At 45.5% G+C, this 268,930-nt stretch overlaps 99 protein-coding genes across 99 annotated transcripts in view; 46 read left to right on the top strand and 53 right to left on the bottom strand.

Annotated features, from left to right (window-relative positions):
• NUU61_007635 (putative transcription initiation factor TFIID subunit 13) overlaps positions 1 to 612 on the bottom strand; it is a gene marked incomplete at both ends in the record, with an annotated part of 936 nt that extends 324 nt beyond the window's left edge. The window contains 2 exons of the mRNA XM_056658160.1: positions 1 to 155; positions 228 to 612. The exon at positions 1 to 155 is cut by the window's left edge and continues 324 nt beyond it. Of these exons, the coding sequence (XP_056508453.1) occupies positions 1 to 155; positions 228 to 612 (540 nt within the window). The remainder of the gene's footprint in view (positions 156 to 227) is intronic.
• Positions 571 to 1,171, top strand: NUU61_007634 (uncharacterized protein; the record flags this gene model as incomplete). The annotated part of the gene is made up of 3 exons (XM_056658159.1): positions 571 to 719; positions 777 to 939; positions 1,148 to 1,171. 3 exons carry the CDS (start codon positions 571 to 573, stop codon positions 1,169 to 1,171), a joined length of 336 nt encoding a protein of 111 aa, XP_056508452.1.
• A 266-nt stretch (positions 1,172 to 1,437) lies between these two features.
• Positions 1,438 to 3,839, bottom strand: NUU61_007633 (pentatricopeptide repeat protein; the record flags this gene model as incomplete). The annotated part of the gene is made up of 2 exons (XM_056658158.1): positions 1,438 to 3,740; positions 3,806 to 3,839. 2 exons carry the CDS (start codon positions 3,837 to 3,839, stop codon positions 1,438 to 1,440), a joined length of 2,337 nt encoding a protein of 778 aa, XP_056508451.1.
• A 342-nt stretch (positions 3,840 to 4,181) lies between these two features.
• On the top strand, positions 4,182 to 4,766 carry NUU61_007632 (CCDC12/cwf18 family protein; the record flags this gene model as incomplete). Its single annotated transcript, XM_056658157.1, has 1 exon — positions 4,182 to 4,766. The coding sequence occupies one exon, from the start codon at positions 4,182 to 4,184 to the stop codon at positions 4,764 to 4,766; it is 585 nt and encodes a 194-aa protein (XP_056508450.1).
• Positions 4,767 to 5,084: 318 nt separating this feature from the next.
• NUU61_007631 (zinc finger CCHC-type containing 10) lies at positions 5,085 to 6,100 on the bottom strand (the record flags this gene model as incomplete). The annotated part of the gene is given in 3 exon segments (XM_056658156.1): positions 5,085 to 5,754; positions 5,825 to 6,001; positions 6,012 to 6,100. The coding sequence occupies 3 exon segments, from the start codon at positions 6,098 to 6,100 to the stop codon at positions 5,085 to 5,087; spliced, it is 936 nt and encodes a 311-aa protein (XP_056508449.1).
• Positions 6,101 to 6,863: 763 nt separating this feature from the next.
• On the top strand, positions 6,864 to 9,464 carry NUU61_007630 (putative R3H domain protein; the record flags this gene model as incomplete). Its single annotated transcript, XM_056658155.1, has 4 exons — positions 6,864 to 6,914; positions 6,966 to 7,771; positions 7,868 to 8,008; positions 8,060 to 9,464. The coding sequence occupies 4 exons, from the start codon at positions 6,864 to 6,866 to the stop codon at positions 9,462 to 9,464; spliced, it is 2,403 nt and encodes an 800-aa protein (XP_056508448.1).
• Positions 9,465 to 10,142: 678 nt separating this feature from the next.
• Positions 10,143 to 11,007, bottom strand: NUU61_007629 (mitochondrial 54S ribosomal protein bL17m; the record flags this gene model as incomplete). Its single annotated transcript, XM_056658154.1, has 2 exons — positions 10,143 to 10,604; positions 10,792 to 11,007. The coding sequence occupies 2 exons, from the start codon at positions 11,005 to 11,007 to the stop codon at positions 10,143 to 10,145; spliced, it is 678 nt and encodes a 225-aa protein (XP_056508447.1).
• Positions 11,008 to 11,332: 325 nt separating this feature from the next.
• On the top strand, positions 11,333 to 11,766 carry NUU61_007628 (MICOS complex subunit Mic12 family protein; the record flags this gene model as incomplete). Its single annotated transcript, XM_056658153.1, has 2 exons — positions 11,333 to 11,353; positions 11,428 to 11,766. The coding sequence occupies 2 exons, from the start codon at positions 11,333 to 11,335 to the stop codon at positions 11,764 to 11,766; spliced, it is 360 nt and encodes a 119-aa protein (XP_056508446.1).
• Positions 11,767 to 12,352: 586 nt separating this feature from the next.
• Positions 12,353 to 13,468, bottom strand: NUU61_007627 (DUF5315 domain-containing protein; the record flags this gene model as incomplete). The annotated part of the gene is made up of 1 exon (XM_056658152.1): positions 12,353 to 13,468. One exon carries the CDS (start codon positions 13,466 to 13,468, stop codon positions 12,353 to 12,355), a length of 1,116 nt encoding a protein of 371 aa, XP_056508445.1.
• Positions 13,469 to 13,618: 150 nt separating this feature from the next.
• Positions 13,619 to 14,162, top strand: rps23 (40S ribosomal protein uS12; the record flags this gene model as incomplete). The annotated part of the gene is made up of 2 exons (XM_056658151.1): positions 13,619 to 13,877; positions 13,984 to 14,162. 2 exons carry the CDS (start codon positions 13,619 to 13,621, stop codon positions 14,160 to 14,162), a joined length of 438 nt encoding a protein of 145 aa, XP_056508444.1.
• Positions 14,163 to 14,730: 568 nt separating this feature from the next.
• On the bottom strand, positions 14,731 to 16,249 carry NUU61_007625 (translation initiation factor eIF2B subunit beta; the record flags this gene model as incomplete). The annotated part of the gene is made up of 4 exons (XM_056658150.1): positions 14,731 to 14,803; positions 14,874 to 15,717; positions 15,783 to 16,078; positions 16,152 to 16,249. 4 exons carry the CDS (start codon positions 16,247 to 16,249, stop codon positions 14,731 to 14,733), a joined length of 1,311 nt encoding a protein of 436 aa, XP_056508443.1.
• A 563-nt stretch (positions 16,250 to 16,812) lies between these two features.
• Positions 16,813 to 18,397, top strand: nemA (Nem1-Spo7 phosphatase catalytic subunit NEM1; the record flags this gene model as incomplete). The annotated part of the gene is made up of 2 exons (XM_056658149.1): positions 16,813 to 18,202; positions 18,255 to 18,397. The coding sequence occupies 2 exons, from the start codon at positions 16,813 to 16,815 to the stop codon at positions 18,395 to 18,397; spliced, it is 1,533 nt and encodes a 510-aa protein (XP_056508442.1).
• Positions 18,398 to 18,939: 542 nt separating this feature from the next.
• Positions 18,940 to 19,980, bottom strand: NUU61_007623 (uncharacterized protein; the record flags this gene model as incomplete). The annotated part of the gene is made up of 1 exon (XM_056658148.1): positions 18,940 to 19,980. The coding sequence occupies one exon, from the start codon at positions 19,978 to 19,980 to the stop codon at positions 18,940 to 18,942; it is 1,041 nt and encodes a 346-aa protein (XP_056508441.1).
• Positions 19,981 to 21,116: 1,136 nt separating this feature from the next.
• Positions 21,117 to 21,904, top strand: NUU61_007622 (CAZyme family GT8; the record flags this gene model as incomplete). Its single annotated transcript, XM_056658147.1, has 2 exons — positions 21,117 to 21,392; positions 21,452 to 21,904. 2 exons carry the CDS (start codon positions 21,117 to 21,119, stop codon positions 21,902 to 21,904), a joined length of 729 nt encoding a protein of 242 aa, XP_056508440.1.
• A 4,163-nt stretch (positions 21,905 to 26,067) lies between these two features.
• On the top strand, positions 26,068 to 28,914 carry NUU61_007621 (IQ calmodulin-binding motif domain protein; the record flags this gene model as incomplete). The annotated part of the gene is made up of 1 exon (XM_056658146.1): positions 26,068 to 28,914. One exon carries the CDS (start codon positions 26,068 to 26,070, stop codon positions 28,912 to 28,914), a length of 2,847 nt encoding a protein of 948 aa, XP_056508439.1.
• A 563-nt stretch (positions 28,915 to 29,477) lies between these two features.
• Positions 29,478 to 30,044, bottom strand: NUU61_007620 (uncharacterized protein; the record flags this gene model as incomplete). The annotated part of the gene is made up of 3 exons (XM_056658145.1): positions 29,478 to 29,547; positions 29,590 to 29,670; positions 29,737 to 30,044. The coding sequence occupies 3 exons, from the start codon at positions 30,042 to 30,044 to the stop codon at positions 29,478 to 29,480; spliced, it is 459 nt and encodes a 152-aa protein (XP_056508438.1).
• A 479-nt stretch (positions 30,045 to 30,523) lies between these two features.
• On the top strand, positions 30,524 to 33,563 carry NUU61_007619 (DUF2293 domain-containing protein; the record flags this gene model as incomplete). Its single annotated transcript, XM_056658144.1, has 5 exons — positions 30,524 to 30,658; positions 30,712 to 30,831; positions 30,890 to 31,177; positions 31,245 to 33,361; positions 33,443 to 33,563. The coding sequence occupies 5 exons, from the start codon at positions 30,524 to 30,526 to the stop codon at positions 33,561 to 33,563; spliced, it is 2,781 nt and encodes a 926-aa protein (XP_056508437.1).
• Positions 33,564 to 33,850: 287 nt separating this feature from the next.
• Positions 33,851 to 34,146, bottom strand: NUU61_007618 (copper metallochaperone ATX1; the record flags this gene model as incomplete). Its single annotated transcript, XM_056658143.1, has 2 exons — positions 33,851 to 34,002; positions 34,059 to 34,146. The coding sequence occupies 2 exons, from the start codon at positions 34,144 to 34,146 to the stop codon at positions 33,851 to 33,853; spliced, it is 240 nt and encodes a 79-aa protein (XP_056508436.1).
• Positions 34,147 to 34,349: 203 nt separating this feature from the next.
• On the bottom strand, positions 34,350 to 37,420 carry NUU61_007617 (uncharacterized protein; the record flags this gene model as incomplete). Its single annotated transcript, XM_056658142.1, has 4 exons — positions 34,350 to 35,298; positions 35,349 to 36,018; positions 36,075 to 37,262; positions 37,318 to 37,420. The coding sequence occupies 4 exons, from the start codon at positions 37,418 to 37,420 to the stop codon at positions 34,350 to 34,352; spliced, it is 2,910 nt and encodes a 969-aa protein (XP_056508435.1).
• A 289-nt stretch (positions 37,421 to 37,709) lies between these two features.
• On the top strand, positions 37,710 to 38,544 carry NUU61_007616 (kinetochore Spc25 family protein; the record flags this gene model as incomplete). The annotated part of the gene is made up of 2 exons (XM_056658141.1): positions 37,710 to 37,938; positions 38,000 to 38,544. The coding sequence occupies 2 exons, from the start codon at positions 37,710 to 37,712 to the stop codon at positions 38,542 to 38,544; spliced, it is 774 nt and encodes a 257-aa protein (XP_056508434.1).
• A 151-nt stretch (positions 38,545 to 38,695) lies between these two features.
• On the bottom strand, positions 38,696 to 40,806 carry NUU61_007615 (SKI complex subunit WD repeat protein SKI8; the record flags this gene model as incomplete). The annotated part of the gene is made up of 6 exons (XM_056658140.1): positions 38,696 to 38,879; positions 38,941 to 39,127; positions 39,178 to 39,271; positions 39,324 to 39,490; positions 39,544 to 39,804; positions 40,530 to 40,806. The coding sequence occupies 6 exons, from the start codon at positions 40,804 to 40,806 to the stop codon at positions 38,696 to 38,698; spliced, it is 1,170 nt and encodes a 389-aa protein (XP_056508433.1).
• An 86-nt stretch (positions 40,807 to 40,892) lies between these two features.
• On the top strand, positions 40,893 to 42,310 carry aspD (septin aspD; the record flags this gene model as incomplete). The annotated part of the gene is made up of 6 exons (XM_056658139.1): positions 40,893 to 41,124; positions 41,178 to 41,306; positions 41,356 to 41,437; positions 41,496 to 41,633; positions 41,700 to 41,913; positions 41,972 to 42,310. The coding sequence occupies 6 exons, from the start codon at positions 40,893 to 40,895 to the stop codon at positions 42,308 to 42,310; spliced, it is 1,134 nt and encodes a 377-aa protein (XP_056508432.1).
• A 454-nt stretch (positions 42,311 to 42,764) lies between these two features.
• Positions 42,765 to 44,609, bottom strand: NUU61_007613 (putative Golgi matrix protein; the record flags this gene model as incomplete). The annotated part of the gene is made up of 5 exons (XM_056658138.1): positions 42,765 to 43,009; positions 43,066 to 43,172; positions 43,226 to 43,941; positions 43,996 to 44,406; positions 44,460 to 44,609. The coding sequence occupies 5 exons, from the start codon at positions 44,607 to 44,609 to the stop codon at positions 42,765 to 42,767; spliced, it is 1,629 nt and encodes a 542-aa protein (XP_056508431.1).
• Positions 44,610 to 45,096: 487 nt separating this feature from the next.
• On the bottom strand, positions 45,097 to 45,950 carry NUU61_007612 (uncharacterized protein; the record flags this gene model as incomplete). The annotated part of the gene is made up of 4 exons (XM_056658137.1): positions 45,097 to 45,497; positions 45,557 to 45,683; positions 45,764 to 45,831; positions 45,878 to 45,950. 4 exons carry the CDS (start codon positions 45,948 to 45,950, stop codon positions 45,097 to 45,099), a joined length of 669 nt encoding a protein of 222 aa, XP_056508430.1.
• Positions 45,951 to 47,976: 2,026 nt separating this feature from the next.
• NUU61_007611 (uncharacterized protein) lies at positions 47,977 to 48,276 on the top strand (the record flags this gene model as incomplete). The annotated part of the gene is made up of 1 exon (XM_056658136.1): positions 47,977 to 48,276. One exon carries the CDS (start codon positions 47,977 to 47,979, stop codon positions 48,274 to 48,276), a length of 300 nt encoding a protein of 99 aa, XP_056508429.1.
• Positions 48,277 to 49,844: 1,568 nt separating this feature from the next.
• Positions 49,845 to 51,018, bottom strand: NUU61_007610 (Amino acid transporter transmembrane; the record flags this gene model as incomplete). The annotated part of the gene is made up of 3 exons (XM_056658135.1): positions 49,845 to 50,572; positions 50,768 to 50,781; positions 50,834 to 51,018. 3 exons carry the CDS (start codon positions 51,016 to 51,018, stop codon positions 49,845 to 49,847), a joined length of 927 nt encoding a protein of 308 aa, XP_056508428.1.
• A 170-nt stretch (positions 51,019 to 51,188) lies between these two features.
• On the bottom strand, positions 51,189 to 53,445 carry NUU61_007609 (glycerol-3-phosphate dehydrogenase GUT2; the record flags this gene model as incomplete). The annotated part of the gene is made up of 4 exons (XM_056658134.1): positions 51,189 to 51,256; positions 51,314 to 52,642; positions 52,698 to 52,957; positions 53,015 to 53,445. 4 exons carry the CDS (start codon positions 53,443 to 53,445, stop codon positions 51,189 to 51,191), a joined length of 2,088 nt encoding a protein of 695 aa, XP_056508427.1.
• A 1,518-nt stretch (positions 53,446 to 54,963) lies between these two features.
• Positions 54,964 to 56,686, top strand: NUU61_007608 (uncharacterized protein; the record flags this gene model as incomplete). The annotated part of the gene is made up of 4 exons (XM_056658133.1): positions 54,964 to 55,329; positions 55,389 to 55,552; positions 55,609 to 56,324; positions 56,376 to 56,686. The coding sequence occupies 4 exons, from the start codon at positions 54,964 to 54,966 to the stop codon at positions 56,684 to 56,686; spliced, it is 1,557 nt and encodes a 518-aa protein (XP_056508426.1).
• A 529-nt stretch (positions 56,687 to 57,215) lies between these two features.
• On the bottom strand, positions 57,216 to 57,590 carry NUU61_007607 (uncharacterized protein; the record flags this gene model as incomplete). Its single annotated transcript, XM_056658132.1, has 1 exon — positions 57,216 to 57,590. The coding sequence occupies one exon, from the start codon at positions 57,588 to 57,590 to the stop codon at positions 57,216 to 57,218; it is 375 nt and encodes a 124-aa protein (XP_056508425.1).
• A 1,025-nt stretch (positions 57,591 to 58,615) lies between these two features.
• Positions 58,616 to 59,260, bottom strand: NUU61_007606 (DASH complex subunit DAD2; the record flags this gene model as incomplete). The annotated part of the gene is made up of 4 exons (XM_056658131.1): positions 58,616 to 58,679; positions 58,728 to 58,854; positions 58,917 to 58,976; positions 59,035 to 59,260. The coding sequence occupies 4 exons, from the start codon at positions 59,258 to 59,260 to the stop codon at positions 58,616 to 58,618; spliced, it is 477 nt and encodes a 158-aa protein (XP_056508424.1).
• Positions 59,261 to 59,541: 281 nt separating this feature from the next.
• On the top strand, positions 59,542 to 61,728 carry NUU61_007605 (shugoshin family protein; the record flags this gene model as incomplete). The annotated part of the gene is made up of 4 exons (XM_056658130.1): positions 59,542 to 59,590; positions 59,642 to 59,960; positions 60,014 to 60,076; positions 60,132 to 61,728. The coding sequence occupies 4 exons, from the start codon at positions 59,542 to 59,544 to the stop codon at positions 61,726 to 61,728; spliced, it is 2,028 nt and encodes a 675-aa protein (XP_056508423.1).
• Positions 61,729 to 62,450: 722 nt separating this feature from the next.
• On the bottom strand, positions 62,451 to 62,708 carry NUU61_007604 (PPP1R11/YPI1 family protein; the record flags this gene model as incomplete). The annotated part of the gene is made up of 1 exon (XM_056658129.1): positions 62,451 to 62,708. The coding sequence occupies one exon, from the start codon at positions 62,706 to 62,708 to the stop codon at positions 62,451 to 62,453; it is 258 nt and encodes an 85-aa protein (XP_056508422.1).
• Positions 62,709 to 63,261: 553 nt separating this feature from the next.
• On the bottom strand, positions 63,262 to 67,173 carry NUU61_007603 (exportin CRM1; the record flags this gene model as incomplete). The annotated part of the gene is made up of 10 exons (XM_056658128.1): positions 63,262 to 63,502; positions 63,560 to 63,731; positions 63,806 to 64,184; positions 64,248 to 64,477; positions 64,535 to 65,005; positions 65,059 to 66,633; positions 66,711 to 66,782; positions 66,857 to 66,929; positions 66,991 to 67,020; positions 67,108 to 67,173. 10 exons carry the CDS (start codon positions 67,171 to 67,173, stop codon positions 63,262 to 63,264), a joined length of 3,309 nt encoding a protein of 1,102 aa, XP_056508421.1.
• Positions 67,174 to 68,917: 1,744 nt separating this feature from the next.
• NUU61_007602 (uncharacterized protein) lies at positions 68,918 to 71,165 on the top strand (the record flags this gene model as incomplete). Its single annotated transcript, XM_056658127.1, has 2 exons — positions 68,918 to 69,845; positions 69,943 to 71,165. Coding segments are annotated over 2 exons (2,151 nt in total), but the record flags the coding sequence as incomplete, so codon positions are not given.
• Positions 71,166 to 71,536: 371 nt separating this feature from the next.
• On the bottom strand, positions 71,537 to 72,719 carry NUU61_007601 (porphobilinogen synthase HEM2; the record flags this gene model as incomplete). The annotated part of the gene is made up of 4 exons (XM_056658126.1): positions 71,537 to 71,764; positions 71,827 to 72,281; positions 72,359 to 72,437; positions 72,498 to 72,719. The coding sequence occupies 4 exons, from the start codon at positions 72,717 to 72,719 to the stop codon at positions 71,537 to 71,539; spliced, it is 984 nt and encodes a 327-aa protein (XP_056508419.1).
• A 51,456-nt stretch (positions 72,720 to 124,175) lies between these two features.
• Positions 124,176 to 124,942, bottom strand: NUU61_007600 (GPALPP motifs-containing protein 1; the record flags this gene model as incomplete). Its single annotated transcript, XM_056658125.1, has 2 exons — positions 124,176 to 124,370; positions 124,427 to 124,942. The coding sequence occupies 2 exons, from the start codon at positions 124,940 to 124,942 to the stop codon at positions 124,176 to 124,178; spliced, it is 711 nt and encodes a 236-aa protein (XP_056508418.1).
• Positions 124,943 to 125,413: 471 nt separating this feature from the next.
• NUU61_007599 (uncharacterized protein) lies at positions 125,414 to 127,267 on the top strand (the record flags this gene model as incomplete). Its single annotated transcript, XM_056658124.1, has 1 exon — positions 125,414 to 127,267. The coding sequence occupies one exon, from the start codon at positions 125,414 to 125,416 to the stop codon at positions 127,265 to 127,267; it is 1,854 nt and encodes a 617-aa protein (XP_056508417.1).
• Positions 127,268 to 127,440: 173 nt separating this feature from the next.
• On the bottom strand, positions 127,441 to 130,519 carry NUU61_007598 (uncharacterized protein; the record flags this gene model as incomplete). Its single annotated transcript, XM_056658123.1, has 4 exons — positions 127,441 to 127,790; positions 127,854 to 127,972; positions 128,035 to 129,155; positions 129,218 to 130,519. The coding sequence occupies 4 exons, from the start codon at positions 130,517 to 130,519 to the stop codon at positions 127,441 to 127,443; spliced, it is 2,892 nt and encodes a 963-aa protein (XP_056508416.1).
• A 944-nt stretch (positions 130,520 to 131,463) lies between these two features.
• NUU61_007597 (Dynamin) lies at positions 131,464 to 136,903 on the top strand (the record flags this gene model as incomplete). Its single annotated transcript, XM_056658122.1, has 7 exons — positions 131,464 to 131,668; positions 131,730 to 131,917; positions 131,988 to 133,832; positions 133,894 to 133,976; positions 134,203 to 134,461; positions 134,533 to 136,518; positions 136,589 to 136,903. 7 exons carry the CDS (start codon positions 131,464 to 131,466, stop codon positions 136,901 to 136,903), a joined length of 4,881 nt encoding a protein of 1,626 aa, XP_056508415.1.
• Positions 136,904 to 137,101: 198 nt separating this feature from the next.
• Positions 137,102 to 138,564, bottom strand: NUU61_007596 (uncharacterized protein; the record flags this gene model as incomplete). Its single annotated transcript, XM_056658121.1, has 4 exons — positions 137,102 to 138,108; positions 138,177 to 138,193; positions 138,258 to 138,283; positions 138,334 to 138,564. 4 exons carry the CDS (start codon positions 138,562 to 138,564, stop codon positions 137,102 to 137,104), a joined length of 1,281 nt encoding a protein of 426 aa, XP_056508414.1.
• A 183-nt stretch (positions 138,565 to 138,747) lies between these two features.
• NUU61_007595 (uncharacterized protein) lies at positions 138,748 to 141,230 on the bottom strand (the record flags this gene model as incomplete). The annotated part of the gene is made up of 2 exons (XM_056658120.1): positions 138,748 to 140,475; positions 140,547 to 141,230. 2 exons carry the CDS (start codon positions 141,228 to 141,230, stop codon positions 138,748 to 138,750), a joined length of 2,412 nt encoding a protein of 803 aa, XP_056508413.1.
• Positions 141,231 to 141,572: 342 nt separating this feature from the next.
• Positions 141,573 to 143,798, bottom strand: NUU61_007594 (ELMO/CED-12 family protein; the record flags this gene model as incomplete). Its single annotated transcript, XM_056658119.1, has 3 exons — positions 141,573 to 141,950; positions 142,084 to 143,451; positions 143,532 to 143,798. The coding sequence occupies 3 exons, from the start codon at positions 143,796 to 143,798 to the stop codon at positions 141,573 to 141,575; spliced, it is 2,013 nt and encodes a 670-aa protein (XP_056508412.1).
• A 434-nt stretch (positions 143,799 to 144,232) lies between these two features.
• Positions 144,233 to 145,887, bottom strand: NUU61_007593 (protein phosphatase regulator REG1; the record flags this gene model as incomplete). Its single annotated transcript, XM_056658118.1, has 2 exons — positions 144,233 to 145,196; positions 145,283 to 145,887. The coding sequence occupies 2 exons, from the start codon at positions 145,885 to 145,887 to the stop codon at positions 144,233 to 144,235; spliced, it is 1,569 nt and encodes a 522-aa protein (XP_056508411.1).
• A 1,207-nt stretch (positions 145,888 to 147,094) lies between these two features.
• On the top strand, positions 147,095 to 147,933 carry tma22 (putative RNA binding protein Tma22; the record flags this gene model as incomplete). The annotated part of the gene is made up of 3 exons (XM_056658117.1): positions 147,095 to 147,187; positions 147,361 to 147,448; positions 147,515 to 147,933. The coding sequence occupies 3 exons, from the start codon at positions 147,095 to 147,097 to the stop codon at positions 147,931 to 147,933; spliced, it is 600 nt and encodes a 199-aa protein (XP_056508410.1).
• A 181-nt stretch (positions 147,934 to 148,114) lies between these two features.
• NUU61_007591 (uncharacterized protein) lies at positions 148,115 to 149,481 on the bottom strand (the record flags this gene model as incomplete). Its single annotated transcript, XM_056658116.1, has 2 exons — positions 148,115 to 148,820; positions 148,880 to 149,481. The coding sequence occupies 2 exons, from the start codon at positions 149,479 to 149,481 to the stop codon at positions 148,115 to 148,117; spliced, it is 1,308 nt and encodes a 435-aa protein (XP_056508409.1).
• Positions 149,482 to 149,871: 390 nt separating this feature from the next.
• Positions 149,872 to 150,359, bottom strand: NUU61_007590 (CGR1 family protein; the record flags this gene model as incomplete). The annotated part of the gene is made up of 3 exons (XM_056658115.1): positions 149,872 to 150,069; positions 150,107 to 150,252; positions 150,317 to 150,359. The coding sequence occupies 3 exons, from the start codon at positions 150,357 to 150,359 to the stop codon at positions 149,872 to 149,874; spliced, it is 387 nt and encodes a 128-aa protein (XP_056508408.1).
• Positions 150,360 to 150,751: 392 nt separating this feature from the next.
• Positions 150,752 to 151,783, top strand: amcA (putative mitochondrial ornithine carrier protein AmcA/Ort1; the record flags this gene model as incomplete). The annotated part of the gene is made up of 1 exon (XM_056658114.1): positions 150,752 to 151,783. One exon carries the CDS (start codon positions 150,752 to 150,754, stop codon positions 151,781 to 151,783), a length of 1,032 nt encoding a protein of 343 aa, XP_056508407.1.
• A 500-nt stretch (positions 151,784 to 152,283) lies between these two features.
• Positions 152,284 to 153,076, bottom strand: NUU61_007588 (uncharacterized protein; the record flags this gene model as incomplete). Its single annotated transcript, XM_056658113.1, has 2 exons — positions 152,284 to 152,978; positions 153,025 to 153,076. The coding sequence occupies 2 exons, from the start codon at positions 153,074 to 153,076 to the stop codon at positions 152,284 to 152,286; spliced, it is 747 nt and encodes a 248-aa protein (XP_056508406.1).
• A 592-nt stretch (positions 153,077 to 153,668) lies between these two features.
• Positions 153,669 to 154,553, top strand: NUU61_007587 (uncharacterized protein; the record flags this gene model as incomplete). Its single annotated transcript, XM_056658112.1, has 1 exon — positions 153,669 to 154,553. One exon carries the CDS (start codon positions 153,669 to 153,671, stop codon positions 154,551 to 154,553), a length of 885 nt encoding a protein of 294 aa, XP_056508405.1.
• A 393-nt stretch (positions 154,554 to 154,946) lies between these two features.
• Positions 154,947 to 155,593, top strand: NUU61_007586 (cytidine deaminase; the record flags this gene model as incomplete). The annotated part of the gene is made up of 5 exons (XM_056658111.1): positions 154,947 to 155,031; positions 155,085 to 155,218; positions 155,272 to 155,357; positions 155,411 to 155,492; positions 155,552 to 155,593. 5 exons carry the CDS (start codon positions 154,947 to 154,949, stop codon positions 155,591 to 155,593), a joined length of 429 nt encoding a protein of 142 aa, XP_056508404.1.
• Positions 155,594 to 155,860: 267 nt separating this feature from the next.
• On the bottom strand, positions 155,861 to 160,396 carry NUU61_007585 (vacuolar protein sorting/targeting protein 10; the record flags this gene model as incomplete). Its single annotated transcript, XM_056658110.1, has 2 exons — positions 155,861 to 156,488; positions 156,552 to 160,396. 2 exons carry the CDS (start codon positions 160,394 to 160,396, stop codon positions 155,861 to 155,863), a joined length of 4,473 nt encoding a protein of 1,490 aa, XP_056508403.1.
• Positions 160,397 to 161,053: 657 nt separating this feature from the next.
• NUU61_007584 (uncharacterized protein) lies at positions 161,054 to 162,884 on the bottom strand (the record flags this gene model as incomplete). Its single annotated transcript, XM_056658109.1, has 2 exons — positions 161,054 to 162,457; positions 162,831 to 162,884. 2 exons carry the CDS (start codon positions 162,882 to 162,884, stop codon positions 161,054 to 161,056), a joined length of 1,458 nt encoding a protein of 485 aa, XP_056508402.1.
• An 856-nt stretch (positions 162,885 to 163,740) lies between these two features.
• Positions 163,741 to 166,432, bottom strand: NUU61_007583 (exocyst subunit SEC10; the record flags this gene model as incomplete). The annotated part of the gene is made up of 2 exons (XM_056658108.1): positions 163,741 to 164,208; positions 164,273 to 166,432. The coding sequence occupies 2 exons, from the start codon at positions 166,430 to 166,432 to the stop codon at positions 163,741 to 163,743; spliced, it is 2,628 nt and encodes an 875-aa protein (XP_056508401.1).
• A 332-nt stretch (positions 166,433 to 166,764) lies between these two features.
• NUU61_007582 (ditrans,polycis-polyprenyl diphosphate synthase) lies at positions 166,765 to 167,881 on the top strand (the record flags this gene model as incomplete). The annotated part of the gene is made up of 2 exons (XM_056658107.1): positions 166,765 to 167,263; positions 167,328 to 167,881. 2 exons carry the CDS (start codon positions 166,765 to 166,767, stop codon positions 167,879 to 167,881), a joined length of 1,053 nt encoding a protein of 350 aa, XP_056508400.1.
• Positions 167,882 to 168,366: 485 nt separating this feature from the next.
• NUU61_007581 (uncharacterized protein) lies at positions 168,367 to 169,153 on the bottom strand (the record flags this gene model as incomplete). The annotated part of the gene is made up of 2 exons (XM_056658106.1): positions 168,367 to 168,994; positions 169,068 to 169,153. 2 exons carry the CDS (start codon positions 169,151 to 169,153, stop codon positions 168,367 to 168,369), a joined length of 714 nt encoding a protein of 237 aa, XP_056508399.1.
• A 282-nt stretch (positions 169,154 to 169,435) lies between these two features.
• NUU61_007580 (repressor protein) lies at positions 169,436 to 171,907 on the bottom strand (the record flags this gene model as incomplete). The annotated part of the gene is made up of 2 exons (XM_056658105.1): positions 169,436 to 169,714; positions 169,772 to 171,907. The coding sequence occupies 2 exons, from the start codon at positions 171,905 to 171,907 to the stop codon at positions 169,436 to 169,438; spliced, it is 2,415 nt and encodes an 804-aa protein (XP_056508398.1).
• Positions 171,908 to 172,956: 1,049 nt separating this feature from the next.
• On the top strand, positions 172,957 to 175,610 carry NUU61_007579 (putative C6 transcription factor; the record flags this gene model as incomplete). Its single annotated transcript, XM_056658104.1, has 2 exons — positions 172,957 to 173,031; positions 173,115 to 175,610. The coding sequence occupies 2 exons, from the start codon at positions 172,957 to 172,959 to the stop codon at positions 175,608 to 175,610; spliced, it is 2,571 nt and encodes an 856-aa protein (XP_056508397.1).
• Positions 175,611 to 176,376: 766 nt separating this feature from the next.
• Positions 176,377 to 177,875, bottom strand: NUU61_007578 (uncharacterized protein; the record flags this gene model as incomplete). Its single annotated transcript, XM_056658103.1, has 2 exons — positions 176,377 to 176,718; positions 176,787 to 177,875. 2 exons carry the CDS (start codon positions 177,873 to 177,875, stop codon positions 176,377 to 176,379), a joined length of 1,431 nt encoding a protein of 476 aa, XP_056508396.1.
• Positions 177,876 to 178,644: 769 nt separating this feature from the next.
• NUU61_007577 (uncharacterized protein) lies at positions 178,645 to 179,983 on the bottom strand (the record flags this gene model as incomplete). The annotated part of the gene is made up of 8 exons (XM_056658102.1): positions 178,645 to 178,960; positions 179,055 to 179,165; positions 179,241 to 179,268; positions 179,321 to 179,404; positions 179,463 to 179,469; positions 179,651 to 179,693; positions 179,747 to 179,896; positions 179,958 to 179,983. 8 exons carry the CDS (start codon positions 179,981 to 179,983, stop codon positions 178,645 to 178,647), a joined length of 765 nt encoding a protein of 254 aa, XP_056508395.1.
• Positions 179,984 to 180,219: 236 nt separating this feature from the next.
• NUU61_007576 (uncharacterized protein) lies at positions 180,220 to 180,680 on the top strand (the record flags this gene model as incomplete). The annotated part of the gene is made up of 3 exons (XM_056658101.1): positions 180,220 to 180,270; positions 180,387 to 180,458; positions 180,528 to 180,680. The coding sequence occupies 3 exons, from the start codon at positions 180,220 to 180,222 to the stop codon at positions 180,678 to 180,680; spliced, it is 276 nt and encodes a 91-aa protein (XP_056508394.1).
• A 277-nt stretch (positions 180,681 to 180,957) lies between these two features.
• NUU61_007575 (uncharacterized protein) lies at positions 180,958 to 182,812 on the bottom strand (the record flags this gene model as incomplete). The annotated part of the gene is made up of 4 exons (XM_056658100.1): positions 180,958 to 181,481; positions 182,030 to 182,487; positions 182,551 to 182,654; positions 182,711 to 182,812. The coding sequence occupies 4 exons, from the start codon at positions 182,810 to 182,812 to the stop codon at positions 180,958 to 180,960; spliced, it is 1,188 nt and encodes a 395-aa protein (XP_056508393.1).
• A 573-nt stretch (positions 182,813 to 183,385) lies between these two features.
• NUU61_007574 (uncharacterized protein) lies at positions 183,386 to 183,754 on the top strand (the record flags this gene model as incomplete). The annotated part of the gene is made up of 1 exon (XM_056658099.1): positions 183,386 to 183,754. The coding sequence occupies one exon, from the start codon at positions 183,386 to 183,388 to the stop codon at positions 183,752 to 183,754; it is 369 nt and encodes a 122-aa protein (XP_056508392.1).
• Positions 183,755 to 183,998: 244 nt separating this feature from the next.
• On the bottom strand, positions 183,999 to 185,257 carry NUU61_007573 (uncharacterized protein; the record flags this gene model as incomplete). Its single annotated transcript, XM_056658098.1, has 3 exons — positions 183,999 to 184,037; positions 184,089 to 184,723; positions 184,783 to 185,257. The coding sequence occupies 3 exons, from the start codon at positions 185,255 to 185,257 to the stop codon at positions 183,999 to 184,001; spliced, it is 1,149 nt and encodes a 382-aa protein (XP_056508391.1).
• A 1,937-nt stretch (positions 185,258 to 187,194) lies between these two features.
• Positions 187,195 to 189,753, top strand: NUU61_007572 (uncharacterized protein; the record flags this gene model as incomplete). Its single annotated transcript, XM_056658097.1, has 4 exons — positions 187,195 to 187,788; positions 187,841 to 189,451; positions 189,507 to 189,602; positions 189,658 to 189,753. 4 exons carry the CDS (start codon positions 187,195 to 187,197, stop codon positions 189,751 to 189,753), a joined length of 2,397 nt encoding a protein of 798 aa, XP_056508390.1.
• Positions 189,754 to 190,119: 366 nt separating this feature from the next.
• On the bottom strand, positions 190,120 to 190,332 carry NUU61_007571 (uncharacterized protein; the record flags this gene model as incomplete). Its single annotated transcript, XM_056658096.1, has 1 exon — positions 190,120 to 190,332. One exon carries the CDS (start codon positions 190,330 to 190,332, stop codon positions 190,120 to 190,122), a length of 213 nt encoding a protein of 70 aa, XP_056508389.1.
• A 374-nt stretch (positions 190,333 to 190,706) lies between these two features.
• On the top strand, positions 190,707 to 191,300 carry NUU61_007570 (MAPEG family protein; the record flags this gene model as incomplete). Its single annotated transcript, XM_056658095.1, has 3 exons — positions 190,707 to 190,711; positions 190,764 to 191,056; positions 191,101 to 191,300. 3 exons carry the CDS (start codon positions 190,707 to 190,709, stop codon positions 191,298 to 191,300), a joined length of 498 nt encoding a protein of 165 aa, XP_056508388.1.
• A 517-nt stretch (positions 191,301 to 191,817) lies between these two features.
• Positions 191,818 to 192,471, top strand: NUU61_007569 (uncharacterized protein; the record flags this gene model as incomplete). Its single annotated transcript, XM_056658094.1, has 1 exon — positions 191,818 to 192,471. The coding sequence occupies one exon, from the start codon at positions 191,818 to 191,820 to the stop codon at positions 192,469 to 192,471; it is 654 nt and encodes a 217-aa protein (XP_056508387.1).
• Positions 192,472 to 192,860: 389 nt separating this feature from the next.
• On the bottom strand, positions 192,861 to 194,691 carry NUU61_007568 (cytochrome P450; the record flags this gene model as incomplete). The annotated part of the gene is made up of 4 exons (XM_056658093.1): positions 192,861 to 193,475; positions 193,542 to 193,926; positions 193,986 to 194,431; positions 194,488 to 194,691. 4 exons carry the CDS (start codon positions 194,689 to 194,691, stop codon positions 192,861 to 192,863), a joined length of 1,650 nt encoding a protein of 549 aa, XP_056508386.1.
• A 604-nt stretch (positions 194,692 to 195,295) lies between these two features.
• Positions 195,296 to 196,352, top strand: NUU61_007567 (uncharacterized protein; the record flags this gene model as incomplete). The annotated part of the gene is made up of 2 exons (XM_056658092.1): positions 195,296 to 196,011; positions 196,076 to 196,352. The coding sequence occupies 2 exons, from the start codon at positions 195,296 to 195,298 to the stop codon at positions 196,350 to 196,352; spliced, it is 993 nt and encodes a 330-aa protein (XP_056508385.1).
• A 376-nt stretch (positions 196,353 to 196,728) lies between these two features.
• On the bottom strand, positions 196,729 to 197,799 carry NUU61_007566 (lipase/thioesterase family protein; the record flags this gene model as incomplete). The annotated part of the gene is made up of 1 exon (XM_056658091.1): positions 196,729 to 197,799. One exon carries the CDS (start codon positions 197,797 to 197,799, stop codon positions 196,729 to 196,731), a length of 1,071 nt encoding a protein of 356 aa, XP_056508384.1.
• A 594-nt stretch (positions 197,800 to 198,393) lies between these two features.
• NUU61_007565 (flavin-containing monooxygenase) lies at positions 198,394 to 199,896 on the top strand (the record flags this gene model as incomplete). The annotated part of the gene is made up of 1 exon (XM_056658090.1): positions 198,394 to 199,896. One exon carries the CDS (start codon positions 198,394 to 198,396, stop codon positions 199,894 to 199,896), a length of 1,503 nt encoding a protein of 500 aa, XP_056508383.1.
• Positions 199,897 to 200,107: 211 nt separating this feature from the next.
• NUU61_007564 (uncharacterized protein) lies at positions 200,108 to 200,655 on the top strand (the record flags this gene model as incomplete). Its single annotated transcript, XM_056658089.1, has 3 exons — positions 200,108 to 200,116; positions 200,195 to 200,491; positions 200,560 to 200,655. The coding sequence occupies 3 exons, from the start codon at positions 200,108 to 200,110 to the stop codon at positions 200,653 to 200,655; spliced, it is 402 nt and encodes a 133-aa protein (XP_056508382.1).
• Positions 200,656 to 200,809: 154 nt separating this feature from the next.
• NUU61_007563 (uncharacterized protein) lies at positions 200,810 to 202,941 on the bottom strand (the record flags this gene model as incomplete). Its single annotated transcript, XM_056658088.1, has 6 exons — positions 200,810 to 201,486; positions 201,540 to 201,700; positions 201,757 to 202,125; positions 202,176 to 202,398; positions 202,445 to 202,576; positions 202,647 to 202,941. 6 exons carry the CDS (start codon positions 202,939 to 202,941, stop codon positions 200,810 to 200,812), a joined length of 1,857 nt encoding a protein of 618 aa, XP_056508381.1.
• Positions 202,942 to 203,670: 729 nt separating this feature from the next.
• On the bottom strand, positions 203,671 to 203,994 carry NUU61_007562 (uncharacterized protein; the record flags this gene model as incomplete). Its single annotated transcript, XM_056658087.1, has 1 exon — positions 203,671 to 203,994. The coding sequence occupies one exon, from the start codon at positions 203,992 to 203,994 to the stop codon at positions 203,671 to 203,673; it is 324 nt and encodes a 107-aa protein (XP_056508380.1).
• A 141-nt stretch (positions 203,995 to 204,135) lies between these two features.
• Positions 204,136 to 204,486, top strand: NUU61_007561 (Carboxylyase-like protein; the record flags this gene model as incomplete). The annotated part of the gene is made up of 1 exon (XM_056658086.1): positions 204,136 to 204,486. One exon carries the CDS (start codon positions 204,136 to 204,138, stop codon positions 204,484 to 204,486), a length of 351 nt encoding a protein of 116 aa, XP_056508379.1.
• A 1,325-nt stretch (positions 204,487 to 205,811) lies between these two features.
• Positions 205,812 to 207,280, top strand: NUU61_007560 (fungal specific transcription factor domain-containing protein; the record flags this gene model as incomplete). The annotated part of the gene is made up of 7 exons (XM_056658085.1): positions 205,812 to 205,971; positions 206,021 to 206,189; positions 206,247 to 206,513; positions 206,582 to 206,913; positions 206,959 to 207,037; positions 207,095 to 207,171; positions 207,240 to 207,280. The coding sequence occupies 7 exons, from the start codon at positions 205,812 to 205,814 to the stop codon at positions 207,278 to 207,280; spliced, it is 1,125 nt and encodes a 374-aa protein (XP_056508378.1).
• Positions 207,281 to 207,512: 232 nt separating this feature from the next.
• NUU61_007559 (uncharacterized protein) lies at positions 207,513 to 207,836 on the bottom strand (the record flags this gene model as incomplete). Its single annotated transcript, XM_056658084.1, has 1 exon — positions 207,513 to 207,836. The coding sequence occupies one exon, from the start codon at positions 207,834 to 207,836 to the stop codon at positions 207,513 to 207,515; it is 324 nt and encodes a 107-aa protein (XP_056508377.1).
• A 995-nt stretch (positions 207,837 to 208,831) lies between these two features.
• Positions 208,832 to 209,323, top strand: NUU61_007558 (UbiX family flavin prenyltransferase; the record flags this gene model as incomplete). Its single annotated transcript, XM_056658083.1, has 1 exon — positions 208,832 to 209,323. One exon carries the CDS (start codon positions 208,832 to 208,834, stop codon positions 209,321 to 209,323), a length of 492 nt encoding a protein of 163 aa, XP_056508376.1.
• A 727-nt stretch (positions 209,324 to 210,050) lies between these two features.
• NUU61_007557 (putative extracellular lipase) lies at positions 210,051 to 211,745 on the top strand (the record flags this gene model as incomplete). Its single annotated transcript, XM_056658082.1, has 1 exon — positions 210,051 to 211,745. One exon carries the CDS (start codon positions 210,051 to 210,053, stop codon positions 211,743 to 211,745), a length of 1,695 nt encoding a protein of 564 aa, XP_056508375.1.
• A 610-nt stretch (positions 211,746 to 212,355) lies between these two features.
• On the top strand, positions 212,356 to 214,442 carry NUU61_007556 (putative glucan 1,4-alpha-glucosidase; the record flags this gene model as incomplete). The annotated part of the gene is made up of 4 exons (XM_056658081.1): positions 212,356 to 212,578; positions 212,628 to 212,911; positions 212,965 to 213,747; positions 213,807 to 214,442. The coding sequence occupies 4 exons, from the start codon at positions 212,356 to 212,358 to the stop codon at positions 214,440 to 214,442; spliced, it is 1,926 nt and encodes a 641-aa protein (XP_056508374.1).
• Positions 214,443 to 214,612: 170 nt separating this feature from the next.
• Positions 214,613 to 216,579, bottom strand: NUU61_007555 (uncharacterized protein; the record flags this gene model as incomplete). The annotated part of the gene is made up of 9 exons (XM_056658080.1): positions 214,613 to 214,680; positions 214,732 to 214,837; positions 214,888 to 215,535; positions 215,601 to 215,730; positions 215,783 to 215,903; positions 215,954 to 216,051; positions 216,110 to 216,192; positions 216,254 to 216,390; positions 216,441 to 216,579. The coding sequence occupies 9 exons, from the start codon at positions 216,577 to 216,579 to the stop codon at positions 214,613 to 214,615; spliced, it is 1,530 nt and encodes a 509-aa protein (XP_056508373.1).
• A 7,725-nt stretch (positions 216,580 to 224,304) lies between these two features.
• Positions 224,305 to 226,332, top strand: NUU61_007554 (sulfatase family protein; the record flags this gene model as incomplete). Its single annotated transcript, XM_056658079.1, has 4 exons — positions 224,305 to 224,614; positions 224,727 to 225,202; positions 225,258 to 225,932; positions 225,985 to 226,332. The coding sequence occupies 4 exons, from the start codon at positions 224,305 to 224,307 to the stop codon at positions 226,330 to 226,332; spliced, it is 1,809 nt and encodes a 602-aa protein (XP_056508372.1).
• A 397-nt stretch (positions 226,333 to 226,729) lies between these two features.
• On the top strand, positions 226,730 to 228,481 carry NUU61_007553 (uncharacterized protein; the record flags this gene model as incomplete). The annotated part of the gene is made up of 8 exons (XM_056658078.1): positions 226,730 to 226,854; positions 226,910 to 227,133; positions 227,193 to 227,363; positions 227,418 to 227,644; positions 227,701 to 227,813; positions 227,874 to 228,026; positions 228,076 to 228,141; positions 228,271 to 228,481. 8 exons carry the CDS (start codon positions 226,730 to 226,732, stop codon positions 228,479 to 228,481), a joined length of 1,290 nt encoding a protein of 429 aa, XP_056508371.1.
• Positions 228,482 to 228,964: 483 nt separating this feature from the next.
• Positions 228,965 to 229,306, top strand: NUU61_007552 (uncharacterized protein; the record flags this gene model as incomplete). Its single annotated transcript, XM_056658077.1, has 3 exons — positions 228,965 to 229,024; positions 229,093 to 229,163; positions 229,213 to 229,306. 3 exons carry the CDS (start codon positions 228,965 to 228,967, stop codon positions 229,304 to 229,306), a joined length of 225 nt encoding a protein of 74 aa, XP_056508370.1.
• Positions 229,307 to 229,682: 376 nt separating this feature from the next.
• On the bottom strand, positions 229,683 to 231,464 carry NUU61_007551 (glycoside hydrolase family 72 protein; the record flags this gene model as incomplete). The annotated part of the gene is made up of 5 exons (XM_056658076.1): positions 229,683 to 230,380; positions 230,434 to 231,174; positions 231,223 to 231,248; positions 231,298 to 231,335; positions 231,390 to 231,464. 5 exons carry the CDS (start codon positions 231,462 to 231,464, stop codon positions 229,683 to 229,685), a joined length of 1,578 nt encoding a protein of 525 aa, XP_056508369.1.
• Positions 231,465 to 232,858: 1,394 nt separating this feature from the next.
• On the bottom strand, positions 232,859 to 233,275 carry NUU61_007550 (DUF2406 domain-containing protein; the record flags this gene model as incomplete). Its single annotated transcript, XM_056658075.1, has 3 exons — positions 232,859 to 232,962; positions 233,018 to 233,101; positions 233,158 to 233,275. 3 exons carry the CDS (start codon positions 233,273 to 233,275, stop codon positions 232,859 to 232,861), a joined length of 306 nt encoding a protein of 101 aa, XP_056508368.1.
• A 4,417-nt stretch (positions 233,276 to 237,692) lies between these two features.
• On the bottom strand, positions 237,693 to 239,358 carry NUU61_007549 (acyl-CoA dehydrogenase family protein; the record flags this gene model as incomplete). Its single annotated transcript, XM_056658074.1, has 3 exons — positions 237,693 to 237,707; positions 238,016 to 238,986; positions 239,046 to 239,358. 3 exons carry the CDS (start codon positions 239,356 to 239,358, stop codon positions 237,693 to 237,695), a joined length of 1,299 nt encoding a protein of 432 aa, XP_056508367.1.
• A 286-nt stretch (positions 239,359 to 239,644) lies between these two features.
• On the top strand, positions 239,645 to 240,913 carry NUU61_007548 (CaiB/BaiF CoA transferase family protein; the record flags this gene model as incomplete). The annotated part of the gene is made up of 1 exon (XM_056658073.1): positions 239,645 to 240,913. The coding sequence occupies one exon, from the start codon at positions 239,645 to 239,647 to the stop codon at positions 240,911 to 240,913; it is 1,269 nt and encodes a 422-aa protein (XP_056508366.1).
• A 150-nt stretch (positions 240,914 to 241,063) lies between these two features.
• On the bottom strand, positions 241,064 to 243,403 carry NUU61_007547 (Zn(II)2Cys6 transcription factor; the record flags this gene model as incomplete). Its single annotated transcript, XM_056658072.1, has 7 exons — positions 241,064 to 241,565; positions 241,619 to 241,777; positions 241,828 to 242,008; positions 242,060 to 242,249; positions 242,308 to 242,374; positions 242,433 to 243,185; positions 243,246 to 243,403. 7 exons carry the CDS (start codon positions 243,401 to 243,403, stop codon positions 241,064 to 241,066), a joined length of 2,010 nt encoding a protein of 669 aa, XP_056508365.1.
• A 917-nt stretch (positions 243,404 to 244,320) lies between these two features.
• On the top strand, positions 244,321 to 245,837 carry NUU61_007546 (NADH:flavin oxidoreductase/NADH oxidase family protein; the record flags this gene model as incomplete). Its single annotated transcript, XM_056658071.1, has 2 exons — positions 244,321 to 244,695; positions 244,776 to 245,837. The coding sequence occupies 2 exons, from the start codon at positions 244,321 to 244,323 to the stop codon at positions 245,835 to 245,837; spliced, it is 1,437 nt and encodes a 478-aa protein (XP_056508364.1).
• Positions 245,838 to 246,208: 371 nt separating this feature from the next.
• NUU61_007545 (uncharacterized protein) lies at positions 246,209 to 247,246 on the top strand (the record flags this gene model as incomplete). The annotated part of the gene is made up of 1 exon (XM_056658070.1): positions 246,209 to 247,246. One exon carries the CDS (start codon positions 246,209 to 246,211, stop codon positions 247,244 to 247,246), a length of 1,038 nt encoding a protein of 345 aa, XP_056508363.1.
• Positions 247,247 to 247,793: 547 nt separating this feature from the next.
• Positions 247,794 to 248,867, top strand: NUU61_007544 (sialidase family protein; the record flags this gene model as incomplete). Its single annotated transcript, XM_056658069.1, has 1 exon — positions 247,794 to 248,867. The coding sequence occupies one exon, from the start codon at positions 247,794 to 247,796 to the stop codon at positions 248,865 to 248,867; it is 1,074 nt and encodes a 357-aa protein (XP_056508362.1).
• A 1,327-nt stretch (positions 248,868 to 250,194) lies between these two features.
• NUU61_007543 (uncharacterized protein) lies at positions 250,195 to 251,540 on the top strand (the record flags this gene model as incomplete). Its single annotated transcript, XM_056658068.1, has 3 exons — positions 250,195 to 250,453; positions 250,548 to 250,797; positions 250,859 to 251,540. The coding sequence occupies 3 exons, from the start codon at positions 250,195 to 250,197 to the stop codon at positions 251,538 to 251,540; spliced, it is 1,191 nt and encodes a 396-aa protein (XP_056508361.1).
• Positions 251,541 to 252,198: 658 nt separating this feature from the next.
• Positions 252,199 to 253,657, top strand: NUU61_007542 (NAD(P)/FAD-dependent oxidoreductase; the record flags this gene model as incomplete). The annotated part of the gene is made up of 6 exons (XM_056658067.1): positions 252,199 to 252,255; positions 252,304 to 252,348; positions 252,407 to 252,454; positions 252,510 to 253,400; positions 253,451 to 253,524; positions 253,576 to 253,657. 6 exons carry the CDS (start codon positions 252,199 to 252,201, stop codon positions 253,655 to 253,657), a joined length of 1,197 nt encoding a protein of 398 aa, XP_056508360.1.
• Positions 253,658 to 253,749: 92 nt separating this feature from the next.
• NUU61_007541 (sugar porter family MFS transporter) lies at positions 253,750 to 255,642 on the bottom strand (the record flags this gene model as incomplete). Its single annotated transcript, XM_056658066.1, has 6 exons — positions 253,750 to 254,018; positions 254,076 to 254,292; positions 254,358 to 254,454; positions 254,514 to 255,322; positions 255,376 to 255,502; positions 255,569 to 255,642. 6 exons carry the CDS (start codon positions 255,640 to 255,642, stop codon positions 253,750 to 253,752), a joined length of 1,593 nt encoding a protein of 530 aa, XP_056508359.1.
• A 1,472-nt stretch (positions 255,643 to 257,114) lies between these two features.
• NUU61_007540 (enolase C-terminal domain-like protein) lies at positions 257,115 to 258,670 on the top strand (the record flags this gene model as incomplete). Its single annotated transcript, XM_056658065.1, has 4 exons — positions 257,115 to 257,297; positions 257,359 to 257,964; positions 258,021 to 258,278; positions 258,338 to 258,670. The coding sequence occupies 4 exons, from the start codon at positions 257,115 to 257,117 to the stop codon at positions 258,668 to 258,670; spliced, it is 1,380 nt and encodes a 459-aa protein (XP_056508358.1).
• A 59-nt stretch (positions 258,671 to 258,729) lies between these two features.
• On the bottom strand, positions 258,730 to 260,763 carry NUU61_007539 (C6 finger domain protein; the record flags this gene model as incomplete). Its single annotated transcript, XM_056658064.1, has 5 exons — positions 258,730 to 258,922; positions 258,976 to 259,623; positions 259,676 to 260,512; positions 260,569 to 260,658; positions 260,711 to 260,763. The coding sequence occupies 5 exons, from the start codon at positions 260,761 to 260,763 to the stop codon at positions 258,730 to 258,732; spliced, it is 1,821 nt and encodes a 606-aa protein (XP_056508357.1).
• Positions 260,764 to 268,085: 7,322 nt separating this feature from the next.
• Positions 268,086 to 268,656, bottom strand: NUU61_007538 (C2HC-type zinc finger protein; the record flags this gene model as incomplete). The annotated part of the gene is given in 2 exon segments (XM_056658063.1): positions 268,086 to 268,104; positions 268,115 to 268,656. 2 exon segments carry the CDS (start codon positions 268,654 to 268,656, stop codon positions 268,086 to 268,088), a joined length of 561 nt encoding a protein of 186 aa, XP_056508356.1.
• Positions 268,657 to 268,703: 47 nt separating this feature from the next.
• On the bottom strand, positions 268,704 to 268,930 carry NUU61_007537 (uncharacterized protein; the record flags this gene model as incomplete). Its single annotated transcript, XM_056658062.1, has 1 exon — positions 268,704 to 268,930. A coding segment is annotated over one exon (227 nt), but the record flags the coding sequence as incomplete, so codon positions are not given.

Genomic DNA, 268,930 nt, shown 5'->3' with positions numbered 1-268,930 from the left:
TCGGGCATGATGCGCGACCTGTGCCGCGCCATGGCAAAGTTCCAAGATGAAGTCGGTGACGATCTCGTCGAGGACGCGCACGGTTTCGGGGAGGGGCTCTGAGGGGAAAGAGGGATGAGGACTGGGGTCACCATAGGCGAGGAGGAGGAGGCGGACTTGTTGGGGGATAGAATGTCAGCTTCTTCTTGTATATCAGTAGGAAAGCTTAGATCCTCCTTTTTACGTACGCTCAGAAGAAAAGTTCATCTGGCCCTTGTGCCTAGCGGCACGGGCTCGTGGCTCCGCCATCTTGGACTTGGGTTGGGCTTTTTTGACTTGAGAAGTCGAGTCGGATGGAGATGGCGCGGACGCAGTCTGTAGAGTTGTTTGCGGAGTTGTTTGCGGAGTGGTTTTCGGAGTGGTCTGCGGAATGTACGCGGGTTCGTAGCCCACGCGGACCAGCTCTGTTTCTTTGGGACTAAAGGGCCACAGAGGAGCGAGACCGGGGGGAAGATGTCCCGTGGGTTGACGTGACGAAGAAGCTGGGTTGGCAGAGCAGAACGAAGACGAGAACGATCGAGTTGACTGGCGATGGGCCAGCTGGCCCGTGCGTTTGGTGCGTTTGGCGGACATCGTGGGCAGAACCCTCCCCTCGACAGTGGCAACCGCGGAGCTTCGCTGTCTTCTGTTGCCCCGTTGTTTCTTGGATTCTTGCGACGGGCAAGGTCGGGTTCAAGATGGTAAGTGCGAAATTGACTGGCGCAGTGATGCGAGGAGATACCTTGGCTTCTCAGCAGTGTACTCGACAAGTGGACGCGACAGATCAACGTCACTGACAAGACATACCTAGTCGGCCCTGTTCAACTTCCAATCGCTGCTGCTGGTGTTCCTTCTCATAATATGCACCAGCGCCTATGCACACTCAATTATGCCCGGAATCATGGATCGCAATCAACATGGGTATGCACTCCTTCCTTGATCCGGTCACAGTGAGGAACAAAGTGCGGCGGGGATGACTGGACTGACTGGCCCAGGTTCTTCGGGATCTTCTGGAAATGCGCTCGGGTGGGAGAACGACTAAGCCCATATGTGAGCATATGCTGTGTCCTGATGGCGGTAAGGCTTCTCGACAGTCCTAGTGAGAAAGATGAGACTCACTGTTTGCCAGGGTTCGATCTTCTTCGGTGGTTAAGCGCTTAGGCTTGACTCTCTCCGGTACTCTGAGTGATTGAAGGAGAAAAGAAAGATGGGGGCCGATACTCTGAGATCTAAGGGATCGTGGGGGTGCGGACAACCACGCCCTTCGTCCTCATGCGCGATGAGTTATTCAAGGGAACAGTTCATGATTGTATGTATAGTACACGAGAGCCAACTTCACAGACATCAAGGATCAAAAGAAATGCAAAACTCGGTTTTAGATTATACATGCGCGCTCTATCAAAACAGGGGTATCGTATCTCACAGCTTGGGTTTGATGTTCTTCTCCATTCGTTGCAAACCAAGGTCCACCAGCTGATCACGGTTCTTTTGATCGTTGCGGACAACGGACTCGGGTGCAGACTGTGGTAGAGAAGTAGCTTGCTGCCGCGCGGTCTCGGGGTGTTTCTGGTCCATCTCATCAATGGCCACCCAGAGACGCTCCGGATCGCGGAGGTAGCGCAGGCTCTTCATTGTGTACGGGTCGATGGCGAAGCCGTGCTGTTCCATGGCCTTGATTGCGGAGGCGGTCTCGGGGATGTTCTGCGCGTTGGCGTACCCGTTGACGATGATGTTCCAAGTCACGTCGTTGTACTCCATGTTGTACTTGGCCATCATCTGCTTGATTTTCTCGGCAGCAAGAGGATGCTTGTGGAAAGTAAACGCACTTAGAAGGATGGTCCAAGTGCGGACGGTGGGCTTAGCATGCACCACAGACGACCCAGACGGGATATTTGCTGAGCTGGACAACATGTCTTCGACCAAGCGCACGCTAGACCGCATCCCACGAGGATTGCTGCGGAAGGCGATGAGAAATTCATTATAGGTATGGTCGGTTTCGGCGAGAGGGGCTATGGACGGGTGTCCTTGCAACACGAGCTCACGAAATTTGATGTAGATGCGCTGCACGTTCGAGAAGTTTTTCTGGCAGCGGAAGTAGGTCGCGATCATAATATACAATGCAACAGGTGATGGAGGCGTGTTGTTTTTGCTCACAGGAGGGGTATAGTTGGAGGGGACAATGAGAAGCTCTTTGAGGGGGGTGAGGTCGTGGAATCGGTTGTACATGTCGAGCATCGAGTAGAAAACGCCTCGAGCATCGGCATCGGTATCCATGTGCTTGGCAGTGAAAACGTAATGGGCGTGGAAGATCTTGCTGGCGATGTATGGGTTTTCTCGTAGCTCCGCCTGTGAGTCAACCTCTTGGACCAAAGAGTCGACTCGCCCCCGGTCTCCGCGCGACACTGCATCGGTGAGAAGGGTCAGGTAGGTGTAGGAGTCAAGGACGTGGCCATGGCGTTTCATAAACTGAAGCATATCCGCCCCCAGTTGGGGGTCCCCGGTTTTGAAAGAGTTGGAGAGCACGACGTTCATCATGTCCCTATCCGGCCGAACACCCATCGTGAGCAGTCGAGGCAAGATCCGAAAATTGCGTCCACCGGCAGTATCCTGTACGGTATCCAGGGTCAAGAGCTTGCAACAATGTCGCAGCACTCCTTCGGACTGCATAGTGAACCCGGGTTCCTTGAGCCTGGGAATATACTCGAGGGCCTTCAATGCTCGTTCCACATCTCGAAGTTCCGTAAACCGGTACATGAAACAGAGTGCCGTTTCTGCTGACAATTCCGTAGACCTTTCCATCGCTATTCGGAGGGCCAGGGAGATGCCTTCATGGCTTGACCTGCGAATATAGAGTCGCACACCCTTTTGGGGAAGGGACAATATGGGCCAGTCTTTCGGATGCAAGCAGGATTCAATGGCCGATTGATAGGTGTGGGTGCCACTCTGCCAATTCTGAAGCCGGTCTTCGTAGTGGAACCTATCCAGGTAGAGAAGACATTCCGCAACCATGGAGAAGTCCGGCTTTTCTTGGCCAGAAGTTGTCACAAGTAAAAACTCGAGGGTCAGCTCCGGTTCGTTTTGCAATAGCCAAATAGCCAGACGCTGCCAGATCGATGCTCTCATGGGCCGGGCCATCTTCTCCCATGATTCTCGAAATCTCCCTTGACAGTCGGCACGTATTTCTTCCAGCAAAGCAAGCCCTTTATCCTTCAATGCCGGCAGCGCTGCCTTATTCTGCACTTCGCGTTGATACGCTTTTGCCTTGTAAATCGACGCGTAGGCGGCTTTCCATTGGCGGAGTCCCAGTTCACGCGAGTATATTGAATTCAACCGAATCACGGTCGCCAAGTATACCGATCTGCGGTTGAAATACCGGTTTTGAGATCGAATCTCCCCGTTGATCCGACGGCTCGCGTAGTGGGCAAGATTGGGCGCAAGACCTTGAGATAGGATGATTTTCCTCACTTTCGTCTTGGACAGCAGCGGCGTGTTCGGTTTTCGAGGGCGACCAGAGCGCGACCGTAACGGAGTGTATGAGATGGATTTTTCGCCATTGCCCTGACTGGCTTGAGACCGATTTGATTGTTGGCGGGTGTCTGCGTTCTGTGGCCTCCTGCGTGATGTTTGTTGGGTTGCGACTGGACTTTCAAACGAACTGCGGTTGAATCCCTGTCGAGAGGGAGATGTAGGACCATGATCTACCATCCCAGGCTCTCTAATCACTGGTGCATCATAAGTCGACACATGTCGCACTGCGTATCCAGACCTCGGTGTCGAGCCCCCATACCGATTTGGATTTCGGCATTGCGACGACAGCGCATTGAGGCGAAGCCGGAGGAGCTGGTGTGGGCACAGAAACATTCAGGATTCTGTAATTGCACACATTGAACGAGAAAAGAGAGAAAAGAATGCCAGGGATTCTCAGCACTGGAAGGATGCAAACGCAAGTATGGTCGATCGCATGAAATTCACCCGATTTTGCTGTGGCTGGTGGGTGTGGCGCAACCCCATCTGCTTTTCTCGATTCAACATCATCGCTCTCTTTCTCCAATCTTTTTCTACTACTTGGAGCGGAGGAGCTTGGGGCTTCATCAAAACCACTTTCCTTCTGCTGTGAAGGCTTCGGCTTTATATTTCTTCTTATCTCGGCCACCCTCCAAGCCATGTCGTCAAACCACGCCTCTCTCGATGCGGCATCCACCGACCGCAAAGCCCGCCTGGCCAAGCTGGCTGCGCTGAAGCGCAAACAACCCGAACCAGAGCCATTAACCGAGGCCCGCGCAGATAATGAGGAGTTAGGCGACGCCGCCCCCGACGTGACAACCTCCTACCTTTCCGGCCGGAATTATGATGCCGAGACTCGCGGACCAAAACTGGGCTTTGAGCAAGGCCCGCAAGAAGGCCAAGTGACGGTGGAAACTCAGGCGGCAGATATCGCACAGAAAATTGCGGAACAGGCCAAGAAGGACGAAGAGGCCGATCAACCGATTGATTTATTCAAGCTACAACCAAAAAAACCAAACTGGGACTTGCGGCGCGATCTGGACGAAAAGCTCAAGACTCTCAATGTGCGGACCGAGAATGCAATTGCCCGGCTGGTGCGACAGCGGATAGAGAATGCGCAGCGAGCGGCGAAGGAACGAGGGTCAAAATCCAATGGACAGGGAGAGGAAGTGGGAATCGAGGGTGAGATGCTGGTGGAGGGCATCCATATGCGCGAACGCGAAGAAAACGAGGAAACGATTTGAAATGATACCCCTAATTGCAGGATCATGGGGGGACTACCTGTTTGTTTCTCGCCGTTTGTAATTTCTATTTCTGTCCCCATTCGATTTTTGTCATTTCTTGTCTCTTGCGAGGTGAGGCATCTCATGAGGTTAGAAACACTGCGCAAACACCACAGGCGGCGTTCGGAAAGACGTGCACATTGGGATTGTACGAAAATGATATTAATACACTTGGTTCCAACACGATCACTGCAACATGAACTAGACGATCAATGCCGCCCGATAACCAAATTAGCGCCCGAAGCGCTGAAATCCCTGGAAACATCCTTCGACATTTGCTTATCGCAGATTCATGGCCTGAGTCAAGGCAAGCCGCTTGCTGAAGGGGCTCAGGCTTCGTTCTCTAGGTGGTTCGGGCCATGTCCGGGGCCCCTGTCTCGACCGCTGGGGTTGAGCCGGTGGACTTGCTCGATCGCGATAAGACCGCCGTTCGGAGCGGTCATGCGCCGCATTTGGGGTCAAGGAATGTCTTCCCTTCGCTACTCGGCTCTGGTCCACACTGTGACTATGTCGGTCTTGCTGAGACCCATGCCGTTCAGAACCCCGATGTCGACCGCGTTCCTCAGGACTCGTTTCTCGTCGTCGTCGCCGGGTATTTCGATCCTCGGCCCACTCTCTCGACCCTGAGCGTTGCCTTGCCCCCGAGTATGATGAGGCAGAATAGCCCTCCGAATAATCGCTGTATCTTCTCTTCCGGGATTTCGCCGGTGGTGATACTGAGTCCCGATGACCATCGCCATGAGAGTTCCCTCTATCATGGCGGGCGGGAGATGCCGAATAAGATCGACTTGTGGATATTGTCGAGACTGAGTTCATCGAATCCGATGACATAGACCTGGCTGGCTTTGGAGACTGACCATTTCGACCTGTCGTATCTTCTCCATCCAGATCTCTCTTCCGCCCGCGCTCCTCGTCCCGTTTGGCAAGTATTTCATCCGCCACGCCCTTCCTATTTTCGGGTCAGTCTCAGTGCCGTAGATCGAAGAGACAAAAATTGAAGAATTCACACAAAGACATACGATCGCAGGAGCTCATTGGGGACTTCAGTGGAGAGCTTAGGCATTAACTTAGGGTTTTGCAACTGCTGAGTCCGCGAAGGTCGTGACTGATATGGGCGCTCTTGCGCTGTTGCCTTGCACTCATAACTGTAGTGTCGTGGTTTGAAGTCAGCAGAGGACCAAAAACAAGCCAAGCATCTAGTGTCACTTATCTCGTTTGAGGCATTTTTGACACAGAGTGCTGGCAGTAGCTTTGCTGGGGCCTCGTAGCCCGGGGGCGTTTCTATATCGGTTCATCGGATCATATATTGCGGACAATCGATAGGAAATATGACGATGGAGAATGTTGTATCTTGCGAGATTTGGGTACAAAGCGGTTTCGGCAATCAGCAGGAAAAAAGAAAAAAGAACGTCTTGTCCCCGCGGCTGCCCTGCTTTGCCGTTGAAACCAAAAGGGAATTGTTAGGCGCGCGGCAAAGGCGGTCTGTCGCGGCAAAATGTGCCCACGAATCTTCAGGTCGTCAAGAATCACCACAATTCCACCTTCCCTCTCGACACTCTGGTTGCTGCCAGCGCTTCCTCCGGACGCTTTGGTCTCTATTTTGAACTACTAGCAAGGACTAGTAGTGCAGCCCTCTACCTTTCTCCTCGCCTCGTCTGTCGTGGCCCTCTCCTCCATCTCAATACGAGGTCTTTATCTCCTTGACCATGAGCCAGCTTTGACATCGTGTAAGATTGCCTACAAAACTAATCTCCTTCCTGTCGCAAACCCCGTGTTCTTTGTGGACTCCAATTAAAAACTGGACATCTTTTGCCTGTCTCCATTCTAACGTCAGCCGCCCCCAGCTTTCCCTATGGCGAATGCCCTTTTCCAAAGATATGTCTTTCTTTTTGGGCTTGTGTGAAGCGGGATTCTTCAGCGACCTATCTTCGATTCAATCATTGGACTCGGCAAGTCTTAAGTTGGAAACGTGTTGAGTGCAGCTACGTTTGGGCTGAACTTGCGCTTTGTAAACTCTTGACGCATTTCCGACCACCATACCGCGGGGTATAGTTTGCTATGGCATCACAAAACAGCGTAACAGGGGACAGTCGCCTCTCCTTTGCAAAAGTATGATCTGATCCAAGATCTTGAACGATGTGCATTGCTAATTGCGGTTAGATTGCTGCTATGGCCGCACCTCCGAACCCCCAATCTTCCTCGGTATCTGACGATAACGAAAGCCCCCGGCTGGCAAAACCATCACCTTGCTCAGAAGTCCATGACTCTGGTGCTGCTTTGACAGATTTGAATCATTTGAACACTAAGCCAGAGAGTAATTCTGTTGCCCCGACAGTCGATGATTTAGGGAAGGCTGTGCAGGACATTGACATTGCGTTGAAGAAGGACAGCGAATGCTCCGGTTCATCACTTGATAAACAAGAAAATGGCTTGCTCAAGCGGGAGAATTCGTTTGAAGACGATCGTACCCACCTCTCCAGCTCGTCCACGAAGATGACCAATTTCGATTCCAAAAGCCTCGCGTCGGTGACCACTTTTGCAATGGATGAAAAGGACTCAGTGCGGCCTGATGATAGTGCCAGCGTTCAAGCCATTGATGAGGAAGAATCACTCTCAGGGCCTGCCTCTGGCGCGCCAAATTCAGTCACTGGGTCTGAGGCTGGGGGTCGTGCAGTGCGCGACCAATTCCGAGATGGGAGCATCTTACGACCGCGTGGGATTCTTCCCGTTCCTGGCCCTATTTTTAACGGCGGCGCTCAACGGAGCAATGGGACAATTCCTCCAGATTCCGTTTCGAACAACTTCGTTCTCCCTTCCAACACCGGCAATTTGCCAGATGGTCAGAACCTCCACGGCTTTCCTCTTGAGCCGGATGAAAAGCTTTTGGAGGCAATGAACTCTCCCAAAGATCGACTTCTGATTCTTCAGCTGGAGGAAAAGATCCGTTATTTCATCAAGGACTCCGAGTAAGTATCCTCGGTTTTTTTTTTTTTTTTTTTTTTTTTTTTTTTTTTCTTTTTTTTCTTGTACATGACATGAGAGCTAATTCTTTTGTCTCATAGTGAGCAATCATTGGAGTTACCACCTTCAAATGCTTTTGGGAGACTCCTCGCGCATAAATTGGGGGATTATTACCATCTGACCCATTTCGTGGACAACAATGTGACATCAGTTCGACTCCATCGAACACCGTTCTGTCGACTGTAAGCCCACTGCCAGTTCCCTCGGCGATGAGCCCAAGCTAACTCAATTAGGCCCACGCCGTTGTCTGCGGTGCATGCTTCTAACAATAGTACACCGCCGCCAACTGTTCCAGCCATGAAAATCATGCGCCGAACCGACGGGGAGCGCCCGTCCACCGAAGGCAGTATAGCAGCCAGCTCATCTGTTCCCTCAAAGGCCCCATCAGAAGCTGGAGACAGCGGCCAGGATGGTGACCGCTCTGGTTCAGCGAATGCTACGCCCGCCAAAGATCGATTGACCTTGACTAGGGAGGAACGTGAGGCGAAATACCATGAGGTGCGCGAACGCATCTTCCGTGATTTCCCAGAGAGCGCCAAGTCAGACACTGCCAGCGATTCGAATAATATATCTCGCTCCAGCTCCACCAATGGGCGCAAGAAAGCCCATCGGCAGCGAACCCCTCATGATGACAGCTTCGAGGTCCGTTCGCAGTTCAATGCCTACTACCCAGGAATGCAATTTTCCAACGGCCCAGCTTCATACAATGTTCCCTCGAATGACAGCTCATACTCCAATCAAGTTCCTTACTTGGTTGGGCCTGGCGTGTCCCCGCCTGGCGGTGGCTATGTCCCTTCGAGTCACAACGGGGCGATATACCCGGGCCAGATGAACATAAACACCATGTCCCAATATCCGATGACTATGTCACCGCAGATGGCATCCAGTGGCTCTTGGCAAGGAGGGAGTATGACGCCGCAATCGCCATATTCCGGATATGCGTCAATGAATCACTCGGGGATGATGGGCCAGCAACCATCGTCCAAGTCTTCGCCAGCGATGAACAATTACGCCATCCCTCACACCGGGCAGTATCAACAGGCTCCGGCATGGAACTCTCCGCCATACCCGGGGAATTATCAACAACCCCCAAACCAGCGTAATCCGCCTTCTGCCTCCTGGTCTAATTACCCATCACAGTCGATGATGTCAAACATGGGAGCGTATCCTTATGCCCAGTACCCCGGGCAACATCTCAATCCTGGTCTCCAGAATTCTGGGTTTGCCCGGTCTCACTTCAACCCTCAGACACGATCATTCGTTCCTGGCGGAGCTCCTACCCGTCATCCGAGCAAAGGGGCTCCGCATCCAATGCAGCCTTACCCTGCCATGCCCCCCAGCATCGCGGCCCAGTGGAATGGATATCCAGAGGCCGCTCCCAACCGGGGATTGGACCCGTCCCCGGCCGTACACATGGGCCGAACGTCGACCACAGGTCCTCGAGACTCGATTGCCAAATGGGGCACGCCATCTCATTTACCTCCTAAGCCTCCGCCATCCGAAGTCCCCTCGGAATTTGACATCAAGCACCGAACTGGTCCCGCACCGGGTCCTGCGTATGCCGGTAATGGTATCCCCAATACCAAAAATGGGCCCCTTGTGGTCTCTGGAGGAACCAGCTTTCCCAAGCCAAACTGAGATCTAGCCGAATTGTCTTTGGGGTGTGTCACATCATTGCTTATCATGTACATTGAGTCTGGGTTTGGTTTAGCCCCGAGTTGTTGGTAGTGCGAGGCCAGACAGTGGGCCTTGTGGGCATTTCTGTGTACAGTCAGGACAAGTGCATGGTGACCTGCACGCTCGACAGCGTAACTTGTCTCTTAGCTATGGATTCATATTCTTCCACCTGGTCTTTGTAGCTATCTTGGAGAACTACTTAAACCAATAAAAATGCATTCACTTCTCAAGGTTCATCTTAGCAAACAAGCATTCTCGTCGACTACATTTCGACTCTTAGCTAATACTACAAAACATACTCCCAGCCTGACTTCGGTGAGTTCTTATATCCCCAGGGCAAAATAGAGTGATCAAGAGGTATCGGAATCTTTTATACAGAAGCTATGTCACGCAAGTACAAAGACAGAATGCCATGGTCAGCAGAGGCAAGGAACTCCAGGAAATAGAAACACAAGCACAGAAAAAAAAGAGCCTCAAATAGTTGGGCGATATGGTCGAACAATTACCCCCGAAACGGTGGAAGACGGGTAGAATATCCGACCCACAAGATCCCGAGTCGTATAGAGATCAAAAGCCATGGGCTTTTTACACTCCGGAAAGACCAAGGAATGTGGATTCCTGCAACCCCGAGTCCCGAGTTTATGGCTTCTGGGGTCGGGCGTGCACTTCATCCGCCTCAGCGACCTTGTTCTTCTCGGCCGCTTTGCTCTCCTTTGCAGATTTCTTCGCTTTTTCAATCTCCAATTTCGAGATCGCACTCTCAAGTTCTTCCACTCCGTCTTTGCGGAAGCGCGTTACCTTGCGCACATTCATCGCAGCCAACCCCCATATGTCCTGCTCGCCCCGCGAGCGCTGGCGGGCGACCGCGCGCGCAGTCATGGCAAACCGCATATCCCTTGGCCCGTCAACAAGCTCCAAGATAGCGCTCGGGGCCTGGTCGTTCGGCTTGCGGACAGGGGCTTTCTTGTCGCCTTTCGCGACGGAGTAGTATTCGAATTTTTCCTTGGGTTCGCACCGGAGCACACGCGTGTAGCCGCCCGGTCGGTCGGCATAGCGTTCACGGATAGGACCAAAGAGTTTAGGGATGATTTCGTGGGGTTTCTGGAGCGGAGAATTGGTAGGTTAGATGCTGGGTTGGATTGTTTGGGTACAAGGTAGATTATGACTGGAATGGGTATGGCGGGAGAAGTCGGAAGATCCGTGAGGATGGTGGAAAGAAAAACATTGGATATTTCCCATCTTCGCCCTGTCATGAAGTGGTGGATGACTTTTTTAAGGGATCACATACATAGAAGATCTCTAAGGCCCGTCTTCGACTCTGTTCCGTGTTCTTTTTGCCCAGCGTAATCAATTTTTCGGCAAGCCGCTGGGCTTCCTTGGCCTTGGGCCATGTCGTTGTGATAGTCTCATGCTCGAAGAGCGAGGTCACTAGATTCCGCAGCAGGGCCTGTCGGTGGGCAGAGTTGCGACTCAAGTGCCGGTATCTGCTTCCGCCGCCGGCCATGGTGAAAGTAGGAAAGAAGGCGGAGGAAACCGAGGCAAAAGACTAAGAAAGACGGCGAATTGGTTAGGAGCAAAGCAAAGAGAAGCTCGCGGAAGTCGGAGAGCAGAGCGTGGAGGTTGAAGGCGCAAAAGATTCGAGCGGAGAGGGTCCACCGCCTCGAGAAAATCAACCCGCGCCTCTACAAAACAACCGCCTTGCTGCTGCTTGATATTTGTTCTTGACTCTTTGGATAGCACGGAATCGTGCTTGGGGTTGTTTTAATTCCCACAGGCTTTTTTGACCCTTGCCATTTAATCCTAAAACGTCGGAGCGTCCGGCAATCGCAATGGGCTTCTTCGCCGGCTTTGTATGTGATCCTCTTCCTTTGGGTGCTAGGTCGGAGTCCCGATGCTGATTACTTTTTTTTCACCTGCTGAATAGTCCAGTGGCTTTGCTCTTACCACTTCCCTACTCTACGTCACCGTCCAAGTCCACCGCGCCACGCGTTTAGAACAACGTCGAGTCATCCGCGAACAAGTCGATCAACTCAACTGGCTGTCCTCTTCCGCAGGTGCATATGATCGCCGCTTTGCTCCCAAAGATCTGCCCAAGCAGCGCGAGGAAGTGCAAAAACCCACCATGAAAGAGATTTTGAAGCATCGGTGGAACCAGGAGGTTGAGATACTAGCCCGGAAAGCGCACGAGACACGATGGGAGGATGCAAGAGACACAGCAGTCGATGGATGGAATGCTGCCATGAAGCTGGTCAAGAAAGAATAAACGGGTACGAGCCCTTTGGAGTTGTTTCTTTCTCGTCGAGGCTGGCTTCTGATGAGGTATATGTGTGTCTAGTGTCTATTGTTTTCGTCTATGCGCGCTAGAGTTTTGATACCCTTGTACTCTTGGTTAAACGAATTTATAATACAGGAATATGTGACAATGGGACTATTGCGCCCAAAAACCACACTCTTTGTTTGTCGAGTTTCTTAGTGTTTATCTAGCAATTAGCTTGGGTTTCCTTACAAGCAACTATTCTTTTCTAGGCAGCGCCCCTTCTATAAAACAAATAACACTGATCCGGATCTTTAACAAGACTTTTAGAAAAATACTAAGAAAAATGGCAAGAAAGATGGAAGAAGAACAGAGGAAGAAAACAAATAAAAACCAGTAAAGAAGGAAAGAAAAAACATCAAAAATCATGAACGTGGAATAGTGATAAGTGTAATTGAAGTTCTCATGGGGTTGCCTATGATAATATACAGGTATTAGTAGAGCTGTCCCATAAAACTGCGGGATGATTATTGGGTGTCATAGAAGCGTCCAGCGTTCTTCATAACCGTATTATGCAAGTCTCGAGCACAGTGCCTTATCCTGTATTGGTCGATGGAGCTGTGGTAGTGACGCTGTCTGAGTCACTCCAGATATCCTTGCTTTCCCGCTCCACAGTGCGCATAGCCTGGGCGACTTCCTCCAGCTTGGCAACAACGTCCAAGACACCATGATTGACGCGGTCAAAATAACGGTCATTCGCCTCGCGGCGCTTGCGCGCAAAGATGATATCTTTCTCGGTCTCTTCATCCAGCACGCGATATGAAACACCGTCCCTGTTGGCGCTTTGCTCAGTCGTAGCATCTGCAGTATTGGTATCCACGGAGCCTTGCCGCTTCGCAGCGGTGGCAGCGGCGCCCTCTTTATCTTGAGGGTTGTGACTCGAGTCAACGATCTCGTCCGCCTCACTGCGCGCCCATGCCTGGGCAAGTTTTAGTTGTTTCATGCGCAGATCCTCTAGGGCCTCCGAATGCTTCTCGCCAAAGACATGCTCGCTCGTTACCGCGCTCAATTCCACCTCCGAGAGGGCACTCTGCATCTCCTCCCAGATGGCATCGGATCCATCTACATCATTCTTGGAGGGATGCCGTGAGACGAATGGGGATAGAAGACTGCGATTGTCGGCGCTAGCAGCTTCGTTGCCGGGCGAGATATTCCGGTGAAGCGGCGGAGGCTGGCTGCCCGAGGGAGTTGCAAGAGACGATGCAGCGGGCGGTGCGGATAAAGAAATGTTGGATGCATTGTGAGATGGGGGACCTTGGAACAGAGCGGGTGGTGGGAGCCGCTGTGAGCTCGTTGGTTTTCGAGTGTCCATATTGACGAAGGAGTCGATAGCTCTGTAGAGCGTAGATAGAGTGCCAGGCGTGAGCGATAAGAATTCGGCCTTATCGGTGATTACCTCAGCGGGTGGGGGTTTGGCTAGTCCCGTGACTCGCTTAGGGCACCACACAAAGTCACCTGAGACGCGGTCCAAGAGTGCGGCCGTTCGAGGGAAATCCGGCACACTTCGACTTTCCGACACCCCACGACCACCAGCCCTTTTGGCGACAACACCTTTTTCCCAGTCGGTACGTATTCGATCGCTCGTCTTTCCGTGCTTTATTGTGGCCCGAAATTTTCTTTCTGTGTGTGCGCTACGAGATTGCCGGGTCATCCTTCCCATCTGCACTCAACAGAAAAAATCAGACCACATCGAACATCATCTACATCTAACCATATTCGAACCAGCCATTGTTTCAAACAACCGACTAATTACTTTTTTTTTCTTCATATCAGTTGACCGTCGAATACATCATCCGCCAACATGGGTAAAGGAAAGCCCCGTGGTCTGAACGCCGCGCGCAAGCTCCAGAACAACCGCAAGGAGCAGCGCTGGGCCGATCTGCACTTCAAGAAGCGTCTCCTCGGTACCGCCTACAAGTCGTCTCCCTTCGGTGGTGCTTCCCACGCCAAGGGCATCGTTCTCGAGAAGGTTGGTGTTGAGGCCAAGCAGCCCAACTCCGCCATTCGGAAGTGTGTCAAGGTCCAGTTGATCAAGAACGGCAAGAAGGTCGCCGCTTTCGGTTGGTAGTCCCGCATCCCGATGATGGTGATTGATGGTGGCTTGACAGACGGGACATGGCCACGCCCAATTGAGATTCTAGTCGCTAACCAGCATTCTCACAACAGTCCCCAACGACGGTTGTCTGAACTTCATCGACGAGAACGACGAGGTCCTGCTGGCCGGTTTCGGTCGTAAGGGTAAGGCCAAGGGTGATATTCCTGGTGTCCGTTTCAAGGTCGTCAAGGTCTCCGGTGTTGGTCTGCTCGCTCTGTGGAAGGAGAAGAAGGAGAAGCCCCGCTCTTAAACGCAACCAAACGAAAAATGCATTGAACGGGGAGCAGAGTGTGATTGGTGCCAGACAGAAAGCCCGTCTCGTCAGCGCCTTGATCTGGGAATGTTCTATGGGGAAATACCAACCGGGCGGGCTTTCGTCGGGAACGTGATGAATACGCTTGTGCGAATTACCACGATTTGATACAATTCCAATAAAAAGATGGGCGCTATGATGTTTCTTTCCGGGTTTCTCATTTGGGCCCTGAAGTATTACATTCTTGATCTGCGTAGGATACCTGGAGTTGATCTCATGGGAATATCACCATTGATATTGGGGGTAGATGTGAACTCTTACATAGAGACTACCAAGCCGATTTGAGGATGATATATTGAAGCAAAGCTTCACGCATCCGGTGCTTTTTGATCTATGTCTATCTCCGACATTCCATGTAGAAAACCATGTCCTCCCATAACCAAGACTCCCACATATCGATCGTCGCTCGTCATTCCTCGGGTATCGTTCCTATGCTTCTCACCCTCGAAAGCTTTTTCTGTGTTATTCCGGGTCCGCAGCAGCTAATGCCCGACAATCCTGGTGTTTAAAAGCTGATATCTTCCTTTCGGTAGTGATCCGACACAATACGGTAGAGATAAGACGGGGCATGACCACCTCTGTGATGAAGAAAGAAAAGAATTGGTTAGCGACAATACCAGAAACATGGGCAGAGAAAGGTTGGCATACAAGTTGGTAATGTAAAGGTCGACCAGCTCCGCAGGAACATAGTCATACAAAGGATTCTGGACATCGATCTGGTCCACAAGGTCGCCATCCTCATAGGGAAGGACTTTGCCCGCGTCACCGTATTCAATGAGTGAATCAAAGTCAAAAGGATAGACAGGACTGAGCTTGTAGACGCCACTGACCACCACCATGGGTGTTTGGTGGACCTTGGCGGCGCGAGCAATGACCCGAGTACCGGCCGCGGCGACCAGGCCTCCATTGGCGAGCACGGAATGAGTGCCCAGGATGACCTTGTTGACGCGAGACATGAGAGCAAAGACGGCAGAGTCCGGGATGAGAATGACAGTGATGCCGAGGTCAATCAACGGCTTTTGGAAAGACTCGGTGCTTAGTATTTCGTCATCTTTCGAGGCATTGCCGCTGACAGTGATGTGGGTGGTTTCATGGTTGTTCGGGTACGATTCGGCATGGATGACAGTGAACTTGCGCTTGGCCGCAGCTTTGAGCAGGAATTTTTGAACTGTTGTCGAGGAGGTGTGGGTGAGGATGATCTCGTTGGAATGGATGTGATCCAGTGCATAAGCGGCAATCTGGTCATCTACCTGACCCAGCTCATCAATAATTTCCCCGATTCCCTCCAACACCTCGGCGCGCACATCCTTGGCGGGGCCATGCCCAGGGAGCCGGCCGCTTGGGGATAGAGATCCTGGTGTACTTGGGAGTGAGGCCTCTGGCTCTGGGTGTGAGAGGAGGCTGAACATGGATGTCAAAGGGCTTCTCGCAGCCCGTTCCGAGCCCTCGGGTCGGACCGATAGCGCATCACGATCCAGAGGCAGCGACGGATCTATATATACCGAGTTAAACTTTTTTTGCTCGCACACCTCAGCAACGGATAACCGGAAAACTGACCATCAAATGCCCGAGGTGTATGGGGCTGGCTCTCGGAGCCGGCTTCGCTGAGTGCATATTCTGCTTCACGGTCGTCCTCTGCCTCGTCACGAATGAGGCCCAGCACTCGTCGTACAATATTCCCCACCACCATCTCCCGTGGCTGCGCCGCCACTAGGCGCCGCCCCACGCTCTGCACCCGCTCAATGAGCTTTGCAGAGTCGGATGTGCGGCATGCCGAGATGACCCGCAAAAGCAAATAGGCAGTTGCTGTGGCGCATGATCGCGAGTGACGGATCTGACGTCGCTTGAGCAAGCTGGAGACAAGTAGGTTAGTGGGATAGCCCACAAAAGGACAGGGAGGTACCTCGGAAGCCGGAGAAAGCGCACGAAATCAGATTCTCGATAGAAGTATCAATGGCATTGGTCTTGAGAGACTTAAGAAACGACGCCAGGCCCGGCGTCAGGGCCGAAGACGTGGACGGCATCTGGAAGTGGGATGGGTCGTGGCACGTCTGTATCTTGCGTTAGTATGCTCAAGTTGAATCTAAATGCAAATTGGAGCCACAATACCCCTTTCTGGCAGAGAAACCGGTGATATAAGAGAAAGAAGAAGAAGAAAAATAGCGAGGCCGATGTCCCGGTGAATCCACTCATAGAAGTGGGAGCCAAAGCCGATTGATTTTCTGCCGTTCGTCTGTCCGCTTCCCCACACTTTGATCCTCGCGCGCGCGGCCTTTCTCCTTTTCGCCTTGTTTCTCTCTCATGTTCCGATAAAGACCCGCGGCATCGGTATCATCCTGTTTTGAAGTCGCCTTCAAACCTCCAGGAATCGGACTGGAGTCGCGGTTAGCTCCGAGGCACGGGTAACTGGCGCATCGAGGTCGGTAGTATTCGGCTTACGCCTCCTTGCGATCCCCCTTTCTTTTCAGACTTTATAGACCCACGATTGCCCCGATGGACCATTTTATGTGGCTTTGACGATTTGCTCACGACTCTGTTCATCATTAGATACCTGCGCCGCCCCGTCTCCAGTGGGCCTCGTGGGAAGATGAACTCGCTGAACATTCTGTCCTCGCGAGTCATTGGCCAGTCTCCCGGTTCTACGCGTCCACGATCACAGTCGCAAGACGAAAACCGGCCTGCGACATCGCCGGGGGACCTGGGGAAGCTACGGTCATACAGCGAGGATAACTTCCGGTCAAGCGGCCCCCAAACGAGCTACGACGGTACGGTGTCGGTTGCAGATGAAGATCCAGAGGAGGATACATCACATGCGTTCAACGAAAAAACGCCGCTACTGCTGCATGAAGTCCAGAAAGATGGCGCACTTGCAACCAGAAGTACCTGGTGTCTGATTACCCGGCGAATCTTCGACGCGATTACGGAAACCGTCCAATTTATTTTGTCTACGCTCGCCGCCCCTGGAGTATACCTGGCCCGCTGCTTTCGAGAAGAAAGTGGACGGTACTCGCTTCTGGCTCCGATCAAAAAGTTGTGGCCATCTACAGACTCAACAGTCCGGTCGGATAAAGGGAACCCGCGGGTCGATGGCCGGCATCGCAGTGGCTCCACCCGCAAACTAAGACACCAAGCATCCCACGACTCGATTGTATCCACGTCAGAATCCGAAACAGATCGTCAGAGCATCAAGAGCTTTACGAGTGGGAAGAGCCGGCCAGCCAAAACAAAGAGCCATGATCCACATCCGATCCCAGACGAGCACACCCCGCGTCGGTCCATACGGATCAAGCTCCATAATGAAGAATCTCTCAAACGCCAACGGCAGCGACGCACTCAGAGTGCAGACCTCGGTCCCCCGATGCCCGAGGGGGTATCCCGAGTCCAAGGGGCCGTTAATTTGGATAGCCTGAAATCTCCCACTTCTCCTTCCGTCCACCGCATCACCAAATACCCGCACTCTCCAACTCCACCGCGCCCGCTCCTTCCGCCCCGAATTCCTTCGTACACCGCGGCTCCACGAAATGCCCAGCTCCCACAGAAGACCTTGGTGCTGGACCTGGACGAGACTCTGATCCACTCGCTCGCCAAGGGCGGCCGCATGTCCAGTGGTCATATGGTCGAGGTTAAATTGTCCATGCCCATGACCACGGCTTTGACACCTGGCGGGCCACAGACCACGCTGGGACCTCAGCATCCCATTCTGTATTATGTTCATAAGCGACCGCATTGTGACGACTTTCTGCGCAAGATCTGCAAATGGTACAAGCTCGTTGTTTTCACTGCGAGCGTCCAGGAGTACGCCGACCCCGTGATCGACTGGCTCGAGCAGGAGCGCAAGTACTTCCAGGCCCGTTATTATCGACAGCATTGCACGCTCCGCAACGGCGCGTACATTAAAGACCTGAGCGCCGTGGAGCCGGATCTGAGCAAGGTGATGATTTTGGATAATAGCCCGATGAGTTATATCTTTCACGAGGGTGTGTATCTCTCGTGCATGATTGATTGATATCATCGCTGATTCTCTGCCAGACAACGCTATCCCCATTGAAGGCTGGATCAATGACCCTACCGACAACGGTCTCCTCCACCTGGTCCCTATGCTCGAAGCTCTGCAATATGTGACCGATGTTCGAGCTCTGCTAGGGCTTCGCCGGGGTGAAATCGAGACGTAGCTGTTCTTTTTGCATCCGCAACTATGGTTGCGCCTTGTAGCTGTAAAGGAATTTGTGTTTTAGAAGCGAAATCCCATTTTTACCAAGGAACTCAGTCTGAAAAAAGTAGATGTGGACATGAAGTAATTATTATTCCCGATATCCTTATAAGAAGAGTCCCGCAATATGGTATATTGATTCGGCCACTATCAAGGCAAGGGGAATTCGAAGTGCAAGAGTGATTGTGAATGCTTACTTGTTGATGAACTCCCACTTACAAGGTTGAAGATTGGGGAATTCTGAACTGATTCTGTACTCCATGACTTGAACTTCGATTCCACTCTTACCAACCTCGCCGATCAACTTCTCAACTCTCTTGGCTTCCCAACTGATCTTGTATCCGCTCTGACTGGCGTAACAATGGATAATTGGGAGACGATCGTGATCCAGCAGACTCCCTTGCTCCAGTCGAAGTCCACCTCGTCGCATGGGACGTCGAGCAACGTAGAGTTGCCGAATATCAAATGCCTCTGTCCGTCTGGCGTCTGAATATTTTTGATTGATCATCTAAGGGCAGAGCGTCGAGACTCTCTGGGGCATTTGAGTGACTCATTTCCAACCCTGAGACCGGAAGACGATGAATGCATGTTGGATAACTCAAATTGAAAATATTCATGGATTTTATGAAAGGGCTCGTTGTCTTCGGTGATTTTGCAAGCTAGGGAAGAATTCCCCTGTGCCAAAAGATCTGTTTTGCTGGCGAAGCTCCAAGGTGATCCGCCCTCTTCCACGCCAATGCCGATATCATTCATCTGAATGGGGACGTTGCCTCCATCAAATGGCTGAGCGGATATATCTCCAATGATTCGATTTCGATCATAGCCTCCCAGATGTAAAGACCCGGGAATGCCCAACGAGGCGGATCCGATGTGCATGCCGTAGGAGTATGATGGTATACCCTTGGAACCTTGACGCTCGTAGAGATAGCTGGTGACAAAGGTCATGTTGATCTTAATCTGGGCACCAAAGGTCTGGTTGATATCAGGAGCCCCGAGCGAAAGCGTTCCAACCTCCAGAGGGTACGCTTGTCCACCCGGATAGGTCCGCCAGCCCGCGGAAATGGAGACCAAGTCAACATCAGGAATCGAAGTACCACCAATAGTAATCCAGTCTCTGGCTCGTTTGGCGTTGGCACGAACGGGAATGGCATCGGCAGCTCCCCATGAAAGGTCTCCACATGGACCGTTTCCAGGAAATGGAAGCATCGAAACGGTTTTGTTGTCAAAGGACACAGACGCGTCGCCATCAAAACGCCCAGCTTTGTCTGCGTAGCAAACAGAGGATAAGGTCTTGTTATCGCAGATCTGGGTCAACAGAATCTTACTATCCCAACTCCCACCGGGATATAGCGCGATTCGACTATTGTTCTCCGAAGGAATCACAAAATCCGAGCTGTTGCTTCCGATATCCACAATCACAGCCTGCCAAGGACCATCCGGCCCAAACTTCTTGTCGGACCAGGTCACCGCTTGAGGGCTGGAACAGAGACCATAGTTGAGGCCCAGGGTCCATAGAGCGAGAACACAATATCGAAGTGGTTTCATTCCTGAGAAAACCAAGAACCATTAGTTCTATGTTATGTTTACAATTAACTCGAACAGCATAAGAACAATTGAGCTGGTTCAAATACAAACGACGATAAGAGCGACCTACCGGCGCAGATGAGGGTCTGGATGATTAGGGCAAATCAAGGCTGCGCAGCCAGGCTTCAGGAAGACAAGAACAATATGGGTATTTGAGTGGCTTTTGGAAGAATGCCTGAATGAGAAAGATATCTTTATCAGGGAGGCTCCGAATATTTACAGGTCCAACCTCGATAGCCGCCGAGGACTCGGAAAATGGGGCCTATGGCTCCAAGGAGGGTCTCCACGTGGGCATCTAAGCGCAGCTCAGTGTATCAAATGCTGGAAATAGCCAGATGAAGTCTATCATGAGGATATGAGACTTTGTGGGAACTAAAGAACTAATTATGGACAAGACCTACAGTCACGTATTGCATGACTGTAGGTATTCCCTCAGGGGCTTAGAAGCAGAAATTAGACCTAAAAACATCTTTAAAATGAGAAATGCCACATAAAAAGTATTAAAGTTAGAAATACCAAAGGATTGGACAATTGGAAGGGCTAGAATGGAGGTCAAGATTGCGAGTGGTGTGGCGGTAAATATACGGGGGTATATTAGTATAGGGACAATCCCTGACAAGAAGAAGAAGAATAGAGGTATTTCACTAACCAGCGCTTAAGCTAATGAGGTGGATGTGATTCAAGAAACTCCACTATGCACTTGGTAGTCCAATCACCAAGTGCTAACGGGCGTTGATGCGATAGATCACACTTGGGCGCTTAACTGCTTATTTATAGCCATCCCCGCTGTGACTCTGCTTATAGCATTGATATTTCCCTATTCCCTCATCTTTCCTTCGATTTATCTCTGGAGACATGGGAGAAACTTGGAGACCATGTTGAGCATGCTCTCAATATCCCCAAAGATCTATCGCGCCACTGTCGTGGTTGCATCCATTCTTTTTGGCGTTGCGACTTTATTCCAACTTACAAGTTCATCAGCTCCTACTTCTCGCTTCACTTCTTATTTCACGCTATTTCCTGGGGAGCAAATCGACTGGTCTCGGTTTGCTTATACTCAATATGTCACCGATAGATCTTATCTGTGCAACTCCCTCATGCTTTTCGAGGCCTTGCACCGTCTTGGAAGCAAGCCCGATCGTTTAATGATGTATCCATCGGAGTTCCTTCGCTCTGAGAGTGATGATTCACCCGAGAGTCGTCTGCTTCGTTTTGCCCGGGACAGATATGGGGTCAAGCTCATGCCAGTCGAAGTGCAGATGAAGGGTGGCAGTGGTGCCCCGTGGTCTGAGAGCTATACAAAGCTCCTTGCATTTAACCAAACACAATATGATCGGGTTCTGAATTTGGATTCGGATGCGACTATTCTGCAGGTTTGTCTACGACTAATGCATTCTTTTGGCTATACACTAAAACACCCTTTTTTCTTTAGAGCATGGACGAGCTATTTCTACTCCCTCGCAGCACAGTCGCCATGCCCCGAGCCTACTGGATCAATCCTGGCCAGACCCTGAGCTCTCAGCTTCTTCTAATCGAGCCGTCTGATGTCGAGTTTATTCGCGTAATGGATGCATTCTCCACCGCTGGACCGGGCGAATACGACATGGACATTGTCAACCACCTGTACGGAGGCGATGCGCTGGTGATACCGCACCGTCCCTACAATCTTTTAACGGGGGAGTTTCGTTCCAAGAACCACGATGCATACCTTGGAAATTCGAAGGAAGACTGGGATTCGGAGAGGATGTTTAAAGAGGCCAAGTATCTGCATTTTTCGGACTGGCCTCTTCCCAAGGTATGTCCCAACATCGAGTTTGCACCTCCATCCCATTCATACTCACTGTGCTCGATAGCCATGGATTACCGCCCTCCCCCAGGTGGTTGAAGAGGCGAAGCCTAGTTGCGAATTTAATCCAAAAACACATCAGCAGGATGATTGCCGTACTAGGGATATCTGGCTGGGGATCTATAAGGACTTTTTGATAAGAAGAAAGGTGAGTTCTGTACCTCTTTCGTGCCTGCATCTATCAAATCTGGTGTTTTAATTATAAGTAGGGTATATGCCATACTGCGCAACAGATAGGATCTCTACAGAGCAAGATGGATCCTAGGTCAACACGACTTAACAATGACAACATCTATATTGGGTGATACCAATGTCTTGAAAATTCAATCTCCAGAAATCTGGTAGAATCCTGTAGAACACAATTAACTGACTCGGTGATGGATGCAGTCTCGGGAGACTTGCCGGGACTAGGAAATATACCAGTCAGTCAGAGCAAGAGATGGGGCTCAATAAGAAAAAAAAAAAAAAAAAAAAAAAAAAAAAAAAGGGTAGCTAAATCAATGAAAATGCGGAGATATTTAGATCTTCCTAGGGACAATTGTAAGTCTACATCCAACGATTTCGAGCAGCAATCAAGATAACCCATCCCTTTGCACCTCCCAGAACCCATCTTATTCTGGTGATATGTCCTGCGATTCTTCTTCAGTGTTGAGGTACCTCTCGATCAGTGGCAGTATAGCACGCAGCCACACCATCATCACAACAACGCAATACCAAATGCATACCCATGAGTTCTGTGAAAACGAGGTGCCTCCGAGGTAGGAAACATGAATTGCTGAGATACCGTCTCAACCGCACTGGCCAATCCTTTAGAACATGACCTGGATCATGGTGAAAGGAAGAGAACTTACTATCCAACCGAAATCATGAGAGACGTAGTAAGAGCACGCAATTGTTTGTCGCCGCCACAGCTCGAATTCAGCCAGATACTTATCAAAGGCCCGATTGCACCGTATGCGCCGCAAAGATAGTAGACGGCCATCATGAACCTGTCGTTGTTGGGCCAGACGAAAAACACGCTGTAGGCGAATAACTGGACCAGACCGAGACCGAGAAGCACGAGAGGAGCGAGCCATCAGTATCTAAATTGGTGACCGAAGTAGTCGCATTGCTCGTAGGCAAAGCCATGATTGATGTGTAAAAAGAGAAAGACTGCAAAACGTAGCGTTTTATCTCAACGAATCTCTAAGAGTCAGATTTATAGGGACCAAGCACCAGGGTTTCTGAGGACCTCAAGGGACATAAGCTGTAGGGATTGTCGCGGTATAGCTCCTAAGTAAAACATTCACCCACTTGCCAGGAAAGAACAACAGACGTAGTTCCAATTAGACCCAATAAAAAACTGATATACTTACATTAAAAGAAAGCGCTGGGCTGCAATTCGTTGAAGACTGTGCTCTCTTCGTGGGTAGATCATGGCGGCCGACAGGCTCCCAGGGTCCTCGCAGCCCTACCGCCGATCCCGTCATAAACCCAGCGCCTCAATCTTTCAACTCCCTTGGATCAGCACAGCGTCGGCCGCCAGTGCTAACCTCGTGGTTGTGGCCTTCATCAGAAACAATCACAACATGGAACGTGCCCCCAGGGTTTGTCTCGCCTGCAAATTTCGCAAAAAAGGCTGCGATAAAGCCCTACCTCGCTGTGGATCATGCGCCCGACGAGATCTACATTGTTCATATGACGCCCCTGGTTTCTCAATTGAGAATGAATATACCGGAGAGGCTATTGACACCTGTCACCAAAGCGGACTCTCAAGCTGGCTTTTTGACCCGCGACTGGTATTGCCTGTGACAAATCTCGACAGCATGCTGCATCTTTAACTATGCCGGGTGCTCAAACTTACTACTCTATCTCTGGAGGAGGTGGCAGAGCGATATTTCCGAGGCCCCCACCGGTGGCTGCCGGTGATGTGTCCGGTACTTTTTCGCAAGACCGTTACAAGATACAAGTGCAACCCCCCACCGGGAGACTTTTCGATGCTGTTACTCTCCTTATGCTTGATTGCATGGCATCCGTCAACTACCGAACCATCACAAGCGGCACCAGTATCTCGCTCAGCCCTATACGTCACTGTTCGAATGCTCTTTGCCCATGTGCAATCTGCTATCTGTGTCTCAACACGTCTGGTCCAGGCCAGTCTTCTTATTACCGCGTACGAGTACGCCTGTGCCCGGCCTCAAGCTGCAAACATTTCAATAGGGGTGTGTGCGAGAATGGCCTCGACGATTGGTCTCAGCGAGAACCAGAAACAGGCGCTAGAGGCACTTCCCAGTAGCCATGAAAAGAGACTCAGGGCCAGAGAGCATGTAAGCGTATGGTGGGGAATAGTAGTCTTGGAACGGTCAGTTTCATTGTTAAAATCCCAACTAGAAAGTCATGTGGCTAATATCGAGGAAAACAGGCTTATACTGTGTGAGATTCCACACTCCAAGCAGCAAGTTCTTCTTATGTATCCAAGTCAAGACACTCGGCACCCATCCAATCTCCAACCGGACCCTCACGAGGACTTCCATCTCTCCCAGGAGGGTCCCACACTAACAACAATCCAATCCCGGGGCGTGGGTGGATTTGGGCGTCAGGTCCAAGTGACTTATCTACTTAATGGCGTGCTTCATGCTATTCTGAATTTCCCCCAGGAGAAGTAGATCAACCCTCAAATTACCAGAACTTAGACCAAAAACTCCAACATTTATTAGCTATTCTCGTGCATGACTGTAGCCACGAGTGGGGATACTATTGCGGTGCAATTGGGACTGCTGTTAGGTGAGGAAATACCCAGCCCTAATCGAACCAAATAAGACATCCATAGATATGGTGTCAAAGCCAAGTCGCTCGACTTTAACTCAATACATAGATCACTTTTCCTGCTGCATCGACATATTCGGTCATTTCAAATACACACAGCCCATACACCATGGCTGCAGCAAAGCTCCCAGGCTGCGTTAGACTTCGTGACCAAAATCATCGGTTGACGTGGCCCAAGACCATTTGGAGCGTGTCACACTCCACAATGCTGATATGCTGCCTCTGTCATGTGCCTATAACCTCCAGGGTGCTGTAGAGCATATCCATCAGGTGCAATGCAATGAGGCTGTTGGCCATGGGAGAATTTCTACAGGGGATATTGAGTCACTAGAAGCATTAAATAGGATTTGCTGCGAGAGATGGAGAAGTACTGGCACAGGGGTAGGATCATTTCTAGGCCAGGTCTTAACTTGAAAGAAGCTCGTCTGTCACATACAGCATACAACGGATTCCAAGGCCATAGGCTCACCTGGACGAGTAAGTGACCATCGCTGAGAACGGTCACAGGCATATCGCCGAGGAATGTCACCAACGGAAGCAGCCAAGCCAGATAGTTCGGAACTGTTGGGTGGGAGTAGATTGGGTCTAGCACCCAAAGGTCGTAATAGATCGTGTCCACAGGCCCATAAGTATACATCAGCAGCTCTATCACATTTCCTATGTATGGAGCGCGCCAACGCTCTATACCAGTTCGCGCAAAACTGGCATATCTTGTATCTTTTTACTATCTTTTAATCATAATTTTCTCATGATGATTTTCATGATGTTTTTTTGTGACCTCAGGATATTATTCATCGGATCATCGACTTTAAGTCTCCTTGGAGGTCTTGTATGTGAGCGAAACGCTTCATGGTCTCGGCTTACTAAGCGCTGACGTCCTTCTGCTTGCGGCGATGTGATTCCATGGCGATTTTGTCATCCGCATGTCGCCATGCGGCTGCTTTCGATGTTGTTATATTCGGCCCATTCTCTTGTTATCCCAAAATCCACTAACTCCCCTTCGATCTTATTCTGAAACGAAGCACGGATCTCTTTGCAACCCCCCGGTTTGATGAGCATGTCCCTCCGTGTTCGATTCTACCTTCTTTCTCTTTACTCCTTTCTCTTTCTCTCAAGAAGCTCGAATCAACCTTCGGAAGGGAGTAGGCTCCTGTGACAAGCCTAGCTCGAAGCTCAACCCCCCCCCCTGAATACCTTCCAACACTCCCTTCGGCCTCTTATCAGTCGCTTTCTGCCCCGCCGGGTATCTCCCCCTGGAGTGTCGGCACAACACAAATTATTCCCACCCATATAACACCCAAACAATGATCCGTCGCAATTCCGACATCGAGATTTAACTGCCTGATACTGGGCCAAACCCTCTTTCTCCTGATGCCTTGAACGAGCCCGACGTTGAGATGTTATCTGAGGAGCCAGCACCGCCGTTGACTCTGCCACCACACATCGCCGCCCGGTTCTACCGCAAAAGTAGCAAAGCGCGACGCTCATCTGCCGCCTCATCACGAAGAAGCTCGATTTCGTCCCTAAACTCGCATCGTTCGAACGCCTCATCGAATGGCGCGCCCAGCGCGGATCATATTGCTCAACATCTTCGACGCACATCCATTCTCGAGAGCCGAAAGGCAAGACTAGCCGACCGCGCATTACATGCGGAGAGGGTAAGAGTTCGGGCTGCTCTGGCGAAAGCAGCCACTCGGAATCTGCAAATCGAGGAGAGAGCACTGGCTGCCCAGCAGGCTCGGGAGCGTCTGCTGGCCGAAATCACCGCCAAGTGCGAGGATCAGGTCAAGCGAGCTAAAAAAAAGGCCGAGGATCAACGAGAGAAACAGGCTGCAGAGCACGCTCGCTTGCGTTTGGAAATGGTGGAGAAATTCGCCGAGGCAGAGAAACGGCGAACGCTGTACCAACAAACTCATCGGCGCCAACGCACGAGCAGTTTGCCGGCTGCAGAGGAAAATAAGATGGCCCGAACGGTTACCAAATCGCTCACCCAGGATGCAGCCGCCCGAAAGATTCAAAGGGTGTGGAAAACCCACCATGCTAAGAGGGTCATGCAGCAGTTCCAAGGGCTAGGTCTCTCGGTTGACCGCATTCGAGAAATGGACTTTGAACAGGTGGGAGCTCTTCTCTCCAACCGGGGAGTACTCGATACCATGACCCAAGTCCTTCGGCTCTGCGGACTGCAGGATATGGAAGGCGGCGCGATGGGCGAGCGGGGCGCGGTGCGCACGTTCCTCAGCAGCTATCTCATCGTCACGCATCCGACCGAGGTCTTGAGTAGCAATGGTGAGCAGGAGCAAGATCTCATCGCCAAGGCACAAGAGTTGTTGGTGGCCTTTAACCAGGTCACTGCTCTGCTGTCGTCTGGTTGTTGCTCGCCAGTCGTAATCACTGCGGACCTCCAGGTGTTGTGTGAATCGCATAATGTCTTTTTCTCGGCTTTCCATGCGTGGAAGTCGCATGACTCTAGTGTTTTGATCGAAATTATGCTGGCGCAGTTTGTGGAACTAGAGATGATCTGGCAGACGGTCAAAGATGATCAAGCTGGCGGTGTTGCAGAGGACTACCGACAAGGTATCCGGCAAAACCAGATTCTCCTTTTGGCCCGCTTGAAACGACTTGCGGGCTCTGATCGGGCAATGCAGATGGTCAGGGATTCACTGAAGAAGGCCAAGCGAGAGAAAAAGCGCGCCGCCTCCAAACAGGCCATCCCACGGTCTGCCGAAGTTGCGCCGTCTTCTACAGATGTCCTGACAGAGGGTGTCACATCACCTATCAGTGAGACATTCAACAACGTTGATTCTGCAGTCCTGAAGGAACTGGACAAGCAGCGAGCGTCTCCGCATGAGCGGTTTACCAAAATCCTCACTGCTCTCCCCGAAAATCGAGTCTTGGTACACGAGCTTCTCATCAACAAAGAATTCAAGGTTGAGGAGGTGCCATATACCGAGCCACGAAGGCAGGTCATGAAGCACATGTGCGAAATGATGAGGAGAGATGTTGATGCTGGGTTCGGCACTGACTGGACCGTCGCCATGGCTACCGTCATCCAAGACCGTCTTTTGCGCTCTCTGCGGCCTGGAAATTCCCTTCATGTGTTGATCAGCGAGGTTTTGGATCCAAAACTGATCGAGGGCCAATGCAAAGCTGGCACGTTCTCCTACGAGAATTTCTTCGAATTTATGAACAACATTCTACCCCGTCTTTGTGCCCCAGTCCGCGATTCTGCGGCCAAGGCATTCGCCGAAGACACTTCAGGGGATGCCATCGATCGACTGGCACGGTTAATGGGTATTATTGATCTACTCTCGCTGGATCACACGAATTTCATGATTCAAGTTGCCGCACCCCAGCTAATTCAAGAAGCCCCGGGCTACGAGCAGCGTACGTTTGATCGGGAGGTTGTCGACGGGTCTATCAGCCTGGGCAAAACCCGGCGATTCTGGCGGACCAACCGAAAAGTCATCGTCGACGAAATGAAGAAACGGGATCCGGAGCGTATCCACGGAGAACCTCGCCCGCCGCCTGCTCGAGTCTATGCCCAAGGGCTCACGGATCTGGCATTGAGCAACGCCGCTGTCTCGGAGGAATTAACACCAGAAACTTTGGCTCTGGACCATCAGCGACTGGAGCGACTGCACGCAAAGGCGTTTCAAATTGTAGCGACGGCTTCTATTCTGCTGACTGCGAAGAACCTGCTCAAACGGGATGCGCGATCGCAATGGAAGCCTGATGCAGACAGAATCTTATCGCTGGACTTTAATGAGATCAGTGCGGAACGGGTGCAGTCGATCCTTGAATCGACCCATCCCATGCCAGCCGCTGCGAGTGCCCAGCTTGCCGCTACCATCCGGAGAGTTCTTGCGCCTGTTGCTACGGCATGTAGGGCAGCGGCACCGTCAATCGCAGTAGAGGTTACTCCAGATCACACTTCCTCGGAAAATCCCTCATCATCCCTTGATTCCCATGGGTTCTCTGCACCCAGCTTTTCCGATCCGGTTGCACGACTCATGCTTTCGCGTCTCCGGAGTCACATTCTCTCTCGTCTCAGCGCATCGAGCGCCTCGGAGCGGGTGCGGGCAACCACCACTGCCAGTCAGAGTCTGGCAGGGGCTGGAATGCCCGAGTTTGTCAGTGAGGTGGGACAGTTAGTCGATGAGCTAGAGAAAGTCCGGGAGGTGGACTGGCTCTGCCATAGTGCAGTATACGAACGCCTATATGAAGAAGGCGTTTCTACCCAATGAAGGCGTTCTTGAGATGGGCATAACATCATGTCATTGGTTTTGCATTTTCTTTTGGATTTGATTGAGCTTTTTGTTTATGGATGGTTTAGGCAGACTGGCAGGACAGGGCGAGGCGATGTATATTTATGTTATATACTCTGATTTCTGGCAAGGCGTCGAATGCAACCGCACAGGGATAATACTCGAACTGCCGTTCTTTCATGCCCTATATTGCGTCTGGTCTGATTGCACCGCCCATCCTCATTCCAGTCCCCACCCCCCATCGTTCACATAGGTGTTGTGTTCGTGAGGTTTCGATCTCGAAATGAGAGAGGATCGGCAGGAATGGGGACATGTCGCAGGCCCCATGCATTTGCAATCTCTAGGCCTGTCTCGCTAGTCTAATCGACATGGAGAAAGAATCGGTGTCCCTTGATTGAGCATGAATCATCGGAACCAACACAGTCTTGATGCAAGTGCAATGCGTGAGGCCATTCGGCCATGCACTTCACTATACCCTGTGTGGACGAACGCTGAGCCGTTGCGCCCCATTTGGGATTCATGCCCAAGAGAAGCGCTGACGCCTAACGGATGCAGGACTCGGTGCTGCGAATCGGATTGGTCTCGGAGGTCAAGATCGAGGTCGACGAGTCCCTATTCTGTTACCTTAGACAGATCCCTAGACTCTCATTCAACCGTGTGAGTGTCGAGTTAAAATGCTCGTAGGCGCCTTTCCGTAGCTGGTGCTCTTCCTTGCCAAGTCCCAGACTCCGTAAACTACGAACAAGTCAGACAGATCTCCTCCACCATCGTGTTTTCTTTCTGACGAAAGACATAACTCACATGCGGGATTCTTTCGCAATCTGTGGTCGTTCCCAGAACCGAGCTAGCATCAGATTCCGCACAATCTTGTGTTCCATGCCTGTCGTTTCGGCGGCTCGTTCGAGAAAGCGTAGAGTATTCGAAATTTTGGAGGGATTCAGCTCCTCTTGGGGAGAAGAGCGAAATGAGGCCCGTAAGGAATTCACCAGTACATGGCGGGCCGGGGTCGAATACCTGATCGCCTTCAATCCCTGTCGGTAGAGATGACGATATGCGTGGATCACCGCCAGCCGGTCCGCCTGCTGGATAGCCTGAGCTGAGGCACCCATGTTCGATGTGCTGGGCGATGCGGTGGATTTGATAGTTTGCCCGAACGACTGACTGGTTGAAGCATCCAAGACGCGGAGGCGGAGAATTTGAGGGCCTCAGGCAGAATTAGCCCCATCCAACTTTGGGCCGCAACGATCTTATCAACCGCTCCTCGCCCCTCCTCGTTCCTCCTCTCTTGCTCTCTCTTTCTCTCTCACTCGAACCCTGCCTCTTGAACTGGTTGTTCTGCCCAGGCCGACCACATCGGTCAGCTGGGACCTGTACAGGACATAAGGAAGGCGTGGCCTTGCTATTCCCAGATTCCATTTTGCGTCGATTTCTCCGCATTCCCACCGTGGTTTGATTGACTGACCATATTCTCGATGACTGGGGCTATTTAAGCAGATCTCATACATCTACCCGGCTCCATTTACGAAAACACCAGAAAATGCGTGCCAACTTCATTATCGGCGAGGTTCTGTGAGCCAATCTGAGAAACATGGCCCGAGTGGTGAGGAGAGCTGCGTCGGCTTCGGCCAGGCGCGCCCCCAGTCGGGCAGTTCACAGGAGAGCTCGAAGGCACAAAGTGATCATGGAGTCTGTCACTCAGGAAAAGAAGAAGCTTCGGAGTATTGTACGTGTCATTCAATCACGATGTGTCTCGATGATGCCTGACAGCCAGAGCAGATCTCTTTCGAGGCACAAGCACCAAGTGGTTATACATTCATTCCGGCCGGTAATCCACATATCACCACGGCTTGTAAAGAACGATGTCGAAAGGAAGGCCTCGATATTTTTGCCGTCTCGGTAAGATGATGTCCTTCCGGTCCTCTCTGCCTACCGGGCGCTGCTCATCTTTCTCCAGACCACCCCACATATGCATATACACAATCTTTCTCAGCATGTACACCGGATAGGTTACCATTTCCCCAGCACCGTGGTCGCTGTCGCCTGCTCGGAGTTGGGTCTGTATCTTACTAACACGGGGAAGGCGGTTCCCATTCATGGGATTGGGACGACGGAAAACCTCGCACGGGCTAACTCAGAGTCTCAAATCACAATCAACACCGAGGCGAGGGACGCTATTAGGGACCTCTTCCCTAACATTCCCGACAAGGATCTGAACCAAATCATCAAGACAGCGTTTCAAAAGGTGCGTCCATCAAACCCCTGTGCGGGAGATCTTTTGGGCCCAGGAATCCTGATCTCTGCGGTACTAGGGTCAACGGAAAGTTGGGACCGCTTCTGAGTTGCCTCTGGCTCGCAGAGCTCAGCTCGCTGTAGTGGCACACATCCGTCATCTCTATACCGACTACGATCGTCTTCTCAAGACGACGTCATTCCATGAGGCTAGGACCGCAGTCGAACAAACCACCCTAGCCAAGGTAATTGAATGGCGAGGAGACGATGAGAATGGCCAAACGGTTCTCGAGGACGTCTTCCGCGAGGTGATTGTCATATCCGATGATGAGGACAGTGAAACAGAAGAAGACATGGCCCCGGCAATATGTAATCGGGAACTCAGCGTGGAGGTCCTTTCAAGAAATGCCCGCGGAGATGAGATACAGACTCAGCCGGTGACCAACCTGAAATCCTTCATCCAGGATCCTTCACGAGAATTATCCGAGGAGGCACCGCCTGGGTTTCGGTTCGTGCCAAGGATGCCAGCCAAAAACACCATCGATCGCCGAGGATTTAGCAGATACCAAGCGTGGAACCGCGCTCTCCATCGGTATAGAGCTGGAGCACACGGCGCAGAGCAGTCCAGGTTTGGTAGTACCCTGGCGGAAGACTGCAGTCCGCGGCACGCCACACGACATGTCGCTGTTCCCAAATCAACGGATTCTACTAGGCGTCCACATGCCGAGGTTTCTCCACGAGTCATTCCGGGCCCAGCCAATATTGACAACCAGGTACATCGAGTGCTCCCAGTTCCAGTCATGGATCGACGGCCCAGCGAGAGGCCTGTAGGTGTCCCGGAGATCCATATTGCTTCGACCGGGCAGCGGAAACTTCCAAATCATGGGTTCAATGCAAGGCCCGGACTAACCACTATGGATCCACGTGAGGTACATTCCGCAGAGGGGGGTCGTACGAAGAACGGAAATGTCGTTTACTCGCAGGGTCTTCCTTCCACAGAAAAAGGCTTCGATCCTCGGACTGAAAGACCCCCAGTTTCATCAGATGTCATTGCGAACGCACCTGTGTTCGTGAGCGGACCCAAGGAGCAGTACCGCAGTAATGAAGGCTCATGTGGGCACCGACCAGAACCTGTCATTCCCCATGCCTCCAGATCAGGACTGAACCCCCAGGAATATGTGTTACCATCAATTGAAAATCCCTGGCCCTCAGATAACCGGCACGTGGATGGCCGCTTGGAACATTTGACCAAGAGAATGACACTCCGTTCGGTCACTCCAGGCTGTTCCCAAAGAAATGCCATCGAGCTAGACAGCCCCAGCGACCAGACTTCCAAAAGAAGACGCTTGGCATATCATGGCGTAGCTCGTCGCGATACTGGTCCAGATCCCCGGAGTGCGAGGCCTATTGGGCTTTCTGTTTCCGAAGGATTGGAACCACGAGGGCAATATCGCCGTGTCCAGTTCGTGCCAGAGCATCGCCCGCAGGATGAGGTTGCTTTCCATCAAGACTATCCCCCGCCAGGGGAACAGCCTCCTCTCGTAGGATACCGAGAGAGGAACCCTGAGTTTTGTGCCCTTCCTCCCCTCATCAATCTAGATACCAGGCCAACACTGGAGCGGAAGCGCACCTGCGATATACTTGAACATGTTCCTCATCCTCACCCCGGGCTTCCTGGAGCCAGCTTCATGGGCTTGGAAGGTGACCGCGCCTTCAGGGCTGCACCGGATGTCTCCAATCCAGGAGGCCGACATGTTTATCATGGTAATCGTAGTCCCCGTTTGAACGGTGCCTGGCTCGGGAGAGAAGAACCACGAGCCTCTACGTGGCGCAACCACATTGATGGTGGCCGCCTGGCAGATGACCTTCCTCCAAGCAGAAAACTCTATGCCGATGGCTTCGTTCGTGCTGTTGGCGCCCGCGAGTCCCGTCCAATCGAGTACGCTCGACCTTCAAGGCCCGAAGGCCTCCGTGCTGGGGAAAGTCGCGGTCAACCCCGGACTAGGGCCCCTGATGAACTTCCTTTGGTCCAGCCTTTGTCGGCCCAGCAGGGCCTACTTCCTTTGGGTATGCGAGGCACTCGCGCCCCTCTGGATCATATCCCCAGTCACCTCGAGGCAGTTCCCGGGAATCCCCAGCCTGTATCCACGGCCCCAGTCCATCGTGATAGACGTATGGGCGGGCTCGAACCTCCGTGGTAAGCCCTCGACATGAGATCAATGAATCCACCAGCTCATTGCATTTGTGCACTCGAGAGATTCAACTGACATGACCACAGGCACTTTCACGATCCTCACCCCCGGCCCGTGGAGCCAAACCGTCCAGTCTACGTGAAACGAGTTGAGCCCCATCCGCCCTACTCTGTTGCCGACGGAAGGCCTGTCATTGTTGTCGATTGAAGCGATTCTTTCTTCTTTCCTTTTCTTTTCATTTGATTCCAAGGCGTTCGGATAGTTATTTTAGGGCTTTCATTTGTACCTGCCCTCATGGACCATGATACCCAGCTGCATATTCTTAGAACGTCTGCATTTATGGGGTTTTCGATCTCAAATTCAATCCAAGCCATGGTGGAACTCGGAAAATCTCTTGCAATGTGATTTAGAAAAAGTTCAGTGGTATATTTCAGCCTATCGTGTGCTCCAAGTGTTCATTTCAAATCAACGCGGATCTGCCCGTAAGGTCCCTCTCAGACGCCCATCGCTTGCCCATTCGCCTCTCCAGTGTTGACCGTTTTCCCGGTCTTCTTGATTGTCGTGAGGACAGTATCGTAGGATACACTGGGCTCGGTCGTGACAGTCGCGGTCTGGGATTCCAGGTTGACATCGAACGACTTGACACCTACGGAAGCCATCATTAGTAACCCGCTGCCATCGCGGGAGGGATGGATCACATACCTTCCAGGCGTTTCAGGACGCGCTCCACGGCACCGGAGCAACCGCCACAGCTCATAGACACGTTGAACTTGTACTGGTGGTCGGACATGGCGGGATATGAGGGGGGAAATCGCGGGGCAGAGAGGCGGAGAGGGAAAACACCGAGACACCAGCCGGGAAAAACGTGATTGACGGGGGACCTTAAATACATGCGGATTTTTCGTGCGCTTTTGAGCCATTTATGCTATTGATTGCCTTAGCTATGAATTCTGGAATTCGGGGTATCTTCTATGGTATCTTTATCTTCTAGTGCTAGAAACCCGCCGCTCGTTTCTTCTTCTTGGCCTTGGTCTTCTTCGCAGCTTCGCGCCCCCCAAATAGCCCTCGCTCTGTCTGGGTCATCGGGACATCCAGAGTGGGCTGACTACTGGGAAGCTGTAATGCACTATCTGGCTGGCTGCCCCAAGCCCGGACCGTTGGCACCGAGATGGTCGGAACCGACGGGGTATCTGGCACAACGGTTTGCGACCGCTTCTTGTGCAGTCGGCGTTTGGGCGTGGCCCTTGACGTCCGCTGCGCCTCCTCATCCAACATCTGTGTGGTGCGCTGCCATTGGTAAGCGGCAGGGTCGGCACCCAGTTGCCAGTGCGAGAGCAAGTTCGTCACATTCCGTGGAGTCGACCGTGGAGCCTTGAAGCTGGCAAATGAGGCGAGGCTGCTATACAGGGGAGTTGAGCCATCTGTCGCTCGGTCATCGGACGTCTCGGGTCGATGTTCTGCTAAAAAGGTTGCCTGGCTTGCGGAAATTTGCGATGACGGCTGGTCAGCCGTTGTTTTCTGGCCCACAACCGGCTCTTCGAGGGGCCGGTCCTCGTTCGCCTGCACAACGGCACGAGGTGATTCGTCCCCAGATATGGTGGAAATTCGTATGAGACGCGATAAAATGAGATCCGTAGCAATCCCCCGGACAGCCTTGGCTTTCATAGTCCGCGAGCGCGCGGGCATATCGTGTGAGAGACTTGCTACCCATTCGTTGACCAGTCTGTCGTAGACTTCTAGAAGATCCAGCTCCGAGTCTTTTTCTGGCGAGATAGCCGGCATGCCATGGAACAGACTAGAAAATTGGAATGGCAGAATCGTGACTCGGTATTGGGCCTGCGCATCTGAGCGTCGAGACAAGACGGCCGAGGCAAGACTCTTGAGATCGTGCGCATCTTGATCAATATCATCCAGCAAAGGACGACCACCGCTCAGCTCAAACCTAGGGCTACTTAGCATCATGAGCCAATGGGATTGTTACGGGAAACTTACACTGTTTGACTTGTGTGTCGATCATCCCATGGCTGAGCTAGATGAGTCTCCAAATGTTCGAGTAACTGGCCGACAGGTCTGCCGAGGGTTTCCAGATTACCATCGGCGTTCGCTGTCGGATTCCCCACTGCCATATCATAGACCGACATGAAATTCAAGGTCCACTGAAGATCTGTAAGGGGCGCATCAGGGGCAGTCCGGCGAGACACAACACTAGTTGAGGGAGCTGCAGATTCATCCCAGTCATCAACGATGAAATCATCCTCATCAAGCTCCTCATTTTTTCTGGCACCAGGATGGCGCTTTTTTAGCCGCAGGACGTTGCGCTCGATATGTATATCATTCTCATCATCATCACGACTTCCCTGGGGACCCGTGAAAACCGATTCGTGAATGGCGCGACGCGAATCGGCCCAGAAAAGCTTGATGAGGGTCAGATCAGGATTATAATTCAACCTGCCCACCGGCGCAGAAGAATGGGCAACTTCTCGAAACACAAATGTTGAGAAGTGCACCGGGAAGTCTGTCTGGCTCGAGGCATCTGCTGCTGGTACATCGAGCAGAAATGGGTCGGGGACGGGTGCAGACTCCGTCGGTTCATCGGTCTGGAAAGGGCAGAGAAAGGCTTGAACGAGTTCAGTGAGCCGGGAGTATACAATGAGATACAAATCTAGGGAAACAGGGGTTAGCACTCGGCTCCACCAGTCTGACTGCGGAAGCACATACTGTCCTTCAACAGTAAATCCCCGAGGAATAGTGTTGTATCCTCTGGGTCGCGGAAATGACGCCAGGCGAGACGAGGACGGAGAGGTGGCTTGGGATCCTCCTCTAGTGACGCCGCTGCGACATCGAACCAAAGTAACCGAGACGTTGTCAAGACAAAGAAGTGTGACGCATGGTGGGAGCTTCTGCGTACGTCCAAAACCCACTCAGATGGCCTAGCCATCCGCAGCTCAACCGTGTTTGATCGAACTGGGTCGTCTGCCATTTGGAAAAGCATCACAGATCGACGGTCAGAGACAATCAACGTCCAGACATCGCCGATCCACTCAATGGACCCCCAACCATCATGCCGAGGATGTCTGGAACTCGGCTTGTATTCAGCTTCTGGCAGCGAACCATTTTTAACACACGCAGCAGCCCAATTAGCCCCTTTTCGCCGTTGTCGGCCAGAGATTTCCCAGACACTCCAGTTACCGTTGGTATCCACGATGGCGAATTGTCTCTGATACCAGGGATTGAAGGTCACGTCGGCGTGCGGAAAACCGCCTGTGTGCGAAGCAGAAATCTCCACCACGGGATTTGAATCCAGTCGAGAGTTTCGCAAGTGTATTGAAGAGGCCACTGCATCATCGCCTTGGATATGCAGCGGCACAGGCTCCCGCTGGTATAGAGGTCGGAAAACAGTAGTTGACTCAGCAAGCCGCGCAGCCATCCAGGTTGCTTTTTCCTCGACCGGCCGCGCAAAGCAAACTTGACGAACAGGAGCACCGCGCTTTGACCACTCCGTTGTTTCCGAGTCACCGATCGATGCAATCCGCACCGCGGACCCCTCGCGCGGCAATTCGGTGATATCATCCACTAGCATGCGAAACGAAACCGCATTGCCACACTCTCCAGTCACGGCAACTGCAATTGGGATGGACCGGGAGCTCGATTCATCATTTCCATAGTCCACCGCATGACCGAGATCAAGGAGCGACGAAACTTGAGGGTCGTAGTATTCGGTTGTTGTCGCAACAACTTTGGAAAAGGTCTCGTCGCGAATGGAAGACCAGCACACGGCAAGATCAGGGTGCGCATTCAGGATCAATCTCTGGTGAGGCGCCCGAGCTGCATTGGAAGCTGAGGGGGGTTGATTCACTGGAAGCGGTACCGTTGTCTTCGTAACTCCAGTGTATGCGATCGCAGCAGCTTGAAACGTCCGAGTCAGTTTATGTACCTGAAGATATAAGATAAGAGCACCTACATCGGGCCAGAGTACGAGCAAAAGTCCAAGACTTGGCTTCAGGGAGATAGACAGCTCTTCCCACGTGCCCATAGTGTAGAGCACCATCCGGGTGTTCATCCATTAGATCTCTCTTTGCGCTTCGCGATATGCGTCGGCCACACCATGTCGAGAGCTGGCGACTCTGATATTGATAAAGAGAAGACCAGAGAAGTCAGTAGATCAGGCGTGAAGAGAGGCCGCAAAAATCTTTTTTTTTTCTGGACGTTATCGATAAGCCAAGCTTTCGGTTGCGCCGCAACCCAAACAACGCCGGTTTCCCCCCGCGTGCATCTTTCCAACCCGCAATTTCCTTCTTGAACCTCCCAAACTCGAAAAAGAAAAGGAAAAGAAAAGAAATCCACGTCTCTGTCATGGCGTCCTTTGACCCGTCACTCTCAACGAGTGGCATGCGCCCTCCTCTCGCCTCGGCGGATGCTCCGTCCATGGCAGACTCGCTGCCCAGCATCAACTTTGGATTCGAGGACTTACGCAACCGTATGGCTCAATTCACTGCCAAGTTCGACGCGTTTATCGAGCGAGGCCGAAAACAGGTTTTGGAGGAAAGGAATCAATTTCATATCAATCTCGCCGAACATCAAGGTAATCGCGACGGACCCCCATGGGCGACCCCCTTCTTCTTACTCACGTCTGGCCTAAACAGAGGATGAACGGATGCGACAACGAGATATTGAAATCATCGCGCTGAAATCTCAAACCCATGAACAAATGCTGCAAAAAGAGGCGGCCGAGGCAGCCGAAATGCATGCCGCCATTTCTTCCATCACCATGGAACGCGACACCCGTCTTTCCAAGCGTGATCGCCTCAAGCAGCAGATCGCGGAGACGCAGAAAGCCATCAATCAGAAACGCGAGGCGCAAAAGACCCACGCGCAGCATCTAGATGCCCAGTCTCGTCTCAACTGGCCCGAACTTGAGTTCTGGCAGGACTATCTTTGTTTACGCATTGAAGGAGCCGGCCGGGAAGACCGCTTGAAGTTTGTGTACAGCCATCTCTTGGAGAAGGATTGGGAGGCGGAAGCTTGGTTTGAATTAGGCACCGCTAGCCGCGATTACGAGGTTTTTCACACGCGGCCCAAGGTCGACCGCGAGGCGTTGGAGCGCGAAGTGGATCTCGTCAACGACGACCGAGACTTTGGTGCATTCCTCAAGCGCATGCGCAAATTGTTCCTAGAGGCAATGAGTTGAAGGTCAGAGATGGGGGAGTCGATTCGAGTGTTTTGATATGAATTTCATGAGTTCAATGCACGAGGATTCTTAGGTCATGTCCAGTGGCGTCGTAAACAGCATGTAGGCATTTACTCAGCACCATTTGCCAGGCTCTCTCTGTCTCTCTTCTTCAGCCCCCAGTGGCTTCTCGATAAAATGCAACGCTGCGATTTGCGCCTGCAGTCGCGAATCCTTCAGTCCGGCCGATCTTTGGGAGCCATTTTACGCTCCATACTGCCTTCTCCGTCTCGGAGTGTGTAGCGACGCAGGTCTTGGTATCGATCGACCACACCTTGACTTTGCCATCAAACGAACTGTGTACGGTGTTAGTCCCACGGGCCCAACTAGCCACGCTGGTAACGATTATGGACTCACCCGCTGAGAAGGTATTCACCCGTGTGGCTCCAGGAAAGAGACAGGATCCATGCCGAGTGCCCCGAGAGGTTGGCGATCTGTTCCCCGGACGCGGTGTCATACAGCACAATTACCTTCGAGTCACCAGCTGCAGCCAGAATCCTGCCACCCGGCGAGAAGGCCAGGGTTCGAACCGGCTTCACCAATCCTGTAACTAGTGAGACCTTGTGATTCCTCCAACGAAGACACCCCACGCACCTGATAGAGAGAATGGCATACGGCCCGTTTCGGCACTAAAGATGTAGACAGCACCATTTTCGTGCCCACTGGCGATAAAGCGACCATCGGCAGACTACATGGCAAGTCAGTAAATCCATTTGCGGACCTCAAGGGGTCTAGCGTACCAAGTCGATGCAAGTGCCAAAGCTGCCCTTAGTCTCGTGATCCCGTATGAGAGCGCCATTTGCACCTAAGTCCCACACCTTGATATGCCCATTTTGAGTGACCCCAGCAAGATATCGTCCATCGAGAGACAAGGACACAGCCCAGGCGTCCGCACCCGCGAGATTGGCTGTAGCATCGGTTAGCAGGCGTGTGGATAGACAACCAGAGGACAGGACTCACCCGAAGTCGCATTGTCTGCGAACCAGTATCCGTCCTCGCAAGACCAGGCCTTTAAATCCCCTGCAAAGCCGGCGCTCACCGCGCGTGAGCCGTTGGCTCCTGTGACGAGGTGGTGGCAGCCGACTTTGTGGGCATTGTCGATGGACTGCACCAGGCGAAAGTCCGTGTCCGTAGTCGAATGAACTTTGATTGATGAGGCGCCCGATGCAGACAAGATCTGAGTGTCTGTCACGGCCAGCGAGAAGATATCGACCGGGTGCGCTGGGAGTCAACCGTTAGCTCATGTCCGTATCCAAGAGCATCGTTTCCCCCCACCATTGTCCGCCGAGCCCCACGAGAGATATTGTTTCGACTGGAATGGTTAGCTGCGAGAGTTGCTTGAGCTCACGAGAATCTCACCATCTTCCGTCGCCCCTAATTCCGATCTGGACGCGTTTCCAATGGGTTGGCAAAGAACAATGACGTTGGGGCGACGAAAAGCTTCCGTTCCGCCTTCACATCCGCCAATACTCCCAATGCCTCGCTTGGTATACGGTGATTTTCGTGGACTCAAACTACAGAATTCAAAAATCAAGATTCAAGAGAAACCTTGAAGAAAATAATAAACTTGGATTTGAGTCCATTGGACTTGAAACATAGACAATCGTCAAACCGGGATTCTTTGTCCCACAGAACCAGACGCCAGGTGCCATGCAGCAAACTTGTATACACATCCCATTCTCCCTTCTCTAGAAGTACACGGTGATCCCAGCTATTGAGGAAGACTTCGCGGCCGCGGTTATTCGACCCGGTTCATGCCGTTTGTGCCGATTTCCACGATTCCTTGATTTCTGTCAAACCGTCAGCTTCTGTCCCACCAGGATCCGATATACATCTCTTTCTATTTGATCCATATGCCCAAATATATGTATGCACGGTACATCCGTGGATAGGGAGAGACGTATAGCTGTTTACATATACCCAGGTATGTAGTCGAATCCACGTACCTTTCACACAGTGGGGGCACAACACATGGGAGCGTTTAATCTGCCCGCATGCGGGGCACTTGCTAAGACCGTGCACGTCCTTCAATGCCTTGCCAGCGAGTTGCCGATGACGCCTTTTCATGTGGGAGGTTTTTTTCTTAGGAGCTGCGCGGAGAACCGAGTCCCAAAGATCGGAGAGGAGGGACGGGACGGGGAGGGAGATGGCCCAAAGAGAGGACCCGATAGATCGCGGAATGGAATCGAGGAAGACCCCGGAAACCGACAGTCGCAAAGCCATGGTGTGGAAGAACAAGAGAGAGGTGGATATGTCGAGGAAAGAACAGCCGCAACTGCCCAACTTTTCCCAAATCCACGCTAGGCCAAATGAGGAATAGCCCGTCCCCCCTGAGTTCGCGACTTGTCGGGAACAAACACGCCGTTAAGGGGTTCACCTCTCTATCTCCCTCACCCCGTACCCTCGAAACCATGGCTACCACCACTTCCGCTCAACACCCGACTGTGTTCCCTCACAGTCATGTCGGTTTCGACAGCATCACCTCCCAGATTGAGCGGAAGCTGTTGAAGCGCGGTTTCCAGTTCAATGTGATGTGTGTTGGTATGTAATCCCCTCCCATCTGCACTTTTTTTTTCACTGACCATTGCTTCCAGGACAAACCGGTCTGGGCAAGTCGACTCTCGTCAACACCATCTTCGCATCCCACCTGATCGACTCCAAGGGTCGTCTGACCCCCAACGAGCCTGTTCGCTCCACGACCGAGATCCAAACCGTGTCGCATAGTATGTGTTGCTCTGAGCAGGATGGGACAATCGCTGACCGGGTGACTAGTCATTGAGGAGAATGGGGTGCGTCTCCGTCTGAACATCGTCGATACGCCTGGTTACGGGGACCAGGTCAACAATGACCGATGGTATGCGCTAGCTCTTGCCTCTTCGAATATTCTCGAGCTCGAGCTAATTATAGACTAGCTGGGACCCGATCGTCAAGTACATCAAGGATCAGCACTCGGCATACCTTCGCAAGGAGCTTACGGCGCAGCGTGAGCGCTACATCCAAGATACCCGTATCCACTGCTGCTTGTTCTTTATCCAGCCGTCGGGCCATGCGTGAGCTTTCCTCTTCACCCCCACTGCCATCTTGACAGGTCCTGACCGTTGGTTCTCTTTATACAGCCTGAAGCCAATCGATATCGTGGTTCTGAAGAAGTTGTCCGATGTGGTCAACGTGGTTCCCGTCATCGCCAAGTCCGACTCCCTCACCCTCGAAGAGCGCCAGGCATTCAAGGAACGGATCAAGGAGGAATTCGCTTTCCACAACCTGAAGATGTACCCTTACGATAATGACGAGCTCGATGACGAGGAGCGTGCCATCAATGTCCAGATCAAGGTATTTGATTGCTTGTTCTAGCTCCCTAGCTGGTCTCTGGCACTAACATGGAGCGCAGGACATCATTCCCTTCTCCGTGGTCGGTAGTGAGAAGACCATCGTGGTCAATGGCAAGCAGGTCCGCGGTCGTCAGAACCGTTGGGGTGTGATTAACGTCGAGGATGAGAACCACTGCGAATTCGTCTACCTGCGCAACTTCTTGACCCGCACCCACCTCCAGGACCTGGTCGAAACCACGAGCCAGATCCACTACGAGACCTTCCGTGCCAAGCAGCTTCTGGCCTTGAAGGAGAGTAGCGCCGCTGGTGGTCACTCGGGTGGGAGCCGGCCCATCAGCCCGTCGGCGGAGCGGGAACTCAGCCGCAACTCGCAGCGCGCAGCCATGAACGGCTACTGATTTCCCTGTTCTGTCTCCTCTCTTTCTCCCCTCCCCACGGGCGGTGGTGGTCCATGGTGTGAAGTGGGCACTTTGGCTGTAGTGCAGTCGATGGGCAAGACTGTCCCTTTTTTCTCCGAAAATCTCCTGTTCCCTTTTGTGACCCCAGCAGGCCCTTGCAGATATCCCTTTTTCTTTACTTTTTTCCCTAGTGTTTCCGTGTTATTTTCACCAAGTCTGTATCCTCCTATCCTTTTCTTCGGAGAATGATTGAGCTTTCCTTATTGACTGGGATCTGCGTTGCCGGGAAATAAAAAGGAGCCACTGGCATCCGCGCTCATGCCACGTGTTATTTTCCATGTACTTAGTTTCCTTAATTATCCCTCATGAGAAGCATTTGATTGTTGGATTGCTCGTGTCTATTTGATTTTGGTGTATACAACTATACAAATCCCCCGAGGTTTCGGGGAGGCTGTTAGCTCCGCGAAGGCCCCGGATGGCTGTCCCGTCTCATGGTGTTCAGATGATCGGTTTCGGATTCCTGCTCGAGGAAATTCGACCATAGCTCCGCCAGCGTCTCCTTGCCGGAGGCCCCGTTGTCCATGAATTCCGTGGCGAGATTTGGAGTGCTGGGTGTGCGCAGAGGAGTACCAGGCACGCGAAGCTTCCCGGTCCCAGTCGAGGTCCCGGGCCGGGCAAGACCTGCCTGTTCACGTTGTTCTGTGTCTATGAGTTAGAGAAATAAAAGCAGCGGCGCCAATTGCGCGGGAACTCACCATCTGTCCAACCCAGCAGTGCTGCGATGAGCTGGAGAACCTGAAATTTCTTCGGGTCGGATCGATCCAGGGCAACGAAGTGGAGCAGATGGTTGGTGACAATATGACTAGATGAAGAGTCAACGAAAGCTGAGGCAGGCTCCAGCAACGGAGAACTCACCGGTCGACATTGTCCTCGGGCTTCCCCTTCTTGAGGAAACGTAAAGCTTTAGTGAGATGGTCATTCAACGTGACGGCTTCATGCCGCAGTTTGCCGATGAGCAGATTTTTCTCCTTCACCTCTTTCTCAAATGGCCGGACTCTCTCCAGCTCCTCTTGAGAGGTTTGGAGGCTTTTGTCAGCATCGGTGGCTTGCCTCTGCGCCTCCCGCAGGGAACGTCTCAGCTCCTCCAGCTGAGCATCGGAGCTCTCCACCAGCTCCCGAAGTTCTTGCTTCCGTGCTGATTGAATCTCCTGTAGGGCTCGTTGCAAGCCATCCACAGTGGAGTGTTGGCTGTCGCGTTCGCCGGCGGCTCTTTCGTAGACCTCTCTCAAGTTGCTGAGCTGGTCCTCTAGATCAACGACTTTCTCACCCAGATTCTCCCTAATGGATCGCTCTTCCATCGCAAGAACTTCCCAATTATGCATTGCCTCCTTGGCTTGTTCAAACTCGGATTGAAGGTACGACTCCTGCTCAAGGAGCTCTTCTTTCTCCTGGATCCAATTCTGCTGGGACAAGCTTGTTCGATCCCGGAGAGAGGAAAGCTCCTTTGATTTCTGGGCCGATTCCCCCGAGAGGACTGCCAGCTGGGAGGACTTGGTGTCGAGCTGCGCCTTCAAGTTGCTATTCTCGTCCTCGAGATCTTCGATTTGCGATCGAGCCTGGGCCAATTCCTCCTGTAAACCCTATATTAGCCTGGTTTCTCCTACGCCTGCAAGGATTCGACTTACGGCGTCTTCTTTGAGTCGCTCCCCGAGCTGCGATTTTATCGTGTTGATTCGTTCCAAGAGGTTTTGGTACTGTGTCTCCGCATGTTCCTTCTTGCTCTCTGCGTCATCCAGCCTCTGCTGCAGGGCTTCCATGTCTGCTCGGTGTTTGGACTGTATCCCCTCCAGTGACTTCCGCATGTCGGTCACTTCGGCCCGTAAGGAATCTCGATCTCGGACAAGCGCGTCAAACCGGTCTTTCGGCTCAGGGTCGGCTGCTGCGGGGTCTTGCTGGTCATTGGGACTTTGCGTGTCGCCAGTCACAGCAAGCTCGTGGTTCTCATTCGGCTTATCCATGCTGTCTGTTGTATCCGGTTTGGCGCCAGCGTCTTGCGGGTTTTCTATTGTATCGTCGCTCGGTGCATGGGGGTTCTCCTGGGAGGTCTCAGCAACAGTCGCAAGGACAAACACGGTCATCCATGACACACATTGATAGGATGATCATGGTTTGTCGAAGTCTCTTCGTGGTGCTCGTTCTCTGCTTTTTCCTCGTTGGCCTTCGCCTTGGCGGCCTTCTTCTTGTTCTTCTTGGATTTTGCGCCTGATGTGGGCGGGGTCAGTGGGCTTCGACCGGGCATTGGGCATCGTGCGTACCTTGAGCGGACGAGGGAATGTCTGTCGCCATGCTGGTGGGTTGGTCGGGGTTGGTGGGAGAAGAGCGGCAGTCGAGGCAAGGTAAGATGTCAACACCCACACTAGTGCGGCTGGGACCCTTTCCGCCTGAGATGGCGATGATTAATCGCGCTCGCATTTCTTTTTTTTCTTTTTTTTAAATATATATATACATTTATTTATTTATATCTCTCTATACTTCTATAGATAAATTAACAGATCGGTGAATAAATTATTTCTTTTTGCGAGACGCATAGAGTAGACCTGCAAAGGTGGTCTATTTTCAGAATGTAAACATCGAATGGCGAGAGCTCTGGATTACTAGGACTTCTGCCATTTCAAATGCCATTCATCACAAATACACCAATTGGTGACCAAAGTAGAGGGAGCTCTGGACATTTCCATCCGTCCAATCTAGTGGTTTCCGGGGGGCGCAAGAACAAGATATCTTGATCACATAAAGTCGTCGAGGAAATCCGGATCACGATCCTGGTTGTTGCTGGCCTCCATGTTTTCCTGGCTGAACATGTCGTCATAAGCGTGGTTCTTTTGCCATTTCAACTGTTCACGGTCTCTCTTCTCTTGCTTCTCGCGGGCGCGCTGCTCTTCTCGGACCTTTCGTTCATCGTGTCGCTTCTTCTTCAAAAACTCTTCCTTCTCGGCCCGTAGATCGGGGAATTTTTCAACGCGAGTCTTATTGAGCCGGTTGACAATCGGATTCTCTCTTTGTGGCACAAAGACTTTGCGGACCAGCTTGTGATTATGGAATGTGACTTGGCCGGTGGCCATCGACCCATCTTTAAGGAGGTTCGACCATGGTGTGTAGATGACAGTGATGTTATCCTTCTTGTTTCCTACGCCACAGATGAGTTCGCGCTCGGGTTTTGACGGGGAGGTTGGGCCGATAGCTGACCCTCAATGGAATTCGCTTTCGTGAGCTGTGCACAATCGTCTAGAAGTGGCTGGGGGATCTGATCCCATGTCTCGCCCTCCCGGAGACGGAGGTATGCATGTGCACTCGACAAGTTATCGACGTGGAACTGTGGGATCGATTAATGACGACCAACAAACGAGAGGTAGGGAGACCGACCCTGCAATTGGAAAAGATCAGTCACAATACCCGGCAATCGAAAGGAGACAAAGCGCACCAGACATCGTGGTCCAATCCAAATTTAATGAGGTCCTCATCTGGCACCGTTAGAAAGCATTGTTTCCCTGGGCGACGGAGGCGTACTTTCAAACTTGTCCTTGCCGACGTAAATAAAGGCCGATGGGCTGACCACATTCGAAGTGAAGTAGTAGACCATGGTGGCGGGTGGGGTTTTCTGGAAGCAGTCACAGCGAGAGAGCTGGAGACATTTCTTCGCCGAGGTGGGACCCGTGGACGATCTATGGCTTAGTCATCGGTATAGTGCTGGGCAGATCTATGATGCATTCCATCCAGGTCAAATGTGAGGAATTAACTTATTTAATAGGAAACATAAACTCTTCGTAGGTAGCTCATGGGTCTCAAAGGACCTACTGAGGGAAGTAGCCGAGGTAGAAGTATTGGTAGTCCCCGCTGCTTGAAGGATAATCCTCGGTCTCTGATGGCTATATGGCGTAATCTAGAGTATAACAGGGAATGAATGTTCCCCTAGACATGAAGAGTCATGTATCAAGGACTACTGTGGTCCATGTATAGTGACACTGAGCAGTTAGATCCCGTGAGGCCATTCGACAACGAAGTAGAAGAGTCTCTACAGGCGGTTAGTGTAACCAGACTCTCGACAAAATATCTTCTTCGAAATTCGAGGTTTCCTCCACTCCATACAACGCAGATATCTTGGTGATATCTAGAAATCATCCAAAGCAGACGCGGCAAGATGGGTGTGTTTTCGCCCACGGGCTATTTAGAGTTGCGGTGGGGATCTCCAGGCACACCTTCATTCCACCACGGAATCGCACGATCTGTCCCGCCTTGCACCGAGTGACTTTGGCACCTAGACTGACATTTCCAAGATGACAGCAATTTCTCCCTCGGCCTATTCATGTCGCTCTCTCGATGCCTAAGCCCGTCATTTTGACCCTTCGTCGTCTGGGGAGATTGAGTTGACGGAGTTCGTATCACCAACACATGGAATCCAATGACCTTGCAAAGGCAAGGGAAACAATTCAATCCAAGGACAAAATCGGTGACTCCGAAGAGCAGCTCGGGTGACCGCATCTACACCAAGTAACAATCGATTCCCGAGTCGAGAGCCAGACACAGGTGACGCCGTTCGGAACTTGATTGGAGTCACCCAGATACCTTGAAACGCTGGAGCGAGAGATTCTGGTCATCCACTTGGGATGTTTGTGAACGAACGTTTAATCAAGTGCGGTGATTCTGCGGAACGAAAAGATGGTCTGGCACCACAGTTGGCATCCTACAACGCCGAGAAAAGGAGAAGAACCGACACCGACTCCTTAAATTGTGTCTCGTCATTTTTCCCACATTGCTGGACCGTGGCCGAGACCATATCTGCCGGTGTTGCATCAAGAATGCCAGAAAGATAGAGAGAGGGAGAGAGAGCCTCATCGACGAGTCAGACGTTCTCCACTCAACTGATGCACCGGACTCGCCTTGCGAGGCACGCTACTCCGCCGGGCCGGAATCCTCCAGTCTCGTTCCCAAGCGACACTGCCCGACCCTTGAACCCTCTTGGGGTCGCTCAACGAATCATGAGGCCAAGTGGACGGATTCGCTTGGATCCCAGCTAGCTCGATCCTAGTCGGAATATGTCATTAATTGTCCGACAAAACCGTTACGCCAAGGGAACGCATGCCCACCACGGGCAAGCCCGTCCATAGCACAAACTACACCCCCACCCTCGGCCTTACAATTCAATTCGGGGTTGTCTCTCCCAATCATGGCCCGCTTGGGACACGCTGTGGCCTCTGGGTGGGGGAAAGGGACCCTCGATGTCCTTCGTTCCCACCCATCTCTCAGGCGATTCCTTTCGTCCACGCAAAAGTCCGGTCCGGCATAAAGCCCGATCTGTCCCTGAACCTTGTGCAACCGCGCACGGGTGAGCCAGATCAACGGCACTTGGTCTCTTCCGGATGTCATCCTTAGGGTTTCGGACCACTGGCCCGTTTCTCACCCCCTCTCCCCCTACTCCACTCCGGCACCATTTAATTATTTGAAAAGAGTCGGATTTTCCGTCTGGCCTCGCGCAGGATTTCGCCCTTCCCGCGCCTGTAATCTCATCTGAAACCTCTCTCCACTCTGTCGTGCCTCCTCTTCCGCCCTCGCCGTCCGCGGCAATCTCTTCACGGCCACGGATACTTGTTGAACCTCGCGCGCCGCTCATGTCTCATTCTGCGTCAACAAGTCCGGCCGGAGTACGGCAAGCCTTGGAACGGGCCCGGAACTGCGAGGATGGTTCAGTTGATTCCCATACCACCGCCGTTCTCGAAACCGCCATCACCGAGCTGTGGACTCGAATTCAAGCCCAACCAGACAGCTACGTTCTCAGTCGCGACGAGTTTGCCCTCTTCAACTACTTCCTTGGGCGCTTTCGCGGCTCACCCATTGCCCAACGCGCTGTTGCAAGGTACTGGAACAACTGCCAGGGCTCTCCGGCCAATACCGATGGCGACAAGATATAGTCATCGCGGATATCATGATGTACAGACTGGATAAATGAGTGGGTTGTTCGTCCTCGATCTCGATCAACACGCCTCAACCTCTGCACATTCTCCTCGGGGTCAGCCCGCCCACATTTTCAATTCCTTCGCTGTCTATCCTGCAACTTGGAACCAGCGGTGTGGCTCCTTTCGGATAATTCGCCCACGTTGCAGTCCACACCTCAGCCACCCGTCCCCGCGAGTCTTCCTGGAAAGGAAGTAGGAAACATCAAGAGATGAGATAGACCTGGATACAACGGGCCAAGACGGTTTCTCGGGTGATGGCCAGTGCAACATGGGGTGGGATGTCGCCTTGTGTGGATAGGGCAGACGCATTCCATGTCTCCACCAGAGCGAATGCTTGCATTATTGGAGGGGCATCATACCATCTGCACAGCACGTTCGGAGGATCAGGCGGAGGCGTTGGAGGGCGCAGCTGAACTGGGGGCCACCGAATCGCCCCCTTTCTATCTGATTGCCTGCCTCATTTTCTCGCAATGTAATAGGGCCGGTTTGAAATACATGTATAAGTATATTAATAGATCAAAATGTATATTAATATATCCATGGATGTACTTGTGCTCAGGTATATACATGCACAATGTGCAACAAGTGACCCTTCACTATGTAAATTCTCCGAAGGGTCGCATGATTCAGGTGGGCCGGAGGGTACACGGGGAATACTTCCACCTGCGAGTCATCCCGCCTTATTACGCCGGTACAGCCGGGGTACCTCAGTGGCCCGTTATCCGCCATTGCCGAGAGAGTGGATCCTGCTCTACGAACAGAGAGAAGGTGAGAAAGAGAGAGACCATTCTGTAACAGCTAGTCAAGCTAATGAATACGTATCATCAGCGTGGTACACCAACCCAACCGTCCCCTCGAGCCTTTCCATGTAATGTACGCTGTCCCACCTGCTATGGCCAACACAATCCTAACGACAGCCCTGATGAATACCGACTACATCTTGGAGATGCTTAGTAGAGCGAGTTGTCGGCACACGAAAAACTGCCACCTCCAACGCCCTCCCGCAGATTTTGCACGATGGACCGAATCGAGGAATACAACCCAATGGTGCACTGTGGGATAGCATCAGCTCCATCCAACACCCACACCATATCACACAGAACTTACAATGATAAACCCCATGAAAACAAACAGGGTATTGATGCCGAATAAAACGGTTTGCCTCCAGGTCAAGAACCAACAGTGCCGGTTCAAATAGAGCCAAAAGAGCCCCGGCAGGCTGAATGAGAACCAGCTAGCGAACAGAGAACTCTACGAAATTCATCAGATGTTGTCAAGAACCAGATAGAAGGGAAGAGAGATAAGCACGTACTGCAAGACCGAGAACATCATTGAAGATGGGAACGCCTTCGGCGATGATCCATGACAAGATCCAAAGACCAGCACAGATGATGACCCACACAGCCCGTGCCATGAATGACCGGGCATGCATCGAGTTGGTGCCTCGGAAAATGCGAACATAGATGAATTTCACAGCCACGTGGGCATTGACAACGCCTCCGATGACGATCTGGATCTAGTTGTTAACGGAATGCTATCACCGCCAGTGCAACAAGACATACTGTTGGGATTGCGATTCCGTAGGAGATCCTGCGGAATAGTCGTCCTGCAGAGTTGAGGGCGGGCGAGGTGATGGCTGGTCCAACAAAAGCATAAATCACAATGGCAGTCACCGTGTACAAAATCATTTCACTCATTTGCAGAAGCGCCAGAGCTTTCGGGAAGTCCTTGATCTCCCTGAGCTCCGAGAACAAAGTAAAAAAAGCCACATGGCCCGCATAGGCGAAGACGACATTGGCGATAGCCAGGAATGCATCATGAACGGTGGGAGTAGGGGAGAAGGTCGGTAGATGTATGGGGGCTTTGTCGAGAGAAACACCGATCATGCTGGCCAGGACGGCGCCGATGATGCTGATGAAACTCACAGAGGAGAGATGAGACAACTTCTCGAGTCGTCGGGGGAGAGTTAACAGGAACGAGACAAGCATCCCAGTGACGGAGAAGACGATCGTGCAGGTCGAATGCTCAGTGAGGACATTCATCATGATGGAAAAGGTGAGAACGTGACTTCCCATCACAAAGACGAAGAAAAGAAGCTGTGCAGCTCCTAGAGTTCGCCGTCCGAGTCTTCCCAGGAGGAGATCTCCAGCGTCTGCCATGCTGTGGATCTGCATATAGCGGCATTTCAACTGTCCGATGGTATACCCGGTATACGTTGAGATAATCCCGATGCCCAGGATGGTCAGAATACCTCTGGGGATGGCATGTTAGTTGGAATGACAGGAACGTAAGGAAAAGGACATGAGCGATGCATACGGGATGAGGCCGAGGGTCGATAGTGCTTTTGGTAGCGCGAGAATCCCCAGCGAAATGGTCTCGGCGATCATGACTGACCGGAGAGAGTCAGCTCTTGCTGTCACTCACATGAGGGCCGCAGTTGACTTACTCATACCGGCTTGCCTACTGAATGGCTCAGTTTCGACAAACCCAGTATCCAAGGAGAGAAACTCACCACCACGCCATAGTCTTGTATTTGACCCCAGCCTGGGTTTCGTCTCCAAACGGGTCTTGCTTCTCCAGTGATTCGACCATCCGCGAAACAGTGGACTTCGCATCGGGCGACGCCTTCATCTCTCCCGCCAGGACAGACGCGGTGGACGAAAGTCCCGAGTCAGACTTGATCTTGCGTCGCTCCATGGTCAATGAGGGTGTGTTAGGGAAGAAACATCGGGGGAGGGGAGAGAAGAGGTAGATCACAGCGCAATCCCCATGGTTGCGCTTTCCTTACGCTGACCAGGCAAGAACAGACTGGGGGGAAATAACAACAATTCTATTTATACAAGGACGGTATTCTATATACCACACATCTATTTCTTGGCGGGAGGAGCCGGGGTGGTAACACGGGCATCACTCTCGAGGATGTCCGCAGGGGGGTCTAAAATTGTTCATCGTCAGCAGCAATTCCAAGGGGGAGAGCAATCATGGCACATACCAGTTCGGGAGAAAGCCTTACGCTCCTCAGCATCGACTTCCTTTACCCGACCACCTTTGACTTCCTGGCGGGACAGGTCGAGAAGGCTCTTGGGGAGACCCATGCCGGAGAGGTAAGACAGCCCGTCCTTCCACTCCAAGTCCTTTCGCGCAGTGCTCCATTTCAACTCCTCACCCATCAGCTCAATTACGCCAGGGAGAGCCTCAAGTGCCGCTTCAGCGTTCAGGAACGCAAGTCGAGTTCGGCGAGCAATGACATCGACAGCAGTCTGGGCGTACTCGTGGCGGATGGCGTAACGGACTTCACCATCGATGAAGGGGTACAGGGCCGAGAGGCGGCAGCCTCGCACGGGGAAACGAGCGTTGGTGGGAGAGGACAAAGCGGCCACCTGCCATGCACGGTCACCGTACGACTGAGTTAGGTGCTGTGCCACGTCGGTCTCCAGTCCAAAGTGCTGGATAAGGTTGATGAAGAGAGTCTTGGAGTAGCCGTGGGCACCGATCAGGCGCACCTGGTGGGTTTGACAGCTGCCGTCAAGAGAGGCCCCATCGGCCACCAAGCCGCTACCACCAACGCCGCTAATGTCGGGAACGGAGGACACATCGCGGGGCTGCAGCTTGAACACATCGATGGCCTCGTCCACCGCCTCCTCAGCCATTTGGCGGTACGTGGTCCATTTTCCACCGGCACAGGTCAGCAGCCCCGAGGGAGACACGCTGATCAGGTGGTTGCGAACCAGAGCCTCCGAGCTCTTCACCTTGGGGTCGCGCACCAAGGGTCGGATGCCCGACCAAGCAGCCAGGACGTCACTTCGGTCCACGGTGATATCCGGGGCCAGGTAACCGCGAATCTCTGACAGAATCCAGTTGATATCGTTCTCCGAAGGCTCCGGGTGGGGGGTAATCTCAGTAGGTTGGTCCGTGGTTCCGGCGATGGTGTTGCCCTGCCAGGGAAGGAAGAAGACCACGCGGCCATCCGAGGTCGATGGATCAATCAGTCCCATGTTGGACGGGCTGTAATAACCAGGCAGGATGACGTGAACGCCGGAGCTGGGCGCCACAATCTCCTTGATGTCGGGCTCATCCATCTTGCGAATCGAATCTGTGAACGGACCCGTGGCATTGACAATACCCTTGGCGCGGATGGTGATCTCCTCGGCGGCCTCGCCGTTCTTGCCCGGAATTACGTCCTTCATGCGCGCACCACACAGCTTTCCTGACGCATCCTTGTCCAAACCAGTGACTTCCATGTGGTTGACCACGGTACTCCCGTACAGCGCAGCCGTCATGGCCAGAGAAACGTTCATGCGGGAGTCGTTGTGGGCACCATCTGTCGCACATTAGCCCATCAATTGCAGGCCAAAAACCCGGGGGAATCCACTTACCATAGTACACCATGGCTCCGATGACATTGTCCCGCTTCAGCATGGGGAAGGCATCAATGGCCTTACTCTTGGTCAAGAAGTAGGAGCTTTCGATACCCTCGGAACCAGCCAGGAAGTCGTAAGCCTTGGTACCAGCCCAGAAGTAGGGAGCCTGCCACCATTTCTGCACGGGGACCATAATGGGCAGCCATTGTGAGAGATGGGGGGCAGTGTTCAAAAAATACTTGCGCTCGCGGAGAGCCTCTTTCACCAGCTTATATCTGATGGAATTGTCAGTCTGCCGTCGAAGGGGATTACCATCACAAGGTCAAACTAACTGGTTGTAGTCCAACTCCCACACAGCTTTTTCCAGGTAGCGGACACCACCGTGGACCAGTTTTGTACTTTTGCTGCTGGTCCCGGAGCTGAAATCATCGCGTTCGACCACGGCCACCTTCAAGCCACGAGTGGCGGCATCCAGGGCAATTCCTGAGCCAGTCGCACCAGCCCCAATCACCAACAGATCATAGGGCTCCTCCTCCTTGCTGCGCTTTAAATCCTGGATCTGCTCAAGACGAGATTTGATGGTGGGAAAGCTCGGGGGTACGAGCTTGCCCTCATGGTAACCGGGGGGAGGGACGGCAGGCGCTTCCAAGCCGGGGATGTTGCGCGGACGGTAAGAGATGTACAGGACTCCCGCACCTGCGGCCGCGGCCGCCGAGGTGTAGAGAAGCGGTCGCAAAAGCTTTCGTGAATGACGAGCGGCCATTATACGAGTGCGTGGAATTTATCCTGGATGATTCTTTTCCAGAACACGGTTAGAAATATTTTTCCCCTGTCCAATTCGTTCACAATAATTCCCGCGACCAGAAGGAAAATGGCGGCTCCAAGGAACGAAGGGAGCTTTGTATAGGTGAGAGGATGGGGAGAGTTGGTAGGGAGGAAGGGGAAGATGGGACAGAAGACACGAAAGATGGGGGGTCCCAGCTCACATAGGCCAGCACGTAGTAATAATATAATAAATCATAAATCATTAAATCATTAAATAATTAAATAATTAAATAATTAAATCCATACAAAGAGAAACAGTACAAGAATCAGGGTTTCTTTGGAATAACAGCTTGGCAGTCGAATCAAGCAAGGGTACCAGATACCTGGTCGCTACACCTTCCACCGCAGGATTGACGAGTCCCAGAAGTACCACCGGGGTCACGAGTACCGAAAGGGGGATGCGTCATGGAGCACATTTGCTCCAGTGGATCAGCATGACGGGCTCTCTAATATTCTCCCACCAATCCGGATTAACGCCCCGATCCATGTGACGCGCAGAGATTTCCCTGGAAGACAATCTCTGCCTGGCCAGCTGACGAGAAAAGCTCCAGTTTTCAGGGGCGAACGCCTTGTTTAGGGCTCCACTAGAGAGACATAAAATCGGTCCAAAAAAAAAAAAAACCCGGATAGAGTCTCCACTCGGGATTCCGACCTCCCTTGCATTGGGGCCGAGAAAATCTTCGCAGATCATGCTATGCAGAATTGTAAAGTGGAGATTTATCTTCAAGTGGGATCTTAGTTGAACCAACTGTTCTGGAAGGTCGAGTTTTGGAGATCAGGCACATGGGGCTGCATGGAAGATTCTAAGCTGATATATACTATATCCATGGATCCATGTATAATATTGAATGTGGATAAAATGGATGTCTAGCCCTGGTTCTATTTATATTTTATTTATAGTGATAACAGCGAAAATGGTGTTATTCGAGTTTTCTTATCTGGGAAAAAGCAATAATTCCGGAATTTATAAAAAGGGATCACTTGGTTCTGCGGTACTTGAAATGTCTGAAACTTGATTGTTCGCCATCTTTGCTTCTTTTTTTTTTTTTCTTTATCTTGCTCTGTTGGTTTCGCCCTTGTACTTTTTCACTGGAATCTCGACATAGCCTTCGGGAGGTAATGAGCTTTTTCATGAGCTTTATTATCTTTCTTCTTTTCTTTTAATTTCATTAAATATATATTGAAATGACAAAATAAAAAATGATATACAACACTAATTGATCCCTCAGAGCGCTCGATTTCCGATGGCGGGAACAATTCCGCTGCTCGGAATTGGCCCGGGACTCTCTCATCGGTCTCACAGCAAAGCCGGGGAAAAGTGTGGGGTAAAAGGCCTCAATGATACCGGGGACTCGGAAATGTTCCATTCACTGAGAGATCCGCAGAGGCAATGTATATCTATTACAGTCGCTGGCCAGGATGGGGTGAAACAAGCACAGCATAGCCGGAAAGCACCATGACCATCGCACTCGCACTATCTACGCTACAAGGCAAAATCTTGGGATCTCCCTGGCATCTCTTAGCCGTAGTGGCCCTCGTCCCATGCCTCTATGTCCTTCTCAATGAATTCACCCGCGCGTCCACCCGTGTCCCAGGCATGAAAGGCCCTCGTGGGTTGCCGCTCATTGGGAACCTCGCGCAGATCCGAACCAATGCTGCAGAACAGTACCGGTTATGGTCCAAGACGTATGGCCCCGTCTATCAAATCCAGTTGGGCAATGTTCCGGTCGTTGTCGTGAATTCTGCCGCGGCGGCCAAGGTGCTTTTTGGTCAAAATGCACAAGCGTTGAGCTCCCGGCCCGAGTTCTATACATTTCACAAGGTGGACCAAACCTCCCTTCCCCTACCCCGAGGGATTTATCTCTGATCGTGGTATTATAGATTGTGTCTAATACTGCCGGTACGACCATTGGTACGTCTCCGTACAGTGACTCGTTGAAGAGACGTAGAAAAGGCGCTGCGTCGGCTCTCAACCGTCCATCGGTGGAAACGTATGTCTCTCACTTGGATGTTGAGTCCAAAGCCTTTGTTGAGGAGCTGTATAAGTACGGGAATGGGGGAAAACTCCGGTGGACCCGATGCCCATGATCCAGCGCCTCAGTCTCAGTCTGGCCTTGACGCTAAACTGGGGCGTGCGAGTCGTGTCGCAAGAGGAGACATTGTTCGATGAAATCACCCACGTCGAGGAGGAGATTAGCAAGTTTCGAAGTACCACGGGCAACCTGCAGGACTATATTCCCCTACTGCGACTCAACCCATTCAACACAAACTCGAAAAAGGCTGCGGAAATGCGAATGCGCCGGGATAGGTACCTGGGCTCCCTCAACCGTGATCTGGATGACCGCCTGAAACGAGGGGTTCATAAGCCATGCATTCAGGCCAATGTGATTCTCGATCAGGATGCCAAGCTAAACACCGAGGAGCTCACGTCGATCAGTTTGACCATGCTCTCCGGTGGACTTGACACGGTCACGACGTTGGTCGCTTGGAGTGTTGGGCTGCTCTCCGAACGCCCTGATGTCCAAGACAAAGCGGCCACGGCCATCCAGGAATTATATAGTGAGAAGGAACCAATGTGTTCGGCTGATGATGACCAGAGGTGTGCATATGTTGCAGCCTTGGTCAAAGAGTGCCTCCGGTCGGTTCTCGCGGCTCCGAGAGACTGGGATTTGGGTGTCGAAACTGACTCGAGCGCTAGGTTCTTCACGGTTCTCCGGCTGGCACTCCCCCGTACGTCGATTAGGGACATTAATTACAAGGGCACGGTGATTCCCAAAGACACTGTCTTTTTCTTGAACGCTTGGGCGTGTAATATGGGTAAGTGATCGGCCTCGAAGGCCCTGCACAGGCTAACGGTGCCCTGCATAGATCCCGATGTGTGGTCTGACCCCGACGTGTTTCGCCCCGAGCGGTGGCTTGAGCAACCCGACGCCCCCCTATTCACCTATGGGGTGGGGTATCGGACGTGTGCAGGCTCGCTGCTCGCCAACCGGGAGTTGTACTTGGTCTTTATGCGGACGCTGAACAGTTTTCGCATCGAGCCCCACGACACCATGGACTGGCATCCCGTTCGGGGCAACTCAGATCCCACCAGTTTAGTGGCTATCCCGCAGAAGTACAAGGTCCGATTCGTGCCACGGGATGAAATGGCTTTGCAGAAGATTCTGGCCGTCTCCTGATGGGGTGATTTGCCAAATCTTGCGGGATTTTCCCGATTGGAACACGTATGAGAGAGGGGGGAAAGAAAGAAAGAAAAGAGAGTAGGTCGCCCATTGAGTTTGATAGGCAATTGCAGTGTCCTCTCTACTTGATACGTCTTGCCGAGTGGGCACGAAGCATCGGGCGCATGTGCTGATGTGTTTATGTTGAACTCGAGTCAATGGAGAAATCCAGATTGATTCCAAAGTAATCTACAATTAGCCGCACCACAGGCAGTCTGATCATCCCCAGTATTATCCAACATGAACCCAGCCCGAATGTACCAAGCCCAAACCAAAAAGACAGGAAGAATATCATGCTCGGAACTCCTCCCAATGATTGTTGATGATGGTGATAGGGTATGAGGTCGTTATATCGATCAAAAGAAACAAAGAAATAAAACACGGGGCAAATCTTAAACATCCACAAAAAACATCTGTTTTCCTGCACTGACGCCTAGTTCCATTCCGAGGTATGCAAAATCGATTTTCAGAGCAGTCGGGAGGCTGCTCAAGAGGTCATGCGCCGTTTCAGGTCGCGGACCGGATCGAAGGAACTGGCATAATCACGTAGCTCATCCTGGAGCCGGTCCGACAGCGAGGAGGAGTGGGATGCCTGGCTCTTCAGAGATGACAGCGAGGTTTGTGATGCCGAAGAAGACAGGATGAGGGATGAGGGAGGATTCGAAGTCGAGTCAATGGGATCCGACGATGGAGAGATCCTGGTTCGTGTAGAGGATTCTCGTGGAATAGGGGATTGGGCCATGGCATCCTCCGATGAGACCACATCCAGCTCAGCCAGGCGACAAGATTGGGAACAGTATGGACCTCCCGAGGTTTGGCGATCACAGACCAGACAGAAATCCAGGGACCAGTCAGTGGACATGGCGACGTGGACTTTCTAGAAGAGGCCTCTTGAGAAATTTGTGGAAATCCGAGAGAAGGGAAAGATATGAAAGAAAAAGAAAGAGAGAGGGAATGTTTAAGAAGAGACTGCGATCAAAGGTAACAAAGTATCAAGGTACAAAGCGCCCATGATCACCTCATACGTCTCCACTTGATTTTCATCCAGTGTCCCAACGATCATACCACAGTGGGGACCCTGGGAGAGAAGAGAAAATACACAAAATCAAAGAATTTAAAGGAAAATAAATAAAATACAAATACAAATAAAAGAGAGAGAGAGAGAGAAATATCGGAAGAGAAATCCATTAAAGAACTGGGATTGTAGGGCACGGATGATGCGCTAAGCCCCTGACACCCAGACGAAGTGCGGGGGTGTCTGAGGGTGAGGCAGTTTTGGATGTTGGATACCTCCAGGCTACATAGGTGGGTCATGACATGTCGACCAAGGTACCTCTCAACCCTAACAATGAGAAGGTACCCAAGAAGTAGTGGTAAGTACCATGAAGTATCCAGAAGTACTATACAATTGCAACCCCCCTGTGATGATTATGGCGTGGCTCGGGCGCTTACTTTGAAAAAAATGAAAAATCAAAATCAAAATCAAAAAGGCAAAAAGAGGCAAGCTGAGAGGCTGCATTCTGCTGGGCCCCTGCAACGCTCTCAAATTGGCAGGCATCGTCATTGCCCCACTTCTCTTGTCATTCGGCTTGGTATGTGTGTATGTGCGCGCGTGTTCATGGAGTGATTGGCAGATATCGCCCTCGACTCGTGACTTGCTCCTTCTCTTTCGCTATCAATCATGTACCGTTTTGCCTTTTGGGTAATCAGGCTTGCAAGGTACCTCTGGCTGTGTGCTACCAAGGGTCCATGCAGAGTCGAAGATCATCATATGAACTTCAAGTCATTCTGCCAAGTGATCTACAAGGTCAGGTTCATTCCCCCTCAAGGTCACTCCCCAGCAGTCCAGTGGAAGTTCTCCAACTTATCCATGAAGAGGGAAATGGGTCAAGGTGGAAGGAGATTGTGGGAGGTTAGTGTCTCCACATCGAGCGACCGGAGGGTGAGCCCACTGGGCAATGATAAGGATAAGAAGAGATACCAGTCTCCCTGGACTCACTCATTGGTCTTCTCACGTTGCTCAGCAGGTATCCGGACCAGAGTTGCAGGGAGACGAGACTCGTTCGAAGTATCCTCCCCGGATTTTGTTTCGGAACTGGCAAGATCGGGCAGACTGCCTGCTTTTTCTATACAAGAGCAGCACAATCAGCAAAGCCAACGCTCCCTAGTTGGGGGAGAGGGAACTCACTGGAGGCGAGACTGATGGCCCGGAGAACATTATCCCAATTGGACAAAACACATGCCACCGCTATCAGTATGGGATCAGCACGCTGCCCAGCCACCCAAAAGAAAAAGCTATGAATCACCTTCGGTGCCATCTTTCAGCGTGGAGACCTTGGTCTCCAGTGCTTGCATCTGCATAGCCAGTGTCCCACTTAAATCGCGTAGCTGTTGCAAGTTTTCGAGTTCGTCTTTTTTGGCGGCAATGCGTGCGGAGAGGGCCGAAGACTGTTGGGAGGTTGGCTGGGAAGCTCCTCGAAGAGATGCTCCAGGTCCCGGGAGCATGGATGTGGGACGCGATGAGTAGGCCATGGCGAATGTGTTGGAGGGGGAAGGTGCTCCTCGCTCCCCTCCCCTCCAGGGCCCACGGCTTTTTTGGATGAGGCTGAGTCAGCCAAACATCGGGAATGGGGCTAAACCCAAAACAGACAAACATCAACACGCCGCCGGGTGTTTATCCCCCGTCCTTTCTTCCTTCCCGCATCGATGCGCTTGGACCCGAATTGATTTCTGCTTTGCCCATTGCCCAATTTGTGCCAGTAGAACACACTTAATTGTGCCTTTCAGTGGGCACAGCCCTGGCTTCCTCAAGCATGGCTCGTTTGAATGATTTCATGGCTCCGACCGAGTCCATTGATGCCTGTGAGTCCACCACTACCATCTGGTCGCATTCGATGTTGACGCGTCTTATAGTAAAGCGCCGATTCGTGCGACAGAACCGGGAAATTGCGCGAGTGAACTCCATGCAATCGCTTCGAATCCGCAGCTTAGAATCCGAGGTGTCGCATCTGTTGTCCGAGAACGTCTCCCTCCGAGAACAAGTCATCACTCTCGGTCAGGAAATTGAACGACTCGAAGCTGCCAAAATGCTTCACAATGGGGTCTACGAGATCAAATCCAGACTGGATGCAAAACTGGCGGAATTAAGCAACTTGGCCACGGATCTGGGCATGCTGCCCCGCAAGGTTGGCAAGCTTTGCGACGCACAGTCCGCGCCCGCCGATTCGGATCAGTCAAAACCATCGGCACCAGAATTGAGACCGAGGACGACCGATGACCACGAAGGGGGGAAGATGGGAGGCTTCCGGCCATCTTGGAGGATAAATTCTATCCACGACGAACCTTGGAGTAAGACCCTGGGAACATGACGGCATTCTGTCCCGTTACTAAATAACACGGCCAGGCCGCAGGAACTTCAAGACCTCGTTCGCGACGACGACATTTCTGAACCCCCGCTTGAGAGCACGTTGACCCAGGACAGATCTGCGCTGAAAGTGGAGGACCCGACCCTAGAACTACCGGAAAACTCGTCAGCAAGCCCCACGGGATTTAATGAGGCCGAAGACCCTGAGCCTGTTCTTCCCCCAACACTGGAAACAAGGAAGAAGAAAAAGAAGTCAGACGCACCGCTCTTCCATGAGAGCGTGGAGCACCGGGAGCAACCCAATCCAGGCGGGGACACAGAACCAACTTCAAAACCCGGGTCGAAGCGCAAATTCAGCCCCGAAGATGATGGAGACTTCATGTCGAGTCTCGTGGGAGAAGACGATGAATTTCAATTCAACCGACCAAGCCATAGCCCCTCAAAACGGACGGAGCCCAGTCGTCAAGACCATTCCCCTAGCAAAAAACACGTTGATATTAAGAAAGGATCGGCAACCCAGACTTTGGCGAGAAGAAAAGTGTTGGAACCAAGTATGAATGGCCTCCCTCCCTTTATATCGTATGAATCTCTCCTGACAACCCGGACAGAGAGCGCAAATGCCAATCTAGGCTCACCCAAGAAATCTCGCTCATCGCTGGCCCGCAACCACAAGGCTTCGCGTCCAGTCAGCGAGAATGGCGATAACACAGCTTCCTCCGAGAAATGCAAGGATATCGAGAAGCACGACAACTCGGTGACCCAGAAGGCGCGCCGACCTGGACCTGGTCATGTTTCGCACAAGCAAAAGCGGGCCAGTCGCTCCGACAAGGACGAACCAATCCAAAGTCAACCCACCTTCCCACATGAGATATCTGCGGTCCAGACACAACAACCAATTCCAGAAGTGTCTGGTGTATCTGCCGCGTCTCGCCCCTCGCGGCGCCAACGGGGCGTGGTCAGTTATGCAGAGCCCAACTTGCGGGATAAAATGCGCCGCCCAACCAAGAACATGATCGATGCAGTTGCAGGGGACCGATCCCGCAGATCATCCAGTTTCCAACCAGGTCAGGAAGGTGATGCGGAGGAAGCACAGTGGGATGATCAGATGAGGATCGGCAATTCTCTGGGCCGCTCGAGTGGTAAACTCCCTGCCGATCTGGCTCTCGCAGACCACGGATCAGACATTTTCTGCAACGACAGCACTTCCGAACAGTACCTGAAAATGGTATCTCAGCGAAAACGCAAGGTCTCGTCGACGATCAAAGACAATGGCACGTATAATATGCCTACAGAAGATGCCAATGGTGGAACTGGGGCCACAGGTATTGACGTGGATGCCAGTCTGGCAAGTCTCTCTGCCAAGTCATCCAAGGAAACGTCGGGGTCCAGGAGGCAGACTCGTCGCCATTCTTCAAACCCTCGGGCTACCGGTCCAACCGTGTCATCTCAAGACGCGATGGATCAGGATGAAGCACAGGCCACTATATGGACCAATTCTTCTACCGGCATGTCAACCTCTTTCCTGCCAGTTGAATGCTCCCCCGAAGAGGAAGAACTCCAGGATTCAGCAATCGATGCCAGTCATATGCGACGGGGACATCGGGTTGCAGCAAGAAGAAAAAGCATGATGCTATGAAGCTGATTCCACCGTGTGTATCTACATTCATTATAGACCAGACTTTTCACAGTTATAATACAGATACCCTCTCTCTGCGTTCCTATCCAAGAAATTCGATATTAATCTTCGGTTTGCGGCGCGTGGACACAGCCCTACGCGGCGATAGATGGTTATTTCTCGACTCTATTAGGGTACCTTGCGGATTGCCAGAGGCTATCCAGCATGCAACGACCCTTTTGTCTGAAGAGCCCACCCAACCCACAAACTGGGTGGCAGCGGGGTTATGCGTGGACAGTATCTAGAGATGTTCTCGGTATCTGAGAGAATCTAGCCAAGTAATGAGCCAGACTTTGAGGCAAGCTTGGCTGTGTTGGTTTTGTAACCAGTCGCAGTTCTCAATGATATATTCTTGCCGGGGTGACAGACTATGTGCCCCGTGCATGGCCTTTGTATGGCTTCGGCATCTTTTCATAAGCGTTTGGACTTGGCCTTCTCTTGGGCTTAACATTCTGATGGTTCGGACAACAAGCCCCCGAGGATGGTCGGTCAGGTAAATGGCTATCGCGCGGTCTTCGCCCTCGAGTATGCGAGTGGCGGGTGTGATTTGGTCTGCGTGCTCGATCAAGATCGCCATCATTGTCCGAATCGGATGAGCTTGAGTCCGAAGAATCTGACTCGGACTCAGAGCTGCTCTCGCCCACGGGCCGGGATTTGTGATAGATACAGCATACTGGAAACCGTCAGAGGGTCGGATGGTCCGTGGCACACGAGGCAAATTTACCTTTGGAGCTTTTCTTTCCCATCCCTTCGTTATCAATCACATCCTCACCCCATCGGATGTGGCGAGCTGACGATGGCTCACCACTCGTCTCTGCTGGCGTATCATCTCCTCTTAATCGCAGAGTCCCTGAGACCTGGACAACGGAAGAATCTGAAGGCGCTTCAGTGGTGGTCTGGGGTTGCGAGTTGGACATCATGGGCTGGCGTGTGCGGGACATTGTCAAGGGCTAAGGACAGTTGATGCAAAGGCGAGAAATATCAACGAGACAAGAAAAGCAGCGAGGAGAGACTCCCGCTAAAGCACTGCGTTTGATGATGCAACCGATTCACCGCCTTTTTTTGACATCCACGAATGTACAGCAACCCTCCGACTTTATATATCCTATAGTATTCAATGGAATTTTTTTTTAATTAAATAATGATTGGATGGAAAGAATGATAATAAGACATAGAAAAATCGTTTTTCATTTGGGCTATCTGAACCACTAATATCAAACAGGCCTACCCGCATGTGGACAGAGTACATACGAGGATCAAACTCAAGAGGGCGTCGTTACACCCCGAAATAGCAAAGAAAAAGAAAAGAAAAGATTTGGAGATGGGGATTCAGTGTTGCATGAGTGCTTGTCAAAAAGAAACAGACTCTCTCGTAACACCAAGCAGGATGCAACGCCTCTAAACGTCGTAGAGGGACCAGCCGTCCAGACCATCATTTCTGGAGGTCAAACTCGAGGCGGGCAGAGAGAATTCGGTGCGGAGTTCCTGATCGAGTCATAGCTCATCTTCCTGATCCATTTCCGATGGCTTCAGTAACCCCCCAACTCTCATCGCTCGGTTTCGCTCCGCAGCTTGAGCATCGCGCACAGCTTGCTCTCTCTCCTCCGCATAAAGCTCGGCATTATCATCCGAGAATTCCTTCAAAGAAATCAAGAAATCACGCAGGTGAGTCTTGAATTTGTTTAGATCATCCGTGAAAGCAAACAGCCCGATGACAAACTGCTTGATTTGGACCCTGGAATTCGGGATTAGAGCTGCAACGGTCGGGGGTTCAGGGGGAGAGATTGCTTACTCTTGGAGGTTCTTGAAGGCGCTCTGTAGCAGGTTTGCGACGTATTCTTGCAGGAAATCCTTGTTCGACGTCCCAGCCGGGGCCTGGTCAGGGGCGTATATCGGCTCTTGGATCTTGCCGGATTCAATAAAGTTGAACATGCGCGACAGGAGCATAGCTTGAGATTTGAAGCCTGTGAAAAAGGAAAAGCAAAAAAAGGATAGTGTGAGAAAACTGGACATTTCAAGGGTCGAGGGTCATACGTACCGGCTTTGTGGTCACTATCTGTCAGGACAAAGAAGACATCCTGAAGAATCGGGATGTAAAACTGGCGGAAAAAGATGCCGGATGTTTGGAGGTCCGTCTCCGCCATGTTGTTCATCAGTTCAAGGCACATCGTGAGGCCCGTGTTCTCCACCTCTCGGTTGTCGTGCTTCGAAGCCCACATGCAGGAATCAATCACGAACTTGAACTGCGTAGCATCGAGCTTCAGCAGCGCCTGGAAGCAGTACAGGTTGATGGCCTGGAGCAACTTGAAGAACTGAACCCGGTGTTCGGGGTATTCGTGGAAATCTTTGTTGATCATCTCGAGGGTACAATTGAAGACACTCTCCATGATCGCCGGGATCTTGTCCTCCATCAAATTCTGGGACAGTTGTTAGCAAGAAACGAAGCCACGGTAGAGAAAGGACAAGGAAAGGTGACATACGTGAAGCTTGTGAATTATTGTGGTCATGGCATTCAACACTTCGGCCTCTCGTGCATCGGGAACGTTGCGATTATAGTCGATGAGGACCGCCTCGAGAAGTGATGGAACCATGTTGGCATTGACCATCTCGAGGTCGTCCGACTTCTCCACATAGGTATCAATGAGCTTCAAGATCTCCTTCTTGATGGTTCGAAGCCCTCGAACTTTGGGGGTTTTGGGGGCAATGCTTCCTGTGAGATGTGTTAGATTCTGATCCTTAGCTTTCACGGGCTAACTGGGCCAGTTACCGTCATGGGCGACAGCATCATTGATAAGCTGGCTCGAGGCGCGGTACATGTTCAGCATGTCATGGTAGATGCGACCAATTTGGGAGTAGAAGTAGGTGCCAATTGAGGAACAGGCGGCGACATTTGTCTTCATGATGTTTCCAATGATCTTAATGGTGTTGCCGTCTTGAAGAATCGCCGGGTTCTGATTTGCCTCCGCGATAATTTGGTCCCAGGCCGAATTAGGCAGAGCCATCAAATTTTCAATCAACCGATCCTGGAGCCCCTTTTGACCCTGAGCAGAGATCATGTAGCCGCATGCTTCGTAGAATGTATGGATCTGTTGTGGCGAGAGGTCCATGGTGATCTTTCTCATATTCCGAACGATTTCCTCAATGAAGGCCTCGTTTTCTCCGGGCTGGAGGGCCACAAAATGTCGCCTGCATTTATTGGCGATCTTGATAAAGGTATCGCAGGCCATGTCTTGGACACCTACACGTGGAGGGGTTAGCCAGAGAATTTAGACGCAGCGTCGAGTAACAAACCTTCGTGCGTCTCGTGCATGAACTCGAACAGTTTGTTGACGACCGTCTTCAAGAACTTCCAGTGAGCCTTCAGGAATCGAGGGTACTGTCCCACGATATACATGATGTTGCTTGCCACGACGGCTTTGTTATCCTTCCCGCGTTTCTGCTCTGTCAGACCCAGAAGATCCTTGATCACGGTGACCAGGAAGCGTTTTTCGGTCTCTTCGTTCATTGCTCCTGAGATCGAACCGATTGCCCAGCAGAGTGTGTTGCAGTTTGCCCAAGACCATTCCGATCCATCGACCTGCTTTGCCAATTTGTCGATCATGATTGTCTCAGTATCGACCACATCAAGATGCGTGAGGTACACCAGACATTCACGGATGGTTTTGTAAAGCTGGATTGTGTCGCTTTCCTTGACAAATTCACGAACAATCTCTCCCTCATCGTTCTCCACAACCAGAACTTCCTCCGGGCGAACCATTTTCTCGATCATGACGGTGCGAAGGTTCGATAGGACAGTCTCGTACTTGTGTTTCCGGAGGGGATAGTTGGCCAGGGTACTCGGATGCGGCGCGCCGCCATTGGATAAGCCACTGACGCCCATTGTCACCAGTGGGTTGATGTCGGTGATGGGGAGTTGTTGCATCTCTTCGTAGAGCTCCTGCACAAGCCTAGTCCAATAATCTAAACAGATCTTGAACACCTCCCGGTCCTCGATCTGACTGATACGGATCAAATAGAAATGTGCGTGCGTGAGGTAATCTTGGTTTGGTAACTTCTCGACAAGCTGTATGCGGGAGGTAAAATCGATGGTCAGTATGGTCTCGAGGGACTTCAAGCAAAGGAGAGGGGGCAAAGGATAGGGTCTAAGACGTACATCCAAGTGAGCGCTGAAAAAACTTGAAAGAAATAGTGCGAGGTTTGAAACAAATTCTTGGTCGCGCGAATTGCTTCTCGCATAGGTCTCCTTCAGGTCCAAGGACAGCGGAATGACGTTGGAGACCGTGGTCAGAGTCTCTGTGAACATATGCACCAATCGGTCATCGTAGTTGTAGGGAGCACCGATTTGCAGGCCACCAATTTCGGTCAGGCACTTCAACGTGACATTTCGAAAATCGGGAACATCCAAGAACCGAGTGAGAAGGGTGTTAATGATGGGAGTTTCGAAGATGTAACCTAGCGGGATCCAGTTGAGGAAACGAAGAAGGGTTTCGAGCGTCGATTTCACCAGGCTCGGTTGGTTTGCTGTGGTGAGTACTTCGGAGCATAGCTGGAATATCGAGGCGAATTCCTGGGTCATCGACGTCTTCAAGTTCCTTGCCTTGGCTGAAGTCATTTGATCCTGGGAGAAGTCAAAAACTTCCTCAGACAATAGGCGCAAGATGACCATGTTGTTTTCACAGATTGAGAGACTGGCGTGGCAGGAGGAAATGATCTCGTTGATAAAGGTCGGCCAGTTGTGCGGCCACTCCTGCTTCAGAATGGAGACCAGGACGAGGTTGAGCTTGTTTAACAAGGCGCGCTCCGTCCGAAGTTTATCTTCCGAACTCGAGTTTTCAATGATGAAATTCACGATGAAATTGCGGATTCCTGGACAGTTTGAGGGACATCAGCACCGATAGGAAACTCAACCCATGAGGGCCATTGCTTTTCTTTTCTTTTTTTACCTTGACATTGGTCCCTCGGTAAAACCTTCCATCGAGTCATGATCACCTCATCGAGGACTTGAAGGGCAATGTCTAAGAAGGGTCAGCGAGCCCTTGCTACCGTCGAGCATCGAGGATCGAGGATGTCGAAAGGCATCACAACACACATTTTGTCTGGGGGTACGACGCTTCTTGAAGAATATTGCCCACGGTCACCCAGGCATCGGGGTTTTGCTTGAACTGTAGGCCAGGCAGCCAATCAGTAGGTGTTTTGGATGGGAATTGCGGGCGTCGCGCTTACTTCTGTCAGAGTCTGCTGGGCTTGTTTTTGCTGGCGCAGAGAGGTGTCAGTTAAGAATCGTCGTGGAATCAATCGGCGCGGGCTTCAAAGCATAAATTGAAGCAATCACAAGCTTACCATGTCCCCTTTGCCTTCAAAGAAGGCCTGGACGGTGTTGTCCAGCTCTTGTACCGAAACAGACATCCCGCCGCAGAGACTGGCGATTTCGCCCTTTATCGCGGAATAGTCAAAGCACGGAAAGGGATCAGGTCTGGCGATCGACAGGGAATTGTCTGAAAGGAAAAGCAACTAGCAGAGCCGCTTTAGGACGTCACCGTGGGAAGGAGGGTGGCGAGTAGTGCGGTGGGGTAGTAAGAAGAGAGATCCTTTTGGGGGTTTGAAGAGGGGCTTGATCGGGATAAGCACCTCAGCTCTTTTTGGAAAGAAATGATTGGCAGAAACGCCGGATTTCTCCAGGAGCTCGAGGGGCAATAACAATCAGCAGGGAAATTATCCAGGCAAAGCTTTTTGAGAGACGAGCTATCACACTCTGGCGGTGAAGAACGCGTTTCTCTAGGAACGTGGGTGATGTTATCCCGGTGATTAGTCAGCCGAGCTCTCACCTGCCCGAGGGTTCCACCCTTGGAAGGTTAGGAAGGAATTCCTCAGGCCAACAGCACTCTCTCAAGATACCCCAGAGAAATACAAGATCCACACGTCGATCGAGGGATGGAAATCGGTGAAGAAAATAACGTATATTTGCAGGTAACATATAAAACTAAGAGTCTCCTCTACTCAGTATCTAAATAAATATATATTGTATAAAAGAAACACATTGATTAGGGGGAAAGGTTCAGTACCAGAACTCTCCTTCACAGAAGAACACTAAGAAGGGGTAAGGAAATATCATTATCTTTTGGAGGGATCTATGGATGGATGGAGGGGGTGTATAGTAATTCTCAAGATAACATTGAAGCCTTGAAACCTTAAAAAGAGGCATAGAACATAGTTAAAAAAAGGGGAGAAAAGAGTAAGCGATGCATAACCGCCCAATGCGCCAGTGCGGCGCCAATGGCGAATAAATGACGGGAACGGCCTTGAGGGTGTCGGCTGTAATTTGTCACTGGGCCCCACCAGGACACGGGGCGCCTGGGAACGCGCGCCATCTGCGGAGTGTCTCAGACCCGCGCAGGCCTCACCCTCCCCCGGCGCTTTCGCCTTCCGATTGGCGGGTGCCGTGACGCCGTCTTTGCCGATCGCGCGCCAATGCCCCCTTTCCCTCTTTTTCTGTCGAGTGTTGGGCCTTTTGATTTGACGGATTTGCGTTGGGCTCTTAAAGCGTTCGGATTTGTAGCGGTTTTTTTTTTCTCTTTTTCTTTTTTCTTTAATTAGTCGTGACCCCCCCTTCTCCCCCCCCCCCCCCACATAGTCCCGTCCCTTCCCCCCCCCCCTCTCTCTCTCTCTCTTCCTCTTTCCCTCTTCTCTATCTCTCCCCCTCTCCCCATCTTCAATTCTTGCAACTCCCGACAATTTATTGGTTGGTTGTGGCAGTGATATTGGTTGCGTCGCTAAACCATACTATCTGAACCTCTATCTCCTACCCGCGTCTCCGGATCTCTCCTCGCCCCACCCGTGCCGAGCGAGCTATCCCGCAGTGTGAGAGAAAGAACCTCATATAAAGAAGAGAAAATACCCAGTGAAGCTAAACCAAAAACCAAAAAAAAAAGGATTCGGGCAATTGCGACGCATACGATCTCCAATTGAGGATCAAACGTGCTAGTTGATCATCTCGCCCGGGGTGTCGTGCTCGGTGTGCCCCATGTGTCCTAGCCACTGACTACATCACTGTAAGCTCCTCATAGCGCCCCGATCAACGGAGGGGCGTCTGCAATCCCCCAAACGTGGATTCGGCCCCTCATTGCTAGCCCTCGCTCATTGCGGAGAAAGAAAGAAAGAAAGAAAGAAAGAAAAGACCGAAAACAAAGTATCACGGGTTTCTCTTTCTTCAGTGATGACGGCTGTTGCCAAGGCACTCGCGATGAACAGCAACCACGAATCGGGAACCGAAACGGGCACTGAACACAGCCCATCCCGCTTCACAGCTGTCAATGGCAAGGACTCGATGCTACCGGGAGCCAATGCGATGAATCTATCTAGTAGTGCTGCCGGCAATGGACGCGCGCAACAGGATCATTCGGAACAAAGTATCGCGGAAGCGACCGGCCGACCAGAGGATCGCCCGAAAGAACGAGATGATCTGACCAACGACCTGGATGAGCAATTGTCACAGAGATCTTCCTCTCAAGAGATCTCTCCCCACGGCAATAAGAATAAGCGGAAGAGGTCGGAGTCTGGGGAACAGCCAGAATCTGTCCCCAATCCCGAGCCGGGCTTTGGCGCTTCAAGAAGCCCAGCTCGCCGCCCCAGTGACCAGATCCATACACCCTCTCATCCGAATCGTGGCCTGTCGGGGTCAGGCTCTGAATTGGAGCGAGGCAATGCATCCGTTCCACCGAACCCTCGGCCGGATGGGACCTCACAGGCATCATCATCAAACGGCCCATGGCCTGAGTATGAGTCTCCATTAATGAACCAGGCGCGGGCCCCGCAAATCGATACGTCTGATGCACAGCTTGCCGACGCTCTGCAACGGGAGGCACAAGGTCAAGAGCCCGCGCAAAGAAATCCGAGTGCCTCTCGTCTATCGCCGGGGTCCACTCCGGGGGCTCATCCAGCACCCGCTACTTATCCTCCAGACCGCTCTGCAGCGGTGCAGGTGGCTCCAAAGAGGAAGCGCGTATTCAGCAACAGGACCAAAACAGGCTGTATGACTTGTCGTCGCAGAAAGAAGAAATGTGATGAGCAGCACCCTGCATGTGAGTGTAATATGATCTTCGAGCCTCCTATCAACTCATCCCTTTCCCCAAACCGCCTGTCACGGCAAAAAAGGGTATTGCTAATTATGTACCGCAGGCAATAATTGCATCCGCGGCGGGTTCTTATGTGAGGGATACTCATCACGAAGTACTTGGCAAAAGCCGTCGGGTACAAAAACGCCCGTTCCATTACAATCCAAGGAGGGCTATCCAGAGATCAGCGGTCATTACATCCAAGAACCCACCCAACACCATGACCGGCAGCCTATCTTAACAGAGCATGTCGACGCAGGGAAAGTGAGGCCTCTTGTCGTCGACGACAGTGACCGTTCTACTCAACAATATAATACTAGCCCAACGGCCGCGGTATCTAATCACGGGTCCTGGTCGAAACGAGCCTGGCCTAGCACTGGTCACACTACGTATGTCTCGGACCACATAGCTAAACCCGACTATCGAGAAGTTCCACCTATCCATGAACTATCGCGTGAAGGACATCCCAAACCCGATTACCCGGTGGTTCCACCTATCCGGGAGCTCTCCCATGGGCCTCATCCTAAATCCACCATGGCTCTCTTTCAAGCTGGGGTCGAGCCACGGCCACTTCCCGCACCGGCAATGGACACCAGTACTCCCCAGGCACAAGCTCGGATGGCACTCAACATTGAACACCAACTTTCCGGTCGTGCAGTCCCCGGCGAAGAAAGCGAGAAGGAAAAGATGATCCGGGGCGAGCTCTATCGACCGTTTGACATTCAATTGGTGGAAGAAAGGGATCGGTGTAAAGGTGCCTTGTGGAGGTTCAACAATGCCTGCAATCCGCTGTCTGGTGTGAGTTCGAAGGAACAGAATCGGCTGCTCAAGGAGATCCTGGTCCCCCCGTCGGGTTCTGTGGTCAATTCGCCATCCGGGGTTGCTGTGCCTCGTTCAGTCGGTTCCATCGGGCAAGGGGCGGTCGTCGAGGCGCCCTTCAATTGCCACTACGGATACAACATCCATGTTGGAGAAGATGTGATGATTTCGGAGAATTGCCTATTCGTCGACGACTGTCTCATCAGCATCGGCGCTCATACTTGGATCGGGCCCAACGTCACAGTGCTCAGCTCGATGGCACATGCTAATATGCAAGAACGCAAGGGCTCGCAAAGTCGGTATCAAGGTCGGCCCGTCACTATTGAAGAAGACTGTTATGTCGGTGCGGGATGCACCATCTATCCTGGAGTCCGCCTTCGCCGGGGGGCCTATGTCGCCCCCGGAGAGGTAGTCAAATCGGACATCGTGGCATACGGGTTTCAAGGGTTGAAGCCAAGTTATATGTGAGTGGGGAAAGGCATTAGCCTTCCAAGGTTTATGTGCAGATCAGTCTTGTTTTCTTCTTCGCGTGAGGGTGGATGGTTCCATAACCATTACAAGTGGACTCGGATGAGTTTTTTTTCAGGTCTTTGCTTTTTTCCACTTGTTGCTCCTCTGCAGTGCCAGGAATATTTGATTTGGTTGTCTATAGCTTTTTATGTACTCGAGCGACCCACACAGCATGTATATAAAGTTCCAACGTCAGTGGAGTGACGTTGTCTGTTCCATAGCCCTCGAGCTATATAGTTGAAGTTTAACATGCAGATAACATCCAATTGTCAATTAATACACACAACAGATGGATATGTTTCAAATTGGTTTATGAACAACGACCGCTCCTACAGCCAGTCGAGAAATTCCGGCACAAAGTAGCTGACCACAATGCCAGCCCCTGCTCTGAGAATGCCCTCGGTACTTTCAAACGCCATGGCCTTGAGGTCAAAAACGCCAGCCTTGGCCCCCGCATGGATCATTGCGAACTCGCCGCTGACCTGGTAGGCAGCCACGGGGAGATCATTGGCTAGTTCCTTTGCATCTCGAATGATGTCCAGATAACTGCTTGCGGGCTTGACCATGATAATGTCAGCACCCTCGCCCATGTCTCTTTGGATTGCGCGCCGAGCCAGACCACGGCCACCGGGGGGAGCTGGTAGCACCGACGGTCCCCGAATGATGGACAGGAACCAGCGGCATCTCGGAAGGGGCCATACAAGCAGCCGCTAAACTTGGCGCTATATGACATCAAGAGCACGCGATGTGCCAAGCCGGCTTCAATCAGTTTGAGCTTGATGGCCCGCACTCTCCCGTCGTTCATGTCAGAGGGAGCAACACAATGTGCGCCGGCTAGAGCATAGGCCATGGCCACATCGGAAATCCGATCAATAGACTGGGCATTATCCAGCGATCCATCTTCCCGCAGGATCCCACAATGGCCGTGCGACGTATACTCACAGAGGCACACGTCTGTTGTGATATAGAGCTGGGGAAATCGAGACCGGAGCAGCCGAATTGATTGGATCACCGGGCCCTCTGGATCATCGGCAGCAGTTCCAAGGGCATCTTTGGCCGAGGGTTGCAAGGGAACTCCAAATAAGATCACCGAACGCAGTCCTTTGCGGACGAGGGGGAGAGGAAAGGAACCAAGCGGTTCACGCCTCGACGATACTGGTTTGGCAAAGATGGTATAGGGGTCTCCTCGTCAGGGTTGTCGGTGATGAATAATGGGTACATAAGCATTTCCTAGCCAGTAGACGTTAGTTGTATTCAATGTTCAACACACCCAGGACTCAAGAAACGAACTTTGGTCAATTGGCGTTCTGCCTGCCATGATCTGCTGAGAGGGTGACTGTATCCAGCATGTAACTGACTTGAGATGTCACCGTAGATGCTGACACTGGTAGCTGCAGTGCTCGTATAGGATCGAGCGGTAGCCTGTGATTGCGCATGGGAAATTTGCGAGCTGCGATCGTCGGGTCGCGAGTCTCGCAAGGCAATATCAGACACAAGATTGGAGAAAGACATGGCGAATTGAATGGCTTGTCAATCAGGAAGAGAGGGGGAGAACGGGAGAAGGAAGGAGGGAGGAGTGAGCATCTCGCGAAGTGATGGGGGCAAAAAGGCGGGAATTCCAAAGCCGAGGGTCAGGCGAATATGGGGCCAAGATGATTGGTTCCTCTTCTGCCGTTACTTGACTAAGAAAAAACCATATTCGACCGAGTGATAACTATGAATATACTTCGTATACAATGAATTAGCTGTTAATTCTTTATTTTAATAGTAAATGATATTGGTAGTAATGGTGTTATATTTAATGTGATTTCACAGTATCAATTGTCACATCGCATTCCTTCGTGGTTTGGTATAGATCACCATGTCCCGAGGTATCCCCCTCAAAAATGGGGAGGGGTCATGTGGGCCTGGCATGGGGGCCGGCTCTGATTGTGATCTTTGATTCCCTATTTTTTTTTTTCTATGGGTCCTTTGTAGGATTCCCTGGGGTATATATACTCCGTCAGTGTAGAGGCCAAAGCGTGTCTCCAAAGTCAATCCTTTCTTAGATCGCGAGTTTCTGCAAAATGTATATGATTTTTTTTTTGCTCTGTATCAGTATATATAACCCAATTTTCTGTGTATACTATAACCACAAAGCCTGTGGACTACATGGGGATCCCTAGTGTCAAGGGTTCATGAGAAGGGTAAGAATAGTAGGCATAAAACTATTGGCAATGACATGAGATAGAGGCCATATGAAACCCAGGTATTATCCCTGTTCTTAGGTTCTAAATAGGCAAAATACAAGCCAGGCAGGGCTGTACTGAGTACTTTGTAGGATATACCTAGAATTACCTTATAACACCCTGATCACTATATGAGATAAGTACTACCTAGGGATGCTATATTCTTAAGATGTCATATTTTAAGGTCTAATGGAATGGTTCATCGCTGAGGAGTCTTCATGGCCTAGGCATTTGGTAGCAAGATAAGCTAATATACAAGATCTATTCGCGTTATCGGTTGACCGAAGAGGAGCAGATCAAGTAATGTGGGGGGATAAAATTTAATCATTGGGTATTGCTGACCTAGGAGCGCAATGGTGGGATATTCGATCATCCAAGTTACCTAACTGCTGTCAAAGTGCTCTTCCACTCGAGTACAGAAATATTCCTAGATCCTCTGGCCAATCAAAACATCCTCAAAAGCTACTTGGTAACTTGTTCCAAGAGGTAGATGTCGCGTTCCTTGATATAGCGACCGAGTTTCGAGGTTGGCTCTGCCTTGGCCATGACCTTCTTTGCCTCCTTAACAGATACCCATTGGTGTTGAAGCTTGTCTTGGATCTCGTCGTCGGTCAAGCTAGCGTAAAGGGTCAACCAAGATGGTGAGGCATGAGGTTATTCCCAACTGACGGAAGGGGTAAATCAGGTGATATTATATGATCCTGAAGGAAGTCGGAACTTGTTACTTGATCTACTCTATAGTAGAATAATCACGATATACAATAGAGACCTAGTTATTTATATTATTGATAATATATAGAGTTACGAAGATATTATATAATAAATTAATACTCTCGTATCTAGCTAGTAAGATAAGATTTAGTCTTAATAATAATAAAGATATATTACTATCTTTATTTCTTCTCTTTATTTCTTTACCTAATCGATAGATCTTATACTCTACTAAATATATTTTTTATAATTCTAAATCTTCCTTTTCGATTATCTAAAAAATAGGATAACCCTATAGATTTAATCTATTATAATATATTAGAGTAATACTCCTAAAAAGATATTATAAACCTTTTTATCCGAAACTAACTAGATTTAACTAGATAAAGATCTATAGACTATCTAAGAAATAATCGAAAAATTTTAATATCTATAAAAATTATAATAAATAGCTTAATAAATAAGAAATTAGATCGAATAAAAGAATATTATTAAATCTTTAATAAATTAATAACGAAACTAGGGTTTATCTCTTATAGAAAATAAAAATAAGATTAAGATTTAAAATATTCTAATATTCTTAATTTATTCCTCTTTTTAGTAAAGAGAAAAATAGCTTTTAGACCTCTCTTTTATTTTTAAAGAAGCGCTATAAAAGTATTATAATAAAGAATAATAAATTATTATAACTTTATTATATATAGAACCTATTTACTAATAAAGATAGTATTAGTATATTACTAAAAAACCTAAAAAAAATAATGAAATATTAATACTTTATAGATTTATTTTAAGAATTAGAGTCTCTCTTTTAATAAAGATATTATAACTCTTAAAATTAATATTATAAAATAACTATAAAAAGTAGATATAGATATCTATACTAAGATTAATATTATTAATATTAAATTCGCGGAAAGATATAAATTATAGAAGATAAAGCTATTATTAATATTATTTAGAATTATAGATAATTCAGGAACTCTTTTATATAGTATATAGAAGGTATCTATTATATTTATCAATTCTTAAGAAACTATTAAATTAGTAATTTATCTTTATCTTACGATTAATAGAGATCTTTATAAATAAGAAAATCTAATCTTACTTTTAATAATAATATTTATTAAATATTGTATCTATATTTTACTATAAAACTAAAGTTAATAGTTCAAAGCTACTAAAATTAAGTTAGTATTAATTTAGGAACTTATAAAAGAATATTAAAAATATATTATTATCTATATTATTATAAAACTCCTAGAGAAAGTCTAGTTACCTTATAAAAAAGATAAAGAACTAACTATCTATCTTTTAGAAATACTATTAGAACTATATTAATTTATTAATATTTTCTTAATAGAGTAATTATAAATCTTTCTATCTAATAATTTATAGAATTATATTATTAAGCTAGAAAATAACTATTACTTATTTTATAGATTAATATATCCTTTATTATAAAGCGAATTATAGATATTATAAATCTATATTAATAAAAATCTTATAAATAGAAGGATTAAACCCTTAAAAAGTCCTATTAAAGTATTAATCCTTTTTATTCTAAAGAAAAATAAAGGATTATATCTTTATATAGAGTATTAAGGACTTAATATACGGTAAAGAATCGATACCCTTTATCTCTTATTTTAGGGATTTTAGATTAACTTTTAGGAGTAAAATACTTTAGTAAGATTAATATCTAGAATATCTACTATTATATTTATATTTAAGAGAGCGAAGAGTAAAAAACTATATTTTATATATATTATAGTTACTTTAAATATATAGTTATACTATTTAGCTTAATTAATATTTCTACTACCTTCTAGAATTATATTTATACTATTTTATAGGGATTATTTAATATCTTCTATATTATATAATATTCTAATATTCTAATATTCTTATTAGATCACGAGTTATATACTTATTATATCTATTAAATCCTTAAAAGAATAAGAGAAATAGGACTTTATATAAAACCTTTAAAATATATATTTTATTAAGAAAGAGTAAAATTCCTTAGATTTATTATAGATTAAGATAATATATCGATAGATTAATAATAGGTTAACGCTATTATTTTATAGCTAGACCCTAAAAACTACTACGATATCTAAATATTTATTAAGTTCTATAATTTCTATCGATAATTTATTTATAATTTCTCTTATATTATAGTATCTTTAACTATATTATTTAAAAAAAGTAAGAATAGTAAAAAACCTAGAAATTACTAATTTATATTTTATAAAAAGATAGCGTTTTAATACCTAATTATAGCCTTTTATAATATATCTCTACTATAATACTTTAATTCTTAATACTAAATATATATTAAAATAGATATATTAAATTAAAGAATAGCTAGTATCCTCTTTTAGCTAAATAACTAAAATTAGTATTATCTAGTTACTTTTTAATTAAAATTATTCTCTAAAACAGAGTTAAACTATAATATATTAGATTAAGAACTTTTTATAATTATATATTTCTTTAAATATTAGAGATAGTATTTAGAAAGTAGCTAATTTATTATTAAAGTATTATCGGATTACTTAAACCTTTAATCTTTTATAAAATAAACTAAACTAAATAGAAAATAGATATATTAATATATATATCTTATATTATTTAACTTTATAGTTAAGTACCGGTTAAGAAAAATTAATCTTATAGATAGACTCTTAAAAAAACCTAATTCTATTTAAAGGAACGCTTTAAGAAAAGAATTATTTATATTATTATAAAAATAGATTATAACTAAAAAACTACTATCTAACCTATAGAAAACTAGTATTTAAATAATTATAATTATAGACCTTATTACTAAAAAGTCCTAGTTTAAATCTAATAAGATACCTTTAGAGGAAAATAATCCCTAGTTTAATATCTATATAGTAAAGAGTAGAAAAAAGTCTATTAATATAAAATTAGCTAATTAGGCTATCTAAGAAAAACTTATAAAAAATAAAAGAATATCCTAATATAAAATATAAAATATTTATAAAAAAAGTATATTTATTTAATAGAAGCTAATACTAAATTATAGATAATAATTAAATAGATCTAAAATAAGGACCTAGAGATATAAAAACTAAAACTATATTAAATTAGATATTTAAAACCTTTAAAAATTAGGATATTAATTTTAAAAACCTTTTTCGATTTAAGAATTAACTTTCTATCTTAATAGAGGAGAATATAAAGAATATATTTAGCAGAGTATAAGACCTATCGATTAGATAAAGAAATAAAGGGAAGGAGTAGAAGAAATAGTATATCTTTATTACTATCAAGACTAAATCTTATCTTACTAGCTAGATACGAGAGTATTAATTTATTATATAATATCTTCGTAACTCTACGTATCATCGATAATATAAACAACTAGATTTCTATTATATATCGTGATTATTCTACTATAGAGTAGATTAAGTAACAAGTTCCGACTTCCTTTAGGATTATATAATATTACCTAATTTACCCCTTCTGTTAATTAGGAATAACCTTATACCTTACTATCTTAGTAGACCCTTTATAGAGAATCTTAGAAAAAAACTACTAAATATTTATTATAATAATCTTTTAATAGACTATTTTAGGTAAAATAGGACTAAAATATTATTAAAAAAGAAGTTCTACTAAATTAGATTTTAGAATAATATAAAAGAATATATCTAGATATATAATATATTAAGGAATAATAATACTAAGATATTACCTATATAATAAACTAGAATCGCTATTAATACTATTATAGCCTTTTAGCGAATTATTAATAGACTTTATTATAAGGTTACTACTAAATAGAAATAGAAACTAAGAAATTAATATAATACTAGTTATTATTAATAGATTAATAAAATAGTCCCTATTCTTTATTATACTAATAATAATTAACGCTATAAAACTTATAGAATTATTCTATAATAAAATAAAGCTATAGTATAGACTACTAGATAGAATTATCTTAGATTAAGGATTACTTTTTATAAATAAATTTTAGTTAAAATTATATTATATTAGCTATATTGAACTCCGGTTTTTAATAATATTTTACTTATAAACTAATAGCTAAATAAAAAGGATAAATTAAATACTAAAACGCTATTTTCGCTACTTTATTAATAGAGAATAGATTATATAGCTAAAGCTACTAAAAAATATATAATTTATATATAATAACGGTTTTAGCGTAATAATAAGGAAATCCCTATTCTAGGCTTTAATAGGCTATTCGCCTAATTTCTAACTATATACTAAGAACGATATATTTTTAAAAAAGGTCCTAACAACGGAAATACACGCTAAAAACTATAAAAGTTAAAATAAGATTTAATAAAATAATAGTAAAAAGTAATAGAAATATAAATAAAACACTATAATAAAACCTATAAAAAAATATTATTTAACTATAGAGACTTAGTTACTCTATTAATAAAAAACTTAAGATTAAAGATAGTAAAGAAATTAGTATCTAAGTTTATTAGATCTCTCTAAATTCTTAAGAAGATCGGATTATAGATATATTGACTAATTCTACTAAACTAGTATAATTAGATTTATAATATATTCTATATATTACTTCTCGAACCCTAGAACTAAAGAAATAAAAAATAAAACGATAATAAGAATATACTAATACTAGAAGTATAAAATAATAATAAATAAAAAATTAAAGAAATAAAAGATTATTAATACTTTAATAGAAGATCCTATTTCCTAATTAAATAGAAAGACTAATTATTAAAGTATAATTAATAGATCCTAGAAAAAAATATAATAAATATAAAAAGAGCTATTATAAAATATAAGAAGTAAAAATAAAAAAAAATAAATATTATTTAAAAAGAAATCTTATAAACTAAATAGAAAGCTACTAAAACTCTACTAGAATAATACTATTATTATTACTATAAAATAGTAATATAAGTATAGAACTCTATTTAAAACTTAGGAATAGAAATAAAAAAGTTCTTTTTTAACTATTTTAAATAATATTTAGTATTAAGATTATTAGTCGGATTAGAGACCGCTAGATCGGGACTATATTTATTTTAGGATACTATTTATAAGACCGCTAGAAGCCTCTACTTCGCTGCTATCTAGTATATAAAACTATTATCTCCTAGAACTAAATAGAGAAAATATTAAAACTAGAACTTTTAGAGATACTTCCCTAAAAGATCCTTAGGTAAAAGAATATAAATAGCTATATCCTAGTGATAAATAGCGATATATATTATATAAATATTATATTAAGCCTACTAAAATATTAGCAAAATTATACTAATACTAATAATCCTACTTATTATAGTCGATTTATAGATAGTAATAAAAAAAATTAATAATAATATATTAACTCTATATTAAAGATCTTTATAAGCTCTATTATAGCTTTTCTAGCCGCGATTAGTATATTATTTTTTTATTTATTCTTCTCTTTTTTTTCTCCCTTTTTTAAAAGTATTTTTAGCTAAAGGCTCTAGGAATTCCTTATTTAGTTAATTAAGGATTATCTATAGATTATAGATATCCTTAACTATACCCTCTATAATCTAAAGAATATTAATATAAATTAAAATAAGATACCGCGGAATATACTATATTATATAATATATTATAAACAGAATACTACTAATAAATAACCAAAGCTACTATATCTAGTTTATATTTAATAATAAAAGGTAATTTAGAGTTATATACCTTAATCTTAGTCCTAAAATACTTAGTATACTATAAAAAGATAAATAAAATAGCAATAGAATATATTAGCTAATATAATAATTAACCTAAATAATAATAATAAAATATAATAATAATAATAATAATAAAAGACAGAAAATAATAGGAATAGTAAGAAATAGATAATAAAACGCGATAAATATAGTATAGGAGAGAAAAAAAGAAAGAAAAAAAGAGTTACTATTTAAAAATATAAATAAAGACTCGAATATATAATTTAACGCGTCTTTATTTACTAATTAACTATATAGTCCTTTTATCGCTTTAATAATAAGATAAACAAAAACCCCACAAAAAGATATCGCGCCGACGTATCTATATTATAATAATAAAATAAACATATTAGTTAAGGCTATCTAACCTTAAGAGAGGGGATAATTATAAAAGATCTACTAAGATAGTAAGATATAAGATTATTCCTAACTAACGGAAAGAGTAAATTAGGTAATATTATATAATCCTAAAGGAAGTCGGAACTCGTTACTTAATCTACTCTATAGTAGAATAATCACAATATATAATAGAGACCCAGTCATTTATATTATTGATAATATATGGAGTTACGAAGATATTATATAATAAATTAATACTCTTACATCTAGCTAGTAAGATAAGATTCAGTCTTAATAGTAATAAAGATATATTGTTTCTCTTACTCTTTCCTCTTGTTTCTTTACCTGATCGATAGGTCTTATACCATGCCAAGAATATTCTTTACATCCTTACCTTAAGAAAACAGATAATTATAAAATATCTATAAAAATAGTAAGATATAAAACTTTCTAACTAACAGGAGAGGTAGATTAGATAATATTATATTATCTCGAGAGAGGTAAGAGATTAGATTTTATTACCTAACCTACCCTATGATAAAATAATTATAATACTCGGTAGACACCTGGTTATTTATATTATCGATAATATATAGTGTTATAAAGGTATTATATAATAAGCTAATACTCTTATATTACGCTAATAAGACAATATTTAGTTTAAATAGCAACAAAGATATACCTTTTAGTCCATTACTATTTTATTTATTCCTTTAACCCAATCGATAGATATATACCCTACTAAGTATATTCCTTATGACCATAAGAGATTTAATGAGATTATAATCAAGAATAAGTATCTTTTATCTTTTATTTTGGAGATTTTAGACTAACTCTTAGGAATAAAATATTTTAGTAAATTTAATATATAAAAGATATATTATTATATTTATATTTACGAAGATAAAGGTCAAAAACCAAGTTTTATATATATTATAGCTACTTTACGTATATAATTATATCTTTTGAATTAATTAATATTTTTACTATTTTCTAGAATAATATTATACTATACTATAAAAACTCCTTAATACTACTTATATTATATATTGTATAATACTATAGTATCTTTATTGAAATATAAATTATATATTTACTATATTTAGTAAATCCTAGAGAGAATAAAGTAAAAAGGAATTTTACGTGAAATCTTTAAAATATATATTCTACTAAAAAAATAGAATTTCTTAGGTTTATTATTAAGATAATATATTAATAGATTAGATCAATGCTGTTATTTTATAGCCAAAGCTAAAGTTATTATAATATCTAAATCTTTATTGGAATTTATAATTCTTATTAATAATTTATCTATAATTTCTTTTATATTATAATATTTCTAATAGTATTATTTAAAAAAGTAAAAATTATAAAAACCTAGAAATTACGACTAAAATACTATTAAAAAAGTTCTACTAAATTAGACTTTAAGATAATATAAAAAACATATCTAGATTAATATAATATATTAAAGAATAATAATACTAAGATATTAGCTATATGAATAAAAAGGCTTTATATCTATATATAATCTAACTACGAAGATAGTATACCACTACGTAGTAATCACGGGACCGTATTTAGCAGCGGTCCTACTTAGGAATATAGCGCTAGGATTGAAGGAGACTAGTAATTATTATTTTATTAATAGGACCCTACCTGTTACTTCTAAATATCTTTTAATTTAAAGATCACTCTCTAGTAAATTGCGTAGAGTAGAACTAGCATGTTATGTATTCTATAGTATCTAGAAAGATATATTTTATTTTTTAGTGATTCGATTAATACCTATTTCGATATATATTTCTCGCTATAGTAGCTACTATAATAAAAAAATTGAAAAGGGGTTATCTAATACTATATAGCTAGAATTACTATATTCTAACTATAACAGTATCGACCTTATTAGCTATTTGAAAGAACTTTATTTAATAACTAAATAGTAGAAAAAGACTATTAACAGAGATAGCTTATCGCTAATTTAACGTTTTATTAATTATCTTAATATTATATTTTTTTAGCTGAAATAAAAGAATCTAAAATTCTACCGGAACTCTAATATATTCGCGTTTTTCTAGACAAATATAGCAATAAATATATAAAGGCCTTAAACTAGATAAAAATCGCTATTTAGTAGATTCTTCTTCTCTTTTTCACTAAAATAATTATTAGCGTTATTATATGTCCCTAACTAATTACCTATCGCGAAAGTATTTAATTACTATAGATTATATATTCTCCTTAATATTCTCTTTATTTATATCTAGTTAGATATAATAAATAATAAATAGTATAGTCCCTTCAGATAGTATTAATAGTAATAATAGTTATATTATACTTGATACTACGCGAAGACCTTTAGTTAATAATTTAATCAACTAATAGTATTAAGCTACATAGTTCTTGTATATAGTATTACTACTATCTTTAATATATTAAAAGTAGACTAGATTTATATTTTCTAGATAAAAAATATTAGAAGATATTTTTATATTAATTACCTATTTTAGATACTTAATAACGAAATAGTAAATAAAGAAGATATAGCTATAACTAGTAAAGTTTATTATTGACTTTAGTAATATATATAGTACTAAATAAGCTATTATACGTGGTTTACTATTATATAGGAGAAGCCATAATTACTAATACTATAATAATCAAGGCTCGTGGTTATTAAGAGAAGTATCACCTTTGAGAACCAACTCACAGTGACTAGTCAGGCATGCGTAACAATAACGCGATTTTGGTTAGATAGGCTATTTTACCGGTTACATGAAAGAAAAGCCTAGGACTATAATATATATAGAAAGTATATATATAAAGTAAAATAATATTATAAAGTTATAAAATATAAAAGCGAGCTATTTTATAACTTTGTATATTATTAAATTCGTTATCTCCCTAATAGATATATCCTTTAATATAGAATTCCGAACAGCTATAATAAAGACTATTCTAAATATTACTCTATATAAATAAAAGTTAAAAACAATATTATATACTATTAAATTTTAAAATATAAATAATACTTTAATAGTATAAAAATCTAGATTAGTTAATAAAATATAATATAGTATAATCAGATCTATATAATTTAAGAAAAACTTTATATAGTCTAGATTAATAATAAATTAAACTAATCTATTTTATAATTACTATTAGTTATAGTTAAAAAAGTAAAACTAGAACTAATAAATTTATTTACTATATTATTTATATATAATACCCTAATAGATTATAACCGCGGATAGTCAAAGAATAAAACAAAAATAATAGTTATTCCTTCGTCAAGAGATCTATATCTTTTAGCTATAAGTCTATTATAATAAAACACTAATTTTTTCTATCATATTTTAACTATACTAAGATTGTACGATTCTCTTAAAACATACCTTTTTAAAGTGTATAAAAAATAGTAAAATAAAAAAAATTAAATTTATTTATTAACGCGCGAATTTAATACTCTTTATAATCGACCTTATAACTAACTTCGTGGTTAATATTTTAAAAGAACAAATATTTTTACGAATATGGTATTAAACAAATTGTAAACAAAAGAGACTATTTATTAGATTTAATATTTTAATTCTCCATAGTTTCTATCTATAATTTTCATAAGTAAAAACTATACGAATTAAATTCAAAATTTGAATACTATAGATGATAAATTACTACATATAGGAAATAACTATATATTATTTTATATTAGCTCCTTAGATCTATAGCTTATTAAGCAAAGACTAATTAAAAAAACTAATTCGAAATAGAGGGCTTTATCTATTTAATATTTTAGTTCAATTGTTTAGAGCTATATAATACTAAAATTAAGGAAAAGAATATCTATAACTTTAATAAAATTGGCTTTAAACTTAAGTGAATGAAATATAAAATATTATTACTATTAACTTTTGGTGGATCTGATAAAGTAATGTCAAATAAAAGAAGTGAATTCTTTATATCTATCGAATATATTATTATTAATAATTTTAGACTTCTTTTTTATCTCATTTTCTATAGTAAATATTATCTTAAATAATAATATATAATAATTTCGCTTCTAACTAATTATTATATCGCTATAAATTTAATAAATATATAGATAATGAGATTAGTTTCAATTAGTTTTAATAATTAAATTTTTATATGATATATTATATTTCGAGCGGTTAAAAACGTCTATTTTTAATAGATAATTACAATATGTATTTAATATATAATATTATATATAATTTCTATTAATAACTTAATATTATTCCAATCTATTTTATATCTTAAATAATTTATTTTGGTTAGCCTCTTAATAGTTAACTATGTTAAATATGTTAATAATATTTTTGCAATCAAAATAGCGAGTTTTACTAGTAAAATAGAAATACAAACTCTAAAATAGATTTTGAAGAATTACTCTAAATCTATCTACTTTACCATTTATATAGTTAAAATATCTATAAAGGTCATAATATTTATCTATCTATCTATTTAATTATTAGAATGACCTTAATAAGATTAATTATAAAACTTTTTAATAAGTTAAAAGCTACAGTTTTTTAAAGATAGTAAGAATATAACTCCTCTATCTGTATCGATTCTAATAAACTCGTTGTTATAGTTATCGAATATTATCTAAATTATACATTTATTTTATATATAATATATAGATAATATAGACATGATCTTTATTATATTATATTAGTTAGCTATTTATTCTAGGATATTTATAGCAACTTTAACTTAAAAAAATTTCTTTTGAACGGTTACTATGTTTTATAGCTATATTAAAAATATATATTTAAGAAATAATTCTACTATTATTTAGTATATAGACTATTTTATAAATCTATTATATATTAAAGACTTATAATAGCTAATTAATTTATCTATATATATTACTCGCGTTCTTAATATAAATAATCTCTGTAATTATATTTATCTTGATATAGCTAGCTCTAATAGACTTTTTAAGGAATCTAAACCTTAACTTTCTCGTTTCTTATTTAATTATATTGGTCTATAGTAACTTCGCGGCCTATTTTAATAACTATATTATCAGTTAGATACTAAAGATATTAAAGATATATTTATCCACGAACTATAACGTAGATATAGCTATTATAAAATTATGATTAAAAGCTATCTCCAAGAGTATTTATAAATGGTTAATCTCGCGAGTTTATTACTATCGATACTATAGCTAGGGATTAATACATCGATTATATTATGATAAAAACTATATTAAATGAAAAGACTTTATCATTATATATAGTTAGTAATAATAGACTATAAATATTTATATATATAATTCAATTATATATAGTGCCCTCGGATATATAGTAGGTTATAAAAAAGTATAATAGAAATAGAAATAGAAATATAATATAAAAAATGGTAATAATAAATAAGAGTACAAAAAGAATAAATAGTATTATATAGTTATATTAAATACTAAGATATATTAGATAAGATTATTCTAAAACATATAAATATAATTTATTATATATAGCGTGGAGATACGTTATAAGCTATTTAATCTATTATCTATTATTTCTTTTTAATATAGTTAATAAGTTTTATATATTACTTAGGATATTTCTTATAATTCTAAATTCTTTGATTTAATTAATTGAAAAAAAAAATAAGTAAAATATTATATACTAATTTGTTAAATCGAAGTATTATTAGTAACTGTTATTACTCTATATTTTATATAAATTAGTTTTTAGTATAGTTAAAATCTTAAAAAAATAGTTTATATAATAAATTATATAATAAGAAATATAATTATTAATAAGAATAGATAATTAGTTTACGTTAGATCTTTTAAATTAACTCATATTACCGAGAGATCTTCCTAAGATATAATAATTAACTATTTAATAAGCTTAATATTATTCTAATAAACGACTTTTTTTTAGCTTTTTTTAGTCTTCTAGCGTGTATAAATAGTTTAATAGATAAAAGAGATGTTTGATCTCTTTTTTATTTTAGAGATATAGTAAAGAATATTATAATAAAAAGCGATAAATTATTGTAGCTTTATTATATATAAGGCTTCCTTACATTAGTAATAAATATAATACTAATATATTACTAAAAATTCCAAAGAACAATAATAAAATACTAAGATTTTATATTTTATCTTAAGAAATAGATTTTTTTATTTATTAGAGATACTACGACTATTGAAATTAATAATATAAGATCGTTCTAACGGTTTTATTAATATCATAAGGAAAAGCCGCAGGAGTTTTCTAGCTTTCTAGATATTGTTAAATAATATTTCTACCGCTAGAAAAGAGTATATTTATATTCTTCTTGAAATATATCATATTAGATATCATTCATATAAGAATAAATACATAAACTATCTAAAAACTAAAATATAATAGTATTTTTCACTATTTATTATTAGAGATTATTATAATTTATATATAAGTTAAAAGGACCTAAATCCTTAAAAATATCTACAAATAAATAGCCTTAAAATTATCGATAGTAGTAAAGCCATAAGCCTTATAAATACAAAGAGAAGGCTTAAGAAATGAAAAGAAAGCTAAGTAGAAAAATAGAAAACCCCTTTAATACTACATATATTACAATAATGTCTATTTTATTAAGATTATTTAGAAAAATAAATAAGACGTTCAATATATCAGCTACTATTTAAATCGATTCGGAAAACGATAATAAATTAGCTTAACCCTTATGCGATTAACTCTATTATTATAAATAAAAATAATAATTTGTCTTTATATCCTAGTATAGTTAAACGGAATATTAATATATATATATATAAATATTGTACTAACCCTTGGCATTAATAATATTTTAATAAAGTAGTTCTTATATTTTATATATGGCTTTTTTAAAGACCTTCTAATCTAATTTGCTAGATAAAAGTATAATTAAAGAGATTTAATCTTTAGAAATCAGTATATATGTTTAATATAGTTAAAATTAAATAAATATAAAGGCTTATTGATTACCTAAATCCTATAATTTTTAAATTACTTTTATAAAACTTCTACTATATAAATTTTTATATTATTTTATTAAAATATTAATTATAGTTTATATATTAATAAAGGACCTTCTTTAAAAGTATTAAAATAAAAATTTGTAATATAATCTTAGTAAGATATATTTCTATCGCGATTTATAATTATCATTTTTATTTAGCTATTAATCTAGATTCTAACTTAAACTATCTATAAAATATCCTTACTATACTTCATAAGGTTTATAAAATCACTTTAATATATTTTAGAGATAAATTAGATCTCACAATTCGATATTTTTTATGCTAAATATTTATTAAAATATATAATATTCTCCTAATCTAAAAATATATCTATTTATCATAAAAAATAAAAAACCTAAATATTTTATGTAACCAGGATTAAAAGTAGTATTCGCGTTTTATTCTTCTATTTTCGAAACCTATATATCTTTAAAACGCATCGAATTATTATTTAAGTAAATAAATAAAGGATATTAGCTCTAAGGGCTCTATAATTTATTTTAAAATTCTACTAAGCTATTTAATAAATATATTAAATAGTTTATTTATTTATTTTTAGGGGTCAAGTATTTTAGGGGTAAGATTTAAGAGTATAGTATTACTAAAAACAATCGTGAGTAATATAAATTATACTATAATTAATATATAAATTACGAGCGATTTTAGTAAGATTTATACTATTCTTGATAGAAAAAAATAATAGTAATATAAATAGATTCTAATAATTCAGTATTTAGCCTATGATTTCCATTAATTTCTATACTAAAATATTATATATCTATTATAATAGAGAGAAAACAAAAATGGATAAAATATAAAGCTTACTATATTAAAGTAATATCAACAGACTTTAGTATCTATTATAATAAGAAAGATTTCTATATAGTATATAGTAAATCTTTATTATATATATTTATTAATTTTTAGAGAGCTACTAACTTAATAATTTGCTTCTATCTTATAACTAATAGAGGCCTTTAAAAGCAAAAAAGCCTACTTCTATTTTTAATAATAAAATTTATAGAGTATTATATTTATATTTCACTATAGATTCGAAGCTAGTAATTTTAAATTATTAAAATGGAATTAATTAGTATATATTTATAAATTCGCGAAAAATACTATTATTAAAAATAATTTCCTTATTTATTAAGGCCTTTATTAATAATAAGATAAGAATAAATCCCTAATCTATTAATTTCTTATTAACTAAGAAATATAATAGAGGGCTACTATATATTATATAATATATACCGCGAAATATTATTTATAGTAAACTAAGAATATCTAGGGTTAGCTTTATATATTCATCTAAGGATTTAAGTGGTAGCTAAAATAGTATATAAGAAATTTTATTACTAATATTATATATAGCGACGCTAATACGGGCTAGATAGAGTATTAAAGACCTTCTATTAGTAGCCTCTATTATCTAATTAAGGGTAACGGAGATAAATATAATTAATTATAAGGATTTATTAGTATTTATTCTATTATTAAGATTAATAAATAGCTAGGCTATATAGATAAAATAGAATAGTAAGAGAGTATAGAGAAGATCTAATAGATAAAATAAAATAGGATCTTAATTAGAGAAGAAAATAAAGACTTACCAATAATAATCAATAATAATATTATATAGTTAAAGTTATTTCTTTTTAAGTCTAAAAGAGATATGAGACCTATTAACGAAACTGGGTATATACTACATTTTTATCTATTATTAGTAATTAGGGTTAATATCTAGGTATTTACTGATATATTAAATCTAATTATATTCGCGGTTAATATTATATTTAACTAGGAGATCTAAGTCTTTGATATAAATAAGACTATTATTTTTTTATAATAGCTAATTATTAAATAAAAAAAGATTAATAAAGACCTAAAAGGGATAATGAAATATAACTTTTATTTAACTAAACTGTTTAGTGTCTTCCTCAAGATTGTATATTAGATAGAAGCTAATTATATAATTATTTTAATAAAAAATTTAAATAACTAATATTAGCTAGAGATTAAATACGATTTTAATATTTCTATAAAAACGATTAATTATATTAAATAGCTAACGTCTTATTTTTTTACTCTATAGTAAAATAATTACTATATAAGAGAGGGATATTAAAAAGAATATAATAGATCTTTTATATAGACTAATCGTGTTTATTGACTAATATATTTATTAGTGTATTTATAATAAAAAAAAGAGGATACTATTAGTGCAGGCTATTAATAAGATCTTTTATTATAGTTTAGTAAGAATTAGTCTTTCTTAGTCTTAGTTTTAGTAATATATTTAGTAAGATATTTAAAAAAAGGCTTTAACATTAATATAAGTAATAATATCGATATTCGTAAATTAAGCTATAATAATAAATTAATTATAGATATTTAGATACATATTATTTCGTTAAAAAATAGCTCGTAATGAAATATACTAATTATTTTATTAAAAATAACTTTATTCTAAAACTTATAAAAGAACTAAAACTAATATCTTTGTTCTTTAATTATTTTACATATATAAAGATAATATCGTATAGAGTACTTATATCATTCTATATAATTAACGATATAAAATAGATAATTAATTATATTAGTTTAGTCTTTAGTAGGTAGTTAAATTATAGGCCTTTCGGTTAAAATAAAAAAATTAGTATTGAAACTAAGATTTATATTACTAATATAGACCCTTTTGAATATTATAAAGACCTAATAGAATTTATCCGATAGATCGAGATTAATAATATCTAACGTAGTAAAGATCTAATATATACCATAGTTATATATCGAACCCTAGCCCTATTATTTATACTAATTGTATTTATTTTAAATATTAAATTTTAGTATAAACGGAGTCTTTTTAATAAAATATATTAAATTATTAGACTATAATATAAAAGTTATCGCGAAAGTTTATTTAAGCAATATAGTTCTTATTATTAGTAGTTCTATTCTATTATTTATTATAATAAAAAGGTTTTATATAAGATTATCCTAGTACAGATTAATAGCTAATAGAGTAATGAAGAGATAGATAAAACCTAGATTTTTTATAAAAGTTTTAGGCTAATATTAATATCTATTTTAAAAAGAACAAATGCCGCGGAGAGTACCGGAGAAATAGATAATGAACTAAAATAGAGTATTACTTATCTATTTTATCATATTTCTTGTTTCTATTATTTCTATTTATATAGTCTATTATTATACTTAACTATGATATTAATTATTTTTATTAGATTAATAAATTAGTTAATCTCTATTTATTTATCTTTAACTTCTTTTTTAAGTCCTTATTCAAAGATCTAAATCTAAATATCTTTATTAAAATTAAGATACAAAATAATCTATTAAATTTCTATTATATATATCTTAATAGATCTAGTTTATTATAGTCGATCTAATTATTATTCGGCGGTTCGTGTTATGTTAATATCTCTAAATATCTATTTAAGCTTTTTCTTAAAAGTTTTATATAAGATAAAGATTTCTTTAGTAATATCTTTTTAGTCCTTTTTAGTTTTTTTCGTTAAATTCCTTAATATAGGGTTTAAGCTAATTAAATACTTATTTATATAAATAGATAGATGCATAAATTATTTTATTAGCTTTTTCGATATAGTTAATAATATATAGCTATATATTTATCTATATTAGGAACCCCCGAAGCTTAGACCGAGTCCTATCGAAGAAGCTAGGCTTAGGCGGTTTAATTATAAAGGCCGCTTTTCTCTATTATTCTATCGTAAGCTACTATTAGAGTTAGCTTATTATCTATAAATTATAAATTGGTTAGTAGACTAGTTAAAAAAGATTGACTACTCTACGAGAGATTGCTATTACTATAATTAGATACTATAGTATTATATATTTATGGTTCGGTACTAGGGTAATTTATATATTACGCGTATGTAATGAGTTACTATAAGTTAGTCCTTAAAGGTATTACTTCTCTTACTAATTATAGGCCTTAAGCCTATCTTTAATCGTACTAATACCTTATATAGCCTTATATAGATAGATCCTATTAGGTATTTGCGAAAGTATATTAATTAAGTATACGCTAAATAGGTTAGTTACTAAATATAGATACTAGGTAAGCTCCCTTATTTATAGGATGGTTATTACGAAGGTGAACTATAAATAAAGCGAAGGTGGTATCTAAGTAATAATATATAATTAATGACAAAGAACTAAATATATACGCGAGGGAGTGTCCTTATATATCTAGTCTTCCTGATTCCCTAATCTATCTATACAGATCGCCCGATCTACTAGCTTAGACTCTCCGATTTGTTCTATTAGATCGCCTATTCTGTCGAGTTACGTATACTATGTAATAAAACGGTGTTAGAGGAAATCCTATACTAAATTAGTTAATTATAGCTATTTATTAGTAAAAACCGCTAAAGACCTTTTTCTAGCTATTATATTAGTCTATATATTTAGTTTATTAGCTATTTTATAGAGGCCTTAATATAGATTATTCTATTTATTAAAATTAAGATTAATCAGGCTCTACTAATAAATTTACTTTTTTATTATTTAGAGGATTTATAGATAAGTATCTATATTTAGATAGAAAGTTTAAAACTAGTAGAAATAATTTATATATTAGTAATAATGGTACTAAACTTAATATATCTAAGCTATTAATAATAAATAAGGGTAACTAAAAGGATCGAGAGATAGAATAGTTAATTTCTATTTCTTTATAGTATTTTTTCTTCTATTATATAAATTATTAATAGTTATTACTGATTAATTATTCTATTTATTCATAATTATACTCCTTTTTATTGTTATTTATTAACATTTTATAAATATCTTAGATATCTTATCTAGTAAGGCCCTAAAAGATAAATATGTACTATAAAGCTATTAAAGTTAATAATAGATTATCTATAAAGAAATGCTTTATAATATATATATATATATATATTAGTTTTTATAGGTCTCTCCGCTAGTTAAAGAAGATACTAGTAAAAAGTATATTTTTCTCGATTTTATTGATTTTATATATATATAATAGAATAAACAAAATTTAGTTTAGATATAATAAATAATACGCATTAGAGTATATAAATTAAGAAAGATATAAATAATAGAGTATTAATAGAAGAAGAAGTAATATTTACTAAAGTAAGATATTATAGACTTTATAGATATTTATATTATTATTTATCTCCCCTCTTCCTTTATTCTCTATATATACACTAGATATAGTATTTAGGTCTTTATCCTTCTATTAATATCACTTTGAATACTTACGTGTGTTTTTAATAGCGCTATAGCTAGATAAGTAGACTTTATCTATTATAAATACTATTTCTTATTATGAAACTTGGTTCTGTTTATTTATATATATCTTTTTGTATAGGTTTTACAGAGAGGATTCTGGGTAAAGTATTAAAAAGAGCTTAGTATATAAATTTAGTAATATATATAAAGATATATATATCTCGATTTATCTATAACTAATCGGCGGCTAACTAATAGCTACTATATATAATAATTTCTAGTCTATTATATTTTAGGTAATTACTATTAATGTTATCTATATTTACATTTATTTATATTTTTACTAACTTAATATTGACCTTATCTTCTAAATTATCTCTTTTTAATACTTTACGCTAGAATAGACTACTTAGCGAATTAAAGTTTTTTTAATATACTAGAATAATAATCTATTATCTATATATCGTAAAAAGACTAATAATACTATAGTCTTTATCTCTCCGCGTCTTTAATACATAGCCCCGATTACTATTTTATAGAACCGATAAATCGTAATAACGCTAATCTTAATTAATAAACTAGCTATTTATAGTTTTAAACGTAGAAAAGAATATAATTTTAATAGCATAAAATAACTATCGCCCAGAAAAAATAGCGTAATATATAATAAGTATATTAGACTATTTAAAAAAGAGTAATAAAATTTTTACCGATATTTACCTTCTTATTATTACCTAACTTAAAAAAATACTATTATTACTATTACTATTCTTATAGTCCTCGTTATATTTATTAGCTATTAAAATATCTCTCTAGCTATTTTCTATATTTAGCTAATTATCTATATTATTTCTCCTATTATTATACCGTTTTCGATTAGTAATATATCTTCACGGACTCGATTATATATATCTATTCATTCTTTATCTTAAATATCTCTATCTCTATCGATTATTGAGTATTAAGATAATAGGATTAAGTCTATTACTCTCGAATCTCTCTATCTCTCGATTTATTAGATATTTATATACTCTGAAGACCAATACTATTATCTAGGGATTAAGCTCTTATATAGTTATTCTAATAAACTCTCCGATCTAAGTTAATAGTGACTTACTAATATTATTAAGAGCGATAGTTTAATATATATATTATAAATAGTATCTACTAATATATCAATATAAATTAAGATATCTTTCTATTTAACGAGGCTAATAATATATAGCCTAATCCTATGCTAGATCTATTAATTTTAATTTAGACCAAAGAGATACTAATATTATATATTTATATATTTATTAAGGTTATCTCTTTGTCTATTAAATATATTAAATAATCTTTATATATAATAATAGTTTGATCACGACTTTTATATTTATTAATATATAATCGCTTAATAGCTATATTTCTTAAAAGAGAACTAGGCTAGCTATTAAGATATTATTATAATTTTATTTAAGCTAATTAATAGTTTTTCTAATAATAAACATATTTTAAATAATATCTTTATTTCAAATATAGCCCTTAAGTCCCTATCTAAATAGACTAATTAGTACTAATTAGCAAAAATAATAAATTAATAATAAATTAATAATAAGAATATAAAATAATTTTATTTCTAAACATAGTATTATCTTAGGGTTTTTTTATATAAAAAGGGAGATTAAGATCTATTAGAATATGCTTAATCTTTATTAGTCGTTAGAGCCGGAACTATAGCTAGCTCTATAGTAGATATAACTATTAATACTATAGCCTTAATCAATATCTGTCTCTAAATTTAATTATTTATAGGTATTTTTATTATTTATCTTCCTACCTTTCTTCTGTTATAATAATATTAGGTTCGCTATTTTATATATCACAATAGTTAAAATATACAGACCATATTATATACCTCATAAAATATAAAAATAGCCGATTTAAGCGTTTTCTTTATTTTTAGTATATTATTTTTAGTACTCTAATATAATATTAAATATCTATTTATCTTAGTTTCTATATTAAATAGTAAGACTAGTAATAATAATTAATAGTAGAGAAACTTTAGTTAGCTTTTAAACCCGATAATCTATATAGGATTCTTAATGGAATTTTACTAACTAGAAGATAGATAAGCTAAATAGATACTAAAAAAATAGTATAATAATCTTTATAGCTTATAACTAATATAATTTAATATAGTAAAGCTTTTAGAGGAGAAATAGTATTAATATAAAAAAATAATCTATATTTTAAATATAGGAAGCTAAGATATCGATCAAAAAAATATAAATAATAAATAAATAGCTCGATAGAGAAATATATAATATAATTAATATTATAAAAGCTGAAGAACGGATTTAGTAATTTTATATAATATAGAAAAGGAACTAGATAGAACTAGTAATTATAAATAATAGTAAACTATTCATATTATAATTAGAAATAAAATAATTCCTAGACATTAATTAAGAATATATAAAGAGTTAAAAATAGATCTAATATAGATCCTATAGTACTATCGACTCCTAGGATAAGTAGAATAACTCCTAAAAATAAGGTATAAAGATCCTAAGAATATTTACTAAAATCCTAAGAAGCCTAAAGATCCTAGAAACTCTATTATTTAAACTCCTAAGAATAATAATTTATCTAGAATAGTCTATTAAAATCTTCTAAAATAATAAATAACCTAAAATAGCGATAACAAGCGATAAAATAAAAGATCTTTAAAATAAACTAGCTTAAGAAATATAATCCTAGAGTAAATTTATATATTTATATAAATATCTACCATATTCCTATTAAGATTATATATAATATCCGAAATATAATATCTATATAATTCTCGGACAATGATAATTATAATTATATAATCTATTAATAAAGAAAGTTAAACTATATAATTAAATTATAATCTTTATATTAAGAAATCCTAGTATAATAGAAACCTGAATTCTTAGATATTTAGTAAAGAAATAAAAAAATAGAGGATGTATAATGATTTATAGCTATTTAGTAGAGAGCCTATACAAAAATAATATAACTATTAGATATTCTATATAAAAATATATAAAAAAATAATTGATTTACGAGCTTAAGGAAATTTTATAAGCCTATATATAATATTATTAATATAAAAACGTTTAGAAATAAAAAAAATTTTATTTATTATTAGTCTTAATAAAGAAAGACTAAAACTAGGAATTATGTATAAAACAAGTTAACCCCCTATAGTTATAGGAAACTACTTTGAACCTATTAATTTTAATATTACTAACCTTAAAAATATAATATTATATTAGGAATCTTATAGCTATAATAATATAATCTAATAATCGATTAGGTTAAAAGAATAGTTATCTTCGATAGATATAAATATTAATAAATAGATCAAATATAGATTAGGCTTATATAATACCGATAAAAGGAATCTAGCCATAGAGAGATAGATAATCTACGAGGCCCTTATAAAATAGGACTCGCGAGAAGTGCTTGGTCTAGGGATAGGATATAATATAAGACTATAGATATTAGTATTATTATAATAATTAAATAATAACTAGATATAACTAATAATAAGCTAGAAGACTATATTATAGTCGAATAAATCGAGATCCCTCTATATTATTATAATAAAAGAAGAAATACTAAAAGTACTAAGATATATTTATATTACTAACGGAAGGAATGTTATTTATATATAATCTATTTAACCACAAAATTATTATTTAAGAGGAGAAAAAACCTAAATTTATACAAATTTACTAGCTCTTATAAAAAAAATCTATATATTAATAAAAATCTATATAAAGGCTATATTGGAAAATCGATATTGTTAGTAAGATATTTTATTTTTTTATACTAAAAAGAATAGATTATTTTGACTTTATATAGATTACTAATAATTAAATTTAGTAACTATTAAAGATTGGTATCTATTACTATAAATTAGTAAGATCTAAGACCGAATCTAAGACATTAACTATTTTATAAAATATAATATTACGAATATCTATAATCGCCTATAGATAAAGGAAGGCTATAAATAGAAAATAATATTTCGAATAATATTTAGATACTTCGAATATATAGTTATATCTCTTAGATTTATTAATATACTAACGTTATTCTAGCGGTTTATCTTTGGTATACTAAAAGAATTATCTTAATATCTTTAGAATAGTCTATTTAGATAATATTTTAATATTCTCTAAAATAAAGACAATATATTAAATATAATAGGAAAATATTATAAAAACTTAGAAAAGCTAAGATTATACTAAAACTAAAGAAATATAAATTCTATATCTAAGAAATAACGTTCTTGGGATATATTATTAATCTATATAAACTAAGAAGAGAAGAAAAAAAGATTGAAACTATTATTAATTAGCCTATATTATAAAGTACTAAAGATATCTAAATCTTTCTTAGACTATATAACTACTACCGAAAACTTACACTATAATATTCAAAATATATAATAAGACTCTACCGATTTACTAAGAAAAGAAATATTTAAATAGAACATATAACAAAAAAGATATTTTAAGATCTTAAAAACCTATATACTAAGAATAGAATTATAAAAATCTTTAAATACGAATGGCTATATATTCTAGAAACTAACGTATTAGATTATATATTAGGAGTATAATTATTTTAGCTTAAAAATGAAAATATATTATAACTAATTATCTTCTAGTCTAGAAAGATAATCCTAACACAACTTAACTGTAATATCTATAATAAAGAATTACTAGTATCTAGTTAATACGTTCCGTTTATCTATTTATTTATAGATATATATAGTAAACAGTCTATATTTAATATCTATCTAGTCTATAAATAAGTATTATATATTAGATATAATCAATTTATTTTAGAAGTTATTTTATTATATCTTCTATAGTTAACAAAGATATAGCGAAGTAGTACATTCATTATATAATTCGTGTCGATAGTTTCTATAGTTATAATTATATATATATATATATATATATATTTTGTAAGTTGGTCAATAATAACTATAATTATATTATATTTATTAATTTAGGAAGTTTCGTGATAAAGTCTATAGTTATCTATATTTATAGCTATACTAGTACTTCCCGTGTTTATATTTCTCTATATAGAAAATATTATCATATCTTATTTCATTAATAGATATTGTGATTTCTAATATAGTTCTTTATTTTCCTATATAGGTAGGATTATTATCTATTATATGGTTTGTATATAATAATATAATATATATAACTATAATAAAAATACTATTCTTCGCGAATTATAGATATAACTCTAAATTAATTAGAGAACTACAAAATAAATATAATATAGAATCGGTATAATTACTAGCTACTAGAATATAGTAGTTTTATTTATAGATAGCTTTAAGATATCAAATTCCTTAATTTATAGATAAAGATATATTACGATTAATACTACTAGAGTAACCTTAACCTAAAAAAGAGAGAGAAGGTCTACTTTCTATAATATAATATTAAAATAAAATAACTAAGCAATAACCTTAACTATAAAAAATTAGGACTAGTTAATTATCGGCTAAAGCTATCTAAAAATATAGATAGAATTTATCCTATATTTTATATCTTATTACTTAAATCTATACTTAAAAATACTGAATTTATTACTAATATAGAAATTAGAAAAGAAATTAGAAATAAATGTAAAGTCGAAAATATCATAAATAACCGTTGATAGTTAATAGTAGCTCTTTATAAAATAGAAAAGATACCCTATCTCGGAAAATATATAGGAACCTATTGCGTATTTAAAGGGCTATTACTAGCTAGTTTGAAAGTATTATTTTAAGATAAAAAAGAGCCCTAAAGATAAAAGTAAAGAAAGTATCGAAGTTAATATTATTTTAATCTATTAATCTATTAATAAATATAATTATCTATATTGGAGTAAGACCCTCTAATATAATAATAAGATACTAATTACTCTCTCCGACTATTAATAATATTATAGAAGAATCCTATAATATATTATAATCTACAATATTTATTTCTAAAGTACTATTCGATTTTTAAGTTTGCTCTAAGATAGTAATCTTTATATACTTTCCTTTTATTTACTCTAATTTATCTGTTTTACGACACTCGAGTTCCTCTAATTTAGTAATCTCCTTAAAATTATTAGTAACAAAATTACTATTATAATTCTTAAGAAAGTGAGACTACTTCTTTTAAGTATAGTAATTTAATAAAGACCTCTTTTTATTTATAGATCTTTTTGTAGATATATAAAAGACGACGCTATTCTATATCTAAATATATCGACTCTAGTATTATATACTTTACTAAACTATTAATATAAATATAGTAGTTATAACAATCGGAATCGATAGAATAAATATATACCTTTTTAAGATAAATATAATAATCACAAAGGACAATCTATTGATAACCTTCTTTTTAATATAAGTATTAAATTAGTTATTACGGACTAATAACTTAAAAATATAATTAGATAAAATCGAAATATAAAAAAGATAAAGATACCTACTAAAGGAATACGCTATTTATATTTCTAAGGATAAAAACTTAGAAAAAGAGGGGATAATATTACGGACCCTATAAATACTAATTGTCTAAGGACCCTATAACTTAACGATAAACTACCGAGAGCCAATAAATCGATTAATATATATAAGCCTAAATACTAACAGAAGCTAATAGTAGAATATACGCTCTAGTGGAAATATACTATATATATATCTATATATACTAGATTTCCCTTAATATCGCCTTATTACGTAGTATATATAACTCGATATAATAAATAATCTAATAGAATAGATCGGAGAGTCTATCTTAGTAGATTAGGCGATCTATATAGATAGATTAGGGAATTAGGAAGGCTAGATATATAAAGATACCCTTTTATATATATATATTGTTCTTTATAATTAATCATATATTATTACTTAGATGCCACCTTTACTTTATTTATAGTTTATCTTCGTGATAATTATCCTATAAATACGGGAGCTTATTTAGTATCTATATTTAATGACTAACCTATTTAACGCGTATACTAAGATATATTATAAAATACTTAATAGGACCTAAGTCTATATAAGGCTTTATATAGTAAAGATATAGTTATAATATACTCTTAGGATTGAAATCTACGCCGATAAGACCGAAACTAGCTATTTTAGTAGATATAGTTATTATACCTTCTAATAATCAAAGTAAATACCTTAACTAACGTAAACTTGTAGTAATATAGAGATAATGTATAATATATTAATTGCCCTATTACCGAACTATAAATATATAATATTATAGTATCTAGTGATAGTAATAATAATCTCTTGTAAAGTAGTTGACCTTTTTTAATTAGTCTACTAACTAATATATAATTTATAGAGATAATAAATTATCTTTAAGAGTAGTTTGCGATAAGAATAATAAAGAAAAGTAGCTTCTATAGTTAAACTACTTAAACCTAACTTTTTTAATAGCACTCGATCTGAGCTTCGAGGATTCCTAATATAGATAGATATATAATTATATATTATTAACTATACTAAAGAAGCTAATAAAATAATATATATCTTTACCTATCTACGTAGATAGGTATTTAACTAGATTAACCCCTATATCCGGGAATTTAATAAGAAAAATAAGAAAGAGTAGAGAGATATTATTAAAGAAATATTTATCGCCTATAAGATCTTTAAAAAGAAACTTAAATAGATACTTAGAGATATTAATATAATATAAACCGTTGAGCGATAACTACAGTAGTTATAATAAACTAGATTTACTAATATATATATAATAGAATTTTAATAAATTATTTTATTCCTCGATTTTAATAAAGATATTTATATTTAGATCTTCGAATAAGGACTTAAAAAATCAGTTAAAGATGAATTAATAAAGATTAATTAATCTACTAATCTAGTAAAGATAATTAATATTATAGTTAAATTTAATAATATATTATATAAATAAAAACCATAATAATAAGAAATATAATAAAATAAATAAAGATTCTTAATAGGATTTTATCAATAAGAAAATAGATAAACTAGATAACTACAAAAGAAATAATATAATAATTCTTACGGCCCATAATTAATAGAATATAATATAGTAAGGTTTCTATATAAAGAGTAATATTAATATAAAAAAAATAATCTATACTTTAAATATAGAAAGCTAGGGTATTAATTAAAAGAATACAAATAATATAATAATAAGCTATATTAAATATAAATAATAAATAAATAGCTTAATAAAGAAGTATATAATATAACTAATACCGTAAAAGCTAAAGAAAAATCTAATAGTCTTATATAACATAAAAGGAAGATTAAATAGAACTAATAAGTATGAATAATAATAAGTTATTAATACTATAGTTAAAGATAGAATAATTTTTAGAGATTAATAAAGAATATATTAAAGGTTAAAAATAGATTTAATATAATCCTTAGAATACTATTAACTCCTAGGATAAATAGAGTATAACTCCTAGAAATAAAATATAAAGAGCCTAAATATATCTATTAAAGTCCTAGGAACCTTAGAGATCTTAGAGACTCGGTTACTTAAACTCCTAGAAATAGTAATTTATCTAGAATAGCCCATTAAAATTCCCTAAAATAACGAATAATCTAAAAAAGTAATAATAAATAACAAAATAAAGAGTTTTTAAGATAAATTAGCTTAAAAATAGCAACCCTAGAATAAACCTAAATATCTATGTAAATATCCACGATATTCTTATTAAGATTATCTATAATACTTAAAATATAATATCCATATAATTCTAGAATACTACGATTATAATTATATAATTTATTAGTAAAGAAAATTAAACTATAAAATTAAAGTATGATCTTTATATTAAGAAATTCTATTATAACAGAAGCCTAAATCTTTAGATATATAATAAAAGGATAAAAAATAAAAGATCTATAATAATTTATAGCTATTTAATAAAGAGCCTATATAAAAGTAATAGTTAATATTATAAAAGATACCCGAGTAATAATTAATTTAAAGGCCTTAAGGAAATTTGTAAGTCTATAGTATAATATTACTAATAAAAGGATATTTAGAGAAACAAGAAAAAAAATCTTATTTATTATTAGCCTTAATAGAGAAAGGCTAAGGCTAGGAATTATATATGAAATAAATCAACTTTTTATAATCATAGGAAACTATTTTAAAACTATTAATTTTAATACTATTAATCTTTAAAAATATAATATTATATTAGGAATTCTATAATTATAATGATCTAATCTAATAATTAACTAGACTGAAAGAATAATTATCTTTAATAAATATAAATATTAATATACTAGTAAGATATAGACTAGACTTATATGATACTAATAAAAGAGACCTAGCTCTAAGGCAATAGATAATCTATAAGATTTTTATAAGATAGGACTTATAAGAAGTATTTAGCCTAGAGATAAAATATAATATAAAATAATAGATATTAGTAATATTATAATTATTAAGTAATAATAAAATATCATTAATAATAAAATAAAAGACTATATTACAATCGAATATGAATTAAGATGCCTCTATACTATTGTGATAAAAGAATATTAATATCTAATAAATACTAAGAGTACTAGGATATATTTATACTACTAACGGAAAGAATATTACCTAAATATAATTTATTTAATTATAAAATTAATATTTAGAAAAGAAAAGAACATAAATTTATACTAATTTACTAGCTCTCGTAAAAAGGATCTAAGACACTAAAAGAATATATTAAAGAAAACCTATAAAAAGATTATATTAGAAAATTAATATTACTAGTAGGATATCTTATTCTTTTTATCCTAAAAAAGGATAGATTATTTAACTTTACGTAAACTACTAATAATTAAATGCGATAACTATTAAAAATCGATATCTACTATCTTTGATTAACGAGATCTAAGACCGAATCTAAAGTATTAACTATTTTACGAAGCATAATATTGTAAATATCTATAACTATCTATAGATTAAGGGAAACTATAGATAGAAAATAATATTTTAAATAAAGTTTAGATACTTTAGTATATAATTATATCTTTTAGATTTACCAATATACTAGTAGTATTTAAATAATATCTTTGTATTCTCTAAGATAGAGGCTAGATATATTAAATATAATAAGAAAATATTATAAAAACTTGAGAAAGCTAAGATTACGTTAAAACTAAAGAAATATAAATTCTATATCTAGGAGATGATATTCCTAAAATATACTATTAGCCTTTATAGATTAGGAATAAAGAAAAGAAGATTAAGACTATTATTGATTAATCTATACTATAAAATACTAAAAATATCTAAAGCTTTCTTAGACTATATACTTTCTACTAAAAGCTTTTACCGTAATATTTAAAATACGCGGTAAGACTCTACTAATTTATTAAGAAAAAAGAAATATATAAATAGGATAATATAGTAGAAAAGATATTCTAAGACCTTAAAAACTTATATACTAAAAATAGGGTTATAAAACTCGTTAATTATAAATAATTATATATTCTAGAAACTAATATATCGGATTATATTTTAGAAGTATAACTACTCTAATTTAACAAAGAAGATATATTATAATTGGTTATATTCTAGTCTAGAAAAATAATCCTAGTAGAACTTGACTATAGTACTTAGAATAAAGAACTATTAGCTATTATATTAGTATTCTAAATCTAGATAGTATACTTAGAGAGAGCTAAATATATTATAATAGTTAGAACAGGCTATTATATCCTAATATTCTTTATAATAACGAAAACTTACTTAATAATAAACTAGATAAATAGAAATACTTTTATAATATAATTTTAGAGTTATATATTATAAAGAAATAAAAAATATAGTTACTAATATTTTTAGTTAATAACTAGATTATGAATTAAAAACGAAGGAAACTAAATTTACTATCCTTATTATAAATAAATAAATAGAAAGAAATCGTTTATAACTAATAGATACTTGCTATAACGAGTAAACCTAAGAATAATAGATAGCTTAATTGGATCTAAAGAGCTACTATAGAAGACAAATTAATATAGAAGATTCTAGTAACGAACTAATATAAGATAGTAAACAACAAGAGGCTCGTTCTTATCTATAGATTAATATATATTCCACGATTACGATAGAACGAAATCGTCACGAAACACTACAATCTATTAATATATAAATATATAGGAATTAAGAAAATAATAGAATAAATTTTATATAATTACTATTTTCCGAATATATATAAGAAAATAAGGAATTATATTAGGAATTACGATATCTATTAATAAAATAAGATATTATGATACTTTCTATATAAAGAAATATAAATATTAGAAATACTAATATAGCTATAGGAATAGATAATTATAGATTTTATTACAAAACTTCCTAATCAGAAAAATACAATACAATTACAGTTATTGTCGGCTAGCTCACGAAATATATATATATAATTATAATTATAGAAACTATTAATATAAATTATATAACAAATATACTATTTCGCTATATCTTTACTAACTATAGAATACTTAATAAAATAACTTCTGACTAAGATAAATTATTTATATCTAATATATAGCGATTATTTATAGACTAAATAGGCATAGAGTATAGACTCTCTACTACGTACTATCTATAAATAAATAGATAAATAGAATACGATAACTAGATACTAAAACAATACCTAAGGCACCACATAAATTGCTAGTAGAATAACTAAATAGGATTATTACTAATTATATAATTCGCGTATAATAACGCGATATACGTAACTATAAAAGAAATACTATTCTTCGTAAACTATAGATATAACCTTAAACTAATCAGTATTATAAAATAAATATAATATTGTAGAATTAACGCGATTACTAGTTACTAGAGTATAATAACTTTATTTATAAATAGCTCGAGATATTAAATTTCTGCATTTATATATAAAAATATATTATAATTAACATTACCGAGATACCCCTAATTTAAAAAGAGGAGAAAGTCTATCTCCTATAATATAATATTAAAATAAAACGACTAAGCGATAAACTCGATTATAAAAAAATACGATTATTTACGATTAAAAAAATAAGACTAATTAATTTTATTAACTAAAATTACCTAAAGATATAGATAGAATCTATCCTATATTTTATATTTTATTACTTAAACCTATACCTGAGAACGCCGAACTTGCTATTAATATTAAAATCGAAGAAAAATCTAGAAATAAATATAAAAATAAAAATATTATAAATAACTATTAATATAATAGTTAATAATAGCTCTTTATAAAATAGAAAAAATATCCTACCTCGGAAAATATATAGGAACTAATCGCTTATTTAAAGGGCTGCTACTTGTTAATTTAATAGTATTATCTTAAGATAAAGAAGATACCCTAGAGATAGAAATAAAAAAAGTATTAAAATTAATATTACTCTAATCTAATAATAGATTAATAAATATAATTATTTATATTAAAGTAGGATCCTCTAATATAGTAATAAGATACTAATTACTATCTCCGATTATCGATAATATTATATAAGAATTCTATAATATACTATAATCTATAATACTCTTTTCCGAAGTACTATTCGCTTTTTGAGCTTACGCTAAAATAGTAATCTTTATATATTCTTTTTTTATTCGCTCTAACTTTTTAGCTTCGCGATACTCGAGTTCCTCTAACTCTATAGTCTCCTTATAATCGCGAGTGATAAAATCGTTAATATATTTCTATAATAATCGTTTTTATTTTTGAAGGTAAAGTAGCTTCGCGAGTATAACCTTTTTTTCTCTAATAAATTCTAGGATTTTACTAAATAACGCTACTCTATATTAGTAAATAATAGCTCTAGTATTATGTACTTTACTAAGCTATTAATATAGATATAGTAATTATAATAGTTGGAGTTAGTAACTTAAATATATACTCTTTTAAGATAAATATAATATTTATAAGGAATAATTAATTAGTAGCCTTCCTCCTCAATATAGATACTAAATTAGTTTTTGCGAACTGATAACTTAGAAGATATAATTAGGAAAAAGTCGAAATGTAAAAAAAAGGGATACCTACTAAAGAAAGACGCTATTTATATTTCTAAGAACAAAAACTCAGAAAAAGAGGGGATAATATAATAGACCTTGATATTAGTTATCTAAGAACCCCGTAATTTAATAACATGCTACTAAAAGCTAATAAATCGATTAGTAAATATAAACTAGAACGCTAACGGAAGCCTATAATAGAATATACGCCCTAAGAAGAAATATACTATATATATATATCCATATATACTAAATTTCTCTTAATACCGCTTTATTACGTGATTTAATAGAATAGGCAATCTAATAGAATAGATCGGAGAATCTATCCTAATAAATCGAGCGATCTATATAGATATATTAAAGAAATAGAAAGACTAGATATATAAGGATACTCCCCCGGTATATATTTAGTTCTTCGTGATTAATTATATATTATTACTTAGATACCACCTTTTATCTCATTTATAGTTTATCTTCGTAATAACTATCCTATAAATAAGGGAGCTTACCTAATATCTATATTTAGTAACTAACTTACTTAACGCGTACTCTAACACGTCTTACAGCATACTTAATAAGACCTAAGTCTGTGTAAGACTTTACATAGCAACGGTACGCTTATAAGATACTCTTAAGATTGAAGTCTATCCCGACGAGGCCGAAACCAGCTACCTTAGTGTATATAGTTCTTGTATCTTCTGATAACTAAGATAGGCACCCTAACTAGCGCAAACTCACAGTAATATAGAGACAACGCGTAACAAATTGCTATTTTAACTCTTTTAGTTATTTCTAGAGGGTATTAGTATATATAATTAATTATTTAGCTTCTTAATAACTTAATCTTAATTAAAACTAATATAATAGCTACGAAACTATTTTAAATAGTTTTAGATTTACTAGTAGTTAGTATACCTCGGACCCCTACTTATAGCTAGCCGATAGAACGCTAAAGAGATACAGAGTGTAGCTTTAATCCTATAGTTAAAAAGTGATTATAAATCTAAATCTATATTTATTCTTTTTATATTAACACTATTATCTATATATTAATTAGTAAGTAGACTATCTATTAATTTATCGATATCGATCGGATATAGCTAAATATATTACTTTACCCAATATTTATATAGTTTTAGAACTTTCGCTGATAGGAGATAATCTAATCCTATATAGTAGGCTATAATATATCTTCGGAGGTTTAATACTACTAAGGACTAGACTATTTCGGTCTAGTTAAATAAAGAAAAAGAGAGAAATAAATAGAATAAAAACTAAAAAAACTTATTAAGGTCTATTTATACTAATATTACCTTTATATACTATAAAAATAGTGAAGGAATAAATAATATTTACTAAATACTTCTTATTATTTTCTTAACGTTAATTAATAGTAATTAAATATTCTATTGTCACTATTATTTATTCAATAAAAATACTTAACAGTTTATAGATTAATTTAATTTAATATATTAGCTTTATAATATAAGATAGATATAGATAGATTAGTATATTATATCTAGAAAATAGCAGCTAGTATCTCTAACTAGACTAAGGTATTATAGAAAAAAGAAAGAAAAAGTAGGAGAGGCCTATTTCTACTAATAAGGGTAGTTTTATATATTATAAAAAAAATAGAGAAATAATATATTTTAGTATAGAGAGAATAGATTATTATTTTTTTAATACTAATTAGTAGTAAATATATTACTATTACTATTATTTATACTAGCTTAATATTTAATATCTTGATTAAATATTAACTAAGGTATCTTAAATAAATAGATAAAAGAGAAAAAAGGGTAAAAAATAGAAAAGAGCTATTTATGCTAAAAAAGAGGTAGTAAATAGATAAAGTAAATAAAAGATATTTAAATTTAGTTTAAAAGAAATAATAACTAAACTATTATTACTATAATTATATATTAGCTATTTATCCACTATTCTTATTACGTTAAGGGGTAAAATAATAAATAAGAATATTAGGATTAGAGCGAATCGAATCAGGATATAAAATAAAAATATTAGCTAGTAGATAGAGAATATATAAAATAGATTAATAGATTTATACTATATAGAGTTAAGTTAGTTTTATTCTTTTAAAAAAGATAAAATCAAAATAATATATATTAAAACTCTTTATATTCCTAATTAGCTATTTTTATTTTTATTATCGCTAAAAGCTAGGTTCGCCGAAAATATTCCTAATTAAAAGGCTTCCTAAAAAATAATATTAAGTCTTTAACCCACGAGATTATAATATAATTTAGTTAACTATTAAACCCTATAGTTTATAGATAGTAATATTATATATTCAGGTTAAGAGGAACTAGATATAGATATAAATAATATTATTATAAGAATATTTATACGTAAATAGAAAATAAGGAAATAGTATAACTTTAATAGAAAAGATAAGCCTAGTATAATTATTAAACTTAAGTAAAAATATAGATAGCTATATTTAAATATAATTAATAGTGAAAGCTAATTAGATAATATCATTTACTATATAGAATACGTTATTTACTAATTTTTATTCAGTCTAGATATTCTCTATTGATATAATATAGTAGCTAATTAAGATATAAAGATCTTTTAATATATTATTTATTTTATTAACAAACGCTTTATCTATTTTTAGTCTAATATATATCGCGATAGTCTAAAAAACTACTTATTATAGATCTCGGAGCTAATTATATTTATATTAGTAGATTTATTTTTATTTAAAATAAATCAATATTATATTAGCGAAATAAAGGATCTCTGAAGAGATTAATTTAGATATATAAAACAAGAGACTTTTAGTTATTAATTAATAGATACTTCTCGCGGAAATAATTTAATATATCATAAAAGATAACTAAGATTAGATTATTATTTTTTCATTAAATAATAGTTATTAGCTCGATAGTAATTTTAAAACTATAATAGAGAGTCTATTCTTATAGATCGAAATTATAGGATAAATCATTTATTAAAATAGAATAAACGTTAGAAGAGTAAAAAAAGCCAAAAAAAGTCGTTTACTAAAATAATATTAAGCTTATTAAATAGTTAATTATTATATCTTAGGAAGATCTCTTAGTAATATTAGTTAATTTAAAAGATCTAACGTAAACTAATTATCTATTTTCTATTAATAATTATATAATAGATAGATAATTAGTAAAAAGGTAATTATATTTCTTATTATATAATTTATTATATAAACTATGTTTTTAAGATTTTAACTATACTAAAAACTAATTTATATAAAGTATAGAGTAATAAAACTTATTAATAATAATTTGATTTAACAAATTAAAATATAATATTTTAATTAATTAGAGCGCTAGGATTCTATTAAGAGTTAGAATCTAGATATAAATTATATTATATATATTAAGCCTATTTCTAGTTAAAGAGAAAAAGATCTAGTAATCTAAAATAGTTATTTAAAGTACTCCGCTACGCTCTATAATTAAAGATTCATAAATAAATTTATATATATATTATAAGAAAATTGAATTTATTAATATAGTTAATATTATATAGTATTTTCTTTTTAACTATATTATTATTATATATCTTGTTTAAAAGCGTAAAATAGCTAATATTATAAAATTATAAGATATATAAAAAGTAGATAAATATATAAATTAAAATAATATTAATATCGCTATATATTTATCGAATTAAGAAATAAGATGGCTACTATAGCTATCGAGGATAAGAAATTAATATTTACTATATTTATAATTAATAGTAGCTAGTAAGTACTAATTCTATCTATAGTCTAGTTATTCTAGCTAATTTTAAAATATTAATTAAAGAATAAATTATTAAATTAGCCTTTAATAAAAATCTTAGCTTTAAAAATAATATATAATAGTAATTCTTAGTTTATAACTATAAATTCTAGTATAAAGATAATTATAAGGAATATAAAACTTATATATAAATTTAGTGATTTTTCGGGTTTTTCTTCGATATATCTAATTTAAACGATTTTCGATAGTTTTATCAATTGAAATTTAGTATATTAAATATATAATAAAGAAGATAAATAAAGGAATTTTATATTTTAATAAAAATATCTATATTAGTATGAAAGATCGATAGCCAAAGATGCTATTATAGATCTAATTTAAGAGAATAACTACTATTTTAAATACTAAATATATTATCTAAAAATAGCTAATTTATTATTAAATTATTAAATATTTATTTAAACCCCTAGTCCTTTTTAAAATAAACTAAACTTAATAAAGGATAGCTATATATATTAATATATATATCTTATATAGTTAATTTTATAGTTAAATACAACTTAGGACAAAGTAAACCTAGAAATAGACTATTAAAAAAATCTAATTCTATTTAGGAATACTTTAGTAAAAGAATTGTTTCTCTTATTATTAAAATAGATTAAAACTAAAGAGCTACTATCTAATCTATAAAAAACTAATATTTAGATTTAGATTTAATATTAAATAATAATACTAAAATATAAACTTTATAGTAAAATTAAATAATTACTAATATTATTATAGTCTTTTAGTAAAATACTAATACATTTTATTACTAGATTATTAATAAATATAAATAGAATATAGGAAATCAATACTATATTAATTATTATTGATAAACTAATAAGATATTTACTATTTTACTATCTTTTACTATACTAATAATAATTTATAAAATAAAATAAAATACAATTAAAGTATAGTTTACTAAATATTACTATATTTAACTAAAAACGGGCTAGTTATTAATAAACTTTAGTTAAATAATATTTTATTAGCTATATTAGATTATATTTTTAATAGCCCTCTATTTATAGATTAATAGCTAAATAGAAATAAGTCTCTTCGATTCGTGAAGTAATAACCTAATTTAATATACCTCGTTTATCCCTTTGTTATTATCTCGTTAGTTAAATAAATTAACGTGATATACATTTAGTTACTAAAAGTTAACCTAAAATAAAAAAGAATTGGTTCTTTGATAGATTCTCTCTATAGATTCGCGTAGAGTAGCTCTTTGGCTAATAAATATATGAGAATTAGCTAATACTCTATTTAACGATATATAGATCTATCTCGATTTAGGTTATTAGCTAAAATTAACTCTATAATTTTATTAAATATTATAATAAAATAACTCTTTTTTTATAATTATAATTATTAGTATACTAGAAATAAAGACCCGAAAACTATATATAAATATTTTAACTATATCTGAAAGATAATTAAGAACGGTATTCTATATAATAATATTCGATAAGACTAGTTTCGTAATAAGCCTTACTTTAATAGCTAAAATAATTCTTTAATCTAATACTATAGTTAGTAATTTTTATTATAAAGTAGAAATCGCGAATAGATAATAGTTATTAAATTAATTAATATCTTTAAATAAGTATTACTAACTATATTTTAGCTCAATATATTTAATTTAATATAGATAGATTTATTATTGAAATTTTCTATTTCAAGGTTTGGTTTTTACTAATTTATCTTTATAATCTTTATAATTTATCATTTAAGAAATTATGTTAATTTATATAATAACAATAGTTATTCTCTAGCTTAATAATATAGTCCTATAAATTATTTAGTAAAAAACAAAGAAATAATATTTTAAAAGATTATATTATAAGCTTATAGTTAAAATTTTATAATAAGTCATAAATCTTAAATAAACAATAGTAAATAATAATAAATAATAGATATAGATGCTTGTTATATTAATTTATAAAATAAGATATAAATCTTTAAAAAAAGCTTCTAAAGTAAAGCTAAATAATAAAAGTAATAATATATATAATATATATAATTATTATAAAGTCCTTATTATTATGTATTATAGATATTATCTTCTATATTATTATTATTCTATTATATACTTCTTATATAGAAAACTACTATTTAGGAATTATAGCTAACAATTTTAATACAAAATTAATATTTTTATTTTGATAGAGCAGAAAAATCAAGAAGTATTCTTTTCTAGCTAAATAATTAAAATTATTTTTATTTAGATATCTCTAAGTTAAATTTATGTTAAAAGTATGGAATTACGTTATAGTATATTAGATTAAGAACTTTAATTATAGAGCTATCCCCTTGAGTTAGACTTATAGTATTTTTAGCTATTAGTTGTTTATACCGATATAGATATTTGTATTAATGAAGAGTTTTCTTTTTGTGTATTAACTATTTAATAATTTTGCTAACTAAATCAAAACTGAAAAAGGGTATTTAGTAGCTAATTCCCCTTTCTCTAATATTATTATCTTTTTATTTTAATCTTATTATAAGATTTAGAGTAGCTATAGAACTATGTATTTCTTTCTCTATCGTATATTCTAATAATTTATATCTTTAACTAAGAGGGATCCTAATATAGGGATTTATTTATGGGTTTTAGATATTCTTTTAAATAAAATTTAATAAAAATATTAGATTAGAACTAACAATAAGTATAAAACGAGTTAATAGCCTCGATAGTAAGTATAATCCTACTCTCTTATTCGATAGATTTTCTAGTTTTTTAAGAGCGAATATTAGCTAGCTAAAATTAGAGGGCTCGCGAAGATAACGCGATTTTTGTGAGATAGGCTAATCGTTTATAGATTATATTATAAAGACGTTTTTTTGCTAAAGCTAGTTTAAAAGTTAAAGTTTACTCGTTTAGCTATCTTTTTAATCATATAGGCCTTCGAAGATAGCTATAGTTTAATCTACTTTAGATAAGATTATCGTAGTATAATAAGTTTGCTAAGTCAAAGAATATTAGTATTTTATTGCTGAGAATTAGGTATATATTTATTAGTTCGACGAAAAGTAGCGAATTAAGCAATATTTCTATAATAGGCTATATATATATAGAAGATATAAAAATATAGTTATTTTAAGCTACTTTTTTGCAGTATTTAATATAGCGGCGTAATATCTTTATATAGTAATTCTAATAGTAAATAATATAAATATAAATATTATTTACAGATTTTATCGTATAATTTTATCTATTTTATTAAAAAAATACGACTTTTATATAAAATTATATATTAATTTATTATACGTAAATCGTACGCGAACGTTTAGTAGAAAGGATAGTTATTATAATAGAATAGCTACTTTATTTACTAGATTCTATAATTAATTAAGAATAAACAAGCTTTATTATAAGTAAAAATCTATGAAATTATATCCTAAGCTATTGGATTTATTTTATAATAATAATAATATACTAAATAATATGTTTAGTAGAAGTAGCGTAAAAAGTATAATATTTAATTAAGTAGAAAGTTATATAAAGTCTCGAATTTAATACTAAATTTAGTTAATATAGTTATCGAAGTAGAAGATTAGTATACTAAATATTTATGTAATACTAATATAGGGGTTAATACTGAGTTTTTAATCTAGTATAATATTATATTATAGTATATATAGTTATATAAAGGTATTCTAATATTCATTATTACTAATTATATCCTTTTTTATTAGTTAATTAAGAATATCCAATAAATTTAATAATATAAAAAGGTATATAATAGGTTATTCTATAGGAGAAGAATTTAACTTCGCTAGTGACCTTTTATATAACCCTTTTTAATCCTCTATACGTGTTATAATAATTTTTGATCTTTCTATTTATAATTATTTTATTCTACTATTTATTAATCTTTAGCTTTATTTATGTTTTGTATTTTAACGCTAAGTATAAATGTATATCTTCTAACTCTAATATTAATATCTATTCTGTTTTACTTTATATATTGTTTAAATTCTACTATTTATTTTTCTTAATATTCTTAGCTAGGTTATAAGTATCTATAATATATACTAATATTAGTTATATAATTATATAATCTATATTTTCGTTAATAGTTTTATATTAAATTTTACTCAAATATCTTGTTAGATATTTAGTATAGTTATTCTATATAGAAATCTTTAATACCACTTGATTTATATATATTTATAGTCTATATATAATTTAAGTAATATAAATAGGGCGGCTTTAAGAACCTACTATATTTATTATATATATATATTTTCTTTATTTCCAATATATCTCTAATTAATGCCCCTTTATATAGATTAAAACCTAGGAGGTTTATATCTATTCTAGTTATACTTATTTAGCTATTCTTATACTCTCTATCATAATCTATATAGTCTATGGTATATTATATTAGATCGCGGAATATATAATAGATTAATTTCTAGAAAAGGATTATTCCTATAAAATAAGGCTACTCTTATAAAGGTCTATATATTATAATAACCTATATTAAATTAATTAATAAAATAAATGGTATTTCGAGGATTGTTATATTAGGTTAGTTAAGACTAGTTAGCGGCTATTATCATTCTATATATAAAAAAGATTTTATTATTAGTATAATTTAATACTATATCTATCTACTATAACTAGTAATCTACTAAAAAGAGTATAAACATTATTATGAAAATCCTATAGTAAATAGCTAAGTAAATTAATAATACTATATAGGGGTTTTAATAAAATTAGATATATTTATTAGATATTATATTATATTATAGATTATTACTCTATAGTAAAATGACGCTTTATATGGTATAAATAAATTACTAAATATCTTAAAAATAGTGATATATATATAATAAGGGACAGAGAAAGCTTTTATCTATATTATCTATATTCTAGGATATTTTTTGTTTTATATATAATAGATATAAAACTCTTTTAATACTATATCGTTTAGATCACTATATTTATTAATAACTATAAAGCTAAATAGCTTATATAATAAATTGCGAGTAGTATTAATTAGTTTTAGTATAAATACTATAAACTATAAATCTACTAAAACCCTACTTATTTTAGTCTATTAAATAATAAATAGACATACTAATAAAGTAAATAATAGTAGAAATAGATTACATATTAATCTTAGCATTTGTTACTATATATATGATAATATAGAAAGATATAACATAAATCGCAGAAAGTCTAGAAGGATTTAACTTTAGTATCCCTTAATATTCTATTTATGTAATTATAAATCTTTATATCTTTAATTTAAGAGAAGCAAGAAAATTAATAAAAATTTTAGTAATAATAAAATAGCTATTTATATATTTGATAATAATAAGCCTTTCTAAAAACATCTAAGAATAGAATATAGTTAATACGCTTATTAAATCCGATCTTTTATTATATCTTTTAAAATTGTCTAAATAAAGAAACAATGAACGGGGAAATATTTATTTTATAGATTATTATAATTTATTTATGGAATTCCTTTTAAAAACGTTTCTTTATAATATTTATTTATAATATTTATTTATTTTGCTATTACTTTATTAAGTCTTATTTTAGTTTTTACAGTTTGCTAGTGTATATATCTATTATTAGGATATTTTTTAAAAGTATATTATCCCTAATATATAGTTAGATATAAGGCGAATATTCTATTAATATTAAAAATAAGTATTTCTATATTATCATATTATCATGTTATATAAATTATATATTTTTTAGTAATTTTAGTTAATTAACTCTTTATTAAAAAGGTAATAAGAATAACGTTTTAGTATTTAGTTTAGTATCTTATTTTAACTAAAATTAGAAACTAATTTTATCGAAGTTATAGATTTTTTTACTTTAATTTTAGTAATATATATCTTTAAATAATCCAACTAAACTACTAAATAGCTGTGATCCTTTATTTAGAAATAGTATCTCTCTATTAACTTATAGTTTATTAACTATAGATCCAGTAAAATATATCTAATAAAAAGATATATCTACTTCTTTAAAATATATAATAATATATTATCTAGAGCGTTCTGTTGAAAAATTAATTTATATAGTCTTTAATTATATTTGTTGTAGATAAAACGTATAGAGAATTAAAATATCGAATCTAACGAATAAATACTTTTTCTTCCGAATTATTAAATAAGTTATTATTAGTTATACTATTAGAAATTAGCTAATATTTATTATAACACTCTTTTAGTAGATTATTTTAGGTAGGATAGAACTAAAACTCTATCAGAAAAGGGTTTCACTAAATTAGACTTTAGGATAATATATAAAAATATATCTAGACTTATATAATATATTAAAGAATAATTATATCAAAATACTAACTATATAATAAAACTTGAATTATTACTAGTATTATTATAGTTCAAATTTATAGTATAGAATACCTAAACAGAATAAAGGTGGATAGCTTAAATATTATTAAAATCAAATGTTATTTCTTTGTTTATATTTCTAAATACTAATTTATTATATAGAGTTGGATATTATTACTTAACTTTCTATCATATTAGAACTATCTAATTCTATATTATCCTTACTTTAGTTAATTAGAAATAACTTTATACTTATTGCTTTTATAGATATTTTGAAATATATGCTACTAATCTTTACTTTGCTTAGGTAACTTTAAAAGATATAGTAGAGGATAAAAATAGATTTTAAGGACTTAATAACTATATTCTATCCTATTTAAAGGGGTTTATTATTTATTAAATATCTATAGATATAGATAATTCTTTTTATTATTACTACTATAATTTTATTAATATATATATTTTTTTAAAAAATAAAAGAATTAATTTTCTAAAATTCTGTAAAGGGTCTACCAAGATAGTGAGGCATGAGGTGTAAAGGATATACTTGGCAGGGTATAAGGCCTATCGATTAGGTAAAGAAACAAGGGGAAGGAGTAGGAGAAATAGTATATCTTTATTACTTTTAAGACTAAATCTTATCTTACTAGCTTAACGCGAGAGTATTAATTTATTATATAATATCTTTCGTAACTCCACGTATTATTAATAATATAAACGACTAGGTCTCAATTATATATTATGATTATTCTATTATAGAGTAGATTAAGTAATAAGTTCCGACTTCCTTTAGGATTATATAATATTATCTAATTTATCCTTTCTGTTAGTTAAGAATAACCTTATATCTTACTATCTTAGTAGATCCTTTATAATTATCCCTTTTCTTAAGGTTAGGTAGCCTTAACTAATATATTTATCTTATTATTATAATATAGATATATTAACGCGATATCTTTTCGTAGGGTTTTCGTTTATCTTATTATTAAAGCGATAAAAGGATTATATAGTTAATTAGTAAATAAAGACGCGTTAAATTATATATTTGAGTCTTTATTTATATTTTTAAATAGTAACTCTTTTTTTCTTCTTTTTTCTCTCCTATACTATATTTATCGCGTTTTATTATCTATTTCTTACTATTCCTATTATTTTCTATCTTTTATTATTATTATTATTTAGGTTTATTATTATATTAGCTAATATATTCTATTACTATTTTATTTATCTTTTTATAGTATAATAAGTATTTTAGGACTAAGATTAAGGTATATAACTCTAAATTACCTTTTATTATTAAATATAAACTAGATATAGTAGCTTTAGTTATTTACTAGTAATATTCCGTTTATAATATATTATATAATATAGTATATTCCGTAGTATCTTATTTTAATTTATATTAATATTCTTTAGATTATAGAGGGTATAGTTAAGGATATCTATAATCTATAGATAATCCTTAATTAACTAAATAAGGAATTCCTAGAGCCTTTAGCTAAAAATACTTTTAAAAAAGGAAGAAAAAAAAGAGAAGAATAAATAAAAAAATAATATACTAATTATAGCTTTTTTAGCTATAATAGAGTTAGTATATTATTATTAGTTCTCTTTTATTACTATCTATAAATCGATTATAATAAATAGAATTGCTAGTATTAATATATTTTTACTAATATTTTAGTAAGCCTAATATAAGATTTATATAGTATATATTACTATTTATCGCTAGGATATAGCTATTTATATCCTTTTATCTAAGGATCTCTTATAAAAATATCTCTAAAAGTTCTAATTCTAGTATCTTCTTTATTTAGTTCTAGAAGATAATAGTTTTATATATTAGATAATAGCGAAATAAAGGCTTCTAATAGTCTTATAGATAATATTCTAAAATAAATATAGTCCCGATCTAGCGGTCTCTAATTTAACTAATCATCCTAATACTAAATATTACCTAAAATAGTTAAAGAAGAATTTCTTTATTCCTATTTCTAAGTTTTAAGTAGAGTTCTATATTTATATTGCTATTTTATAGTAATAATAATAGTATTATTTTAGTAGAGTTTCGGTAGCTTTCTATTTAGTTTATAGGATTTTTTTTTAAATAATATTTTATTTTTTTTATCTTTATTTCTTATATTCTATAATAGCTCTTTTTATATTTACTATATCTTTTTCTAGGATCTATTAATTATACTCTAACAGCTAGCTCTTTTATTTAACTAGGAAATAAGATCTTTTATTAAAGTATTAATAATCTTTTATTTCTTTTTTATTTCTTATTTATTATTATTTTATAATTCTAGTATTAGTATATTTTTATTATTATTTCGTTTTTTATCCCTCTAATTCTAGGGTTCGAGAAATAATATATAGAATATATTATAAATCTAATTATATTAATTTAATAGAACTAATTAATATATCTATAATCTGATCTTCTTAAGAATTTAGAGAGATCTAATAAACTTAGGTACTAATTTTTTTATTATCTTTAATATTAAGTTTCTTATTAATAGAGTAACTAAGTCCTTATATTTAAATAATATCTTTTTATAGGTTTTATTATAGTATTTCGTTTATATTTCTATTATTTTTTCGCTATTATTCTATTAAGTCTTATCTTAACTTTTATAGTTTTTTAGTATATATTTCCGTTACTAAGACCTTTTTTAAAAATATATTATTCTTAGTATATAGTCAGAAATTAGGTAAATAGTTTATTAAGGTCTAGAATAGGGATTTTCTTATTATTATATTAAAGATATTATTATATATAAATTATATATTTTTAAGTAATTTTGGCTATATAATCTATTCTCTATTAATAAAGTAACGAAGATAATATTTTAGTATTTAATTTACTCTTTTTATTTAGTTATTAGTTTATAGGTAAAATACTATTAAAAAACAAAGTTTAATATAGCTAATATAGTATAATTTTAACTAAAATTTACTAATAAAGAATAATTCTTAATCTAAGATAATTCTATCTAGTAATCTATACTATAGTTTTATTTTATTATAGAATAATTCTATAAGTTCTATAGCGTTAATTATTACTAGTATAGTAAAGAATAAAGACTATTTTATTAGTCTATTAATAATAACTAGTATTATATTAATTTCTTAGTTTCTACTTCTATTTAGTAGTAACCTTATAATAAAATCTATTAATAGTTCGCTAAAAGGCTATAATAATATCGGTAGCGATTCTAGTTTATTATATAAGCAATATCTTAGTATTATTATTCCTTAATATATTATATATATCTAGATATATTCTTTTATATTATCCTAAAATCTAATCTAGTAGAACTTCTTTTTTAGTAACGTTTTAGTTCTATTTCGTAACCCAAAATAGCTTACTAAAGGGTTATTATAATAAATATTTAATAGCTTCTTCTAAGATTCTCTTTTATTAGGATAAATAGTCGATTTTTAAATTAAAGAAGACTTTTAGGGTTAATACCCTAATTCTTAAAGTTTTTAGATATCTAATTTAATATAGCTTTTAGCCTTCATATCTCTAAATCCTCGTTTCAGATCTATTTAATTATTATCTATAATTTAATACTAGCTTCTGCTAAATAGATATACTCCTTTTTATAAATACCCTATATTTTATATTAAGGTATTTTTTTATTTTTTATAAGTTTTTCTTAAATAGCCTAGTTAGCTATTTCTATACTAGTAGACTCTCTTCTATTTTTTGCTATATAGATACTAAACTAGAGATTACTTTCTTCTAAAGATATCTTATTAGGTTTAAACTAGGATTTCTTAATAATAAAGTCTATAACTATAATTACTTAAATACTAGCTTTCTATAGGCTAGATAATAGCTCTTTAGTTATAATCTATTTTTATAATAATATAAGTAATTCTTTTCCTAGAGTATCCCTTTAAATAGAATTAGGTTTTCTTAAGAGTCTATTTATAGGATTAGTTTTTCCTAACTAATACTTAACTATAAAATTAAATAATATAAAATATATATATTAATATATCTATCTTTTATTTAGTTTAGTTTATTTTATAAAAGATTAAAGATTTAAGTAATCCGATAATACTTTAATAGTAAATTAGCTATTTTCTAAATATTATCTTTAATATTTAAAGAATTATATAATTACAAAAAGTTCTTAGTCTAGTATACTATAGTTTAACTCTATTTTAGAGAATAATTTTAACTAAAAAGCGACTAGATAATACTAATTTTAATTATTTAGCTAAAAGAGGATATTAGTTATTCCTTAATTTAATATATTTATTTCGATACATATTTAATATTAAAAATTAAAGTATTATAGTAAAGGTATATTATAAAAGGCTAATTAAAACACTATTTTTTTATAAAATATAAATTAGTAATTTCTAGGTTTTTTATTATTCTTACTCTCTTTAAATAATATAGTTAAAGATACTATAATATAAAAGAAATTATAAATAAATTATTAATAAAAGTTATAGAACCTAACAAAGACTTAGATATTATAGTAGTTTTTAGGTTCTAGCCACGAAATAATAGTGTTAATTTATTATTAGTCTATTAATATACTATTTTAGTCTATAATAAATCTAAGGAATTCTACTCTTAATAAAATATATATTTTAAAGGTTTTATATAAAGTCTTATTTCTTTTATCTTTTTAAGGATTTAGTAGATATAGCGAGTATATAATTTATAGTCTAAGGAGAATATTAGAATATTATCTAAATATATAATATAAGAGATATTAAGTAATCCCTATAAAGTAGTATAAATATAATTCTAGAAGATAGTAGAAGCGTTAGTTAAACTAAATAGTATAACTATATATTTAAAGTAATTATAATATATATAAAATATAGTTTTCTATTCTTTACTCTCTTAAATATAAATATAGTAATAGGTATTTTAGATATTAATCTTACTAAAGTATTTTACTCCTAAAAATCAATCTAAAATCTCTGAAATAAAAAATAAAGAGTATCGATTCTTTATTATAACCTTATTAAGTCCCCGATAGTCTATATAAAGATATAATCCTTTATTTTTTTTAGAATAAAAAGTATATTAGCCTATAAGATAAAAAATAGTTATTTTCTAGCTTAATAGTATAATCCTATAAATTATTAGATAGAAGGATTTATAATCGCTCTATTAAGAAGATATTAATAAATTAATATAGTTCTAGTAATATTTCTAAAAGATAAATAGTTAGTTCTTCGTTTTTTTTATAGAGTAATTAGACTTCTTCCGGAAGTTTTATAATAACGTAGATAATAATATATTTTTAATATTCTTTCGCGAGTTCCTAAGCTAATACTAATTTAATTTTAGTAGCTTTAAATTACTAACTTTAGTTCTATAGTAAAATATAGATATAATATTCTATAAGCGTTATTATTAAGAGTAAGATTAGACTTCCTTATTTATAAAGACCTTTATTAATCGCGAGATAAAGATAAATTATTAATTTAGTAGTTCCCTAAGAATTAGTAAATATAATAAATATCTTCTATATATTATATAAAAGGGTTCCTCGATTATCTACTATTCTAAGTAGTATTAATAATAGTTTCGCTCTCTATAATTTATACTTTTCTATAAATTTAATACTAATAATATTAACTTTAGTATAAATATCTATATCTATATATATTTTAATTTTATTCTATAGTAGTACTAGAATATAAAGGTAAATTATAGTTCCTATTTAAAGTAATAGAATTAGCTATATAGGATTTAGACTAATTTATTATTCTTTTCCAATTTAATCTAAGTAATTATTTATATACTAGCTTTTTTACTTGATTTATTAAAATACTAATTAACGAGATAGGTTTTACTTTAATAAATATAATATTAGAGGGTTTTTTTATCTTTTCTAATTAGGTTCTTTTTATTTTTTTAGGTCTTTCTTTTAGGTTCCTAAGGTTTATAGTTTAGTTAATACTGATTTATCCGAAATTATTTATTTATAGATCTTTTAAAGGTTTCGGGGCTTTTTTATTTTTATATTAATTATAATAATCCCTAATAATAAATAGCTAAAGATACTATCCTATCTTAGTTTTTAGGTAGTTTATATATATATTCTTATATATATTATCTAAGGTTATAGGTAAATTTTGAGAATATTATAAATACTCTCATTTTCTTATTTTAGTGAGAGAAGTATTACTCTAATAAATCTAAAAAGATATAAAACTCTCGCGGATCCTACTCTAGATATTAATAGACTTTTTATAGTTATTTTATAATATTAATTTTAAGAGTTATAATATCTTTAATAAAAAAGAGAGTCTAATTTTTGAAATAAATCTATAAAGTATTAACGTTTCGCTATTTTTCTTTAGATTTCTTAATAATATACTAATACTATCTCTATTAGTAAATAGATTCTATATATAATAAAGCTACGATAATTTATCGTTTTTTATTATGATATTTTTATAGTACTTTTTTAAAAATAAAAGAGAGGTCTAAAAGTTACTTTTCTCTCTATTAAAAAAAGGAATAAATTAAGAATATTAAAATATTTTAAATCCTAATCTCGTTTTTATCTTCCGTAGGAGATAACCCCTAGTTTCGTTATTAATTTATTAAAGGTTTAATAATATTCTCTTATTTGATCTAACTTCTTATTTATTAAGCTATTTATTATAATTCTTATAGATATTAAAATTTTTCGATCGTTTCTTAGGTAGTCTATAGGTCTTTATCTAGTTAGGTCTAGTTAGTTTCGGATATAGGGGTTTACGATATCCTTTTAGGAGTATTACTCTAATATATTATAATAGATCAGGTCTATAAGGTTATCCTATTTTTTAGATAATCGAAGAAGAAGATTTAGAATTATAAAAGATATATTTAGTAGGGTATAAAACCTATCGATTAAGTAAAGAAATAAAGAGAGAGAGTAGGAGAAATAGTATATCTTTATTACTATTAAGACTAAATCTTATCTTACTAGCTTAACACGAGAGTATTAATTTATAATATAATATCTTTTATAACTCTATATATTATTAATAATATAAACGACTAGGTCTTTATTATATATCGTGATTATTCCACTATAGAGTAGATCAAGTAACGAGTTCCGACTTCCTTCAGGATTATATGATATCACCTGATTCACCCCTTCCGTTAGTTAGGAATAACCTCATGCCTCACCATCTTGGTAGACCCTTTATATACGTGGAGTTACAAAGATATTATATAATAAATTAATACTCTTATATCAAGCTAGCAAGACAAGATTTAGTCTTGATAGTAATAAAGATATACTGTTTCTCCTACTCCTTCCCCTTATTTCTTTACCTGATCGATAGGTCTTATACCCTACCAAGTATATTCTTTATAAATTCTTTCTAAGATTCTTCCTAGTATTCTTCTAATTTTTTTAATCTTTCTTTTAAATCTTTCGCTAATTTTTTTTGTAATTTATTTTTAGTCCTTTTTTTAATTTGTAATTTTCTTTCTTTCTTTTAACCAAAGATTTATACTTATATAGAAGGTTAGGGTTATAAAGGGGGTAGCAAAGTTAAACCCTCCTAGATTTTCTGTGACCCACTTTCTGTCTTCTTATATTATTAAATTATAGTAATAAGGTATATAAGTTAGAGGATTGAGGTATCGGATTAAAGGGAGGGTGGTATTGTGACTAGTAGTAGCCTATATTTAGTAGGTCTACTCGCTGACCGAGGTCACTTGTGGCTTACGACTCAGAGCTTCCTATACTATGAGGTACAGTCTAATAATACGAGTTATATATAGTCTAGCTCCCCTAAGTAAATACAGTAAGGACTAATAGATAGTATATATAGCCCCAGGGTTTACGCTATTAGATAGATAAAGACCTATACCAATCGCTCGGTTCTGGAGGCCACCTTCCCACGAATTGCTGCCACAGGATCCAAAAACAACCCGCTAACATTGGAAGTGAAGAACATCACTGGGGGAGGTGACAAGGAGTGGTGTGTCGAGGAACTGCAGATCTATGAAATTTGCAAGAATGGTATGAGTCTCCCCCAACCGGTGTTTTCATCGCTAATGCATTGATGGCTAAGGGTTGGTATTTGACAACCGCTACTCCTGGGCCACGCGGTGGGCGAACCATCAGATTGCGAGGCTCGGGCCTATTTAGACTCGGCGCTGGTGTCGGCGGCGCTTCAGCAAAACGAGATTGGGATTCTTTTCACTTTCTCGGATCCGTGAGATACAATTCTTCCATTTGTGAATTCTCCGGAGAAGGCATTTGAGAAAACCTCGGGACTCTCACGGGAGCAACCAAGCGATGCATAGTGTATCTGAGTACTGGCTATCACTTCTTCTACTCTTGTCTTTCCTTCTGCATATGTTGAATCACAATTAGCCTGATCATTGTATAGAAGTAATTCCCTCAACATATCAAGGATTGAATTAGGCTATGGATGCTCAATCATAGCCCCAATAGATATATCAGAGGCTCCCCAGGGTTACAGAAAGCTACTCTTTGAGAAGCGTGTGTTGTAATCGCCTGCTTTATTCACCATCTCGCGACGCTGTGCATGGGAAACCTTGGACGAAATAGCCATATCTTTCTCTCGATCAAAAGCCCGGAGGCTGGGATCATCCTCTTCTTTGCGAGATTGCTCCGAGTGCTCAAGACGGGCGTTCTTCCCGGTTATATCCTAAGCAAAAGACAATTAGAAACAGGCATCAACACGAGCAAGAAAGGTTAGCTCACCCGATACTTCTGAATCTTCTTCTCCAATGATTTAGCCCCGTCAGCTGTACTTGATGTATCCTGTCGTGCGTTTGGCGTGGCAGCAACACCCATCACTTCATCCTGCAGTCGCCTTATTCGATCCTCGGGACTTTCCACCCATGATGAATCAGTCTTACTGGGAATGGACTTGGCCGATTTTCCCGTCTGGAATTTTCGACTTCGTAAATGGGTTGGATCGATTTTTGTCGCCCAGTCTGTCTGTGCCGGTGGTTGTAGCATCCATTGATCCCGCCGACTCTCCTCCAAACCAGGGGAGGGTACTGATGGCTTGTAATTATTCACTGGTTCGACAGTGACGCCGTCTGCTGGAGGCAGGCTTGGACCAAAGTCATCTTCACTGTCACTCCCACTGGGTGTGCTGTCTCCAGATTGTGGGGGAAGAGCAGGTCCTATGACTCTCCGCTTATCAGGCAAGTTTGACGGGCCTGGGTTTGGAGAATCCTCGGGTGAATCGAGCTTGCGTTTTTCGCCCATATTTTATATGATGAATGAATATGCGAGGGGAATGGCTGGGAAGAAGAAGATTGATGGATGGGGTGTTATCTTATCGACTTCGGTACCCCATGAACGTCTTTCTTGATACCCAACTCCCACCAGGCACCTCACCCTCATCTTCATCCGTCCAAGGCCATATCGTGGTGAGGGTAGCCTGGTATGAATTATTTATTTGGCTGATCTCTTGATTGAATTCTTCACTGACATTGTTTTGTGTCCCACAGTGTTTTTGAGATTCCCCACCCCGCAATCGTGATATCGCTTTGACTTGATGCGATCCGAGGCGCCCTTGTGATAGCGCAGGACCCCACTCCCCAAAGATGCCATTCCTTGCCAGGCGATCGCTTTGTCGATAATTAGAGAGAGAGAGAGAGAGAGAGAGAGAGGAGAGGGGGGAGAGAGCGAGCGTGGTGAGGCCGTTGCATTGGGCTACGAGAACTGAGACCAAACATGCCTCAGCCAGAAAAGGCCCATCGCAACAACTCGGCAAACCCCTATGAACCGGCGGATCAGAGACCCCCAACATCAATACCTGCTGGCACAGATTCGCTCGATGACCAGGGTGCATTTGGATCGACAAACAGTGAGGTATCATCCACTCGGCCCCGAAGATTCCTGGCCGAGCCAATCGAGACTTCATCACGAAGCAAGACCCGCCAGGAAGCCACCGGCATAGCTGCAGACCGTGAACAAGATCCTGGTGACGTCTCCAAGAAACCAGCCAGGAGATTCTTGCCGGAGCCAATTGAAACAACCAATACTAATCATAAAAGAGCCGGTCCAGCTTTACACGAAAAGGCCACTGAGTCTCCTAGTGCCGCGCTAGCAGGCTCAAGAAGATTCAAACCCGACCTCATTGAAACCGAAACTCGCTCAGTCAGAAACAAGGAATGGGTTCAGCCAACCGGCCGCCAGAATCCATCAACATGTCTGGTAGATCACACGAACCCCGCACCGGGCATGGGCAGTTTAGCATCCCGACCAGATCCCAATAATACTCCAACTCTGCTCCCCGAATCGAGGTTTTCATACTCCAATCTCCTGCGTCGGCAAGAGGCTCGCAGGCAGTCATTTCGGGTTCCGGATCTCCCGCCAATTCCTTCCAACAGCAGCCAAGAATCGGATGATGCAGGGTCAGTATCGATGCTGGCCTCGCCACCCCGGTCTCCTGCTCAACCTCTAGCAGACCAGGATGTTGGGAGACCACTTCGTGAAAGCTGCGACGGGGACTTCTCGGAATACTTACTTTCGCTTGCTGCCCGCTCAGCGCAACAGCAGCTGAAGGAGCAAGCCCTGGCAGCCTTCCCCAACGAGCAAGTCTATCAACCTGTCGATCATTTCGCCATCGATGAAGAAGATAGCCCCAGAAATAACTATCATATCAAGTCTCGGAGGCAGTCTTCTGCAGATCTTTCCTGGGAGCTCGAATATATGCGCCAGCATAAAGAGGAGGCGGAAATGAGGCTGAGGGCCATGGTTGTATCCGGGAATCCAGGGTTCACGCCCAATCAAGTGATTGATGTCCATGGCAATGTTCTGCCTCGCAATCAGTCCGCGCAAAAGAAGAATGGCGCAAGTCCACCGATGCTCGGAGACGACATCGTTTTCCCCTTCAGCCTGTCTCCGACCGGGACAATATGTGACCACGCCCATGGAGAGAGCGGTTCTCAAACTGCTCGGGCAGGGCTTGATATGTCGTCTTGCACCGACTGTGGAAGCTTATGGTATGCAGCGCCTCGTCCAGAACGTGGGCGCGGGGCGGGTCTTTGGATGGGGACATGCCGCAAAGATGAAGACCGTGGACGACATGTTGCCCAAGCACCGCCTGGAATCATGACCCCGACAACTCGGCATCCAGTCGAGAAGAATTTGACTCTCGGCTTGTCTTGCTCTAATGCTCAATTGAATCGATTCACAACTTTACCGGACAACATAGGGTCTCGGCAGTCTGCAATTTCTCGACTCGAGAAAACAATCGCCGATGAACTTCACGACGGTTTTGTCACCCAGATCTACAATTACCTCTCCTTAGGCTATCCATGCCTTGCACGATATTATGATTACGAGCTCAGCAGAATCTCAGGCATTCCGATTGAGGATCTTCGACGGGATGACTTGTACGCAGATGCGAAAGGCTATGTCGTTGCTCCCGGGACTGAGGACCTTACCGGGGCCTGTGCCCGATGGAGGGCCCTGCGTTTATATATACATGAATGGGGACGACAACAACCCAGCATGGCGGGAGATGAACCCAATCTTGAAACGTGGGGGGTGCCTGAACGGAGAGGGAGCTGGGCAGGCTGAATGCTTTAATGATAATGATTGTGACTTTTTTTTGTGTTCTAGCTAGTGTTTAGGATATTGTTGTATGATGAGCCGATACTAGCATGCTTGGTGAGTAGGGAAACATGTGTCTTGTATAGCTCGTGTCTATAGAGATGGGAAAGGAGGAATCTTCAATGGCCGCTTTGATTTTCCTAAAGCTGTGCTTCATGATCAGGCTCTTCTCTAGACAGCTGAGACAGTGTACTGCCTTTTCGAACTCTCTCATGAACTATGCCCGGGAAGATCTTTTGCTCTGGCAAGCCACCCGGGCCTGTAACATCTGCCCCAAGAGTCGTATTACTGCCGGAAGGTGAAGAGAACTCGCCGGCTGCAAGATGAGGAGATCGAGCATTTTGTGCCGAGGGTGCACTGGGATTCGTGGCGGCCACCCGACTTGTAGCTTGCGATTTGGGTTGAGAAGTCTGCTCATCATCGGCTGACACGGCATTTGGTCTTTGATGCCAAGAGACCGATGATTGTTGAAGAGCTGGCTCGGGGAGAGCTGAAGGCCGAATGAGTAAATGAATTGGCCGGGTGGCAATGTCTTATCTGACAGGGGACGTACCATGATTCATGGAAGTTGTACTCCTTGGCTTCCTAGCGGCTTGCTTTGCTGTGTGAAGTAAGCCCGGGGCCAAGCCGTTCTTCTCGTCGGTAGCGCTGCTGCCAGTGTACCGCTCGATCCTACCGCGAAGAAGGCTATGATTTAGCACCAAATGATTTTCTTTCCATCAAGGATTACTCACAAGGCCAATTCTCCCAATAGTGTCTCATGTCGGAATGCCTCACGAATGTCTGGCACATTGCTCTTCGCCACATTATTGCCGGCAACCCCTCGCAGGGGGCAGTTCGGTCCAAGCCATCTCTGTTTCAAGGACAGCTCAAATCCGCTTTGATCGACGGAATGCTTGGCCAACTCACACATGTCCACCGCACTGAATTTGTAGATCTGCGCGGCCACCGAGTACTCCTCGATCAGGGGCTCTTTGGTGAAGGCAAATTGCAACGGGTCGTCAGTTGACAGCGAGACATTGAGCCCTCGTTTGAAGAAACTGGCGCATGGATTTTTATCATAGGTGAGAAACAACGCATTGTTACTCAGGGGCGACATGGCAAGCCCAATTTGATCCAGGTAATACAGATACTGCAGTAGAGGTACTTTGCGCAGCAAAATGCCATGGCTGATGCTATGGCAGCAGAGGAAGCCCACGGCCAAGTGATCTGGATCCCCTGCTTCGCCGCAATGGGGACGAAGGACAAATGTGTTGAAGCCACGACGTTTGCGCCAGTTGTTGAGAGAGGCAATGTTGGCGAACATGAAATAAACCCAATAGCTGTAGGGCGGGTTTTGCTTGGTATCCCATTCTCGTGGGATGGGGTATTTTCTGTAGAACCGGCGTTCGGTCTTGCTCTCATCGTCGACACTATCGAAGCCAACCACCCGCTGTAGGAATACGTGGAGTTTGGGATGACTGGACGGGTCCTTGGTCACCTCAAACAAGGGCTGGAACACATTCGTAATCACCTGCTCAAAGTTCTCCATCATGCCGCTAGATTTGTACACATCGTATAGACGCGGAACCTGGATGAGCCAGCGCACATTGGGGGAGAACAGCTTGTTGTCCACTACCCAAGCCGCCAGTTTGTCCCATTCTTGGATGGACCGTCCGTAGATGGAAATCCGCCACTCGACCATTTGGTACTTGCTAGATTCTAAGTCCGAGATGACTTCCTTGGTGATTTCGGCCAGGTAGCGACCTTTGATATAATTGTCTGTTTTCAGAAAGATTTCTCGAAGCCGGGACTCCCCAACCGGGTTATATTTGAGATTGAACTTGTCGAATCGATGGAAAGAATCGGTGTGTGCCTGTTAATCAATTAACATTGGGTGTCAAAAGAGGAGCAGTAGAGGGGGAAAGAGAGACATACGTGCATGTCCAATGTATCGATGCTGAGATCATAAGCAGTGAGGTTGATACTCTCGAAAACCTCTCGCAAGGTTAAATGTTTTCCATCTCGAAAGAGAACCACTTCGTCAGGAGATTTTCTCATTTTGCTTTTGATAAAGCGAAGAAGATGTTTTTGGTTCATGCAGGCCGAGTGGTGGACGTGGGTGTCCACTTTGCGCACATTGTAAAAGTCTCGGTGAGGCACTTTCTTGCTGTCGGCAATCTCCTGGTATTCGTTCAACAAGGTGTACAATTGAAACTTGCCTTCCAGGTACGACAAGCGTTTGAAGGCAAAGCTCTTTGCAGGCCCGTCGGTCGACAAATCCACCACCGCATCCAAGTCCATATAGAAATCGCGCAGGGAAGGGATTCGGACGATGGGCTCCTGGTTGTTGGCAGCAGTCTCTGAATCAAAGACCTGAAATACACTACTGCCATCCAGCCGATACGTCCAGGAGGATTCTTCAGGAAGAGGCATCAGTTCGGTCATGTCAAAATCTTCCCCAATGTCTTGCCCCATCTTCCTCTTCTTTCCCGCGAGATCAGATGGGCCACCAACCGTGCCGGGCTGATATTCCTTGCCATCATCCCAAGCCGGTTCTGGAGGAGGGGGGTAGATGTCCCACTCGGGATGGTCCCTTGGATCGTCACCGGGTTTCTGGACTGACAGCTCCAGGTACGTCGATCGTCGGTCCAGAAGATTTTTGATCTTGCGGTAGATGGCACTCAACTCGGAGGTGACGGCATCGCTGCCAGATGGAAAACCATTGGCACCCTGGGCCATACCATTTCCCATACTGGCACTCTGTAGTTCCTCGGGTGTCGACAAGTACGGTCCCTGTCCATGAGCGGCCCGGAGAGGCACGGCCTGACCTTGGGCAGAATGACTTGCATCTTGAACAACCTCAACAGGGGGCGCTAAGAAAGCATTGTTTCCGTTCAGAGATCGTAAATGCAAAGTTGATGGGTCTGACTCAAGCGTTGAACCCTCCTGAGAGGTGGCGCCCTTCGTGGTCATCTGAGGACTGGAATCTGAGGCGTAGCCCGGCAATTCCATTTCACCACCAGAGCGCGCCGCTGGCATCGAGTTTGAAGACAAGGTATTGTCGGCGTTTCGCGACGCGAGCTGGTGGTGCTGATAGAAGAGCTTCGCCTCAGCGTGGCTCATGGACTTCTCAAAGGCATAGTCGTAGGTGGCAGTCTTTTGTTGTTGATCTCTAGGCAGAATGTCATGTGTACCATTCTCAGGCCCAGAGGAGTTTGCCAACCGCTCGGGGCTCATGGACTGGGGGGGTCATCGTTGGAAATCGCAGATGTGTTGGCATTCGGATTGAGACCGAGATTGTCGGAATGGTGAGACCCCATGACTTCAGAGAGGATGTGCCTATTTATTTATATTTTTGTTTTCGTGCAGTCCACTCTGGTTGTCTCTGATCCAAGAGTGACTCGAACGGCGATAACAACTTGGTGGAGGGGTAAGAGGCACACGAGGGCAGGGAAACGCAAGGAACGGTGCTCTGGAAATCGATTTATTGGCCCATGGTAGAAACAGGAGACCCAGAAGAGGTCACACAGGGAGGTTTGGGTAGAGACAATGTGCTATATCATATATATCCTGGGAAGAAAGATATCTACTGGAAATCTTTTTTAAACCCGTGATCCGCGGTGACTCGAATGGGGCATCCAAGTGGACGCGCCCGGTATGTACCTGTATGGTACATCGACGGGGCGCAGCACCAATACCATCCACTCTCGTACCGCCGAGGTACCCGCCCAGGCGACCATAATTATGACGGGCAATCAACCTTCTGGCCATCATCTGTCATCCTCAAACTGTCCACAGTCTCCGTGATTCTCTCTCTCTCTCTCCCTCTCTCTCCCTCTTCACCCTTCAGATCCCACCTTGAGGGGTCTCGTTTCGTCTTTTGTCATTTAAATCATTGCCCCTAGGTTGTGTTTACTCCCCTACCCACCATACCTAGGTATACGTCAACCCCATCTCCCGTCTCCCCCCAACTGAACCTCATACCTTTGCCACGCATAGCAACCCCACCGCCCAACCCTCGAGGTACCGCAGCATTGCGAGTCTCAGGCTTGTGATATTTACATGTTTCACTGACACTATGTGCGTTAAACACAGTTTCTATACCCCTCCACACGTGGTTATATCCGAACTCGCCCCCATCCTCTCCCCAGCTCCCCCTCCCGCCCCATTCGCCAGAAGTTATGGCATCCCTCAATCTTTCGTCCAACGGCCCCTCGATATCGAAAAGCTACCAGGCAGTTGTGAACTCTTCACTTCCATCTGGAAGTGCTGGTTCCCCTACCTATGCTCAATGGGCTGTCTTCTCGGTGTCTGCCCCGCTTGTTAATGCCTTCCAGCAAGATGCCGGTAACAAAGAAAGTGTGCTCAAGGTTCAAACGACGGGAGGTTAGTAATTATTACAAAACTCCTCAAATGCTTTTTACCTGACATCCCTTGAACTTGCCAGATGGTGAATTGGTGGATCTCATCGACGAGTTCTCCGAAGGGAAGGTGCAGTTTGCCTATGTGAAGGTGACAGATCCCAACACGAGCTTGCCCAAAAACGTCCTTATCGCGTGGTGTGGTGAGGGCGTGCCCGAGAGGACAAAGGGATACTTTACTAGCCACCTCTCCGTCGTATCCAAATTTCTACATGTGAGAGGCGTCTTTTCAGAAACCCCCTTCCCTTACCCGTAAGCAAGACTGATCCTTTTCAATAATATAGGGCTATCATGTCCAGATTACTGCCCGTGCCGATGGAGATCTGTCTCCCGAGGGTATCATTCAGAGAGTTGCTGATGCCTCCGGATCCAAATACTCGTCTGCCGAGTCTCCTGCTCCTGTCTCTGTGTCTGCCCCTCGGCCTGCGGTCGCAAGCAAGCCCGTTTTTACTCCGATCAGAACTGGCGGAATTAGTTCGAGCCCAGCTCCGACTGTTCCCAGGCAACCTACATCTTCTGCCTTGGATGATGATGGCTGGGGCCCCGATGCGCCTCCGGTGACCCGAACCCAACTGGAAAAAGTCCAACCCGCTTATAAACCCACCAAAGTCAACCTGCAGGATCTCAAAGCTGCGAATACTTCCTCGACTAGCCGACAACCCGCTGCTCCCATGACTGAAGACCATAGCGATGTTGTGAAGGGTGGCTACCAGCCTGTTGGCAAGGTGGATATTGCCGCTATCAGGAAGCAGGCTGCGGAGTCCGGCCAGCTCAAAGATGATCGCCCGGCTCCTGTCAAAGGAGCCTATGAACCAGTCGGCAAAGTTGACATCTCGGCTATTCGCGCAAGGGCACAGAAGCCCGAGAGTGCGGGCAGTGGTGCTGTGGGTGAGGCACCCAACACTACAGTCAAGAATGAGCCCCCAACGGCACTGCCCGAGCGACCGGCGCCACATTCTGCAGAGCGTCTGACAAACCTGCCGAAACCAAAAGTTACAAAGAAGTTTGGTAGCGGTCCATCCTTCACCGGAACGAAACCCCCTGTTCCAGCTGCCCTCGGCCCCAAGCCGACCTCTGCGGCAGCTCCGATAGGCACTGCAAGCCGAACGTTCGCCGACGAGGGCGGGAAGACACCTGCCCAATTGTGGGCCGAACGCAAAGCCAAAGAGCGTGGGGAGGCTCCGTCGGGAGGCGCTGCGCCTCCCCCGATCCAGAGCCAGACTAGCGGTCAAGGAGAATGGAAGAGCTCTTACGCTGGCAAGACTTGGGCTCCGGTTCATACCAAATACGATCAATCCACCGAGTCTCAAACTGTGGATGCCAAGGCCACTGATTTCGAAGACGCAGAACCCCAGGGCTCTCAACCCAATGTCCGAGGTATTCGCGATCAGTTCACCCACGATACTTCTGCGCTTTCTCCTCCGCCAGTTCCCCAGGCCAGCCGTCCGGTCCCCGTTCCTGATCTGCCCGCTGGGCCCACGGAGCCCGAGGCTGCACCCGAGTCTCAGCAGGTTCTCCCGGACCCGCCGCAGCAGCCTCGCTCTCCTACGCCTCCTACACCTCCGGTCCGGGAGAGCTCGCCTATTCGAGTGGCCATGCCCGTTGGCCGCAGCGTCGCGGATGCTCACGAAGAGCAACATGCTCCACCCCCGTCAATGCCCGTTCAAAGCCTCCAGGAGGCTGTGCCCGACGAAAGGGACATTGAGGACAGTGCGCATGACATCGGCCGTGCTGCAGCTGAGGCTACCGTTCCTGACCAACAGCCCGGTGGAATACGGGCCCTGGTTCAGTATGACTATGAGAAAGCCGAGGACAATGAGATTGATCTGAGAGAAGGAGACTATGTGACTGAGATTGAAATGGTGGACAGAGATTGGTGGCTAGGCGTCAATGCTCAAGGGGAGCGGGGCCTTTTCCCCGGCAACTATGTCGAGGTCGTGGAGGAGCAATCTGCACCACACGCGCCGGTCGAGACGCATGAACCCGAGCCCGTGCCGGAGCCCACACCCCAACCTTCGGCCGCTGCTCCCCCAAGCTCTCAAGGGCCAACTGCCACGGCTTTGTATGACTACGAGGCTGCTGAGGACAACGAGATCAGCTTCCCCGAGGGCGTCCAGATTGTGAACGTTGTAAGTGTAGCTTTTCCACCCCATTCCTTTGTAATATGCAGCTAAAGGACTTGTTCTCCAGGAATTCCCCGACGATGACTGGTGGCTAGGAGAGTATAAGGGGGCACGAGGACTGTTCCCCGCCAACTATGTGCAGTTGGATGCGTGAGGATGCGGACAGCACGAAGATCACATGGCGTAGGCCAAAAATTGCGTGTAAATAAGCTCGAGTCTTAGTACCCAACCGAAGAAAGCTCCCGAGCTAGTGAGAACAGAATTCTGTCTAGACTTCAGTCAATGTGTATTCATGCACGTGTACTATGGAGGGCTCAAGCTCCCCACGGTCCTTTGCGCAGGTGACATCATCCATGTATTTTACATAAGCCATTAGCTCAGCATCACGTGCCATAAACAACCGTGGAAGGCGCCGCTCGGCCCAGGTGGCTTTTGCACGCGGCTCCTTGAACGGCTGGCCTTCTTTCCCCTCTCTGGTTCTGACCCCGGAGTATTACTGCCACTTTTCGGGAGCCTGTCGGCTTCATCTTCTGATCATGGCATCTTTGGGTGAGGACCTGCTTGTGACGGTGAACAAGTTGCAGGACTTGGTGTTCAATACCATTGGGAACGACTCTCTTGATCTTCCCCAGATTGTGCGTCTTCCCGAATAGATCTTCTGAGATGCGCGAGGCCATTCCGTTCGCCTGGAAGCTTACGTTACTAGGTTGTTGTCGGGTCCCAATCGTCCGGCAAGTCGTCGGTATTGGAGAATGTCGTCGGCCGGGATTTTCTACCGCGAGGCAGTGGCATTGTCACTAGACGACCCTTGATTCTGCAACTGATCAATATACCCAGTGAACGCTCCGACAAGCCAGAATCGGACGAGGTCCACGTGCCGCATACGGCTGCCAGCGTTGCCGGCCAGCATGAATGGGCCGAATTCCACCATCTCCCAGGCCGCAAGTTCGATGACTTTGCGCTGGTGAAGCAAGAGATCGAAGCCGAGACAGCCAGGATAGCAGGTAGCAATAAGGGCATCAACCGACAACCTATCAATCTCAAGATCTTCTCGCCTCATGTCCTGAACTTGACGCTGGTGGACTTGCCCGGTTTGACCAAAGTGCCGATCGGCGACCAGCCGACCGATATCGAGAAACAGACGCGCACTCTGATTTTGGAATACATCGCCAAACCGAACAGCATAATTCTTGCGGTCTCCCCAGCCAACGTCGACCTGGTCAACTCCGAAGCACTGAAACTTGCACGCCAGGTGGATCCTATGGGTCGGAGGACGATTGGGGTCCTATCTAAGCTCGACCTTATGGATCATGGGACTAATGCGATGGACATTCTGTCCGGGCGTGTCTATCCTCTGAAGCTGGGGTTCATCGGCGTGGTCAACCGGTCGCAGCAAGACATCCAGTCTGGCAAATCTCTATCCGACGCTCTGCGAGGAGAGGCGGAGTTTTTCCGGCATCATCCTGCGTATCGAAACATGGCCACTCGGTGTGGAACACACTTTTTGGCCAAGACCTTGAACACTACCCTTATGTCGCATATTCGCGACCGGTTACCGGATATCAAGGCTCGTCTGAACACTTTGATGGGTCAGACGCAACAAGAATTGGCTAGCTATGGCAACAAGCAGTTTAGTGGCAAGGAACACCGCGGATCATTGATTTTGCAATTGATGACCAGATTCGCCTCTTCGTTCATCTCGTCGATTGACGGAACTTCTTCGGAGATCTCGACCAAGGAGCTCTGCGGAGGAGCGCGGATTTACTACATCTTCAACTCGGTTTTTGGCAATTCCCTCGAAACGGTCGACCCTACACAAAACTTGACCGTCTCCGACATCCGAACGGCCATTCGGAACTCGACGGGCCCCCGTCCGAGTCTGTTTGTCCCGGAGCTGGCCTTTGATCTGCTTGTCAAGCCTCAAATCAAACTGCTTGAGGCACCCAGTCAAAGATGCGTGGAATTGGTCTACGAGGAACTCATCAAGATCTGTCACACTTGCGGCTCACAAGAGCTCTTGCGGTTCCCCCGACTCCAAGGTAAACTCATCGAGGTCGTATCCGATCTGCTCCGCGAACGCCTGGGGCCCTGTTCAGGCTATGTGGAATCCTTGATCTCTATCCAGAGAGCCTACATCAATACCAACCACCCGAATTTCCTCGGCGCTGCCGCCGCGATGTCGTCCATCATCCAGAACAAACAGGAAGAAGAGAGGAAGGCTGTGTTGGCAGAGGAAAAGAAAAAACGCGAGAAGCGGCGCCTGAAGGAATTGGGCATGGTCAATGGCACGACTGCTCTTGATGAGGAAGAAGTGCATTCCGAATCCAAACAACAAAATCTCCCCATCCGAAGTCAGTCCACGAAGGGCGCCCGCAGCATGTCTCCTCATGTTGGTCGACCCGCAGAGAATGGCATTGCTGCGAGTCTGAACGGGGCACACTCGAACCATTCGGCCGCATTTGGTGCCTCCAATACCGCCCGCGATTCGTTTTTGAACTATTTCTTCGGCAAAGAAGGGGGTGCTCAACATGCGCCCCCTGCTCCGCAGAGTGGAATAAACGTATCCCGGCAAGGCCATGCAAGTGAACCTAGCATCAGCCAGAGTATTCGCCGTGCCGAGATGCGATCGCCTGTCATGCCCTCTGAAGAATATACCGCCCCGCCCGAGTACGGTGGTGACGTGTCTGTGTTTGTGAGTGTTTCCTCCATTTGCCCTCCGACATTTCGCTTCAGACCCTGGCTAATTCCCGCCATTCTTCTAGCCCCATGAAAATGCAGAGCCTGCTCTCACAGATCGTGAGATGCTCGAAACTGAACTCATTCGCCGCCTTATCTCCTCCTACTTCAACATCGTACGCGAGACCATTGCCGACCAGGTTCCCAAGGCCATCATGCATCTTCTGGTCAACCATAGCAAAGACGTCGTGCAGAATAGACTAGTCAGCGAACTCTACAAAGAGGATCTTTTCGGCGAGTTGCTCTATGAAGATGACGGTATCAAGGCCGAGAGGGAAAAGTGCGAGCGGTTGCTGGAGACATACAAAGAAGCCGCAAAGATTGTGGGCGAGGTGTTATAGAGGAGCCTCAAATATATGTTTTTTATGCTCCACGATTTCGGGACTGGAAAGATGTGTGATTTGTTGCAGTTATGTACAATTACTTGCTTGAATAACCCAGTTGCACATGATATTTGAGAAGGATATATACTAGGGAATTCTATTGTCCCCGTCCTGTAGCCGCAGGAAGGCATTCCTGCGATCGGACCCTCAAGGATCTCACCGAGCTTTTCTCGTAGAGAAATTCCTCAGGCGGGCACCTTCGAAGCCATACAAACCACCACCGACAAACACCAGAGCTGCGCCGACCAGCACACCCCAGGCCAAATGATTCCCAAATAGATAGATCGATAGGAGGAGAGAGACGAGTTTGCGGATATTCAAGACAATGGTGACTGTCAGCGACGAGGACTTGGCGGACAATAGGTGGACCCCGCGGATGCACAAATACTGAGTGAGAGCGTTCATCATCAGATACGCCACTTGGATCGGAAGCCGGCCCAGGGCAGATTGAATCGACGGATGATTCTGCACCAGTGCCAGCAACGGCAGAGTCGAGCGACTTGTTGAGGTCGATAGGAGTTCCGGCTGATCTGGCTGTCCAAGGGGAAGTTTGGAGAGGAGCGAGGGTGTCTCGGATACGCTTTGCCATTGAGAGGAAAGCTGGGAGCAGCTGGTTAAGAACAGAGGCAAAGAGAGCGTGTGCGAGTAAAACAAGGCCTCTTTCCAATGGTCTCTGCCGTAAGTGGCATACAGCCGGTCTGCGTAAATGCCCTGAAAGGCTGCCAGCACCATCGCCAACGCCAGAATGATGAACCCCGTCGCAGTGGTCGTCATGGCCACTCCCGTGCCCGCAGATGCCATCGAATGGCCCTTGGCCTGTGCATCCGCTAACGCGGCGGCGACCACGCCCAGGGTCAGCATGGCCACCGCAAGGACCTGGCCTCGGGAATACCGTTTGTTATTGAAAAGATATCCAACCACCATAGACGCCACAGGGCCACCGGACCGGAGGATGATATGGAGTGGCACCGAGATCTTGTATGCAAAGGCCCAATTGTTCAACACATTGACCGTTACAAAAAACGCGGTGTAGACCAGCCATGACCTAAGGGGAATGACCCGGGGGCTGAGGAAGAACGCTCGAGGGCCGGCGGAAAGGGACAGAAAGCTGGGTAAGGTAAAGGCTGCGCACAGCACGAATTGCGCGAAGGTAATCAGGGGACCTATAGCAACGCGATTAGGATCCCGGGGACCATGTTTCCATACAACATCATTCAGGATGGGTCCTTACCGGCCGTGGGCTGTTCTCTGGGATGGATGGTCAGTATAGAGGATCGGGAAACTGGACGATACTTGGGGGCAACAATCTTACTTGATGATCGCCTCGAGTGCAAAGACCTGCTCAAGTCAGTGGCGTCCCTCAAGACATCTTCCAGCCATGCACTCACATTGGCACAACAACCCCCAAAGATCAACGAGACCATTAAAACCACGGTGGTCCAACTGGGGACCGTCGCGTGCACCGCCGCTGCCACCAAGCCCGCATCCTTTCTCAATACATCGATCTTGGTGTCCTCGGACTTCCTTGGCAGACCAAGGGCGGGATAATTTCTAAAGTCCTGTAATTGATAGACCGCGTAGGCGTCGTGTCTGCGGGACGGGCCATTGTCATCCAGCATCCTCCCGGTGGGTGACTGAGGAAGAGAAGGTGTGGTGTTGGTGTCTCTCCCCGCCCAAGGCGACGTGGCCAAAGATAAGATGGGAGTGATCGGCGCACGTTACTTGGCAAATCAACTGGACTTGGAATGGTTGAAGGTTAAATGCATTTTGAGGCTACCTACAAGACACTAGTCCTACGTGTTTCAGTCCACAATATCATCGTCGCTAAGAATCAGCTTCTCTTCCTCTTGCATCCGAGGCCCAAACGCATTGCTCCTGTGATGGGGCATCTGGGGCTGTGGTAGGTCCTCCAGCTCGTCGATGCCCTCATCACGAAGGTTGTCACTGGTCCGAATATTCGTAATCTTATCCAATTGCCAGCTCTCTGGCCCATGGCGCTGGATTTGGGCCATGTAAGGCAGCTGATGGAGCAGTAGATCATGTCGCGACATCATGGTCACGACCGTCGAGTGCGGATCGCTGACCCCGGGCTTACCAAACGAACCGAACCGGTGGCTTTTCCACGATTTGACACCTGCGAGTTCGGTTGTAGATATTGTGTCATGCGGCGGACTGAAGGGATCGAGCAGTAGCCTCGACCACGAATCGATCAGGCCGTCGATTTCCTCCGACTCTCGCCATAAGCGCAAGGACGACGGATAAAACATCTTGTATGCGTCCCCGGCGCGGCTTCGTCCACCTTCAGGGCTCAACCGTCTCTTGACTGGGTAAGGCAGGGCGAAAAGAAGCCCGCGGGATGCCACTTGGAAGCAGGTTTCCTCCTGTCGCAGCACGTCAACTCCTCCGTTGACAGAGGTCACCCCAATTCCGATTCCGTCCCGCGCAGCATGCGTAGGTCTGCGATCGGCGCTGAGAATATCGCTGTCGGAGAGCGCCTCGATGCATCCGTTGAGGTAATCGGTGAAAGAAGCTCCATCACACGACGGAGGGTAGTTCTCATGCAGGGCGCTGATAAAAGTTGCGATATCGGTTCCGGTCTCATCGACCAGCTCATTCACTGCCACCTGCGAAATTTTCGGTCGCCGATGGTGGTGAAGGTGATCTGGGGGCGAGAGCGGAAGAATCTCGTTTGGCACCAGACTTGCATCCAGCCGCTTGTTGTAGACGACCTTTCCGACGGCGTGGAACATCCCAAGACTCGCCTCTCTCTGGGTGATCATTTTCAAAGACTCTTGCTCCATCGGCGTCAATGCCACATCTCGAGACTTCTTTGCTTTGGTAAACCTGCCTCCCCATTTCCCCACCGTATCCCCCTTTAGGCAGAGAAATTCAAGAGACGAGACTGCACTGCGGATGTCTCCAATTTCCGAAATCCGGTCCAGGACCCCTGGACCAGGTATATGGACACGTCTTGATGCTCGAGCCTCACGTTCGAGAATCAACCGTAGGGCCTTCAGCATAAATGTGGGTGCAATGCTATTGAAGTCGATCATTGTTGTCATGGGGTGATTATACAGGCTTGGCCCAAGCAACCTATGCACCGTCAAGTTGTCTGAAATCGACGATGCCGAGCTGAGCAGGGTCTCGGACACGACGATCACGACGGGTGGACCGGGTGACGCAGCAAGGTAACGCTGAAGTGAAGCTCTGAAGGCTGTGAGGCTGGATGATGCGCGGTTCAGTGCGGCGGGGAACTCCTCAATTAGGAGAATGCGGTAGCGAGAATGTGAGTCGCGTTCCCCAGTATTCGGATCAACGCTGGTAATATATTCAAGATCTAGTCCTCCAAACTGATCGCCGCGTCCTAGAAATTCCTCGAACTGGGCGCTAACGGGCATGTAATCCCGGGCTGTAAATTCGGACACCGGAGGGTTCTTCCACTCGACAATGTCGAATCCAAGTGATTCTGAAAGCAGCGTTATAGTCGTCGTCTTTCCACTCCCCGCGGGGCCTCGTAGGACGAGTAGCCTCTGGTCTCGTCAGTGGATCTTCAAACCCTCTCCCGTCCCCCCCAAGGGCTAGAATTAAGTACGACACTCACCTCATTTCGTCTTCCCGCAAAAGCGTCTTCCAGCCAATTTTGCACATCGGAGACCTTTTTCTTGTGAACGGCCAACTCGTCCAGATTCGACGGCGCGAACCGTTGCGACCACGGAAGTTGGTCCAAATCCCTTGAGCGAGCTGCACTGGGTTGAGTGGCAGTACTTCGATCAGAGTCGGGCAAGACAAATCGTTTGGAGTGATGAGTCTTTTTCCGTGGATTAGCTGTCTGTTTTGACCCGATCCGACGCTCCTGAGTGGAATTGGCGTCGTCTGTCACACCCGCCGGCCGCCCCACCATATGCTGAGTAAAGATTTCATCGTAGGAGTCATAGTCGTCCTCAATGGCATCATCCTCAAGAGCGGCCTCTGTTACCGAGCCGAGTGCTGGGGCCTCGAACTTTTGCGAGGACCATCGTTGCCCGTCCGTAGCCGGCTGGAAAAAGTTGTGTAACGACTTGGATTGGGTCTGTTTGGGCGAGGTTCCGGACTTTTTCGTAGGCGATGGGGAGGACGAGGGAACGCGAGTTGACGGAGCTGAGGCCGAAGGTCGCGAGCGAGCTTTGGGACGCGATGAAAGAGCGAACGGTTTGATGTTGGCCGGGCGTGAATTCCCCGATGCGCCTTGCGATTCACTTTCTGAACAACCTGATCTGCGCTGTCTCTTGGAGGGACGGCCGTCCATCATGGGACATGGTCAAAAGTCATACGTGCTGGAGGGGTGGAAGTGAGAAAGACGCGATAAGCCTATGACGCCAAGCATGGGGGATCCACCCTCGACGGCAGCGAAGGAGCTTCATAGGAGACAAGTCCAACAACAACACAACCAAAAGAAAAAAAAAAGGCCAGGAGAAGACTGTTCTCGGGGTAGTAAATACAATAACTACATCTAGAAGCACAACACGTTCAATGGAACTCGATACATATCACACAACCGGTCACAATGGGTATATCTGTATATATTTGACAGTTTCATGTCGACCGGAAAACAAAGACAATCAACGGACAGCTGGACTTTCACGCCCACTTAAGCGCCTCCAAAAACATCATAGAAGTAATCCTCATCCAGGCCATGGCGCGAGGGAACTGGAGGGGCCTCGCCCGCGAACGTAGCATCGTCAAACCGTACGTTGAGCAGACGGATCTTCAGTCCATAGTTGCTGACAAGGTCAATCAACTTAGTCGTCTCTGCCGTGATCGGCTGCTGGTTAAGCAGCATAAGCAGACCATCTAACCATTCAGAGGCAACACTGTGGGACGAAGGGCGCAGCGTGAGGAGAACAACCTCCTTCTGGGTGGTCCTGCTGCCCGACCGGACATGACCATGGCCTTTTGTATGGCCTGTGGCACCCGAAGACGCGTAGCCGTGGATGGTGATCTTGGTGGAGGGTTGACGAGGTGCGGTCTTGACGGTGGATGAAGAGGAATGATCGGGGGCGGTAGAGACATTGGAGACCACGGATGAAACGATGGAGAGATCGACTACCCACGAGATTAGCACCGCAAGAGAAACAAAAAGACGGGAGAGGGCGCCTTACTTTTTCTGGTAGAGTGTCGAGCTCTGGCGCTCGGTTGCCTATGGAATCAAACTTCCCAAAGTGCAAATATCGTCGATTATGCGACAGCTGCACATATTGGTGTGACGCGGTGGATTTTTCTGGGCCTGATTCTGACCGCGAATTTACATCTAGAGGAAACCAGACGCCTTGCAACAAGCATCGGATCCTCTGTTCTTTCACGAATTGAAGAGCCTCGTGGTGGAGTTCCTCACGCACCTGTCGCAAGTGCTGGCCCCAAGCGTCTTCATAGGTGAGTTCCAGCAGCTCCATCTGAAGCTCACGCAAACGATGATACTCAAAGTCGGCCAGTTCTTCCTCTACATCCTGGACGTCCTTGGTTCGGGCTGCTCCCCCAACCACCGACTCAACCAGAATGCGGACAAGCTCCACGATTTTGTCGAGATCCTCTGTCTCTGCAGCGGTGGCTTTCCACAGGCGGAAGAAAGCCTGCAGCCCGGCCACATGCAATCGGGTCCAGTGTAGTAACAGGGGCCTGAACAATCGGTCCAGACTGGAGCGAGATTCCATCATAAGGTAGCTTTTTGAGTCCTCCAGCTCGGACTTGTCTACTTCGAAATGTTCGTATAAGATGGCCGTCACCGCCAAGGATGCTCGAGCAATGGGACACCGCTGGCGGGATGGCTTGGTGGACTGCTCCAGGAGCATTTTCTGGAACTCATCCTGATGACTGCGCACATAATCGGCCAAATCCATCATCCCCAAGAATCCCACCTCGTAAAATTCCATAGTCGGACTCTCCGATTCAAATCCAAGGCGTTTCCATCTGTCTGGGTGGTGGCGCTTGGACCGCCGAGTCTCGTCGTCATTGTCGGCCTCACCAGGGCTCTTCTCGGGGAGGCTGGCCAGGTAAATTCCTTTCAACGCTCGTCGGTGCTCTGGCTTCTCTTGTGACATGAGAATATCTCGCCACTTCCGGAGCAGAACCTTGGTGAGAGCTTGAAATTCGAGTAAAGGATGCGCGAGGTCTTGCAGGGCGGAATCTTGCATGAGGACATAGACCGCGCGGATCACGCCCAAGTCTTGTAGTTTTTGGATAAATTTGGGCCACTCCGCCTCGGAGTCGTGGGTGATAGAATCTCGCATGAGCGAGTTGATTAATTGAAGGGCATTGGCGCATAGGGCGTGGTCTGCAGAGGATAGTCGACTAACGAGCATCTCCAAAAATTGTGGGTAGATGGCAATCGCGGGCTTCAGCGCGCGGAAACCAAACAGGTCGGCCTGCGACAAGCGGCTGCCGGTGCTCGGGTGGGAGACGATCGAGACGAGAATCGACATGGCCCCCCGAAGAATATTGACCAGCGGATGAGTGACGATCAACTCAACAATCTGAGACATATCCGAGATAATGGTCAGCGCACACAGTTCAAATACAGGGAAGTGAGACGCTTGGATCGAGGCTCACATACTCGTTGGACCAGCTCCTGATCGACACAATCCCATCCTTTGTCGACGTCGAGGAGTCGCGCGAAACTGGTGAGACTGTATGCCAGGGTGTTCCCGCTCGCGTGGAGGGTCAGATACCGCAGTCGGGTCAATCCTCCGTCGGTGATGAAGAGGTCCGCGAAGGAGGGGTCACCGATGCTATTCTGGAGCTTGAAGACCGCCATCTTGCGCACCGCATCTTCATCGCTCCCCAGTCGCTCCACCAACTCCGCGACGTTGACGTTCTCCATGATGCCGGAGGTGCTCCGTATTGCAAAGGCGTGGAGACTCAGACCAGCATGGATGGAGTAGAAGAAAAGAAAAGACCAGAAAAGAAAGTAAAAGGAGAGCAACGAAATGAGGGCCCAAGCCAAGGCCGAGAGAAAGTTGAGATGAATCGGGATCAGGGGGCCTGTGGGGCATTTTGGGATCTGAACTAAGGAGAATCTCCGAACTACACGGGCGCATCTCAAATCCATCAAGACATTATGTGTATATATTACTCTGTTTTGTGAGTGCTAATTCAAGGCACTCTTCAAGTGACTCCATACATTTCCCCCCCGGGGAATCTATACAGTCAACTCCCTCCATGCCTTCCCAAAAAAAAAAAAACACCCAAAAAACGCCGCTCCCAGTCGTCAATATGTACTGACGGGCTCGCCGTCGCAGATGGGTTGAGACCCAGTTACCGTCGCCAGCCTACATTCCAAATGACATGAGCAATGTCTCGGGCGGTGTTCACCGTGTCGACGACTCGGCCCAGGATGCCGTTATTGGCGGGTTCGCCGTCTTCATATGGCATGATCATGCCAGAAGCCGTCAGTCGAAGCGAACGATTCGAGGCCAGCTCGTTTTCTTCAAACCTCGACCAATCTCGATCAGACGGGCTCGGGAATTCGAGCCCGTCATCGTCCTCGTCCAGGAGAAAATTGGCCGATGGTTGTGATGGTCGCAGAGTCTCGACTGACGGGGACGGCGATAATGTGGATGGGAAGATGGACCATCGATCGAGTACTGACTCGGCGGGGGGCTCGGGTGTGTCTCCCCGGTATTTCAGGGTTGTGGGTGGCAGAGGAGCAATGGTTTTCCCGTCGCCACTGAAGCTATTGCGAGGCGTACTCCGGTTGCTCACCGAGGCTTGGGTCGGAATCTGGCTCATCATGACTACGCCGTCATCTGATGACGAGTCATCAAAAGTCGGCCAGTCTTGCTCGTCGCCATCCTTGGCTTCGACGGCAATACATTGTACCACCTCGTTATTAAAATGAATATGCCGTCGCTCACTCGGCGAAGTTACCCCAGAGGACGAGGTCGTGGTGAGGGTGCCGTCGAGCGAATATGTGGAGCTCCCAGTCCGATGATGAAAGTGATCTGGGTCTGTATTGGTCCGAGGAAAGGACGGTCGAGCCCAGCCATTATTCTCCGCCTCCTGGGCCTTGAGAATGGCTCCTGCATGCTGCAGAAGTGTGTGCTGAGAGAGCGACTGTTGCAGGATCGTCTCCGAGGCGGTTTTCTTTTTGAGGATTGGTTTGGGATCTAAATAGGAATTGGGGGTCTCGAGGCGACTGGGTGGCGGCGATACATCCGACGCGTAGTCGCCGGCAGTTTTCAGTGGACCGTAGAGCCACGTTACATCGCAGTCCTTGAGCCTAGAGACACAATTAGCATCCTTTGCACTGGGAATGGCGACGAATCACAAGCAAGAAAGAGAGAGAGAGAGAGCGGAAAGACTCACCAGTTGAGGGTCTCGGGCGAGATGGTCCCAAGATTATTCTTCGCCTTGGCCCATGTTCGCCATGAAGCATTTTCCAGCCGCACCCCATTGCTGTAGATGTTTTTGCGGGTGGTCACATAGCGCCATGAGGCCCAAATATCCTCCTCTCTCCAGTCGTGCGCGAGATAATCCACGTGTCGAGATGGTTCCACCTCGATGGCCGTGTCATCCGCCGCAGGGGCTTGTATGGCGCAGACCGGGGTCGCGGACACTTCAGCCGACGCGCGCTTCACATCTTCTCGTTCCTTGGACTCCGTGCGAGCTCCCGGTTCAGTATCGTAAGAGGGCAGGAGCAGTTCATCGTCTTCCAACGAGAGGCTGCTTAGAGTGGCGGGGGAGTAGGATAGCTGTTCCGGAGCGGACGGAGTGAAGCTCGGGGATGGCGGGATGGAGGAGAGGGTTGACGCAGTGGGACTCGGGCACTCCCTGGTCGGGTAGTCATCTTTCATGGATGATTTGGTCACAATGTCGTGATCCAAGAAATACCGTTGCGCAGTCGGGCTCCGCAGAAGATCGGGGGAAAAATGCGAATGCTCGTCGCGGGGAGCCGCAAGCGCCGCTGTCATGTCCGTGGCCAGCACACCCAGTGGGGGATTGGGAAGATAGGAAATGGGGAACGAGAGCGATGATTGATTTCGCAAGACTCGCGCCACAGAGGAACTGAAGGAAAGGGAGATGACGTTTGCGGAAAAAGGCGGGGAGGACGGGCAAAGGCCCCAAACAACCTCGGAAGATCAGAGGGGGATGACGAGGGCCATTGGTAGAAGAATATCAGAATATATTTAATCGAATGAATCGTCCAAGAAGCGAAGATGAAGAGAGAGTAACAGAGGGGGGTAAGCAATGGGAGAAGAGCGATAGAAAATCAGCGAAAATCGCAGGAAACCAGTAAATATAGAGAAATACAGCAATCCACACTGCAGTACCGTCAAACCAAAAAAAAAAAAAAAACAAGGAATCGCCACCGGATCGAAGATTTCCGGGTTGAATCTGGAGAAGAGGGAGAAGGGGACGTGCGACTTGCTCTGACCATCCGAAAACCAGCCATTCCAGCCGACGTGCAGAGTACATTTTGTCTGTGCGCTTGCAGAGAAATCACGGCATCACTGCATACGAAGCCGTTCAGGCCCTTTGGCATCTAGAACGTTGCCAGATCCACAGGACTCGATGTCCCCGGAGGTGCCGGAGATATATACGTAGTATACATATGGGGGTAGATATACACACATATCTACATATCTATATAGATAGATATATGTGTATATAATCTTTGCCTGCATTCACCAAGATAAGAACAGAAAGAGAAAGACAATCTGGAGTCCCCCTCTTTCTGCTATCTTATCACTTCTCAACGGTGCGGATCTATCAACCGGGCGCCAATTGGCGTCCAAGGTGTCTATCGTGTTTCATGGGGGTGCAGATGCCAATGGACAACCCCCCCCGGTTCAAAGAGTCTGGATTGCATCGCAGATCACGATGGATGTGTGGCCCCCTCCTTCCGAGATGGGGAATTGGGGGGTTACACACAGGAAGACCCACGGATAGAATTGATAACTCAATGAACCAGAGAAAGTGACAGAGATGGACACAGAGATAGATAGACAGCAAAAGAGAGAGAAAGAGAGAGAGAGAGAGAGAGAGAAGAAGAAGAAGAACAGAGTCCTCGTATCACATGATCTTCCCGAAATGGCCTAGCGGCATCCATAACCCCTCCAAGCGGTGATCTTCTCGCTCGAGCTGGTTCAGTATTGACATCGCCAAAACTCCCAGACGATGGCTGAGGTAGACCCAGGCGTCGAGTCACAGGCCAGGCATGTGGTCTACTGTGGAGGTGAGTACCCCTGGGGTGTCAATCCATCCATGGATGTGTGCTATCATTTGCTGACCATAGCGGCATCGGACTAGTGTGCTCACTGCCTCCTGAGGTATGATCTCCTCTCCGAGCCTCGCGTCCTTTTCTCCCCCCCTCTGCTGCTTTTGAACAGACTGTGCAGGATAGTCCCTTCTCGTTCTCAATTAATGAACTAACTCGACCCCAGTACTGTGAATTTGGGGGCACGGCCAAGAAGTGTGAAGAGTGGCTGAAGGATCATCAATCCGATCTATGGGACCAGTTATACTCCGGAGGTATTTATTCCCTTTGCATAGGCAAGAGTTGTCGAAACGAGGGCCGTTAACCATTTCGCCGCATAGATGCGTTGAATGCCAACTTGTCAACCCTGTCCGTCTCCGCCCAAGAGCGGGCCGCAAAGGACGCCGCCAAGAAAGAAGCCAAAGCAGCCCTGGTGGAGGCCCGTGATGCAGAGCGGAAGGCTGCATCGAGGATTCAGATTAAGCGGGTGGAACGGAACAAGCGCAAGCATGTCACCGTCATCACAGGACTGGAGGTTCATGGCTTAGAAAACAAAAAGCTCGCCAAGGAACTGGGCAAGAAATTCGCCACGGGTTCCTCGGTCACCAAATCCGCAGCCGGGGTCGAAGAGATCACCGTCCAAGGCGACGTGAGCGACGATGTGCGCGAATGGCTGCTGGAGGTCTATGGCAGCAAAGTCCCAGAGGCCAATATCGAATTGGTCGAGGACAAGAAGAAGAAGAGTGGGACTGGGGCGTAATGACGACAACGAAATCCATTGTGGACAGGGTATCATGGCATGACCGAATTAGAGGTACAACTGGGACAGACAAAAAGAAAACCAAAGATAACAAAACACCTCCCCTCTCCGAATCCTTGCAGCAAGCGCCGGTCCCGACGGAAATCGCATAGCGAGGGCTGCGTGGATCAAAGTGGTCGTTTCACAGTTCGTCAAACACCCTCAGAGGATCATGCTCCGTAGGCACGGCGCTGGCCCCAGTCTCGTCGAGCGTTGAGCTTGGTTGGGCCCGTTCCAAGCTTGCCCAGCGATCCGCAAGACTCGATGGATATTGAGAAGACCCGGCTTCAGCGTCATGGTGGTTGAGACCCAAAATCGACTCCCATACATCAGACGGGCTCCCCGCAGTTCGCCCGACCAGATCAGAGTCTGGGAATGATCGAATTGCGGGCCAATTCTGCACAACCACTGCCAGTACCAACACCAGGAGCGTGCCCGTGACGAAGGTCCAGAAAATACGGAGTCGGCGACTGATCCGCGTTTGCCACTCCGTCTCCCTTCTCTCCCAGCTATCAATCTCATGTCCGACAGCCTCGAGTCGATGCCCCAGGCCCTCTACTCGTTGCTTTCCCAGCTTCATTCGCGCCTCCAAGGCGTCCGCTTTTTCTCGGTGCGGTTCAAATCCTTTGAGGTCATTAATCTGTTTGCGAATCTCCTGGTCTAGCCCGGCGGTTTCGCGTTCAAAATCGGTAAGGAGTGTGGACGCGGAGTCCGAGAGCTCCTGGAATAACGTGATGGTCGAGTTGAGAGCCGTGATTTTCTCCAACAGATTGTAGTAGGTGTAATCGAGCCGGCGGGTGACGTCAGTTGCCAACGTTCCTAAGGAGGAGAGGGCAGAGCGTAGCGTCCTTGAATACGATTAGTTTGGGGTCATCCAGTGCCTGAAGTGACGAAAAGGAAGACGTACTCTTCGCCCTGTTTCCTCCGCTTCTTGACCTGCTCCAAGTCTGCCAGGGATCGTATCTCCTGCCGTCGAATCGGGCCGAGTCGCTCGTGTTGTTCTGGTGTATCAAGCAGGCTTCCCTTCCGGCTGCCCGTCCCCAAGCCGCTGGTCGAGTCCGATCCCCAGTGGGACCGAGTCGTCTCCCGCGTAATCGGTCTCAGCAGTCCATCGTCACCCTCGCGGTCTTTTTCCTTCCCACCAGACCAGGCCGGTAATAGCCCCCGGGCACTGGCAGAGGATGCGAGATTGCTCATGGGGCGTGGGAGACGGAGTTCGCGCGACTTGCTGTGTTTATGCCGGCGTGGTCTTGCCGCGTCGAATCCCAGTTCGATCAACGGTCGGGGAGGAGGCCGATGACGCGGAATGTCGCTTGGATGGTCCGTCGATGAGTCCTGCCCATTGAACCCATGGGATGCATGGAAATGCGTGCGTCCATCATGGAGCCCCGCAGACGATTGTTCGGTCGGTTCGTCACGGACCCCGGCGGTGGTTGAGCCATGGCTCAAAGGGAAAGTGGCGGATGCCGCGCGGGACGTGGAAAAGGGCGCGGGTTTGGGCAAGTCCATATCAGCACATTCTGGCTGGGGGTGCTATCTTCACTAGCGAGAAAGAGAGAGAGAGAGAGGACTTGAAGAGTGTGGAGATGGGACAGTCATGCCAAGCTGATGTGCGTCCGATCGTCCGCTACGTGAGAACAAGGAGGGACCTTACAATAAAACAAAGATTTAAGCCCTTTGGAAAAGATAGTCACATTTATCGATTTTGCTCGCTGTATCCAAAAAAAAAAAACACTCGGAAGAGAACAAGACAAAGAGAAAACACTCCAACGCCAGAATCAAGCCGCCATGCCTTACTAGGGTCTCATATCCACCGCAAAGTCTCCAAGACGAGCAAGATGAGGACAAGGACGAAGATGAAGAAGTATTTACAGACTGTCGACAGGGAGAACCATCATCTCATGAGTTAAGCAGCTTGTTGCGTTTCTCTCTGCGCTTCAAGCGCTCGACTCGCTTGTGGTGCATCTTCTCGGCCATCTTCTCGTATCGTGCCTTCTCCTCCTTGGCTGCTCGACGATCTTTAATGCGCTGGATATGGGACTGTAGGAGAAGAAGGTCCACAGTCAGTTTCGTCCGCGCATCTTCCTGAGTTCCTTCCTAAGAGCGACAAGAATGCGCTCCAATCTCGACTCACCTGCCGTTCTGCCTCCTTCTCCTTCTTCATCTCCCGCTCATGTTCCTTGACAGCCTCCTGGTGCTTGCGGGCCTCCTGTCTCTTCGCGTAAGAGCCGAGACCCGCACTGGGGCGGAAGGCCTTCTTCGAGGTGTGCCAGTTTTTGCCTATTCACGACGGGGTCAGTCGAGGGAACGCCAAGGTGGAGACTTGGTCTAAGTGAAAACCAACCATTTTTGCGCATGCCCTGGACGGGGGCAGCATCGGAAGACATGGTTTGGAGGGGAAGAAGAAGAGGAAGATCCGAGTGGCTGAGAAAGGATTTTTTTTCTTGCGATCGCAAGATTAGATTGATAATATCCGCCTTGGCACTTCTCCCGCCGCTAGCAGAACCTGCAACTCCATTTTGACTCCATTTTCATTTCATCGCTCCACTGGACTTCCCACTCTCTCTTGTTCTTCATTCGAATCGCGTTGCTCTCGTGGGGTTTTCTGTCTCTGCAGGTCTTGGCGACCCATTTGCTCTGCAAAAATCCCTCGTCTCACACCGCCCCGCGCAATCAAATCGCTCACGCCTTTTAAGAGCCCCCCTCTACGATGTTCCTTCGATAACCCCGCTGTTCTGGTCATATTTTTGTTTTCTGTCTGCGGACCGTTGGATGCTTGATGGCGGAGCATGCAATCATTAACGATGAGACATCGATGGAGCTCCCAGCCCTTCCACCCCATCAGGGGGTTGAGGCGATGAAGGATATTGTCTTTGGATCGGTAAGGGAACTTCTCGGCATATGCACATTGAGGTATGGGGAGATGGGGGCGTGGCTGACCGCACAACAGGCTGCGGGTATGGCAGGGAAGATCATTGAATATCCCTTCGACACTGTGAAAGTCCGACTGCAATCTCAACCAGAGCATGTTCCCCTTCGATATACGGGTCCACTGGACTGCTTCCGTCAATCCTTCCGGGCCGATGGCATCCGGGGCCTCTACCGAGGCATCAGTGCTCCCATGGCTGGGGCTGCCGTGGAAACCAGCTGTCTCTTCTTCAGCTACCGCATTATCCAGGATGTCCTGCGAGCAACCCTGTACTCGACCGAAGAATTGCCGTTCCCCGCCCTTGTGCTCAGTGGAGCAGCCTCCGGCTCATTGACCTCGCTGGCGCTCACGCCCATCGAGCTGATCAAATGCAAGATGCAGGTCCCCCTCGAGTCTGCCGGCCCCAAAGCCCCGGGTCCCTTGGTTCTCATTGCGTCCATTTTCCGCCAGGAAGGACTGTTGGGGTTCTGGCACGGTCAGCTGGGAACCCTCATTCGGGAAACGGGGGGCAGTGCAGCCTGGTTTGGTGGCTACGAGGGGGTGTCATCGCTCTTCCGCCAATACTCCGAGCCCCGGTCACAGTCCGCCTCGGAACCGCTCCCTGTCTACCAGCAAATGATTGCCGGGGCTACGGCCGGGATCAGCTATAACTTCTTGTTCTATCCCGCTGATACCATCAAATCCCGCATGCAAACCGAGGATCTCTCGCGGCTGCCGGCCAACGGGAGTCGGCAAAGCTTCTGGAACGTGGGGGCGGCGTTGTGGAAACAGCAGGGCTTGAAGGGCATGTATCGTGGGTGTGGGATCACCTGCGCGCGGTCAGCGCCTAGCTCTGCCTTCATTTTCTCCGTCTATGAAGGATTACGACACTATTTTGGATGAGCTCGTGTTTCGGTATATTTCACGCTTTGCACATAGACTTCGGTCATTTGTTCACATTTTCGGGTTTTAGGGGTTCAACAAGAATAGACCCTTGTTCATACACTTTTCCACTGCCTTTGGCGTCCTACAGTATATCCTCTCGTGGTATCAAGGACGCAGGCGAGCGTTTACAGGCTCGGCACCTCCCCTCTCGACTCTTCGCCACCTGCCGATCTACCAGTCACAATTCATGCAGTTCCCATAGTGGACCTGTCATAGGATGGGGTTCTCCAAGAGCACCTCACAAGTGTGCCATCTCAGCCAGAGATGGTCCTATGCTCTCTCAGATACTGTGATCTCTGAGACCCGGGCCAACCCTAGTCATGGGGATCGAGGCAGGCTCGGTTCATGTCTTTGCTTGTGGCATCAACATCGAGTTGGATAAAAAGCAGATTTCAAAAGGAGTATATAGAGATACAGAGAAACAGATATATATATCTTGTCATCCGAGGGTTTAAATCTCATTGGGTTGGTTCATGCCTTTCTGTCAGCGCCACAATGCTCATCCCTTGGTGGACCTCCCGGTCTGCAGCATCCAAAAAGTCCTTGACCGTCAACTTCAATCCTTTCTCACACAATAAATCCTCTTCATCCCCCAAGGTGCCCCGATGAAATGGCCCGTTCATTCCCCCGTTCAGTTCCCACACCGTTCCATCCTTCTTGACAAAAGCCACGAAATGAAATCGACACTCGTCTTGTGCGGATGGAACGACTGAGCACCCGCGCAATGCCGCATCCATGTGGGCCTCTTCTAGGAATGTGGACTCGTACAGCAGCTGTGCTCTCTGCGTGGGCATTAGCCCCGCCACACACTTTTGGAATGCGTCGAGCTCTGACCCAGGGGTGATATATCGCCCATCTTCCAGGTTGAGAACACAGTGCAAAAGCGCCATTAGACCACAGGAATGACGGATCGTCTGCTTGACCCAGAGGACCGGTGGCTCAGGACCAAATCCTCGGTACTCTTCGATCCCGGGTTCCACGGCAGAACGGGCTGCGTAGTAGATGGACTGATCACAGAGAAGGATGATGGCATGAACCGGACGAGGAATCTCGGTGAGCATGTCGGGGGCTGTCGAGACAACATCGTGGAAGTCAATGGTGGGTGCAACCCCCAGATTGTGGCAGAGATGGGACAACACCTCGGGGTTGTTTTCTGGCCGGCGTAAGCGGCGGCTATCTACAGCTGATGGAGAACTCACCCAGAGGGATGAAAGTCTTGCGGCCGTCGATGACCTGCACATGAGTCGACATCCTGCGAAATGTCTTGATGCTTGCTCGCAGGTGATTCTCTTCCCCACTTGAGTGTAATGAAAGACGAAGACTTGGGCTCAGGCACCCAGCTAAGGGGGGCCCAAAAATGACGGCGTAATATTCTCCCGACTGTTGGACCTCCCTGGCTGTAACCCGACTTGGCTCTCCCTACTTGCACGTTGGTCAATGCATTCACAGCAACAATTACTGCTCAGCTGGTTGATCAGTTCCACCGAGTCTCAGCCCTGTGGATCAAGGCCCGGATAGCTTTGACGAGCCTGCTAGGCAACAAACCTGGCTCCCATGGATATCGCGGTTGGCATTGGCCCAAAGTTCCACACGAGCGAGAATATAAACTGACCCATGGATTCATGTCAGTCTGGGACTACCGCATTCTTCCACATCTTGAACTATTTCCGCCTTCAACCTTGAACGTGTTAATCTCAACACAGCCAGGAAGGAAGATATCCTATGCTACCTGGCTATTTCCTATAATGACTACAACGGGCATCTCGGTGCTCGCATCTCTTCGATTTTCGTGATTCTCTTTGTGTAGTCTGCTTTCACGGTCTTTCCGGTGGTTTCTTAGCGCATGCCTGGATGGAAAATTCCGCATAGCGTATATATTTTTGCTCGGTACTTCGGTACGGGTGTCATCGTGTCCACGGCATTTATTCATCTGCTAGACCCGGCTTATAAGCGGATTGGTCCCAAGACCTGCGTTGGGGAATCGGGATACTGGGGCGAATTCTCGTGGTGTGCAGCAATTGTCCTAGCGTCGGTGGTTATTATCTTCCTTCTGGATCTCGCCGCCGAAGTCTATGTCGAGCACAAATATGGCATCCACAAAAATGAATCAGCCACAAACGCCTTGGTGAGCCACGGGCATTCCCTTGACGTGCAGCCGGCGCCGGTCACTTCTGCGGCCCGGGACGAGAAGCGAATCGACGCTTGGATGTCTGACGAGGACTCTATGACGATCGAGCGGTCCTTCCAGCAACAGATTTCCGCCTTTCTTCTCCTGGAGTTTGGGATCATCTTCCATTCCGTTATCATTGGTCTCAATTTCGGCGTCACTGGCTCCGAGTTTGCGACTCTTTACCCAGTACTGGTGTTCCACCAGTCATTCGAGCGACTTGGGATCGGGGCGCGGATGTCTGCCATCCCCTTTGGCCAGCACACCTGGCTCCCCTGGATATTGTGTGCCGCATACGGCCTGACGACTCCTGTCTCCATCGCCATTGGTCTCGGGGTGAGAACGACGTACAGTCCGAGGTCCAAGACGTCTTTGATTGTACAGGGGGTATTGAATGCCGTGTCCGCTGGCATCTTGATCTATAGCGGCTTGGTGGAATTGTTGGCCCGGGATTTCTTGTTTGACCCATGCCGCACCAAGCGCCGACCTAAACTCCTGTTTATGGTTTTGTGCACCTTGCTGGAGCCCGGGATCATGGCATTGATTGGGAAATGGGCGTAGGGCAGACTCGATGGTTGATCTGTGGCCGGGGAATCTGATGCTTAGGGGAAATGAGAAACATCTCGAGGTCAAAAAGACCTGATAAAAAAAGCAAAGAAAAACAAAAATGGAATATAGAAGTATAGAAAAAGAGGTGACTGCGGATATATAGGAGGCGTCAATTCTTTCTCCCTAATAAAAAGGCTCTGAAGCCCCAGAGTCAACTTATATTTAGTCCAGGGATAGCAGTCGTCCTGGATGTTCCATGGCATCTCATTCATATCTTGTTGGTTGACTCGATACATGATTCTACTGTATGTTCATGGATCGGATGCGGGTCTATCGATAGTGGCTTGTATATTATCAGCATCTTCACCCCCCGCTTATCACCTCCACCTTCTACCTTCTCCCACCATGTCTTCTAGCAGACCCCCTCTGACGGCCCAGGAGCTGGAGATCCTCTCCACCAAGGCCATTGCGGCCAAGGCCACCGCCTACTGTGCGTGCAACTATAGACCGAGGACGCAGACTATGCTGACTTTCCTTCCCCAGGTCCCTACTCCAAATTCCGCGTCGGTGCATGCGTCCTCACCGCGACGGGAGAGTTTGTCTCCGGTGCCAATGTAGAGAATGTCTCTTATCCGGTTGGAACATGTGCAGAGAGAGTAGCCTTTGGGACGGCTGTGGTAAGTCATTCATCCATCAAGTCATCGGGATAATTCCGCTGAGACCTGACCAGGTCGCGGGTCATAAGGACTTTAAGGCTGTTGCTGTGGCGTCGGATATCAAGCCGGGCGCTTCACCTTGCGGGATGTGCCGACAATTGTATGGTTGCCCATCTCATCTCTTCTTGTGTCGGGTGGCTAATGGCTTCGCAGTATGCGTGAATTCACGACTCCCTCGTGCCCGGTGTACATGTACGACGGCGAAGGCCAGTTTACCGTCAAGACGATGGGTGAGGTATGTGGATTGTCGACTCTGCGATATGCGATAAAAAGAAAAGCCCTGACCGATCCTAGCTTTTACCGGATTCCTTTGGACCGGACGACTTGCTTCACTGAGACTGATCCAGGTAGCCAGAGAGAGAGAGAGAATAGCAATCATAAGCCAAATCTATTCGCTACCTCTTTGCAAGCCGAATCGTATCAAGATCGCCAACAGCACTGTCCAGATCACAGAGGATATGCAATACACATCAAATCCAAAAGCAAATGAAATCACACATAGCGGCATTGCACGCTCATAATGACACAAGATTCCCAAGTAAATAGCCCTTAAAGACTCAAAAAAGCTTCCCCAAGGATATATCCTGGACCACGAGACCAAACCTATATCTCGTCATCGTCGAGGTCGTCAGCACCCAGGAGCTCATCCTCATCATCCACTACATGAGTATAATCGCCTCGACGCGCAGCGAAAGAACCCCGCGTCGAGTAGGGCTGCTGGTAGCTCCGACTGCGCGCGCGCACGTAGCCACTGGCGCTCCGCCACAAACTCATGGCTAGCAGTGGTAGTGCCTGGGCGACTGCCACAACGCCGGCGATCACCGCCACGGGCACTGCGACTAGCGGTGAATCTCGAGATAGCCGACTCGTGGATGGGGCCGTACTCTCGCCCAGCCGGATCTGGCCAAACTTGCCATCCCAGCGCGTGTAGACGTAATAGCCTGCCGCCGTCGCCGCGGCAATGGGAATCACGATGGCAAAGAACAGCCCCACGCTACTGATGCCGTGCTTCTTCTGATATTCCTCCTCTTTGTTCGGGCAGGGGTGCGAGACCTCCTGGTCCATCTGCAGTCCGCCCAGGCACGTCGACTGTGGAATCCGTCGGTACCCTGTCGGCTCCCAATACCCAACCAGGTCGGGGTTTGCGGTGCACTGCACCTTGTGGTCGGGCTTGGGAAGACCCGGGACAAGGCCACAGCTGCCGTCAGACTGGATTTCATAGTTGTAGTCACTGCATTCACGTCAGTTTCTGTGGCTATATGTCTCTCAAGATAGATAGATATGTCCGACTTACCATTCAAAGTCGGCCCGAGTGCAGGTACAGTTCCCGCCAATGCTGTGAATATGCGGTTCGCGCCAGTTGTTCCAACAGGTCGCCTCGGGTTTCTTGCGGTGGTACTGTTCGATATGGCCAAACAGGCAGTTGTCCTTTTGCTGTGGGTGCTTTGGCGTCCATAGAAAGTAGTCGTCGTTCTCGTTCACCTTCTCATCTAGCGAACATTGTCGGTCCCACACGCTACTGAAGTCGAGAGAAATCGTCACCCGTTTGTTCTGGGGGGTGGTCTTGACCTCCGTGCCCCACAAAAGGAAACTCTTCGAGGTGTCGGAGGGAACCGTGGAAATGTCATCAATCAGCATGTCCACGTCCGAGAACTGGAACTCCTTCCACGTGTCTCCATCGTCGAGGGTGTAATGGACAACTTTCGTCGCTTGGAGGTCTTTGACGAGCACGATCACCGAGCCGGCATCACCGTATTCCCACATGTACCGGCCTTTCTTGGCATGTTTCCAGGTGATACCGCCATCCTTGGTGATGAACGTGTCAGCCTCGTCTTTACTAGTCAACCGATCGCCGACGTTGCCGAGGGCAATCATCATGCCAATAGCGGATCCGGAGTAGAAAGTATCGCGCACATCGCGCCGCTCTGTGTAGCCATGAAGATGAAGCGCACATTTTTCAGTGCCCTTGCCCTTGGTGACGGAGCAATCGAATTCTTTGCCCTCCACATCAAGAGCTGGGGGCGGGACCAGGTCCCACTGGCCACCGTCGTTATGAGTGATCAGAGTGCGGAGCTTCTTGGTTGTCGCCTTCTTCTGCACGTCATCCATGTTGACGACCGCATTGGCAACAAGCACGCCCTCGAGCCCTTCCATCTTTTCGAAATCAGCAAAGCCGCGATCGTTCACATTGAGACCTTCGAGACTGGAGACAAAGTAGGTGCCGTTGCTGTTACTCTTGACCAGCGTGCCGAAGCTATGTCCCTCCGCCGCGTTTACCTCCACATGCAAGAACAACGCGTGCCCATTGCTGAGAAGCACGGTGTACTGGGGAACGTCGACATTGAAAGGAAAATGAGCATCTGCAAAGACTCGGCCATCCACGCTTGTGCTGGCATTCAAAAACTTGTGCTCTTCCGAGGAGTAGGTGGCCACGATGATAAACTCGTTCCTCTTGGTAAAATGGGCAATGTTCGGATGAATGACCGTGGAAGGAGTCGAGAACCAATCGTCGCTGGAAACCAATTGCCGGTTCTTTCGCTTGTCCTCTCCCTCGTACTGCTCGCAAAGAACGAGCTGGTCACTGTTGTTGCGACCAGGATGACTCGCAAACACACACTCACCGACTCCGCGAAGCATTGGTTCCCATTGCTCGCCGCGGCTTTTGCTGAGATAGGCCTCGGGGGAACATGTTTGACCGTCACAGTCTGGATCTCCTGTCCAAATCAACAAATCCTGGTTCTTCTCGTGGAAGGCCAAGGCGGGCAAGCGCTCCTTGGTGCGTGGGTGGGGTGCTTTGAAATGATAGAATGAATCTCCGCGGTCAAACGTATAATAGACTTTGTTACTCGTCGTGAGGAAGAAGGCGCTGTCAGTGTAGTAGGGGTTTGGAATCATCTCCATGATCTTCTCATCCTTGAGAGGCGCCGGGCGTTTCCAATTCCGACCGTGATCACGCGTGATGTGGAGCTCCAAGCGGTCGTTGAGCAGGAAGATGGTCTCATCCCTCCCCGAGCTACTCGCCTGCCGTTCAAGGTAGAAGTATTTGGTCTCTTTGCCGGTGATATACTGTGGAGGTCCCGCGCGCGGCTGGCCGTCTGCGATCGGCGCGCCGGTCAGGTTTCCGCACGACCGCTCGATCTCGCCGTCCAAGTTGGCGCCACCATCACGGATACACGCGTTGCCGGGAATAAGCCGCCAGCCCGAGGGTCCTGTGAATTTGTCGCTGGTTTCCTTGCATTTGCCGGGTGGGGGTAGCAGGGGCCTGGCGGGCACGCAATTCTTCTCATCCTCACTGTGTACAAAGTTGTAATCGCATTCAAAGTCCTCAGACGTACACTTGCACGGCTCGAAGGTGGGGCCAGTTATCTCAAACTCCTTCTTGATGAAGCAATCCGCATTAGCCTTGCGACGCCAGTAGGACTGTCGATGACCCATCAGGCAGTCCGGCTTGCCGTTCTCATCCAAGCGGGCCGTCCATTGCTCGAGATCATCTTTGCCGCACTTGCGTTCATGGAGTCCGTTGAAATCGATGGAGTTAATGACGAATTTCATTTGCTTGTCGTTAGAAATACCCGCAAGCAAAAACCTTAGGCTTGTCGAGTCCGGCGTGGTGGTCACGTACGCGGGCTTAATCTTGTGATGGAGCTTGACGGGGTTCCAGTCCTTCCCATGGTTGGTGGAGAAGTAGATTTCGTCAGTCTGGTCGTTGTCAGGGACTGCAACGATGATGCCGCCCTGGTCGCCGAATTCAAACCGATGCGGTCCCTTACGCGCGCGTTGCCAGGTGCGACCTGCATCATCTGAGATATAAAGGTCGCCCTCTGTGTATTTCTTAAGGTGGTCGCCAGTGTTGCCAACACCCATGACCAGCCCTGGGGCCGGGCTAGAGAAGACCCGACGGAGGTTGGAGAGCTCATGCAACGAGGCGTAGGTTGTGATCGAGTGGAGGTGCAGCTGGTCATTACCCGCCTTAAGAGGCTGGAACTTTCTCCCATCGTCGAAACTGATGCTGCTCACAAGGATCTTTTTCTCTGAGTCGGACTGCGCAACCGCCTCCCAGTTCTTCACAGTGTTGACAATAACGATACCTTGGATGTCGGCGACTTTTTCGAAATCTACCAGACCAAGTGGGTGCCTGTTGGTGTGCTCAATATTGCACGAGAAATAAGTTCCGTTCGAGTTGGAGGCAAAAAGCATGCCCATGCGTTTGTCGGTTTGTACGTCCACCTGGATGCTGTAGTTGGTGCTCTCCAGCAGGGTGTACGTATCCTGTTCGATCCGGCGTCCAAATTCTGCCCGGTGCCACACTGTCGCATCGTCACTTATGTACAGCGCCTCTTCCTTCGTGCCCCGAGATTGGAGACTTGACACGAGATGTTTTTTCACCGAGCGCAACCAGATGGCCGATCCGCTCAGTGGTCGGCCACGGTCTAATTTCACCTCGGTCCCATCGTGGTCGTCACGGAAGAAGTTGTCTGAATAGACCAATCGCTCCGAGCGGTCCGCTTTCAGTCCCGGGACCACGCAAAGAATCCGGTCACCAATCGTCTTGGGTGCGTCGACATCCTCTGCAAACTCCGGGGTGCTCGCTGCCCAAATGCACTGGAAAAAGAATTCCCGCAATGGAATGACGGTTTCAAAGTCGTCGGTGGTGTAATAGGACTTGGGCATACATCCAAGGACGTTGCAGTCCAGGCCCAGGAAGATCACCTTGCGAGGGTCCCAGCCATTGAAGCTCAGCGGATAACGAGTTCGCATGGTTTCCATGGGAAGGGCATCGACCTGGAAGGGCCTCCAGGTTTTGGCCTGGTCGGTGGTGATCCAGTGCTTTCCGCTTTGCCCAAGCGCGTAGGCGCGGTGGTTGTCGTGCGGATGCTGCCAGATCCAATTGACCGCGCCCTCCATGCTGCCGTCCTTCCCCTTGACTATCTCCCATTTCTTGCCTCCATCGAAGGACACTCGCGCACTCAGGGTGACCTCGTCGCGGAACAGGATGGTGTTGGTGCCTTCAAAATAGAATAGATCGTAAGGGGGACTGTCGAACAACGTGGGAGTGACTTCGACCTTGTCAGCAGTGGTTGGCTGCAAAATGCCGACTAGAAGCAGCCCGACTCCGAGCAGCAGCCTGCGAGCGATCATGATGGCTGATTCAACGGCATCTGAAGGGAACGGGGTTCGGTAGTGCCACAGCCTAAGCTGTTAGCGGGTGGACCGATCCAGAAGACGAGCCCGAGGGGCGATGGGTGAATTGTAGCGAAGAAACAAAAAGGCTGAAACAGTCGTCGTTGGTGTAATCAGATTCCAAATCTCCCGATGGCAGTTGGATGACGGAGCTGGCGTGGCCTTCAGCCGGGGGAGCTCTCGGTCACGTGTGATCATCGTTCCGTTCCCGTTGTAGGCTTAGTTCATTACATCCCTGGAGATGCTCAGGTACTTGGTCCACCGAGGAGAAGCCCTTAGTGAACAAGGTACCTCAGCATCACACATAATACATCCGTGGATATTTACATCACTATGCATTGATCGATCCAGATCGATTGCAGCCGGTGCTATGTACAAAGCGCTGCAGACTCAATAATAAATACACCAGAATGACCGGGAGGAACCCGAGAAACAGACAATAATTCGCTGGAAATGCAGAGATCGGCGAGCTTCTGAAAATACGCCATGGCCAAGAATGAAGGCAATCAAATGAGAAAAAAAGAGAAACAGAAAGAGGGCTCACTCGCTAGATCAACACAAAGAATGGGGTGAAAGGGGAAGATATATCAACCGAGATCCGTCGAGATCCGTCTCCTAGGCCCGCCGCCGGAGCTTGCGCCACATTTTCTTTACCACACCCTGCTCATCGAGATCAGTGTCCCAGATGTGCTGGCGACGGTCTGCAGGCGGTAGTGCGGCCAGCTGCAGAGGATCTGCCTTGGAGGATTCTGACGGGGTGGGGGATTCCGTGCGCAGATCGGGTCGAGTCAACGTCATTTTCAAGGTCATCTCCCGATTGCCGGGTAACCGTTGGGGGACAATCGTCTTGGGCCCCGGTAGCATGGATTGACGCCGCGGTCGACGGGATGAGTCCATGGATGAGCGGGGTGTCTCTCGAACCGGGGGTAACTCTGGGAGCTGGGTCGATGGCCGGGGAGTTGTGTCATGCTCGATTGAACCCCCGGGACTTCCCACGATGGTTCCATCGTCATCCTCGAAAAATGTGCCCGCGAACTCTGGGGTCACCGGAGCCGGCGGCGGAGGACTGGGCTCCGGGGCAACATTTTCCTTCTGGTCCTGTTCCAAGGCAGGGAACCCAAATTCGACTGCCTCATCAAACTTCTGAGGAGATGCCAGGTAAACTCGCAGCTTGAGCCGGGCATCAGGGTCTTGATAGTATTGTGCGGTGGGATCAATGCTCGAGGTGGACGACTTGGGACCGTGCTGAATGAGACGGTGACGAGACACAGGGTGTGAGGCCGAGGGATTTGCCAGCGGGGCGAGGGGTTGAACGGACGGGCTGAAGGAGGGTCGTCCGCGCGAGATGGATGCCGATGGTCGGCGTCTTAAGGGGTTGGTGGTCAGAGATAACGACCGGCGAAAGGATGAACGACGCCGGGATGGAGGTTTGACGGCGGCATCCGCCACATGAGCGTGGTACTCATCCAGGGACAGGTCGAGGTCCCCATCCCCATCGAGCCACCGGACGCTGTCGTAGAGGGATTGGTCCATCAAGTCGAAGTCGTCGTCGTCCGACTCCCAGAACACCGTCGATGGCTGAGCCACGGGCAAGGTAGCCTCGGAGGGAAGAGAGTCGGTGGACGGGCGGCCGAACCGGTCCCAATCCCGACGATAGCAGGCCTCGTCGGCGGCGTCGGCGATGATACTGCAGCGGTAGGCGAGCCGCAGACGACGCTGTTCTTCGCGGGAGAAAAGTTTTTGTTGGACCTTAACGGGAAGAGAATGAAAGCATTGCGAGTCTGCTTGGGTGGCCAAATAGGCCAGATGGAGAGAGCCGGGTTTGCGGAGTTTCTGGGGAGAGGCAGGACGCTTGAGGGCTCGCCTCCTTACGGACGAGTCGATCCGAACACGCGGGTGGACGGTCCCCAGGCGAATATTGGATCGATAGGCCCGATGATAGTTGGGCGTGGAGACCGCAGGGGAACCATGATCGCTCTGGGCTAACCGAATGCGCAAGCGCTCGACATTCGAGAAGAACTGGGTGACTGGGTCAGCACTCACGAAAAAGACGTGTAAGGTGGAGACATCAGCATCCCGATGCACCAATGCAGCAGACCAACGAGGAACGCCATCAACGATAGTGCGGGTGATAGTGTGGCTCCACCGAGTGTTTTTCTTTCAGGGGTCAAGTTTCTCGAGTGGAACCCCAACGCAATCACCGCAAGGGAGTCTGTGCCCTCTAGTGGAGAACAAAGAAACGGGAGAAAATCATCGAAATGGTTGATTCCCTTCTCTTCCCCAATGTTGCCACTATCGAGGAGACTATGGAAAGGGGGAAGAGATGAGGAAAGGATGTGGACCAAAGGGGAGAATGGAATTGTTTTTTTTTTTTTTCTTTTTCTCTCCTTACCTTTCGTCTCACTGCAGGAGGGAGAGACTCGAAGTCCTCGGGTGCAGACCGCATGATGGGGGGAGAAACAGAGGCTGAGAAGGAGTGAGGGAGTCAAGGAGGGAGAGAGAGGTGCAGAGAGAAGAGAAAAGAGAATGAAAGATGAAGAATATAGATAGAAGGATAGAAGGGTAGAAGGATGGTAGTTGAAGTATGCTTCACCGCAAGACAAAGAAATAAAGTACGAGTGTCGATGTAGACGACAGAACCCTCTACTCCGTGACGATGCTACAGATCCCCCCCCAAGATATATACCCAAGATCCTCGACAATCCCCAAGATTCCATACCCAACGATATGAACCCCTCCTGGCGCAGGAAGCCGTGGGGCGTTTGTGTCAATCAGCACAGACCGTGATAGGGGTATGTGATGGCTATTTCAAGACCTGTCATCTCACGCCCCTCAGTGGAGCAGAGTGCGTTGGCATACGATGTGACAAGTCATGAACTGTCCTTTCTTTCATGAACTGGGATCTGATCGCAGCAAGGGGACTGTAAGGTTCTCCCTGTGGTCAGATCAAGAAGAGAGCTGAGTTGATAACCAAGTAAACCCCGAAGTATAAGCACTGTTATGCCATCCAAGCCCTAATGTTGAAACCAGACCGGCGCGAACTGAAACCCGGGAATTCTGAAACTCGCATTGTCGAGTATTCGCAATACACCCAGGGGGAAATTCAACTATCGGATTGTACGCAATTAAACGGTTGGACGCAATGGCAATTGGGAAATCACATCTTGGATAGTTCGTCCATTTCACTAGCGCCAGTCCATATTCCCCCCAGATTGCAACCCCCAAACCCTATGTTGTGGGTTTCTATAGATAAGAACCCAAAAAGAGGAGAAAAAGGTTAAAAAAAGGGTATTCAATATCTCTCACAGTGCATTCAGCACTTGTTGCATGGCCACGGTATTCGAGTCCTCGCGTCGTGAGACATACGCGCGCACCTCCTGCACGCTGAGCTTGGCCTCCATCGCTCCCGCGCCTCGTCCCGACGTTGCGCCGCTGGCTGCTCCGCCGCGGATCCGCTCGCGCAGGGCTTCGACACCAATCACAAACAGACTGCCTACCTCCAGCAACACGTCCAGCGCGCCGCCGGGCCCCTTGGCTTCCTCTTCGATGTCCCAGGACTTGAGCAGGTCCGCATACTGGGTCATGTCCTTGGTCACCATCAACCCCCCGGGCCCACTCACGGCAAAGCGCTTGAAGTGCTCCAGGAATAGCCCTCGCGCTCCCAGCGCAATCTCTGTGAGTACCTGTCGGATGTTGGCTCCGCTGGATGGGAGCGACGTCCGCGCGACAGTGTGCAGACGGGCCAAGAAAGTGCAGATGGACGCACATGTCTATAGTATGGAAGCAGGCAGTTAGTGTCGGCTCTAATAACCTATAGTGTTCTGGGAAACCTACCGGAGTCTGCAGCATCTCTAACCATGCCGCGTTGTCACTCTCTCGGGGTCGGAAGTCGTTCTTCTTCTGCCCCGAGAGCAGCCGCCCGACCCACGCCAGAGTCGCATCGATGGTCTTCTGCTCGATCGAATTGATTTTTTCCTCGATGCGGGCGGTTGCTTGACTAGTCCGCTTCTCCATGTCCCGGCGGATGGTGATACTGACCGTCGCCAGGGGAAGAAGTACTGCATGGACGCACATCACCATCAACGTGGTGACGCTGATGGTCGTCCGCACCGCGGGGAGATATGCAAAATCTGGTTCTGCCTTGCCCGTTTCCTGAGCCGAGGCCGCCTCCAGGGCAGCATCGAGACAAACGTCTACATACCCATCCCCCATGGTGGCCAGAAGCAGAGTTAACAGGGCCGACACATCCTTGGGGGTGTCGCTGTTGACACTGAGTTCCAGCCCGCGGCCCACTGCCTCGGCCAGCCACTTAAGGATGCGCTTGGCGTCGCTCAGGTTCGGCTGACCATCCTCGTCGGCCAGCTTGATTTCGTTCTGCCGCAAGGTCTCTGGCGACTCGCCCAACCTGGCCACCTGAAGGAGCATTCGTCGTTGGATGGGCGAGATCTCGGGTGAGTCCAGACGATTGATGAAGGCATCGCGGGCTGTTGACAGAAGCTCCGTCCCGGGCCGGGCCAACGATGCCATGAAAGTGGTGGCCGCCTTCTTGCGGCGAGCATGAAAACTAGTAAATTTGAACAAGAGTGCATTAAACAATTCCTCGAGAGTGCGCCGCTCGCGTTCAATGTAAGAAGACCCAACAAAGTAGGGAACGAACAACTCCTCAAGTTGTTGGTCGAGCAGCAATGCCGTCTGCGACGAAATAGGGTCGGGGTGCTCGGTCAACCCGTGGGCCTTCAGGTCGTCAATCAGGGTACTGATATAGCCGCGGGAGCTCTGGAGGCATCGAAGAAAGGCCAACGAGGAGACCCCGTTGGCCTTTTCCAGAACCAGTTCCAGTCGCTGCTGGATTGATTGTTGAAAGACTCGCTGGAGGAACTTCCCCAGGACCTGCTCGTAGTATGGAAACGCCCGCCGGATGATGGCCGACTCTTCCTGCACCACGATCTTGACCTCATCGAGCAGCGACTGGAGGCTGGGCTCGACCCCCGGGAGCTCTGCGTCGGGATCGGCTAATTTTTCCCATGATTCGGGGTCACCACCGACTTCCTCGTTCACCAGCTGACTGCGGTCGATGAAGAACTGGTGCTGGTTGACGAATAGCGCAATTACGCTGGCACCGGCATTGAAATCTTGCAGAACCGTCGCGCAATCCCGCATGCCTTCAAAGTTGGCCTTGCGATAGAATTCATCAAATTGCTTTAGAAGGTCCTTTTCGAGGGTCTCCGAGAATTTCTCAATGATCTCCCGTGTGTTCCGCCGCGGGGCACTGCCCTCGCTGTTCAGCTCTTCAGACGATGAGTTGGCCCCATGGGTGCCATTAGCCGGAGCAGCCGTCTCCTGCCAGCTCTGGGGGTCAAGGCGCTGGCTGATGCGCAACAGTTGTCGGGCAATGTGTGCCGACCGGACCTTGGCTTCCCCTGTGCCGGACCGCCGCAAGTTCTCCAGCAGCGAAATCTCGCCTCGATTGCTGACTCCGTCCCAGCACTCGAGTAAAAAATGGGCATCCAAGGCCCGCCGTCGCTGCCGGTCCAGCTCCTCTAGTCTCTTTCCGGTTTCCACAGCCATATTCCCCGTCCCGCCGGCGCTTTCGAGGCCGGCGCCATTCAGTGATGTATCGAGCTGCTGGAAGGACTCGATCGTCTGTCGGAGTTTGCGGCCAAGGGTGGTGAGGTTCTGTGAATGCTGCGCCTCTGCGCGTCGTACGGCAGCCGATAGTTCATTCTCCCGGAGCTCTAGATCCCCCGAGAGCTCGCCGAGGCGCCGTTGGGCATGTTCAAAGGTTCGGATGAGGGGTTTAGGATCGAAGGGTTGGTTGGCCGCGCCGGTGGCTCCGACAGTCGAGCGGCGGTTAGAGATGGCACTGTCGGAGAGTGCCTCAATGAACTCCTTGACGATGAAGTCCCGACTAGAAAAGTCCTCGAGGGTGAAGCTGGGGCCTTTGGGGAAGACAGAGCGGGGGTTGGACGCAATGGATGCATTATCCGGCATCATGTTGCAAGGCACGGAGTCATGGGCAAAGAAGGAAACAATGAAGGAGCATCCAGTGTGACAATGGAATTGGAGAATCCGGGGAAAGCTGGGATGCGCGAGGGTCGGGAGATGCGGTGGGTATTTCCACCAGGGGAGGCTATTGCCACCATCTACGATCTTCTCCAAGTGACATCCACGAGATTCCAGGCAGCCAGCCAACTTGCCAATCTGGCCTGAATATCCTGAATATCCTCGACAATTCTCAGACTACCGATTACACACATCCAGCTGTTTTGCGCGTTCCATTCGACAAGAATACGTCCCGCTTTCTCTCTCTCTCTCCCACCGTCGTCATGGTCTCCCAAAGAGACCGCGAGATCCTCCGTGACGAGATCCACTCTCGCGGAGCCAAACTCTCTGCCACCGATCGAGAGACCTTGCTGAAGCCATATTTGCCCGATCCCTCCGATCTGTCCAGTTCCAAACGATCGCCCACGTCGCAGCGACGGCCGAAGACACGAAAGACGCCCATCCGCACATTCCTCAAATCGCAGTTGCACCACCTCACATACGCGCTCACTCATATCATTTTCGGGGTAATCGTGCGCTTGCTGCAGGCCTACCATGCCGTGGTTGAGCGCGTCTTCGCTATCGTTTACCACCACCACCGCACGCCCGAGCTGATCCGCAAGGATGTCCGAGGCCTCAAACGAGTGCCACAGCATTTGAGTATCATTTTGAATTTGCGGACCGAGGATGACGCCCTAACGGTGTTGATGGACGAGGTGGCTGAATTGGCCGCCTGGAGTGCTTGCGCGGGGATCCCGCAGCTCAGTGTGTATGAGAAAACTGGTATGGCATCTTTTTGTGTCGTCTCTCTTGTCTCTCGGTGGGTTGCTTATACTTATTATACTAGGGGTCCTCAAATCCTGTATTCCCGCCCTACACCAGATCATCACCACCAAGCTTGCTTCCTACTATGGCTCTCCTTCTCAACAACCGAGCTTGCAGCTCTTTGCACCCCACCATCCCGTCCATGGCACCGCACCAGACCCTCAGTTCGATAGCCCCTCCCTCACACTTCTTCTCTTGTCGTCTACGGACGGCCGTGAGACTCTTGTCGACCTGACCAAAACCTTGACCGAGATGTCACAGAACGGCAAGCTGTCCCCTGCGGACATCACCCCAGAACTTGTGGACGCGGAGGTCAGCGAGATTACCTCCCAGCCTCTGCAATCTGATTCGGGGTCTGGGTATTGTACGATCGGACCGGAACCGGATCTTCTATTGGTGTTTGGTCCCTTCCTGAAGCTCGACGGGTATCCTCCCTGGCAGCTTCGTCTAACAGAAATGTACTGCACCGGGGACCGTAGCCATGCGCTGACCGGGTACGGAGAGGCTGTAGAGTACCAGGGGTTCATGCGAGGGCTGTGGCACTATGCCGGGGCTCAGATGCGCTTTGGGCGCTGAGCAACGAACCACTCGATGATTTTTGTGGTTATCTCTGAGCATCGACCGAGGTCTGTCTGTATCTGCATTTGCATTTGCATCGTGTATTGTCTATAGTTTGCATAAATTTCATTCTTGATAGTTCAATTGTCATTATATTGATGGATTTATACCCAAGTACCTATAGAATCTCGGTTGGTATCACTATGCGACGCCGGTAACAAAACAGACTAAAGCAAAATGGTTGGAAAATAAATGGTATCGCCATGCCCCAAATCAGAGGAAAACAGAAAAGAGAAAAAAAAAAAAAAATCATAGCCCGCCGTGCATGAATGCCATCCAACTCCTATACGACCACACCCAGAGGTGGCCCCAATAAAACCAGGCTAGATGAATCAATCGCAATGAAAAATGGGGTCGTTGTCGTCTCTTCTTCATAAACCCAGAAACCCAAAAGTAATCGAGGCATCTGTCGAGGATTGCAGGCTCCACAATTCTGCCCACGGTTATCCGTTCATGGTAACATGGCGCATCCCGTCCCATGTTGACCCAGAAGCCAGAGACGAGGCAGACCAGGGAGTTGAATGACCACGCACACAATCGAGACACCGCACGATTTCGACGCCGGTCTCGGTCACGCCCTCGACTGCGCAGCTGGAGCAGATCTTCCGTCGAGACTCACCATCACCATTGAGGTCGCCGTGAGGAGTGATCAGAGCTGGATTCGACTGGTTGCCGGAGAGACCGACGGAGCCTCCGCAGGGGACGGCGTCACATTGACGAAGACAGATGAAGCAGGCTCGCTCACCGCAGAGATCACAGTCGGCGTAAGCATCCAGGACCTGGCGGGTGGTGGGCCGGCGATGGCAGATGTGACAGGGCCGGAGGGCCGACGGCGGGGCGGATGGATATGAGAGCGGGACGATAGTCTTGGGGGATACGGGCGGAGAGTATGGGTCTGGAGCGGGTGAGCCATAGACGTTGGGTGAGAGTAGCGAAGGTTGCGGCGTAGGAAGAGTGAGATAGGGTGGTTGGACATGTCGGCGTTTACGAGGAAGACACCGCGGCCGGAACGAGAGGTCGTTGTGGTCGCCGTCAGAACGATCCGCCCGAAATGGAGGCCCAAAGGTCGAGCTAAAGAACAGGCCAAACCGGTTAGTAAACGGTTTCCAGCTTCGAGGGTAGTAGAAAGAGGCATAACACTTACGGACGAGCCAAGGTCACCGTCTCCTCATGATCTCGCTTTCGTTTCTTCCAGGCGAGAGACTCGGCCGGCTCCGATAAACCGGGCATAGGGGAACAGTATTCGAGCCAATTCATGAGGTCTATATTGATTAGGACTCTCCTGATGAAGAAGAGAAAGAGGGAAAAGGTTAAGGTCCAAACAAAAGATAAGAAAATGAAGCTCCGGGTCACGGTACCTCGGGGGGACGAAGCACACCGCCTCGCAGGTACCGGTACCTGACGAACCAGAGGAACCTCTCCCAGCTTTGCTCGGGTTACCCACACGTTGCAAGATGAGGGTAATTTTTGCTGGAGACTTGGACTGCTATAATGTTATATTGATTGTATCTTCTATTCTTTGTTCACCCAGCCAATGGGTGACCCAGCGCCATCCAGCCGGGCCTGAATCGTCTTCTCGTCAAACCGTCCACTCTCTCCCTCATAGTTGCGCAGCACCTCCAGGGTCATTAATCGGCGAGGGGCTTTCCGGCCGGTCATCAGTTCAAACTGAGCAATCCCTTGTTCTGTGACATTCTCCAACCCGTCCGACAAGACCCAGGGTCGCCCCATTTCACTGCGGATGCGGCGCATCTGTCGGAGAAGCGGCGTATCTAATGGCTTATAGGCCAGCTATCCCACCTTCATCAGTAAAGTCGCAGATGCATGCAATTGTACAATTACACTTACCTCTAAAACCACTCCTCCTGTAGGACTTCCCAGCCACTGCATGGGCATCTCGAAGTTGGCCGGGGGCTCATCGCGGTCCGGGTCTGCGGGCACACAAGATGCAATCAGACTGGGCGGGCAGGCGTCGATGGGCCAGTCGTCCTGGGTGGACCGGAGCACACGCACCACCTCGGCTGAGTCCACTTGAGATGACGCCCAGGAGTTGAAGTGTCGCGCAACGTCTTCCGCGTGCGATTGGGTCCGGTTGTAGATGAAGACCCTGCGACAACCCAGCCGGAGCATGGCATAGATGGCCGCCCGCGCCATCCCACCCGCTCCAATGACCAGGCCGGTTGTCCTGGCGCTGATGGCGTTGCGTGGGGAGAGATGGCGGGTGATGCAGGTCATGATGCCAACCCAGTCAGTGTTTTCGCCGTACCACCCCAGCACACGGCCTGCTTGATTGCGCCGGCTGGCCTGTTCCTGGAGGGAGAACATGGTTCCGTCGGCCCGACCCCGCAATGGCATGATGGTGTTGATGGCTCCGATCGCCTCGGCATGTCGGCTTTTGGATGCAAGCTTTTGATACACCTGCACGCGCCACGGTTGGACCACACTGGCTCCCCCGAAATGCGGGTCCCGGCCCAGTCGTTCGAGCGCCGCGAGGGAGGGCGAGTCTGGGATGCTGTAGGTGTGGCTCATGCCACAGTGTTGTATTGCGGCATTATGCATGGCCGGCGATAGACTGTAGGCAACACTGGCGCCGAGGATATAAAATTGCAGCGGATCCAGCATGTAGCTCTGGAAGAGGGCACGCACTGCATCACGCGATGCAATCTGCGGGTCGTATTCATTGCCCGTCGATGTGATGGCTGGGTGGGTGACTCCGGTCAGGATCGAATTGAACACTTGCGAGGTCCGCCCCAAGCGGCCAATGTTGTAGGCGATGAGTGGCGGGTGCTCTCCTGGAAGTGACCGGATCTTATTCGTGAATTCTGCGACTGCAGCGTTGTCCTCGCGTTCGGTAGCCACCCGAAGGAGGCGGACTAGTTGACAGCCAAGTTTTTCTGCGTCGTGGTAGAGAGCGACACAGCTCTTGTCCCCCCAGGTGATGCCAGAAGATGGCTTGAGAATCTGCTGGCCGATGATCTTGGTCTTCCCCCGGCCACGCACGATTTGGGCTAGCTGGGCTTGATCTTGATCTAGATCCACGACTAAGTATTCCACCGCTAGACGTAGACCGTGCTCCAGAATATTCAAACACGCTGGAGAATCCACGGTTTTGATCCCCGTGGACGACGGGTCGACGGAGAGGATCACAGGAGTGCGCGCATTTCGACGCAACAACGACACCTGCTTGCTGACGGTGACCGCCATGTCCGGATCCCAACGATCGACGCAGAGCTCGATGGCATCGCCCCCAGACTCGAGCTCCTCCAGATGGACTGTGTTGGCCATGAGATCAGAGGACCGCACCAATATGGCGTGGGTGAAAGAGCGAAGTTCTGGTGGTGTCTCCAGCAGGACAAAGGGAGAGTCGTAGCTCGAATGGTTTACATCAGCCCCGGTGATAAACTGTACGAACCGCGTGAAGTCTTCCTTGACATCTTGCAACTTGAATGAATAGTCGGCGGATCGTCGATCGGGACTTCCGCCATCAGATGGAATCCCGACGCGTGTTTGGTCCTCGACATTGTAGAACTCGAAATTGGAACACGTCCGGTGCACTGGATCGCCCTCGCGAAGAAGACGTATTGACTGGTTGTCCAGACCCAACAGTTGTTGAATGTAGTTGATATCACGCACCAGATGAACCACTGGGTTGGTGGTAGCGTAACGACGGAGGTGATCCTGGACGGGCCGCGTGAGACTGCCTAGTCCACATTCAATGACACATCGAGACCGGTGGTTGTCGAGCATCATGGTCAGGACTTCAATATCACGCCGCTGGAACTCCTGGCTGCCGTAGCGCTGCAGATATTCATGTCGCGTAACGCCCGTGACTTCCTTGAAGTAATGATCCTCGGTAATGAAGCGCCGCTTGAGGGCCGTTGCCGCGACGAACCCCAGCGAACGCTTGCCGCATCCTCGAATGCCGACTAGCACCAGAGATGCGTCGCGGTCGAAGGTGCGTGACGCGATCTCGGAGTGATGCATGGTGACCGAGAAACGCGCACGTTGTTCAGCGCATGCGACGGAAGCGTCGGGATCACTGGCAGGATGGAGAGAATGAATGGACGAATGGCGCAGTAACTAAATCGAGTCTGCGGGTGCCATGATCAGAGACAATCCAAGTCCATGCCGTGTGGGGGTGTGCATCAAAGAAGGTCAAGCCCAGGTGAGAATTGCGCGAAGGAATGACGTGTCTTTTCTTTTCCTTCAGTGACTGGGTGAATATGTGAGTATACCACTTCAATTGCCCCTCGTTTCTTAGGAGCTTCACCTGGGGGGACTCGCGGGTCGTCCATGTCATTCCCCGGAGAGCCGTGGGGCGGCAAAAGACTTATCCAGGGAAACTCCATGAATTACCCAGGAATTGTCCCCGGGATGTCCGTCGGCTATTTCGGATGAAGACAGTTCGGAGAAGAAAACAATGAGGGATAGAAAGAAGCAGACTCGGGATGCCGGCATGGGAACTCGTGGAGACCAGCATGGTAGATATTCATGGATTTGAAGGATATCAAGGACATACTATGTCAGATGTCTACGTATAGAAGAATAGTAGGTCAACCGGTGAATATATTTGAATAGATATTCAGATTGACCATATTATAGAGAGCATAAGACAAAGGATAAAAGAATATCTCAAGAAATAAGAACCGAGAACACATAGAAAACCTCAATGTACATACATCGAGTGACCGTGGAGACGTGGGGATCTCCCGAGGGTTTGCGCCGATGGCCGGGCTGCAACCTCCAAGATTTGCTGTCTTTTCGACTTTTCGCTTTCCTTTCCTTTCCTTTTCCCTCTGTACTCTTCAATCCATTGATTTCTTTCTTTCCCCTTCAATTGGACAATCCGAGTCCCACCGGTTTGTTGCGTAATTTCCCCGTCTTTCCGCATCCCCGGCTCTTCGCTTCTGATATTCCCGGCATGCGCGACAGGCCGCGCGCTTGAACTCCCCAGCTAATACCCTGCAACTGGCACCCTCATTTTGCCTGGATTTTTCCCCTACATGGCATGCATGCTGCTCTAAACCCTCTGCATGGATGAGGGCTCCGAGAAAGCCCCTCGAAGGAAGAGGGTCTCCAGAGCATGCGACCGGTGTCGCAGCAAGAAGGTGAGTGAATCACCGTCAAAATCGCCACATACTTGTCATCGCCCTTGTTTCTTCTCCGTTCTGACCCAGAAAATTGATCACAGGATAAATGCGACGGTATCCGACCAACTTGTTCTGCTTGTCGGGCCTCGGGCCAGACCTGTTCGTACGACCCGCATGCGAAGAAACGCGGTCTCCCCGAGGGCTACGTCCGCGGCCTGGAGAAGCTGTGGGCGCTATCGCTTTGCAACATCGATGGCTTTGAGGATACCATGTTGGCGATGCTGGGGACCACAGCGGAATCGGCCGGTCGTCGGGAGAGAGTGATGTCGGTGTGGGCAGAAGACAGCGCTTCTGACAGCCTTCATGAAACGTGGAAGACGAGTCGCTTGTTTGGTGCACTAGAGAAAATGCTGTCCCACCCCGACACACTCCCCGCGACGACCGGGAAGCGATCGCGAAACCCCAATGATGACGCCAAAGGTCAATGGGGGTTCCGGGTCGCTCACAGCTCAACTCCACTGGGCCCCGACGCGCCGCGCGTGATCGAACCATCAAGCGCGCCGCAGGGCGTGAAAAGACCTCGATTATCGGAGCCCCAGAGTCGAGCTAATGCGTACACCGCCAGCGGCACCCAGACATTGCAATTGCCGCCTCAGACGTCACAGCTGCTCGATATCTATTTCGCAGTCACGCATTCGTGGTTCCCTGTCGTGGCGAAGCACAACATTCTTCGCGCCTCCTACCTCTACGCCAGCGCTCCCGTCTCTGTTGCAGCAGCTTCGCCCGGATCTGGTGACCACGCTGCGCTGTGGGCGATCTTGACTTATACCATCATCCAATCCCCGGCCACCGCGCAGGCGGGGCCGGGGGCCGTCTCGCTTGCAAAGGAATACTATGCTCTGTCTCGCAGTCTGATACCCTCAGAGAAAGAGCGCTACGAGCTAGGCCATATCCAGGCACTGCTTCTGTTGACCCTCGTCAACATGGGTCTGGAGGACTGGACGGCAGCTTGGTTGTTGAGTGGCCAAGCAGTACGAATGGCCATTGCCATGGAGCTAGGGGTTATGACGGATGCTCGACCATCTGATGGCATGAGACAAAGTAAGGCGGTCTTTCTGGGATGCTTCGTGGTCGATTCGTTGCTCTCTTTTCGCCTTTCACGGTGCCCATCTGTCCCTCCCAGTGACCTGGCTGCCGTAGGTCTTTTGGAAGAGGATGGGCTGGAGGAGTGGAACTCTTGGGTGGATGTCCTCCCAACCATGGGGGCTGCGCAAGGCAAAACTCCTCCGCGCCGAGGACCGTTACTGGCCCTGAGTTGCTTTAACCGCTTGGTCGAGCTGGCCAGTGTTCTCAACAAGATCTCGCGAAATGTATCAACGGGATTTCAGCCGGCCGCATTTGCGCAGCAATTAGTGATGGATCTGAAGCAGTGGGATGACAGCTTGCCCCTGGGATGTCGGTTGATTGGACCCGAGAGTATCTACCCGGAACGACATTCGGCCTTGCTCCCACACCAGAGCTATCTTGGATTGACCTACGGGGCCACACTTCTCTGGCTGTACTTGCGCCTCATCCCGACAGAACAGGGTCTGCCCCGATCGCAGCGGCCGGCTACAGAGGGTGCAAAGAAGCTCTTATACCGAGGCCTGGCCATGATCTGCCAGCATTTGGACAACTTTCCCATGTGTGGTCTCCCACCACTCTTCGAATTTGGCCTGCGTACTATCGCTGAGCAGGCATTTACACTGCGACACACCGTTGAGTCGCCCGACAATTTCCCTTTTGCCCGATGGGCCGATGAATTTCGCCAGAAAACGACTGCTCTAAGCTCGACGTGGCCGGTGTATAGTTCTTTGGTTTCTGCAATGGAGCGATGGCAATCATCCAGGGATCTTCCGGCAGCACCGACATCTGCCTTCTCTGGGCCCGTCGGGAATACACCAGCACTTCCCCCGTCAGGCTCTATGCAGCCACCACCTGGCATCCGCGGTCTTGCTCCGAATGGCGAAGCAAACTATGCCTCATCTATTCTCGATATCAGCATTCCCGTGGATGGGCAATCCATGACTCCCAAAGACACGGATCTAGCTATGATGGATGTGTCTTTGCAACCACCGCTGGAAGGGCCTCATCCTATCCTACCCGACAAGATCGTGTCGCACAGTGGACCCGACTCAATTTACCCCCCTAGTAGCCTGCATCCGCAAACTCCCACCTCCGATTCCTCAACGTCGAACCCGATGATATCGGGTAACCCTCCCCCCAATGATCGATCCATTCCGGCCGGTGACGGTATGGCATTTCCCTCGACCAACGCGGATTACCACGAACCCCGTGCAGCCATCGGCGATTTCGATACTATTTTCAAGGATTTGGCGTATCTCGACACCACCGAGTGGGCCACCAACCGTGAAGCTGGCCTGAAAGACTTTGGCTTCCTTGATGACAGCACCTTCCAGGCCTTCTGCCATGATCCGGACCGTCTGGTCGGCTCTCAGCCGCTCGTCCATCCGCCTTCCATCGGCGATATCTGGCCGCCCCCAGGATTCTTCCCGGAGACATTCCAGGAAGGTCCCGAAGAGACCATGGGTGGTTGATTTGGTGTGCTGTGGAACAAACACCTTCTCATCACTTACTTTGAACCATCCCGGGACCCGGGTAGACGCTGGTCCGAGGAGTATCTCTAGCGGATCGACCGGCCTGCCTAGTCGAGTTGTCTCTGATATAACAATCCCGTCTGCCGTTGCGCTGCAGAGCGGTCCAGAAATCTATCTGCCCGCCATATGCAGGCCTCGGGCCATTGTCATAGCACACTTAAGATGGACCGTCTTACTCGAGTTATATGGCTCTCCCTCCGCTTGGTGAACACATGTATCTATCCAGCACGGCGGACTCGATGGAATCGGGAAAAACGCACCCACCGTGATATATACTTACTGCCGTGCTTTGGAATCTGCCTGTACTGAGAGCCTTTTGAGTCTTGCTGTGCTTTTGCACAGCAGAGTGCTCTCCAATGTCAGATAATTCTTACTAGGATTCGGACTGGCCGTGTTCCTACAGATCCAACACATGGAATGACTCGAAAGATATATCTAGATGTATTTGTTTTTTGTTGCGCTGGAAATGAATGCCAGTAAATGCAAGGAAATGATTCAGGGTCCTGAAGTCTGATTTGTCCAAACAGACAACTCGAAAGACAGCGCCCGAGATAACGCCTCGCCAATGATCTCCACATTGACACCTCTTGGGAAAGACATGCAAAAAGAGAAAGAAAAAAAAAAGAAAACAATCAAGAGAAGGGCATAGGTATATATGTACACAGGGGCCTCAATAAAAGAGACAAGGGGTAGTAGAACGAATGAATCACTCAAAGATATATTCCACTTGACCACACGAGGACTGGAATGATTTCAAGAGTTTCTTGATGCGGAATTGCATCCAACCGGACTGGGTGCCGGGGCTAGGAATACCACGCATGGCCGTGGCGGAGTGTTTGCAGACACGGTCATTCTTATTGAAGGTATATTGGAGGCATTCGCTGTTGCGGGCGCAGACTTCGGCGCAGGCCTGCAGTGAGGGCTCAGTTGGGGCTGCAAAATCGATCACGGTACCAGCGAGGTTATCCCATTCGTCCAGTTGGCGGAGAGACTGGTCGTGAATAAGTTTGCGGAAAACGTCGCCGTGGAGCAGTAGCGCATTCTTGCCCTGTTTTGTTTGAACCAAATTAGCGAACAGAAGGAAAAGTAACCAACAAGGGAAAAAAAAAATCTTACACTCTTGAAAAATCCCCGGTCGAAGTGCCACATCAAGTCGATATCCTCTTCAGTCATGTGGTGGTACGAAACAACGGGATAGCACCACGGTTGACGGCCATAGCCCTCGCTGAAGTGATCGAGCTCCCACGGCCGAGAGGTCAGCATCATGGGCCATGCCCAAGTCAAGGGAATCTGCAAATCGCCCAGAGCCCGAGCCAGGGCACAGTCTCCCGCCCACTCGCCAGCGGTCATGCGCTCCAAATCCTCCTGCTTGCTGGCAGTGTAGCCATGCAATTGCTGCACGGCGTTTTGAGAGAGAATGATACCAGCTCCACCATAGGCAAACAGCATGTCACCGATTTGCATCGGGCTGCCGAGGTAGTACGGTCGGTTCCAGTCCAGATGTGCCAACCAGGTGATCACGTTCTGCCACACGATGTATGTGTCGGCTTCGAGAAAAATGAACCACTTGGCTTTGGGCATGGTCTCGAATGCCTTGTCGACCATGGGGAGGAACTTCCACTTGTCCAGCTTCCATCCGGGGTTGTTGACTTTGCCCAGCGGGCCGTTGGTGTGGTCTCCCCATTCGGCCTCGGTCAGTCCTTCTCGGCCCACCTTCTGCAAGCGATGGTAGAACCCAAATTCGGGCTCGTTTTGCAAGGTGTTTGGCTTGACGTTGCGGATGACGTTTTGGGTTCGCACGCCATTGATGGTCTCCTCGTAGTCGGAGAAAATGGCGAAGTGCGGCACACACTGCAGCGTGGTGCGGAGGTGCACGGGGACTTTCTCGAGGGCCTCGGTCGCTCCGGTCTTCAGGACGACCAGGACATCGTCCATGTCATGTGGCAAATTCCCACATAACTCCTCTTTCGACGCAAACTCCACGGGCGGAGGCTCTACCTTGGGCTTCTCTTGTCCGACAACCGGGTTTGGTTTGGGTTGTCCGGGCGCGTGGTCGGGAGCTGGAGGGTTTTGGGCGACCGGAGGTTGCGTGATGGGTTGTGTGGCAGGTTGTGAGGTAGGGGTGAGATAGAAATGATAGACAAAAAAAATTGCAATGAACGGAGAGACGATGAGAAGCCACCGTCGTGGAAAACCGGTCGCCATGGCCAACGATCTAGAGAAAAGATGGGGAATGCAGCCAAGCCATCGAGGAAGAAGGAGGAGGAGGGAAGAAATAAAAAAAGCCGCGCTCGAAGTGAAGAAAGGGTGTGATCCGCTCCGTCCCTTGTGGGGGAGCAAACGAGTTCCTCAACGTCGATCCATGGGCCGGCAGAGCAGACACATTTGATTTGGTCGCATCGTGACCAGCGTCGGCTTGATTGGGTATGGATTTGCCAAAACGCGGCCCATGAACCAACGAGACTTCGAAGACGGTGGCAGGGCCCAAGACCCACTGGACGCGTGCGTCATATGTGGGGACTCTCGGTCTCAGGGGGGATGAAGATCTTGTTTCAAAAGAGGTTGGTGGCTTAGTGCACAGATGCTGAGTGTCATCATCGGTAAACTCTGGAAAGAGTGACATGGAGAGAACGGGGAAAAGGGAGGGAAAACGCGTGTGTTCCCGAGGCTGTGGCGTGAGAGTTGACGTCGAGATTGGTGCCTGGGGAGCCAGGTTTGAATCACGTGACATGGATTATGTAAAATACGTCAAATTGGATGTGACACATTTGACATGGCCCCAAATGCGTTTCATCCATGGTATTCTGAATCCTAGTGGCAATATGACAACTGTGGAATGGTCCATGGCGAGCAGTGGCGGGAGAATGGTGGTTGGAACGCCACCGGGGCTCTCGATTCGTGGATATGTTTGAGATCAGGATTCATTCTTGGCCTACTAATTTTTTCCCAATATCTAGAGCAAGGCCTTAAACCTCTACTCATTCCAGTCATCGCTCGTATACGATTTCAAGCCTTGTGTCTCTTCGTGCATCATGCTATTTCGACATCCTCGACCAATGTCTGTTTGGATCGCTCCCACAGCAATACCGGGGTGATGGTCAAGATGATAGCTGCACAAACCGCGGCCGCCTGGATACCAAACACGAGTCCAAGACCGTTGTGCTCGATCCAGGCTGGCTAAGTACCCCACGGCAAAGCCACCGCAGGTCCGCCACATGTTGAGGATCGCTGATACACAAGTGGACTGCTCAGGGTATCGCTCCAACGCGTATGCTGAGGCTGAGATGGCCCTATCCAGAAGCGTTAGGTTCTTGTCTTTTTTTTTTTTTTTTTTTTGTTTTTGTTTTTGTCAGGATCTTTTGTGTGCTGGACATTGACACTCACACAATCGTGGCCACCATGCCGATGTTGACCATGATCCAGCCAAAGGCCAGCCCAATCCAGTGCTTGCCGAAATGCATGGTTAGTCCATAGGTGAGCAAGCCGCTAGCCATACTGCCAATTGGGAGTCAGACCCCATGCATCCGGTACTCGGTTCGCTAGTTTGCCCGGCAATGACGGAAGATCCACTCGTTAAAGAAGTGACCGAAAGTCCATCCTGAGTGCTAGTGAGCAAGCGACCTAAAAGGGCCATAGATTGAGGGGCATACCGGCAAAACGCATGGATGATGCTTGGATAGTGTTGAACAGGTAGGGAGGGCTATGCAAAAAAGTATCGACAGTGGCCGTGATGCCTAAAATCCGTTAGCAAGAAGGCGCAGACATTCATGGATAAATTCCCTCCAAGCTTACCAATAGGCTAAGTGAAGGTCACCAGAGTAGCAAAGCCTATGGACGGTACATTGATCAGTCTTCATGCTTCAACCGACCCTCATTTACTTGCAACTCACCCGTCATTAGTAGCGGGAACTTGAACACATAAACCACAACCGTCCGGCACCAGTATGCTAGAGCGGATATTTTCGAGAACTGAGTATTACCAACGCCAGAGTAAGATGCAATCCGTGGGCGCATCGGACCTTGCTGTGTGGGCACGTAATAGGTCTCACGGCTAAACAGAACGACCAGGTACTTACCGACCATAGGCTTCAATGAGCGGAACGGCAAAGGTACCCCCCAAACCCTGCAGCAGAATACTATAGCTCATGCTAGTAGCTGACTGAGTGACGGAAATCTCCCACTCCATGGCTTGCTGGGTGACAACCGTGGACCCCCAGACCATTGCCCTGTCCGGTCAGTCTTCGGTTAGTTTTGTATTCGGAGGGGGTTTGGTCCAATGTTCCACACCCATCGACCAGCAGCGAGCTGGACATGAGTGATACAAAAAAGGAGGGTCTTCACGATCGGGGCAGGGCAGCCTTTAGGTTTTAGGGTATCTGAAGACCACAAGTTTATTCCTAAATAGGTATAGCGTGATTTGCGTTCCCCCCCACAAAACCGGTCTTGGCATTTCACCTTCTTACAGTACTTTCTGCACGTTCCCGTTCCCGTTCCCGCTCCCGCTCCCGTCTACTATTTCGACCGATCTCCAACCAATCTAAAATGCAAAATGCCTGATCTCCCCATTTTCCTGTCAAACTGTCCTGCCTATGACGAATACGTTCGTCTGGGAACGATAAACAAGCTTTGCTTCCCTCCATATGAAGAGGCGAGTATGGAAGAGCAAGGAGAAACAACCGGTCATATGTGGTTACTGATAGGCTGTATTTACAATAGGACGATGAGGGCCTGGTAACTGTATACCATGGCGAGTTTTGGTGCCGGTGGCCCCAATGTCATCGCGGCAAGGTAAGTGAACCGAAGTAGACCCTAACTTTTTGCACTTCCATGACCGGTTATTGATCGATCTACTTCCAGAAGGGATTCAACGCCACCAACAACCTTCGCAAGCATGTTGCGAGTGTTCACAATCTTGCCGTCAAGCTGGCCGACGTGGGGAATCTCACCGGTACGGAACAGGACGCCATCCGGACCTGGTATGATGACTTGATCGATGACCAGGAGGAGTAGATGACTTTCTGAAGCACTTCGATATTTTCTCTGGCATAGGTTTTTTCTTCTTCTTTTCTGTTTTTATTCCAGATATCCATACATGCCAAATAAATGACCCTAAATTTCAAGATATTGTAGAATTCATTCATAGCAGTGTTCAAGCATCTTGCTCTGCAGCGCAAATTCGAGTATCTTTCGCACATTCAGCGTGGGGAAATGCACATCGTCTTCGGAAATATAGGCCACGGCGCCACGATAATGTTTTCTGGCTTCCTCCAGGCTGAGGCCAGAATAATCAATGGAGCCGGTGACCCCCAAGAACGATGAGTGTTGGCCAGCGATAGTCCGCAGGAAGGTCGAGCAGCCAGCTCCCGGGCGTCCAAGAACGCTGGTTGAGTGTTAGCTCTTGGGTTCCTCCCACACATAACCACGTCATTTGCAGCATGATTTCCCCGCTGTGAACCACACCCGAGAAGTCTCGGATGAGAGGACGGCCATCTTGGGGCTTCTTTCTGGATATCCACGGCTGGATGGTCCATTCGTAGATGTCCTGCTGCGTGAGGGTCCGCCACAGTGCTGTCCCCACCGTTTTCACATCGGCATGGCCATCTCCCTCACCCCACGTCGAGACGGCTTGAAAACACACTCCGAGATTGGATCGTTTCTTGCCTCCTTGGACTTGTTCCTCGAGGAATTTGTCAAACGACGAGTGTAGCTCGGAGTAGTCATGGCCTGGGTGACTTTTCCCCGTCAAGGTACGATGAATGTCGGCAATGACCTCCTCATCCTCATGCGATACACACACTCGTGGACCACTGTCTGTGTGGTGAGTGTCCGGGTTGGGGGCAAAGCCCGTGCCATGCGGATGAGAATGGAGACGAGCGGGGATGGTGCACCCGTGGGATTTCAAATCGCCGACCAACTACCAATTCTCACGATATTTTCAGCGTGTTTCTACAGCGAACCTGGCGTTCTACGGTATTTATCCAAAAGACATCCGAGCGCAAGTCGAGCCGAAAAGGGCAGCCAATGCTCATGTCTGGATGAGTGGGCCATGAGTTGAACACCATCTTCTTTTGTGATTGTTCTCTTCATCAGCAGAGAGATCCTGGACAAGACGTGCCGGTTGATCCAGTTGATTCCAGCGCAAGTGGAACTAGAAGACGCTGACTCTTCGACAGAAAAAGGAAACCAAGGCGAGAGAAGATCCACCGGGGCTCCAGTTTTCCCCACATGGTATTCTCCGATCATCTTTCATCGATCACCTTCATCTTCATCTTCACTTCCATCCTGCAATCTTACCGTCATCAGGATTCAGGCCGCTTAGTGGCTTCCATGGCCCAGTTGTGTGCGTTCCAGTCCCTCACTCATCAGACCAATCCCCAGCTCCACGGCCTCATTATGGCGGTCCGGGTCATTGAGCACAGTCCATGGCATCACACCTTTGTGGTTACGCAGCTGCATGTCCAAAAGATGTAGGCCCAGTCCCGGGGTCTTTGACACTCGAGCAACCTGCTTGAGCAAATCTCCCAGATTTTTGACATGCTTGGCCTCTTTGCGCAGGAATCGGGTCTGAATGGCTTCAGTCAGAGCACTCTCCCCGGACTTCTCGGCCAGCGAGCAGAGTCGCTCGAGGTCCTCCAACAACTGTTTTTCCGTCAGGAACGCCTCCTTGCAAGGCGCCACGGGTTCCACGGGATTGTCGGAGAATTCGCAGGTGGGGGCCTCGATGTTGGTGGGTTTGCATCGGCCCCCGCGGGTGACGAGGTACTTTTCCAGCCAGTGCATGTCGATCAGACACTCCCGCGCCGACCTCTCCCAAAGCCTGCAACAAGACATTAACCCCGAATCCCCCCCCATCTCCATGATCACACTTGGTGCGACCTACATGGCAAAACCGTGCAGCGCCACATTCGCTCGAGAACAGTCTGCGGCCAACTTGCGGTAGAACATCCAACTTGTCAATTCCTGGTGGATGTGGCCGCGAACCGACTGTGCGCGTGCTTAGTCTGTGTGGCCCCACAAGAAATGAAACAGAGGAGATATACTTCTTCCAACTGCTCGGTCAAGCTCGACGGGCGCACCAGGTCATCAATATTCTGCTTGGAGAGGTCTCCGATAACTTTTCGAGCTTCCTCGGCGTGAGACATGGTGGATTGACGTAAAAAACTAGGGGGCTGAAACATCGAGGTAAGAGACTTAGCAAGATGATCTTCGGACGAATCTCTATGTCTTCTTGCCTTGATATACCTCACAAGGGGAGTGGCAAAGCGGGCTCTCTCATCATGACATCGGCGTCACGTATTGCCGGGACTCGGGGGGTACATGCTTTTGTTCTTTCAGGACTGGGGCTTTATTTCCGCAGTGGCATCCTTTCTTGAATTGGATATTCTGGGAACATGACAAAATCCATGGCCTCTTACACTGAGACTCGGCATAACCCGCTTCCCGGATTATAGAGCTGGTATTCCATGGTCTCAGTGAGTTTTTCCATCTGATTGATACTATAAGTAACTCTAATTTATATTGCTATTGGGTCCAAGATATCAGTTCTCAGGGCTGATATATATATATATATATCTGCAAGAGTATATAGACATGCTCCATTGTACTTGGGCTAAAAGCGGCGAGGATTGAAAACCAAAACAGAATAGCCCACACGTGACCTTCTCCCCTAGTATTGCCAATTCCCAACCTTCTTCGCAGCCATATCCTGTCACACCATGCGCTATCATGCCCTCATTCGCACCCATCATATAACCTCCCGTAAGAAAGTTGCAGTACTCAAGCGTGCTGCGAACACTCACCAATGTGCTGTGCTTCTTCGCTCCGGTGGCTGCCCAGGGATCATGTACGTCGAAGGGCAGGACCAGACGCAGGTCGAGTCGTGGGTGAGCGCTGTGCGCAAGCTCCGCTACAAAGATTTCCAGCTAGTGACCCGGCCGGGTCTCCTGGAACCAGAGGAGTCAGATCAAGGGACCGATGATCTACCCTCGGGCTTGTCCGAGGTCGAGAGTGTGAAGGATTTTGGGAGTTGGATGCAACGGCGCAGGGTGTGGCATTGGTGGAGGAGAGGGATGGGATACTCTTAGGTGATGGAAGGGGATTGAGTGCTGTTGCGGGCGATAGCACTTGAATGTGAGACGGTCATTCATGTGGATATCCATGATGGGTAATCCATTGGTTTGCCTCGGTCGATTCCTGAGATGAGATATCATTTCAGCAAGTGGAAAACCCTTTGATATCAATCTTCCTGTACAATAATCTACCACCAACTTAAACGCCAAACCCCGAATATGCTTATATACGCCGCAGGCCAAGACCCATCCCCAGTCGTTAGACCGGTGCGGGAAAGCTGAGCAGCTTGCACACATCCTGGGAAGGGGTCAGCACACGTGTAATGCTTGAATCACACGCCAGACTCACCTTTCTTCGGTGTCGGAAATCATCGTAAATCTTCTTCCACACCTCGCGATCGCGGCAGCCACTCTCCTCGGGCGTCCCTGGGTTGTTGTCGCACTTGGGCTGCATCTCCGCCAGCTCCTTCTGTGGCCACATCACCCAGGGCTTGGGCAAGGGCCAGTCAGAAAAGTGCACGAATTTTGCCTCGGCCAGTGCCCTGTCGGGATCCCATTCCTCGTGTTCATTCCCCATGTAGTTGCGGTGATCCTTGGTCCGGAACTCTCCGGTAATGAGGTTGTATTTCCGGTGGGGGAGGACCAGGGCGTTGTCACGGTACCGGTCGTTCAAAAGGTCCATGTCGTACCGGTTTTTAGACTGGCCCAACTGGACTTGGCCAGACATGGCAGCCTTGACGGCATCGTTCAACGCATTATACTCGCGGTAGGAGGGTTCGATGACGACGACCTGGGATGATAGCATCTGGTCGGGCAAAAGCCAGTATGCCCGGGGCATAGCAACGATGGCGGGAGGGAGGAAGAACAGTTCATCGAGCTTCTGCAGCAGGATCATGTCGGAGTCGAGATGGATGACTCGCTCGTATTGAGTCTCGCTAAACGCAAACAGTTTCGCTCGGCTCATGTCCCAAGACTGCTTGGAGCCTACCAAAAGCAAAACAATTAGCCCGCACAAGTCGCACTTCAGTACCGTTTGAACTTACCAGTTCGATCCAGGTTGACCCCCTCGATCTTCACCGGCACCACCTGGGCGTTATATTCATTTTTGGCCATGAGCAACAGCTGGCTCACGCGGTCTTCAGGAGAATCTATGATCAAATCCCAATCTTGCGGGTAGTAAAGTATACGATCCGCGCGGCTCCCAAGCCGTTGCAAGGCCTCAAACACCATCACGCAATTGCAGAGGTAGGTCTCCGACGTCGCATACTGGGTGTATGCAAAGCGAGACCAATCGACCGCATCATAGTTAATATGGGAGCGCGGCCGCGGGGGCGCCGCTGGCGCACGACGCAGCCACACAACTAACAAGGCGAAGACTGCGAGAGCAACCCAGGTGCGGATATGACGCAGCTGCCGCTTCACCAAGGCCAGGCATGTTTCGTCCGGGATGTCAAAGAAATCATCCTCCGAGGCCGCAGAGCCCCTACGGTAGGGGAATGCGTCACTTTTGGGTGGCATTGTCGAATGGAGAAGACATGGAGGAGTGGCAGACAAGCTGCTCCTCACACCCGCCAGATCACGTGGATTTCTCTCGCCCCTGGACGAAGATCGTCGAGTTTTGCGCGCGAAGTGGATCGACGGATCAACAGAACTGAAAACATTTGACGGAGGTCACAGCAAGAGGATGCATCGTCATGGGAAACGAGAATTAAGGGCAGAGAATAAGAGGCTAGCTAACAGAACTCCAGCATCATCTCAACAATTTTGTCTCGTGGTCAAGATGACGATAGACATCCTCCACCTGAAATCTCTGCGATGATTGTCATTTCTTCTCTAGATTGGCCCGTAATACTCAGTCCATTTTTATTGACTATGGCGATCACCTTTATTCTCTCTCGTTTGGTTTTCTGGAGAAAGAAAAGGACAATACTCGATCTCCCACCAGAAGTGTTGGCCTTGATCTTCCCCTATCTCTCAGTGGTCTCGCAAGCTTGCTTGGCTTTCAGTTGCAAAGCGTTCTATCATCCGTTCGAATATATCTTGAAAACGCCCGTCTTTCGATATCCCTACTCTAATGGCCTGGACCCGACTATTCATGTTGATACTCGAGCTCGATTTCTGATCAAGCTGGAATCCAAAGGCTGGTTCAAGCCATATTTCCGATCCCGACGTTGGAGGTATTGTGCCGCCTGCCTCAAATTACACCCGCGAAGTGAATTTAATTTTCGCCATTGGCGAGATGAACCATCCGGGCGTGTATGCCAATGGCCCGGGGTGATCATCCTCTGTCCATGCCTGAAGTTCAGACCGAAGAAACTGACCCAGCTCCATCGGGAACTCCAAAAGTCGAAGAAGAATTCGAGTATCGGTGTCGAAATTACGAAGCACATTCCAAAGTGGCATCAATGTGTATTCTATCGACAAGGGACACCGTTATATACGTTGGCAATATCAGTCTCCCTTGATGAGACAGATCGGCTTATCTTTCATTTTGACTACGACATTTATGCTGATCGAGCTGGGCGGAGCCTAGCGGACAGAAGAATCATGTTCTGCCCTCATACGAATGCCCTTGCGACGATCCTAAACGGGAGGCAGATCGTCTGTACTAGATGTGATATATACCCTTCCCCTAGGGTGTCGGATGGCACAAAATACTCGATTCAATTCACAAGAAAATTTTGCGTACCCAAGGGAAAGTGCCGCGATTTTCGGGACTATATGAATATGGAGAAGATTACTGATTACATGTGGAAAGAGTACGAATTTCCCCTTGGAGATACAAGGCAGATTGGCTAATGGCCCTAGGACCTGATGACCTCGTCTGCGCATTTGCTGAACGTCCTTGGGAGGCCCTTGTGCTGAATAGCTGTATGATTGCTTGTGCTTGGTAGTTTCAATCAAAACCATGTAATCCAAATCACGTATTTAAACAACATGATATACGGATTGTGTCGCTGAGATAGTCCTGGAGTATGTAGGGCGCTACTCAGCAGTGCACCGAGAGTGTTGATACTCCTCGATATCAAAAAACAGTGCTCTGGCCTCTTTTGTATGAGTAATATCCTGGATGAGGCCGAATACTCTTGCAAAAGATCGGGTTGCCACCTTTTCAAGGCAGTCCAATCCTCGGGGCTTGGCATTTATGCCCCATACGGCAAGTCCGAACATCTCCGAGCAGGCGTCACTGACGCCGTCCTGCGTGCTTCCACGTTTGGGGGATTCGGTTTTCAACATTTCGCCGTTGAATCTGGTGATACCTTCAATCTCCAAGTACTGACCGAGCTTTGCTTGCTTTATCATCGACAGAGCCTGATTGCGAGGTGCTTGAGGCCTCCGAGGACTCCATCCAAGTCGCCGCCAGCTGCCATCAGCTGTTGGGGGCCATTGTTACGTCGACTGTGTTCACAAATTGAGCCTATCTCGCTCCCCCGATTTCATAAATCCTACTGTAAATGGAGAGCCAGGAGCCGCGATCCCCCGACCCTGAGTCGGGAAGAAATCCCCAGCGCCGGCGTCGACCACCGCTGTCTTGCACAGAATGTCGCCGGCGCAAACTGAGGTGCGATCGCTCGCTGCCATGCGGGCAGTGTATTCGTTCCAAGACTGCGGACGCCTGTGTCTTTGCCGGTCCACAACCAGGGCCGTCGGATTCGTTGAACAGCCGCATGTCGCCACCCATCGCGCGGATGCAACCACCCAGCGGCTCCGATAATCAATCCGGGGAGAAGGGAGGCATGTTTGTCTTCGACTCAAAGCTGGGGCCCAGCTTCAACTCACATCGCATCTCTAAACGCAGCCGCCCGGATGAGCTCCATGACATGCGGCAGCGGCTGCGTCTACTGGAGAATGCCTTGACCAAAACATCTAGTTTGAACACCCTCGAAAACACGACAAGCGACGTCCGGTCCAACTTGAGAATATCCCAGCCCCCCGAAAACATTGGGGTCGATGATCATGTCCGGTTTTTGCCCGATGCGAGTTTCCGGGGCAAGAAAGCCAAAACCCGCTACTTTGGTCGCAGTCACTATACAACCACGGTATCATTTGTAAGTGAGATAGCATGGCAAGCCAGAGAAGTCTTGTTGATGGGGTGTATAGTTTTGCGATCTTGGGATATTTATGCGGAAGTACCGCGGAAACTCCAAAGACAAAGAATATACGGACGTAAAACAGTTCAAGTGCGAGCTCTGGTCACGGGAAACACAGAATCACCAACGGGAGTTTCGAGAGCAAGCATTTAACTTGGAAGAAATGATTCCGCCTCGGCCTGTGGCAGATGAGCTGCTTCACTTGTACCTGGAGACATTCGAAACCACCTACCGGGTTTTACATGTGCCGACCTTTTTAAAGCAATACTCCGATCACTGGGCTCGCATCCAACCCCCCGACATGGCTTTTGTGGCCCAGCTGCTGGCGGTAATGGCGGCCGGTAGCTGTTTCTATGTGTCTTCTGACCAGTATGGTGGAGAGGCACCTCAAAAGTCTGCCCTGAAGTGGATCATGGCGGTTCAGTCGTACATCTCATGCACCTTTGTGAGCCCCGACATCGATTTGCGAATGATTCAGATACAGACTTTGCTCTTGGTCGCTCGTCTTGGAGTGGCCAGCGACGGGGATGTGGCCTGGGCTTCGTCGGGATCGTTGATCCGGTCTGCCATGACGATGGGGTTGCACCGCGATCCCACCCGTTTCCGCAAAGCTGTGCCCTACTGGTCTGAAATGCGTCGTCGTTTATGGGCCACAATTGTTGAGCTGGATCTCAAGATTTCGTTGGACCGTGGCGTGCCGCCGTCGATGGACTTGGACGAATGCGACTGTGACCCGCCATCAAACTGGGACGATGCTGACTTGACAGAAGATATGAAGCATGATCCGGCTCCACTTGGTGTGACTCGATATACCCGGAATTTTTACCAAGTGCTTCTCGCGAAGACGCTGCCCCTGCGGTACCGCGTTGCCAAGAAGATTAATAGCCTGAAGTTCGACCTATCCTACGATGATGCGTTGCGCATGAGCGAGGAGCTTGTCCAGTATATGCAAACTGTAAAATCCCTCTTTGACGACCATGCTTCGGGCATGATGCACAATGAAGCCGGCCAACGGCGATTTCCCCAGTCCCTGCATCTGTTTATCATCCGCAAGTTTCTTCTGGCCCTCCATCGGCCTTTTTCGCTCAGTGTTGCGCGGCTCCCCAAGTGCTCGTACTCCCGAAAGATCTGCCTCGAAAATTCCCTTGAAATCCTCTCGCAGATGGAGCTTCCTCCCTCCCCAGAGACCAATCTCCATCCGCACATTACCCAATTGGGCAGTGGCATGTTTCGTGATGAGACCTTTCACGCTGCGGTCACCGTCTGCGTGGAGCTCATTCTCCAGGCCAATGAAATGAGCCATTCCGTGGGGCTTTCAATGGAGGGGACCAACTCCAGTGTGCTTTTGAGCATGATCCAATCTCAGCAAGGCGTGATGCTCAAGGCGGTGGACCGAATCACCGATGATTTTGGAAGGCGAATCGATCCGAGTGGAAAAGGATGCAAGCCATACTATTTTATGAACATCATCTTGGCGTCGGTCAAGTCTCGCATCAACGGGGAGGAGCCACAGAGCAAGGTCGAGGCTGCGTCAAAAATAGCGGTTCGCGTCTGCCGAGCACTGTTGAACGGTGTGCCGTGGCCCGAGGCCAAAGCTTGCGGGGATTGCAAGCCTGCATCGGTGAGCTTTGTTCTGTGTTTATATTGTTGGTCGAGCTGTACTAACCGGCACTTAGATCCCAACAGCACCGGGGGGGTTGACCCCGACCTCTCGCACCCCGAGTGACTTGGATCCTGCGTCTCTGTTGTCGACGGACCTCACCGACTTCACGGTAAGTACTATACGACTTCTCTCTGCGCTCTTGGATTACATGCTAATCGCCGCAGCCCATGGATCTCGGGGGTTGGTTTGATGGGTTAGACTATGGAGGTCCAGAGCTCTGGGATCGCGACTTCCTGGGGAACTTGCCCTGGGCATCATGACGTCTATTTACTATAATGAAGATATCCAACAAACCGTTCTTCTAATGCGATGTTGAACCAAGGGATGGAGCGCCAACTCGAGCCATCAGCATCGCTTCATGCAGCTCTGGCCAGTATAGACACACCCGTGACGTACGTACATAACGGGAGACAATATATGATTTTTGAAGTGAATGTGATGCATACTTCTTTTCTAAGAAGTTCTCATGCATGGCTGCTTCACCCGAGATCCCCAGGGGCAATGTTGAAGAAGCAAGGGCAGCAGGGGCACCCCTACATGCCGCCCTCGAGTCTCTGGTTGTATTTACTCTTTCTCTTTCGCATTTCGAATGTCCCATTGTCGCAGCAATGTTCGCACTTGTAATATCATTGCTGCTCCTTGGTGACTCCATCAGCGCAGATTTTCAGGAAAATCTTCCCCAAGCTGAGCTTGTCGCGAACGGCGTCGGCCAAACGCTTCTTCGGCCTCTTGAGCACGCAAGAAACGAGAATCTCACAATCGCGACCAGCCTCGTAGGCCAACCATGCGATATCCACAACCACCAGCGGTGTGAAAGGGGAGCTTTCTGCAACATGCATGTCAAGCAATGCTGGTCCAATGGCGTATATCGAAGCGACTGTGGCCCCGAGGATTACAAGCAGTGCCACCCCTTGTTTTTCTGCGACCCCGACCACCACTGCGCATTAAAGCGCCCCCGGGGACTGGAGTGCTCGGTTGATGTGCAATGCGTCTCCGGTCGCTGCAATCATGGGAGCTGTGAGACACCCAGAAAACAATGATTCATGCGAACACGGGCACATCGAGGGGTTTGGATTCATAAGTGATCGGCGTCCATGATCTCATTCCTCGGTCGGTTGAGAACCCACATGCGCCGATCACCGAAATATAAGAGCGCTCGAGCGTCCGAGGAGAGAGTCCATATTCATCGCACTCGATTTATTGATACAGAGACATGTCGTATGTAGCCACTCCGAGCTTTGATGATGATCAGGCATTAACCTCTTTGCAGCGCCATCCTCACCACCCTCGGACTTCGCGCCGCGCCCGGCCAGCAGCCGCCAAACCATGCCTCGGCCTTTCTGGTGGCCAATTGGCTCTTTGCATACGTGCTGATGAGCACCCGCGGGTCCAAGTTCCGCTATGGAATCGACAACAATGTCGCACCGCGAGAAGACCTGTCCAAGTACGGCGAGGCGGCCGTCCAAGCGGGCAAGTTGAGCCGAAGCACACTGAACAAGCTCAAGCGCCAGGAGGCAGCGCACGCAAACGCAGTCGAGGGCTATCCTCTGTTTGTTGCAGCCAGTACGTTGTATCCATCCCTCATCGGTGCCATGCTGACGACCCAGTCATCCTCTCCGTCTTGGCCGGAGTCCCCAACGAAACCATCAACACCATCGGGGTGTGGTACACAGCGTCCCGGATTGCCTTTAGCCTGGCGTACTCGTACATCGAATCGAAGCCGCTGAGCTTCTTGCGCTCGGTGGTGTGGTGGTCGGGCAACATCAGCTGTATCACAGGTCTGGTGTTGGCAGGAAAGAAGCTGTAGACTGGATATATCCAAATTTGCTACTCCGTCAGCCATTAGCTAGATCTGTGACAGATGAACATTGGGACATACTAAGACCCACGTCTTAAGAAATACGACTGGCTTTTGTCCCTGGACAAGCTTCATCGTGTAAGGGTTAAAGCGTGAAATGAAACGATATAGATCTTCTTTAATACTAATAACCAGCTCTGTGGGATCCTTCATACAGCCTTGGAGCCTTATGACGATCCAATGTCGTGATGATTTACTAAATTAGAAGTCTCAAGGGACACTCTTTCCCTTCTAGTGCTATTCTGCAAGCCAAGTTCACCTATAAACCATGAGAGAATCCAAATCTTTATTTACTATTCTCCTGTATTTTCTGCTGCCTTTCAAGAGAACCTTAACAATCGGTCATAGACCAGTCACTATTTTCACAAGCTGCAAGAGAACCTCAACAATCAATCAGCAACCGGTCATTGTCTTGATACTTCTTGATACCCTGTTTGCCAACTTCACGACCAAACTGATTTCTGTCATGACCCCAATCAATCAGAGTCAAAAACCGTGGATCGGTCAACAACCGGTCACTATATGGAATGTCTGGGACAAATTCTGGAAATATGGGTGGACAGTCCTCGTGTTTACGCTGGGCTTTTTCTTGCACGAATGGGCGAAGCACTGGTTACGGTCTCTAGGTCTATTGCCTGAGAGCTCTACCGATGTGAAGATCAAAGAGATCCACCCGGTTGTTATACGCCTAGAATCGTTCTTTGACCGGTCATTTCCTGATTTCCACCCTAAAAAGGACGATCACAAACACCTCCATTGGCTTCAGCGACTGGAATCAGTCGTTGATGAATTCATCAAATGGTCTAAGGAAAACCCGCTGACCAATCTCCCACCGGTCATTACAGAGACCAGCAATCCATCGACCGATACCCAACCGATCATTAAAAAGACCGGCGAACTACTTGATCTCATAGATGGATTGGTGACCACTCTACACAGAATCCAGGCGCAACATGAGCATCTGGTCTCTGAGGCTGCGTCCTCTGCTGGTCAGGAGAACCAAGTGACCGGTCAACAACCAATATCAACCTCTCCTCCACCTCCTCCACCTCCTCCACCTCCTCCCCAGATCCTGACCCCCCTGCCCCCAATCCCGACAACTCCACCGAGGAACCCATGACTGGGTCGACCGATCAGCAACCGATCCCTACATCTCCATGGCCTACAGGGCCGCCAGTTATAATTCTCGCTTATGACTGGCTCTTGGAAGAGGCCTAAGGGAGGGAGATTATGCTATGGTTGGGTGGTGTTTTGTCTTTTATTCTTATTTTGTAGACTTAGAATTACTGTATTCATATTATTATATAGTTTAGTGTGGACATAAGAGGATAGGAGAGGCAGGTTTTCTTTTCTTTTTATTGCTGTTTCTGTTATATTATATACCCAAAGACCTTGTTGATTTCTAGTCCATTCCTAGTAGTACTGCTCCTTACTGACTTATACTATACTTAATAATCAAAATTATCACGACATGAAATCATCACGCTTAACACATTTTCCAGCCCAGAATTACCACTCGTCCACCCGACGCATGCGGAGATGCATGCCCTCGACGGGCTTGGTGGTCACAGCACCTGCAATGTGGATCTCCTGCTTGGGATCTTGCATCTCAAAGGCAAAGCGACCAACCACGCCAGCGACGGCGCAGCGCAGCTCAGCGCGCGCAAAGTCCTTGCCAATGCACGAGCGCTGGCCGTGCAAGAAAGTGATTTGCGCAAAATTGGTCGACGCGCCGCCGTTGTGGTTGGGAACAGGAGCACCGGTCTTGTCGGTGTCAATCCACCGCTCCGGCACAAACTCCTCACCGTTGTCGCCCCAGAAGGTTGGGCTACGATTGATCGCGTACGGACACAGGATAACCCGCGTTCCCTTGGGTACGTGCTTGCCGACCACCACAGTGTCGCGAGCTGCTTCACGGATCGTCGCCGGTACCGTCGGGTATAGTCGCAGTACCTCCTGACACACCCCGTTGAGCAACGGCAGCGACTCCAGATCCTGGTATGTGATCGGACTGTTGCCGGAGGGGATCTTGGCGCGGATCTCCTCCCGCAGTCGGGTCTGCGTATCTGGGTACTGGGTAAGTAGATAGCATGCCCAAGTAAGGGCACTGGCGGTGGTCTCGTGCTAGATAGGCGTTAGTGCGTGCCAAAATGTATACGGAGGAATCGAATGAGGAAGAAGATAACTCACCCCCGCAGCCAAGAAGGTCAACATCTGATCTACCAGCTCCGTATCAGAAAAGTTCCCGCCAAGCATCATCGTGCCCAGAATATCTGCTTCAAGATCCTTGGTCGAGGCCTTGGAAGCAGCAAGCGTTTCACGTTTCTCGCGTACGATGTCATTGCACAGATTGCGCAAGAAACCGGTCTCGTTAGCAACCACCTGATTAAGACGCCACGGCACGCGCTGCGCAATCCACTGCGGTAGGGTAAAGTTCATGGCCAAAAACGCCATCTTTTCGGTAGTTGGTTCGAGAATATTCAGAAAGCTCTCGGCCACCCTATTGTCGGTATTTTGCAGGGAGCGAAAATCGCGGCCCATGGCGGCGGGTCCGATAATATCCAGAGTGAGGCGGCTGGGTTCATTATGAGTATACACTATTGGAGAGGAGCTGGAATTTGCTGCTTCACGTACCTCCCCCACACGCCCATTTCCAGCTTACCAACCCCGTCAGCGATGTTGGTACCCTCCATGGGATTGAGCTTCAGCTCTTTCTCCATCTCTTCTAAGTACTGGTTGGTCTTATCCCACATGAGCGAATACATGGCGCGAATGTTCTTGATATTGAATGCCGGGGTTAGAGCCTTGCGCTGCTTCTTGTGGGCTGCGCCCTCGGACAAAATCAGCCCAAAGCCCAAAATGCGGGCTAAAAAGTTGCGGAAGCGCCAGGGCTTCTCAAAGTCGTAGGTGTTGGTGCTCATAATATCCAGCAGCGCCTGGTGGTTGGTGGCTACTAAATAGCTCTGGCTGATGGTGTCGCGCATATGGATGAGACCCTCATTGGGAATGGTCTTCATCCAGTACAAGGGCATCCGGCCCCGCGGAGAGTCAAAAATGATCTGCGCATGGTTCATGAGACCCTAGAAGGCGCGTCAGTGTTTGTAGATGTATCGCAACGGGAAGGCCATCACGATACCGGGACCTTGGGCAGATGTCGCAACGGGTTCAGGAAGAACGGCCAAATGGCCAAACTCCAAATTCCCTTGAGAAGGAGGTTGACCCCCAGGGCCCCCAGACACACGGTCCGGAAGGCTTCATCGGCGAACAGAGTGCGTTGTAAAAAATAGGCCTCCACGATAGTGAAGGCCGCGAGGGCGGGCAAACTATCGCCGGCCGCCATGATGAAAAAAAAATCACAAGATGGCCATCGATCGAAAGTTCTTATTCAACCATGGGCAGTGGGCCCAAATATGAGAGGAATAGGCGGAACACCTTTTGCCCCAGACGGTAGGGCCATGACTCCACCAGGGATCGGCATGAACCAGTTGTTGGGGAAGATCTCCGACCTCGGCAGGTGGGATGAGGGGGGAGCTTGTGGGAACAGCATTAGCATCGTCATCGACATCATTAGTCGGAGTTCAAAGAAAGAAAAAGAACAGTGTTAGGTGAACCGAGAGAGAAGAAAGAAAGGAAGAAGAAGCGAGAGAGAGACGTGGAGACTTCATGTGAAGTTGATCGGCGCGAGTCGCATTGATTTCCCCATTAAGTGGACCTCGGCTGAGTGTCATTCGCTTGAATTTCGGGAATTTGCGCGTTTCTTAAAGCTCTATCATTGTGAGAATTGCTATACTTATTGCTGAGTTTACTCTTGCTCATTGCAGCTCATTTGAATATACACTGCCCTCGTCGAAGCAAGTTACACCAGTCCGGAGGGTTTCTACGCCATCCCCATTGTCCTTTTCTCTACACCTTTCCTCTTTCCTCTTTCCTCTCCATCGCTCGCCATGTCTCTCGATCTTGTTCGCCAATATATTCAAACGGCTCTGGCCCACCTCCCCGACCCGGCCCAGCAATGGCTGCGCAACCCAACCATCCAGAAGGTGCTGGCCGTCGTGGTCGCGCTGGGCCTGTTGCGCTCCGCCAACCGTTGTCTATCGCAGTGGGCTTTGAACAATTGGCGGCGCAGTGACCCATGGCGCTCCACACGCGAGTTGGTCTTGTTGACCGGTGGGTGCAGTGGAATTGGTCGCCAGGTCATGGAGGATCTGGCGCGGACGGGCGTGCGAGTGGTGATTCTGGATATCAACGAACCAACCTTCCAATTGCCGGCCAATGTCTCGTTCTATCGTGCCAATATCACCTCCTCGGAGAATATTGCCGATGTGGCCAAGACGATTCGGAGCAACCATGGCGAACCTACGGTGTTGATCAACAACGCTGGCGTCGCCTACGAAGGCACGATTCTGGAGAAGCCCGAGGCCAAGATCCGCCAGACTCTCGATGTGAACACCTTCGCGCACTTCCTGATGGTCAAGGAGTTCCTGCCGGCCATGGTCCGCGCCAACCATGGCCACATCATTACCGTGGCCAGTATGGCCAGCTTTGTTGGACTGGCCGAGATGACCGACTACTGCTGTTCCAAGGCCAGTGCTCTGGCCTTCCACGAGGGTCTCCGCCAGGAATTGCGGTTCTGGTACAACGCGCCCAAAGTGCGAACGAGGCAAGTTGACTCACCAGCGCCGAAAGAGAGACCCCTTTGCTGATCAGTTCTTGTTTTACTGCAGTGTGATCCACCCGATGTGGGTACGGACGCCCATGATCAAGATGCTCACCGACCACGAAAAGCATTTCAGGCAACCCATCATGACGGTGCAGGTGGTCTCGGATGCCATCTGCAAGCAGGTCCTAACGCAAAACAGTGGCCAGATTATCCTGCCCGCCAGCCAATCTGTGGCTAGCACGATTCGGGGCATGCCGGCGTGGATGCAGGAGGGCATTCGTGCCGTCGTGTCGCAGAGCTTCCGGAAACTCCGGCACGCGCAGCAACAGGAGGCGTCGTAGGCGAAAATGAAATTTGGCTGGGTAGAGTGATTGAAGATGTGATGAAACGCCATATACACTGGAAATATGCCGAGCTACCTGACTTGATACCTGAAATTTATACCTTGAATATACTCTATGGATTGATGGAGGCCTCGACGTGGAAATGAAGAAATGAATGCCATTTATTTGATCTAGATCCAGTCGAATGTGTATGTTATTGCTATCGGAGTACCTCGGGAAGTACCTATATCCTCTCACATGGCGTACATCTATCGCATGGAACATCAAGTATTCCATAGTTGATCAAGACAAATCTGCCTCGAGCTGTGTATATACTAATAGATGGACAAATATGTACCGATACGCAGATGTACAGAACCATCTATGAGTGCATCTACCGCGCAAGCTCCGTCAGCCACGTTTTTACCTTCTTCCCCTGCTGTGTCTCGGTGCGATCCCCAATGTACAGGTTGTAGATAGGCGCCACATGGCACTCGCGGTGGCCAACTAGCAGTTCCACGTTGGGGAAGCCCTCTTTGAACTTGGCGGCAAATTCTTGGATGATGGGAAGGAGAATCTCATTTCCACCACCCGTAATCAGCACCGAGTTCACCGGGAACGACTGGTACCAATCAGCTGGTGCCGTTAACAGATCCGTGTAGAAGTCGCGCGGAGCATCACCCAGATATGCCGAAGCCCAGGGCTGCGCAACGGCCGGCGTGATCAGGTCACCTCCATGATAGATTTCCTGGCCCTCGAACTCGGTGTCCAGTAGAGCCCAAGGTGCGATCATGGCAGCGCCGCCCAGATTCCCGTCGAGGGCTACAGGCGAGATCTGCGGGTGCGGGTGAGCCAGATGCGACAGCACGCCACCCACCAGATTCCCACCAGCCGAGTCACCGGCCAAGAAGACGGTGGCTGGATCTCGGTTAGGCTGGGAGACGATGTAGCGCACGCATTCCACAGCCTGCCGCAGCTGGGTTGGATAAGTGGCTTGGGGGGCGAGAGTGTAGGTCAAACTGAAGACGGCGATCTGCTTGCCGGCGCGCTCGAGCTCGCGAATGATTTGGGCATAGAACTTGAAGTAGCCGATATTGGCAGGCAGACCGAAACCACCACCATGAAACCACACCAGCACATTGGGGGCATTGCGATCGCCAATCCAGTGGCCTAAAGCACCATGGCCCAAATCCACCGATTGAGGGACGAGACCGGACTTTTTGGTGTACTGCTCGTAGATCTTGTTGGAAGGCGGCAACACATACTGCATCTGCGTTGGCGACAGACGCGCGGTAGCCTTGCGGAACAGGGCGTAGCCAAAATGCAGGAGCAGGGACTTGGCCTGGCGCTCGGTGCGCCACAGGCCCGTCAGAATGGCATAGAAGCCGGCCAGGACAATGGAGCCCAATGCAGGGAGAAAGTCCAGCTTCTCCTGGAATGAGAGTGTAACTTTGGTCAACGACATGGTATAGCAGAGTCTCTCACGAGATCACAGTTCTCCTGGAGGCCATCGCGCCTGATAAGTCTCGAAGGTGGAGCCTTGTTTCCCCTTGAAGAACCTCGGGGGAAGAAGAAGTGGAGAGGATCCACTCGCACTGGTGACTGAAAGCAGTAAACGAGAGGACTATCCCTCGTTGTTGGGGCCGAGGTTGGTGGGGGACCCTCGGCATGATGAAAGAACTCATGAGGGATCTTGGAAGATCAAGATGGTGAAGATGGTGAAGATGTTGGATGTGATGAATATGATCGATGGTGGTATACTGATATACTATGGAGACATCCCTTCATCGTTCGAGTCCCCCGAGTCCCCGATTTTTTTTTTTTTTTTTGTAAGAGTCTCACCGAAATCCCCGGGTTTTCTTTCATGTTTAATATGTCTTATCGAATATTTTATAGTATATTAATTTATTATTTGTAGTTTGTTCGCAACGCGAGCGATCGGCTTCACTTGTGAAACCGAGGCATATGCACCCCTTCAACATCGCATGTCCGCATAAAATCGTGGCTCAATCCACCTCCATCCTCCCCCAGAATCTTGCGCAACTCACCCCTCATCACTATGAATGGCCATGCTGTACAGTCGGAGCATCGCTTCGACGTGATCATCGTCGGCGCCGGTATCTCTGGCATCAACGCCGCCTATCGTCTCCAGGAACAATTGCCTGGCTACAGCTATGCAATCCTTGAAGCTCGCAATGACCTGGGTGGGACCTGGGATCTCTTCCGCTATCCGGGAATTCGTTCTGATTCGGATCTTTTTACTTTCGGCTTTGCCTTCAACCCGTGGAGTCGCGACAACCCGATCGCCGAGGGCTCTGCCATCAAACAGTACGTGCGCGACACCGCCCACAAATTCGACATCGACTCGCACATCCACTTCAAACACCGGCTGTCATCGGCCGACTGGTCGACCTCCGAAAAGACATGGTCGCTCACCGTCGACCACGACGGGACGGCCAAGAAATTCACGACCCGTTTTATGATCTTCGGCACAGGCTACTACAACTACAATGAGCCGTTGCAGGCGCAAATCCCGGGCCTGGATAACTTCCAGGGTCAGACAATCCACCCCCAATTTTGGCCCAAGGATTTGAATTACAAGGACAAGAAGGTTGTCATCATCGGCAGTGGCGCCACTGCCATCACTCTCCTCCCCAACATGGCCGACCAAGCCTCGCGTGTCACCATGCTACAGCGCAGTCCCACCTACATTCTCTCGCTCCCCAACCGCACCAATGGTCGTTGGTTGTCCTATATACTACCGTCTTCAGCGTACCGCAAACTGCAGCGCATCATTTGGATCGTCACCTCGCGCATCTTCTTCCTGTTTTGCCAGCGATTCCCCAACTTCTCGCGCTGGATCCTGAAGCTCAATGTGCGCAGGCAGCTTCCGAGCCACATCCCCTACGACCCGCACTTTAAGCCGCGTTATAACCCGTGGGACCAGCGGCTCTGTGTCTCGCCCGATGGGGACTTCTTCGACTGTATGCGCCGCGGCAAGGCCGATGTCAAGACAGACACCATCAAAACTGTCACTAAAAAGGGTATCACGCTGAACTCGGGGGAGACGCTGGACGCCGATATTATCGTCACGGCGACCGGGTTGAAACTGCAGATTGCTGGCGGCGCGCCACTCTCAGTGGACGGCAAGAAGATCGACATCGGAACCAAGTACCTGTGGAACGGGGTGATGCTGCAGGACCTGCCCAACGCCTCGTTTATCATCGGTTACACCAACGCCTCGTGGACGCTAGGCGCCGATGCCACCGCCCAGTTTGTGTGTCGGCTGCTGAAGACCCTGGAATCGCGTAAGATGATCGCTGCCACGCCGCGAATGAAGCCGGCCGACGCGGGAACTCTTCAAGATCGCCACCTGCTGAACCTGACCTCGACCTACGTGACGGTCGCCGAGCGCGAGCTGCCCAAGGCGGCTGACCGGGGGCCCTGGCAGCCGCGCGATAACTACCTGGACGACCTCAAATTTGCCCAGAAGGGGAACCTCGATAACTGTTTGGAGCTGGTGCAAGGCCCGAGCCTGCGTCTGCGCCCCAAGTTGTCGTAGCCCTTGGCACGCGTGTATATTTTTGACGACATGATACCGGAATGATTTGTTTGATTTGACATGTATTAGACTCGGCGCATTTTAACACATAACGACATTTCACTTGCTCTCGAGATCGTGATATTCAAGGCATCCTAGATCTTGCGCATACTGAGTCAATACCTTTGAATGGAATGGAAGTATTACAGTCAGAGATGATGTCACCATCACGATGCCATCGGTGTCTTGTAGATCACCACCCTCGTAGCTGTCGTTGAAACCACTCACCTTGGTCTGCCACAATGCCCCCCCCCCGAAGGACAAATACATCAACCCGGACCTGCGTGACCAAATCAAGCAGGAAATTCACGGCGGCGACAAAGGCGGAAAAACAGGTCAGTGGTCTGCACGCAAGGCGCAATTAGTGGCATCCGAGTACAAAAAGCGCGGAGGGAACTACACCACCTCCAAGGATCAAGCCCAAGACGCCTCTCAAAAACACCTGGACCAATGGACCAAGGAAGAGTGGCAGACCCAGGAAGGCTCCGGCACAGCGCGCCAGGCTGACGACACCCGGAAACGGTATTTGCCCAAGCAGGCGTGGGAGGCGATGAGCGTCGAGAAAAACAGGAGACCGAGACGAAAAAAGATTCAGAATCGGGTCAAGGGAGACAATTCGTGGAGAACACGGAGAAGGCGAGGTCAGCGCGGCGAAAGGCGAGTGATGCAGTGGCATCCGATAATCAAGATACAAGTGAAGACGAAGAGCAGTCCAGCTAGACAAACTCCATGAGACATTTCATCCCATCTACAAGCAGCAATGACCCAAAATTATGTAGTTCCTGCTCAGACCAAAAGAAAATACACATGAGAACACTCCCCAAACGCTCGAATCTTGGTCTTGTCGCATTCGATGTGCATCGACCATCGCCTCTTACTTGCTTTCCTCGTCGTTCTTTTCATTACCTTGATACCGACTTTGCGGCAGCATGTTCAGTTGGTCCTCCTCCCGGTCCAACTTGTAGTTGGTCAACCAGAAGCCCGCACCCCCGACAAATGCCAGGATGGCTGTGACGCCGTAGTTCCACTCGAGGAGCGGATCCTCCGACAAGCTGACAAGGGCCTGTCCCAGAGCCGAAGAGAAGGCATTCATGAACAGCGCCACAGCCTGTACTAGGGATCGCATGTTGCGCGGCGCTTTGGTGAATGCATACTCCAGCGAGGTGACCGAAGCAAAGATCTCTGAAATACCGCCCAGCACATAGGTTAGTGCCTGCACCCAGACCGAGATATCAGTATATTTGCCCTCGCTTTCCAGACAGTAGTTGGCATTCTTGCCGCACGGGCCGTTCTTGTAGATATAATGTTGGGTCACTGTAGCGACGATCATCGAGCAGCCCGCCGCGAGGAAGCCCGCCGTGATTCGCTTCAGAGGGGTGAAGTTAAATCCAGCGCGACGGAGGCCCGGGTAGATAATACGATCCATAATGGGAATGAAAATAATGAGCGAGAGCGGGTTGAGGTTGTTAATGATGTCGTTCGGCACACCCCCGAGGCGCATGGTCGCGGCTTGCGAGGTGAGGTTGTTTAGCATCTGGTTGTAGGACAACCCTAAAGACAGTCAGTAAACGGTCACAGTCAAATATGATTTGCACGCCACCTACAGTACAACGGATACCACAAGAACACTACGCAGGCTTTGAGCCCACGTCCAACTTCATCCACCCATTCGTCATCAAAGGTCATCCAATCCGGCTTGTTCGCACCGAGATGGCTTGGCTTGACGTGCTCCCAGAAATCATTCGAGTTGGATGTCCCCCGGAACCTGTGATGCGTGAGTCCAGTTTTTCTTGTCATTATTGGAAGTCAGGATAGACATACAGTCGCACAGGATTGAAAGACCAGCGATCCTTCATCGCCAGGCTCCACAGTCGGAATGCCTGAGAGTACACAGACCCAGTGGGTGGAATCAAATAATAGCGATTGCGGCACATGAACAAAACTGTAGGGCAGAGACAAAACATGGCTGTGGGCAGAAGGAACGACAGCCAGAAGCCAACGTATCGTTCGGCATAGACCATACTCACTTGCCCCACAATGGAGCCAATGTTGATCATCATATAGAAGTAGAGATAGATGCGCGAGACGGTGGCAGCCGGGTCGACAATGACGCGCTCTCCGCTGGCCAGAGTCTGAATGTACGGCCTGTCCTCTCGGTACTGTTCGGCAATGAGGGCAGAGATGTTAGATCTACAAAGAGTTAGTCTCCGTCTGCATTGGTTCAATTGCGGGAGGCATACTTGAAACCACCTGTTCCCACGCCCATAATCACCAGTCCGACTGAGAAGCAGACAATCGAGCCGCCAGGGCTTGCAATCACTTTGGGGATGGCGGAGATAATCAAAATGACATGTCCGAGGAGGGCGGCGGCGATGGAGGCAAAAATGGTGCGGAATCGGCCCCAGTACTGGTCTGCCACGAACGCACCCGCCAGTGGCATGATATAGGACCAAAATTGATTGACTGGGCTATCAGTCAAAGTTGACGTACCGGATTTGACAATACTCACACAAAGTCAATCCAGTTGATGCTCGTTGACCCATCCCCAGAGCACCCGGCACATCACTGTCCCAATTGGCACCGGCAGACAAAGCACCGGTAGTCGAGTTCGCCGGAAGAGGTCGCTGGATGAAATTGACAACTGATTTCCGTCAATCAAAATGTTCTAGTTCAGGGTTCATTCTCCTTCATTCATCTGTGGGTAAACCTACAAACCGCTGTCGTGCCATAGTAAGAGAATCGCTCGCAGAGCTCCACGAACGCAATAGTAAAGGCTGACCATGGCACCTTGCCCGCAACTCGACGCAACGCGCGCAAATCCTCATCACTAGGATAAATCTTGTCCAGCGATTGAGTGCCTGCATCAGCATCGAGGCCTTTGCAGATGGTGGTTTCCTGAATGCTTGGTTCAATGATCAAGTCATGCTTCTCGTCTAGACCGATGGCATGCGAGGCAGATCTGGATTTAGCAACCTCGGCCACCTCGACCGGACCCGAGGAGTTCATTGTGAGCGAGGCACGTCAGAAGCCAAAGGTGAGAGACGGAGAGTGATGAGACAAAATGAAAGAAAGAAGGAAAGGAGCGCAAGGCGAAGTCAGGCCGAGTTAAATGGCGAGGCCACAAGGTGTCTACAATAGGCAGGAGGCAAACTCCCCTTCATCTTCGGCTTTTGTTCCCTGCTTCTCCCATCGCTCCCCATTATTCTCATCCTCTTCCATTCTGCCCTTTTCCCACTAACGGAGCATTGACTAGAATAGGCCTCTCCAGATCCAAAATGTCTGTGCGACACGATCGAGATTCTCACGGTTGCCATCGGCCCATGAGACACAATTTGGCCTCATTTGACGATAAGAAACCTTCGCCGTGGCCATTGTGAAAGATCCCAGAAGCTAAAGCCTGCCAAGTTCAGGCAAATCCAATCACCACGACAATTCCCACGGCCGAGTTCATTTCCATCCCGTCGGCGCCCCTTTAGCGCACGCTGCCCCGCGCACGATGCACGCTTGGCTGGCAGGTTACACTGTAACCTTGTCTCTTGGCTTAAAGAAGCGAATCCACAAGCGTGGCCAATATGCAGGGTTCCAGAGAAACTCATTTTGCCACGATACAAACCGGATCTGACAGCTCGCGTGATAACGACGGGTCCGCTATAACCCCCGGACTCCAACGGAACCCCCAATCAGACATGTCATGATTATCTTATTCTCATTCTATTCTATTTTATTTTTCTTACCCTACTCATTCCGCGATTGCGCCTCCCGATTGCGCCTCGCATTTCCCTCTAACCCATACAGTGTATCCTCCGACATGCCTGGGATGACCATGTCGAATGTATCTTTGACTACCGTGTACTGGTAGTAACCACACCGTGCAATCGGTTGAGTTTTCCGAATGTCGAGGATGCCGTCCGTGAGGTCCTCATCCTGGATGTGCACGGCGATCACCCGGCCGATCACCACGTCCACTGTGCCCATCGGCGGATTGCCGGGCAGCCGTACAGTGGAATGGTACTCACATTCGAACTTGACGGGCGATGGTTTTTTCCTGGTGACTCCCATCTCTGCCCTAAATACAAAGTCAACCGCATCACCTACCGGAACAGTGCGATTCTGCCTATGTCATGTGGCCGATTGACAGATGAGACTGTAATTTGATCACTCCTATTTTAAGGTGACACTGACAAAACGAAATAGCACACAATGATTGGATCTTTGGCTGCCGCCGAGATTCGCAAAATCTGTCAGCAGCACGATCTTCCCGTCACCGATGCCTTTGCCCTGTTCGAATCGCAAGTCACCTGGGTGGAATTGCAAATCGATACCGCGCGGCTGCGTGCAACGAAAACCACACCGTCCGAATTCTCAAAGCAGATCGGAGACCTAATCTTCGATTGCAAGGCCGGATACACCATCCATCGTCTGGTAATGGTGGGTGATGACATCGACGTCTACAGCGGCAAGGACGTCGTGTGGGCCTTCTCCACTCGTTATAGACCGGGATTGGATGTGATATTCTATGAAGATGTGCGTGGATTCCCACTGGTTCCTTAGATGTCGCATGAGAACTGTTCGCCGGTCCAGGGGGCAAGGTGGTCTTGAATGCGTTGCTCCCATGTGAGTATACCACGGGACGGGACTGGGAGCCCGCAGATTTCGAGAGCTCGTATCCAGCGGATGTCAAGCAAAGGGTGTTGGATGCTTGGACTTGAATGGGGTTTCGTGAGGAGTAAAGATTGATCCATGAATGATATTCTCTAGACTGTACACTAGTATCAATATAGATATTGATTGGCTTTCAATGATTGATTATTCGTGTTTGCAGTTCTGGATTTGATATTTTCCATTAAAACACACTTTTACCTGGTGGTTTTGTTGTATTGGTCCAATATCTATGTTGCAATATGAACCCGAGTACTTCCAACCCGGCATTGCCATGCTCATTCTTTGATCAGCTGAGATATATCTCACGCGAGCAAATATCTAATAAACAATTCTTAGTGTTGGCTAATTGTTCATAAATAATCGAGCACGGTATATATATATATATATATTTGAAAATCATGTGAGAAGGCGTTCACAACATTCCGACGAAGAGCATTTTCCTTGGACATGCCGGATCTTGATATCTCAGATATTGACACCAGCTGCCCAGAAGTGTCCCATCAGATTCACCGCTTCACTTCAACCAACTGTCTTGTATTGGTCAAGACCTGCCCTTTCAAGAAATTCGCCAAGCTCGGACCCTCGGCATCATGAGTGTCAGTCATGACGAGGTGGATCGAGTGCTGCGTCTCAAGCGAGAATCGCGAGCCTGCTACCCTTGTAGGAAGCGAAAAGTGAAATGCGATGGAAACCAACCGTGTCGGATGTGTCAGAAGCGAAACACTTACGATGCGTCGGGTGGTTCGGCGCCTGGTCCAAGCTCTCACCATGGAATCCCTCAATCGACCACGCCCAGTTCACCACCGATAGTTCCCAGTCCGGCTATTGAGACATCGTCGCGCGAGAACCAGAGCACCGGGAATTATGTCTACTGCGGAGATAACTCGATCGTGTCAATTTGACGCTCTCGTGCATCCGATGCTAATGATTCTATGACCCACGATGTCGGTTCGGTGCTCGGACTCTAGAACACTTTCAATAGGTACCCCTTCATGGACTCCAAAACACCACAGTAACGATGGAAGTCTTTACTGGCGGTGTTACCACAAGGAAGCGAAGTCCTGAAGTATGTCGCCGTGGCTCAATTGAGACAAGGGCGACGGCTGATAATGCTAGATTTTTTCATTATTATCGCGTGACTGCTTATCCTTTCAACCCCATCTTAGTAGACATGGATCGCTTCGAATCGGACTTGTGTACCTACCTCAGGGCCCATGCCGCCGGAGAAGCTCCGAGACTCAGACAGGGTCACTGATCGGTGGGCGACGGATAAGTCCATTGGCCATATCGGCCTTTTGCTGGCGACGCTAGCAGCAGGAGCTCACTATTCTGATGTTGGGTATTCCCAGCGCTTGAAGACTTCTACCGATTTCGGTATGGCCTGGTCCTTCACATTGCGGGACTATATTAATGATTTTCATAGCTCGCCGATCCTTCCACGCGCTTCAGCTGGCCAATTTTCTATTTCGCCCATCACTGAATATCATTCAAGCTCTTCTTATTTTGGGAAATACTCTGCAAAATACAGGCCAGTCTGATGCTGGGTACAACAATTCGACTGGCTCAGACCATGGGGCTGCATACCGAAAGAAGTACGCTTCATTGGCCCGACTACCTGCAAACCAATGCCAGGACACTATGGTGAACAGGTCCTCTATTGTCTGGCAGGATAGCCTTTGCCTTTGTTATGACCGCCCACCGATTGTTTCCGTGGCGGGGTGGACTCTTGACGAATCCTTTTATCAACGACAGGATTTGTCTTATGCTGAAATCATGCATTTTATTTGTCGACTCGGACTAGATATCATGCAGCCAGAACACCCGGGGGTAACCGAAGCGGATCGAGCGCTTGAGGCTTTGCACAAACTTGATGCGGTTTACCAACGCGGGAAGGCGTTCTTACATGCTCGTGAGGCGTGTGTCACCTTTCAGCAGCATCTCGAGCATTTGGCCCTCAAAATGCACACATCATTTTGCGTGTCAGTAGTTTGCCGCCCGGCTATGAAAGAGTCCAACGCGCAACATCTATTGGGGTCGGCATCTATTGGGGTCGGCGGACATTCACCGGGAGGAGCTTGATTGATGCTTCGAGAGCCTTCCTCGATTTCCAAGCACTTAGCATTATTCCCTTGCGCAGCTGGTCAATGGTGCACACGGCCTTGAGTTCCACCTTGCTGCTTTGTATCTGGGAAGAGACACGCAATGATCCCGACTGTCGGCGCTTGCAGCAACAGGTGATTGATGTTTTCTTTTCCTCTAATGCGAGAGCCTCCGATGAGGGAGATTCAAATTCCGATAGTGATAACCAGTGGTTGTGTACGCATCATATCCGAGCGTTGGTCACACTACGAAATACTTTAGATCGGCAGGAAGAGGCGGGAGCTGTCAACCATGAAGACTGGTCCGGCCAAGGGTTGAATGCGGGTGTCCTCGGGGCTGGGTGAGTCGATTTACATGGCTTGCTTTCCGATATTGTTGCTCATGCTACTGCCCTTAGTATGCCCGGTTGGTATCTGGATATGGCCAACCCGATGGATATATCACCAGCGTCTTACCTCGACTCAATAATGAACGGTAATTGTATTTGTGTCAGCCTGTACATGTGTACCTGTATAGTATTCGCTGACTTGAATGACCCGTAGCTCCTTTGTTTGACTTTTCGCAAAGGAATGAGTATCTATAAAAGCATGGCAAAACAATGACTGCTGACAGATGGCGTACTTTGGCAATACCCAGCTCAAGAACAACAGATCAGATTTCTATTTCGTCGTCGCTGGTGGCCCATCTATCCCTACTCCTCCGCGGCAGCTTGCCGGCGCAGTGAAACTCCCTTGCGACGCCGTATGGGAAAGCCCAATTGGCAAAAAACCCACGACAAACGCTGATCGTTGTATTTAGCCAGTCCCAGAGCCCCGTCACCGATTTCCCAGGTCCAGTTGATCCACTGCAACCTCCAGCGCACGCAGGATCTCAACAAATCTCTCGGCCGCTTTCCGACGTGATAGAGACTGGTGCATTAAGATATTCAGCGCATTGAGATCAGATTCATCAAAGATATGATTTACCGTTTCGAGTTGCGCGAAGCCTTCAAGGCGACGGGGCAGTTTCAGTATACTGCGACAGCCGGACTGTGATTCCATGACAATAATCGATCGGATGCACTGCCGGGCTAGGCGATGATCCGAAGCCCTCAAATGCTGGACTTCATTGTGAAGCTGATCCATTAACTTGCTCCTCATGGCAAAGGTCTCGACACCGAAAAGAACGGTTTACCCATCAGCCGGATCCTACAGGTGCCCGTTATGAACTGCCAGTCCTGCAAATGGCCAAACTGCGCGGGGTCCGCATACCGCAGAAGCAGAGGTGGCAGGCCAGCGGGAATATGGTCCCACCTATCTATATCTTCTATATTGAATGAGTGAGTGAAGTGCCGTATCGAAGGGTGCTCTTCTTACCCGTCAGTGCTTTGTTGTATGCTCGAAGACAGTCCTCCAAGCAGAAGGGGGTATCATTCGTCAAGACAAAATGCAAGATCATTACCAGGAGTTCATCTGGTAGACGATCCATGATTGACGAAAAGCTGGAGTGCGATGGGGGAAGACAGGAAGTTTCCTCGGTACATCGCCATTGCCCCCACCTCATTCCATCCTGACAACATTCCACGTCGAAATCGAGGAACAAGGGAGGGAAAAGGAAGAGAAAGGCGAACAAAAAAGATAGGAAAACAAAACATTGAGCCCATCTCGACTTCAGTGCCGAATCCCGAATTGCAAACTGTTTATCCACAACCGCCGGCATACCGGTTTCGGTGACTCGGGATCGGATACTCGAATCTTCGGAGTGAACTATTTGGTGCTCGATATCGGACCGACCAAAAATGATCAGGTCAGAAATTGCACGACATTGTATTTCCCAGGGGAAACCTATGGGGCTTTGATCTTGCCCACCTCCAGATATAAAAGTATCACCGCCGACTGGAATAAGCGGAACCGTTTCAGTCTAATAATCCTCATCTGCCAACCTAGAACGAGATTCCATTCTTCTGTCGATTGAGCATCACCACCAAACCAATGCTTTCGTTATTTTCTGGCACTCATACTCCACACTCTATGCGCGCCTCGCCCGGTGAAAGTCCGACTGAAACAACAATGCCTCGGCCAGATCAGTCCGACCAGTCCGACCAACCGGATCATCCCGCCCCCATTCATCAGCCACGACGCCGGTTGTCGTTGCCATGACCGGAGCCACTGGGGCCATCCTGGGCATCAAAGCGCTAATTGCCTTGAGCCGGCCCAACGTCGCGACGCATCTTGTGATGAGCAAATGGGCCGAGGCCACCATCAAATACGAAACGGACTACCACCCGTCGAACGTCAAGGCCTTGGCGGATCATGTCTACTCGATCAATGACATGGCTGCCCCAGTGTCCAGCGGCTCTTTCCGTACCGACGGTATGATTGTCGTACCTTGCAGCATGAAGACATTGGCCGCGATCAATACCGGGTTCTGTGATGATCTGACCTCTCGCACGGCCGATGTCATGTTGAAAGAGCGTCGGTGGTTGGTGTTAGTCACCCGCGAGACCCCGTTGAGTGATATCCACTTGCGCAACATGCTCGAAGTGTCCCGCAGCGGCGCGGTGATTTCCCATCAAAATGTGGGAATGCTCGACCTGTTTGATCTCGACACGGGCGACTTTGAACGATGGGAGGGGTGGCAGCATTGAAAGAGGTCCACGTGAAGAGGAATTATTAGTTATTATCGGTTAGTATAAGGGTTGTGAATTGCATGGCGTTGTTGATATTCACATGGCGAGATTGTACTACAATATCATGGATATCATAAGAATTATAGAGTAATAAGAATATAATAAACAATAAAATAATAAGCCTTGTAAATGGTTTCCCCCCAACTGCACATCTTTGGGAATTCCCCGAGTCCACCCGCGCATCCTCGCTGCTCCACCTGCTTTTCCCCCACAAGGCAGGGATATTCTCTCCCCCACGTCTCTTCACATTCGCTAAGGCCCCCCAGCATCGATGGCTTTCTGCGAGGCAATGTAAGCCCTGGCATCTCGCAGGATACTTAGCGTCAGCCGACCATTAACATGACTCCGTGCTCGGTCATCCCCGAAGGTCGCAAATATGCTCCCCTGCAAACCGAATGATCATTCCATGCGGGGTTTCCTTTTCGAGTCAAACGCGATGCTCCGCCGTTGTATCTCCGCCCCCTTTCGCGGGGTATTTGATGCAAGCAAGCTAGCAGTGTGCCTCGGATCAATCGCAAAACCCCATGTGCATTCGGTGTCAAGTAGATCTTCCCCTCCCGCATCGCCTGGGGTCGATTTATATCTATCCCATTCCCCCCTCGGACGAGGGGCAGAGACAGGGGATCAGTCAGGGTCACAGTTGTGATCGCAAGTTATCACTGCTCAGTTCACTTTGATTGTCGCAATGCTGTCCCTGTGGAAATTCGCTTTGCTTGCTCTGCCTGTCGCGCGGGCCTCTCCCGCCTTAAAGAGAGACAGCGATCCTACAGTCACCATCTCGCACCCGGAAGCCACGATTGTCGGCTCATCCGGCTCCAACAAGATCGACAGCTTCAATGGCATCCCCTTTGCCGTGGCTCCAACGGGATCTCTTCGGTTGAAGCCACCGCAGCCAATCCAGACATCGCTGGGTACTGTGAAGGCAACGGGACTAGCCAAGTCCTGCCCCCAGTTCTTCTTTAGCACCGACAAGGACAACCTCCCCACCGCAGTCTTGGGAGAGCTATCCAACATCCCGTTGTTCCAGACAGTCACCAATACAGGAGAAGACTGCTTGAATATCAACATCCGCCGCCCCTCCGACACAAAATCGGACGCCAAATTACCCGTGCTCGTGTGGATCTTCGGCGGTGGCTTCGAACTAGGCTCGACCACGATGTATGATGGGGCTAGCCTAGTAGCAGACTCGGTGGATTTGAAGATGCCGATCATTTTCGTGGCCATCAACTACCGCGTGGGCGGTTTTGGATTCCTGCCGGGGTCGGAGGTCCTGAAAGACGGTTCCGCCAACCTGGGCTTACGCGATCAGCGTCTGGCGCTGGAGTGGGTTGCTGACAATATTGAAGCCTTTGGGGGTGACCCGTCTAAGGTGACCATCTGGGGCGAGTCGGCGGGGTCCATCTCCGTGTTTGACCAGATGGCTCTGTACGACGGCAACAACAAATATAATGGGTCGCCGCTGTTCCAGGGTGGCATTATGAACTCGGGCAGCATGGTACCCGCGGATCCTATCGATGGCAAGAAAGGACAAGCAGTTTATGATGCCGTTGTGAAAGATGCAGGCTGCAGCAAGGCCGACGATACCCTCGACTGTCTCCGCAAACTGGACTATGATAAGTTTTTGAACGCGGCCAATTCAGTTCCGGGCATTTTAGGATACAACTCAGTTGCCCTCTCCTATCTTCCACGACCGGATGGCAAGGTCTTGACTGATTCACCCGACAAGTTGGTGAAACATGGCAAATACGCCTCGGTGCCTTTCATCGTCGGTGACCAGGAAGACGAGGGCACGATCTTTTCCTTATTCCAGGCCAATCTGACCACCACCGACGACATTGTCCAGTACTTGAAGAACCTCTTCTTTTTCAATGCCAGTGAACAGGATCTCAAAGATCTGGTTGCAGCCTATCCTGATATTAACAAATATGGCTCGCCATTCCGCTCTAGCATTCTCAACAACTGGTACCCACAATACAAGCGCATTGCAGCTATTCTGGGTGATCTGACATTCACCATCACCCGTCGGGCCTTCCTCACGCTGGCCAGGAAAGCTAAACCCGACGTCCCGGTCTGGTCGTATCTCTCCTCATACGACCATGGCACGCCGATCCTAGGAACTTTTCATGGCAGTGACATCTTACAGGTGTTTTATGGGATCAAGTCGAACTATGCCTCTAAGTCTATTCACTCATATTACCTGTCATTTGTGTACGACCAAGATCCGAACTCCCGGGCCAAAGACTTTATGAATTGGCCACAGTGGGGCTCCAATCAGACGCTGATGAATTTCTTCAATGACCACGGGGCGTTGATTGCCGATGACTTTCGGCAAAAGACCTGCGACTTGATCATGGACAAAGTGGCCTCATTCTATATCTAGTGAGCGTGATCCTAATCTCATGTATATACTTCGGGTGGATAATGAAATGAGAGCACATCGCAAGTATGGACCAACCAGGACAACAGATGCATTTTCGCATTGTCGAGCGTGGTATAGCTTGTATGTCGATATCTAGAAACAACTTGATGAGACGACGTAATGAACTAACGATAGAGTTGTCTGTTGCGGGGAGGGCCAATAGCAAATATTCCACTGTTACCCAGTACCTTTTAAAGAGACAAGCATGTCAGACTGACCTGCAGCTCGCTTGCACTAAAACCACCAGTTGGGGAGAGCAAAAGGTGTCAGGGACGGAGCAATCGTCGACAGTAATTCGCGGTGAGTCCGAATGCGACGCAGAAGACCGGGGGCGGAAATTTGTGCATAATTCTTTTTAATGAGGCTGCATTTACAATCACTCAACTTACACTCTTTGCGTCGATTCCGGCATTTGAATTCGCTTCGTCTTGCTCATTTCAACAGTAGAAGCGCGGGGCTGACGTGCATTTCCCCTGACGCTGCTGCAGATGTCTGCCCTGCGCAGCTCACCTGCCGAGGATATAAAATCCCGTGCCACCCCAGAGATCGATAAACACAGGTTCTCTGCGACATGACTCCTGCAATCTGGTTTGTCCTGTGGGCGCTTACACTCGGCCACGCGGTGGCTGTAGCACAACTGGCTCTTGGCGCCACCAGCCTGGATCGCTGGTTGACTTCGGAGACGGTGGTTGCGAGACAGGGCATTCTGGATAACATCGGATCGGGGGGTGTATATGCCCACAGCGCGAAATCAGGCATCGTTATTGCCAGCCCGAGCACTGACAGTCCAGACTGTGAGAATAAACCTCGACATCAGACAAGTCCTAAGTTAACCATCTACAGATTACCACACATGGACTCGCGACTCGGCTTTGACGATGAAGGCGGTGATTGATCTCTGCAAGAACGGCGATGTTGAGCTACTGGGCACCATCACAGAATATATCAATTCACAGGCTTATATCCAAACGGTCTCCAATCCCTCGGGAGACTTGGCCAGCGGTGGACTAGGAGAGCCCAAATTTCACGTTGACGAGATAGCGTTCACCGGCTCATGGGGGCGTCCTCAGCGCGATGGACCGGCGCTCCGAGCAACAGCTCTTATTGCCTTTGGCCAATGGTTGATAGTAAGTGCCGGCTATATCCTATCGAGATATTTTATTGATCGTGGGTTTCACAGGAAAATGGATACTCGGCCCAAGCAAAGGAGATCATCTGGCCCATTGTACGAAACGATCTCTCCTACGTGGCGCAATACTGGAATTCGACAGGTTATGGTGAGGATCCTCCCCTATCCTGCTCCATTCATTCTAATTGCATCCCAGATCTATGGGAAGAAGTGCTAGGTTCTTCCTTTTTCACCGTTGCAGTGCAACACCGTGCCTTGGTGGAGGGCAACACGTTCGCCAGTCAGGTCGGCTCGACCTGTTCATTCTGTGACTCGCAAGCACCACAGACTCTCTGCTTCTTGCAGTCATTTTGGACTGGGTCTTATACGCTGGCCAATTTTGGCGGAGGCCGTACGGGGAAAGACGCCAACACACTGCTGGGCACTATCCATACCTTCGACCCAAAGGCCGATTGCGATGATACTACCTTCCAGCCCTGTTCAGCGCGAGCACTGGCAAACCACAAGGTCGTGACCGACTCTTTTCGGTCGATCTATGCAATCAATTTGGGTATCCATGCTGGCCAGGCGGTTGCTGTTGGCCGCTACCCAGAGGATTCGTACTATGATGGCAACCCGTGGTACCTGTGTACACTTGCAGCAGCCGAGTTACTCTATGACGCGATATACCAGTGGGACCGTCTCGGCTCTCTATCCATCACCGATGTCTCTTTAGGTTTCTTTAGGGATTTGCACAGCTCCTCGGCTATCGGCACTTACTCCTCATCGAGTGGGATCTACTCGTCGATCGTGAGTGCAGTCAAGACTTATGCAGATGGATATGTCGGTCTTGTGGTAGGTTTCAGTTGTTGGAGAGTCTATTAAAAGTGTACGCTTATCAATTGTCTCCCCAGGAAAAGCACGCCATGGCCAACGGGTCTATGGCAGAGCAGTTCTCCAAGTGGGATGGCTTTCAACTATCGGCGCGTGATCTGACCTGGTCTTACGCTGCCCTTCTCACTGCAAACTCACGCCGAAATGCCGTCGTCCCTGCGGCATGGGGCGAGACAGCTGCCAGCAATGTGCCGTCAAAATGTAGTAGCACTTGGGCGACTGGGACCTACAGTACGGCAACTAATACAAACTGGCCCAGCACGTTAACCAGCGGATCAGCGAGCCAGACAGGTACTTCCTCGACTACGACAAAGAAAACAACGTCGCCATGTGCCACACCTACTTCGGTCGAGGTAACCTTTGACCTGATTGCGACCACCGCCTGGGGACAGAGTATCAAGTTGTCCGGGTCGATTAACGAGCTCGGAGCCTGGGATCTGGACCAAGCAATCGCGTTGGGTGCAGACCAATATACCAGCGACAAGCATCGTTGGTCGGTGACAGCGGACTTGCCCGCAGGAGCCAGCTTGGAATATAAGTACATTCGAGTGGAGAGCGACGGCAGGATTAAGTGGGAGAGTGACCCGAACCGTTCATACAAGGTTCCAGCAGCTTGTGGAATTTCATTTACCACGATAAGTGATACATGGAGGTAGGATGATACACGAAGGCCGTGCTTGCCATGACGTGTATGGAAGAAGAAAGGTGGGATGATCCAGGAATCACTGGCTATGCCTTACCTATTCCTTAGTTTGTTTGGTATATTTTGTATCTTGAGTCTATACGCAATGATGCACTTCTACATGGGAATGCTTTCTAAGCCCATCTATAGCTGGTGATGCTGGATAAACAGCCCCAGGAAAGAGGCAACCAAAGAGCACGAGAGGGAGACCACTGTTGATATCAGTCAGTGTTCGGTCTTCATGTCCCCAGGAAAATACTCACAGTAGGCGTGTTGGAGGCCTGAGATATAGCAGCCTACAACAATATCTCGGAGACGACCACTGAGATGGGCAATGTATTCGGAATCGGCCATAGCACGTTGGATCACCTATTCCTCGTCAGCCGAGAGCATTAGTGAACATTATCAGAGACGCGTACATTTTCAGAACCTGGGCCATTGAGGTTTTGGTGAAGTTTTTGCTGGAAAAAGAAGCCCAGGACCGAGTTTTCGGTAGTGACGCCTGCCGTCATGGCGAAGCTCAACAACAACATAAACCCCGAAGTTGCCATAGCCACCTCTTCAGGTTGCAGAAGGGTTGTCATAGCGACAAAGGCCGAGGCAGATGCTATTCCGGTTCCCATGCCACCTGGGAGAATGTATAGTGACCCCCAGAGCCCGGTTTGACCGTTCCACCGGAGATACTGCAGCGAGTAAGTGATGGAGGCGATCAAACCTGCTAGAACCAGCAAAATCTTGTAGTGACCAGTGCGCCGGATGAAAACTCCCGCCAGAAGTCCCCCTAGGGTGTTTCCCACCACCGCAGGGACTACGTGAATCCCGGCCATGGCGGCTGAGGATCGTTGAGTGACCTGAAAATATAGCGGGACGGAGAACATCATGCCGACCTGCGCCATAATCTGCAACGATATAATCAGATAGCTGATGGGCACGTTGGGCCGACGAAGAATGCGCAAGTTGAAGATGGGCTCCCGTGCCAGGTAGGCTTCAACCAGGACAAAAGCCACCAGCAAGGCCGTTCCTCCACCTCCCATCATCACTGCCCACCACGAGCGCCACGCAAAGTTCTTGCCCCCTGGTCCAGGAGTAAAGTGATGACAACCACGGCTGATCCTAATAACCCCGTTCCCACGAAGTCGACGTGGCGCACTCTTGACGCGGCACTCTCCTTGGCCCCGTCGGCCGTCGACTGCGCGACTTGAAGTTTGACGACTACCAGAAGTGCCGCAAGTGCCACAAACGGAGCCTGCAAGATAAACAGCCTGGGCAGGATATTAGCATGTGCGATCGGAATTTGAACCTCACTCCACGAACCATCTCCATCCAATCGTGTCGCTGAGCCAACCGCCCAGAGGGCCTCCGATGCTGCGACCCAGAGTCATCGAGATATTGACATAGGCTCGCCAGGTTGCGACCTCCCGCTTGGGAACGATATCTGGGGCCGTCTCAGCAACAATCCCCCCGATGCATTGGAAGTGATCTTACCGGTGATGATCACTGCGCTGATGGTCATTGTCCCAGCGCCCCCCATTCCACTGACGATGCGGCCGAGAATGACCCCCCACATGTGTGGTGCGATGCCACTGCATCTTAGTGATGAATCAGATTTCTATCATACGTGTCGAGGCCACCTGAACCTACCAGATGATACACCCCACGGCGAAGAGAAGGTACGAGACCAGCAGAAGGGGTTTGCGGCCGTATATATCGCTCAATTTTCCATACTGTTGACATGGCATCAGCACCGGTCTACCTTTGTCGCCGCTTTCATTGCTTGCGACCTACCATGGGTTGGGCGGCGCAGAGACCGAGTGTATACCCGGTGGACAACCAGTTCGCATCGCGCAAGCGATTGAACTCGGAGGATATGCGGCCGGCAGCGGCCATCACCAGAGTGGCATCGGCATTCGAGATGAACTCGCCTACATCACACGATAAGTATGGGAATATGAGAGCCATTGGAGTATCTTACCAAGCAGCAGAACGGCAACGATGGTCCAAACACCCGTTAGCGCCTTGACTTTGGATTCTGAGTTGGCCGGCAACAGAGGACTCTCCTCGTCCGTGTGAGCCTGGGAGTTGGCATTTTCGGGTGCATTGGGATTTTCCATGATGCACACAGATATCGGCCAAAGAGAATTGCAAGACAATCTCTATCGCCTTGTCGAATATCCAGAAGTGAACTGTCGCATGGGGTGTTCTCATCGCGACACCAAAGCACGTCAGAGACCCACTTGGTTATATGTAATCGATGCATTTTCGATCGTCAATCATTCCCCCTGGGCCGGGCTTTTAATATATTTAATATGTTTTTAAATATATAATTAGTATCTACTATATCTAACCTTATTTATTATTCTAGTCTAGGCCTTATATCTATTTTAATATCTCGTAGATCTATAATACTATAAAACCTAACCCTTTAGCTAGTTATATATATAATAAGTAATCCCGCTACGTCTTTTCGATTTATACTAAATATATATAGGGTTTATTCTAAATAATAATATTAACTAGAAGTCTTAAGTGTTGCTCGATATAATTACTAAGTATGTACTAATGTTTTATAGTATAGATATAATCCCTCTTTTAATTATCTTTCCCTAGCTTAAATATTACTTCGGAGTCTATTAATATCTTTAATCCTAGCGATAATAATAATAATAAAGATATAGGTAATAAGGAGTTTACTAGTTTTAAGAGTAATTCTAGCGAGGGCTCTATTAATAATAAGGAGTAAGAGAAGAAGGAAACTAATATAACGTAATCGGTAAGCGAGTTGGCCACCTACTCAAAAATCGCGCCATTTTCGCGAACCTCCCAATTTTAATCAGCTACTATACCACCAATTCGCTCTTAAAATACTAGAAAATCTATCGAGTAAGAGGGTAAGATCCTACTTACTATCGAGGCTATTCAGAAGCAAGAAATCTCTTTAATTCGCAAAGCAGGACGCTGATTTCAAATACCTCGCTTATCGCTTTAATACCGAATCTCTGGCCACTTAAATCGACGCGATGCTCGGGTTAACTGCTAGAAATTGACTAAAAATAAAGAAAATTCGTTTTTTAATAGATTATCTCTATAGATCGACGTAGAGCAGCTCTTTGGCTAATAGCTATACGAGAAATAGCTAATATGCTATTAGCTAAACATGGCTCTACTACTATTAAGTCTATCGGCGAAAAAATAGGTCTATAATTTTATTAATAGATGTAATAAAATCAAAACTCGATTCTCTCACCGCTACGATTATCGACGAGTTTAAAATAAAGATCCTAAAATTATTAATGAGTGGTTCGATCGTATTAAAAAGATAGTCGACAAGAACGGTATACTATACAAAGATATATACAATTTCGATAAGACTAGCTTCGTAATAGGTCTTATCTTAATAGCTAAAGTAATTACTCGGTCTAAATACTATAGTCGGCGATTATTATTACAACCTAGGAATCGTGAATATATTATAGCGATTAAGTCGATAAATATCGCTGGATAGGTACTCCTACCCTATATTATTTTTAAAGATAAGGTCTATATCGAAGGCTGGTTTGTGTTACAGGACCTTCGTACAAAGTCCTATATAATAAAGAAGCTTGATCTAAAGGCCTCGCTAGCAGAAACTGACCGCCTCCCTGACGGAACCCTAACTCCTACTGAACCCCTTTTCTCCTTATATCTTTTAACGAATCCTTCTTGTATCTAGGATGTACTATCAATTGATATAATTTGGTCTAATCCCCTAACATAAAGAAACAGATATTATAAATCTATTATTAATTATTTAGTTTTATCTAATTAAAAATATATTCTTATTATATATCTATAAAGGATAAGCTAAAAGATATTATTTATAAATTAAAATAGTAACTTTATTCTTAATATTTAAATTCTAGTAAAAATATAAACTTATAAATAATTAGTCTTAAAAATTATACTTTAAAATAAGATTCGCGATTTAATAGCTAATCTTTAATAGTATCTTTATAGATAAAGACAAAAAATAGATATAATTACCTTAAATAATAAAAAGAATAAAAAGAAATGGATCCCAAAAATATAGAATAAATAGGTTAAACTTAATCTTATACTTTTAAGAAATTATATATTTTAGACCTCTAAAATAGATAGAATCTAGATTTAATATAAATAAATAATATTTAATTTATTTAAAGACTAATGAATTTATATTAGATATACTATAAAAAGATAATCTAATATATTAATAATATATTAAAAAATAACTTAGACCCTAATTTAATTAGGGTAGTTTCTTGTAGTAGTCAGAATTAGGGTCTAAATAAGGGATTATAGAAATATTATAAAAATACTATAATATAGTAGATATAGTATAAAAAAAGATAAAAAAAAGATTTATATATATAAAATTAGCTTAGATAATAAGGAATTCTTTAGACCCTGGTCAATTAAGCGAGTCGATGGGGGCCTAAAATCTAGATTAAATTTTGGGCCCCTCTTAGCTTTTTCTGGGCCCGCAGCTAAATTTTTGGGGCCCCCTTTAGCTGGGTGCTCCCTCTGGGCTATTCTCAGACCCGTAGACCTGGACAGACCCGCGGACAACCCATATAGGTCGACCCGTGGGTCAGCCTATGGGCGGGTTGTGGGTCAGACCTTTTGACCCGTGGGCGGGTCAAGATTTTTTTGACCCGTCCCGCGGGTTAATAGGTTAACCTATTTGACCTATTTAGGTAGATACTTTGTTAACTATATAACTTTTATAAATTATGTTATTCTTGGCTATATTTTTAGGTATTATATTTATTTTAGTTAAATAATTTTTTATAGTAATTAGGAGAATAATTCTTAAAAAGTAATTCTAGAGAATATTATTTTAAATATTAATCGATTTTAATTTTAAAGCTTATAATTATTAAATACTCGTGGGCGTTTACGAACCCTACTAGAAATCCGCGGGAGGCTATAATCATCTTTATAATTACTTCTTAACTTTTCTTGCTACGATTAGTAAGATATATTAATTATAATTATTAAATCTATAGTATCCTCCTTTTTATTATTACTAATTAGTATAATCTCTTTATAAGTCTTTTAGGTCTCTTTTTTCTCTTATATAATTTCTAACTTATCCTACTCCCGAAGCTCTTAAATAAATATAAGCTATTTCTCCTCGACTTCGAATTTAGTAATATATATAAATATTATTAGATCCTATATAGTAGATATATTTAGCGCCTCTTATCGATAATAGTAAATATCACGCGCGGAATTAAATAATCGCTTAATATTAATATTAATAGCTAAGATTAAGAGGAGATCATAGACAAGGTTTATAAATATAGGAAATTTATACTAATAATCCTTCTAGAACTAATAAGGTAAGATTAGGATAGTACCTAGATAGAGAACGGATTATAATAATTAGTATAATATTTAGATAGATTAGAACCGATATCCCTATTAAAACTAGGGTTCTAAGATAGGCCTTAAAATCCTAGTTTTAATAGGGATAGAAAGATAGAAACTTAATAGATTAGAACCGGGGTTTTAAGTGATTACTTAGAACCTTAGTTTTAATAGGGATATATATAGAAATTTACCTCCTTTAATATACTATATTACTTTAGATTAGGAGCTTAAGGCAGAAGAATCGGCTATTAAAAATATATTAAATTTATTAGTTTAATAAGACTATTTTATTTTAGATAGTAATTAAGAGTTTAGAATATTGCTAGTTTAGTAACTTAGAAGCTAACTCTTAAGATTTTATTAGTATTAGGTATTATAATCTATTTAAGGATAGTCCTAATCTTTAGTTTAAAAAAATTTAACCTTATACTAAGGGGCTAAGATAGTACTAATCGTATAGATATTACCGAGCTTTTTATTATTTATTATAAAGTAATACTTACGGAGTTTATCTTTAGCTGATTTAAGGGCTTAATATATCTATTATTTCTATCTAACCTTCTTTTTACTAAGCTATCTAATTAATCTTTTAAGATAATTAAATAGCTTATTATAGATAGTAAAGATAGTATAAATAATAATATCCTTTATTTTTAAGAGGACTATAGTAAATTAGAAAAATAGCTAGATAATATTAAGAAGATAGTTAATCTAGCGTTACTTATCTATATCGATTTTAAGATAAAGATAATTATATTTAGAGTAAAATCGATTAAAGACTAGTTATAACTACTTCGCACACCGGAGTATTAAAAAAGTTAAATTCTATCTAGTTTAGATATCTTAAATTAGAACTAATTAAAGGTAGTTAGGCTAGAGACTAAGGAAGGACTCCCGACGTTAAGGGCTTATATTAATAAAGATCGTAAGGTTTCTAATCTAAAATATAAAGTAGGTTAGTATTTTAACTAATAAATAAGGAGTATAAATATATATCTTTATAAGAGTTATTGTAATATCTTATTTTTGTGTTTTTTAATAGGCGTATTAGGTATATTCCTTAGACTAAATAGTCTTAGTTACCTTGTTCTAAGGGTTCGTTTTTATCTAGCTAAGTAATTACTTTAAACTTAACTAAATTATATATATAATATATAGAATCTAAATAATTATTATTTTAGAGTTAATATCTAATAATTAAATAGAATCTTAGATACTTAAAATAAGGGTAGAGTTATTCGATATATTATTAGTCGTTACTATAAATACTCGGTCTTCGATCTAATATTTCTAGAGGATATTAAGGAGGGTTATACTAAGATTCTATCTAGAGTATATATTAGAAATAGGTTTAAAGCTAAATAAAACCTCTTAATAATTCTAGTCTATATTAATAAAATAGCTAGAGATAGCTATAAATACTTATTAAAATAGTAATATCTAATAGTTAAAACTAATAAAGAGCTTAGCCTTAGATAGAAGCTTCTAAAGTAAATCTTTTTATTAATCTTAGGTTATTCCTTAGATTCAATACTATATAGTTCAATGGGAAGGGAAACTAAGGATAAACGATAATAATTAGGTTATTTGAAGAAAGGCTTAGAATTTAGGATACTTAATAGTTTAAAAAGGAAGCTATAGAGTAGTTATTATAGTAATTAACTATTGCTCCTATAGCTTTTAGATAACTAGCTAGGCTATTCGAGGGGAGTTCTTAGCTTAAGAAAGATTAGCCTATAAATCAAATAATAGCTATATAATATACTATATATTCTATAAGATATTAGATTATTAAATATTTAGTAATACTTTAGCCTTTCTAGTATATACTCCAATTCTAGTAATATTAGAGACCTATTATCCTATTCTTAGTATAGACTAGATAGTCTATAACCTTACTATATTACTTATATAGGAGCTTTAGCTCTCTTATTACTAAATATATAATTTAATTAAAATATAACTATATATTAGTCCGTCGTGGACCCTCCTAGTTTATCTTCTTTATAGTATTATAAGAATTACTAATTTAGGTATTAAGCTACTAGTTTAAAAACTCTACTTTATTTATACTATTAAAAATTACCTAGATCTTTTTCCGATTGTTAGATCGTTTTAGTATTAGTGGTATAATAGGAGGGAGGCTTTGCTTAGTTTACTGGCTTTTTAGTGGTTCTAAGAGAGTATCGAGAAGTTGATTAAAATAGAAAATAGATGACTTAAACCCCTTACTCTTAATAAAAAAGAGAGGGTACAAGGTAGATAACTAAGATATAAAAGAGATATAGTAATAGTATATTAAAATAAAGGACTCGAGATATAGAAAAATAATCTAAAGTAAATTATCGTAGATTTAGGGGAATATATAGGTCTAATACTTATTTCTTATTAGTAGATAGGATTCGGCACTATCCTAGTGCTAAATTTTATAACTAATTAGAAGATACTCTACTAATATATATAAAGCTTATTAGATAGTAAGAAATAGATTAATAGGTCAACCTATAGATTAACCCGTTGATCTAAATAATTAGGTAAGAGTAATACTCTAAGACTTTTATTTTTATCCCCTAAAAATTTCAACCTAACTAGCCAACCTTTTTACGTAGGTATATTAGAACCGGGGCTATAAATAAACGTATAGGTAGATTAAAACCGGGGTTTTAAGTAATCGCGTAGATAGATTAAAACCCTGGTTCTAATAGAGGTAGAAAGACTACTATAAAAAGGTATATATTTTATTATATCTAGTAAAAAGGGGACTATATAACCCTTTTATAGCGAGAGACTCGAGATATAGAAAAATAATCTAAAATAAATTATCGTAGATTTAGGAGAATATATAGGTCTAATACTTATTTTTTATTAGTAGATAGAATTTAGTACTATCCTAATACTGAATTTTATAACTAATCAGAATAGGCTCCACTAATATATACGAAGTTTATTAGATAGTAAGAAATAGGTTAACGGGTCAACCTATAGGCTAACCTATTGACTTAAATAATTAGGTAAGAGTAATACCCTAAGATTTTTCTTTTTATCCCCAAAAAATTTCAACCTAACCAGCTAATATTATTATTTTATATAAATTCAGAAAAAATATTTAAAATAATTCTTTTATATAAATAAGACTATAATATACTTATATATTAATAAAGAAATATTAGATATTAGATTTATATCTATTTTATTATTTCTAATATATATAGTTTATTTATATAAAAAGTAGAAGTACTACTATAGACTTTAAATATATATTTTTAGGTTTAGTATAAGAAATAGTTAACTAATATCTTCTTTCGCCTATATCTACCTATTATAAAATATAATTCTTATCTTAAAGTATTAAATTAATAAATTAATATATTATATATTCTAAATATATTATTACTATATAATATTCTTTTTATAAAGAGTTAGAATTATAAGTTATATTAGAACAAAAACAGTATTTAACAATAGTATATTATTAAAAAAGGTAAGCAAATTATCCATCCTAATTAAGAAATTTATGCTAAAATAGGTCAAAAATAGGTTGACCCGTTAACCCACGGGTCAACCCATGGGCGGGTCAGGATTTTATTGACCCGACCCATGGGTCGTGGGTTTGGGTCATGGGTCAAGATCTTTGACCCATGGGACGGGTCTGTCCATGTCTACAGACCCGCGTGTTCCGGATACTTCCTGTCGCATATTGTCCTACTTTATCTTTCGATCGGATCGGTCCAGTTTGGGAGCATCCTGGTTGACACTAATGTGCTGATTTGTCCGGGAGAATTTATAGTTGCTATATCCAACTGCGATCCTACAGGGCAAGTTTCGCATCGAACTCTTTCGTCTTAATATATGCCCAAGGGGAAATTATCTACTTCGAGCCTCGCGGGAAACTTTAAGGCTTCATCTCCAGATGCATCAACAGACTCTGGCATATGTTGGCACAAAAGAAAAAGGACAAGGAGTGCCTTGATGAATATGTAGTGGGTAGTTGGCCAGTTCAAGACTCTATAATAGAGTGGATATTGCTGTTATTCTCTCCCCTTGCCTGTTCCTTGGTCTCAGGGAGCACTAGGGGAAGCTGGGGAGAGCAGAACTCTGAGGAAGGGAGCAGAAGAGAGAGAGAATCAAATTATCTGTCTGTAAGGTCCCTAGGAGAGAAGAAGAGAAGCTATCTACTACCACCTACAGGCGGTCAGGGAGGCGGTGGAGAACTGCTGGCAGAACCCCAGTCCCAACATCGTCACCCTCGGAAATGGTCTTCACATCAGGCACGGCAATTGAACACAAGCGAATACAATCCCACCAGACCCACTTGTTATTGTGGCCCCCTGATGGCATCATCGCTGTAATGTGAAGTTTTGCTGAGACATGCTTGCTTCTTTGATGCCCTTGAGATAACACACACCTCCGATCCTCCGGGCCTTCCCTCTCACAGCCCTATAATCATGAACCTCATCGCCGCGATTGCCGGCCTGGCGGCTGCTCAGATTGCCGTCGGGGCCAACGTGCAGTCAGTTTTTCAATCCGACCAGCGTGCAAGCCCACCCAATATCCTCTTCGTCATCACCGACGATCAGGACCTGGAGCTGGGTTCCGTGTCCTATACCCCGCGAATTGCGAAGCACCTACGCGACCAAGGCACTTTTTTCCGTAATCATTTTGTGACAACCTCGCTGTGCTGCCCATCGCGAGTGTCTCTATGGACTGGGCGCCAGGCACATAACACCAATGTGACCGATGTCAACCCGCCGTATGGTGAGTGCCCCTCGTGGGGTGCATAATCCCCAGATGGATGTAGAATATCCACATACACCCACACACCTACAATCATGAAGCTATGTCATAAGATTCCAACTAACCGTGCTAGGGGGGTATCCTAAATTTGTCGAGCGTGGGTTCAATGAGAACTTCCTGCCAGTCTGGCTTCAAGATGCTGGCTATAACACCTACTATACCGGAAAGCTCTTCAATTCTCACACAATAGAGAACTACCACAGCCCCCATGTGAAGGGGTTCAATGGGTCAGATTTCTTGCTGGATCCCTACACTTACTCCTATCGCAATTCAACCTATCAACGCAATCATGATCCCCCGGTCAGCCATGAGGGAAAACATACAACCGATGTGATTACTGGAAAAGCGCTAGGATTTCTTGAGGATGCGCTGGAGGGGGACCGACCTTTTTTCCTGACTGTGGCACCCGTGGCGCCCCATTCGAATATCGACCCCGGCGTGCTGCAGGGTGGTAGGGTGACCATGACGGCCCCGATCCCACTGATGCGCCACGAGCATCTCTTTGAAGATGTTAAAGTGCCTCGAACTGACAACTTTAATCCAGATAACGTGAGTCTCCCTTCTCTATGTGGATCATACCGACACATTCTAACCAACCCATCAGCCGAGCGGAGTCAGTTGGATCCGGGGTCTGCCTCAGCAGAACCAAACCGTCGTCGACTATAATGACCACTTCTACCGCTCTCGCTTGCGTGCATTGCAAGGTGTGGACGAGCTAGTGGATTCGCTGGTCGCTCGCTTAGAAGAGAGCGACCAGCTGGATAACACGTACATCATTTACACGTCCGACAACGGATTCCACATTGGCCAACACCGGCTGCCGCCCGGGAAGACTTGTGGGTTTGAGGAGGATATCCGAGTGCCTCTCTTTGTTCGGGGGCCTGGTGTTCCTGCTGGACAAGTGGAGGACGCCGTGACAACCCACATCGACTTGGCTCCCACCTTCTTCCAACTTGCAGGCCTTCCGGCACGCCAGGACTTTGATGGCACGGCGATTCCTGTGACGCCGGACCTTGATGGTACACGACATGTACATGAACATGTGACGGTAGAATACTGGGGCAGGGGAGTTGCTGAAGGCTTCTTCAGTGACGTTGGTGGGTCGCCGAGCGTTGGAATAAAGATTGAACAGCAACGACTAACACAGTTCCATACAGGCCCTGACGGCGCATCAATGATTCCGAACAATACCTACAAGTCTGTTCGCCTGCTGGGCGAGGGTTATAATCTGTACTACTCGGTTTGGTGCAACAACGAGCACGAGCTCTATGACCTTTCGGTATGGGGATTGAATATTGCGTTGCACTATCCCAGCTGACCATGTTGCGCAGACGGATTCATATCAGTTGCATAACCTGTATCCTTCCAACACTCGGGTGACCGAGGAGCCTCAGATTCTCGGACGCAGTCTATCCCAGGCCATCAATCGACTCGATGCTCTTCTTTTAGTCCTCAAGTCGTGCCAGGGTGCCACATGTATTGATCCATGGGGTGTCCTGCAGCCCGCGGATTCTATTCGCTCACTCCAGGATGCGCTCGATGAGCAATACGACGGGCTTTATGACAATCAACCGCAGGTCTCGTTTGACTGGTGTGATGCAGGATATATCATCGAAGCCGAAGGGCCACAGACGCCACTGACCAGCCGTCATGGCATCTCTTGGGATGTGTGGGTGTAACAGCTGTATGATCAAATCGTATATAGCCTCTCAATGCAATCGATCGGCATGATTTACGTGTAGTTGGCCAATTCAAGTTGGACAGTGCCAGATCCACACCAGTTGCCCCTTGCGTCTAGTAAACAAGACATCCACGGCAATTGATACCTTCACTTCTCACTCAACTGGAAATCCGCGGCAAAGCAATCTGCAGCGCCGACTCGGGCCAAGTGATTGCGCCATTTCCCCACGCCATCTTGCAACGCGCAGACTGAACGCCGGCAAAATCCCAGTGGAACTACGCAGGCCCCGATAGCCGATGGCATATAAACAATGGCTCGGCCAGCATGAGAGGAATTCCCACTTTTTTCGCGGTCATTTCCCAGTATCTTCTCTCGTGCGCGGACAACCCTCGACGATGTCGAATCGTGATGTCTTGGCAGAGAAATCCGTTGGCGAGCAGATAGTAGACGCGCCAGCCAGTGAGACTGATCAGGGTATCGTCAAAGACTGGGATGGTGAAGAGGCAGCAGTGCGGCGGAAGTGAGTTCAGCTATAGGGACATGGTGAGATGAAGGCTGACTGTTTCGACCATAAGGATTGATTGCATTCTTCTGCCCATCCTTGCCCTCGCTTTCTTTTCCCTACAGATGGATCGGGGGAACATCAGCGCCGTATTGACCTCGACCATCACCAAGGACTTGCACATCACTACCAATCAAATCAACATTGGCACTCAACTCCTGTCGGCTGGCATTGTTCTCTCGGAGATTCCCTCGAACATCATTTTGCTGGGATTCTGTGAGGGCGGGTTTATTCCAGGTGAGTCCATCATTGGCTGATATCTGAGATTGTGACAGCTTATACATAATGAACTTCAGGTGCTCTATACTATCTGTCGACCTGGTATAAGAAAGATGAGACCAGTGTTCGTACCAGTCTTTCCTTCTACGGGCAGATGTTTGCCTCGGCCACCTCGAGCCTCATCTCGGCCGGTTTGCTCAAACTCGCCGGCACCAGTGGACTCGAGGGTTGGCGATGGATTTTCTTGGGTGAGTCTCTGCGAACCCCAGTTTCAAGTCAAAGTTTCCTGATCGAAATATCAGTCGAGGGTTTGATTACTCTTTTCATCGGCACTGTTTTCACACTTCTCGTACCCCCCGAGGCCGGTGATGGCCGTGCCCTGATTGGCATGGGTCGTTGGAGCTATTTCACCGAGCGAGAGTCGCGCATCATCCGGGCCCGAGTGATCTTAGACGATCCCACCAAATCCCAGGGACACATTCAGATTTCGTGGTCGAATATCAGGGAGCCGTCAAACAGCCGTGCATTGGTCAGCATGTGTTTTTGACTTTGGTTTCCATGTCCGGTTTCCAAGGCCTGACTCAGTACACCCCGAGCATGATCAAATCACTGGGATTTAGCGCGGTACACGCCAATGCTTTGACATCAGTCCCAGTGTATTGTAGTATCGTGTGGCTGACGATTCTATCTTTTGCTGCGTCCGTGGCCTTGATTCACCTCAAAGCGCCGCATGAATCAATTTACTGACTCTGAGTCAGGGACTACACTGGTCATCGGGGGCCCTTTGTGTTGTTGGCTATTACATGGAATGTCATTACCTATGCTTGTCTTCGAGCAAGCCCATATGCGGCCTCGAAGTGGCATCGGTACGGAGTCACCGCGGTGGCCAATGTCTCTTATTGCAGTATGCAGTATGTGAGATTGATTTTCTGTGGGAAGTGCCTAAGCTGACCTTTATAGCATCCTCAACGTGGGCTGGCTTTCAATCTACTGTCGGACTCCTCAAGAACGGAGCGTGGCTATGGCGTATGTTGTGGCTTTTTCTTTTCCTGTCCTGATCGCACTTTTCTACTTGATGTGCCTTCTCTCTCTCTCTCTCTATTTTTCCTTTTTCTCTTTCTTTTTTTTTTAAACATGAGATACTGACTTCTCTAGACTGGCTGTCATGGCAGCAAATCGTGCTGGAATCTCCGGCTCCCAGATTTTTCGGACGTCAGACGCACCCAAATACTTGCACGGCCTCACTGCTGTCTCTGCTCTTGCCGGAGCCTCATGGGTGCTGGCATTGGGGCTTTTTCTACAATATTATATTAGCCCCCGCAAATCCGAGACCCTCGGCAAAGACACAAACCGGGTTGACGAGTAGGTATACGGTTAAAAGGACTCAATCCATCCTACTTACCTGAAAACCCCTTATTCATTAAATCTATATTTACTCACCATTCCCTTCATGTTGCCGTTCCAGAATATGAATTGAAGTCTTGAATGTTTTCTCCTCTTCTCCTCTTTTAATTCTTCCGTGGACAGTTGCCACTTGCCCTGATATGGATCCTGATACTTTTTTTAAAGCCGACGCCATCAAATATCGACCCATGCTCAGAAGATGGCCGAGGAAAGGAATTCGAACATCTTTCTATACAATCTGCGGATTCAAGCCACCAAACGCGTTTCATACATCCAAGGCAGCCATCAGCACCAGACACATGGGGACCTAAACAACAAGGCAGTAAGGCCTCCACACGAAAGCGCACTCTTTTCAAGGTCTTCGTTTTCTTCTTCGCTTTCATCCTCCATCCTCCATCTCGCCATCCTCACTTGAGTTTCTGATCATCAATTCTCAACACTCATCATGCCATCAGACAACCACGGTAATCAGTACTCCTTCAAGGGCTCTGGCACCAACAGCCAGGTGGATCTGCTTAGTATACCCCCCCCCCCCCCCCCCCCCCCTTCAAGTATCTTGCTAACAAGGAGCAGGGTAACCACTACTGTGCCCGTGACTTTGGACCGGGGGCGTCTAACTCCAATTCCTACCATTACTCGAACCAGTCCGTATTTCTGGGTTTGTCTGAAAGTCCTCAACTAATCTCTCATTAGGGATGGCTCGTACTACTACTCCAACCCCGATGGCAGCACCTACTACAACAACGGACAGGGAAAGGCGTGGTACAATCCCCTTTCCAAGAAGTAGACAAGGTTGAAATGTGCTCAGAGGTCTGCAAGTGGGATATTACTGGGGGGGGGGGGGGGTGTTCTCGAAGGCTTGAGGCATGGTCTAGGGGAAATGGAGATATCTGACTTTGACAAAGCAATGGATTCAACTTGACACCCCAGCTACCTCCACAAGATGTACAGCTCGTAAGGTACTATGCCTCATGTGCTTCAACGGACAACGTGACACCAAATCTCACAAGGACAGCTCAGCAACACCAAGGCTTGATTTTGTTTAATTAAAAGTCGGGAAAACAAATTGAAAGTGGATAAAGCAAGACAGGTATCTCCCACAGCGTGAGCATGGGGTTTGTTGTTGACAAAGGCCCCAGAAAGTCTCAATGCTCAGCATGGAATTAAAGCAGGACCATCCCGAGACCAGACAGGATTGCCATAGCCATATACGCGCCAACCTGGAAAGCACCAACCGTTACACTCGGATGCACACCGAAGGGAGCTCCACCACTTGACGATTTGGTCGAGCCCGAAGACGAGTCCGCAGTGGCAGTCGCCTCCGTGCTAACGCTGCCAGTGCCGACTTTGCCCGCCTCGTCGATTTGCGCAGAACAGATACCAGTCGGGCTGGTGGTGGCCTTGGTGGTGGCTGATCCCTTGAAGCTGCAAGCCGTGGTGGCCTTGCCCTGTTCGGTGTAATACTTGTTAAGAACAAAGGCAAGCTTCTGCTTCAACTCGCACATGCTGTAGGCACCGTACTCGCCCAAGGTGCCGTTGGCTTTGGTTCCGGAGCAGTCCGTGGAACCGCAGACAATGTCGAAGAAGTCTCCATATTTTTCGGTGGAGACGGAGTCGCTTACCACACAACCTGAGGCATCTTCGATACAGCCACACAAGTTCTGATCCGGGGTCGGGGGCAAGGGTGTTGGGTTGGCGTGCCAGCTGGTACCATTCGTGGGACAGCTTTGTAGGGCAGTGTTGGTGGGCGTATAAGAGGCCTTGTTGGTACCCGTGGGATTGACGCTCGCAATTTCGCTGGAGTAGTACTTGTAGTCGGCCATCTTGCTGATACTTGTGCTGTCGACTGCAGATACGAGACCTATAGAATAAGGGTGAGCAAGAAACAAAGCCGAGAGAGGTGGCTGGGCGTACCGTAGTTGTTGGTCTCCTGGAAATACATGTACACAATTCCACCAGACCAAACCTCGGCCATAGTGTCACCAAACAGAGCTTGAATCTCAGTGAATTTGCGAGGCGTCACTTTATTGCAGCCGTACTCGGCGAAAAAGACGGGGACCGAATAGTCGCGGAACTCTTCGGTGCGGTTCTTGTACCCAGAATCCTCGTAGTTGGAGCTGCCGCACCAGGAGTAGACATTGTAGCCCCAGAAATCAATACTATCTTTCTGGTTGTCACAATCGAAGTAGTCGGCCATATCATGGCGGATCGAGGAATCATCCGAAGTGGCATATCCCACACCCATGGAGCGGTAGCCCTTTTGCTTGATATATGTCTTCATGTCGCGCACGGCAGCTTTGACAAAAGCACTCGCATCGGTGGTGGCCTCATTGTTAGAAACCTCATTACCGGCGAAGAATCCAATCGTGTTGTTATACTGAGCCAGCTCATCAATTACCGCCGTGTACCGGTCGTAGAGACTCGTCTGCCACGTGGGCTCATTGCGATTGATGGACTCGGATGGGATCGACAGATCCGAGATCAGATAGATGCCGGCGTCCGACAGCAGCTTCATGCACTCCGAGTGATCGGCACTTGCATTGATGTGATAAGTCCGTATCACGTTGGTATGAAGCTCCTGCAAAACGGGGACATCGCGCCGGCATGCCTCAGCGTCGGCCAGGGGATCACTGTAGCTACTACCGCTAGCTGACTCTGCGTGACATTAGGGAGAGTCTCACTTATATAATTCAGGGAACATACGTTGATAAGCCACGCCGCGAAGATAGCTGTGTTTGTTAGTATGCCGATGAGCTTCGGTTTGGCCCAGAGACTTACAATTGGGTGTTGTTGCTCGAGTAGAAGAATTTTGACCCCTGTTAGATCAACGTTAGAGGTCACAGTTGATATTCTGTCATGGAGATCTTCACCTTGATGACAATGGGATCAAGGTCGGCCATGGCGGCTCCAGCAATGGCTGCCAGAGACAAAATAGACAACTTCATGGCGATAGGTATTTGCCCGAATGTCTATAGCGAGTGGAACGGAGAAATCTCCTAGAGGGTGGACACAAAGAAAGCGAGGGACGGGGATACAATGAAGTCTCTAATGATTGAATGTATACGCCGGAGTAGAAAAATCAAAATCAGAGACCAGATGCCATTAATATTTTCAGGCTTGTCTACGAGTCATTTCGGCAAGACGCGTACAGTCCAACTCGCATCCACTAGAATATTGAAATTGGTGCCTAAAGACCTCTATTCTACCCATCTATCACTAGTCCTGAGATGCCGACTGTGCCAGACCGGGGATAACGGACCGCGTCACCGAATCTTAGGGTTGGACTTGAAAACATCGGGTTACTGACACCGAGCGAATGACGAGACTGTATGGTCAGAATCCACCCACTAATTCACGCTAAAATAGCTTGGCCTCTGCAGACTAGTGCTGGGCTAATTGGGAGTTTGGGACTGGTGTTGACTAGCGCTAGTTCGACTAGGAAGATTAGCACCGCGATGTTCGGTCAGAGAGGGGGAGAAAAAGACGGGGTGTCTATTTGTGGGAATACAAGAATGAGATCTTAGACGAAGCATATCCCATTCAGCAACAGTCTGCTGGATAAAAGTTCTTGAGAAAGTGTCGGGGAGAACCTTGGAATAGTGGCATGCTGACGCGGTGCGGTGGGGCCCACTTCCTGAGGCCCGGTGCATCCATTTTCTGCTCTTATCGCATGCTTCATCGAGAGTGAAAAAGAAATATCTAGTATTATTTAGTGCGAATAAGCCGAGAATGCGAAATGGAGGACCCAATCGGAGATGATTTCTCTGCGTGGTTAAAGTCCGACCTACTCCGAGTCAAATGGAGATGCCTGTGAAGGGTGGATACTTCCATTTTATTGTCTCAGCTTTTCTTTGTCTTTTTCGATTTCCAATTTTCTTGTATGCTCTAGTGAGGATGGGTTGAAGGGTGACAGCACCAGATAGATTTGAGTGCAGGATGGATCTTCTGATGAACAATGCATTGATCCACAAGATCTACCGAGATGATTGTTGTATGCAGATCAAGTCGACTCTATCAATTACAGAAAAAATTCTGATGATCCACTGGCTCCTTGACAGCGAAAAGACAATCAATATCGGGACTGCCATACACCACCGCACAGTGCAGTCACCCAGGGCAGTCCCGTCTAGAGGCAATTATATCATACATCCACAAGCCTACTGAAACCTGGATGTAGTTCTAGGCTATGTTCCGAATAACAGAAGTACAATATATCCATTTGACTCCAAGTCACCAAGTACGTATACATCAAAATTGCGTATTCGCAAAGACAACAGAATTATTAACGTTCCTTCGTTTCACTGGGGTATAGATGCAGAGAAATCCAGCCGTTTGACATCTAGTTCTGCCTGCGATGCGATTCGATGGCAGCCTCGAATGAGCGGATCGTGTCTAGTGGCCGCTCGAGACGGTTCCGCGTTGGGTTGGAAATGTCAGGATCCGCTAAGGGATGGAGTCAGCCAACGTTCATGATCAGCCACGAGACGACAAAACATACTAATGGGCCTTCCTTGGCGGTCTGTGTGCTGCATGCTCCGGAGCGAGAACATGCCCTGGGCCAACGGTTGGTTGTTCACGCTGACTGTTTGGTCCGAGTTAGTATGACTGAGATTGAGCTGAACAAAGTGGGCAACTTACCAGGTTGCTCTTCAAACAGGGCCATGTTCGGGTTCGCCTTGCTGTGCAGCGAGGTCTTGGGGCTGCCTTGCGACTGGATCGAGCCAGAGCGCTCACTGGAGGAACGTGCAGACGCCATCGGGACAAAGTAGTTGAGATATGTGAATTGGGAGGGAAAAGGGGAATAAGATTGGGTGGCAAACTGAAATTGTATGGTTTTTGCGAGAGGAAGATGTATAAGACTCAGGGACCAGGCCAGTTGGGCCACGACACCCCTATATATCCAAGCTGTGTCGGCTGTCAGCCAAGAATAGCGATGAAACACAAGAGCACGCAAGCTGTGGCGACAGTGGTGATTGGGCGAGCCCGATCGGCAACTCGCACCAACATCGATTGCGTATGACGTTGAAGGCTCCATCAAGACACTCCCAGTGGCCGGCCAAGCTTTGTCTAGTCATTAGCAGAATGCTTAGCATGGCGGTTGCCAATCAACGCTCACAGGCCACGCAAGCACCGGTGGCTGAATGGTCATTGCCGCTTCAGGTAGCAAGTCCCTGAGTCCATCACATGCAGGTACGTCGATTATTCCGCGGTGGAGATGACGATCTCGTGTCTCAAGAATGTGATGGAAATGCCTATCTCTTAAAAGCTTTCGCATGGACTTGACCGTTGGCATGCAGAGTCAGTCTGTGCCAGTCTGATGTCCACAGCATTTCTCGCTAGAATCCCCCTAGCTCCCCACAAATGAATCATTCAACTGTTTCAAACTCGTCACAGCCCAATCCGTCTGATGGGGACCGCGTCGGTGCTCAGGCCAAGTTCGAGGCTGGGAAGGCAGCGATATTCTCAAGACCCACTCTCGGGCAAATCCAAGTGGACCCAAGACACATCATTCGGATAATTGATTTTTATTTATTGCATTGTGCATAATCCAATGACTTCAACTCGATGTCACTGGTCCGCATGCGGTGCAATACATAATTCTCGGTTGGACTGAGAAAGGGGCCGCAATAGGGGGATTGCCGGTTTCGAAACATCTCGCCCCACCAGGGGCCCCAGCATTCCAGGAGTCGAACATTCTTTTCCTTTGTTGCATGTCTGACGTCTCTCAGTCTCCATGTGTACCATGTGGACTGTGCTGGACTGCGCATCTCTCAAGGAATAGGAATGGAGGAACACTCCCTGTAGTAGGGTTTATCAGAGCACATGACTGCCTCTACACTAGCGAGTGGCAGTGAGTGCTTTGCTACCACGGATCCCATCCTTGTACCAAAAGACGACTGTGATAAGCCCACTGTGATCGCCCGAAGGATTTGTGTGGCCCATGATACGCATCATCCTAGCCGTCCCGCCTTCTGTGGCTACTTTGGACATGCTCATTCGGGCGCATGCGAGACATGTCTTCATTACGCATCTTGTCTGCCTGTCAGATTTCCTCAAGCACTCCCATTGACATGAAGACTCAATCAAACCAAGTGTCTGGCTCGGGCCTCGGTAGGGGCCCTGCTCTGCGTGGAGTCTCGCTGTCCTGAAACACGGGTTCAATCGCCAGAGAGGGTTTGGTGGTATCCCAAGGATTGTTGTTCCCTAGGGGGCGAGCGATCACGTCCCTCGACAATTTTCTCCGTGAACCATCTGACTGCGGAATGGCAAGCAGTTGATTGAGGAGCGCCATGGCCGAGGTGATCCCATCAAGGGAAAATTGACCCAACTCATGAGCAACCGTGAGGGGAATAGGCCCATAGAATTTGTCTCGGCTTGATTTAATTGCGCACAGGCACGAAGACCTGCTGACATCGGGAACTGGTATGAAAGGTATATGGATTGACTGGCTCCAGAATGCTTATTGCGCAGGTGCCGGCGAAAAGCAGCGGCCAGGGGGTTGGGATTCACAGCATTGTGGACCTGCGAGATGTCAAAATGGGCACGAGTGAGGCCCAGGCCAGGATGATGAGCGAGATTGGACATAGGAGATGTAAATAGGAAGGTAAACAGAAGTGGTGTAGTGGTGAGGATGGATGAAGATATATCTTCGTTTCTTTGTTTACATTTTCGCTTACCCTCTTATTTTCTTTGTTTGTGTCGTTGCTAGGTTTTGCATATGCTTTGAAATATGGATTTTTGTATGTATTTAATAAAAAATCACTATAAATATTATAAATATAGAGATATGAGGTTATATAGAGTTGATCTATGGATAAAGAAAGTATTATTAGTAAGAAATTTTATCACGCATAAAATATTTTGGGCCGCGCCCACCCCAAAAATGTCGGCGTAATATTCTCCCGACTGTTGGACCCCTCTTGGCTTCTTTTGGCCCCCCACCGCCTGGCTGTAACCCGAGTCGGGTGTGGTTTTGCTAATACGAGCTACGAATTACAGTGGGTGATCAAAAGTTTGCATACCCCTACCCCACACCCCTACACCGCATTTTCTTGACCACTTACCTATTAATATAGCTGTTTACCTTACGCGAGTCGACACGCTAGTATATACACGCTATATCGACGCGTTTTACCCCTAAATATCATACTAATATAGAATAAATATAATATTAATATAAGATATACTGCTTCGCCAATTCGCTGTATATTCGTTTCGCTAATTCGCTATATACTCGCTTCGCTAATTCGCTGTATACTCGCTTTACTAATACTTCGTAAAGAACTCGACCCCTATACTTGTACTCGTATTTGCGAGCTTTATTCGACTGCTTAATAGGGGTATAAGAGAATTTATAAAATATACCCTTCGATACCTCTATCAACGATTTAATCTACTATCAAAAGAGAGAATAAAAGAGTTAATAATTATTTAAAACCTCGCTCCGGAGCACCTTGTAAACTTAATAAAGACGATCGCGATCGAATATATAAGAGAGCTACTACCGACCCTTACGTGCGTTACCAAGACCTACTCGCTGATATCGATTATAAAATCAAAACGATATTAATTTGACGGCTTCTAAATAAGATAAGGCTTCGAAAATAGCGGTAGCTTGATCGATCTACTTTGGATAATATAACTATAGCAAAACGACTTTATTAGGTAAGAATATATCAATATTTTACCTCTAAAGATTGGGCTCGCGTCTATTAGTCTGATAAATATACTATCGAGTGAGGTGCTAGTTATCGAAAGCCTTATACCTTTAATCGACTCTCGTAGTAACGAATCGAGCGAGATATTTATAGTAGACTATATAGAAAATAAGTAAAATAGATATTTTAGGCTACTTTCTCTAGCGAAATCCGACGTACTAGTCTATAGGTATTATAAGGCAACCCTAATATACCTCGCGGCGGCGTGGATACAGAGGTTATCTCTAATTTATATAGAGTTATTTTACCTACGTTGCTTAGACTAGGTGCTATTTTTATATATAATAATACGCTAGTTTATCGCGCGTATATCGTACGTGAGCTTTTAGAGCGATATAGGGTTAATACTATGGTATAGCCACCTTATTCGCTAGATCTCAATCCAATTGAGAACGTGTGGGCTTTATTAAAGGCAAAGATCTATGAGTTACACCCCGAGCTACTAGATATGCCTAATAATAGTACTACACTAGAACGTTTAATTGATGCAGCGCAAGAAGCATGGGATAAGATTGATTAGGGGGTTCTGCAAAATCTATCGAATTCGATGCCAAATCGGGTGAAAGCAGTTATCGAAGCAGAGGGTTGGTATACTAAATATTAGTATGATACTAGTATATAGGGATTAGAATACAGAATAAAGAGTTTTTTTGACTGGCAGAATATTATATAATATTATGTGGGTCAGGGGTAGGGTATGCAAACTTTTGACCACCCACTGTAGTTACGATATACTATAGTTTATCGATTTCGACGTTTTCACCGATAGACACCCTAGCTAGCTGCTAAAATAGTTTATCTTATACTATAGCACTCTCACAATTTAACGAAAACTAGAGGCTATTTTATTTTATAAAGGATTTAGAGGATTTGGGCGTCTCGGTAAGCTAGTACTGGGCGGGGGAAGTACTGTATATTGAGAGAGGTGCCAAAGGATTCTGCTAGCACCTCGCTCACCGCCTTACCCTATTATATAGATAGCTTCATGGCTTCTTCTCTCACCACTCTTAGATATCTATCTCTTCTCTTCTTTTCCGATCGCAGTCTAGTGCCCGACTTCTCTTCCATCCTCCGTCATCAAAATCCCTCGTTTCTGACAACGTCGACATTCCGGGTGGGTCTCGTCGCACATATAATGACTGCATACCTTGACCCGCCGCTGCAGACAAGCGAGACAGCCTTTGCTGCGCGGCACGCCGACCATCCTTAATGGCCTATTCAAAAGATCTAAGTAGCGGGTGTGTACGCCGTAGCGCGTGTTCGGAGGAAACCCGTGGGAACGGTTTTTGGTCCATCGCGAGAACCTGAGGTTTTATAGGGGCTGCGAGTGCTATAGCTGCCTTCCTTTTGCGGGGTGAGTCTTGGCGGGCATTCGTAAGATCAGAATATATAACTGGGGCTATTGTGCCAAAAGAAAACTACCTGGTGTGTAGTTTGTTTTGAGCTTCTCAGTGTCTACGCGAAGTTCATCTAGCAATTAGCTTGGGCTTCTTTAGAAGCGAACATCCTGTCTAGACAGCGCCTTAAGAATGAAGAATACTAAAAATACTAAGAAAATCACGAGTACGGGTGATCATAAGCTATATCCTATAGAACTAGCAAAGTCTTTTAGACCAGAAAAATTTAAATAGGTTATAAAACCTAATTATTACTCTCTACTATGCCTCCTAAAGCCTTCCGAGCAAGCGAAAATCAGCAGCGTGTGATTTCTCTGTCTCGATGCCCCCCTTTGCAAAGTATGATACAGGTCTCTAGTAGCTCCGAGGTAGCTCCAGCACCTTCTCGCTCACATAATTCAGGATCATCTCGCGGCTGACTGGCGCTATCCGGGGCACCAGACACTCGCGCAGGTATCGTTCAACATCATACTCCATCGCGTAGCCCATGCCACCATGCGCAAGCACCGCCCGTTCGCAAGCTGTAAAAGCCGCTTCAGCAGCCAAATACTTGGCACTGTTGCAGGCCACCCCGACGGTGTGGATGGGGATCGAGCCATCATTGGTGTCATACAGCCGTGCAGCATGATAAGTGGCCAGTTTAGCCGCTTCCAGTTTCATATAGGCATCGGCCAGCGGGTGTGCCACGCCCTGGTTTTGTCCAATGGCTCTTCCAAACACTACTCGCTCTCGCGCATATTGCGAGGCCTTTTCAAGAGCCGCGTAGCCCAGACCGAGCGCCTCGCCCGCCAGGAGACAGCGTTCGGCATTCATTCCGTGCAGAATGATCTTGAATCCCTGGTTCTCTTGCCCAATTAACGTGTTGGCTGGAATCTGGTAGTTATCAAAGAACACTTCGTTGGCATCCACGGCACGCCCGCCCATCTTCTTGATTTTGCGCAGATCTAGCCCGGGGTGGTTTCGGTCGATGTCAATACAGAACATAGAGAGACCCTCGGTCGGTTTCTTTACCTCCCCCAACGGAGTTGTTCGTGCAAGCAGGATCATCTTCGATGCGACCTGCGCACACGTAATCCAGATTTTTTGACCCGAGACAGAATAGCCGTCCGGTGTTTTGGTCGCCAGCGTCTTGAGCCGGAGGGTATCAAGACCAGTGTTTGGCTCGGTCACCCCAAAGCAAGTCCGCCATGTGCCGTTGATGATGTGAGGAATGGTTGTCTCCAGCTGTTCTTGAGTGCCGAATCTAGCTAGTGGTTGTGTTGCATAGACATTGGCGTGGATAGCCTGAGCCCCAGCGATGCCTGCCCCGGACTGGGTGATGGTCTGCATCATCATTGTGGCCTCGGAAATTCCTGAATGAGATATCAGCTTTCTGCTTCATATTTGCAACCCGCTCCTCCGTTTCACTTACCTAGTCCGGCACCTCCAAACGATTCAGGCAGAGCAATGCCGAGCCATCCATCCTTGGCCAAAGCCGCATGGAATTCCTTCGGGTCCTTTTCTTGCTGGTCGCGTTCCTGCCAGTACGTGTTGGGGAAGTTGGCACAGATCTGAGAAATCGCTTCTCGGACAGTAAGCTGGTCCTCACTGAAGCCGGTGGTGTCCATGAGCCCGCGCCGCCCCGACATGGAGAATGCGCGTGCTGGGGACACACCAGCGCATGGAATGTGACGAGAGGAAATAATTCGCGATCGCACCAGCCGCTGCCATCGCGGACGATTCATGATTGCGAGGGGTGGATTCAACTGATCATTGGCCTTTCTCGCCCCATCCTTGCTTTTAATATGCCCAGTCCCCATCCAGCCCCCCAGTGGCATACAGCCGACTTACAGCCGACTTGCCCCCTCGGCATTTCCAGTTGCCGACTCGGAAGTGCAGGGTCTCCCCGCTGCTCGATGCGTGGGAATTGCAAGTTGGGGGAATGAGATGGATAGAAGCGTCGATTCCACTTAATACCGTGGGCCGTGAGGGTGAGTTTCTTCAAATATTCGTGCCCACAGACCAGACACAATGAGATTGTTTCTCTCACTTGCCCAGAGGCGCTTATCGAGTGCAGTCTACCTTTCAACACGATGCATTCTTCCACGGCCATATTCGAGCGTATCGAACCATGGTCATCGCGAAGCGCCCCTAGCTGGCATCACCGTGGTCAGCTTAGAGCAGGCCATTGCAGCGCCATTTTGTACGCGCCAGCTCGCAGACCTCGGGGCTCGAATCATCAAAGTCGAGCGACCAGGCGTCGGAGACTTTGCCAGAAATTATGACACTCGAGTCAATGGAATAGCATCGCATTTTATGTGGACCAACCGATCCAAGGAAAGCTTAGCGCTTGATCTCAAAAACGACAAGGACCATGCGGTGCTGATGAAGCTGTTGGAGCGCGCCGACGTCCTGGTTCAAAACCTAGCGCCCGGTGCGAGTGCGCGACTAGGTCTCTCTCATGATGCACTGAAGCTGAACCACCCGTCGCTGATTGTCTGCGACATCTCCGGCTATGGACAAGATGGGCCCTACCGCGATAAGAAAGCATATGACCTTTTGATTCAAAGCGAGGCCGGGATGCTGTCCGTCACCGGTACGGGCAAAGAGCCAGTGAAAGTTGGCATCTCGATTGCAGACATTGCAGCGGGTATGTACGCGTATAGCAACATTCTCTCTGCTCTACTCCAACGAGGCAAGGACGGCCAGGGCTGTCAGATCGACATATCCATGCTAGAGAGCATGGTGGAGTGGATGGGATTCCCCATGTACTACTCTTATGACAATGCCCCGGGTCCCATGCCAGCAGGCGCGTCGCATGCGTCGATCTATCCTTACGGGCCGTTTGAGACAGGGGACGGTCAGTCCGTTATGTTGGGAATTCAGAATGAGAGGGAATGGGCCAACTTTTGCAGTGGTGTCCTGTCGCAACCGGAACTGGCTACCGATCCCCGTTTCTCTAGCAACTCGCTGAGAGTCCAAAACCGAGACACACTCAAAGAGATCATTTGCGGCGCCTTTTCTGTCTTGACTGCGGAGGAGACCATTGCACGACTCGAAGGAGCATCTATTGCCAATGCCAATGTCAACGATATGCATGACGTCTGGGGTCACGCGCAGCTTCAGGCTCGGGACCGCTGGACTGAAATTCAGACCCCGGCTGGTGTCGTCCCAGCACTTCTCCCGCCTGGATCGACAAAGGTCGCGGAGAAGGGTGGATATGGGGCTCGAATGGAGCGTGTTCCTGGGGTTGGAGAACATAACGAGGCCATTTTGGCTGAGTTAGACCTGTTTAGGTAGTTTCAGCCTGCCTTGTTTCCATTTATATATCAATCGTTTCCATGAAACCCGTTTAACGACGATGTTCACAGAATATCCAGAAGCTCGGTGGCACAAATTAGACTCATGATGCAAGCAATGGGCTTGCAAACCATAACCCCTTGGAGACAGCTAGAGAAATCGGTAGAGAAACTCGAGATTCTGTGGGTTTAGGTAGTCCGGATTGGAGAACGAGCCGGCAAGCCCCAGGAAACCATCACCCTCCACATTGAACAGGTCGTACCAGTCCATGTTGACCGACGCATCCTCGGCGATGTTCTGAGAAGAGTCCGCCTGTGGTGTCAGTAGTGAGCCATCGTCTGCACGTGGAGAAAATGGGGGTTGTGCATTCTCATGAGGCGGATTTCGTGATGTAGCATCACACCCCTCTCCTGCGAGATGATGAGACGACGTGGATGACAATTCAGTCAGTCGAAGGTCTTGCGCGGTACGATCGTCCAGGCACCGAAAAAACAGATTTAGCACCCAGTTCTCCAAGTCCCAGGATTTCTGTAGCTCCTTCAGGCCCAAAAGACATAGCTTTGCTCGATGCTCCGCCAGTTTTCGAGCAGTGCCAGTCACCCGTCCAAAGTGAATTGTATGGATGCAAAGAGCAGAAAATGTGTGAGTTATTCTGATTGAATGTCAATCTAGGTTAGAGTCATCCAGACACCTTCAAGTGCTTACAAGTGGAGCGATCCGTGCTGGACCAAATTCCCCGAAAGCATGTCCTCTAGAATCCGGGTGCTCCTCGTCGCTGCATCCAATGCCACGTTCCCTTCTGAACTGGTTGATACCCCGGGAGGTTGCAAGAATACCGGCCGATAAAGAAGTATAAACAAATTACTGGAGTCATGTCAGAGGCTTTGTGTCCTATAAGCTGGAGATATCCATACTTGTAGGCCATATGAAGCATGCCAATGAGAAACATTACATCCCGGCTCATGGATGGATTGAAACGCATGTCTTTCGGTAGGTTCGACTCCCAGTCCATGAGACGTTGATGGAGGAGTGGACGGGAAGGGCTCTCCAATTTGGATCGGCCTGGGAGATACTGGCTCAAGACCACCTCTCGTACTGGAAATCGAAAATTAGCAACGATTACCTTGTAAGATAAACACCCCATACATAGCCTAGCAAGTTGAACCATGCCAATCACATATGAGACGTGGGCATTCGGTGGTTGTCGGAAGATTTCCGAGGGCACTGAAGAATCGCTCTCCTCAAAGTCCGAAGGCTCGAGATCCGCGACCTCGCAGTCCTCGTCTCGAATGCGAGATGGTAACCCCAGAGCCGCCGATGTTTGCTGATCACGAACCTATCCAAGGGTCAATCGTCACAGGGGAGACCGGGGATGGAGGAAAAGTCGCACTGACATATAAAGCCCACCAGATTCGCTTCCATATTTTTTGGTCATTGGCGCTCAAAAATGACAACTTTGACCTGTCCGTTCGGTTAACTTATGTTCGATCTTTCTTAATTGCTTCCAAGCCCATCCTACATTATATGCATGCCTTTCTTCTGGGCCAGGTTGATCGCAGCTCCCAGCCAGAAGCGAACATCCCGTTCTTCGGTGGGCCCTCCTCGCCAGCAGCTCAGGAGAAACAAGGACTGCAGCTTGACGACCGTGTCGGTCTCCCATCCGACGTCATAGATTTCTTTTGCGCGCTGATAGAAAACCCCCTTGGTTTGGTAGCGGTCGTTGAAACCGGTGGTGGTCAAGGCTGTGTCGGCACACAGACTGACTCCGATGAATAGCATTGCTTGCAGCAGCAAAGGTGATATCATGCCATCGCGATAGCTCTGATGCACGGCGGGGCGATCTAGAATGGGGAAGCAAGGGTGGAACCATTCGAAATAGGCGTGGAGAAGCGTGTCGCAAATGGCAGGCGACGGGAAGTTCAACGCGCCGTCGCGGGTCAGACGAGCATGGGCCAGTTTGCGGCGCTGACCCAGCAGATCTTGACTGCAGTCGATTGTCTCGCGATGCTCAGGAATCGAATAGTGTAGTCTTCCTTGTTGAACACTGCCGGCGTACCCTTTTTCGGGGGACCGATGCCCCTCGTCCACGACACAAGTCAAGGGACTGGACTCACCGAGGAAGACGGTCTTCTGAATCGTATCTTCTCCCGTTGTGGGATGAGCGGATGGGTCATACTGCGATCCCCTGTGGTGCTGCCCCTGTTGGGCCTCCAAGACATTTGGGGTGTCGATGGATGTAGGGCCCAGCGAGGCTCTTTTCTTACGAGGATATCTGGGGAGGTGGTTGGAAAAGACCCCACGACCTTGAAAGGAGTGGAGTGGGCATGCTTACTTTCCTCGACGCGATACCCCCAGCTCACATGAGAGATTCCATGCCACACAGTTGCGACAGGGCTGCATCTCTAGCACATTGCATCGGACGCGACGGGCATTGCAGGCCAAACAGGCCTTTTTCGCACGCGTTCGCCGATCGGAAACCGAGGACTCCATGACAGAAAAATGTCGGCTGCTTGAATTTCTCGAATACCCCGTCGATGCTATCAAGAGAGGCGCGAGGCTTTTTGCAACGGTCGTTTGATTCGGCTCCGTGGCCAGTGGGTCTCTCGGGGTCTTCGGTTACATGCTTACGGGGGTGCTGGTTTCGATAAAATGGATTCATCTATGAATGAATCAATGAATCAATGAATCCATTGAATGGGATATTGACTATTGAGTATTGAAGACAGAATGACATCTGTGCATCTGCATAGCTGACTCTGTCCAAAGTGACCTGGTGAGCGGTGATGGCGATGTTCCACCTTTTGCTGTTCCAGGTCTTCCCTCCACACAACTAGCTCACTCTTCGATTTCTGGGCCATTCCAAGCAATATGCATTTATTCTTGTATCCACGATCATCATCCATACGAGATCGATCGATCTATCGATTCTCTCCTGCGATCCCCATCGAATTTACCAGCAAGGGGGCGTGGTCGAGGCACGAATTGGGACACTTGCAGCTTTCTCCACCGTTCACGATGACGTGTTTCCACTCGGAGGGGGCGATTATCAACGCAAGAAATGCAAGAGAACTATTCGGTCTTTCGATGTGACTCCCCATGGACCTGATAGGCACTGCCATAGGCAGGCTGCCGAAGCACCTTCGATCGATTTGGCTGATGCAAGGCGACACAAAGCCCGTGGAGATCCCAATAGAACCAGGCAATGACCAGCTTGGTTGATTCGCTAGAACCCTGGTGGATCGACTGTACTTATTGTCTCTGTGTGTGCACAGGAGGGGCATCTGCGGTGGGTCCCTGGAGGAGCAGATGCCGTAGCCCATGACGGACGGGGCTTGGACGACTTAAGAGAGACCACTCGGGTCAAGGTCGCAGCTCAGACTTGTTCGATCAAACTATCTCGTCCGACCATGTCACAGAGATACGCTACCCAAGATGTCGATGTGTCGCCCTTGGGGCAGCCGTTGCACTTTGAATTCAGCCAGCGCCGGGCATCGAATCGCTTTCTCAAAGCAGCCTTGACCGAGCGCATGGCTTCATGGTCTGCCACTGAGCTTCCCGCTCGGGGCATCCCGACCCCAGAATTGATCAACCTCTATCGTCGATGGGGAGAAGGCGGCTATGGCGTGATCCTGACCGGCAACCTGATGATCGCGTATGACCAACTCGAGGCAATGGGGAATATGATTATCGACCTGGAAAATGAATTCAGCGGCGGACGCTTCGAAGCTTTCCAACAACTCGCCAACGCTGCCAAACAGCATGGCAGTCTGGTTATTGGTCAAGTATGGCTTCTCTCAGTGCCAGGCCACTGACAAACCCCCCCCCCCCATCAAGTCTCCTGGAGCTCACACCGAGGGAATAGGTCAGCCACCCTGGCCGCCAGACCGAGCAGCGATTTCAGCCCAATCCGGTGTCAGCCAGTGATATCCAGCTGATCACCGACCAAGCCCCATATGCAAAGCCACGGCCGGCGAGCATGGACGATATCGAGGACATCACCCGCCGGTTTGTGCATGCGGCCGTCTACCTACAGAAGGCCGGGTTTGACGGCATCCAGCTGCACGGCGCGCATGGGTATCTCCTGGCCCAGTTCCTGTCCCAGACCACGAACAAGCGCACTGACCAGTATGGCGGGAGTTTGGAGAACCGGGCGCGATTGACTGTTGAAATCGCACAAGCAATTCGTGCTGCGATTCCAGATCCCCAGTTTATTCTCAGCATCAAAATCAACTCGGTCGAATTCCAGGCGCACGGGTTCACGCCCGACGAGGCCAAGGAGCTCTGTGAAATCTTGGACCGCAACGGGTTTGATTTTGTAGAGCTGTCTGGTGGGACCTACGAGGAGATGGCCTTTCAGCATCGCCGCGAGTCTACCCGGATGCGCGAGTCCTTCTTCCTCGAGTTTGCCGATCGCATCACGCCCGCCCTGAAGCGGACCCGCAGCTATGTGACCGGAGGCTTCCGAACGGCGTCAGGCATGGTTCACGCACTCAATACGGTCGACGGAGTGGGTTTGGGCCGTCCCATCTGCCAGGAATGTCGTCTGCCCAAGGATTTGCTGGCAGGCACCGTGCAGAGCGCCATCGAGCCAAAACTTGACCCCCAGAATTTTATTCTCACGGGGGCTGCATCGGGAGCACACATGCACCAAGTCGGAGATGACCAGCAGCCCAGTGACATGAGCGACGAAGCCATGGTCGGGGTTTATATGCAATGCCTGGGCCAGTGGGTGCAGAAGGTGCAGGAAGACTTTGCTGCAATGACTTTTACTGGGTATCCCCGTCTACCCAAGGGGCACCCATACCAGGTTCGCCCAGGAGAATCTCAGCCTTGGGAAATCAGTGGATATCAGCCCAAGACAGGATTATGGCGGTTTGCGCTTTGCCTGGCGCTTGTGCCTAGCATCATGTACTTCGTCTGGTAATCTACGCGAGATACCCGTCTGGAATTCTAGAATTCCTCTACTTATTTCTTGATAATATCCATTGATCCCTTTGTGTTTTGTGTATTCTGATCTCGGGTGTTCATACTTGGCGGGGGGAAGTGTTTCGAGCAAGGCACGGGGAATGTAGGGCCAAGCTCGCCAGTATCAACACAACAGACGCACTGGAATGCTGTATCCGAATCAGCCCGTTCTATCCTGATCATGAACGTATGAGATGCCAGCATTTATCCCCCTGTCGAGCATTTGTACGGGCTTGGCGTATGGATACCAACAGACGCGCTGGTATATAGACTGAGCAAGGGATCGCTCGCCCATGGGTCAACTCAACACACTCTCATACACACGCCATCATGCGCTTCCACGCCTCTTGGATTGGCCTTTTGGCTGCACTTCCGCAGGCTTTGGCCTCCTCAGCCCTCTACTCCACCGACTCTACAAGCTCGTCCCTCAACGCTGAGTCCAAACATGTCGAGACTCTCTACCAATTCCCCAACAATGGCTCGTGGGTCGACAACCTGGCCCTGCGGTCTGATGGCAGTCTGCTCTTTACCCTTTTGGATGCTCCAGAAGTGTGGTCGGTCAACACCGCCAGCGGCAATGCATCGCTTGTGCACTCGTTCCCCAACGCGACGAGCTGCTTCGGCATCACCGAGATTGACGATGATGTTTTCGCGGTTGTAGTGGGTAACTTCTCTACCAAGACCTACAAGCCCACTGCTGGATCCTTCTCTGTTCAAAAGTTGGATTTCTCGAGGGGCGGAAGCAAAAAGGAGGACCGGACTTTGGCCCACCCTGCGGCATCCAAAATTGCGGCATTGCCCGAGGCACAGGCTCTCAACGGAATGACTTCTTTTACCCGGAAGTCTCACCTCGTCCTGATCGCCGACAGCCCAAAGGGCGCGGTGTGGAAAGTCAATACCAAGACGGGAGACTATGGGGTCGCACTGAACGACACAACCATGCTGCCAGCCGAGGGGCAGGCCCTTCCTCTGGGCATCAACGGCCTGCGCGTGGTGGATGATTATCTTTACTATTCCAGCACGACCCGCATGCAGTTCTGCCGTGTCAAAGTTGACCATGAGGCCAATGCTGCGGGTGACTACGAGGTGATTGCAAGTGGATTTTTGCCGGACAACATGGACGTCGCGTCAGATGGCACGGCATATATTGCGACGGATCCCCAGAACTCTGTCGTCCGTATTACCCCCAAGGGCCAGATCTCTCTGGTCGCTGGTGGTCAGTTGTCCACCCAGATCCCGGGGCCTACCTCGTGCCGGTTGACTCCAGACGGAAAGACTTTGTATGTTGGCACCAGCGGTGGTCAGGTTGCTCCTGTCTTGGGTACATTTAAGGAGCCTGGGAAGGTGGTGAAGATCACACTTGCGTGAGCAACCAAAATTGTGTGGTTTTTGAGATATTGTTATGGTTCTTTCAAACGTGGCTTGGTAAACAATCGAATTAATGTGAGCTAAAGGCACCATCTTCTGTCTGCTCCAAAAGGTAGCATGAAGTCAAAATATAATCTCCGGAGTTAAGGCATTCTGACCCTTTTTTTTTTGGTTTGTTAAATATATCAGGTAACTAGTAGACAAAAACCCAGGCAGGTTGATTGTTCTCAGGCTTAATCTCCAACATTTCTTTTTGTAGGGCTGTCGGATGTTGATGTATATATATTCGAGGCCGACCCAACGGGGCTCCCTTTCAATATATCTAGGACCCAGTCACCAGAGCCCCGGAATACATTTAGAGAAGAATACAAAAATATCGTAAGCAGCAAACCCCAACTTCTGCTTGCATGTAGATCGTCAGCGTGACCAACGCCTATGACGTCAGATGGGGACATGCCCCTTGTGTGGCGTTCTGTGCGGGACAAAAGTCCTCGAGGATCTTGAGTAGCACATCTCCCCTAAGCCCTCCCTTCTACTAAGCAAAGCCATGCCGCATCTGGGACAGAAAGTGCTCCGTAAGTTAGGGTTAGGCTCACGCGACGCGGTGCAACTCCCGGGCCAAGCGGTGGTGAATGAAGACGAACGTCCGTTGTCTTCACCACCAAATCATGGCACATATCCACGACTGGCAAGACTTTCTGATGGTTCGATCTTGTCGTCCTTTACTCGGTTCCCAGACCATCAGCGTGCACTCTGCATCGCAAGAAGTACTGATGAGGGCCGCACATTCGAGAATTTCGCCGAGGTGACGCGGGCTGCAGGGGATGTGGACAACATGTTCCTGCTAGAGGTTGTTCCAGGGGTGGTACTCGCGGCCTTTCGCAATCATGACCTGGGCCCCAACGGTCCCACGCACTTTCGCATTACCGTTTGCCGGTCCATGGATGGAGGTCGCACCTGGAGGTTTGCGGCCCAGGCGGCCGAGAAGGGGGCCCCGCTTGGGGTTTGGGAGCCATTCATGCGACTCGGATACCAAGGCGAGGTGCAGCTCACCTACTCACAAGAGTTTGCGCCCAACAATCAATGTACCATGTTGGTTGTATCGCGCGATCACGGAAGCTCCTGGAGCCCACCGGTGTTGCTCGCGGGCGCCCACGATCCATTGCGAGATGGTATGAATGGGATTTCACCGAGTATTGACAACGGCCGGGAGGTGCTTATAATGGTGTTCGAGACGACGCGGTATGGGACATTCAATTTAGAGGCACTCTTGTCCTACGACGACGGGGCGACCTGGCACCATCGGCAGGAGGTCTACCGTCCGCCGCAGGGGCGCAATGCTGGAGCCCCTCAGATTGCCTCCTTTGCTGATGGTTCCATGGCCGTGGTATTCATGACAGACGAGGATGCTTCCCAAGTGAAATGGACTCAGAATGCTGCCATCAAGGCCGTGTTCGCTGGGCCACCTCACAATGGACGGATCCAGTGGAGCCGGCCCTCGTTGGTCTCGCCTGCATCCAGTTTTTGGCCTGGAGTGATGGCCATCAATTCCTACACGGTGTTGGCCACCTACGACCGAGGTGGGCCCTTAGCCAAGAGTGTCACCTGGCAATCCCAGTAACGCAGGAAATGGCAATGTGATATCAATGAGCGTTCATTCTTTTGATTAGTTGCCATCTGGTTTTTTTTTTTTTTTTTTTTTTTCCAATATCAGTGTTCCATCCAGACTGCTGCTGTCAAGGAGATATGCAAGTGCAGGCCTAGTATATCCCCTGATTCTCCTAATCGATGAATGGTATCACACGCTCTGGCGCCTGCAACAGGATATCCCGTCTAATCCTTCCTAGGGGTCGAGTGGCCCACAGGTCCCACTCCTGAGAAAAAGGATCGTATCGAATATCAATCACCTAAATCTGGTGCCACTATCTAAACAAAGGCAGACGTACAGTCGTGGCTTAAAATTAATTATTTATCGTGGCTGTCTTGGTCGGAGCTCCATTTACTGCGCAGAGTTTCACCGCATGACCTTCAAGAGTATCGACAGCAAAGCGAAAAGGAGACTAGCATGATTAAGCCCAGGCAAAAAGTGCGATCCCGATCAGACGCCACTTTAAGGCCGATGCCGGACTCACCGAAAAGAGTCAAAATTATCTGATCATCAGATACAACCCTCTGGGGCCACTAGCTTATGGTGGGTATAGTTGAGATGGGTGCCATTGGCCAAGATCTTGAGACACAAAGAGGACTGAGCAAGACGTGGAGCTCATTGGAACTTGGCCACAAATTCGCTGGCTTCACATGGCTACTTGCAATGCATATCAGATTCAGGGTACCCAGACCGGGTCATGAGTGGTCTGTTGCGCTTTGGCCTGTAGCTTAGCCGTAGAAAAGTTTTAGAGCAAATTCTTTTTCATTTCTTTTTCCCTTTTCCCCTTCTGGCCAGGGTCCGCGACATGCGCGAAAATCTCCATATCGTTGTATTTTAAATATCCGAATTCCTCGATATACCGGTACTCGACATTGAGTGATTCAATTCCTTCCCTGAGCCTACATCCCTGACTCTTTTCAAGGAGATCCCTTGGAACAGCTAGGCCAAGTCGTTTTCTGTCTAATATTCTGTCGTTGCCAGAAATGCGGTTCCGGCTTCCTCTCAGGCGCGACGAGGTGCCAGTGGCGGAATTGCGGCATCGACTCGACGATGCTGAGGACCGCTCGGCCCGGCATGATCCCAAAAGAAGCGGGAACGGGCACAGTGCCTGTAAACGATAGCTCAAGTGACATTGTAAACTCCGAGTTTCCATATGGTGTGCAGAGCGCCCAAGCCTTGACCCAGGACTGGAGTCGACAGTATCTGATCATGGCTTATGTTTTTGTGAGTGGGCTTCCAGACCCCTCGAAGGTACTTGGAAACTAACAGCAAGAACAGCATCTGGACCATCAGTTTCGACATGTCATTCTCATCTGGGGCTGTGAACACGTTGACTCCGTATGTCACCGGCGTCTACAAAGAACACTCGTTGACAGCCACCACTACCATTCTATTCAGCCTGGTTGGGGCCTTGATCAAGCTGCCATATGCAAAAATGCTCGACATTTGGGGCCGCCCGCAGTCTTTTGCTGTGATGACCGGCTGTATGACGCTGGGCTTGGTGATGATGGCTGCGTGCAACAGTGTCGAGATGTACTGCGCTGCCCAGGTCTTCTACCGTGTGGGATACAATGGAGTTAGCTTCACCATGACAATCTTCATCGCCGATACTTCGCAGCTAAAAAAATCGGGCATTCTGGATTGCTTTTACAGCGTCCCCATACATTGTCACGACCTGGGCCTATGGCCCCGCCGTAAGCAGCATCTTAGCCACTACTGGAATTCCCTGGGGGTTTGGGATTTTCTCAATCGTCACCCCGGTGATGTGTTTGCCATTATTCTATCTCTTCTATTACAACCAGTCGAAAGCTGAAAAGGCAGGACTCATCTCCAAGTCCCAGACAGACCGTACGCTGTGGCAGTCGATCATTCATTACGGCAAGGAGTTTGATGTCATTGGGCTGTTACTTCTGGCCGCTGGTCTCTCCTTATTCCTTCTTGCTTTTAACTTGTACGCCAAACAGCCAGGATGTGGAAGGCCCCATTGATCATCAGCTTTTTGATCATCGGACCCGTCTTGCTCGTGGCATTTGTCCTCTGCGAGAGATACCTGGCACCCGTCACATTCATTTCATGGCGACTGTTGACCAACAGAACGGTCTTTTTCACCTATGCGATGGCTGCGAGTATATCTACACCTCCTGGTACCTTTGGGACAGCTATTTTTGGTCCATGCTCATCGTCGTGTTCAGCCAATCCACCACTCATGCCACCTACATCAGCAACATCTACACCATCGGTTCTTGCTTCTGGTCGGTCGTGGTGGGCATCATCATCCGATTTAATGGGCGTCTCAAATGGCATGCGCTGTACTTCGGCGCCCCTCTCAGCCTCCTAGAGGTTGGCCTGATGATCAAGTTCTGCGAGGCTGGCGTGAATATAGGGTACATCATTATGTGCCAAATTTCCATCGCCTTTGGTGGTGGAACATTGGTGATTCGCGAGCAAATGACCATCATGGCTGTGTCATCCCAACAGGACACTCCTTCTCTTCTTGCCATGGAATCGATGTTTATCAACATCGAACAGGCTGTGGGGTCAACGATTGCCGCCACCTTATGGCAGGGCATCTTCCCCGTTAAACTCCAGGAGTACCTGCCTGCAGATGCGATGTCCAATTTTGCCCAAATCTATGGAAAGCTTTAAGTCCAGGCCTCTTACCCCGTTGGTACCCCCGCACGCGATGTCATCAATCGGTCGTATTCAGAGACACAGCGACTGATGCTCATTGCGTCCACCTGCCTGCATGTGACCACAATTTTCACGACTATGTTCTGGGAGGATGTTAATGTGAAGGAGATTAAACAGGTGAAGGGTCGCGTGTTCTAGTTGTTGCCCAAAGGGGTGTTATAGAAGAAACCTTTTTATAATAGCTTTGGCGAGAGAAAACCCCTTGAGACTAGCCACTGTTCTGACATTTGAAGAATTACCGTTCCCCAAAACTATTGGCGATATACCAAGATGCAGTAGGCACTGTGGATGCACGGATGTATTGATAGGATGTGTCCGTCTGACGATGAAAATTCAACCATGGCCCAGGATGTGCATATTCCAGGATTCACGGTTGTTCGACTTCGGATCAAGGGCAACGTCCTTCGGAATTGAGTGAGATTTACTGTGCTGGGCCGGGTATGACCTTCTCCGGATACCTCGGAGTTAGGCCGAAAGAGGCAGGGCCCTCGGATTTAATCAGATAAGGCCATCAGATAAAATCTATCCCCGGCTTATTTATAGAGCCGCAGTCTCACCCCCTCCCCCCCCAAAAACCCCAGCAACAGCTGTATATTCAATATCCAACTTCAAAATGGCAACCCAGTCACTACGAAATATTATCGTTGTTGGAGGGTCGTTTGTGGGTCGAGTGAGTGCATCGTGTTCTCTACAGAGCAACCGCTAATCATGTTGCTAGATAACCGCTCAGGAACTGGCGCGGGTCATCCCTGCGACGCACAGAGTAGCTACCACTACCATGACTTCCTATGTTGAATATTGTACTGATATCTTGATTGCAGGTGCTGTTGACTGAGCCCCACAGCCACTTCCACCATCTGTTTACCTTCGTAAGTAACTCGACACATCTCGTGAGACGACCGAGAATAACAATGTTATCCACAGCCTCGATTTGCCATCGTCCCTGGTCAAGAACATAAAGCATTTATCCCATACAATGGAATCTTCTCGGCGGTGCCGAACCCAACTTCACATGGTGTTGTGCCAGCCCGCGTTCTGTCAGTGGCATCGCAACATGTGGAGCTCGATCGCGAATGGCAAGGCTCGAAACAGATTACGTTTGATTTCCTGGTTCTCGCCACGGGAACACGTCTTTCTCAGCCAGCAGGGATGAAGAACGACGACAAACCATCATCCGTGGAGTATCTGCAGAGGCACCAGGCGGATGTGAAAAGATCACGGTCGATTCTCATTGTCGGCGGCGGCGCGGTCGGTGTGCAGATGGCAACCGATTTGAAAGAATACTATCCTGACAAGAAGGTGACGGTTGTTCAATCACGACCACGCGTGATGCCGAATTTCCATCCCCAACTGCACGAACTCATCAAGCGGCGGTTCGATGAGCTCGGAGTCCAACTCATCACTGGCTCTCGGGTCAAGATCCCCCCGAGTGGATTTTCCAATGACGGCAACGAGTTCCCCGTACAGCTCACTAATGGTACTACGGAGTCGACTGAGTTGGTGATCTTGGCAACGGGACAAACCCCGAATAATCAAATGGTCGCGAATCTGAAGCCTACGTCGGGCACTGATGCTATAGTGAACCCAGATAACGGGTTTATTCGCATCCGACCAACCATGCAGTTCCAAGACGAGCAGTATCCGCACTTGTTTGCCGTGGGAGATATCGCAGATACTGGAGCTCAGAAAGCTGCTCGGCCTGGGGCCGCGCAGGCGGCCGTGGTTGCTAAAAACATTCAGTCTCTGATTGAGGGACGAGCACCGGACGAGGCCTTTGTCAAAGGGCCAGGTGCAATCCATCTCACACTTGGCATGGTACGTCATTTCAATCCCCCGACTGGAACTTTACTCACTACCTTCCGAAGAAATACAATGTGGTCTTCCGTAACCCGAATGTGGCAGAAGGTCAGACAGAACCTTGGATCAATGAGAAGGATGAGTGAGCTGCCCATTCCCTAATTATACGTACATCCTGCTAATAAAGTGACAGCGGCCGCGAAGATATGAATGTGGAAGCCATGTGGCAGAGGCTAGGTATCGAAGTGGAGAATCCGCCGCAATATCATCTGTGAGATGGCATCTGGTTTTCCCAATAAGCTTGTGTAGCACAAGGAGCTGCATCAACTTCATTTCGAGGCCAATCAGCTCAAATAATCCATGTGTTCTAAGCGCTTCCTCCAACTCGCTCATGATGGACCGCTGCTGCTCCTTTCATTACTTCCCTTCCTAGCTCCGTGTTTTCCACAATACGGCGCCTCTCTGCGACAGCAAATGTCTCGGGCCGCTCGCGCTGCGTCATCTCCGGTTTTCCACACACGAATACGGAGGGATTTTGAATGAACATCTCATCCATGTCCTCGAGTGTGCGGCGTGAGGTTTCGGGATAGAGGAGGAACACAATCGGAAAGAAAGCCCAGCCAATAATGGCAAAAACTGGATGGGTGGGTCAGCAATCAGGCTTGACAAGGCAAATTGTACGGAGGGGCATACTTAAATAAAATCGCCAGTGGAGATTGGTGACTCCGACACTAGTAAACTGGGTCACGATAAAACCGCCAATCCAGTTGGTGGCTGTCGCCGCGGCGGCGCCTCGCGTACGCCAGCCAAGCGAGTTAATTTCTGAGTTGTAAACCCAAGGGACTTTGGCGAAACTTGTCCCATAGAAGAAGTAATACAAGAAAAACATGGCGGTAGTCACACGACCCATCTGCTGTTTGTTAGCGCTCACTCCTTCTAATGTACCAGGAAACTACATGTTATAGTGTGACTTACCAGGCGTTTTTGGGAACTGTCGCTCTCCCCAGTCTTGAGGCAGATGGCAGCAATAAGATAGCATGCCCCCATGGTCATCGAACCGTAGAGCATCAATCTCAAGAAATTGTTAATAAGGCCAGGTCTGTTGAGAAAGCGGAGAGAAGAGTCACTCACTTGCGACGACCAAATTGATCGATTATCGCGAGGCAACAAAAGGCCGCGAAGAGATAAATCGTTCCGTTGACAGCGGTCAAAAGACGACTCTCTTGCTCAGGCAGTCCAACGCTGTCTTGCAGCAAGGTTGGAAGGTAGTAACCAAGAGCATTGACGCCGCTGAACTGTTGCATAAATTGCGTCCCACATGATAAGAGCAGTCGTCGGAGATTTTGTGTCTTATCGCGGCACAGCAAGACATCCATGGTAGGCGCGCGATCCTTGCGCTCAACCTCCAGCGCTGACTGGATACATAGATATTGAGCTGTCACTTCGTGGTCATCGATCCCGCTGCCCTTGCCTTCTAGTTGGGCCAGAACCTGTAGCGCCTCCTCGTGTCGGTCCTTGAGCAACAGCCATCTCGGCGACTCGGGGATCACGAGAAGAGCAGCGGCAACAACCACGGGGAAAATCAGCTGGAACCCGAGAGGAAAGCGCCATTGAAGGGCCTCGCCCTGGAAGTATAGGCCATAATTCATCCAGTTGGCCAGACAAAACGCGGCAGTGTTTGAAAGGGAGCCCACCACCACAAGCTTTCCACGCGCGCGAGGACTAGAGCATTCTGCTTGATAGACAGGGCAGGTAGATGAGGTTAGTCCCATGCCAAACCCATTGACGATGCGGCCCACGATCATCTGAGGCAGTTCCCATGAGACTACCTGTAATATTGCGCCGATGGTATTACAGAGAAGACCAAGGGCAACCGTTTTCTTTCGACCCATTTTGTCACCCAAAGTAAAAGCGACTATTGCACCAAAGAAGGCACCCAGCTGAGATGCCATGTTAACACAAGATTGAGAGGACACCCTGCCAGAAAACCTACAGAAAAACAACTGGAGGTGATCCCAGATATATTCGAGTCGCTTGTTTCGGGGAAATGTTTTTTGAAATCCGCTGAGATGAGAACCCCTGAGAAGACACCCTGATCATAACCGAACCATGCCATCGAACTATATGGAACAGCGGCAAGTCAGCAGCCCGCCGGCTTAGTTGCAGCGATGGGATGAAAAGCCTACCAGGCATTGGCAATGGTAATGAGAGTAATCAGCCATGTTCCAGTGAGGTAACTCGAGAGCCGCAATCCGGCCATTTTCTTCAGACATGAATTGCTATCATGGGCAATGTGAAGGGTTTCGCAATACGCGATTCACGCTGGCGCCAGCGATCAATGGTGCCGAAACTGTAGAAAGACCCCGTTTTCTGGCCAGCTAGGCTTGAGATCGCGTGGGTCTGTAGGGGTCAAATACCTGAAGGGCTCGGAAAGCGGATTCGCGCCGTTCGGATGGCTCGGGAGATGGATGATCACACAGAATCACCCACTATCCTCGAGTAAACGTGTTCCAAACACCAAGTCTTTGAAGGATTGGTTGATCCTTTGCAACACTGAGATCTCAAGCTCTATGGAGACAAGAGAGATCGAGGGGTGGAGAGGAACACGAGTGTTTCTGAGGAAAGCCCCCACGGGGGTGGACTCGTTCGACCGGGCCGCGGACGGGCGGCAGACCCACCCGGGCGCTGTGGGGATGGGCGGCAATCATGCCCGCTTGAACAGTATAAAGTCTTGGTTAGCTCGAGCACTGTGCCGTTGAAAACAATATCACAATATGAGTAGATTGGAGCTTGTCAGGGTCCCGAAGGCCTGATTTGTGATTTATAGACGATTTGATCTATACTCTCCAACGACCACGATTCGTGAGATCGCTGTGCCCCTATAGATCTAGCGAGCGTAAATTGATTACAAAAGTACGGGACATAGCGAGTCATATTAATAGAAAACTAGAAGTGAAAGTATAATACTAATACGTCATTTTGGCGCCCGATAATCTGATTCCACTCGACTCTACTCAATAATAAAGTCCCTTAGGATAAAGTTGGGCCATTCAACTATTAACTCTCTACTACCTCCTAAAACTACCCGAGCAAAGCGAGAATAAGCGGCTTGTAGAAAAGAGCACCATTGGTATCTAAAGTAGAGAGGTAAAAGAGACTAGGAAAAAATATATAAGCCGAGCGGCTGAATGTATCCTTGTGCAGTTCTATATTCCGTTGTAAACAGCAGCATCCACGAGAAAGTAATTTACTTAACTCTTGCACTATATAGGAAACAAATCGGCAAATTACTTGCATCGCGAAGAATATAGGCGTATTTATAAGAATGATCACCTACCTCAGGGTTTATGAATCCACCATGTCACCATACTACAACTAGAAGATTATTGACTTACTGGCTATCAGTAGCTATTATTCTCTTGAGTCTTTTCATTCATCATCGCGAGCAGATGTCGGAGACCGGCTGAGTGGCTGTGACACAATGGCATACGTCGCAGGGTTATAACGGGGGGAGGCGGCAGCTCCACCAACTCTAGTGGGCCCAGTGCTTGTTCGCAGTCATTTCTGCGGGCCATTCCTGGAGGGGCACGGCATCTGACCGAAGCTACACCTGTGGACTCCTTTGGAGTGGGGGTAGATTTGTGAAGGAAGGAGGAGCTTGGGGTATGTAAATAACGGTCAAATCTCCTTTCTGTCTGAACTCTCTGTGTTAACTTTCTAACATTCTTCAAAATGGGCTCCCATCCCGCGGTTACGGAACATGATGTCACGATCACTTCTTTCGATGTCGTGGACTTGCGCTTTCCTACGAGCCTGGATGGAGTTGGTTCGGACGCCATGCACGTAGGGACGAACGGCTCGCATCCATACGTTCAGCTCAAGACAAACCATGGAGACTTGATAGGCGAGGGCATTGTAGGTTTGCCAGCCCATCCATCAGTAACATTCAAGGCACTGACACCCAAGTCCACCGCAGGCGTTCAGTAATGGGCGTGGCAGCGAGCTGGTCTGCATGGCACTTGACATCTTCGCGCGTCGGGTAGTTGGAAAGACAATGCACGAGCTAACGCGCAACATGGGGAAGACCTGGCGATACATGGTGTCTGATTCACAATACCGATGGATTGGGCCCGAAAAGAGTGTCACTCATCTGGCTGTTGCCGGAGTCCTCAACGCGGTCTGGGATCTGTGGGGTAAGATCCTCGGCAAGCCGGTCTGGAAGATTGTCTGTGACATGAGCCCCGAGGAGATCGTTGGATGTATTGACTTTCGGTATATCACCGATGCTATTACTCCCGAGGAAAGTATCGAGATGCTGAAGACGACACAGAAGGGCAAGGAGGGTCGCTTGCAGGAAGCCGTGGAGAATCGAGCAGTCCCGGCATACACGACATCTCCGGGGTGGATGGCTTTCTCTGGAAATCGTATGCGGGAGGTGTTACAAGAGACGATTGCCGCTGGATACACGACATTCAAGTTCAAGGTGGGCACCAGTATCGAGGCCGACCGGGAAAGGCTATCGGCAGTCAGAGAGGTCCTGGGCTACGACCAAGGACATCAGATCATGATTGATGCAAACCAGGTATAGTCACAGGAAACAGGGCCTCGCTATCTTTCAATCACTGATGTGGATCCAAGGTCTGGAGTGTTCCTCAAGCAATTGATTATATGAAGCAGCTGGTGGAATTCAAACCAGTGTTCATTGAAGAGCCTACCAACCCCGATGACGTTTTGGGGCACGCTGCTATCCGCAAGGCCCTGAAACCCTATGGGGTCGGAGTCGCAACAGGCGAGGCCGCACAGAATCGAGTGACTTTCAAACAGCTTCTTCAAGCCGAAGCTACCGACGTCTGCCAGATCGATGCCGTTCGGCTGGGGAGCGTGAACGAATGCTTGGTAAGCTGCCCCCCCCCCCCCCCAACAGACGACTCTGTCGCTCACTGTGAACAAAACAGGCCGTGATGCTGATGGCGCTGAAATTCGACATCCCCTGCGTGCCACATAATGGAGCCATGGGTTTGACCGAGCTGACCTCGCACCTGAGCACTATCGACTATATCGCCATCAGCGGCCGCAAGTCGATGCTCGAGAATGCCGATAGTCATCGAGAGAATCTGCGCCATCCTTCCCAGGTGGAGAATGCACATTATGTCACTCCCCTGGCACCGGGCTATTCGACCGGATATACCGATGTGGCATTGGAGAAGTATACATATCCGACGGGGAGTTTCTGGAGCAGTGATCTGGGACAAAAAATCATTGCTCAGCCCACAGGGGGAGAGTTGTGAACGATACGGGTGGATATGGAACGCCGCGGTCATCCCACCGTACATCAAGTGAGAATAGCCTAGACGCGGGATAGCAGCCTTCGCTTTTTCTGCAAATCTTCGAGAATGACGATGACTGCTTCAAGGCTCGAGAATGCCCACGGCCGTATATTATTCAAGACAGTGCTCTGTAGCTCATCGATGTCAGGGACCAGATCCCGCAGAATAGGACTCAGGGATGCGAGTGTGAGAACAACAATAGCCCCGAGAGATCTGCGAATAGTCAGCATGCATATTTGAGTGATTCCAGGCATGGTATTCCATACGACAAAGAAAATGTCCAGGTGTACTGGCTTGGCTTCGCCAGGGCTGGCGTTGTGTTATAGATATAGTACCGGCAGCTCTCGATACAAAGTCCGGCCTTTTCTATCATGGGCTCGGACACGCGACTCGCACCGTGGATGGCTATATAGAGCACAAAAGGCCTGTAAATGATGTGCCGAGCTGCAAAATATCGTATTCGGAGTATGTCCGGGCGCTCGGTTGGGTTTTCTATTGAAGGGCGGACACCGAGCTCGGGTCGAAAAGCTTCCGGGATTGACGAATACCACATGTCGAGTTGGGAATGTAACTCCTCGCAAACAGTGCTCATGGAGGAGATATCTTCAATGGAAAAATCCTCTTGGGCCGTGAGAGACGTAGATGATAGAGTCAACACATGTTTCTTGCTCGGGTAGAGGGAGTTGTGAATGCGGTTGAGCAATCTGCGAATCGAGATTTCAGCCAGATAGCAAGTCGACTGCATGAATCCTAGATTGGAACACCCGGGAAGACTGATCTCGTCCGTCAGTTGCTGAAGCCCACTTCGCGGCAGCTCTAACTCGGCGAGTCTGTCGCATTCTACAAGGAAACACGACCAGAAAAGGCGGATCACATTTTCACGCCAGTTCGGCCCTTTCTCTTGGTTCACTGCCCTATCACGGCGTCAGTGTTCACATCTTCAGATGATTCTCCAGTATGTCTTACCCGGAGAGCTTGAACTGGAGGATGGTTGTGGCTGAATAAATCAATCGCCAGCTTTGGAGGGGGCGGACAATATAGGCAAAGTAGACGCTAGCCAAGACAAGAGCCTGGGGAAGTAATAGGCTGCAAGAGAAGTACCACGAGGACTGGCTCAGGAGCGTCGGCATGGCATGGTGCATGTATTGCATGCCCGGGGGAGATTGGCTGAACCGAGTCGAGTCGGGACGAACGGTTGCGACCGCCCCGAGCGCCAACACCACCATGCAAAGCGCCGAAGCCGTTCCTTTGTCAGGGCCTGTCTCAAGGAATTTGTTATACATCTCCTGAAACTCGCCTGGGTCTAAGATTGGGTGGTGGTGATGGGCCGACGCGAAGAAAATAGAGACCAATTCGTCGGCGGTCTCGCGTTGAATGTCGATGGATGCCGGAGGGACCGGCCATTGCTCAAACGACAATTCTGGTGGCAACGGGTTTCTTGATTCCAGCAAGAAAAACAAATCGGTCGGATACTCTCCGATCAAAGATTTGACGGGCGGCAAGCTGAGCAAATAGCTCGACGATGTCTTATGCTTGACGGGAATGGTCAATGGGGGGAGGTCCGGGAGCTGCGGCGGAACGTCGAGTCCGGCGAGTGGCCAAGGAGTCGACGAGACGGCGACATTCGATGGAAGATCGGCGATGGGGACCGATGGGTGGGTAGGTGAAGCTTGAGTGGGACCATACGAAGATCCTGGGGTGGATGCCGACAACGTCGAAATGCGGTCCGACTGGGTCTGAAGGAGGGTCTCAATCTCACGAAGTCGGCTAAGGATTTCCCGAGTGCCGCCAGAGGTGTCGATCCTACACGGGGAGTAAGACAAAAACGAATTCCTTTCAGCCCTTCTGAGCCGACATACCTTTGAGATGGGGCATCATCGTAGCGACATTCCACCTCCAACTCCTGGCAATGGGAGCATGACGGTCTCTGAGCATCACATCGTCGCTTCCTACATAGATAGTCAGCATACGCAATTCTCTAGCGCAAACCCAAATACCCACCGAGCGCGACAGAATGTACAGGCCAAGGCCACTCGTTTGCGGTTGAAGCTCATTTCTGGTGTTTCACTCAATTCAGAGTTGCCTCGAGAGAGTCTTCGAGAGAGTCTGGGGGGAGCTCAAATCCACGGGGGGTCAGCTGACGCGGGAGGCCCACCAGGGCACCTGGGTACGCCCCCATTGACCTACTTAAGTATAAGTCGGTAAACAGTGGGGAGGTCTTATTATATGAAATAATATGTAGAAAGATGATTAAAAATATTTAGAAAAGGATTTAGGAAAAGGGAGTTTTTTTTTCTCCCTAAAAATAAAGAAATGGAGTTAAGAAAGTAGCTGTCCCCTCGAGTCGGACTGTTACGGATCCTGCAGACACCAGTTATCTGAGGACCCCGACGATAGTGTAAAGCAAGAATTCTAATGACAGTACAATAACCACAGCTGTATACAGCTACTGTAATACGATAGAATTGAAAATAAGTAGATCGGATTCTGATAATAAAGAGGAGGGTAAAAGGCTAAAGGTAGCTAGCTCCACCGCCGGGTCAAGATACCCCTTAAGTCACCTAACCGCTATATTATCTTTTCTATACTAATTCTTAATATAGGATTAAGAATTTAGGTATATAAGGTCTTTTCTAGATATATATAAAGAATTATAAATAATACCTCTCTCTCTTCTATTATACTATCGATATCTCTATTATATTCCGAGATCACGTTAATATAATTATAGATTTGGAAAAATATATTCTAGCTATTATTGTCTACGAATATTTCTCCTAGTTACTTAAATAATAAAATTACCTTTTTTTATTTCTTCTCTTTACTATTAATAATTATATAAAGATTAGCTTCTGTAGATAGTACTATCTAGGATTTCGCTAATTTAGAGATCTAATCTTTTTTATCCGATTAAAGATCTAGGGATATAAATATTAGATTATTTAATAGTAATATTTTTTTATAAATATTAGCGATCTCTATAAGATTAGCTAGCTAAGTATTTAGTATCTCTTCGGTCTCTATTACTATCTACTATCTCTATCTTATCTAAAACTATCTTAGTTTATTCTAGAATATTAATATTTCTAATTTTTTTATTAATATACTCTTACAATAATACTGATTTCTTCTTTTAATACTATATAAATAATTATAGATAATCCCTAGTATAAATAATATATTTTAATTCTACTAGAAACTAATATTTTTCTTTTATTAGCTCCTCGGACTTTAGTATCTCTATTAAACTAAAATAGATAATTTTCTATTATAAGTCCTAATTTCTTTACTATAGATCCTAGATCTTCTCCCTCGATTATTATTAATCTAAATATAGATTAATCTACTAGCGTTCTATTTTATTTAATATTTTAGCCTTTTTTTAATTAATTTATTATTAATCTAGATTAGTGTTACGCACTAGTCACCTATGACTGTTAACTAGAACGGAAAGGTATACTTCTCTCTAGATACCAAGACGCGTAGGTCTTTTCTAGTTATACTAGAAAGCTAGGGGTCTGTTAGTATCAACGATATTCGGCCTCGCAACTGTACTATCGCCTTATCCGTTAGGCCTTACATAGGCTTAAGTCTATTAAGGTATCGAGGAACGATCAAGAGTGAAGAGCGCCTAATAGGTTAGTACCGAAGTAACTCCCCTATTAATAGATAGTTATCTTAAAAGGAATTATAGTATAAACGAGAACAATCTAAGTAATAGCTAGGTTTATAATATAAGTTAAACGCGAAGGACTAAATATATAATAAATAAGTATCCTTATATATCCTTCGCCTAATATTCTATATCCTCGTTCGTGGTATACTATATATAGATATATAGTAATCCTATTAATATACTATTCGATATACCCTTTCTTAGCGATAGGTTATAGTATATTATTACGTGACTTGTACCCCTATTCGTCGTGTATTGTTACCGCGGGGTTGGTTAGCTCTGATTCCCTCTTACACCTTTGTTAGCGCGAGTGAGGTGTTACGAACTGCTAACTGGTCACGGTGAGTAACGTCCGCAAAGGTGATACTTCTCTAGGAGTACTGCAGGCCTCAAGCGTATCCGCAACCGTACCAATGCCTCGGGGGCCTTCTATGGGCTCGGGTCTCTAGGGTGCTTGCAAGGTGTGCCAGTTAGAGCGCCGGTCAAGTCAGTCACTTAGGGATCGAGGATCACTAAGTAAGCTCCCAAGACCGTTGGAGGGTTGTCGCTATGTTCGAACTGTGAAGTACCAAAGGGTGGTTCCAAGTAACAATGATGGGATTGATCACGAAGAACTAAATACATGTGGTAAAGACTGTCCTTATATATCCCTTGCCCAGTATTCCACGCCCTCGTTTGTGGTATACTGCATGCAGGCATGTAGTAGTCCCATTGATATACCATCCGATATACCATTCCTTGGCGATGGATCGTGGTATATTGTCACGTGACTTATACCCTTGTTGTCCTGCATCATCACCGCGGGGTTGGTTGGCTCTGGTTTCCTCTCGTACCCCTGTTGGCGCGAGTGAGGTGGCTTGGTTCGTAACATCATCTCCCCCTCTTCCAGATTTTCGTCCTCGAAAAGTCCTTAAATTCTCGGTGTCCCCTCTAGGTGAGTTCCCACAATGTTGTCCCGTCATGTCCCCCCGCACTGCCGTTAAACCGAAGCGTAACAAGTACGCTGATAACGCTCGTTTGGGTGATAGGATTGAACGAACTGGTCGCCCCGTGGATTTCCCGTGCGATTATTGTCTTATTCGTGGAAAGTGTTGCATCATGAGTCCTTTCGTGAAGAGTAAGAAGTGTTCGACTTGTGCTCGTCGTGGACACACTTGTGAGAGGAGTTTCCACACAGATAAGGAGTGGGATGACCTGCAACAAAATGAACGAAAGTTGGCGTCCGATCTCGAGGAGGCCCAAAAGCAATTTCTTCAGCATTCGCAAAAGATGAATGAGGCGATGGCAAAGGTCCTTCGCCTCCAAAAACATCAACAATTTCTCAAAGAACGTGGTGGTCGGATGTTGGATCACGATCAGACGACGTTGGATCGGTTAAACGAAGAGGATCCCCCTACCGCCGAGGAATTTCGTGATTTTGATCGGTTGGCGGAGCAGCAGGAGATTCGTCAATTGGCTGCTACGTCGGGAGACGCTAGTCTGATGAGGATGACTCAGTCTCTGGATCAGATGCCTCCTGGCTTCTGGAGTGTCGAGGCTGCGATTGCCGAAGGGAATTTCGATCTATCCGCTGGTGGAACTGTTGAACCAGCTGAGAGCAACCCGTCAGGTGCTCAATAGGTTCCCAAGTGTTTTCAGAGGTATCGTACCCCTTCCATTTGACAAGGTAGTGAGGCTTGCCACTGATGCGTTTGTTGTCCAGAACTTTTTCGACTTCATATTCGTTTTCGGTTTCTTCTTCGATTTCCACGTTGGTAGCGAGTTCGGCGTTTTCTGGTGCGGGTTCGAGTAACGAGATATGAAACGTTGGGTGAATGCGTCGCATGCTTTCTGGTAGTTTCAAGCGAAAATTGACTGGTCCTGTTTGTTCTTCAATTTCGAATGGTCCCAACTTCAGGTGGTCGAGTTTCGCGCTCGGTCGCTTGGTTTTGATGTTTCGTCGTAGGAGGTAGACCTTCTCCCCCTTTTTCAGATCAGGGCCGGCTCGGTGGCGCTGGTCGTAGTGCGTTTTCATGCGTAGGTTCAGAAATTCGATGTCTCGAGCCATTTGCATGTGGAGTTGCTTGATCCCGGTGGTCAGTAGTCTTGCGGATTCTGCCACAGTTCTCTCGTTTCGGGGTTCTCCGATTAACTTGGGATTATACCCATAGTTCGCGAAGAACGGCGATTCCTTCGTCGTTGCATGCATCGCGTTGTTGTAAGCGAATTGTGCAATTGGTAACAATCCTGCCCAATCGTCTTGCTGGTGGTTCACATGGTGTCTCAGGTATTGTTCCAGAGTCTGGTTGACTCGTTCTGTCTGTCCGTTGGTTTGCGGGTGATATGCAGTAGAGAGTCTGTGCTCAATACCCATTTGGTCCGCAAATGATTGCCACATATTGGATGTGAACAGTTTGTCTCGGTCCGATGTGATCTTGTCGGGTACTCCATGGTTTCCGAAAACGTAGCGAAGTAGTATATTCGCCATTCGGTTTGCGTCGATGCTTTCTTTTGTCGCAACCATATATGCGTACTTTGTGAGTCGGTCGACAATGACCATGATCATATCGCAACCTTCTGATTCTGGTAGTTTCGTGATAAAGTCCATGGTAATCCATTCCCATGGCCGCGTTGGCGTGTCTGCTGTCTGCATTTCCCCGTAAGGAAGGTGTCGTGATGGCTTGTTCCGTTGACATGTGTCGCAACTTTTGATGTACCCCCTTACTTTTCGGTGCATGTTCGGGATGTAGTAGTTGCGTGAGATATGTTCCATTGTTTTTTCAACTCCCATATGTCCGTGCGTCGGGAAGTCGTGGTGTTTTTTGATGACTTCGTTCTGCAGCGATCGTGGAACATAGATCAAGCCATGGATGATGACGAATCCGTCGTCGCTTGTAGTGCCGTTGTGACGTTCGTTCCCGAGGACTGCTTGCATTGATTCGTCCTCGGCGGTGGCTCTTCGGACCTTGTCTAGCCATCCGTCGTCTTCGATTTCGCTGGTTGCTGCGAGTATTTGTCGGTTGTAGACGATGTCTCCTTGGTCGTTTGTAGTGAGGATAGCGGGCTCCGCTTCCTTTGTGCCGATCTGATAGTCAGGTCGTCTGCTGAGTGCGTCTGCGACAGCGTTTTCAGTCCCTTTGCAGTGAACAATCTTAAAATCGTATTGTGCAAGGGTTTCAGCCCATCTAGCTTGCCGTCGAGTGAGTTTCTTCGTGGTGGTGAAGAATGTCAGGTTGTGGTGGTCCGTCTTGACCGTCACAGTATGCTTTGCTCCTTCGAGGTACGCTCTCCAGACTTGAAATGCTGACACTATAGCAAGCAGTTCTTTGTCGTGGATGTCGTAATTGAGTTCTGCGGGGATCATCTTCCTAGACCAAAATGCGATTGGTCTGGGCTTTCCGTTTTCGTCCGGCTGGGTCAGTTGTGCTCCCAGGGCGTAGTCTGATGCGTCGGTTTCCATCGTGGTTGGCTTTTCGTAGTCGAAGATTCCAACGACTGTTCGTTTCTCGAACAAGCTCTTGAGTTTTTGGAATGATTCTTCTGCTTTGTCGTCCCAGTTGAACGTTTCTCCCTTCTTGGTGAATCGGTATAGTCCGGCGGCGTATTTCGAGTAACCCGGGACTAGTTTCCGATAGTAATTTGCCAATCCAAGAAAGCTTTGTACGTCCTTGACGTTTCTGGGTGTGGGCCATTCCACAATGCTTTTGACCTTTTCTTCTTCCATTCCTAGACCGTCGAGGCTGATGGTGTATCCAAGGAAGCTGGTTTCCTGGACGTGGAATTCGCATTTCTTGAGCTTCAGAGTGACTTTGGCTTCTCTGAGCTTCTGCAGCACCTTTTTGTTGTGTTCAATATGTTCTGCTTCGGTCTTGGAGAATACTAAGATATCATCCAAGTAAGCGATAACAAAAACATCGAGGTATTCTTCCAGAACGGTGAAGATGAACCTCTGGAACGATGCTGGTGCGTTGGTAAGACCAAAAGGCATAACCACATATTCGAAGTGTCCGAATTTGGTCCTGAATGCTGTCTTCCATTCATGGCCTTCCTTGATCCTGAGCCGATTGTAAGCCTCAGTGATGTCGTACTTGGTGAAGTATTTGGCTCCTTGAATGCGGTCTTGGATCTCGTGAATCAGTGGTAACGGATGTCGATCTTTGATGGTAATCGAATTTAATTGTCGATAGTCCACACAAAGTCGAAGACTTCCATCTTTCTTTGGTACGAATAGGATAGGATATCCTGCTGGTGAGGTGGATTTCCGAATGTATCCTTTCCTCAGGTTCGTGTCGATGTATTCCTTCAGCGTCTCCGATTCCTTCTGTGAGAGCTGGTAAATTGGTCTGAATGTAGGCTCCTTGCCTTCTTCGAGGTTGACCTCGTGGTCGTACGGGCCATGCTCTGGTAGCGTGCCCTCCTTTGGTGGCGTAAACACATCCTGGAAGTCTTGGTATTCCTCAGGAATCTGTGTTTCTTCCCCTGTTGCACAGAGGGCTGTGGAGCCGTGTTCAACCATCACGTACTCCCTTAGCTCGTCGTCTGTCATATCCGGTCGTTGCTCGGTGTTGACGATGGTACTGGCTTCCGTTGCCTTGTACTGTGCCCCGCCTCTGGGCCGAGTGCTCCTCTTAAGTTTGCCTTCGTGAGGGCCTCGAGGGCCACCTGTCACCCCTTGACTAGGTCCCTGTGCTGGTCTGTATCTGTTCCCGGTCCATGTCTCACTGGTTTGTCGGCATTCACATCGGTTGAAGACAATGAGTCCTTTCTGCCAATCGATAGCTGGGTTATGTCTTCGTAACCACGGAACTCCTAGCACGACGTCGTACTGCCCGAGGTTGGTGATGTTGAAGTTGATTGTTTCAAAATGATTTCCCAAAACCATCGGCAGGTCCCCTGTTTCGTGCGTAATTCCCGTGCTGAGTGGTTCTCCATTGAGTCCAGTAAGAGGTAAGAGCTCCTCTTTTCGTCGCCGCTGGATTGTATATTCCTGACAGCACTGTGGGCTCATGAAGTTTCCGCTGGCTCCTGAGTCGATCATCGCTCGCATATTCTTGTATGCGACGTTGACGAAGACTTTCATATGTGCCCCCCACTGTGTTGCTGCGAGTTGTGGTGTGGGTGCAATTTTCTTGTTGCCGTGCCATGTTCCTGTGTATTCGGGCTTCCACTGGGGTCGTTTTTCCCATCGCAAAGGTCTCGGCTCAACTCCAAGGTTGAGTTTCCCTGGGTAGTGGAGCATGCAATTGTCGTCGTAGCATCCTACAACCGCCCTGATGTCATGTTTCGGGTGTCGTGCGTATCCTCGACACGCGCATCGTGGATGCTCACATGGACAGGTTGGTTGGTCCTGGGATAGCTCTTCCCGAGCCGACTCATCCTGTTGGCCTTTTGTCTCGTCACTCGAGGTTTCTCTGTTCCTGGGGTTTTCCTGAGGCGTTTCCAGGATCGTCTCTTCCGTTTCTGGGAGTGTGGGTGGAGTTTCTGGGATCTCCGGCGTTCCTGGGATTTCAATTGGTGTCCTCAGGATACCTGTGCCCCACTCCTGGGAATCGTCCGACAATTCCTGGGAGTCGATGGTGTTCCAGGGACCGTACTGGGTCCATCCTTGACTCTCAATATCTTCTGAGCCTTGCTTGAAGCGCTCAAAGTGTTCCTCCGCGCTACCAGCTTGCGCGGGCGTCCTAAGGACTAGGTCGTCCATATAGACCTCGTTGTTTTGTGTCAGTTCCGCGGCATGATCCTTCGCGTACATCTGCGGCGAGTTTTCGATGATTTCATAGTCGATCTCTGGGAATTCTTCGTCGTCTGTTTCGGAGAGCATTCGCTCATCCCGATACAGTCCTGGTGGCTTGCTCCCATCCACAATCATGGGGCCTTCCCAGTCGCGCTCCTGCGTCGCGTAGAGCCGTTGAGGCTTCCCTTGTTCTGGTTTCTCGGTGCCAGTAGTGTCGTACGCACCTCTTCGTTCTTGGGTCGCGTTCAATTGTTGGGGTTTCTCCTGCCTCTTGCTTCGGCAGTCCTTGATTCGGTGTCCTGGCTTACCACAGTTGAAGCACAGGTTGTTGTTTTTGCGTCGTTTCTGTTCTTCGGTAGGCAGCCTTGCTGCATCGAGTTCCATTGGTTTGGGTCCGTAGGGGTCGTTGTCCCTTCTCCCAAAGTTCCGTCTTTGTTGGAATCGTCCGCCGTTTCCTCGTCCTGGGTTACGGCGCCATTGTTTAAGTTCGCTTTCTTCTCGCTGTCGGTCGTAGAAGCGGTTATCGATTCGTACAACAGTGTCGACGAATTCATTCATGGTGGTAGGTCGTCCGATTCGAGCGATTTCGTCCTTGATGTGTGATTTCAGCCCCCATAGAATGGTGGAATCAAAGCGTAGTCGTCCCATCCTAGGATTGCGGCGTGTGCCATGAACTCGGCAACGTAGGCTGTTGCGGAGGTGGTTTGTCGAGTTCGTGCAAGTTTCCGTTCAGCCGTTGCTTTCGCGTCGATATCGCCGAAGGTTCGTTCAAGCAATTGTCGGAAGCTGCTGTATCGCGAAAAGATGCCCTGGGCCATGGCAGACCAGGCGT

The sequence above is a fragment of the Penicillium alfredii genome (genome assembly GCF_028826965.1).
Source record: "Penicillium alfredii strain IBT 34128 chromosome Unknown utg000010l_segment0_segment0, whole genome shotgun sequence".
NCBI lineage: Eukaryota > Fungi > Ascomycota > Eurotiomycetes > Eurotiales > Aspergillaceae > Penicillium > Penicillium alfredii.
The sequence above is the reverse complement of the archived record's forward strand: the minus strand, read 5'-3'. Positions and strand labels throughout refer to the sequence as shown.